The sequence below is a fragment of the Trachinotus anak genome, unplaced genomic scaffold (assembly GCF_046630095.1).
Source record: "Trachinotus anak isolate AG129_WGS33_773 ecotype Australia unplaced genomic scaffold, CSIRO_AGI_Tana_v1 ptg000003l, whole genome shotgun sequence".
Lineage (NCBI taxonomy): Eukaryota > Metazoa > Chordata > Actinopteri > Carangiformes > Carangidae > Trachinotus > Trachinotus anak.
Genome location: NW_027273854.1, coordinates 10,143,642 through 10,372,915, shown reverse-complemented (window position 1 = coordinate 10,372,915; position 229,274 = coordinate 10,143,642). Strand labels below are relative to the sequence as shown.

The window sequence follows — 229,274 nt, the reverse complement described above, 5'->3', positions numbered from 1 at the left end:
AAAGAGTGGAGCATATAAAAACCTGTAAATGATTTAACCAACAGACAGTTACTGGCATTCTTGGATTACAACCGAGAAAAGATGCAGCCACCTTATGTCTAAATCAGAGTATTTGTTCCTGAATATAATCAGGTCAAAGAATTGAATTTGACTGAACAGAATTGAGTTGCAAGATAGATGTGTGTCTGTGCGCCACATTAATTAGATTTACTGGAAAGAGGAATCAACTTTTTCTTGAATACAATATTTTCAGTAGCGAACTTGCTGAGCTGCAGAAAAACTGTGTGAACAAGACAGAAGGTTGTTTGTCCCAGCGGGAGCATGGTAATGTGGGACTTTTCTGCACATTCACTGAACTGTGGGTGGCTCTAATTCTAGGAAACTCATTTTTTTATGCAGTGTGAGAAGAAGCACATTTTTTCCTGTGGGATTTTTGTGATTTATCTAATGTCTTAATGGAGTCTCCTGTGTATTATCTTGTGTTGATTGTAGCTTATTGTGCAGTTTAGCAACCACAGGTACAGGGCATCGCAGAAATCTCAGATGAGAACTGTTGGATAAGCTCTAAAGATTTTCTGGAACAGGCAGATTGTTTGTTTACATGCAGGTCGAAGGTCGGGACAGAATGCACCCTCCTTCCAAGATTTCGAGCCAAAGAACGGGAATATGAAGGAAAAGGAGGACGTGGTTTGGAGTGACTCCAGCAGAATTTCCTGTCTAGAGGGAGTGCCCAGTGAGAAAGGGACAAAAGGAAATGCCTTGAAAAGAGAGAGAGAGAGCTCTCTGATCCAGGACCTGTTCACTGCTGCACTCTTATTTGTGATGAATCCCTTATTATTCTTGGAAAACAATAAAAACCTGCAGCATAGGCATCAAAGTAAAAAGACCCATTCAGCTCCTCTGTGTGAAGAGTGTAATCAGAATACACATCTGAAATATGTGGAAGAGGCCATGCAGACAGGGGCCCCCTCTGTTAGGCCTCTCAGGAACACCGAGTTGCTCTTTTCAGAGGTCACAAACCTGTGTGAATGTAGGAGTTGAACATTTACAATGCAGGGCCAAAGAGAGATAAACTGGATTATTGCAACCATCTGTCTGAGAAACCAAGACAACAGAGTTGTGGGAAAAAAAAAGATAGATATGATGATGGATACTGACCAATAATGCAACTGCAATTTTACTAGAAGCTCAAACACAGAAACAAACACTCACAGATGATGAAAGAGAGCTCCTGTCCTGGCTGAACAGGAACACACCTGCACCAGTAACAGAGGGCTCTTCAATGACTTCATTGTGTCTGCCATGAAAAGATTTCGTGCAAGGTCATCGAATGCCCAGTCATACACACATATGGAATCATTCAGTGGCTGAGAGAATAGCTAGGATGAAAGCTCTCCTCTGGATGACTGATGCATTTTGGGTAGTATCCTCAAACATCTGTGACTGAGTCAGACCCTTCAGACAATGTGGGGTATGAAGGAAAAGGCAACTTATCAGCAAGCTCTCAAGGTCTGGTGCCTGTGGAGTAAAATTCAGGTAAAATCTCCTCTGTCCTCTGCCTGACACATATCACAGGCAGCTATCGGCACACTTATCTGAACAGCAACCACAAAACCGGTGTGTGAATGTTGCACGTACACACTAAATCTATCTGGAAATGTCAGGCTTACTGGCACAGCTCAAGATCAAGTTACTACTACTGCGCTGTAGAGGAAGTGTGCATGTCTGCATTTGCATGTATTCATGTGTGCAGATGCATATGGATAACAAGAACGTAAGTCAATTTGCATTTAAGCACTGTATGCAGGCACATGCATTTCTGTGTTCTGTGCACAGCCTCAACACATATGTATGTTTCGGCTGCACGCTCCCTCGCCTGAGAGCATTCAGCAAGGTGTTCTCAGTTAACAGCATCACGTAGCCAGCCTGCTATTATAGGGTAGACAGATGTATTACCATCTGCACAATGACATCAGCAGGCTATTTCTGAGGTTTGTGGGAATCAAAGTCCATTTTGAAGATCCCGTTTATGTCATTGGCCCCCTTTGTTGCCAAGCATTTGATACTGATAAACTGACGGTGGCGGCAGTGGCAGGCGAGCCGAGATAGACGGGCAGCGTTAGATCAATCATATTTTCTGCCATGATGCAGTCTGAATGTTTAAAACAGAGGGTTATCGTGATCTGGACAGCTTGTAGATGCAGATGCAGCTCGCACCATCATGGTGGTATGACCTCACATACTTTTTCCAGTCAGGAAGTTCAGAGATCAAAGACCTGCTGACTGCAATCCTGGAAATGAAGGTTTCCTCTAAGGTGTTTATCAGTTTGGTTTAGTTTGCACAGTCTCATTTGCATGTGACTCACACATTGTAAAATATATTAAAGGAATAGTTCGACATTTTGGGAAGCGTCCTTTGCTTTCTTGCCCAGACTTAGGTGAGAAGATGGATACTACTCTCAGCAGCTAGTTAGCTTAGCATAGCATTCAGACTGGACACAGAATCCAAAGGTAACAAAATCCACATACTGATGCTCGTAAACAGAAACTAAAGTGTTGCTTTACTGGCAGTCATGTTTTATCGAGGCCAGCTAAGCAAACTAAGCCACAGCTGGCTGCTGGAACAACAAATCCACCAACTTAAACAACCATATAGGTTGTTTGTCCATACCTTTGGATACAATTCGATTGTTGTCATGATTACAATAATAAACATGCGGTTTAGGTTGTTGAAACTAGGTTTAGGCAAAAAAATGTCTTGGTTAGGTTTAAGATTGTGGTTTTGTGTTAAAATAAGAACTTTGCTGAGGTTAGAGGATCTTTGTCGTTATGATGACAATAAGTATGTGGCAAAGGTTGGGGAACAGTCATGGCAAAGAAACAACAGTTTCCTTTGTGAAAGTCCTGAGTTTTGTTGACCCATCCGTCCACCCAACAACCTCCTGAGGCGAACGTAGTTGCCAGTGTTGTGATGTGGCCATTAAACTCATGTTTTTGGTAAACGGTGAAAGTGAATGAGTGTCGTTGACGCTTGCGTGACTTAGAGATGCACCAGAAAGTGGCAGTAATGCACCAAAAACCTGCCAAAGAACATTAGAAGAAGAGCGAACAATGCTGTTTGTGGCTATATACAGCATACAGCATCACATGACTTCTTCCTTTGTTCCAGTCATAATTACTACAGACGTAATAAACGATACTATAGTAATAAAAAAGGAGGGCAGTCTCGTAGGCAGTTGATTTGTATTTACTGTACAAACATGAGAGTGGGATCAATCTTCTCATCTAACACTCGGCAAGAAAGTGAATAAGCTTATGTCCCAAAATGTCAAGCCATTCCTTCAAAAATGAATTGTCTTTGTACGCATTAGAATCTCCGCAATTAAAAAGATTATCTCATACTTATATTTGTCTACCTTTTTAGCCTTTCTCATGTCTGTAATCCTCTAAAAATGAAGAGTGAGATGTGGTTCACTGTTCATCAGCTGACTTACACTCTATAATGTCAAATATTTGAACTTCAGCTTTCCAGTAAATGTTGAGGTGCCATGTGTTTAGTAACCACATCTAGCACAATGTGGCTCATGGTGGAAAATAATGACACACTGGAACCCAGGATCTGATGACGTTAGGGACATTTGCTTCTTTCTTTAACTTCTTCCTTAATGCCGTGACTGTGCAGCCAAACTGATCGAGTCATGGTACGCATTTCCTAAATCCATTTTCACATGTTAGCACCAAATGTCTAAACAGTGATTACCACATTGTGTCAGCTATTTGTGATTTGGAAAGAAAGGGTTATGAAATTCCTGTGCAGTCAGTCCTATGTTGCTGGTGTCAATAACAGCCCCCACTGAAGCCCCTGGCTCACCGTCACGTGTCTAAAATGTTGGTAACTCTACCACATGCTTTTCCAGTTGCAACTTATCACAACAGCGCTGAACATTCCTTTTACTGTCTCATTGGCTTATGCCAGGAAAACACAAGCATAGAGGAGGAACCAGGCACTAGATAATCACCCAGTGAATGACAACAACTCTGTTGTCGCATCAAGAGCTTTTCTTTCCTTCTCATCCTCTTAACCTTAAGTGTGGTGTAATGTAAATATTGAAGCAGTGTCTGGAGCTGAAAGGTTTGCTGAGCATTTTCTGGCAGAGCCAATGTCAAATAGAGCCAGAGAGGATGTCATAAAATAAGGAATCAGGCCAATTATTTGAAAAGCGTTCTCAGCAGCTCAATAGGCTACTATTGAACAGCTGTTTTGAGATAAACATATTTTTAAGATGAGATAAACAAGTGTTGGTTAGACGAGAATAAATGTCAAAAACACTGGCTGAAATGAGCTAAGAAGGTGACATATACTTACCTTGAATAGTTGTGAGGACAATTTTCTGGGTGTGAAAAGTACAAGATAATAGCTCTGTGTTCTGCTTGTAGTTCTTCCCAGACGACAGCTGTGACAGCGCTGATACTCATGGCCATAAATAGACTCTAGCAGGGTGGAACGCAAAGAACAGCATGTGCTCGGCATGTTATGCTAGATTTACCTTTCCAACTTTCACACCTTTTCAGATCAATAAGTGCCAATCATCCATTTATAAGTAACCTGCTGATTTAAATACAAATAAACACCTATGTCTTGCTCAGAAAAAAATAAGAGGTTTTAACTATTGTCCCACTTTTTCTGCATGTTAACATATTTGTAGAATTTAACTGCAAAGTCTGTTTCCATGTAAGTTTTTGCATCAATCTGTTTTTCTTTTTTTTTCATACTCTCACTTCCCATAAAGCGCTAAGGCGTAAAAGAGAAATATAACTTAATAACAAGCTTTCTTCCCTGTAAATTTACAGTAACGCTCAACATTGCGCAATTGGTGTAAAGACAATAATCTCTGATAGTTATGAACAAAATTTCCTCATGACAATTCCTGGTATCACTCCACCTACCATGGAAGAGTGCTCAAAAATGTTTCTAGTCAACACAAAGTACTATACATATATATTTCAAACCAATGCCCAAAGGACAGAGTTTGAGTTTGTGAAAATTGTTTTGAAAAATGAATTGTGAAAAACAGTGTTGCCACTTAGGGTTTGTGGCCTATTGTTCATTTGCAACTGTGGTGATCACACATGACACTTCCCATAATTCACAGAAGCGCACAAAGAATGACATTCACAGCAACACAGTCAGAGAGAGAGAGAAACAGAGTTACCAGGAAATTATCTCTGGATGATTGGTAATCACAAAGTGGTCTTGCTCAACCAACAAGGAAGTTTTACAGAAAAACAGTGGTGGATGTTCATGTTCTTTAGCAGACAAATGTGACATTAAAAAAAAGGAAACATGCAGGTAGAGGCACAAAGTGACAACTACTATGCAGGACTTTAATACAGAGCTAGCAGGAATTAAAATGACTGATATGACAGAAACTTCACTGCATGTCTCAGCTCCACAGTACTTCACTTGATTTGATTCATACATTATAGTTTACAACTCACAACAACAGCACTGCCTTCCTCCTAATGGAAAGGTTTCAGTTAAATAGAATTGTAGAAAAAAAAAAAAATCTAAATTCAACCCTCCACAATAGCAGAGGAATTAAAAAAAAAAAAAAAAAAAGACATTGCTGATGTTGTTGACTCAACCTGAATTCAGGGCTCACTATATTCAGCTGTGCAAACAATAAGTGGCGCCTTTGTAATTGCCAGCACCACAAATAATTTCATGAAACTGGCAAAACATGCAAAGCTTTTAAAAGATCTCCCTGTTCGGTGAATTTCTGCTAGACCAAGCAGCTCCAAAATATTTTGTTGAATAACATTTTTCTGCTTTTCACCTCTCTTTCCAGTCGAAAGGTCGGCTTTTTTCCCCCCTCATACCCAGCGGGTTTACGGGAACCATGAGCTAGAGTAAATTTCTGAGTCAGTGAGGGAAAACCTAAACAGCTGCCTTTTCCACTAAACAGTGGTTTAGACCAACAAGCTATCATGCAAAGCCTTGTCTCATACGCTAAAATATAGGGACAACTTTATCCACTTCACATGTGAATTGAAAGTCATTCATTTAAGATATACAAGCAGTATTAGTGGGCTGAATACATCCAGCTGAGCCTGGATACACATTTAGAAACATAAAAACGTGGAATATAGTGTTTTTCTTTTAAATTTACTATTTAGATTCTGTAAACTTACTATAAATAAAGACACAGAAAAGCACATGCACATACAGCCTATACAGAGCCAAATCTCCCGCTGCCAAGCCTCACACCCTGAGCCTCAGATGTTTGGCTGGAGTCCCACAGAGCGCCACAGCTACAGAGTAGAAAGCGCTCTCAGCTCCAGGTCACTTGGTTCGCCTCAGCTGACCAACCATTAGTGGGATGACCTCTGTGTAAGTAAATACTATCTTTGGCTTGTTTATTTCACTTGATGTCTGGGGACACTTTTTTTTTTTTTTTTTTCTTCTTTTTTCAACGTCTTCCTCCTCACTGCACTCAAAGATTGTTCTATTCCACTTTATCAAAAGTGCATTTGACTTAGGGAAATTACAGTGGACATGCTAAAAAGCCAAGTAAGCATGCTGTAATGATGTGCATAGTGGTTTCCAAGGGAACATAGTGAGCTAAAACATGGTGTGGGGATTTCTCCTTCCCAGCTTGAGCCAACTTACTGCTCCTTTTCCTTCCATTGACTCCCATTAGGACCCCAAGGGAGACTTTGAATACTAAATACATGCCTCATAATGATGACACAATAGATTTTCTGGGAACAAGTGGACTGTTACGAGGCTATCCTAGTGATTTCCCTTCCCCCCTCATCCTAACGACGGCCTGAATCAGACAACACCTGACTCACCTCTGTGGACACAGCTGGCTTTTACCAAAGACCATCCGGCTCTGTGGCGTCAATCTGTTTCCCACAAGCCCCTCCTTCTGTCCAGCTCTCAGCTGACGTTTGGTAAAACTAACACCAAAACAGATGCAGTGTATCTTTTTAATCACTGAACCAGTCGGTCTGTGTTTTTTTTTAAAATTCTTACTCAGATTTTAGGTTTTCACTTACAGGCCACAGCAATTGTAAAACGCTGCCTTTTACTGATGAGTGAAATGAGTGAGTTGGTTAAAGAAGGTGAGGTCTGTCATGACACCATAGCCTGGAGTCAACTACAATACAATAAGCACCATAGGCCTGTGGTGGTCATAGCTGAGTCAGCAGGGAGGGCACTGATGTGGATTGTATGAGCACTTTATCAGTCACACAAACGTTGCCAAAGATTAGTCTGCCTTTACATGACGATTTGAAGTCACACTTCCTTTAGATTGCTGTAAGCTGATATACAAATGATTAAAGTGATGATAAAGAAAATCTTACAGTAGGGGGTGGAGTCAGAGCACAGTTAGGGTCAAAACAGTGGGTGGGGAGCTCCAAAGAATTTGTTTTGTCACCGTACTGTTGAGAATCAGCACAGGACTATTCCAATGAAATGCTATAAGATCTTAGATAAGGCTGAACCCAATTATGATTGTGCCACGAAACTGTTACGACGGTTAATCATACTTTTTACTTTTCCTTTTATATCTTCTGCCTGTATGATAAATAAATGGATTATAACTCACTATAGCATAGTTGTAAGCAGATATGAGGACATTCAAGTTTCTATGAAAACACAGTATTTTACTGTATTGTCACTGATGTTTGGGGTCTAATCCATCCATGTGGGCTGTGCAGCTGTATATGAAAAACACAATTACAAAAACATTATTAATCTATCTATGTAAGTGAAATGTTAAACTACGCATTTAAGTGTTGAATGACGTACACTTTTAGGTAATAATAAATATTGGGAACTTGGGTCATGAACACTGCGAGGGAAACATATAAACAATAACCTGTTGCCCCTGGATACCAGCTGTCTTGTTGAAGTTCCCCAAAATGTGGCGCCCTCTATGGGGCCCTGCTGCTCAGTGTTTGTGAGCCACTGTTCACTGTGAATTTCTCAGAAACCGATTACACCAGACCGCCACAGCCAAGCCTGAATCATTACCCCACACTTCACACTAACGAGGAACTTTTACCAAAGAAAGAAAGAAAGAAAGAAAGAAAGAAAGACGAGAACATATGGACATATACGATTTTTATAATCCTACAGCTGGTTCTAAAAATCTTCAGTGTTTACAAAAAATTGAAGGAAAAAAAAAAAAAAAAGAAAATACTTGGTTACCAGAGGTAAGTGAGTATTGCTTGGAATTCCTCCTTAACTTCGTCTAGGAGGAGCAGTAGGGGGAGGGCACTTCTCATAGCAGGAATAAATACATTCTTCCTGTCAATCTGCCAAGAGAGGCTTTACTGGAAAGAGGGGGGCGGAGCCTCTGCACGGTTATGAGCGCTCGTCCTTCCCCTATCTCTTCCACTTATAACTCTGGGCTCGGTGGGGGCAGCTCGCAGGTTGTGACAAACCGAGAGGACTGCCTTACGGATCTGGTCAAACTTTAAAACGTTTTCACCCTCCCGACAGACCCAGGACATCTGTAAACAGCCTTCTGTCCGGCCACCGAGCATTTGGATTTATTTGAAAAGAGCGAGTCCAGAGAAACACTGAAGGTAAGAATAGTTTTTTCAGTCACATACTTTTTTTTTTTTTTTTTTTTTTTTTTTTTTTATCAGAGTATAACCAGGATATAAAGGCGCTTAAAAACGCTCACATCTTTATCTAAGTGAGGTAGTTTGTTTAGTCATGGCATGTAAATTGCGCAATCGGGATTACGCTATTTTTACTGGAACTGACCGTGGTGCCTGAGTCCCGAGGGCAGATTACACAGAAAAAAAAAAAAAAAAGTTTCCCCGAAATGGCGAGAACTTAAATAGAAGCATTTTAGTCAAACACATTGTGAAAACCATCCTTCCTCTCCAATTGAGAGTCAAACAAGCTGGGTGGTTATTTTTGGGGTTTTTAGACGACAAAAAAAAAGAAAGAAAAACAAACAAACAAAAAAAAAACCTCCTGGCTCCGTGGGACAATTTCCCACTCATCACCGGAGATGTTTAAAGGCATGATGCACAGAACTTCCACATCTGGAAGAAAAAAAAAAACTTTGCAGTGGAGCTGCAGGAGTTGAAGACTATTACATTAAAGCTAAACATGAATAAAACAGATCTGGGATATTATGTCAGTGTGTGGTTAAACTTTTAAACAGAATTTTAATGACTGGTGTAATCTTTTCCACACAGAGCTCTAACTCAATCATCTCTTTTCTCTCCTCAGGTGTTTCATTTCCAGAGGAGCTGAGAGCTGACCTCCTCGTGCCCTCCTAGACATCTGTTTGACTCCACCTCTTCTTCTCTGTTCTGTGTGGCGCCCGGTGCTCCCCAGGCTACTTAGAGAGCGGGCACAGCGCCATGGTAACTCACAGCAAGTTTGACTCCGCAATGAGCAGCAGCCCCTTGGACTCCAACATGCGGCTGCCTTACCGTTACAAGACTTTCACCTCTAAGACGCAGTACCAGATGGTCCTCAACACGCTCCACAAGCTCCAGGAGAGTGGCTTCTACTGGGGTGCCATCACTGGGAAGGAGGCCAACGCCATGCTGGCAGCCGAGACCACTGGCACTTTCCTCATCCGGGACAGCTCCGACAACCGACACCTGTTCACCCTCAGTGTCAAGACGGCTTCAGGCACCAAGAATCTGCGGATCCAATGTGACACGGCTTCTTTTTATCTGCAAACAGACCCTAAGAACATTCAGTCTGTTCCCCACTTTGACTGCATCCTGAAGCTGGTCCATTACTACATGCCTCAGAGCAAGGGGAACACTCGCAGTGGGAATATGTACTACATTTACTCCGGGGGAGAGAAGATCCCTCTGGAGCTCATCAAACCTCTCTCCTGCAGCCTGTCCACCTTGCAGCACCTGTGCAGGAAAACAGTCAACGGACATTTGGACATTTCTTCTAAAAGAGACCAACTTCCTCATCCTCTTAAGGAATTCCTCCAGGAGTATGATGCTCCTATCTAGAGGTGCTAGACTGAGGTACAGCTACGTTTGATGCCATGTGTTGTGTCTGAGGAGGAATGATTAAGCAGAGATAAGAGAGTCAAGCCCGGGACTGAGCTTGTGAAAAGGAGCAGTTCTGTACTGACAAGATGTGCGTAGTTCTCAGAGAAAAGTGGGCATGCATCCACATTTCAGGAAAGAGACACTGGATTGATGAGGACTAACTCACAAAGAGGACCAAGAGAAATATCTCTGCTGTAGTCTGGTGGTATGAAAGAGAGATAACCCCGTCGTCCTCCTCTGCCTCACTGATGACGTACAACTTACTGAAAACTGAAGTGAGGTTCACAGTCAGCTATCTGCACTCTGATGACACACAGGTTCCCTCTGCTGCTGCTGCTGCTAACCAATGTGCTGCGAGAGCACATCAGCCTCAGAAAATCATCCACCCATTAAAGCCGGACTGGCTTTTTTGATCAGACTGGCTTCATTTGCTGACATTGGATGATAATCTTGGACATATTAGACATGTCCATCCAGCATCCAGGAATCTCTGACCGAGTGTATGCTGGAGATTCACAGACAATAGAAACTCTGTGCCTGCCACGAAGAGGACAGGGTTAAACTTTTTATCTGAATCTATTTTAAGACCATAAAATGTGGAAAGAGCATATGTTCCTGATGTTCTGTTTAGAGGAAGGGTTTATGCCAAACTTGCCTGAACTAGACAACTGTTTGTTGGAAGACAAACGTGACTGAATCCTACAGGATCTTAGTTTAGAGAACAGTACCACTGCTGAGAGTCAGAAGTTTGTAGTGGTGAGGAAATACATACAAAAAGATGTGGTAGTGTCTGTGGCGCAAGACAGGATCGTCACTGCTTGCAAATGAATGTATTAAAACATGGTATCTTTCTTTTCCTAATAAGGAGAAGAGCCAAAGTGTGTCTTTTCCTTAAAACAATGTTTACATGAGTGAAGATGAAATGGTAAACCTGTCATTGTGCTGTCTTTTGTAAAGATGTACCTTTTCCAGCCAAACCACTGGCTGTGGATGCTTGAAGATATTTGAGAAGTTTGACGAAGCAAGCAGACTGATATAACTTTGCACTTATTTATATTTGTAAGAACATTTCATTAATTTATAATAAAGAGCACTATTTTTCTATGAAATGAGATCTCATTGTTTGATTTGCTTTGTGGTGACTAAAACTTTTTTCTTTTTTTTTCTTTTGGGGTTTTACTACACTAATAGTGAAACACACTGCACATTATATGCGTGCATCTGTAAGTTTAGTCAGGGTTATATCCCATTCGGCTCAGTTAACTTGCTGCCGAGGTCAGACCACAAGTTCAGTGTTTTTCTTGATTTCTTCTTAAAGATTACTAAGCACCAGCTCCTGGCATGGACCCAGGTGGGTATCCACTGCTCTACATGTCACTACATTTTTAAAGATACACTGAACACAAACATGTTTCAGTATGTTAACAGGCACAGTATCAAGCGCTTTGAAGTTGCACTTTTAAAGTTCCTTTTAGTTTCTTAGAAGACATTACAAGCTTAATTTCAGCTTAATTTCACCTTCGTAAAGAATAAATCAGTGTCTGTGTCATTTTTTTAGCTGGTAACCTCTTCCTCTTGCAAAGAAGTTGAGCAGCTGCTTTAGACAAAATACACCAGAACTGTGAAATAACACTCTAGTCTTCTAGAGAAGTGCGTGGTGACTCCTTTGTTCTGGTGCGACACTGGATTCACTGTGGGTGTAAGCATGACCTAACATGCTCTCACATGCGCATAAAGAATGATACAGCAGTCTGTATGAATGGCTGTTACAAGCATACAAATTCTCAGAAATGTTCCCCTCCCTGTACACAAATACACGCTCAGGTAAAAGTATGTCAACCTGTCTATTTCAGTACTTAGGAATTCAAAGACAAGTTGTATTCAATGGTGCACATGGTGCAACCCTATCCAGTAATCAAGCAGAGTGCTGCCAAGTCTCTGGAACAACGTGTTCTTAATTTTAACAGCAACGTGTGTGACATGTTCTGTTTACCTGCACACCGGGCTCTTAGACAACAGTCTGACTTCAGCCTAAACAACATTACTACTACACAAATGCCTCTAATCAGGCCAGATCTTTAACCAGCTACACAATGAGTTGCAATAGGTTTCTTGAACTATTGTTTAGGATTATTTTTAGCATAACACATCCTTTGCTCCATGGCTGTCCTTCCTTTGAAAAAGTGGCCTGGTTTCCATCTGTATACATGTGTGAGAGAAACGGTTGAAGTGCTTTTTTTGTATTCACTGTGGAACCTGGAAAAACCTCCCAAATCATTTCCTCCATCAAACATTTTTCCAGTAACAGTTTAAGGAATTTATATTTGTTCATGCATCACTCATATGACATATAAAACATTCTTTTGTTCTAATAACAATACACTTTCATCAAATGTGCAAGCCCAGGTGGGGTCAATACTATTCTACATATTAAGTTTTAACAAGGCTATAAAAAAAAAGACATTAAACAATTAGAAAATTTTGCAGTTATTATTATTTTTACACATACAGCTGTGGGGTCTGTGGGCTGCCAAACAACGACAAAGTAAAGCAGACGTCAACAAAACATAAGAGTTAAACAATTCTCAATCTAATGATTATGATTGCTACAATAACTTGTTAATCCTGTCCCACGTGTACTGTAGCGTCTTCATTGCAAAGCCCTGTGACAGCACGGCTCACCTCATATCTACTGTACAGTAACATCAAGAGAGACTGCAGCCAGGGACACGTGCACATTTACTGCAAACTGCTAAAATGATGGATAAACAGGAATCTGCAATAACCTCCATATTACGGGAAGGCGCTCCGGCTCTACCTGCTTCCACAGCACTTAACTGTTTGCTTTCAGCCAATTGGGCTCGGTGCAGAGGTTTCAATAAGATAAAGGGCCTCTGAGGTGATTTGCACTCTGTGAGTGGTTCAGAATAATGTTGTTTTTTTTTACAGTAATGTGTTGATATGAAATACATATTCTATTAAAATACACATTCAGATGACTCCTCATAAATATACTTCTCATATCTCAGAGAGAGCCACAAGACTATTTTTGAAAGTATTTGCTTTCCTAGTAAAACATAAAAACATTCCAGAAAAGCACAGTAAAGTCCTTATATTACTCAGAACTTCACAATCATAGGATATGGGTAACATAATGAATCATTTTTCTGGCTGAATTCATTTTAAGGAGGTGAGTGCAGGATGGAGCTGGGAGTATTAAATACCCCTTTTGTGTGTGATAAGACCAAATAAGTCCAGGCTGCTGCAAAACTGCTGAGCGTAAGGTTTGTCAGTAAGCCTGAACTCCGTGTATACACTTTACGCAAGTGTAAGAGGTGTGGATAGATGGAGAAGCACAGGAAAAACCATGTGTATTATTTATTGTATGAGGAATGTTTTATGTGATTATCTACACTCTGCACAGGGTTTTTGTGAAGTGTCAATTTAGCAACATAAAATTAAGCATTTTGAACATCTGTCAGTAATTTATGTTACTTCACCAGGTAGCCTATTAAGTGAGAAGTCTAAAGAAGTCTATTTATGAAACACCAGCACCACTTTTAAGGCCTAATTGACAGCTGAAAACAGACTGACCTTCGGTGTCGCTCAGGAGAAATTCTCTGGTAGTCTCTGATCATGTGATTCTAGAGAACTGTCATTATAGTGCAACACCCCCCCTCCCCCCTCCCTCCCACAAGCCACTCACTGTGTCTAAATCTGAAACCATTACAGCTCCCACATCAGGTTTTTCTGAGGAAGAACCAGTTTGTCGTCCATAGCTGTACTCAAAGCTGCAGACAGTTTACACAAACACAGAACTGACATGTACACTAATTTAGAGACTTTGTGTTTGATATAAATACCATGCAGTGTGTAATATTTGGGGAATGTACATCTATGAACAACTTCATGTACTTTTTGTAGCGTGCTGTAAGTTAGCTTATTGCTTAGAATAGAAGCTGGATCATGTCATTTAGATCACGATAAAGTTTAAATGCGTCAAAAATTAAAGCTTTTCAGCCACTATGTACAAAATACTATTGCTGTGCTTACTAATCCGGCCAGACTGGAGACTGTTCTTAGTAAGTGTGTAATAGTAATCTTTTTAATGTGACACATTAAATATTACCTCAACATTATGTTGGAATTCTACCTTTAAATCAGTTTCAGCAGCACAATGTCCCTGAATTCAGCCAAAGTGACATATTATGGCACAATGACGTGCCAGATGCAATACTTGATTCGTGATAAATACTAACCTGCTCACTGGGAAAATCCATTCACGTCAGCCTCTCAGAGATAATTACCAGTAGGATGTGGGATTTTGTTGAGGTCCCTTCACAAGATAAATAATCTGTAATCTTTTGAAATCACTGTAAACAAGCAGTCAGGTATGTGAGTACTTGAAACTAGCAGCACAAAGCACTGTCTGACCTGACTAGTAAAGCATCAAGCATCATTTTAATTGATGAAAATTCAGAAATTCACCAAACATTAACTGGTCCCAGTAGATTTTTAAATACATGATGTACCTGATACCACTTACTTAGGTTTGTAATCCTATTTATCCACATTTTACAATGTTACACAAGTGGTCAATAAAGTGATAGAGAGCTCATAGGAAATGGACTTTGGCCATGTATTCATGAGAAACCAGGGTTAAAATAACTCAAAGATAGAAGTATAATAGAATAGAATGGAATGGAATAGAATAGAATAGAATTTATTTATTGTCATTGTAGTGGTGTATACCACAAAATTTGGGTGCACTATCTGAGCAGAAGTCTTATGTATATATAGACGGAGAAAATATATAATTAACATTTAGTATATGTGGGGTACACATATATAAATAAACAAAGAGTGAGAATAATAGAAAACTGCACATGCACTAACTCACATATATACGTTATCTCAGGGCACTTTTCATATAGAGCAGGTCGAGACCATACTCCTTTCAGTCAGCTTATCTTACTCTTGCATGTCAAAATGTCTTCTTTGAAAAAGGCCCATCACTGTATTGTCATTATTTAACTCAACACCACCTGTGTATGCAGGGCTTAGCTTTTAGTATAAACACATGGTACAGCTGTCTAATTATCAGTATCAGAAATGACACTGACCTCAAGCCGCACAGTTTCTCCTTCTAAGTAAAACTAAGACTTGAAGTGATGTACTGAAGTTTTACATGGGGTTACTGGTAGTTCCCAAAAGAAGGGAACTACCATTTGGGGAACTACTGCAGGGTTGTTTAGTGATTCTTCTGACTTAAAGTATCGACTGGGCTTTTGCAAAAAAGACGAAGGTTACAAAAGCTAAACAACTTACAGCAAGTTGCATAGTTCAGTTCAACAAAATAAAGCTGTTTGTTGCCATATTGGGAAAGCAGGATCATTTATTTTTCAGGTTATCTTCTTAAATATCACTCTTAGATTCAGATTTTGTTCACATGGAAGATAGACATTTTTGGTTATCTCAGAAGAACTGGAACAAATGTGCAATGTATAATAAGTTAAAATACTGTAAACATTTATCCTTATACTGAATTTACTTTTTACACTGGCAACCCTGACATCTTGTGTGCAAAAGAAAACTGACTTCTGAAAGCTGCAGAAAGTTGCATGTGATATTTATACAGTGCAATGGGGAGGGTCTGTTTGTGTCTGGGTCTGCTCATTTTGTCCCATTTGACCACTCTGACCTTCGCACGTGCGTACACAGTAAGTCGACAGCCCTATTGGAGCTCTTGAGCACGTGGTGGAGAAACAGCGAAAGCCCGATTCCCACTCATCTTTCCAGTCGCTCAGTCTGTTTACAATTCCACAACTACTGGTTGCCATGGAGTCCATGTCAATGAGCTCCAGATGCCAGTTATCTGAGCCAACCAGAGAGAAGCTTTGAGTCACCACAGCCCGCAAGTCCCACCCCCCAAGACTCTTCTCCCGGCATGCTCCTCCTGTTCCTCCTCCAGGCCTCCAGATTTACTGTAAGCACTCCACTCCCCTGTGCTATACTCCACTTCTGGCTATTATACTATAAATCTGCATCTTCGAATTTAAATCCTCTGCCATTTCAGCTGCTCTGTGCAGATTTTTATATATCCCTGCTCTGCTTTGCTTCAGGAGGGGGTTTCCAAGCAGAGAAGAGAAAAAGCAGATGAAGCAGGAATATGAGGGAAAATTGCAAAATTAGACTCAGATTTTATGCCATTGCCACTGACAGGAATGTGCAAGAGCACTTCTGGCAGCTCTCAAAATGACCTTGGCTATTTTAGTCTTATCACATATCTCACAGATCCAAGATTTCAAGGAAGATTTATGCAACGGACACAACTATTAATATTATATTTGTGTAAGATGTCTTCTGCATGAGACCCACTTTTATATATATGTGTGTGTGTGTGTGTGTGTGTGTATACGATAAATATATATAGATATAGATATAGATATAGATATATGTGTGTATATCTATATATACATATATATATGTATATATATATGTGTGTATGTGTGTGTTTGTTTGTATGAATTTGTGCTTTTACATAAGTTTTCAGTTGAGGATGGAATCAAGTAGAAATGTTTTGAATCATTTGTGCATTACTCCTACTATAGCTCCTGTTGTAGTGTGAAAACCTACCCCTACCTACAGTTTTACTGGAAACCAGCCATGCAAGTACTAAAAGGCCACTTTGAAATATTTACATTTCCCTGGTAATGTGATCCATGTTATACACTTTGTCATTTTGTAGTAAAAATGCTACTTTGAGTCATATAGGAACCACAATTAGGCCATGTCACAGTGTGGTTCCACACACCTACTCAGTTTGCTAGCAATAGTCAGCAGGTGATAGTCAGGTACAGTAAATTTATACAAACTATTAATCGTGCAAGTTCACAGGTGCAAAAGTGAACTGGAAAAAGAGTGGTGTGTGGTGTGACCAGATAAAGTTCCGTGGCTCCAGTCATGAATTTACTGAAATCCTGCTGGTTCAGGTAAATCATTGATAGTTTTCCTTTCTTTTCTGCATTTACAGAAACCAGTTGAAGTGATTTCAACTATCAATCAGGTTATAAATGTAAACAATGCCAGCTGAAGAGAAATCCCTAACAGTCCTCCCGCGCTGCCGGGAAACACCCTCTGACTCAGAGAGTAGGCTGCACAAGATGCTTCAGTGCACTGTGCAAACACACCCTTCATTACACAGGGCACCCATACACATGTAATCAGCAATCAAACAACGCTGAATAGATAGTGCACGATGGAAAAAATGTGGTGACACCTTAACAAGCTTGTTGCTGTGCAGCGCTCTGGTGATGCCCTGACTCACTTCCTGATCATCTTGTCTGAGTGGGAAACACTTCACTCAACATTTGTTCACTTTGGTTATGATATGCTCAAACTAATACGCTGGAAAATACAGATGCTGTGCCCTGAAGAGATGCTTTGCTCTCTGTTGTAGCATGTGCTGTTGTGAAAAATATATACGGGCCATTTTCTTGTTTCTTGTCCTGCCAACAGTGTCTGTTGACAAAAGAAAATGAACAGTTTGCTCTATAAATAATCTAGGCAACATATCACCATGACAGTTTTCAGCTTGTATTGCCCCATTATATAACACCACTGTGTGCTCCTGTGTGTAATCTTTTATTTGAACAAGGCGTGTCTCTATCACGTCAGGAGACTTGATCTGGTTTGTGAGCTGACATAAATGGGAAATGTGGCACGTTTACGCACATACTTTCCCCATTCATTGTGGAGAACAGGTTTCCATCACCATGGAAACCAAACAATGTCGTATTTGTATGTGAACTTGTACTTTACGTGTACTCTGTGTAGAGATGTATCAATCAGCAATATGTAAGTAGTACAGGGTACATGCTGCTCACATTAAACACACATTACACTTGGCTGTGATAACAGTGCTTCTGTAATGTTGAAAGATAGAGGTGAAGTTTTGGTTATGCTCTCATTATTCAGCAAATAAAAACATTGTGTGTCCCCAAGATATTACATTAAAGAAAACCCAGCAGTTTTGCATATTAAATCGAGAAAAATACAGGAACTTCCTCTTCTTGTGAAACCATAGAGTTTTGCAAGAGGAGCCAAATATTTTTCCCAAGAAGTACTCAAGTACGCCATCAAAATTCCTGGGATTTCCTCTTAACTTTTCTTGGTTATCAGTTCAGTTATAAACCTAACAGATAAGTCTAGATCACGTTGTGTGTAAAGGTAACAACTGTGTTTACACACAGCACCACCCACGCCACCCTAAAGGAGAATCTTCAGCTGTCTGTCTGACTGTGGTGTACTGTATCAAACAGAAAGTAACAGCTGGTAGATACACAATCATGACGCAGGGGTGTGACTAGTCGTTCCTCAGAAATTTCCTCTGAATTTCACTTTTTATAGCTGCCATTATGGCACGTAAAGATAGAGAGATAAGTTTATCTACACTGTGTTCTTTGTCACTATCAGCCTATGTAGATGTGTCTCGCTGATCAGTGTTGAGAAATGCATTTGCGAAGTCAACGATGCATGACATGTACAAACACTTTTACATTTACTTCTGTCATTCCAGTAGCCATTTAAACGCAGTGCACAATCCACGGTACATTGAAATAATGTAAGCAAAGGATATGTTAAATGATAAGGAGAGTAAGAGTTAGTAGTTGAGCAGAAATAGTTTTGAGGTTAGTGTTTGTCAGTGTAGAGAAACTTTACATTTAATGTCCTTACATAACATGAAAAGACCAAAATCAACAATGAATCTAACCCACTAACAAGCATCATCTGTGCAGTCAGAGTCTGATATAGCTTATACGCCTGTGCCATAAGGCTCCATTGTTGTCCAAACACTATTAAAAACAAATTAATGACCCACACTGTTGGACTGGGTGACATGTTCCTTTGTTATGATGAACATGGCCACTATAGTTTACTTTGAGTAAGTCCAATATAACGCTGTCCTGCTGCTGAATACTAATTTGAGCGCCAAGTTTGCAGCCAAAAATAGTCCCCAACTAATACACTATGTACTTCTGTTAAACTGTAATATTCATTTTAGGGAGTTATTCCTTTCATTTAAAAAAAATAAACTATATATATGTGCATATTTCCATCCTTATTAGGAAACAGTGAGAGTCACAGGTAGCTGAGAAAGTATTAAGATATATTGTTGGTTCTAGTCTTTTCATGGCATTTGTCATTGGTCTTATTTGCCTGTAGTGAATTCAGCTAAAGTCCTGTGTTTCTTCCTTATTTCTACCACCCCACCAGTTGCACTTGCCGGCTGTAGCTATTCTGGCCTTCACCAGCTGACAGTAAAAAAAAAAATTATTGAGGTTACAGGTATGAGCTGCAGCTCCTTGGAAGTCATGTGACAGATGCCTGCAGGCACTGATCAAACAGCATAATGTTTAATTAGACTAAACAGCTTCATACTCCTGGCACTCTGTGGAATGTAGTTAGCACCATTTCTGTATATGGTATGCCCTGCCACCCACTTTAAAGTGACAGCTGTGAGTCATTTACATGAATACTACTGTGCATTAAATTCAATGTCGTGTGAACTTTTCACCGCTCTCATAATGATGTTCTTATCAGGTGTATGATGCTTTATATGATTCTTCTCCGCAAGTGACACTAATGAACATGTAAATGATTGCACAATATCAGGGGTGTTCCTGTTAAGACTATCTCGTGCTTCACAATAAGTGCACATGCATGAATAACGTTGAATACAATATTATGAATACATTATCAAGATCATTCATTGTTTCCATGCACCTTATTATGCCCTTGATTTTAGCAGCAATCTGATATTTCACCTTCATGCAAAAGGTAAACCTTCTAAATCAGGTTAAAGGAGCCTACCATCAATTCAGCACTACATTTCCATCACAGTCAGACTTGCAATGCACAGTTTAAAAAAAGGTATCAAAATTGATGCAGATGAGATATAATCTGCATCAATGGCCACTAGAGTGGGAAATGGGCTACAGTGGTCTGGTGACCTCTTACTCCACACCCTGAGATCTTTTTCCATTTTCAAACTTAATTTCCAGCAGCTTCAAATCAGACTTGTTGCCGCTCCCCTCCAGAGCCACAAAAGGTCACACACATTTTTTCACGCACTCCTCAATAACCGTAAACAGACTTTGATGTGTAAAAACAGTATAGTTCCGTGAGATTAAAAGAAATGCATGATTTCCACTGGAAATTTCCATGGGAAACTGTATGAGGCATTGGCATTTATGTGAACACCGATGTAGATGTTGCTGCATGCTGTTTCTGCAAGTTTTTGATTGGTAAGTGTGAAGCATGCAATGTGTGTGTGTGTGTGTGTGTGTGAGAGAGAGATAGAGATAGAGAGGCAGATCCAAAGCCACATTTTTGGATCATGTGTAGATCATAAGCCAGCAGCAGGGGCTTTACTGGAAACCATCTGATAATGTGACAACCAGCTGAGCCATTCAATACATCAAGCCACATACTTAGTATACTATGACAACTGTTTGCGTGTACGTGTGTGTGTGTGTGTGTGTGTGTGTGTGTGTGTGTGTGTGTGTGGTTTTAAAAGAGAGCAAGATAAGGAGAACACTTGTGAGTATGTGTGTACATGACTTCTATATAGTATTCACACTGTGTGTAGCCTAAGTGTGAACACAAGGCAACTATGTTACGATAAGAGAACAAAAAAGCTGAAACCAGAGCTTAGTCAGATGGCATGAGTAGGCTTTCCCTGTACGAGAGGTCATCAGGTGACCAGAAATGACCTTGAATATGTGCGAGCAGGGCTGGGATGGTGCGTCAGCAAACAATGCAGCCACTTGCTGGACCACATGCGGGAAAAAAAAAAAAAAATATATATATATATATATATATATATATATATAGTTACATCAAGAAACCTTTTGGTTATTTATTTAGATTTGAGTTTTATTTTCTTTTTATCAGGTTTTTATTTAATTTGCTAGCTTTAACATTATACACGTTCAGATATTGCAAACAGGTAACATGCTTAAAAAAATACAAAAAACAAAACATGGAAACAAAGAGGAAATTGTGTCCCATTAAAAGCAGCAGCGGATGTTATGGGTCACAGAGGACATCCATTTTAAAAGGAGCTAGTTTTACATCCTTCCTGGCTCTTGCCTGTGTTTAGTTAGCGAGCAGTGTTGTTCTGTATTCAATCCAAGTAAGACTGTGCTGTTAAAACATGAACTTTTGGCCTAACATTAATGAGTTAGTTGAATTTGAAAAGTAGTCAGCATCTGTGTTCCTACAGTGTGTGGGCTCCAGGCTGCTGCTCTCTGTTGGACCTGATGTACTCCTGTGCCCGCTGTTTTTTTTTTTTTTTTTTTTGGGGACTGTCACTTCGCTAGAAAATGTGTCTTTGTCTAATGGCAGGTCCTTACTTGTACTTTTATATAAATTTTATGCAACCTGGGAATTTTGCCTTGGGAACACAAGTTCAAACTTAGAATGCTATGGGCTTTCTGCAGAAAATATCTGGGAGTGAATTTTGACAATTATTCGTGCTAATTTTCCTCCAAAAAATCTTAAAGTAGAACACAAAACCTTTTGCCACAGGATTACAAGTCCTCCCTTCCTTTGGTCAAGAGAGACAGAGGCATCAGCAGAGAAACAAACCCCCCAACCCCCCCCCCCCCCGTTTCATATCAGAGGAAACAAGAAAAAAATGTACGGGTGTTGTATTTCAAATCCTTTTTTGATCCTTTAAATCCAACACAAGACTGGAGGGGGGGGGGGGGTTTAATGTTTTCATTTGAGAATTCCTGTCCAGACACGAAAGGTGTCCCAGGAAAAACAAGCGGCTGCCATGGAGATGTCCGCTGAAGACACTCAGATCTCCCCCGTCACAGGAAACTGCTCGGCACGAAGAATGCACCAGAAACAGCTCCTGCCACTTCCCTGGAAACTCAGCGCAGCGAGCAGGGAACAATCTGATACTGTGCACTGTTCATTGTGTCCCAGCAGGCCTCACACAGCCCACACACCGACTTGAAAGCAGGTCCTGCTGTACGCTGACTCTCACAACACAACAAACCTCAACCTCAAATGTCACTGCCATGATGATAAAGTCTCAGTGGCCTGAAGAGGAAACAGCTTCTTTTTTGTTGGTTGTTGCTCTTTTCTTGATGGGAAAACCCTTCTATAATTGGACTCAGATCCCATTGCCACAAAAAGTTTGCTGAACAATTACAATTTTTAACATATATAAGAAGACATAAGTTAATGAATGTTTTGATTTACACTCATAACCCCTCTTCTGAAATTTTGTGTGTATTATGTCTGTGCATGCCTGGAAATGAGGGTTTCATTTGCATCTGTACATCTCAAAAAACTCTGAAGTTCATTGAAAGTGTAGCGGGAGTGGAGACTTAATTTTCAGTTTATGTCAATTTAAAAATGACACATTGTGTTTCATGTGTGGTGGCTGAATTAATTCAGCATGAAGTACAGTGACAGGGTGAAGAAGGCTTGATCTAAGCTGCTTTGAACATTGATGTCTGATGTGCTGGGTCAAGTAATTGGGATTCTTGTGCACCACAGGTTAATTAAGATTTGTGTTATATCCACTACAAAACACCCAGTCGGTGGCACATCTGTAAAATTTATGATGAGAGAAAAGGGAGATTTTCAAGCATGGTAATAACAACTTGGGAAAGACTGTTCTCTGTGCAGGATTGTAATAGACCGCATCAGAATATGTTTCAAAGTAAAAGTACAGATTTTTGATTGTAATGATTCAAATAAGTGCAAGGAAATGATGCGACAATGCAGCAGGATCACCAAACAACTGAATGAGTGAAAGGTGAAGAAAAAAAAAAAAAAACACACACACACAATTGTATCTACTTTCATTTTTGTTGCAACATGCTAATGCCAAAGGCTCAGAATGACATAAACATGACAACACGGACTTGGATTATCCTTTCCATGTGTCATTGCAGGTTCAGTGTGCAGGTGAAATGGTGCAGGGAGTGTTGTTTGCAGCTTTTGTAACAACTGAACCATATTTGAACATGATCGAATAATTAAACATTCCAGTCGGCCAAGTGCAGGTCTCATCATGTGATAAATTCACAAGCCTTAACTCTTGCCCAAGCCTTTTTCTAATCATCACTGGCTTTGTTTTTCTCCAGAAGTTGGTGAATTTGCCAGAGACCAGTCCTACACCAGCCTTACAGCTGAGGTGGAATCAGATGTTTGCAGCATGACTGTGTGACCATGGACCAAGATTTCTTTTAAACAATTGTAGGGCCTTGCTGAACATGAACTTCAAAGATTTTGTTCTGCTCTGAGAGGGAAAGTGGACCTCACCTCAGAAATGTAGTATATGAGTTAATATTATAAGAGCCCGAGCCCTTGCAAACAGGGACAGAGTATGTAAATACATTTAAAGTGAAGCAATGCTCATTAATGAAGGACTCCCCTTGAAAAACAATAATAATTGCAGTCGAAGTGGACTGACTCATGGTATTGGAAACAGCTGTGTCCTGCATGAGGAAGGTCCAAAATGTTGCTTGGTAACAAACTGAGAGAAAATAAAACGTACGGATAGATCTTCAGCAATATGTGTTGAATATTTATACTTTACTGAATGCCATTTCCATGCCTGTGATGGTAAGTAAACAAACAGTTTAGAAAAATGAGCTCACAGGTCAAAAGAGGACAGGAAACACGCAGCCAGACTAATTTTCACTGGGCTGACTCATATGTTTAATATATGGACATTTGGAGGAGGAGCAAACTTGTGTTTGTCTCTCCCTCTCTATCTCATTTGGTTTTTTGCTTCTTTTTTTTTATTTCACTGTAGAGATCATTTTCTGCATTTGTCAAATGCCATAACGATCATAATGGTGTTCCTCATCTCATATCTTTGTTTATTTAGTGGTATTGGTGGTTGTTCCAGCTGGTTTACCAGCATGTCACAAGAATCAAGTACTAATTCTTCCTGTTTCTTAGACAAAGAAAACCACTTTGCGCTGTGTATTTACCACAGAAACTTGGGAGAAGCTGATGGATGCTATACAAAACCTACGAAAAACACCAGCATGGATTAAGTGTGAGGTACGCTTAATAAATAGCTCCATGAGGACATTATTATCCAGGCTCCTAATGGGTCTGTGACTATAATTGGTCAAGTGATCCTGTGATTGTGAGGAGGAGTCTTAAGCAGCACACTGAGATAGCTCATAAAACCTTTGAATGAATGGAGGTGATTATTAAACTGTTCCTGCTGGTTGAGTCACAAAGTACACACAGTGACTGTAAACTGGGATGGATCACTGTTCCCATCATTGACACACTCATGCACACACACATACACACACACATACACACACAATTCTATCATGTTAGTTCATCTTCATATCCAAATGATAGCTGCTCTAAGTTGTTAATGGTTTTTCATATCTTTTTCAGTTAAGATAGCCCCTGGCTGTCATGGATATTCATTTAGGAAGTGCAACCACAGAAATACTGGAACTAATGTAATAATTGCAACACCGGTCAAAACAGGAAAAAAAAAAAAAGCATTGCCACATGCAGTTTTTGCTGTATATCCTGGCACCAAAATGTTATAATGTACAGTACACACTTGCAAAATGCCTTTAACTAGAAACACACTTGCTCAATATGCATGCCAGAGGAAATGCTGAAATAGGCCTGTGTATTAAGTATGAAGTAGTGAGTGAGACTGATTGCACAGGTGTAAAAAAAAAAAAAAGAACATTGATGCGATATCTTGCAGCGAACAGATCACCGAGAAACACAGCTGCAGGAAGGACATTTGTGAACTTTTACACTACTGGGAAGTTCATTATCAGTGATCACATATGCGGTCATGAGGTTTTCTGGTGCAGCTTTGGAACTTTCTGACACCAAGTACAGAGAGAGGAAGTGGATTATATATATTTTTTTCCTTTTGATATGATGAAAGGCTGCCAAAATATTCCACAATGGTCATACTGTGTTGGTGTGGCTGTAATTAGCTGGAAACAGACAGCTGTGTTATAGTGAACCTGGCCTGAATCACTTCCATTCTGATGAAAATGAACGATTTTGATGAGATGACTGGTGTGCTGGTTTCATGATTTCCTATGAAATAATGTGTAATAAGTCATATGTTTCTAAGTTTGTTTTTTTTTTCCGTGGAACTGGGTGTATTTATGTGATTGTATCTGTCTCACTGTTATCTATCATCATTACACTATAGAGTAGTTCAAAAGGGCATAATGCTTGAATGCTTGTTTGAACCGTATGTTAAACCCCCCCAAAATCAACCATTTTTAAGCCGGCTCTAATTTGTTGAAGAAATGTGGGGGAAATGAGCGATTGATTCTCACTCACTCAGTATCTTTATGGTAAATCACTGGTAAAAGAAGTTACAAAAAACAAAAAGTACACACATTTACACACAAATACAGGTGTTAGACAGACGGAAAGATGAGTGAGTGGATGAGTGATGTAGAAGTGTGAAAAAAAAAAGCAATGAAACATCTCTGTGTAACATGAATGGTCAGCCACTATCAGAACAGCTTGTCTTGATACACTCTGTATGAATGAGAAAATGACTCCCGTAGATAGAAGAATGGGAGGAGATGAGGGAGGGGAGGGGTGGGGAGGGGAGGGAAGTTGCTCTCTTAGTAACAATTCAGGGAACTGATTGTGGCCTCTGAGAAGTGTGACTCATCCTATGTCGCATCAGGAAACCCTTCAGAGGTTGTGTGCCTTGAGCAAATGCAACTACATTTTATGCAAAACAACCAGACACACTCCTCCTAACCTCTGTTGCTCTTTGTTCTCTATTTTTTTTTTTTTTTAATTTACGCCATTATGTGTGGGCACGGCAGTCCCCACTTTTTTCTGCCCACACACAGTGTGTTCTGTCTCTCCCCACTGCAGTTTTACTCTAAAACTCACGTAGGATATTGACACATTGGTGATTGGAAGTGGCAACGCACAAACACATGGCTTCACATGCCAAACTGCTCACGTCAGTTGCATTTGTTTAAATGCTTCATCCCCTTTTCCCATAACAGAGAGACATATAATGTAGTCAGCCTGAGTTACTGGCTGTAAGCTGTGTTTAAGTAAGCGGTGAAACTTATAAAAGCATCATAAATGATGAATTGCTCAACCAAAAAAAAATTATTTGGAAAGAACAAATGAATCAGGAGTCAGGACATGTAGCTTCAGCCAACATCTGACTCACTCCTCTGGAATCTGTGTATATAAGCCCCACCAGAATCTTTTTACCAAGTTTCAGTGGACTTTTATGTCCTTTGCTGAAAAATCAAGCAAACTTCCTTCTTTTAAAATGCAGATATTTCTAATAAAACATCTGTTTTGAAAGGCAGAGAAACTTCCCCCATGTTTCTCTCTCTCTCTCTCTCTCTGTCTCTCTCTCTCTCTCTTTCTCTTTCATAATGTGTGACATCAGGTCGAGAGAGCAGAAAACCCTCCCCCCCCTCTTACCGCACAGCAGTGATAGGAAGTGACACTACTGGGACCCCTGTTTCAGCTGCAGTGATGATAAGGCCTCAAGCCCACCCCAGACGATTCGTTTCCTCTAAACTCTGTGTCTTTTACCACAAATGTGCCAGTGTCATGTTTAGTCACATAAAGGTAAAGCCAGTATCCAGTCAGATTGAATGATTCCATTGCTTTGTTGTTGGGTGGGCAAAGTGAGTGTGAATACTCACAGTTCCTGTAAGATTTACAAAATTTCACTGTGGTGGTATTTAGAAGTTTGATGTACACAGGAACTTACTGTCATATGGTAAATAGCCCCCTCAGAGAGAGATTGAGTAACTTTTGATATTTGTGATTAAACACATCTTTTCCATCCCTAACTTAATCACTAGTGACATGTAATGAGAAGACATTCATAAGCCTCATGGAATATAACCTTTAATTTACTTTAATTATTTTTACTTTACATTTTGTATGTGCGTGTGTGGGATTTTTACAGATAACTGGTTTCCTCCTAAAGATAATTTCTGATCTCAGCCTACATACTTCACAGGTAATGGTTCAAACAATGAAGTAGTAGTTATGTATGACGCATAAAGTTTGAACTGTACTGTGTTTAAGTGCATACTCACAGGGCAGAATGGGTATTTCACTTCTTTCATGTAAAGAAGGGAACAGATGCTCTCATTTCACCATATCTGGTGCAGTTTTTCTCAGGTATGCTACTTCTTTATGTGGTATGTGTGTGGAGGGGGAGGCAGAGAATAGAGAAAATGACACAAAGGAGACAGCAAGAGAGAGAGAGAGAGAGAGAGAGAGAGAGAGAGAGAGAGAGAGAGAGAGAGAGAGAGATAAACTCACACTTGCTGAACAAATTGTGGGAAGTGAGAGTGAAACACTTAAGGCTTTGGACATCAAAGATGTAAACCTCATATCTTTATGTTAATCTGACTCAGGTGAGCAGTGTTGAAGAAGCCCTCTCCCTGCTTCCTGGAAAAGCCTGTTGCAAAACTAAAAGTTTTCTTAACACATCAGATAACCAGAAAGCATAAGCTTCCCATAAACTACAGGCTTGCAACATCACAAAACCACTCGACTATCACGAAAAAGAAAGACAAAAAAAAAAAAGAAAGAAGACAAAATGCTATGACCTGTTAAAAAAAAAAAAAAAAAAGTTGGATTAAGTCAGTCTAGTGACATTTGTAGATTTAGAACATCTTAAATTTGTTTCAGGATTCTGCTCTCCCTGATGTGGCCTTCCTGGAAATCAAATGGATAGCCTTATTTGGAAGCCAAATAACATGAGCGCCATTCAAATGTCCATTTGTTCCAGTAATTCAGATATGACAGAGGGAAATGCCTCATTACACTCCACTGCACATTGCATGTACACTCCTGTATACAGCATTTCCTGACATTCATTTGTTTTGATATTTGAAAATTTCCCACTCAAATATGACTTTAGACTCATTCTTTTTCCAAGTTAATACACAGACATAATGCATTATTTGTAACTCATACTTACTATCACACGCACCCATGCCAGACTATTTCTATATACAATGACTCTTCATTACTCTCTTGAAGTCACTGTCGGTTTTTCTGTCCTGTGGCTCAAGGACAGACAGAGCAGCTGCTTGCTAACTGGAGTGTGTAAAGGGGGATAACAACATGTAAATGTTCAACAAATGGGACCCGGGGGTCAACAAGCCCTCATTTTGCCCTTGCATAAACATATGACAATCATACATCTGTAAACACCACATCTGGGAAGCTAGTGTGCAGAGGCAGAACCAGCTCTCCACATATACCTGTGCTGGTGACACTGTCAGGGGCAAGTTCATCTTTTGATCCGAAAGCTCTGAGGTGTTTTGACTTCAATTCATTGTGCAGGTTTAGCTTTTGCAGTCTCAGTACTATTCAAATACTCTTGATTCACTTCCAAATGTTCTTGATTTATAGACAAGGACAGATATGTGTTCCCCAAGTGGGAGCAATAAAACACATATTTATCTTAGATGGTAGATAAGCTGCCTTCCCACAAAGAGCCCTTCACACATGAGCATTAGGCTATACACAAAAAAAAAACAATTCAACTTGCTAAATAGCTTGTGACTTTAGGGAAACAGGGAAGTAAGAATGATGAAAGGATCTTAAATCATAAGATCTTCCATATGCTACGAATATGAAGTCAGACACAGACAAGACTGAATATGCAAAAGCAGCTGCAGCACATTAGGTGTCTATCAAGAGGGATTTCACTTCTGATAATTGGTGTGCTGCTAATGTGTTGCTCCTTTCATTAATTTGTCATTCTGTAACGACGCATTTGGTCTTACATTACTGGTTTCATCCAGTAAAAGACAGCTGGCAGCAGGTTCATCCAGCGAACCTGAAAAGTTACAGTGAGTGCATATCAGTGCGGGAAAGGTATATGCATGCAAACATTGTAAATGTGCACAGGGCGTGCAGCTTGAAAGTGATAACTCACATCTTCTGTGGAAGCTACAGTACAGTGGTCATTATTGCATAGTTCAGTTTTCTTTGTAATCAAGACGGAGCCTCTTATTACTGAGAAGTCACTCCTGTTGACACTTCCTTTGAAGTTCATTTGCTTGATATAACAAAGTCCTATGACATGGTACTTACGAAAGATAAAGCAACACAACAGGATAACTGTGAACTTGGTGATATGAAACTGCTTCCTCACTAGGTCATTGTCAAGTTTAAAAGTCATGTGAAAGCTTTACATCATGTAACAAACAGTGGAAACCTTTGACTGTGGGCTTCTGTTTTTTTTTTTTCCCACACAAGCCAACAAAGGTCAGGTGTGTGAAATGCAGACGCCACACATGAACACCCAAGAGTTTGATAACAGACAGAAGGGTTTGGCATTTCAAAAGCAGCATAGTCACAGGAGGGACGTTCATGGATAACAGCAAGCTGAGGAGAAATGCTAAATAAGGGGAGAGTGAAAGACATGAAGAGAGAAAGTGAGAGACAGACAGGTGGACAAGTTGTGCAGCTGTAAGAGAAAACAGACGTAGATGAAAATACCGGCCAAACACCTGCACATGAAAAGAGAGTAATACTCAGTCAAACTGTCCAGGACTCTTTGTGATGCAGGATATAGATCTGTTATTCCACTCTTTACAGGAAAGGCTGACCACACTGTTACTATGGCAACCAGGTGATATGGCATGCGGCACCCTTACTCGCTGAGCAAATAGGTCCAGCAGTCAGGCAGCCTGACAGGGTATGGAGACAATAGCGCCTGACCCTGAGACCCCAGAGCGGATCGACAGTGACGCCAGTCAAAGCCCTGCATTCACCCAGCTGCTGTTACTGAGTCATTCAAGCATTTCCAGTTAAATAAGCTCAGATACAATCATGTGCATTCAGGTCTACGCAGACAAAGAGACAAATGCACACACACAAAAGCACACCCACAAACACATAGGCACACACACAGGCAGACACACAATTTGCAGGCAGGAGAAGAAATTTGGCGCAGTGTGGTGAAAACCTCCAGCTTGAATAAATCAACCTCAGTGCTCTTTTACAATAAAATGGAGGATCTGTGCCACAGCTCGCCTGCAGAAAGAAAGCATAAACTCAGAGTTGACATTAAATCAATTTGTCTACTTATTAAAACATTCAGGTTTAATTTTCTGGGAACAAACGTACAAACTTGGAAAAATGTTCAGCTGTGCAAACTGATTTTTACTTTTTATGGATGACTGGTGTGTTAGTTCCAAATGAGTTATGCCTTATGTTATATTTGGCAGTTTCCAAAGCACAGCACATGTTTTGTTCTGTACTTTTTTACACTTTACAGACAGTGACTTCAGAACAGTACAAGAATCAACTTGCAGAGGCCTGACAGAGATAAGTTATCAGTCAATGGTGAATTGGTTGTAGTGGGGTTTTTATTTATTTATTAATCGTCTACATGGAATCAACAATAAAAGCATGGCAGCAGGTTATGTGCTGGAGTATTTACATTTTTGTCTTACATTTCTGTTCATTTTATCATGGTAACTTGCAGAGGCCTGCTTGAGATAGTTAATTTTTCATTATTAGTTTGTGGAAACAAATTTAAAGAATGATGCCAAACTCTAAAGTTTTGGATGTCAGATTTATCCTCCCGCACCTGAACATCAACCTGGAAAACTTTTAAAATCAATTTCTACTGCATTGCAACAATAATATAAGAATCATTATACTCACCGAGTCAGAAATACCTATGTCAAACAAATTTTAAGTCAGTGTGTTGGTTTTCAGAATGTGCAGGAGTACACGTAAATAAAAGTCAGATGCAGTTAAAATAAGTAAAATGATTTCAGTGCATTTGGAGACCTTTTATTCTTTTCTTTTTTCTTTTTTTTTGGGGGTGGGGGGGGGGGGGGTGAGATTAAATGACTGTGTTATGATGGATACCCCTTGAGCACATTTTTTGAATTATTATCTGGGGATGCTGTGGATGGTGGAGAAAGAGCTGCTGCAGCACAATGAATGGGCCAGACTCCATTTGTCCTGCCTGAGAAACCCAAGCTCCTCCGGTCTTAGGTAATGCCATAGTGTGGCTAGATGACTACACAAGTGGATCAGATGACAGCAGAGAGACCAGGGAGAGATACTTCCATTTTTAATCAACTCACTGACACTCACATCCTCTCTCTCTCTCTCCCTCTCTCTCTCTCTGTCTGTCTCTCTCTTTCATGTTGACACAGTATTTTTTTTTTTTTTTTGCTCTCCTGGAGCTGAAAATAGCAATAAGGTCCCATCAAACATTGTCCTGGGCCTGTAGATCACACTACTTTATTTTGTCAGGATGGCAGCTCAGTCTAAAAGGGAGTTTCACTTTTGTTATCTATCAGAAGCTTCAAGCTGGGTTTTGTGCTGCAGCACAGAGTAGTCTACTGAGCTTTAATGACAAACTGAAGCACTGAGATGCGCTGGGCAGAATAGATGGATGAGAGATGCAGCAGCAGTGACCAACAGAGATTGACTTTTTCTGTAAGTGTGGATTTGTAGCAGTCAGTTGATTAGAGGTCGAATGATGAGTTTATTTCTTACACATTTGCTGCTTTTACTGCATAGATGCATAAAAGAATACTTACCATACTTTCTGAGCACTTTTGAGCACAAAAACAATGAAGTGCTAAAACATTATGAATACAACAGATTGATCCTGTTTCTATGTGTTTGTAATGTGTTTTTGGACAAGGCAGCACAGTGTTAATATATTGAGAGTTCTACTACACATTCCTCTAGATATTAGGTAATCACTTATGTGAAACCCCCTCAGGGCACAGACGGACTAACACCTATGGGCGGTGGGATTCTTTTAGCACATACTCACATGTGTATGAATACTATTCATGTCAATGAAATATCACAGTAACCAAAGTCTGACAGCATCACTTAGAACAAAGGGCAAACAGTTTCCACATTATGTGGGTGGAAAGTTAAAGGGAAATTGTGTGTGTGCATGTGTGTGTGCGCGCATATGTGTGTGTGTATTGTAAGATTATATCTTGATTTATCATTCCACTATGAGGATGTAGTTGTAGGGTTGAGAAGATTATGATTAGAATTTTGCCATTTCCCTCTTTGAAGTTCCCTCCAGTAACAAGCATTGTGAAGTTGTAATGAGTTTGTGCATGAGCAGTCTCAAATTGACCATATGAGAGTGACCAAGTATTTAAAGCAGTGGTGGCAAACTGACCATTTACTTAATCCCATCAGTCCCATAGAAAGAGTGGCGTCCCTCTCACTATTTGAGTGAGTCTTGCAAACAAACTGATTGGTCTATCTGACTGCCAATTAAAATATTGAAAGTCCTGGTCCTTATAAGAAAAATAAGCTATCATGTTTGCTTGTAACTTCTCCTCGTGTGTTATTGTGGCAATCCAATATACACATGAGCGTTGAAGGTACTGTAGGTTATGTCCCATTCTACATAATGGTGAAACAGACTGTAAAGAGTTCACTGAATAGCTGCCTCTGTGATACATTGGTTTTGCTTTTGTAAAAAACGTACTTTCTAGTAGTTAATCTTTGCTGTTTCACTTTATAAATTTACAGGTTAATAGTTATGGTTATTGTTGAGGCTTTTTGAGAGTCCATATTTCCTGTCAGTTTCACTGGAAATCTTGCAGATGTCACTTGGTTACTGTTCTAAGCTCTCATATTTAACAACTTCACTTCTTATAAAATGCATTTTGTAACAAGGTGAACCTAAATTCCACATGTTCATAAAATGCATTGTAAATCTTTTGTGCAGCACATCAAATAAATCCTCATTTGCAGATAGTTGTGTTTATTCTGAATAAGTAAATGCACAATGTGTCTATGTTTGACGCTAATGAGAGGCAAACGTTTATGGCTGGGGACTGAAAGGGTGAAAAAGCGGCAGTTACACCATGAGAAAAACCCCATGACAACAAAATTGTAAATTTCTCTAAAAATCTAAGGGATGAAGTACAGCTGCATTTTCAGCAATTTACACTGTACTCTTGTGTTAAAATTTTCATCAGAAGAAGAAGTCCTTCATTGTGAAATTGACCTTAAAAGAACATTTCATAAAGACATGTTTTGTTTAATTCACGCTTACATAAATAATTTAGAATTTCATATGAATCATGGCCACCTGCCAAATAAGGAAATATAACATGGAATTTTGTCAGTGACACAATATAAATGATTAGGTCAACTGTTTCCTCTTTCCTGGTAACCAGACAACAACAGGTCTGGTGTTAGACCGTCAGCATCAGCAGATGAGTAGTGCTCATCCTATCAGGATGAATTTAACAGAAAGTCAGACTGTTAATCATTAACTTCTAAAATAATACAGAGACCATGAATTTGTAAACGAGCTGGTGGTTATGTGTGCATAGCCTTAGGTAACCTTTACTCTGAAAGGTTTGGCAGACAGGCTGCACTGCACTGAAAACAACTGTCGCTATTCTTGTGTCTTTGTTGTGACCCCCATCTTGCTGTTGTAATATTTCAGCGCCAAAGTGTATTACTCCATGGACAAAGAAATTGTAAAATTCAGGTCAAGCTGTCTCTTTTTCCAAGAAGTGGGAGGGAGAAAGGATGACACAAGAGAAATAAGAGCAGAGAGAAACGTTGGACAGATGTGTGGAAACAGGCCATAAAGAAAAAAAAAAAATCTTTAAATGTTTTTGCATTCATCTTTCTTTACTCTAATACCTGGCTGCAATATGGAGTGCATTTGAATCAACCCTCCGACCGCCTCGTCTAACCCAAAATCCAAGCTCCAATCTGTTTTCATTGGAAGATAGCAGAGACTGAGGAAAGGAGGGGTAGGGATGCAGAGAGGTTGGGTATGTGTGGAGGGCAGGAGAGCTGGCAGGAACACCAACAATGAGCTCATGTTAGCCCTTCCCTTCTTGGCTTGACTTCTGCTTCATCCCCCACAATGAGCTTTACGGTGAGGCGTTTAGGACCTCTTTGCTGAATCCCAGTGGGAGGGGCCGTGTCCTGCCAGTGGAGGGCACAGGCCGAGCAGATTAAGACGGAAAAGGGCACACAGTGACCATGCCACAGCACTGTTTGTTTTGGCAGCAAAGCCACGTCTACGGGAATGAACACACACATCTCAGCTAAGCTACTGATGGCGCTAGATCCAGAATTGGAACTCTGCACACAGAGCGTCAGCAGATGTTAGCAGTGTAAATGGAAATTACTTCTATCCTTGGAAACACTGCATGGTTGCTTGTTTGTTTACCATTATGTATATGACTCAGAGCAGCTTTAAGAGGGAGATGTTGCTCACCCGCGCACACACACACACACACACACACACACACACACACACAAACACACACACACAGCCACATAAAGTGGGCCTTTGTTTTGCCCCCACATGAAGAGATCAAAAATGGGTCAGAAAGGCATTCCAAACACTGGACAAAAGACTTTTCCTCCTACAAGACATGGGCGTTGACATTGTCCACATGAAAACCCCCAGTCAAGTTTTTTGCTAAAAGCCTCTGCAGAAAGAGACTGGGACTAACTTGAACCTTTAACACAATAGATAACTGTTCATGGTTATTCTGAAAAAAAAAGCAGGATGAGAAAATGACTACAGGGTCACTTGACTGCAAGCCAATTGAAAATAAAAAAATTACAAATTAAAAAAAGTTTGCAAGTGTTCAGAGACAGTTCAGCTCTGATGGGAGATCTGATGGTCTCTGCATCCAGCAGACGAGTTGGCTGCGGTGACAATCATCTGAATGCACATGCAAACCTTAGGGAAATTGTCATTATTAATGCAAAAAAATGGTATTCAAAAAATAAGAAGTGTTTGCATAGATTTCGTTGGAAACTGCAGGACCTTACTGTAATACATCAGAATAGGAAGAAACTGTGCCAACACCCAGCCAGGCTTTACTGGAAGCACAGTGCCCTCTGGATTACCTTACATGACACGTGTGTCACATCATGTCAGCAAGGGGTAATTTAGTGGCTGGCTTGTGGCCAAAAATAGATTGTATCTTGTAATAGATGCCTTAATAGTACTGTACAAAGTTTACTAGACGGTGAAGGCGTTACCTGCACACTTTTCCAGGAAAATTCATTATTTTTATTATGGATTCTTAACAACATAAAAATAACAATGACATAACCATGACTCTGAGTTTTTATTTTTTGCTACATGTGAAAATAAAGTAGAAAAATTGAACAGGCAGAATACATACAACTTATTCCAACTATGATTTACTGTAATTCCACTGCTATTTGACTCTGGCAAAGTAATAAGCACTACGGCTGAAGTCACAGGGCTGCTGCCCCCCAAGTGTGACAGCATAGTGAAGGTGTGTATTTGGGTGAACAAAGACATCATTTTGTGGCCAGTGACAAACCCTGGGTTAAAGGCTGTGCAGGGTGCCAAATGTAGAGAATGGGAGAATGCTGACACCTGGTGGATGATGGGGATACTGTTCAACCACAACACTGCGTCCATCTGGATGATTGATTACTCGCCTACAGGCTTGGTGTATGCATAATGAGTTTTTGATAAAGCTTGAGTATCCTTCTGTTTATCACAGAGAAAACATTAGGACACATCTACCACTGTGTTCATTGCTAATGGGTTTGTTTGTGGGCTATTGCTAGATTTCGGATCTTGTATTACTATACAATGTATAGTAATATTTATTAATTAACAATGATTCTACCGCTCTCTACATTTCTACACTATGTTAGTGTGCTCTGATCTTTCATTTCCACTAAAACCGTGCTAAGAGCTTGGCTAAGGCAATGTTACTCAGCTGTCCACCAACTACTGGATGGATTGCCATCATGACCTTGTTTCACAGACAACATCAATGCGTCAAATGGAGAGATTTGAGGGATGGCTTTAATTGAAATACAATCAAGGTAGGTTATTTGTTCATTTTAAAGCTGGTTTAATCAATATTTTTATATAAACAGATCAAAGAGATAAGTATAATGTCAAAGGTTTCTCATAATGACAAAACCACAGAGATTTATTGTCCATCGCTGCAGTTCTCCTCAGCTCTACAGAGGGTTTCGGCGTCTTTCAGCTGAGTCAGTCTCACTGCCCTCATTAGTTGTTGCCTCAGGACACACCGGGCAGCTGTATTCTCTGGAAAAGTTTCCTGCCCAGCATCAAACATCAGATAAAGTCAGGGGAAGTTTGGTGAAAAGAAACTGGAGCATTTAGCTCCAGAAAAGTCTTGTATTTCCCTCAGGAGCAACAAAGAGAGTGACTACTGGACTTCCATTCATTGTACTGTCAGAGACACGACTCTGAATGAATGCTAGTGTTGACCTGCGCCTGCTGGGTCTGTATATAGGCAAGTGTTTGACTTATAGCCTACTGCTTGCTACATGCATATGTATGTTAATATTCTTCCTTAGGTTTAATTACATAAACATGTAACAATTGTTTTTCATTTTTCACCGCTCCAAGTGTTGTACAGGGATTCATACTCTTTATAAAGGAAACATTTTGTCACTTGATGAGTGATGCTACAAGATTTCTATGTGTCTTTCAAGAGTTTTTCCACCTGGGCCAAGAGAAGCTTCTGGCTCTCTGGGTTGAGTGAAAAAGCAAAATAATAATTTTATCTTTGTAGGTTTATATAAGCTTAGTCAGAGGATGTCATGAGGATTCAGGTGGCGACTTGAATCAAATTAGAGGCCACGTGTGTCATGGTTTATTGGGTTACCATGACTCTGGAAGGCATGACGCCATTACAGCTGCGGCAGCCAACCTGCATGATGTTTCCAAGCAGCAAGGGACATGAAGCCTGTTTCTCACTGACAATTTGCTTCATCCCCTTTTTGCATTATTTGTTGGCTTCATTTAACCTTATTAGCCTCACATGGACTGCGGCTACTGGTAATTTGGTAGTCCTGTGAAGGAAGCTGCACGACGGAGATAAGAATACATTTGGCTCCAACAGGAACAATTTATCTTTGTCTTCTGAAATAGATCCAGCAAGGCAGAGAACATGGAGAAGAGAGGGTGATAAAGGTGGAGGAGAAATATGGCCATTTATGCAGTGCTCTCCCGCACCTCTCTCTGCTTTCCTTTCTCCTGGGTTACGAACGGTAGCATTATGCAGCTTTCATCAACAGGGAGTGCGCCGATTCTATTCAGAGAGGAAAATGAATGATCCATCCTACCATTCATTGTATTTGTTCTCTCCACTTCCACTTTGATCTGCCCGACTGAAATAATTTTTTCACATGTTCTTCATGTAGAGGCATTATTCTGTTTCTCTTAACAAACTACTAAACTGTCAGGGAAGATTTCCAGTTTTCTCCCCTCTCAGCTGAAAGGACTGAAATACTTAATAAGTCTAGCTAACACTGGTTATGGTTAGTTTAGTCACTACAGTCAAGTTAGTCACTACAGGCACAAGGCCAGGCACAAACATGCAAAATGAGTTGTGTACCTGCTAGGTCTATGGTCTGACAAAACTCTTTTTCTGTTCATTTTTGACACAATGTATAATCAATGAAGCATCACTAACAATTTGTAATAATTTCAGATAAAGTAATCACAACAATGCAATAAATAAAACTATCAAGTGTGGGTCACAACAAAGGCACACACACACACACACACACACATATATATATAAATGATTGCATAAATCATGTGATAGCCACTTGCACCAATAGGCACATAGGAAATGCTGAGACCTAAGACTTGTGACTTGAAATATATATAATTTATCATTTATCACCCAGTGAACTATTCTGTTTTATCACTTGCCTGAATAACCCATACTTTCAACAGAGGAACCAAATGAAAAGGAGATCCACAGCATCTTCAATTTCCTGAATGATCCCATTACCATTGCTGCTCACCGAGCAACGGACAGGTCTAATTAACTTTTCAAGTGGCTCCAAGGTAAGAAAAAACACATCTTATTCACGTTCCTCCAGGGATTGAGTCCCTTCTCGGTTTATGAGACCACTCAATCCTGAGACATCAGCTTCACACACCACTCAGCTGCAGCGCTAGAATGAAGAAATGAGATTTGGTGAAGTGTCCAAACAGGTTAAGGATTTCAGTGGCTACCACAACAGGGAAGAAAGATGGTTTGAATCAGGGTGTGTAGATGAAAGTGTTGGAGAATTAATCACCAGGACCCTTGTAACCCTGCTTCCCTGCAAGGAGAGGGTGTGAAAATATGAGACAATTTGCTGAATCAGCCACATGAATCATTCTATCCTCATTTCCAATAAGAATATATTATATATAACTACAATTGTATAGAATCATAGGAGTGCCATAAAAAAGAATAAATCTGTAAAAGAAGAATATAATAAATGTGGAAATATAAAGAAGAATAAATCAAAGAATCAATGAATGTGGGAAGGATCAGGATTGATGCCCTTGAGGCAGTGATATATTCACGTTTCTGTAACAGTGAGGCTTTTTCATTATGATGATGATAGACCCACTAAAAGAAATCCACGACCTGATCACCCCAACTACGGGTACAACGCACTTGTTTCATACAATGAATGAAAAGATGAAGCTGTCAAGTTTATGTTGTACGGCTTACACCAGCACTGAGATAATCATTTTAGAAAATAACACGGTCTCTAACCTTTGCCCAACCTTTGTTTTTCCGTAAAATATATTTTGTTTAACTTTGCTGCTGCCCAAGGAAAAGTTTCGAGTGAGGTAAGTAGTTCTGACAAAAATAGGCTGTGCTTCTTCAATAAATTCTTAAAACTGAGAGCCTAGAGGTTGTCCATGTCAAAATTGCTGCACTCTGTCAAGGCATGTTGTATGACCATATACACACATATGAACACATTAAGGTCCACTTAACTCCACAATGAGTGTAAGGATATAATATAGTATGTTAAATCCCTTGATGGCAACAGAGGTCTATTGCAGACATAGCTTCTGTGTACTGTCCACAGACTTTATTGTGCTGAGTTCACTCAACACCTTGAGCTGAACCAAATATGTTTGAGAAATCCCACAGAGAACATTAATGTTTAATTATGCTTGGTATCATAGGCTGCACAGAAGTCCAAGACGCCATAAAGATCATCTCCAACAACAAGAGGACTGATTTATGAATGCATTGATTATTACATGGTTGGGAGTTTTCAAAACTGCTGCCCAAGGAAAAGTTTTGACTGAGGTAAGTAGTTCTGACAAAGTTATCCTTCTTCAATAAATTCTTAAAACTGAAAGCCTAGAGGTTGTCCAAGTCAAAATTGCTGCACTCTGTCAAGGACAAGGCCACAAACTGAAGAATAATGGCATAGCACCAACTTTGGTGTTTTGTCTGCCAGAGCGGATTGAATTATTATGTTCCATTAAAGTTTAATGGGATTTCAGCAGGCCTAATATATAAAAAGGGGGCTGCAAGAGTGAGCCACTCTGCTTTGGTCCTTCCTTTATAGCTCTCTGTACCATCAGAAAGATGAGAACTGCGCACAGAGCTGCCAAACAAACAGCTGAGTGGACACTATGTTTCATGGTTTGGTTTTTGATTCACAATCTGAGTTACATTAAATCATGTTGCAAATCACATTTAGGCAAACATAAGCACACCTTTCAATGCTATAACATCTATCTCTATGATGAGCACCCTTTGTGAAACACTTCTGTACTGCTTTTCCCATTGCAGTGCAGTTTAGAAGCATGTTTAATGCAGGCCAACATCTCGGGGTCAAAAATTCCTCTTCCAATCATGATCAAAGTTGATCAGTGGGTAAACAAATCCTCATAATATCTGCAAGCAGTATACTCTGCTTCAAAAACTTTCCCCTCAACCCTGCATTGCTGCTCACTTGTGTGGCAAATAAAAACTGTACTAAATTCAGTCATAAGAAAAACAGGTTGGAAGGTTAAAACAACAAATTCTTTCTCCTGGATTACACTTATTTACACTTACACAACACTGATGTGCGCAAATTATATTATGTAAATTATATAATTAATCATATGAAAAACAGTGTCAGTGATGTTTATGGGTGCCAAAAGCCACTAGTATCGGGATGGCCAGAGTTTAATGAGTACCCTGAGGAGTTTTCTTTGTAACAGTTGTGTTGTTTTTATACTCACTACTTTAAATGCATGCACTTGGACACTTTGGAACCTGCCTTGTTTTCACTGCTTTGCCATCTCACCTTTTTTATTGGCACATTCTCACCTTTTACAGCACATTACAACACAAAAGGTAGTAATGTACTAAACATATGAGCCCACCTGTGTGTTAAATTTCACTGATTTCACAGCATCTCCAGTGGTTTTAATGTGCAAGTAAATGTGCAAAATGAATGTACCTTTTACAGGCAGCAGTGTTATAACATATTGGTCAGACACTTCTGAATTCTTTTCAGGCTGTGTGTCTATGCTTTACACAATTGCTTTTCTGTCTGCCCTGACTCCCGGTGCGCTTCATTTATATTCAGAGGCAAGCAATTTAACCTAAGGCTCAGCGGCTAGGAATTGTAGTCAACTACAAAGCTGTGGTGTAGATAGAGAATATGTGGTACATGAAAAGCACATATCTGTGATGTTTTAGATGATCTTATTGTCTTACAACAAAAAAATCTTCATGAAACTGGTGAAATTTCATTACAGAATCAGAGTGTGTCACTGATATTGGGAGGCATTTGATCAGTGTACTCTTTTTTGTTGCCTCCTTATAATATGCATTCACACTGCTTTGTTGCTTTTCTGTCACAGTTAACAATAAAAAGTTAGTTATGAAAGCATAAGCAAGGTCTTGTAATCACTGTGAAAAGAGAACAACAACAATGCATTTTAGAGCACTTCAAAGTGCTACATGTTGTATTTTATAGTGCTCTTTTTGGACAGCACAGACAGAATATTATAATATCTAGCTGTTAAATACAGGAAAGCAGGCAGCAACACATGCACAAATTCTGTACTGCTGAAAACAGCTTGCAGGATCCCCAAGAGTGCACTTACCTTCAGCCCTGTTCCCATGTATTTACCAGTCAGATGGGAACAGAAGGTTGTTAGCAGGAGGCACAAACTAACATTTTAGATGTTTCTCTAAAAGTCATGACACTCAGCAACCAACATCGTCTTAACTTCCACATCAGCCAAATGTCAATTGCTTTTTAAAAGCTGTGAAATGCAAGTTACTCACAACATTTACACAACATTGAGGAACAATGCAGCAGCCTATTATGAAATACTAGAAACTATACCGTTCTGACTTTGCTGAGTCTGGGAGGCTCTATTCCTTGCTGCAGAATCAGCTTTCACTTGGATGAAATTTTATATATATATATGTATATGTATCTTAAAATACAATCTAACATATAGGTGTAGCGGAGGTACAGAAGTCCTCAACAAGTTGAAAAGCTTAAATAGCAAGCATCAAAAGGAAATGATCCCATACGACTTAACGGCTTGTTTTGCTTGGGGTCATATTGCAGGGCAGAGTATTTGCATTTGGCTTGGATGAAGCTGCTCTCTGTAAATTACAAACAGGTTTCAAGACACATCTCACAGAAAACAATATTACTTAAAAAAATGTGAACCCCAGACTCTGACAGAATTGCCTATGCAATACGATGGTTATTAGCTACACAAATATATGGAATGCACTATAGCAACACAGGACTGGAATTACTGAAACACACTACATTAACACATTAAAAGAAACACAAAATAATTATTCTGCATTAATCTAATCTCTGCAGTAATTACTCTGTAAACATGTAGCCTCTTTTTTTGTGTTTCGGTGACCACATCTATAACATCATTGTGGACTGGGACAATGGACAGAAAATGATACTGAGAGGATGAAAGGAAGCAGGCAGCACAACAAGCCAGAGAAAACAATGAAGAAACAGATGTTCAACTGCGTTACTTATTCAGCATCTATGTGTCTACAATTGCAGGTACGTATGGCCAGCTTGCATCTACACTTTGTTGTCTTAGTCCTCAACCCACTTGTTGGACTACATTACTCTTCAAAGCATTTACCAAAAATAAATAAATAATAACAGCAATGAAGTACAACGCAACCTGTGGGCCTTTAGCTTCACTCACTCATTCTATAACATGGCAATGGCTACACCAGAGTCATAATGTCCCTTCATTTGAGTTATTCTGGCAGCTAGCATGAGCAGCAGGCCAGTGGCCACCTCCAGACTGTAGGAGACCCAGGCCGTGGCTAAGGACCAGCCGAAGTACACGTCCACATAGGCAAGGTTCTCTGGGGACACGACCCGCTGGAACTCCTCCATGGCCTGGTTCGAGTATTTGATGTAGATGCTGACCCCAGCCAGTGTGAAAAGACCTGTTGGTGCACAAAAACAGACAGATGGTACCACTGGAAAAACCTTCATGTTTTCAACACCTGCACGTGTACCTGTAATATGAAAATGGATCCATCTTGAGAAAATTAATTCTCTGCTGCCAAAGCACACACCATAATCGCCATTAACCACCTTTTACAATGAGGTCATTTAGGTAATAATGCATTAAACAAATCTTTTTAGAAACCAATTTTCAGCACACAACCCAGTGGATAATATTAGATGATAAAGACTTAAACCTGTTAGCTCATTGATGAGAAATAATTGGAATAATCTTCAAGCATTAATGATTTAAAGCACTCTGAAGAGAAACTATTTTTCTCATTCATATGCAAATTATTCCAGCAAGATGCTACTAAATTTAATCAGATACTTTACAGGAGGAAGCTGTGGTGTTGATTTCTTGAGTGAAATGTTTCATGTAACAATTATCAAAGAGGTGAGATGACAGCAATAGTGTCATTGAGTGTCAACACCAAAACACATTAAATAGAGAGTACTGTGCTGAATTATAAATGTACAATTCAGACTGACCTTTAGTGTGGCACCATGGAAGGCAGAACCACTACACACTGCACAGGCTTCAGCTGCAATTAACCTCTTTTAATCACAGATCACTTCAAATTGCAACAGTGGGCTTGTCTCATTGTCCATCAAGTAGTGTGCTCTGCATGTAGGCACACTGGGGTCTAAAGAAAGAAACAATGCTAAAGGAGGCACAGTGGGTTCTGCAGACTTTCCATTCATGTAGGGAGGGCAAGTCATTTCCATATATAGACTTAGGCTTGTTAAATTACTCTGGTATGGGCAAGATTTCACTTGTGGTTCTAGTCGACATCCATTTTGTAAGTATGGTCTATATGTACTGATGAAAGGAATGCCACCACCACCTGCCAGGACGGGGATTGGGTTGGGGTGTACTGTAAGCCAGGTGGCAGGGACATGAGCGGGCCGATCCCCGGCATCGCAGACTAGCTCTAGGGACCTGGGCGCCTCCCACTGAAGGTCTTGTCCATACTTGGATTTGTCACACATCTATTGTGCTCACTTAGAAATGCAATACAAATTTAAACATTCTGATCGACTGAAGCCAGCATTTTGAAACAACCTTCACTTGCAGTCTGAGCTGAGGAAGTAGTGAACATTGTCCAAGATGGAAATGTCAGTTTTTTCCAGAGCTCAGATCCACAGAGGCCTGTTCAAAAAGTCAGATTCATCAGAACTGCCATATGTGGTGTGAGTGGGATTTCAGAGAACTATAGCTCAACATAAAACTTTGTGTTTGGATATACCATCTCTCATACTGAAATTTCAAGCAAAGAAAAATGTATTTAATGTATTAAATGAGAAAGAATAAAAACAGAACAAAACAGTGAAATCCATTATCTCTTTTCTGTTTACCCAATATGAGAGGTGGTTTGAAAGTGCAAGGGCTTAGTGCTTGCAGGTCCCTTGATGTAGATATGTGGACAGGACATTCGGTGCAAAGCATGAAATTAGCGTGTCTACTGTGTGGCATGGGAGGCTGGGCCTGTCAGCAAAGATGGCAGAGAACATAATGAAACCTTCAACTTCTGTGACAGATTCATGCATTCACTCGCAACCTTACCTAAACAGAGATTCAAGCTGATTCCCTTTGAGTTCAGACTTAAGCAAATGCATTATTTGATATATATATTATATTTATTGTGACTGCCCAGCAGCTGAACCCTTCACAGTCAAGGACAGAGAGCAATCTTTTTGTTAGTATATTGCTGATGAAAGTGTGTCCTGCTGTTTAAGGAACCAGCTGATCTGGTCTCCTTACTGTAGGGCATTTCTTGCTTAGTGTCAGTTTGATCTTAGAGCTCCTGTTCTGTTGGATGTCCAATCTATAATTTTGAGCATTCAATGTTCTCTTGCATGGCCTAATACAAAAGGATGTGAACTATTTCAAAGGTATCTTTGAGATCACAGTTACACTTTGGAAAGATGTTTGCCTACGATTTCACTGTCCAAGATTATTGTCCAGGACAACAATCTATTTAACAGGCCACACTCAATTTGTACAGAAAAAGTTACATTTTGTTGATATTTTATAGCAATCAACACAGGAAAGAGCTCCCTGATGATTCCATGGGGAAGTCTGTCTGAATTTTTCAGTCAAGGACAAGCTCTCTGTGGCACTTCACTTGATCAGCAATCACTCCACCTGCTGTGATCAATACTGTGAATATTCGCTGTCTAAAGTAATACTCAGGCTCATCAGGAACCAGCTTGCAATTATGACTTATTTTATGCAAATCTGACTGACATGTGCTAGGAAGTCAACAGTAGTCATCAGTGTATCATTACCAGAAACTATTTTTATTCACACCATTCTGCAGCACGGTACCATCTGGAAAAGGATGTGAAAACTCAGTATAATTGCATCTGAATGTCTCCAGTCAATCATGGAGTGTCTATTCACAATTTCTGACAGACTAAATACAGAGAAAAAAGCGTTGCACAGCACCGTCACACAAGTCTAAAAGTGCTTCGCATCTTATTTCCTTATTTTCACCATAAAATCCCCATCACCACCCAGTCTAACAGTATGAGCAAAAGGATCTTCATCTAACTCAACTCAGTTAAGTAAAATGAGGCTTTTAATGTCCACATGGAGATATTTATGTGGCTGCAGATATTACTTATGGCAGTATTTTCAAGTCACCTGCAAGATATAATATTTACACAAGAAATACAGCAGTATAGCTCAAGTATACTGCTAATGTCTAGAAAGGCCAAAATGAGCCTCTAGCTGTTGCCTTTAGTCAGAAGTGAATCAGAAGTGAGTGAGAGCAGCTCAAAATGGAATTTTCAAGGTTTCCTAAGTGAAGTTAACACACAAACACACTTGCATGTGTATGATGTGCCACCCACGCACTTTCTCTTGCACTGTAGATCTTGCACACCAAGCATAGGATTTGCTTCAGACTAGCCAACACAAACCAAAAAAAAACAAAAAAGCAAAACAAAAAAAAAAAAAACAAAAAAAAAAAACAAAAAACAAGGAGGTCTGTGTGGACTTACTGCAGATGAGAAAGTATGTTGCTGACCCAGCCAGCAAGTTGGGGCTGCAGGCCAGTGAACTGACAAGTCCAAAGATCCAGCCAAACACCAGCAGGACGAGGCTGAGGGGTAGTACGATGACCACCACCCTGTGTAATCCTGCAAACACACATGTGCAATGGTTACTGTGCTTAAAGGTTTTAAAGGGCTATGTTGTGATTTTTTTTTTTTTTTTTGTCTTTTCAAGTCAGGCGGATTTTACATTACTGCTGCTTGCAACCATGTGCAAAAGCAGTTGAGATTTTCAAATTGATTTCTACCATCCAGGGAGCTATTGGTTTAAATTTTCACTATCAGTTGGGTATTAAAAAATGAAATTGCAGTGGACATATCACTGTCAGTTGCAAAGTTGCAAAGACACACTATCCTTTACAAAATGGCCATGTTTGTGCAATGCTTGTCTCCTGGATGTGACTGTATGACAGCAAAGCTCATAAATGAAAAACTATTTTTCAACAGCCACCTATCAATCACCACTGCCAGGAATCGCTTTATATGTGGACTTCTAGAAGCATTTAGTTATCAACTCAGGATCTCAATCTCAGCTGATAAACAAAACCACTCACCAAGAAGGTGCCTTTCTGCCTCTGACAGGCAGGATATGTTTGCCGTGAAAGAAGGGATGACAGAAACCCTGTTTGCTCCTGAAAATGTCAAGGGAAAAGGTTACACATGACAAAATATGTGGACTGAGTTGGTGGACTCTGCAAAACTGGATGCTGGATGCCAAGCAATGTGATATTTTGTCTTAGAGTAGAACAAACAGTATTCAGTATATTGAGAAAAATAACACATTGCATGACTAAATTAATGAAACCAATTAAAGAGGTCTCTGTGGAACACATTTCACCTCACCCCTGCATGTGTTGACAGTTTCTCACCTAAAATTCGTGTCAGTGCATGTTCCACCTTTGCCAGTTTGTCACAGGTGAGCACTGCTTGAAGGGCCTCAAAAGCTATATTCTCTCATTACTTGGCATTTACTAGCTCAACCATGGTGCGCCACTATAGCAACGAATTGGTCACCCCTAGGTCCTCAAGCTGTGTAGCCAACAAGCAGATAATATTGCTGCTGTGTCGAGAAAAAAACAAAAAAACAAAACAAAAAAAAACCTTTCCATCTGCAACCTCCTGTGTGTTCGCCTGCAGCTGCCTGCAGGAGCTGATACAGTTGCCACAGTTACTAATTAGAAAAAAAGTGAATATCATGGCTCTATTATTGCACATGTACACAGCATCTGTGGTCCATTATACTCACAGAATCAGAGGTGCGATTTTGAGAATGTTTTTAAAGAGTTAGTAATTCAGCATATGGCTTTCTGTGTCATTTATTTCTCTAAGCAAAAACCACTGGTATGTCAGCTTTCCCGTGCATCAGTGTCGCAAAACTGAGAATCACTTGCACCAGAGTTCTCCACCGCCTGAAAGGGGGAGTGATGAGGAAAAAAAAAAAGAAACAAAAAAACAAAAAAACAAAAACGAGGCACATTTAGATTCTGCCGTGGACTGCTGTTACCTATCGACTCCTGATCCATGAACGATGTGCTATATGAACAACGTTAGATCTATACAGCATCACACAGTATCTTTGCTCTTTGTCCACAACAGAAAAGATCAACAATAATTGCTAATTGCACAAACCAAAAAAAAAAACGTCTGAATTACACTCGGAAATTACAAATATTACAAGTTGATTCAAGATTGTAAACCTTACGAAGCTTCGGGGCTTTTTGCGCACAACAGTATTGATGCCACATGATAAAGGCTTCTCAAAAAATAACCTACACTGGAGAAACAAAGGCTGCAATTTTATTACAGCTCACACACCAGATTTGACGTATAATAGTTTCTACCTTCCGAATAAAAGCGCATACAAACTATAAACCATGGCTTTATAAGTTGAGTTGACATACCTTCGTTAATTCTCCACAGACCAGAGCGAGAACTCAGGTCGTCTGAACCTGTGTAGTTGGGTTTATTCACATCGATGATGTACCAGTAATCAGTCCCAATTGCCACAGCGAGGAGGCTAAAACTGAGCAAACCTGTAAACCCAGCAGAAAGAACCACCAATCCGTACCTCATTATATACGGTCCACACGCAGAGCGCATTAACTGTAATACTCTGTGGGGTGTTTATATTTTTTCTAGGCTCTGATCTCCATCGACGCTCCAAAATGTGAGATGCGTAAAAAACTGTCCAGCTGGATCCTTCCTTGTGAAGTGCTGGTTCCCCCTGGGTACCATGACCAAAATGTAGTTTAGGATGAAAACTGAGAAAAAAAATGTTATTGGTTGTTTTCAGTTTTCTTAAAAAAAAAAAAAAAAAGAATAGAATAATGTAAAAAAATATAAATGAAAAGTAAGCGATGCGTATTTCTCTGCGCCAGTGTATAACACACGGACGTGTGATTGTGGCTGACCGCAGCTGTGGCGCTCCTGGATTGATCCATGGTGTCTAGCTGTTGGGATAAAACATCACTCTTCCGGTGCTCTGTTTCAAAATAAATCTCTACCCGGTGAACATGTGTTGCAGAGGTGCTTGTAGTGCCAGCCTTAGTTTATCACATCATTTGGAGTTGACTTGACTATTTCACTGTAACTCAGTTTTAGTCTGTTTTCAACAGTAAATGCGGGTGCTGCGACCAGATATAGCACAGATAACCACTGACCCCGCCCATTTGTCCTTATACCAGTTGGAGGGTGAAAGAAAAGAAGTCAGACCAAACTTAATAAATAAAAATCAACATTTACGTTTTATATGCCTATACCTTATAACAAAGAAATAAAAATCCCCAAGGCTTTAAAGATTATTGTATTTAAGAAATTCAGCTAGCATGACACCTTGGTTACATCAAATAATCAATTAAAATATGTACACCTGTAGCTACTTTATGAGACAGGCACTTAGCCTATAGCATACCTGTCCTACCGGAGGAGTGCTGTAGGCGGGGCAGCGATGATTTGACGTTCCTCTAAATAATAAAAAAAAACCCAGTATACTGTTGTGTTTGTTGACTTGCAAGTCCATGCCTTAAATGTAAGCTCGGAAAACGTCCAAAAGATTTGAGTTGGACAGTTAATGTTACATGGCGGACAAAAACGTAAAAATGTGGAGTGATGGGCACCTGAGCTAACAAGCCAACTTCAAGGTATGTATTGAACAGTTGAACTCGTCGATGTGATTAAGCTTTTTTTTTTTTTTTTTGTCACTGTCGCTCATAAAATGAGTCCTAACCTTTTTATATACAGTCTATGGTCCTAACGTCAAAATGCAAACAAACATATACACGATAACATAAATTAAGAGCTGCTCTCAAACAAAAACACATTAACATATCATAAGTATTCACCCCTTCAACGTTGCAGCCCAGCGTCTGTGTGAGAGTACATTTATTAGTCTAGCAAATTTAGACACTACATTTCTTGCCCCCCGCCCTGTTCCTTGTAAAACTGCCCAAACTCCAACCTCTCTGAGATTGCACAGGGACCATGGGTGGAAAGTAATTTTTGCCAGAAAATTCTCAATTGGACAGTTCTGGGCTCTGACATGGTCACTTCTCCAGGATATTTTGACGGTATTACTGCATGGGTTAGATTTATGGCTTTATGTTGGGCGTTGCTGTCTGGAAAATAAATTTTACCAAGTTCTGTTGTAGATTGGATCTGATTTTATCCATTTGATTGCACTGTGCAGAGATATCAGGATAGTCTTTTGATGTAAAAAAAAAAAAAAAGAAAAAAAAACCCACAAAAATGACAAGGCTGAGGAGATTTCATCACCTAATGTGACCTAGTGTGACCTAATTCTACACGTGAGTGTAATAGTTTTTCATGTTGAACAAGACTGACACAAACAACTAGATTTTTAAATTCCACAGTCATCTGGTTAGTGCATATGCAAGGTAAAATAGCCAAGTGCATACTTATTTGAGAATTGGTAAGAACAATATACATGAAATCTTAAAACTCAGATCTTTGTTTGTCGTGCGAAGGGGGATCAGTACCGTGCACAGTAGGGCTGCACAATATATTGTTTCAGCATCATCATGTGAGCACGTGCATTAGTCACATGGCAGGATATGCAATGTCAAACTGAATTGAGCATGTCATGCCACAACTTTTTCACCGTTTGATACAAAACACTGTTTGATACTTGCTAGTTCTCAGTCACCCAAATCTGTCTGATATAACATAATCTACTCCAATCATTTAAAGGTTCATGGATGCACAGGGTTTGTTGCTAGTGAGGGACATGCAGGCTCTGCATGTACAGTGAACCCCCAAGAACAATCAATATTCGTCACTTTATCAAACAACCAACAAATTGATTAGTCTACAAATCGTCAGGACATAAAAAATATCCCTTCTAGTTTCTGTGAGCTGGAGGTGATGGCTTCAGATGTTGTGTTTTTTGCAACCTACAGTCTAAAACACAAAGATATTCAGTTTACAAAGATATAAAGCAGAGAAAAGCAGAAAAGACGAATATTTGAGAGGCTAGAAACAGCAGAGTTATTGGTTGAAAAATGATTTAAATAATAAACATGTACACTTGCATGTATATAAACAATAATTGGTTATCAAAATAGTTGCTAATTATTTTTCAGATGACCGATTGATCAACTTATTGTTACAGCTCTAATTTAGATTAGTCAAATTGGCAGATTGTTTTGGCAGCATATACAGGTTATCCCTGCACACAATATTACAATCTTACTTGGCTGTGCTTCAGTCTATAAAGCACAGCCAAGTACAGTTGAGTAAGCCAAGACTGCAACTGGTCATATACTGATTTGCCAGTTTATTAGGTACACCTAGCTAAAATCTAATGCAGTCCAATACAACAGCTGCGCAATACATCCTACCTTCATGGAGGTTGTAATGTTCTGTTTTTGTTGAAACTGTTTTAGAGAGGTGTTGATCATTTTGCTGGATGTGGTTTGTGGTGCTGTTCAACTGTATTGTGATATACTGACAGGTGCTTCAATTATTTTGTTCACTCTGTTTATATCAGTGAGGGATGTGTAAGTAACAGAGAAACACCTCCTTTTAGCTAGGTGTGCCTAAAAAAAAAACTGGCAAGTGAGTGTAGAATTGCATCACATGCAGTACTTGATGTGTTTGACTGGCACTGTGACACAGTGGAGAAGTGATGCCCTGGTAGTCTTACTAAAATCTACAACTGATTTAAAGCCACTTTCAATTGAACATGCATCTACACAAGTTGCTGATGCAGTGTACTGCTCAGTCCCTTTAAATTCTGATGTTTTTGTTCTCTGCATCATTAATAATAAGCTACAACCTTGACAGGCATACCAGATGTTTTCAGTTGATAGAAGAGGGACATATCCAAGCTCTTTTCTGTATAGGTAGCGGTTGTTAGTTAGAAATATAGTAGCTTTGCAGGCATAGATTTACCTCTGGCATATTTTGTACCTGATTATGGCCATTTTCATAAATAGCCTCATTTTATACATTAACATCAGACGTCAAGGAGAGTGAAACAGGGAGCTGTCAAGTTTAGGATGGGAAATACAGTTCCTCTTGAACATAGTGATCACTGCAATTTTCCGAGTCATTAAAACCTATGCAGCCTATGTGTAGTTCAGTTGCAGATTTTCCCTCCACAAATGCGTCCACATGTAAGGAAATCAGATGCATATATGCAACAAATGATAATGCACTGAAGTGGATTTATTTCATCTCTGTGTTTAGTTCAGAGTGCAGAGCTGAACCCCTGTGTGAGAGACAGCCAGTGTCAACTGCTTATATCTTCATAATATATTCATCATCATAGGCAGGTGACCTCTCTGTCACACGTAGAGTCTGTCTTTGGGATCATCCATCATGATTATTGAGTGGACAGTCTTTTATCAGAGTAGTGCTGTCACGTCTGTTGTAGGATGGACTTCTAATCAACAGAGATTGATGCCTCACAAACACAGATGATTATTTTCACTCATTTTGTTTCAAAAAACACAGACTGCACACAATTCAAGTTTTATTGGAAATTCTAATTTAAAACTACAGTGGTTATCTGCAGCACAGCACAGAGAGAGAGGAGATGAGTTGGCTTTGATTGTAGCCTAGTTACACTGCAGAAGTAATTAACGATCAAACAGATGATGTCTGATCGCCAGCATCTGTTTAAACTTCAAACCCAGGCATAGGAGTAACTGAGCAGGACTGTACTGCACAGATTGTGTCTTGTACTGAAGCTGTGGCAAAAAGAATTTTTTTTTTTTATTTCCAAACAAATAAACAGAACAATTCGAATGAATGTAGGCTTATATCTTCATTGCACCTGTAAGCCTGTTTTAATTTGCAGATTCTTTCATTAGAATAACTCAAATGCCATCTTAGGTGGAAAGCAGGCAATGAAATGCCACGTGTCAGAGCTATTGAGGGTCAGGTAATTATGTAATCTTTTCAAGTGCTCTTGAGTATTTTCACCAAGAGCATCAGTTGATGATAATACACATAGTGGTTTGCATCTCATCTTGCAGACTTTTCAGAAATTTGCTTAAAACCTTTGCAACACTTCATTACTTTCAGAGTACATCCCGGTTTATCCAGAATTGTATAAAATATATGTTTTGACCATGTGGTCAAACTGACTTTGACCTTTGACCACCAAAATCTAATCAGTTCATCCTTAAGGGCAAAGTGAACATAATTGCCAAATGAGAATTGATTCCCTTGAGGAGCTCTCGAGATATTGCGTTCACAAGGCCAAATAATGTTTTGTGAGTTCACTGTCACCTTTACCTTTGACCTTCGACCACCAAAATCCTTGAGTCCAAATGAATGCTTATGCCAAATTTTAAAGAAATTCCCTCAAGGTGTTACTGAGATATTGCTTTCACAGGAATAGATGGACAACTTGACAACATAACGCCTCCAGCCCTGGCTGTCCCAAGCGTGAAAGGCATAAAAATAGCTTTGGCTTGCTTTAAATTAACAGCCATCTTAGGATAGAATATTATTATTGATTTAAGCACCACAAATTGAGGTGTACATTTTTATGTGTTTGCACTGGTGAAAGCTGTGGACAGAGGCATTATGTTTTCATGTTGTCTGTCCATCTGTCTCATTCTCATCAGTGCAATATCTGAAGAACACCTTTGAGGGAATGGTTTCAGATTTTGTGCAAACATTCACTCGGACTCAAGGATGAACCAATTAGACTTTGGTGCTCAAAGGTCAGAGGTCAAGGTCACTGTTACTTCACGTCTGTCCCATTCTTGTGAATGCAATATATCACAAATGCAAAAACATGTTTTTGACCATTACTCAAGAAATAATATGCAACACAAATGTAAAATAAAATAAAGTCATGCATTGATGATATTTTATATCCAAATGGTCAATGGTCAGCTTCACTGTGACATCATAATATTCTGCAAAAACTGTTGTGGCCATTATTCAACAGAAGGGAAGATTATGACCATACTAGCTCAGTTAGTGGTTCACCTCTGTTCTGTCACAACAGTTGAGTTGGACTCTCTGACTTTGCGCTTTTTGAAATTCATCTTTCTATGATCCATGTCATTTATCAGCTGTCATCACAAATGCACGTACAGTACAGCTGAACTAGTGGACATGCTGTTTGTCATGTTGGTATTTATTCTATCCTTGTGTTTATACGTTGAGCTACAACAGTGGCTTTTGTCCACAGCTAACCATGGATCAGTGTCGCACTGTTGACATGACACAATATATTCCCAGGAAAATGATGTTCTGATGTGTGTTGTAGATCACTTCATCTCCTCTGTTCTTGCAGAGTCATTTGAAGAATGCAGGTGAAATGGACTCAGCCACATATCCAATATATCCAAGCTTTGGAAGATGGTGAGAGCAGTGTGATGCACTAACAGAGCGTCAGAAGGTAAGAATAGGAAGTGACAGAAATGAACTGATCTTTGATTCTGATAACAGAACCCGCTCTTTCTCCTGGCCAGTTTCCGCTGTTTACACAGGAAACCAAAGTGTCATTTACTCTCTCACTCTGAGTCTGTCTGTCTACATCTTTTGTTGTTTGCAGAACTGACCCCGGGTTGCCATGTTTGTCTGTGTGAACCAGCCTCATTGGCTGTGTTGTGGTCACTCATGCCTTTCTCAGTGTCTGGTCATTCACAGTTTTCAGATAATGTGCCACTCAGTTTTGTCTGTTCAGTGCTGCATAGTGTTGTCTTTTTTGTAATAGTTGATACTTTTTTTTCTCTTAGTAATAATTTGGTTGCTTCAGATGGTGTGAGGTGTGTATTGAGACCATGGGCTGAGCCCTGTGGGCCTTATGGCTGAAAGGACTTCTCTGTATCTCTTCCTCTTTGTAGCTTTTTAATGAGTGGAGCTGGTCTCACTGGCTTTAAGGTGTTTATTGAATTTTATGGCTCTTTCTTGTTTCCTAATTATGTTGGAAATTGGTCTATTGGTCTGAGGCTCTTATACAAATTTCAGTATGCAGGGTTTTAGTTGGGAGTTAATTCCATTTTCAACTGTTCAAATGTTTTTTTTTTTTTTGTCTATGTCCCCACAGCCCACATCCATATAATGAAACTGGTGTATTTATGGATTTCATTAGTTTAGAATGGAAGGTAGGTGTTGAGATTTAGCTATGGCATAGAAAGTCTTCCTTTCTTGTCTCTGAAAACTTCCAAAATGAAATGGGCCATAGATATAATTTGCGTTCCTTAATATGTTTAATTATGTTGTGTATTTGTTCTCTCTTAGTGGAGCCAAGTAACACTCTCTGTCTGTCTGTCTTGTCTTTATCATATACTGTCAGGGCTGTCAAAACTTTCCAGTTCCACAGTGCACCTGCACTGAAGCCTGTATACACTCAGCTACTGTGTGTCATGAGTGTATTTGTTTGTTGTGTGCGTTTCACAGGAGTTTCGTGGCTGATCCAAGGAGTAAGATAAACTTCATTTGAACTCAATTTGCATAAAAGCTTAGTGTGTCAGCCATCTGTTTAAAACAAGCACTTGCTTTTAACCCACAAGAGATCAGAATTGGATTTCTCCTTAATAACCTCCTTGATGGAGATAATCAAAAAATGTGTGTGTCTGCCAACGTGTCGCAAATAGCCCTATTTTACTGTATTGTTTGTCCTTACCAGCACTGGTTACAGACAAATCTAGCCAGTGTTGTAGTATAGAAAAAACAGCGTCAGTAATATATATTGACCTCTTATCTTTGTGTTCTTGTTTTTATGACATTGGACAATTAATATGCCAAAAGCAGAGTCTGTGTCACATTAAAGGAAAGTTAATCTGTTAAAACATCTCCAGTTCAGTGAGTAGTGTGTAATCATCACGGCCAGTGAGCAGGGCCATAATGGGCTGCGTTTTCAAATAAACCTTTTGCCAGTGTAATTATAGAATTAAACAAGAGGATCCAAAGTGTAAATTTAAAATATGTTGTGCTTGAGAAAAGTTTAGATTTTTTTTTTTTTTGTGTGTGTCTGTGTTTAAATGTGTGCGGCCACATTTTGGTTTGAAACATTTATGTGAGGACATTTTGGCTGGTCCTCACAACTTCAAAGGGCTGTGAGTTGGTTTTAAGGTTCAGATTAGATTAGGTTAGGGTTGGGTTTGGGGGCAACGTTAGGGTAAGGGGCTAGGAAATGCATTATGTCAGAATGTCCTCACAGCTATAGAAACACCAAAGTGTGTGTGTTTGTGTGTGTGTGTGTGTGTGTGTGTGTGTGTGTGTGTGTGTGTGTTTATGGGTATTTTCAAGAGAGACAACTGTAAATTCTTAGAAAAAAAACCCAACATATTTTGATGTGGATAAATAGTTTGAAACACTGTGAAGCTGTAGGGGAAAGCGATGTCGAGAAACCTAGACTTCCTAGTGAAATTGTAATTTTTTTTCTGGAGGGCTTTTATATATTGTGTTCTGCAAGTGATAGAATTGAAGTTGCTAAAAGTGTGAAAAGATGTCAGGTCGGTTGCAGTGTGGTGGATTGCTGACAGGTGCTTGTTGTCACTGCAACAGGCTATGTTATTTTCAGAGCACTTGTCACTGACTAATACTGGAACAGAGAATGAATTCAGAGAGGTACACACTGCCACCCAGTGTAGTGAATGGGAAAATCCTTACACTGAAAATCACACACTGATCAGGGACCATTCTGCCTGGATAAATATATGGTTGGATGCTGACAAAGATAGACTGTGTTTCTGTGTGGGAAATTGAAGTTTGTCAGCCACATGAGTGCCAAGAGTATGTTTTGGCACTCTGGTTGCAATACATTTTGATTGGCTTCATACAATTGTTTTGGATTCTATTCTTGACAAAGTAAAGGTCATATATCAAATGATTTTTTGCAACCTGCTGCTGGGCTCAACAGCCCTTTTCAACAGACATTGTGACTTGTCATTGCAGAAAAAGCACAAGAGTAACTAATAACATTAATAATATCTCTGTTCCATTAATGTCTTCTGGTGAGCCAACATGCAATGATTCAGAACCATGGAGCAAGCCCACCTAGATGGAATATAATCATCATTTAGTCAAAGTACAGTATGTGCTGCAGGCTTACATTTTGAATATGACAATATAACATTTATTGTGTAAAATAGGCCTCTTTCACTCACAGTATGAAAAGCACAGGTGTAACCAATAAAAGGAATGATGGCTGAATTCCATTTAGCTGTTTTATATTTTACAGTCCTGGTACTGTGGATACTGGCTGACTGACACACTGGCATGAATCAGGTTTCTATGCAAATGTAAAACAAATTTTAACCATAATCTGAAGAATAAAATGTGAATTAACAAATGCTTCTATCCACTACTGTTATATCAATATTAAGAATGTGCAAAAAGATTAACAGCTAATTCTCCAGTTGGGTCCCATTTAACAATATGGGATGACATATTTAAAAGAATACCAGTCAAACCATAGTGAAAAACAGTGTTAAAAACATGATGTAAATATGGCATTTATATTTGTTTCGTGTATTTCGTGTATTTTAAATTCCCAGCGTTTCCACTCAGGCTTTTTTTATGTACAGATCGAACATGCACTTAAAGCCAGGTGGATGGAAACTTACTGGGATGCTTTCTTAGAACAGAACCATCATGAATATTATTAGTAACGCCTTTGATTTTTCTCTAATAAGTAAAAATGTCTGCTGTTGAGTTATTTCTGCTCCATGTCTCAGGTAACTGAATTTCAGTGATAGAGAAATAATACATTGAATTAATTATTCTTTTAATTCTTTGTTGAACTACTGATGCCACATATATTGTCATAGCATTGCATTTAATTCTAGTCCCAAAGTCAACAAAGATGTCGTCAAGTTTTTATTGTTATCAACATTTTCAAAAATCATATCAGCAAACAAAGACAGTGAAACAACAAACATCTATAAATATTTAAATACGTTCTAAAATATGGCCAGAGGCTCTCTAGAGAGCTGATAGAGGGTGCATAGGTGACCAAGCCTTTTAGACCTTGCTTTCTAAAAAGTGTCTCTATTCATTGCAAATTGCACACATCACACAACCATTGGGTTAGATATTACACTTGAACTATTGCAGATTTGATTTCTTCCTGGGAAGTAAATGACAAACACCTACAGGATAAATTGCATACAGGTTCAGGGTGTCCACTGTACTGCACACCAACATCTGTTTCTAAAAAGTGTGGGCAGCTTGTGCCCATAGCGATTTGATAGGTGTCATTTGTAGGGGTGGGCCATCTGACGATCTTATATGATGGATGATCTAACTTTGGCATATGATCTACCTTTCAGATGAATTGTACAGATTGCATCATTTAAAGGTTCTATATTTAGATATTTAATAAAATCGCTGCCAACCAGTCCAATGTTAACTGCTGAACAGCTAGCCCACTCACTGCAGTGGGCAAGCTTGGCATAGCAACACATATACTAGCAGAACAAGAACCACCATCACCAGGACGGTGGAGTAGAGGTCTGTCCATGGAATAAGAGACGCGATGAGCTGGGGGCAGCTAGTGATCAGCCACTGACACTTTCTTATTAAATTACTTACATATATCACCTCATGAATACATAACAGTGCTGTCCGAATGAAAACTCCATCTGAACTAAAAAAAATGTGTGATTGGTTGTGACACAATTTGTAAACAGAAGACAACATTGTGAGCAAAGAGTAGCGACAAGCAGACATCAGAAAAAAAGCATCAAAGTGATGGAAAGATACGAGTCACTACTTTCAGTCAGGACTTTCAAAATAAAGTCAGCAGAAAGAGATAGAGATTTGTGACTTGGGCATTTAGCCTTAAGTTGAAGTGTCAGGCCATAAGGACAACTAATTATGTGATCACACAAGTTCAACTAATGGTCTTTTTGACAGATTGCCCACCCCTAGTCAAGTGTATGTAATCAATTCAGTGAGTAATGTGAAAGAATATAAAAATGTCCTCTTTTAAGGGTTGTACTGGCTAAGGGTCAACTAGAGGCTACTGATCACATTTTATAAAAAGCTGTTTTAGGTAGGTTACTTAGAGGAACACTCCAGCATTTTGTGAAATACAGTCTGTTGCTGTCTTATCCAGAGTTAGATGAGAAGATTCATATTGGTTTCATTGGGACCTTCTTGGCCTAGCTGTGCACAAAAACTGGAAGCAGAGTATTAGCAGATAGCCCAGCTTTGTAAAAAGTGAAACATGTTTTCCAACAACTCCAAGGCTGTCTGAGGGAGCAGTGCGCGGACACATTGGAGCTGGGCAAAGTGAGTGTGCATAGCACTCATTTCACAAATAAAAAATCGTTGCATCTTTTCGTCTTGGGTGTGGGTAAACACAGAACAAGCATTATTTTAAGATATGTATCTAAACACATTGGCTTCTATATTGGGTTTTATAGGATTTCACTGTTTTAATGGTCTAATGAGTTGTCTCATTCCACTCATAAGTATTCCAGTAAGTAATCTTACTTAATCAAAAAATATCTGTTATCAAAATCCACCCGACTCTGAACATGAGAGCAGGGTGCAGTATGGTTTAAGGCCCCTAGGCAGAACACCAGCAAAGCACTTTCTGAGTTCACACCTGGTACATTAAAAATGATATATAGTCCATCAGATGCTTACATGTGCTCCCCCTTTCATGTTTGTCCCTGATATATCTCCTGATATGTGACATTTCTACTGATATTTGTTCCTGAACATGTCTGATCTCTGTATTTCTATTTGTATTACACATCTATATCGTCTTACTGTGTTTGCAGTAATGCTGACTTAAGTCCTCTTTGGATATACATTGCTCAACTTTGCAAAGATGCCTGATACAGTAGTTTATTTGCTCCTGTCCACTTAATTTGCTCTATGTTGTACTTTTATGGAAGCTATAAATGGTCCATTAAGATAAATGAAAACGCCACAAGCACCAGCCATTTGCTGTCTTTGAAGACAATGATGCATTACCTTTGCTTAGAGTGACATCAATGACTACACACAATAACATCTATGACAATGTTGTTATAGAGTAGTTAAGTATTGAAACCATTTAAAAGCCGTAAACATTATGGGGTTGATGACAGAGGTTATAGAACAGAATAGATCCATATAATCATAGTCAACTAATGTCCACCTAAACCAAGATTAATTTTGTGTCCATAAATGAGTCCTTGTTTTTGTAAACTAAATTTCAGGATGCAGCCACACTGATCTGTCATTGTCTGTGACTGATTTTCAATTGGTGTGTGTGTTACTGTTGTTCAGGACTGATGTGTCCATCTCTGCAAGATTTGTATCTATTTAGCCAGTGGAATTTATCAGAAACAGAAGGACTAGAGGTTCCTTATTTGCCATTCACGGACACACTTTCTGAATGGGCTAAACAGGAAATGTGTTAACGGGAGCAACAACTCAAGTTATGGAGCAACACTTTGTTAAATTTCTGTTGAGTGACTGACCAGTGTGGCTGCCTGGAAAGATATTATGTTGCCACTATACCTATATTGAAGATAATGTGTCTGAAACAATTGGGACAATCACTTTCTTACACCGCATGTGAAATTACACACTTTCGCACGGTATGTTTTGCTTGATGTTGGCATTGTCATTTGAAAACAAACATTAAACATTCACAAGGAAAACCACACATATCTTCCTATAGTGTTCCCTTCCTCCCAATTTAAAAAAAGAAAACAAAAAAGAAAAAAACACACAAACAAACCATGGGATCGGGCACCTGGCAGCTAGTACAAAAACAGGCAGGAAAATGTTACCCGATCAGTCCGCTTCATATGAGCTGATTCGTATGGGCCCTCTTTGATGGCTCTAACTGAGGGGATCAGTATTCCCAGAGAGAAGATGCATCAACAGATACACCATCACCCATAAGTGTGCCTCCCTGGTCTCCACGAAGGTACTTGCCATTGGAGCCTTTGATGGCGATGCGTCCATGTTCCAGGAACTCAAGGAAAAAGTCCTCTGGCTTTTCTCCATCCGAGCACACTAAACCACTGCTAGAGACGTACCAGAACTTTCCATTCACACCTATAGAAAGATATCAGTGGAATATATTTCAGTCATTTAAAAGAACAACCATTGTTCTAGTGGATGCTCAATATCTATGAAAATGGGATACAGATATATTGATTGTTCTGCACAAGTTTAGGAGGTTGTGCACACATGAGAAAACTGACTTTTTACGTTGTAGGCGCCGTCGTTGAAGATCATTGAGAAAATGTCATAGACAGATCGATTTGCATCCAGAGTGTTGGAGTTCTTGTGGTGACACACAAAGCCATTCTCTCCACGGAGGATCAGCATAGGGCGGTTGATGAGTTTCATCAGGAATAATTCATCATCGCCTGCAGTGAAGGATAAACTCTGTTCATCTGTTGTGCATAGGTCAATAAAGCTGTACCTGTGACTGCAGTTTCGAACAAACATAGCATTGAATCTCAAATCTTGCTTGAAAGCTCTTACCCACTGTATCACTGACTGCTGAGAGCTGCCCATTCTTCTTTGTACACACATACTTTCCATTACTTGCCTTGAGTGCCACCCTCTGTCCTCGCCACTCAATGTCAAACATTGTGTTGACCTCTCTGGGGAAAAAAAGGCATTAATGGGCAGATGGAGAGGTTCAGGTAAGAGATACGTGAAAACATACAACAAAGTTCTTCTTTTAAAGCTACAGGAGATTCTTACACTTCTGTGGCAGTGGACTGGATCTCTCCGTGAGTCACCAGAGTCCAGTATGATCCGCCATTGGTCCTGAACATAGACTTTTTGGTCTCCTTATCAATCTCCATCTGGAAGGTCTCCATGTCCGTCTCCACATCCTGATTTGCTGAAATACTCACTCCTGGTAAAAAGAGAAAAGACAGCCTTGACTGTTGGCCTTTGTTGAGTAGAAATTATGGATTACTATGTTGTATCCTTTTGAATGGTGTTTGCCTTCACTTGAATGTCGTTTACTCTCTTAGGCATTACTAAAGAGACTTTTGTGCATAACAGCAATCCAACATTTTAATGAAAACAGGCTTGCTCTGTTGTTGCACCACATAATACAGTGTGCTACCTATGGGATGTTTGTCTGCTCATATAGGCGGCAGGTGTTATTAGGTCACGCAGTGTTTTATTTGGCAGCTGAATAAAATTTCTCTGCTGTGAATTGTATATATTCACATTAATTATTTAAGAAAAGCACATTTTATCTTCATACATTAATTTATTCAGTGTATTTGCTAAATAATTTTGGTTGCTTGATTTTGTGTGATATCAGTGACATGAATGTTAAAATTGTTACACACTCTAGTACATGTCACCACTTTAAGGTGCCATAATGTACTAAACACAACTGTATGGTGCCGAGCAGATGTGGCCCTGTGATCTTTCTTGCATTTCCAAGTACAATAGCAAATGTTAAAACATTTGATGATGCATTGACCAAGTGTAACTGTAACTAAGCAGTTGTAATAAAAAAAGAATAGTTTGCTCCATCATAGAAGAACAGAAGCTTTGGTCTGGTTGCATTGTAGAAGTGGATCATGCTGCAGGAATGGTTTGACATTTGGATCTTTTGCCCTGCCATGAAAACCTTCAAACATTATTGCAATCCATTTCACCTTTCAAGTTTCAAGCTCAAACTAGCACTCAGTTGAGCGCATGTTTCCCCCAAGGTGAAATATTTGTGGAAAGGTCAAAAAAAGCTCTGACTTGCAATGCTGAGAAAAGTGATAAAAAAAAAATTCCTGGATCTTCTCCTTTAACTGGATCTCCAACAAAATGTAATGGGTTCCTCCCTCACCCATGCTCTATCCCTCCACCAAGTTTAGTGCAAATTGATTCAATACCTTTTGTGTAGTACTGCTGACAAATAAACAGACATGGGTGAAAACCTCCTTGTCTGAGCTAAAAATAGATTTTGAGCAATCTAACCTATTAACCTGCTATCTAGCTAGCTATCTGCGAGCCACGTAAAGCCTCACACAAATAAAGCTAATGCTGATACAGAAGAACATCCAAAATTTGCTTAAAATTGTGCCTTTATTTCCAGTTAGTCAGTTAGTGTCCTTTTGTCCAAAAGTGAATGCCTCACTTGTAGCCATTGGTGTTCTGTACTTAATCCACATGTATTAGCTAGGTCTGGTGGGGTGTGTCAGGTGGTGGAGAATTCACAGACACACAAAACTGAACTGTGTCTGCTGTGGTTCAAATTAGATGCCACAGAAATATCCTTCAACCTTTCTCTTAAGCCTGTTACAACCCTAATCCCCCACAGTCACCCCTCCCTGTTCATTCGCCTGCTGTAATTCCCTGAGTGGTGAAATGCAAATCTGCACCGCAGGGCCCACTAAGCAGCTTTCAGTGCCTTGCTCCTTAAAAAATTTGAAACTGCCACAAGGCTAAACACTACAGTTAAAAATTAAATTCTTTGCCCTTTGTTATGAGGATAGAGGATGGCCACGTTGTTGAAATATTGCTCTGATAGTGACCCTTTTTTAGGGCAGAGTTTTATTCATATGTAACATAATGATGGCTGCTGTCTAAAGTTAGTTTCAGAACCTCATTCCTCAGATATGCTGCAGTATTGCATCTGTTCTGTGCAGTTAGTTCACAAATACAACAGTAAAGATGGCTTCTTTGGCTTGTAAGAATTATTTTACTTGAGTTTTAAAGCTTTAAAAAGCAGTTAACAGAACACAATTTGCTCCCCTGTTCCACTGTTTGCTGGAATAATTACACAGGACAGAGCAGATCACATCATGCAGGCTGTAAAGAGTTCTTGTAACTGATCTGTCTGGCTGTAGCTCTTTTTTTGCTGCCACCTCATTGCCACACTGGCCAACTATAGATCCTCATAATTTGGAGAACTTCACTCGATGGATGACAGTAAAGAGCGAGTAGCTGCAAGGCTTTAAGTCCATTGATGGTAATTGACACCCATGGGGCACAGATCTGCCCTGGAGTCATTTGCACGCTGCTTAATCTTCAATGGACACACAGTGGAAATGACAAAGCCCATTACCACAGGTACTTCCACAGTGTGACTGTCAACTACTCTGGATCCAGCACGTAGACAGGAAAGGCAGGGCTTTCTCACAGTAACTGGTAAGTGTTAGTGATTTGCTTTTTTGGTTACTGTAATGTAACCGAAAAGATTCAATTAAATAAATCCAGGCCATCTCAAGTCAATTTTAATCCCTCGTTACTATACACAGTGAGAGATTTAAATATACTCCACACCCAACCGTGTACTGTATCCTTATTTGTCAAGATGCACACCAAATACCCTACTGCGCTATGTTGTTTCACTGTTTTACACAGGGTAAGACTAGATTCCTAGCTAACCTCAATACCCAAACCTGCAAAATATAACAGGTCTGTGTAGGTTCAGGCCACATGCACACTAATGGGTTTTAGTTTTAAAGTATGCCTCTTTTGCTAAATTTACACCTGGTGTCCTGAAATGAAGACTTTTGGAAACGTTACTGGACAGTCTGCTTTCTGTTTACGCATGTGCTTGCCCAGTGTATGTAAATGGTCATGTGATATGTGTTTTCAGGTGTGGACAGATATTATTTCTGATACGGGGCTAAAATACTTGTTGTTTTCATTTTAAAAATGCTGTTTTAAAATAAAAAAACTAGTGTGAACATAGCCTCAGTTTTTTAATGGATTTGCAAATCTCTAGTGGAGATTAAACTCAGAACAGGGAACAGAATCTGAAATGAGACAGAAGACCACTAAAAGGAGAGGACTATTGATCTGAAATCAACATTACTCAAATAATGACTATTTCATTTAAAAACAGATGGAAAATAAATTGTAAAAATCTGTCTTACTGAGTCTTTTGGAAATTCCTTTTGCCTCTCTAAATGATCTAAAATGATCTCACCTAGTCTCACATGCTAACAGTACAGTGAAGTGTTCAAGGAGGATTTACATCAGCTGAATAGCGACTGCACAGTCATAGTGGAGGAAATTGCTGCGTTTGTCATTGTGTCAAAAGAGAAAAGAGAGCCACTGGGAGTAGTTCTAGTGATTTTTATCCTACATATTTGTCATATGTTTGATGCCCATTTATTATCTCAAAGACACATTAACCTTCCCTCATTTTAAATACATTAAAGTTTCTTTGAAAAGTATTTGCAAACAATAAATTCTCATTCGTTAACCTTTAGGTCTTTCGACAATGAACATCATTTTCATTTTTTTGCTTTTACTACTGGATTGAGAATGTCATTGTGTAAGTGGAGCACTCAAATTTTCTGTATGAAACTATTCAATTTTGTAAATATCAAGCTGTTACCATTAGATAAGGAAGAGATGTGATAACATAAATATGCTTCTTCTCAAGACTGCATCACAAGCTGATTACCTTGCTTGACCGAGACAAATCTTTTATTGGCGGCTTGAAAAACTACTTGTGGATGACTCTCCTCAAGATCAAACAGCTCATCTTTTCCAGGCTTGGAGCATCGGCCAGAACGCAGTGTTCCTGTTGGACCCACTGGGGTCAGATATTTTCCATCACAGTCCTTGAAAGCCAACTTTCCAGATTTCAGCTCCAGTGTGAAGCTAGTTGTATTGGTGTTCTCCTTCACCAGTTTTCCATCATTGCTGAGGAAACGGCTGTCACAGGTCTTCAGGCTGTACTTTCCATCCAAATATACCAAGGTGACCAGGGAGTCCACTCCCCAGGGAATATTGCTGTCCACTGAGATCTCTCCATCTGAAGCAGACAGATGGGCATAGCGCTTACGTGCCACACTGAGCAGGCTGGCCTGTGGATGTAAAGCCAAATGCACGGCCCACAGCTCTTGTTCTCCAATGACTTGGGCAAAGCAGGACAGGTAGTCAGCTGAACCTCCAAAGTAACGCAGATAAGGCTCTGATTGCAGTGCCCATCGACCATCAGATTGGGGCACAATAAGGAAGCGGCAGTCAGGGTCAGGCTTTTCTGCCCCACATGCGATCTTACCATCTTTGTCAGAGCCCAGATAGCGTCCCAGGTGGCTACGGAGGAACACTACTTGGCCATCTTGCTCGTCCTGCTCTAAGGTCCAGATCTGTTTCTTCTTCATGCTGGTACCTGAGGCATTCACCTTGAAGCCAAAGGCCTCAGCTGTCAGGTAGCGGTTCTCATAGTTGATGAGGCCAAACTGCAGCTTCAGGGCCCTGTTAATTCCGTTTGTGGGCATACTTGGACTGGCCGCACGTTAAGGTTGCAAATAAAAAGATTTAGGACAAACAAGGGAGAGGGTAATAAGGGAGTGCAGGCATGAGACTGAAAAGCAAAAATAAAATGCTTGATTTCTCCCCTTTTCCGTGTCTCCAGTCGCAAATTAGTTCCACTTATCTCTTTTTGATGGATTGTTTGGTGCTCCGTCCTTCCCTTGTCACTTTCTCTCTTTCCCCAGAGGGCTTGCACAGGCACTTGCTCTCTGTTCCTTAATGAGTTAGGATTAAAATCAGCAGGACACAGCACCTCAATCCAACAAGCCGCTGACGTCACATACCGGTGCACCAACCACAAGCCTCCCCTCCTCCCACTCCTCCTTCGGTACACACTCAGAACAGCTTCATTCTCTATCTCTTCCATATCTTCCTCTTATACTCTCATCTCTTCTTTTCTCCTCCAACCTTGTCCTTCCTTCCCTGTAACTTCCACTGACACACTCATTTGTCAACCTGACTCCCTATTGGTTCTCACTCTCATATTTTGGTCCATATGCTAGTAGCCATGCCATCCAGCACTAGGATTATCTTAGCCTTCATCTGTTGGCGAGCCACAGACTAACTGGAAAATTTCCAGAGAGTCCTCTTGAGTCCAGATTTTGTCTGAGAATGAGTTTTTCATTGACCAGTTTGTGTAAATATAAACGCATTTTGGATCATTTTTCATATCCATGAATAACAATTCTGCTTGTTAAAGAGTTGATGTAAAGATTAAAACTGTATTAACAAAGACCCTCTGTCACAGTGCATTTGACCATGGTTAATGTACATGGCTGACTGATTTAGAAGCATAGTCTTAAGTCTCAAAGCAGTACAAAAATTTCTTTATGAAAGTTATTACCTCAGTTTGCCACACGCAGGTCCAGAGGAGCTTTATACGAACATTATGTTTGGTTCAAGTCTTCAGAGATATTTAAATTTCTTAAGTCTGAGCTTAGCCTAGATGAATTTGAATAGCTCACATTTGAATGTACACGCATTGCCCATTTGCCTTTCCTTCACTTTCACCTTGGTTGATTCTCAACCCTATTCTTTCTAATCCTCCAGTTATTCTGTCAGTTGATTGATAACAGAGGACGTAACTCAATGTCCCATGACCTGTGTCCCAGTGCACGCCAAGATCAACCTTTGTAAGAGCATTACCACACTCTTTCACTAAAGTTCCAGGGGGATGTTGAGGGTAATACCGAGGAGATGTGTAAATTGTAAATACCAAAAACACAAAAGTGTGTTATTCAAACTGTAACACAAAGCACAGTCCTTGGGGTATTATTTCAACTTAATGATATTTAATGGAAAGTTCTCATCTATTAGCCTTGACAGTTAAGAGTGATTTGCATAATTATATCAGACCTCCACAGGAGGTTAACACTCTTATGCTAATCTAAGGACAAAAGCTAGTAATAACCCAAAGCTAAATTGAAACACAAAAATGTGCATTGGGGGACTGTGTCTGACCATTTCTGTAACTTTCCAAAACTGATGTTTTAACATTCACACATGATTGGCCAGCCAGAGGTGCAGAGGTAAGAAAGGAGCCAGAGTTTTAACTTGCCTTTCCATGAAAAGCGACCCTCTAGGTAATTTGTGCAAAAAAAGTTATTACAACCAACATTTGTGTGTTTAATTGTGAAGCAGTGTCTAGTGGATGTGTGAGACAAACAGAAGTCTTTTCAGCTAATGTTTATGTTCATGTTCAACAAAGCTCTCTTTAGGCCATAGCAATTATGACAGGAGCAAAGGAGTCAGATGAATGTTCCTATGAAGTAACGCAGGCAAGCCAGTCAGGGTGGATTGGCTCATCAAAACCTTTACCACAGCACTGTTACAACATTAAAAGGGTTTGGTATTTATTTTTAATGGGGATTCAGGAAACACTGAACACAGATTTAGGAATAAACAATCAATATAGTTATTAAGGTTAGAGGACTTGTTACTCTTTAGGAGAGAGGATATTGCCTCTTCCCCCTCTCTATGATGGTGAGCTTTTCACTCTACCTTTAAATGTGCCTATTTGGAACAACTATAAACACGCCTGATTTCTGATAAGGTCGGATAATGTGTCATCCAAACTATAGCAAAATTTGACTTGAGGGCTAACTGTGGGAAAGGTAAAAAGTAGGTTTGAAATGAAGTATTTATATGATGTGTCGTATGACCACGTCTGAAGGCAAATATGCTTTTAGCTTATCAGAAAGGACACAGTCAAAGGTAGGGTGAATAGCCTGCCATCATACAAAGGAGTGAGACATGATAATCTTTCAAATACGGGGACAACAATACGTATTTGGGAAACCTTTCCTCAATGGCATTCATTGTTCTACAGATGAAAAATGACAGAAGAAATTGTATAAAGAATTAGAAAGAGAGCTTGAGAGAGAGGTTAAAATTCTGCATACTTCCAGCCATTTCTGTAACCTTCTTAAACCGACGGGTTAAAACTTAACTCTAGTGCAACACTATGGACATCTTCTTCACAGGCTGACTGAAAATGTGTGCTATTACCCACATATTTGAACAATATGTGGGTAGTAAGCCTGTTTGGGTCAGCTATAACCAATTTCTGACATGGTCCATCAACATGTACAAATCACTTTTGTTCTAGTGTAACTTAGCCCTTAAGGAGCAAAAAAAAATGGATGGAAGAATTTAAATCATCATTATCGAATTCACATGAAAGCAATGTTGCTGTAATATCTAGCTATTCTCTTGGAGCTGTGGGACTTTAGATATATGAAAGTAGTGTGCAGTATTTCATAAGGTGTTCATACTGAACTTCTGATCTGGCTGACATGACATTCAGCTCTTCTTTTATTTGCTTGAAAATATTCAATTTAATTATGTCAGCTTAAAATCATTTGAAGTATTGACATTTTTAGAGGCTCTTTAAAGCTTATGTAGACGATTGTCACTGCCACCAGATGTCGTACTACACCATTAGCATCTCAGACCAAAACAAATGTTTCTGTACACCTCTGGCCTCCGTTTCACCACAGTCCAACCCAGGTATCCACGGCAATGCTTGCAGTAAGCCTAATGTTATCGTCATTACTGTAGCCGGTCATTAATGAAAACAGGCACGTAACGTTATCTGTCTATTAATTTACTTACGCATCAAAAAGAAGAAAAGTCAGTTCTGAGTCTAGCTGGAGCCCTTTTAGCAGCTCATAGGGTTGTCCATCTTGGAAAAGGCAGACCAGCATTTGCTCCACAGTTGGACTGGGAAAAAAATTCTGCCTTGGCCTTATACACTGGGACTGGCCACATGAGTGACACTAATGGAGCTGGTGAAATCTTTCAGAACCTCTATGGATGTTTTGACGGTCACACTAGCATGCACGTGCACTAACAAAAAAAGAGAGGAACTAAGATTACAACACATACAGAGGGGGTGTGACTTTGCTCTCTGCTCAGGACACCATCACTACACCATATCTTATTATTTTTTTAACCTTTACCCACCTGAACTAACCAAAAGCTTAATAATGTACACAAATTACAGCCTCTCAGTTGTCTGTAGTATCAGTAGCAGTACCTCATTCTTAAACCTTGACAAAATATTGCTTGGTCTGATCTTACTTTCCTTGATTTGTGGCTTTAAAAAGCCAAACAAAAAAACCTCACATTAACCCCAATCCATTATTTACAGATATAGAACACTGTAAATAATATTTCCTGTATTTTCACCCTCCGCTCATTAGGGGCAGTATTGCCTTGTGTAGATTCATAATAGTGGTTTACGACTACAGGTGAATGAATTGTCACTAATAGATGAATGAAATGAATTTAATAAGATGCCATCTTGCTGGTGTTTATTTGTATTACGGTTTCAGGGTACACTAGTTTTGGAGGATCCTAAATCCATCAATTTATCATCTATCTATATACTCAACTTTGTTTATTCCTATAATGAGATAATGAGCACTGTTACTTGTGTCAAACAGTGTGAATGTATGTTATGGCAGTTCATGCTTGGCAGTGCATGCTTATAAAATTGTTTAAACAATCTGTGAAAACAATTCTGTGAAATCTGTGAAAACAGTTGTATGCAGCAGCTCTGCAGGAGTCTTTGAATAAAAACCTCCAGTCACTTCGCTTGAGTAATCTTGGTTGGGGCTCGGAGACTACAAAGTCTTTCACAAATGTGACTGCTTGCCAGGCAATGAAAAGCCTAACAAAAGACATCATTGAGTTGCATAATGGAAGATTGGGATGCAGTGTTTATGAAGCTTGACCCACTCAAAAAAATAAAAATCAAGATATATCAGAATGTGCTCCACTGATTCATTATTCTTTTTAAATGGTCCTCACAAGTGCGCTACCTTACCTTACAGGGAGTGCAACACAAAAATGACAGAATACAAGGCGTATTATATTTGCCAGTCATGATATTTTGGGGCATAAATGCCATCACTAGCTAGAAAAGGTTTAGTGATTCTCTGCTATAATCTTCTGTGGAATATCAGTGGAGATTAAAAAATACAGATCACCATGTGACATGACAATCAATAGTGTAATTAATTTAAGTCCCTGTATTCATAATATTATTTGTTAACACTGTTGGGACACAGCACAGCTTTCAATTAACTTAAGTTTGAAACATTCTTTTATAAAACCACGAACCAAAGCACATAGCAGTGTTTTTAGGGCTGGTATAATTGATTCACGCCCAGTAGATGGCAGTGTTGACCATAAATTGCAACTAGTTTGCTTTCTCTTACAAATGTGGAATCCTATGTTCAGTAGGGTTGTGCTCTGAAATGACAAATATTTCATGAGGAGAATGTCACTCATTTTCTCAAGCTTCCTATGGAAAGGATTTACTTGGCTTGTTGAGGACAAAAGCTGAATGATATAATTTCTGAGATTCTCCCTTTTCTCTTCCTGAATTGGCTAGCGTCTCAGTCAACTAATCCATGTATCAGTTCTATTTGTTTATTGGTATTAGAACAAGGGCAAATAAATAATAGATATAATAATAATAATAAAACTTTGTGATAAAATCCTGTTGATTGTTATTTATATTTGCCATAAAAGTGTGTCACATGGTAGCAAAAAACAGCTAAGATGACCAAGCAACAATGAGTTTATATCGTGTTTATATCGGGGGCCCAAATACAATGATACAGCAGTCCAATGTGAATTAAGAAATATAAGAAAGATTTTGGATGTTGCAGGTATTGTAAAAACAAAACGGAAAAGTGCCAAGAAACTGTTGTGAAGGCGTCCTGTCACTGATGTGCAATGATCGAAATATTATTTAACAAATTATGATAATCTTGCTTCTGTCCTTCAGATGCTCCTACTCCCTTTGAGGTCTGCATTTCCTGGCACTCCAGGAATCTTATGAGCAGTAACTGCAGGACATTTAAACTGTGGTGGTCCAGTGACCAGGCCAAATGGCACATTGTGACTTAAATGTCTTTTTAATTTCACTCCCTCTTTGTCTTTCTTGGTTGTATCTTTCTCTCTTTTTCCACTATTTCTTGCTCTTCCCTCTCTTTCCCTATATCCTCAGTTGGAGATCTTGGTTGAAAGCAAGTCAGAAAGAATAATAGAACCTTTACTGTTAGCATTAAGAGAAAATGATTGAAGGCGGGAAAACAGAAAAAAATGACTGACAGGGGGCGGTTATGTGCAAACACACACAGACATGCATGTGCACACACGTACACCTACTGTATACATGCACTCACACACAGATCAAATGGTGAGCTGAGGTCTCCCCCTAGGGCATGAACATGGATTAATGTGCCCAGCGCGATTATTTCATTTATAACTGTCCTGGACCTTTTCAGATAAGACCATTTTTCAGGTTGCCATCCATTAGTACCTTTAGACTGCATCTATTAGCCTGCCAAGCACTCGGAGCTCCATTTAAAGGGCCAGAACCCTCCCTGTTTTAGCGTGCATTATAAAGCCCTTTCAGAGAGGCGCCAAGGTTGCCCAGTGGCAAATTCAACCCAACTAACTCCCAAAGGACTATGGTGCAAATGTCTTAAATAATCTGACAAATAAAATTACACTTTGGTTACCCCAGAAAATTCCGCTATGGATATGAAGATGGGCACAATAAAATACCATCAGAAATGGGCAGTCACCATTTCATGTGAGCTCAGTGCTATAACATTTTACTTAACTATTTTTTAGATTGTGCATCAGCATAAACCCGTTGCAGTTTCTCCTATAGGGTTGTGTCCTTGAAGTGACACAGAGTTTATAAAATCATAACTGTACAACTAGCACTCCCTGTGCTCATGTCCTATATAAAGCCCACAGGTCCAAAAATGTCCTTTCTTTGCTCTCTTGTGCCCCCGTGGGACCCTCCTGCTGCCCCCTCTAAAACCAGCAGAGGAAAACGGTCCATGAGACATGCAATAAAAGTAAAATGTAAAATGGCTGCCTTGGCTGGGATTCTCCTTCCTCAGCAGCTTGGTGCTCACTGACCCCATTAATCCAGGTGTTCATTCATCTACAGGACAATCCTCCCGCAGGTCGTTAACGGCTCACCCCACTGTGTTTGCCCAGCCCAGCCCCGGCCTTCTCACTCCTGATCTACCCAGTGTAATGGGTGCTGCCAATGAACTAAGTATGGGCAGCCATATAAATGAGCCTTGGTAAATGTCAAGCCTTTAAATACTCGGTTGTAATGCCACATTTGTTTTGTAGGCTGTCATTTGTTTTTAGAGTGAGCCAAACTTGTTAAACCACCCCCCACCCCTCCTCATTCTCCAAGGAGTGAAGACACAGAACTGCTCATGCAGAGAGAGAAGGTGGAATAACTTAATTGGAGGTTACATTGCTGTCAGTGCAATACATTATTGACAAAGAAATCTCAACTCTCAGGGAAAGCAGTTTGCAAATAGGTAAGGAATGAAAGCTGCTCTTCATCGATTAAACTGCAGACTGGTGGTCACCATGTTTGGCCGTGTGCAGGCTGGGCTCTTGTTTTGATACAGACAGGGTGAGCTTCAAGGGACAGGAGCACTCATGTTAATGTCATCCATTGCTTACTGGCTCTGACAGCAGGGCTAATATGAGGCCTCAGCTTCTGCCGTTCTGACAATTCCTTGTCGCTTTCCTATAAGGAGAATGATCATGTGAATTACAATGACAGGTATTTGCGTCTGTCTGTAAAAATGTGCTTGTGTGTGAGCTAATGTCTATAGGTGGATCTGAACTTGCATGTGGAGCTAATACTGACTATGCCTGTGTGTGTTTATTTTTTTTGGATTGCTTGTGCGTGCATGTGCATGCATACATGGTAATTTCACTGTCTCCACATGTTGGCCTGTGCAGTCAAAGGTTTACATATAAGCTCTACCATTTTGCAAGAGCCAGTTGTCTCTCTCTTTTTTTTTTTTTTTTTTTACTGCCCACACGCAGAGACTGTAAACGAGAGTGATTTACACAAAAGTGAATAAATACTTTGAGCTGGCAAAACAGTGTGTGCACTATTCTACTCCCATGCTGCTTGCTTGCTTCAGATTTCTTTAAGAGGCTCAGTAGAGCATGTTTGTTCAGCATCCCAGTAAAATTTAGTAGCCACAGTGAAGTATCAATAACAGTGCAAGTGGAAAACCTTTGAGACCATCACGGGTATGAAAATCAAAACAAATTTCTCACCTGACAATTACAAATGGGGAGCAAAGTCAGTGTTATGAGAGGTACTCATGGCGACCTGTGAGTTCAATATCAGCGCTGATAGCTAGTGAAACCAGGAGGCCAGCAGTTGGATTGGAAGGGGACAGTGTGTGGGAAGAGAGAGATAAAGAAAGGAAAGGGAGCCCTTATTATGTAGTGTGAACTCAGCCAAGCTGTATATCCAACGTCTGTCTCCATAAGCCCTGAGCACTTGGTTTGTGTTCATCCACACAGAGAGATGCCATTTGTCCCAGCACACACACAAACACACATGCGCACATTCCCCTCAAACAGACTACCGTAGCTTGTCTGACAAATTGAGCACATTTGTTCACTGGAGAAATTTTCATTGAGCAACTGGGTCTTCTCTCCGTCTCCTGTTGTTTCTCATTCAGAGGTTTCCTCCCCTCTTTCTCCGTCTGTGGGTAGATTGTTTACAGCAGGAAGTGCCTGGCATCCTCTCACTTGGCATTGGGATACAGTGACTTGGCTGATGCTGGTAGCCCAACATCATTCACAGTCCCAGTGCCTGCTTCAACGCAATTCATGTGCTTTTGGGAGACATCCTTACCGGAATAGAGAGTATTTTTGTTGATTATTCCGTCTGTTGTTGATTACATCCTGGCTGGCCTTGGAAAGCTAGTGGACAATTTAGCTATCATTCCTAGATGGGTTAATGGGGCCCCGGCTGGAGGTTTATGTTGGGGTTCAAAACAGTAGGTTGGCTGAGATTGCCAGTTGTTACAGCAATGATTACTGCTTAGAAATGTGTGTGTGGAATTTCTCTTCCATGTATGTGTGTGAACATAGAAGTTTGTGTGATGTGTCCTCAGACGTTTAATCCATCTCACGACTGTTTGGCCAGGTCAGTCCCTGTTGTTTGGCCAGCTGTGATGTTTGCATACTGTAAAAGAGGGGATATTGGTATCTTCAAGGTGCAAACAGAATTTGTGGCCTTTGACCCGTGAGATGGATGTTGCGTGGTCTGAATAGTGCTAGCTTCTGCATAAGTGCTCCAATTGCTCTCTGCTGAAGTGCTAAGCCTACTAGGGATGTTTGTGCTGGGTAAGCTTGTATTTCCTTGAGCATGCACCACCTGTCAGCAAACAACACGATTGTGCGCGGATGTGTGTTTGTGTGTGTGTGTTTATATGTTCATGCATGGACATTACAAGCGTGTCACAAGGCATGACTAGTGGCACAAGTCAAACGCATATGTTGTTTTAAGTCTACTGTATAGCAGTAAGAGGCTGGTACTCTCTTATTGAGGAGCTTTTAGACTGTAATTGTATTCCAAGAGTGTTTGTGCTGGTGTGTGCTTATGTTAGTGCATGAGCGTACATGCAACTTTCCCAGGGGGCAACCTGATCCTATTACATTATCCAGCGCACATCAAAGGGTTAAGAGCTGTCTGCCTCTATAGTCATTAAGCCCTCTCTTAGCCACAGTAAATCAACGCAGTGCCGGCAACAGCTGCTATGATCACCTATTAAAACTTCCATAATGTGCCGTGTGTACAGAGTGGGGCCTGTAAGCTGACACTGGCCAATAGACCCCAGATAAAGGCCATCTTGAGCCTCTGATCTGGTTCCTATGGTCAGGATAGTGAGGGATGTGGAGTTGAGTGGGGAGAGATGACAGAAAAGCCTTGTCATTAAGGACAACTGCCTCAGGGTTCAAAACCGTGCAGATTACAAAACGGATATACGCTGTACTATAGATGTATTTATATCTCAAGGCACCAGACTATAAGATGTTATCAAGCCTTTAGTCCAGTTGGTTCGAAGTATTTAAACCTTAATATATTCAAAGCTGGAGATTTCCCGAGCAAATGCCTGGTAGCAGTTGAGAAAACACTTTATCTGATGTGATGGGAGCTGTATATTAGAAGTCAGTAAAGGTATGCACCATACACAGATGAACTGTCTCTTTAAAATGCTCACTGGTTGTCAATGATCAACTGGAAAAACATGCAAAGAAATGAATCCAAACACTGACAAGAATACACAGCAGTTTTCTGCAGTCATCCACACCAGTTCAGTTTGCAGCGAGGCCTCGACCACAGGCAAGGAAATTGTGTGGAAATCAATAGCAGCACTGGCTAGCTGGACTACTGTCTGTCTGGACAGAAGTGCACACTCAGGAGGCCTGTCTCCATGGAGACACAAACAGGGCATGAGACTGCCTCAGGTGAATTCTCTGTGTGCCTCCGCCAGCTGAATTGGTCCATTTAGGTTTCATTTTCTTTCTTGTCTATATCTTTCTCTTTCTCTTTTTCTCTCACTTTCTCCCCTACTGTTCAGCAGCAGGCCCTGAGCCTGACTTTTCTATCTCTTTCTTTCATTCACTCACTCTCTGTTTCTCTCCCACTGACAGGTAGCAAGGCTAAAATTTAAGAGAAGATATAAGGTGAAATTGGGTCTCTATACATAACAACTGTCACAGGCCATTCAGGGGATGGGAGCTGATTTGCCTCTGCCAAGGTTGCAGAGATGTTTGTCAGTTGATCTCATAGCACGGCCCATGCATGCTGTGCTCTTCCCTCCCCTCTCTCTGACAGAATTTCTTTCCACGTTTTCCGTCCTCACCTCTGTTTGACATTTTTTCATCTTCTCTCTCTCACTCGCACATGCAGATTGTTTTTCAGCATCTCACCTCTTTATTAAGCAGACTGTATATGGCTGTGCCTCTGTTCGCTGCATCACGAGGTACATTTAGCGCTTTGAGTTTGTTTCGAATTTAGCACACCAACCCCAATGGATTTGTTTGAAGAAAATGAGAGATGTCTCCAAAATGTCTGATCAAAGCCTGGCTTAGTTGCCCAGGGGCTTCAACTCATGTTGATAAGATGTCCAAGTGCCAGTCATGGAGCTTATGACTGCCTAGTATCTAAGCAGATTGTATATTTTTAAAAGTGCTAGATATAAACGAGGAGGAGAGGAGAGCGGAGCCATCCAGTGAAGGACATGGATGTGTTTAAGGGCTCTGGAAACCAGGACTGGGGGCCTGGCAGCTGGGCAGAATTCTTTTATATCCTGCTATGACTGGCACTTTTATACACACACAGAGGCATGCATGCATGAGTCCCTACACTCTCTCTCTCGCTCTCTCTCTGTCTCTCTCTCTCTCTCTGTCTCTCTCTGTCTCTCTCTCTCTCTCTCTCTCTCTTTTACATCTCTCTCTTTAATACGCTCACTCACCACTCATACCATTATACACGCTGATATCCCTTTTCATCATTCGTGAGGCTACTACAGAGCTAGGCAAGATATCTGTGTGTGTGTGTGTATGTGTCAGTGTGTGTTTGTGTGCATGTGTGTGGCTGCTTAAACTGCTGCACAGTGTATCAGTTGTTTCGACCACCTGCATCCCAGGAGATTTTACCCTCTCTTCCTTTTTTTTCTAATTTCTCCACTGTTTTTTTCTATTAGGCAGCTGAGGATCATTAGATCACCTGTTAATAAAATGTACCATTATTTCATTTTTCTATCTGGTGTCTAAGAATGGGAAGTGTCGTGGTTGAGGTAATTGTTTAAAAAAAAAAAAAAAAAAAAAATGCCCACAACCTCTTATCAAAAACATACAAATTAAACCAAAAAAGAATCCATGGAGTGAAAGGGAGCGGGATCTGTAGCCCTGTGATCAGTGCTGTGCAGGCCTGTGTGAAGCATGGATGATGTTTGTGGATTTGGCACCGTGTACTGTTACCATAGCAGCATGAAGTGGCTGTTTTGTCATTCATATCACTCAGGTCAGAATTCAACCAGCTCTTCTGTAACTTTTAGCTGCTGTTGTGTAGCTGAGATTGTTAATCATTCGATATGTGAGAGTCACTCTATGTCGTGCTTTATGAGACACCTGTAATCATGCATACACAAACACATGAAAGAGAGAGACAACACACGTTTGCACACTGACGCCATCTCACATATTTGCACTTGTATACATACGAAAAAGAATATATAGACCCAGACAGGCCCATATTCCACTGGCCCTGGGCAGTAGCTATTGTATTGTGATAAATGGAGTGTCTCCTGTCCCCGTAGCCACAGGGCCCTGCAGTGGTCCGCTGGGAGCATGGGGATGCATGGTGGCCTTTCTTTCAGGTTTCCTGTCTCCTGACTCAGCACCAGCTGTGCACACCAGCAAGAAAAAGAACATGCGAAGGGTAAAAATAATTCACTGGAGATTCATGGTATAGTGTGACCTTAAGACAGTCAGTTAGACAATAGTCTTACTTTTACCTGACAGCAAGCCATTCAAAGCATTTCAGAGGAAGGATCATCCTGCTCTGTGAGATAATGGGCCCTATGGATGATGTCATGTAGGAGCAGGATATATAGGGCACTTATGGAACACATGCCAGAATGATGAAAATCAGTATGTTTTGTAATGACATACTATAAAAGCCCCATTTCATTGTAGAGATGTTTGTACCAGTTTAGTCTAGATCATCTGGATATGATTGCTGCTTGTTTAAATCACCACAGAACTGTATCCCATACAGAGACATTTAATCAAAAGTTGAACTTGGCAAATTTGTCTTGCGGTTTGAAGACAATCTCTGACAGTTGCCCTGACTGACTCCAAGCCCAGAAGCCACTCTGGTGTTTAAGGAGACTGAGCTTTATGGCAACAATGGCAGGCGTGCCAGAGGAGCCAGGCAGTCATCATGTAAGTGACCATGGTGGGCTGTCAGAGAGCGCTGTGTGGCAGCGTAGTGTGATGGAAGCGCCTGCTCTCTCCATAATGGAACAGCTGTTTGGAGCGCGGTGCGCCCGGGTGCTGGGGCACAGAGTAAATAGTGGAGAAGAGCAATGTAAACAGAGATGGGATGGTGGGAGCTGCTTCCATGCTACCGTGAGAGGGGGTAAACACCCTGGAGAACTCGATGGAGGGGTTGTCGACACAAGAATGCACAAACACCTCAACACAGGAAGATGTGAAAAGAAAAGAGGGTGTTTTGTGAAAGAACAAAACAGTAATTCTTTACTCCAGCCTCAGTTCCTATACAATACCTGACCTGTGTATTTTTATTTTGATGGGACAGATACATATTTAATTAGATTAAAGAGTTGAGACAAGAATCATGCGTTCTGCAGTGGAGACCAATCCTAGTGTTTCACATTTAAAAAAAGCAATACTAGTCTATGGGTTAATTATCAACCACATGCCTTAATTTGATTTGATTTTGGGTGCAACTAATTTATTGAGTTCACAGCTGATCTCCCTCCTAAGAGGGCCAAAGGCTTTTCTTCATTATTTATGAGAACCAGAGTGTTTCCAGCTGTACGGCACTTACAAATGGGATAGAACGAGAAGGCACCTGACCCCTTTTATTACAGGCTGTAACTTTTCCTGCTATTGTTGGGTCAGTACTGTGGACAGTCAGAGAACATCTGCGGCTGTTGGCTGAGTATCATTTTCATAACACGACAGAAGGGACACAGGAAAACATCCATACATATTAGACCAAATCCAGACTCATGTAGATGTTGAGGTGAGTTTAGGAACGACAAGTGACAACCAGCCCCTCTGACTGTGCAGACGGCCTCAGCTGAATACTGAACTACCACCATCTTTCTTTTTTATCACAGTTAGGTCATGTGCACAGAATTGAGGCTAAGAAAGATTTGATCTTTTGGAATCAGAGACCCATTTACAAACTGCATCCACCCCCTGATTATGCAGTATTCTGTAATTGCTGCCAAGCTGGATAAATGCGCTAAGAGTGAGCAGTTTAGGCCAGATACAAATCTGAGGTAGTTTGAGACCATGTGGCGATTAAATCCCCTTTTCTCTAAACCTAAACTCTCACAGGGAAATTACCCCTGAGTGCACCATCCTCCTTAAATTGTGCACTCACGCTGATTTCTCTTTTCTGGACCTCTCACTCCTTCATTTTCCTTGTTCATTCATTTATAGACACACAACTGCTGTATCACACAACAGAAAGTAAGACATGGAAAATGTCAGAGGGATGATTTCTGGATAAAAGAGGATGTGACACTATCTTACCCACAAACAAAAAGAGGGAAGACCCCGATAATGAGTCACGCATTTGTTATTTTGTCAGTGCTGTGTAAACAGGGTGGCGACATCCGAGTTTGTGAGCAACATATGCAGTGAGGAGCAACAGTAATCCCATGTAATACTGTGAAAAGCTCTTTTAGCATAGCTGATACAGAATCTTTACAATCCACTAATAATGAGCAACAGAGAAATGGATTAGGGGTGCCATGGCTGGATCTGGGCCACAGTAAGCAACACACAGCACAGTGAGTGAGTTGATTGGGGTTTGGCATATGTGTCCAGCGTTAGTCCTTAGTCCAGGAAATCTTTACGTGAAAGTGTGGGTATTTGAAAAGAGCAGCTGATACAGCATTCAATGCCCCTCTGGAAGCATTCCACTCTGCATGCTTGAAAGGCTTTAAACTTAATATAATTAATTTAATAATTAATATAATTTTCCCTTTTGCAGTTGCACTTTTTATGTACACTACCCTTCCATATTTCTCTCATCTGAAAGTCCCACTCTTCCATGTTTGTATAAATCCAAATGTAGACATCAAAGACTTCTATGTTTTTCACACTGATGCTGCACTTTTGCGTAACTCCATAGAGGAATTGCTTGAAAGCCTCTGCATTACTAGAGCATTCAGTATGGATGAGGTTATTTCACAGTGGCTGCAAATGCTTCGTAATTGATGTTTAAAAAAAAAAGGAAAAAACAAACAAAAAAAATATGATCAGTGCTTTAGTGTTCTTTAAGAAGAAGCTGTCAACATCTGAGTGATCTGTTTGTCCTGCTCTCTTCTCCCAGCACCTTGTTAAGACCCCAGACCTCACCTCAACCCTACTGCTACACACACACACACACACACACACACACACACACACACACACACACACACACACACACACACATAGACCCAAACACACACCAGGCTGCCTGTCCCCTGTTCAACCCCCTCATAGTCAGAGGCCAGACAGGGTCAAGCAGAGGGTGAGACATTTATGAGGTGTAGATATTTGTGCGGCAAAGCATTCCTCCTGTTGACACTGAGCAACACAGTCTGGATGCTGAGCGAGCTGAACCAGACAGGCACTGAAAAGTAAGGCAGACAGACTGGTCTGTTGAGTGAGACGCAGCAGAATCCAGGTTGTAGATTTTAAAATCCAATGGAGGAAAGGAATAAAGAACTGTGCATTGACTTGTTTTAGTGACCTTATCTTTCCCACAGATACAGCATGTTTGGTTGGTTCAAAAATATCTTAAGTCAACTTAAATTGTCCTTATTAAATCCCTGATGGCTCTTATCTTGACTGTGTATCTCGAAGCACAGAGGGGTAATAAAGCAAAACCCTCTCAAAACATAATAACCTAAACACCCCCACACACTCACTCTTCACCCTGTGCTCAGCTCCAGTGGGGAGGAGAGTTCCTCCTACCCCGATGCTGCTGATGCAGGAAGGGCCCCGGCTCGGACACGGGGCAGTGGTCATAGTCAACACAAAAGGTTGTGGTGGTAAACAGCTCTGTTTGTGTTCACTGGGCTGCTGTTGGAGATGACTGATGTGCCCATTAGCCCCTGTCTGGGCATGAGGGGGAGGGGTGGCAGTGCTTGAGCTCCATGCAGAACAAAAAGACCCCTGGGCCTGCAGAGAAAGGTCACTGACCCATATTGTGTCTCCTTCAGGCCTAGCCAGTGGTTATTTCACTGATTCAGGTTACGGAGATGTCCAAGCTGATGCACATGTATGCAAATGGACAGATGCTGAGGTTATTAGTGGTGTGGTGGGATAGAGGAATATACCTGCTGCTCCAGGCGTTGAATAGAGAAGGTTACACATTGCTGCTGCCATTTTGTGCGCTACTAAAAATTTGTGATAGTACACTGTGTCTTTGAGTTAAAATCAGAAGTGCTTTGTATTCCACTAGAGAGGGCCCTCCTTTACATCTATCCTTCATTCAAACTTATATATATATATATATATATATATATATATATATATATATATATATATATATATATATATATATATATATGTATATAAATAAATCCCTTTATTATTTTGTATATTTTATATAAAATCTTAGATTTTTTGTTTTGTATTCATTATATCTATAAAAACCTTGATCAAATACCACAGATTTATGTGTAAAAATTGCAGCACAAATACAGAAATTACACAATTATAAATCTTTAAAACATTACCACACTGAATGCTGACAAGGGTTTGGGACAAAACTTTAGTTTTAGGTAGGTTTTGGACCAATCTCCTGCTTTTCTACCACCCCACAGATACACCAACAAAGAACTAATTCATTTCAAAATAAAATAGAAAAATGTCCTTTATCATGAATCACCAGAATTCACAGCTCTCTCTGAATTAGTCAACATTATATTTACAGAGCTTGACAGTTAAACCCAGCAGGCTTTATTTGATGCTGTGACAGATCTGTCTCTGTTTACTAAAGAACTCAAAGCTCACATAAACTTAGTTCAGCCAGAGACACTTACATCAAAGGATTTATCACAACAAATAAAAGAATTTGGCAGAAAAAGGGCGTTGTGCTTGATGGTGCTTTACAAATGAATCCAAGTAGCCTCAAAATTCTAAGGAGAGCACGTTAAAACTCCCTAAGGGGTATAAATAGTAGAGCCCAGAACACACATTTAATTGAGATATGTGATATACATAATGCGCAACAAGGCAAGAGCAACTATCACCACGTCTAGTAATAAGAAACTAGAACAGGTGGAGGCTGGGGGATGGTTCAGGGAGAAACAGTGCAACCTTGTCATAGAGTCCTTACTGACTGGTTGACTTGACTGCTGGAGATTGTTAGTCAATTGATTTTGATCAGCTGATAACTTGTTTCATTTGTGTTCATAGATAAACATCATGATTTTTTTTTTCTTCCTTTAAAATACCAACAAACCATACCTTAGACATGTATGGGTAAAAAGTACCAATGCATGTGAACTAAATGAGTAAATCTATTCTTGAAACACTGTCTCTTTCTTATCAATTTTGTGTCTGTTTGAATGACAAAAACTCTTCTTTCTTTCAAAGGCAATATCTTAGTCACATTACATAACTCTACTGAATCTGTCTATTCCGCACTCTAAGGGGACCCTCTGACATATCTCACCCTGTTTGTTTCTGTCACCTACAGCAAGGAGTGCCTCTCTAATTCTCACATTCATACCACACACATGCACACTCTAATTGGTGAATGTGGTAATATTGCACTGCTTTGGAAATTTGTTATATTGGAGTTTAAAGCAGAGCAAAATAATTGTTTTTAGATCTGGTGAAATAAATTTTGTAAATAGGTGACGTAGGTGTAAAAATGCTGGGTTTAACATAAATGTGTTGCTGTGAAATGACAGATGCAGTAAGATGAAGGGGACAGAGGCAAAATAATAGAATTAATTCACAGAGGTTTGTGGATGAGAAGAATCCAGTGTTGCTTTATTTCTTTTCACTAGATGGCCTCTACAAGACCAGTTTTATTTAAGAAATGCAAATGCGACATCACACCAAGAAAAACAATGTCACATTCTCATAAAGCGCTCTTGGCATGAACAAACAGCAACATTGACAATAAATAAAATGTTGGCGAACAAAATAAAACTTTGTGAACAAAGAATACTCAGGATTGCATAAACAAAACAAAAAACAGACAAAATGTACTTGGCACAAATTAAATAAACTTAAGTAATTTTCAGATTGAGTGAACCTACTCTATGTCCATTGCTTTGTGAATCTGATTGTCCTTCACAGTTAGCATTGAGTATGTGCGTGTACTGTACAAAATAGACACAGATGGCTGATGAAACTAAAATAGACTAATTCCAACAAATTGTCAGCACTCAACATCTTACTTTGTCAGTACCTTGACCTTCATAGTCACACTCCCAGGTGGCCTTTTTGCTGCATATTTTTGTACTAAACAAAACTGCAGATACATGTGCAAGAAACCATTGTCACAATGCAAAGCCAATATATATGCAAGTATATGCAAGGACAAGTATTCTAAGTTGCCAGTGATTTCTGATTTGAGTTCAGTACAGGTGCTTGACATATGTTAAATTTAAATAAAGGAAATAAATGCATTAAAGACACTTTGGTATTTTGTAAGTAATAATGTGCTAAATTATGCATTCATGAGTGCAATGCACATTTAACACATTTTCATTAAAAGACCCAGTCTTGTTCTAAATTGATTTGTATGGACACGATTATAGTGATGCCAGGACACTCATCACACACAAATATTGTGTCATAACGGTATACTCATATCATTACTCTTCATTTCATCAATCATTTGTGACCCGTGATTGCAGTCCAGTGGGATCTGCCTTGTGATGATGACCAACTGAGAGGTACATAAATAAAAAGTGTTTTTTCTGTTTGTTTTTTTTTTAAATAGGATAACAAAAATGCAAAGTAACAGAACACTTATACCAAAAGCCACTTGACCTAATTTATTTTTTAAAACAGGATGACCCCTTTCTCTCAGAAAGTGAGTCTTGTCCTGTTGTAGTCTAAATCCCTCTGTCTTTGTCTGTGCTCTGTCTGTCTCTGTCTGTCTCAGCAGGGCATATGCAGTGCAACACTAACATCTCCAATCTTGACTCCCCAAAGCAAAGGAAAAACAAGGTAATGTATTCTACACCCATATAAAAATAAATCAATCGCAAACATGGAAAGATACATCTCATATATATACAATAAACTCCTATATAAAATAGCTTTTATGTACATATAGACAACAGACAACAATACAATAATTGAACTGTACAATGTACACCTGAACAGTTAAGACAGGCGAGAGGTACTGAAGTGTATGGCTTGATTGGGAAAATTTAAAAGTATTTACAGACATCAACTTTACATCCTTTACATGTTTTCAACTTCCCTGGAATGAAGAGGTTTAGGGAGAGCCCCATGCCTCACTTTCGTTTCCATTCCCTCAGGTAAGGCTACCTATAAAGAATTGGTCCGCTGAGGCTATTCAGCCTCATGTTATTTTCCATAGTCCAATGCAATCTCAGCTCTCCTTTGGTGACATATGATAGGAGCTGGATGCGTGAGTCCTAAAATCAGTTATGAAGCTGTCAATCACATGGAATCTATTAAAAAGAGATTAGTTTGACGATTGAAACGCCACTTATTGAATTTTGTGATGCCCAGGAAGACCCAGACTTTCTACTATTCTTCTTGAAAGAATCAACCAGTTATGGACATCCCCTTCACTTCTAATAAGGTTAGACGCCAATAGACTCCAGTGTGTAACCTCAGACAGCCCTGCTTTGGTGCTGACCTTTAGTCCATGCGTCCTTGAGGCATACCCAAGGAGCACTTCTTGTCTTCCAAGGCTTGACTGTCTTGGAGGTAAAGTCATGGACTTTTATTCTTTCTCCAGAGGAGTCTTTCAGTAGTGTCCTCGTGGAGGCTCAGCACAGGATGGAAACCCCTTCAGCAGTGACCAACTGACCAGTGGTAGGGTCATACGTCCCAGCCAGGTAGTAGAGGTCTGAGGAGGTACTGTTCGGCTTCTGAATGCGAGTCAGACACTCATACTCCTCCCTGCTTACCACCTGGCACTTATGAGAGATTGTCTGAACATCATTCTCATCCTCATGACACGACTGATAAAGGGCATGCTGGATAGGGAAAAGAAAGGGTTAGTTGTCAGTTGAAAAGTTCCATATGCTATAAATACCAATTAAGAATTTCAATAAAATTGTAACCTTAGACTTACCTTGCCATCTCGATGCCTCTTGCCTAGCTTGGTCTCCTCAGGGTGGTAGAACCACTTGACTTTGACCACCATGCTGGAGGTCCAGGATTCCCAGAAGTTCTCAATTCGACCAATGTATGGGAGGTTTGGGCGTCCAGCTGAGAGGAAGACAGCGCAATCTCCCACTCTCACTGTGTCTCTGCCTCGTACGATGGCCTTATAGAAAAGCTTCCTGGCTTTGCCCTTTAGACCTCGCCTCTATGGAAAACCAGACACTTTAATAAATCTTCTTTGATAATGAATTATCATTAGATTATTATGATGTTCTATATTAACTGTATGCAGTAGAAATATGGCCATTCTTACCTGTGTAGGGTTTCCTGACCATCTCCACATTTGTCGTCCTGCTAGAAATGCAGACATCTTGGGCCTTGGAATAAATGAGGTGTCATCTGGAAGCATCCGGGGTTTCTTCATGAATTCCTTAGGTTTAGAGGTGGAGCTGGTGCATTCTTTCCTCTTCAAAGACTTGCTGTTGGACATCTGGTCAGCGGGGCCTCCTTTGGCATTGGAAACGGCCACAGCTTTGGCCACAAAGGAGTGCTGATGTGGCCTTGAAGAAGTGGAGGGTTCAGATGGTTGCAGGAGCCCCCGGTGGGAAGACAGACAACTCTGCAGCATTAGTGTAGAACTGTCCTCATCCTCTGAACTATAGGATGAATCATTGTCAGAGGAACACAGGCTGGAACTGGAGAGAGAGCCTGAAGAGGAGGAGCTGGAAGAACCAGAAGAGGAGGAGGAGACAGAGAGACGAGAGAGGAAACGGCCAGCCGTCCTTAGTCCTCCTGAGGCTGCTGCCAGTGCAGCCCTCCTCCTCTCTTCCTCTTCGACTTCTTCTTCTTCATCATCCAGATCAGAGTAGGAGCTGTGACACTCTCTGTGAGAGCTGAAGCCCAAGTCACTATATTCCCCCAGACGCAGAGAAGGTGAGGGCTTTCTTTGGGGTGTGGTTCCTTTCAGGAGAAGTTCGACCCTGGAAGCACCGCCCTTTTTGTTGTCTTTAACCAACAGGACCGGATGAGAATATGCCTCTGTCCTGGGCATACCACTCAAACTGGAAGAGCCACCTCGCAACAGCAGAGCCTTGCCGTTCTTTGTCTTGGGGGAAGTCACGCCTTCATGATCTAACTTTACCAGGAACTCTTGTCCAGACTTCCTGCTTCTTGGCATAACCAACTCATCTGGCCTGCGCTTCTGGCCATATAGCCCACTTCTGGGGCCCAGAGATAAACTTGGACCTGGCCCTGAAGACTGAGTACAGAAGGAGGAGTAGCCATTTGCAATGCTGCTGAAGGAGTCCACCTCAAAGGAGCTGCTGCTGAAAAGGCCCTTTGCTGGGATGGAGGCCAGTGGCTGGGTTTGAGGCAAGGGGAACAGGTCATCCTCTTTCCCTCTCAAGACCTTCCTTGGTGCCCCATTGAGCTGAAACAGATTGTCGGACGTCCTCTTCCTGGTGCTAGCCAATGAGGGCCAGCCCAGGAAAGGTGAAGGATTTCTACTGGCATTCTCAGCCTGCTGCTGCTGCTGCTTTTGTTTTTTCCCAGAGCCCTTTGGTCTCCCTAGAATGACAAAAACATGTAATATGTTTTAGCAATACTTTCAAAATGATTAAGCAAGACTGTGTACATACTGTGCAGTGACTAGCTCAATGACTACATCTGCTCTGTCAAAGACACCGTCCAACACAACGCCCCACAATATGTCCTGTTGTTGTAAATCTACTGCTGCCCAGTTTATGTTGACACTGTGTCAATGATGTATTGATTCAACTCTTAAGTAAATACCCCACCCTCAATTTATATGCAAGATGTAGGCACAAAGTTAGAAATACCACTCAATATAATGAATACTTCCAAAACAACATTAAAATAAGAAAGCACAGCCAACAGAAATTAACACCTCTCTGACAAGAGTGTGAACAAAAACTAACCATTATAAACTTCACAAAGATAATATATTTTGCAAGGCTATTGTGTTGAATTGCATATCTGAACAGTGTACAAACACACTGAAATGTATTTTTTAAATTCTAATAAAAAAACTCACAATTTTCATGTTAGATTAAACTGAGAAGTGTTGTATGAAATTACAAGAGATGTTTGTAATATTTCTGCATAATGTAATGGTGCAGCTATAAAAACATGGCATTTATGTTTAAATGTTTCACTCCATGTAAACATTATACATTATAGCTTAAAAGTTTTGTTGGAACACGCAGATAAAAAATGATAACGAAAATTTAGATTTTTAATGATTAACTTGTTGTTGTTGTTGTTGTTCGTTGTTCATTCATTGTTTATTCTTACCTGGTCTTCTTTTGTGAACAGTTAGAGTTTGACTGTTGGTTACAGTATTGATAGTGTTGAGTCTGTCAGATGGTCTGTCACTGATTGGGGCTTGCTCCAGGCTGGAGCTTCTCCTGGCTGTTATCCCACTGGGTACATGAAGGGCAGGAGATGGCTCCCCACCTAAAGGACAAGGGGTCGAAGATTATTATCATTTAGCTACAGGTGGACAATACAGTGCAACATGAATGGGAAAATTCTCAGTTACAAAGAGGGCAAACACCCACAGTGAATCTGGTATCCTGGAGGCAGGAGGCGGATGTTTGGGAGAGAAATCTTCCCTCGGTCTCCATCATCAAACTCTACCATCACTCCTCCTTGCTTCCCCTCATCAGATGACCCACCTGCAAGGGACAAAAATGCCACTCTTCAGGTATACTGAAAAACGATTGTATGTGCATGCAACTAAACATACAGACAATATAAAGACACAGGCGATGCACAGGAAAAGAGAGATGGAAAAAGTTGATGTCTCACCTCTGCGAACATAACCTGGATATAAGCAGCGTGAGCGTTCGCTCCAGTAAGCACACACCCTGGTTCCTTCACTGAGCATAGCCTCTGACTCTGGACGTATATCCAGGACCTGAAAGCCAGACCAAAATATAATTAAGATTCATTACAGGCTCTACACAAGCACACGCAAGACAGACATGCATGCATACACATACACACACGCACGCACACACATACATACAAACAGTGTGAGAGCAATGGAGCATTGTGCATGGGAAGCCACTGTGCCACGTTTCCAAGCGGCACTTATCTCATGCCAATGTGCCAGTCAGGGCTGAAAAGAACGGAAGCCATGATGCAGTAAATCCTGACTTGCTGAGTAATACTAAAGAGGGCCTGAATAGAGGGCTTGTGATTGCAGGTTGCCAGATCTTCCCTCCAACAATGCAGGCAGCCCCAGCATCCGCCACTCAGTGGGGGCTCTTTCAGGTTGCTTTCATTTACTGTTGCCATGGCGAGGGACCCTTTGACTGATGAGGTGTGGATGTGGAGGGGTGAAGGAGGGATTGGGGGTGGAAGTGTGTGCATGGGGTAGGGAGAAGGAGCCCAGTGAAAATTGGAGTATTGGTGTCAGAGTCAAACGAATGGCTTTTGAACTAATTTAAAGACAAGAAAAGTGTAGAGTATGACATAATTAGAACCAGCTGCTATCCGATGAGTGTTTATATAGGACTTAAGTTGCCAGGGTTGCTTGGTGTGGAACCTCTGGAAGAGAAAACAACACTGAGGAGGTTTTGTGGAGCGTCTTAACATTGATCATATGAACAAGTTTACATAGATGAGAGAAGCAGGAGATAAGCCTGTCAGATAACAAAAGGACTCCCGTACAGTATGTTTGAGGGGGAGATTTCAATTGTAGGAACCTGATGAATCCTAATCTTGTGGAGACAAACAAGAAGTAATAGGAAATCAGAAGTAAGAAGTGTGATTGAATCATCTGCACCTGTGATACACTATTAGTCTCAATTAACTTTGAACATAGGTTTCATGAGAGGTGGAAAAAAAAAAACATAGGGTTTCTCCCAGTATTTACTAATAACTTAATAACAGCTGCTTCTAGTCTAAAATTTGAGTCACGCTATAATAATTACTACTTTATCATTCATAATTTAAGATGATCTCAAGATCATGTAAGATAAGGTCCCAGCACAGTTATCGCCGTGTTTATGAGTAATCCAAGACACAATCATGCCAGTTAAACTCTGCTCTCCTTTTCCAGGGTCATCATCTTGGGACAGTCCATTGTGTGCAAACACAACGTCCTGTGCCCTGTTTGGCAACTGTGGAGACTTATTTCCACAGTTGGAGAAGATGTGGGTAATGACGACTTTGCGCTGACTGACCCAGCTGTTAGTGCATAGACACCAGTATCCTCTCAGTCAAAATGTAGAACAAAGGTCACCTGCTACAGTAAACACAAACACTTCATTCTGGATGTAAAACACACCAGGAAGTGCAGGTTAACTAAATGCAAATGAATACCAGCCAAGAATGTGTTGTGCTTTCTGTAATATATAATTATGTCCATTATAGAGATGACTTTGGTAAACTGTAATTGTATCTTAACATAAAACTGAGTGAGAATTACAAATCCAAATTATCTTGTGGTCTTGGAAAAGTCAACCACCCCAGGTACTGTGCAAAATAAAAAATAAACAAACTAAAGGGTGAACAATGTTATTGTGAAATAAATATATATCTTATAATAGCTTGACAACGTTTGCATCACTCCAGGTCGTCTTTAGCTAGCTTCTCTTCATATGCTGTCTCAATCTGAGCCTTTAAACAACTTTGTTACTTTGGCCAGTAGGAATGTAAAGTCCACACCATCTCCCATTTAAACTCAAAAACATGAATGGATCCAGGTGTTAGTGGGATTATCCCACCCACACACACACACAGTTGGGTTTAACAGATATTCACCAACACTAACACACACAAACCTAAAGATCCTGCCTCCTATCTGTTCATATTCACTTAAGAGGTTTAGATGGCCTCAGTGAACCTAAGAGACAGTCAAAGGAGGTTGCAAGAGAGAAAGCAAAGGGACTGGCTGAGCCTTAGAAAGGCTGGAAAGCAATGGAGAAATTAAACGAGGGTGAGAAAGATGTTCAAGAGAAATAGAAGTGTTGCGCGACTCAGAAGACCAAACAAGTGCTGGCTTTTCTTCTAACAAAGAATGTTTTGGTGCAGCAGGGTGAACTTACAGCTTCCTGTAGCAGTTGCTCCAATGAATAGATTCTTGGGCGGTTTCCTCTTTCACCATCGATGACAATGCTAAAGCTAAAGAAAAAGCACAGCAGAGAGAGAAAAAGATTGAGGCTATTTTCGGATGCTTGTATTATACTTGCCTGGATCCCATGTCATATGTTACTCCTACTCTGCTGTTGTTATAGCATCTCTTTGCTGCTTGAGCCAGTATTGACACTCAGAGCTAGGTATGGGATGATGCAGGGTTTGTTATATAAGGAAGAAAGATAAAGATGTGAAGAGAAATAAAAAGAGGCAAAAATTGGTGATAACTTCATGTCCTCTCATGCAAAAGATGGAAAGATGCCTGTGCCAATAAACCTTGTTTGCATGATTTCTTTTATGGTGGGTTGATGTCTAGAAGGACACATTAGCCTTTTGGATAATTCATTAATTTGACTGCCTGCCAGTTCTTGTCATGCTGCAGCTACTACATAGATATGTCACTTTGCAGAAGGTTTACTTGCACCATTTCCTCATCTACGTACTGTATGTATTGAAAAACATTGCCTGAACAACCCCACATGTGCTTACATGTCTGGGAGCTCCAGAGTGTGGACCCTGGCAGCATAGAGAAGCTCATCCTCCTTAGAGATCAGCACCTTCAGTCCATCAGTTAAGAGTTCTTTGGTCAGGACACAGTTAGGAACTACATAAGGAAAAGCAAAATTAGTATTAGAACATCATTGAAACCACCTGTAGCTTGAAACACTGTTGCAAGACATCCAGTGTTATCTCTTACTTTCAGGGCTTTTGTTGTTGTATGAACAGCTGCTGTCCTCCTCTTCCTCTGAGAAGCTGCTGCCTCGTCAGCTGCAAAGCTCTCCAGCAGCCGACTCACTGCTCTTCCCTTTGACTGTAGAAAACAGATAACAGAAGGGATGGACAGAAGAATAAATGGATGGATAAAACAAAAATTAATGTGAAGATAGAAAGTGTGATAGAAGAAAGAGGAAATTGTTTAGCATGCCACTCAAAGTAGCAGTTAACCACAGGGGACTTCACAGTGCCTGTACCATGTCCTATCAGTAGCTGTTTTACTCTTACATTTTTTCACTCTGTCACAGCAGAAGGTGTTAGCCACCTCCCCCTTCCCACTGCTCCTCTCCTCCTCTAAGATTACTCAGCAGGAGGTTGGGCTATGTGCAATGTGCTAAGTACTTTTAATAGTTCTACTGTAATGGTCCTTGGGTTGAGAATTCTAGGACAGTAAGACATCACCAGAACAGATTCTGTTTGGTGGTTTTGCATATACTTGGTTTCCTGAGTGAGAATCGAGTGTGTTTTTTAAAAAATTCACTCTGACTGGTACCTGTTGGTCCTTGCTCCTTCGGCCCCTGCTGCTCTCCTCATTCTGTGAAGGTGGGGCCCCTACCGACCAGCAACTTCTCCTCTGTGAAAGTTGACAGGATGATTGGTGAGTCTGTGACATATCTAGACAAGTACTCCAGTTATGGTCCCAGCAAGTGCAGGGGGAGGCAGGAATGGGTGCGAAGTTTATTTGCGCAAATGGTAATTTATATGCGTAATGGCGTACACAATTTAAGTCCTTTAAGGGTACAAATAAGTTATTTGAGGGGACATGTTTCTAATTTGTGAGGGCTATTAAATCAAGTTTTTAATTCACATTCACTAATTAAACTGTGGGTATGATTTAAATTTTGTGTGTACAAGTTATCAAAATATTTTATCCCTAATACCTGCCAGGCTCTGCTCAAACTCCAGACAATTTTTCATCTATGTATCCCTCATCTTTTTACTATTATGCTCATGTGCGCGTGACAAAACAACCAGCACTGTTTAGTGGCAAGTTACATTCATAGTGCCTATTATTTATGGCAGCTTTTATGCTTATGGTTAAAAATGTATCTCTCTTTCCTCAGAGGCTGTGATGGACGAAAACCACTTTTTAAATGTGGGTATATCATACCAAGACATTTGTTTTCATACTTTTATGATCGCTATTTATTGTATAAATTTCTTATCATAGAAAATGTTAGCAAATTAGAGTATTTAGCCTTTCAGGGAATCAAAATTTCTATAAAGACTAGTTTCTTCTAACCTTATTGATTGCTCCTCTCAACATGGTGCTCTTGCGGGTCGCCCTCTTTAGCCTCTCACTTGTGGTCGGAAAGGTGGCCAGACCCATGCTCCTTCGGTAGCGGTTGCCTCTGGTCCCAAGGCCGCCCCACCGAGGCTCCTTGGGCCGTGGTCCACATGGCCTTCTAACCCCTTCAGGCCGGTGATCTTCGCGGTGGTTTTTAACTGCAGTGGACAGCCCCATCCTGCAGGGGGTCTTCTTCCTCACTTTAACCTCCCCCTCTGCTCCAGACAGACTCTGGGAGCCTGTGCAGTTCAATTAGAGAAACAGTCTTAGACTAACGATCCAGGAGGGGAAAACACAAAACAGATGCTTCCCATGAAGATGTGGGGCAGCTTTGTTCACTTATAAATCAGTTGCTAAGGACAGTCTTACCATAAAGCTCCTGTCTCTGTTTTTTGTTCCTGGCTTTCTGATTGGCCTCCAGTTTTACAACAGATGAGGGACTCGGACCTGTCACAGATGAGCTAGAAGTGGCATCTCTGGGGGGCTGGGCTCCCCAGTCTTGACCTTCATCAGTATCATAACTGCCTTCCTCTTCTTCATCGTCTAATGGAGGTAGCAAACAATATAGCATAGAGATGTCAGATTTTATGAACTCACTTTACTTATCAGATCCATCTCTTGAAGTCATTACCAAATAGTGAGGTTCTTTAACTTCCTCCCCATCATTTCACAGGCACCCCATTAGCATATAAGTAAATACTTTAACTGTTCATAGAAATGATGTATGAAGTGCTTTGCCTCAGTGGTATTTCCTGGTGTGAACCCACATGCTACAACGCTAGGGAGTGAGTGTGTGTGTGTGTGTGTGTGTGTGTGTGTGTGTGTGTGTGTGTGTGTGTGTGTGTGTGTGTGTGTGTGTGTGTGTGTGTGTGTGTGTGTGTGTGTGTGTGTGTGTGTGTTTGTCACTGCACTCTCTCAAGCAGCTCTTTGGCCCAGTCAGCTAGTCTCCAGGGCTGTCAAAGCCTCTCACAGGCAAGTGTCCACAGCTGTGGCTGCACATTTAGCCCAGATCAGCCAACAAGATCACTGAGGTGTCGAATGTCTGTGCACACCTAACACCTTTTCCCTCACCTGTGATTGTTTTTAACATGATTTACAAATTAACAAAAATCGTGCCTGCATTGCATGATTGCACGATTTTTGTGATACCTGATTTAATGTGTTAGCAATTCTCTGGTCAGATATAATTATATCAGGGGTTGTTTCTTGCTTCTTAAATTGAAATAAGTTGAATGTGCCTCAAGCACTGAACTCATTTTGTATTTCTGTGTGGGGTTAATGTTTATAGTCTTTTCAGCCACCCAGAACACCCTTAACAGGTGGTTGTTCAATCACTCAGATAACACTTTCATAGCTAGCCAATTAGAAATCCCCAGTTCACCCCACGTCTGTCTATGTGGGAGGAAAAGAGAGAAGCCAGAACTCAACAGCTCCAACACAGAGAAACATGCAGACTTCACACAGAAAGGGTCAAGGCCAGGAATTAAGTTCAGCGCTTTCTTGTTGTGAGAGGACAATGTTTACCACTGAGTCGCGGGTTGCTGTGGCCAGTTTCATTATCTATCACTGTATATGTCTCATTTCAAACTCAGTATTCACTGGCTCACCTTGATCAGATGAGTCACTCTCTGCAGGGGAGCTCTCTCCCTCCACCATTGCCTCCTGTCTCTGGCCACGGAGAACCCTCGGTCTGGGCTGGTTCAGACGGGAGGAACCCTGTGTCAGGGTGGTGGATCCTTTTTTACGTCCACGTCGCACCAATTCAGTCCAGCTCTCCTGGGGGCCACTGTCCACACTGGCTGCTGAGAAAGTTGCAAAACCAATCATGTTCAAATCTATGTTAATAATTGTTGGTGCATTTTTATGAATTCAACTGTGTGTAACTGAATGAATGACCAAAGCAGCATGAGGCACAATCAATATTGTGATTGCCACTATCTACCTGTGTCACTTTGTCCCCCAGACTCTCGCCGGGATTCAACTTTGCTTGTGCCCTGGCTTCTGTGTCCATGCTTGGGGTTGGAGTTGCAGGGCGAAACCTCCTTCTCCCTGGAGCCAGTCCCTGAGAGATTCTTTTTACCCTGGGCTTTCTGTTTAAGCTGAGCCACATCACTAGCCAACTTGGAGCTGAGGACGCTGTGAAGACTGCTTTTTCTGCAACCCTGCGCTTTTATCTGCTGCAACAGAGAGAGATGAGAGAGCCGCTTACACTCCCGGTCACAGCAGCCGCAAAAGCGTCAGAACGTCAGAGGAAGAGGACTCTCATTTGCTCACACACAGAGAAGAAAAAGGAGTAGTAGAAGCCCCAATGAAAAAGATATTAATATGGAGAGCAGAGGATTTGACTCCTGAGGGTAGCACCTAATTAGAAATAGTGTGCAACAAAAGAATATATCAAACGCAAAGAAACAAAGAAAGAGTGCCCTCTTTCATTTCTCATTGCGTAGAGGACAAAAGGGAGGAGGACAAGGGGACCCTGACCTGTGTGCTGCTAAGTCGCTCAAAGCCTCGACTGGACAGCCTCTTCTTCCTTGTCTGGCTGTCTCCGCCCCTTCCTAGATCCTCAGGCGACAGGGCAAGCCCCGCCCCCATCGACCTGCCAGTCAAAACAAGGGAGAGGCATTCATTAGAGAAGAATGGCAGTGGTTTGAAAGAAAAAGAGGGGGTAGTACATCAGAGGGGAAAACAGAGTTGAGTCACCTCTCGGTGGGATCTAATAACTCCCCTTTCTCTGTTTGATGAACAGAATGACAAAAAGGACAAGGAGAGCCCAGTGTCTGAACCACACACTTGAAAAATTGGGATCTAACAAGGAACCTGGGATTGTTTGAGGGCAGTGTGGCATAAGAAGCCTTAACGCTATATCTGGGGAGGGCCCTCGCAGCCTGTGAAGCACTGCATAGCAAGATACAGTGAATGGTTGGAAGGCATTGCATTTGTATGCAGCTCCATTGTTCTCAGCGAATATCATAGCTCTCCAGTTGCATTTTTATATCACAGTGGCACACTCTTTCCCCTACACTGAGCAACATCACAGGCCAACCACTCCAAATGCCCTTGAATTTCCCTCTGGAAGGCTGCCCATAGACCACACCGACGTGAGCCAGGCCATGCTCAAACAAAAGATTAACTTCCTCTCTCCTAGTGTGCATACAGCCTAGGAAATTTACAGAGTAAGCAGTGTTTAAATGTGACAAAGATAAATAAAGTATATTCAAAATTTCATGTTAGTTCTTTTTTTTCATATTGTTCCACATAAAATTCTGTAACCACACTTTTTTTGGGATCAAGTGTGTGTATTCAGCATAGGAACGCAAAGTCCCTATGCCTTGATTATGTGTAAATCTCATAATCAGAGTGTGTCAGGGCCCGTCTGTAACAGAACATGAAGAGAATGAAGGTGATTGTCTGGGAGTTGGACTGTCTGCCCACTGACTGACAGGCGAGTGACAGAGGTGGCAGTGAAGTGTGAGTTGTCCCTGTGAGGCAGATCCCGCCACGGCTTGCCTTCCACTGCTGACAAACACAATGTGACAGAGTCCCTCCCCTCTGTGGGGGGTTGGTGGGGCTGAGTGCACAGTGACTAATTAAACAGAATTGATTAGCAGGGTTTTCTGGCGAGCAGTAGTTCTCTCCAGCGTTCCCTCCTAATCAAAGCAGCCCCACAAAGGACTCCAGTGCTCTACCCACAGGAGTAACACAGGCACGCACAAAAACAAACAATGCCTGCATAAATGCTCATAAACACACAGCTGTATCCATACCTAATTGCACAGATGCATAGAATGCACAGACCGGGAGGCTTGAATGCATCTCTCACACAAACAGCGCCACACGCACTCCCAGCGCTTCAACCAAAATAAGATAAGGAAGGAGACACTAAAAGGCTGGGCTGTTACCCACTGACCCACTGCCCTCCATCATAGCACCCGAGCGTCAGCGTCTTGTAGTGGTATGAGTGGCAGGTGCAGTGCATGTTTTTACATAACCCTGCCATGTAACGCAACATGGGGCTAATCAGTCCCCAGTCTGCTTCCCTGTTCCTTGTTCAGAAGTGTCATGTCATTCTCTGCTGCCATGTACACACACACACATCCACAGACACAAGAGGGAGTACACCCTGGCTGCCTTGGAAAGTAAAAGTACCTGAGCTGTGGCTAGCTGTGGCTTAAATTTTAACACAATAGAGAGGCAGACTGCAGTTTACTGTACTGTGGCCTGTGCAATACCCCACTACCCACATGTCTCACCCTCCAACCCTCCCTCCACTGCACTTCGCTGCAGGGCCCTGACCCGTTACCCTTTCATTTGGGTGTCATTGTCACCCAGCATCAATGTCCCCACTCCGATCAGTGCTGGCCTGCCGAGAGGGCAGGGGTACACGGGTGGAAGGAGAGTGGAGGTGACATTGCGGAGGGGCAGCTGGGAATGCTATGGACCGCTGCCCAGAAACCACAATGAGAAAATAAGAGAGAAGAAAAGATGGAGGGAGAGAGAGTGCTGTGAGGTGACATTTAATGCTCTAAGCTTTTCCAAACCCTGATGACAGGGCTAATTGAAGCCTGACAGCAAACCTTTATCCCCTAGACCCTTTTGGTTTATCAGTTCCCCCACCACCACCAAACAGCAATGGTAGCCCTTGCATCACTGAGGCTGATGCTTGCACTTTTTAAAATGTCATCAACACATTTTGAAATAAAGTAAGGCTGTTGTTTCTTGAATATCCCTCAATCTTTTATATCTGCCCCCTTCCATTTTCTGCTGTTCATCTTACTGTATTCAACTAATTGTTTTTTTTTTTTTCTCAAACACACACATGCTATATGAAAGCTCTAAATGTCAGCTAATCTCTGACTGCCTGGACTGTCTGATCGTCACATTATCCTTTGGACCCCTGGTGACCCCGTGGGGCTGTAATGGCAGTGGTGTGTCACATTCCTGCTGCTGGGACAGATTACAGGAGAATTCACAGTACTCTAATTACATCCTCTGCCTGTCATCTCCTTCCAGCCAGCAGTAGCACACACCCCCCCCCCCCCCCCCCCCCCCCCTCCAAAACCCTGCCCAGCTAAGCTCAACATGCACTACAGTAAAGCCACTGTGGTTAACAATTTGCTGGGTTGAAACCTAATGAAAGCTATGAGCAGTTTTATAGGTATTATTATAGTTTACTGTCAAGCATGCACAAAATATTCTATAATAGCAGACATATGTACAAGTGACACCAATTTTGTACCAATTAACGCAAGTGTTGATTAGATTAGAAAGGGTTCAAGTGGACTTCCTTGAATGGTTCAGCTGTATTCTCCCATTTCCTGTTTATGCCAATGAGAGGCAGCCCCTGTAGGCTGATACAGAGGGGCTTATCAGGCAAGACTGGACTATATCCAGCCAGCAGAGATGTGCCGACTGATACTCACTTGACTTTTCTCTGGCCCTCAGATGAGGACACTGGACCTGTGGTGAGGGTGGGTTTCCGCTTCCTCGGCCGCCCCGGTCCACGTCGCGCCGGGCTGCGAGGTGTTTCCTCCCTCCTGCTTGCACACACAAATGTCAACACACAAGCAGACAGATAGGGACTCTTGAGATACTACACATATCTAAACTCTAAAGGTTGGCACAGCAAAGAGTACAGAAAGGAATCCCCTGCGAACAAGCAAAGGTGTTTAAAGTTTTTATTACTTTTCAAATCTTTTATTGCAAAGGTTGGAGATAAGCTAGAGGTAAAGAAGGACAAGGTCATACTCACTGATGATCATGCTTCCTCTGAAGTTTGGCCAACTCCTTTTGCTTCTCTTTATAGCGACGCTGTAGCTCAGCCAACTTCACACGCATTGCAAGCTCTGGACCGTCCATTGTTTCCATGCTACCTTTGGCCGGGCACACCTGAAGTACACATCATTAGTGGTTATTTTTAACATTAAAAACAACTTTAACAATTTCAAGTACAACACATTCTTCCCCGTGTTGTTTATTCATTTATTTAAAACCCTATAGGATTTTTACATTAACAATGGCACACTAAAGTTGCAGCCTTACTGGTTCATTGCGAGGTGTCCAGCTGCATTTCCTACGTAAATTGAGGATCTTGCGGGCTGGGAAGTGTCGCCCTGAACCCGCACCGCTGTCTTCCTGGGAGCCCATCTCCAGCGCACGGGCTGTGGCCAGGGTAGCGAGGCTCTGGAGGTCAAACATCAGCAACTCGTCTTCTGTTTGGGAAGAGGGGGCAGATTTAGTTCACATTGTGACAATGCATTTTTAATTAGAGATACTACAACTAAACCAAAATCTCTTTGCATTTCTCAAAAGAAACTTGTGTCAAAGATAGCGGGTTTTTGTGCAAGTGAGTGCCTCTGTGTGCATATTCGTCTTCAAAACTTGCACATGTGGCTTATAATTTCAGCAGCAGTTGTGTCAGGAACAAAGACACTGAGGGAAATTTGGCATATTAAGCCAGCAGGGATTGCAGCCAAGTCTTGGAGATGGAGAAAACACAACATTTTTGTTCACAACATGACATTGTCTTACGTCTTAACATGAATAAATAAAAAAAAAAAAATACTGATTCTCTTCACTTGTTTTAGTACTTGTTTTGGTAAAGACTATTGTTGCAACATGTGCCACTTCCCTGAGCTGTCAACAGTATCGCATCACACAGACAACATCACTGACTGTGGAATCAGATGATACCTTTTTTATAGAAGCCTCTTTTGGGAGCAGTTAAATGCATTAGGATGCTGTGGTAAACACAAAACATCCTTTTGCATGAAAAAAAAAAAAACAAAAAAAAAAAACACATGGCGCTTTGAAAAACAAGGAAGCTTTTAAAAGCACTTTAAAACAATGGGGTCTAATTAGCCAGGCAATGCTCCAGGGTGTTGAAAACATCGACTGCTTTTGTGATTACACACTAACTTTCAGTAACATGTTGTGTTTGGGAGAGAGGAATGCCAATTGGTGTGTGTCTTTCTCCTTTTTGTAAGTGTGTGTATTTGCAGTTAGGGTGTGTGTGCCTTTGCGCACACATGTGGATCAAACAGCAGAAGGATGGAGAGACAGTGAGACAGCTCCCTAAGGAAAGCTGGAAGGGAGAGAGAGGGAGTGAGAACGGGAGGTGTACACCCCTCACTAGTAGTTCAGCCCTGTCCTCCTGCTTCTCCTCCCTCTCCTGAGGCCTCTGCATCGTTAGAACAGCCTTTTAGGAAATAAAAGTGCCTTTAACACACCAAAGAAGAGGAACGGCAAGCAGGCATGCAGACAGCTTCTCTGGGGACATGTTAGAATCCACCAGAGGCTCTTGAGACCAGCAGATAGAGAGGAGTATCTGGGAGGGAACGCAGAGCAACCAAGGCTAGGCCTGAGGGGGGAGTGGGACTTTGTCTCAGTGGACAAGGGGGGAAAAGAGTGTAAACTACAAGAGAGAAGTGCATTCTGCTGATATGAGTATGTTTCCGTGTGCATGTTAATGTGCATGAGTAATGGAAAACCCACTGTCCCTCACCCTGGCTTTTCCCACAGGTGCGCTTTTGCTGTTGCAGCTCCAGATCTGCCAGCTCACTCAGAAGCTCCATACCCTGGTGGGGGTTAGGCTGGGATGGGGTTACTGATGGGGTGCTAAACGGGAACAAGGGAAAAGGAGGTACGTCTGTGCAGAAGGCAGCTGCAATCAGCAGCTCCAGACTCCAGTAGCATGGCACAAGAGGTTTTTGGGGCACAGCAACAGTTGCCTGGCTTGGGCTGGGGGAAGAAGCTGAGACAGGGGAAAGACATACAAAATCCACTGAGGCATCATCAGTGGTCATCTCGTTCTCGTGCTGCTGCTTGCTGTCCTTTGCTCCCTCAGTGGCCAGGGACTGTGGCTCAGGGGCTGCAGGGGAAGCTGGGTCAAGCTCGATGATGGTGGGCAGCTCTGGCTCCTGCTCTCCAGGCATGTTGACCTTTTGAGCATGCTCCACCTGGCTCCCCTCACCCACCGCCTCATCATCCTCTTCCTCTTCCAAGGTGATGACAGCTTCTGGCCTTTCAGACTCCTCTGTTGAAAGGGGGACTGGACAGGAAGCAGCCTCGCACACTGGGCTCTCAGCAGGGGGGCAAACCAGCACCTCTTCCTCAGCGGACCCCTGCTCCTCCGCCACCTCCTCCCCAGGCACATAGTTGGCTGCCACCTCCACCTCCTCCCTCTGTTCCAGAACTCTATCAACCACTCTTTCCTCCTCTCCCTGCTCCACTTCCTCAGGTGGGAGTGGTTCTGGGAGGGGCCTGACCACTGCTTGGCAGTCTAGCTCCTCCCCCAGGCTGGAGAGAGACTGGGGAGCATGCTCAGCAGGCTCCACCTGGACTGCTTCCAGGTCAGCTGGCTCAGCCAGTCGAACATCCTGAGGGGAGGGCCCACTCCTGTAGCCCATGGCAATAGCAGGGTAGGTGTATCCAGGAGGCAAGTCTATAGAAGGAAATAAAAGTAGACAAACAAATCAATTGTCAACTTTTCAAATACAAAAATATCTCATAATGCTGCTATTTTGCTATTTAGTGATATTTTATCCGACATAGAAAGCACCATCAGACAGCATTACATGTAGGGATGATGCAAATTTAAGATCTTTAAACATCAGGCCCACTCTGAACTTATCTCCCTTGCTACCATTGAGGTCACGAGGGCTGAAAAACAGGAAAAGGAAATTAAGTGCCACTCTGCTTTAATCTCCCAGCAATGGGGAAGGTAGAGGACCACATGCAACCTTGTGTGAGTGCATTATTTGAAGTGGGCCAGGCCTTTGGTTTATCAGAGCGCCTGACACAGTTTCCCTCGCGCGCGACAGCCGTTAGCTAGACATTAATGATGATGAAGAGAGTGCGGTGCCTGTGGGGGTGGAGGAGAGGCGAGGGCTGCTATTGAGGTGTTTCTTAGTCATTACTGAGGTAACAGCACTGGAAAGCCCCAGTTCAGCTGGCAGCCATTTTCTGTAGCTTTGAGCTGTTCAGTCAATCAGGGTCTTGCCAACACAGCCACCCACACATATAACGACAACACCGGCAGGAAAAACAAATTATTAACAGCAGTGGCTATTCCAATCACCACTGGGTATCATGTACAAGGTGCTGCTATATCCTTGAATACGCTGTCATTTTTCTGTTGCTGTGTCAGACTTATTCAGCTTAACATCTGTAAATAACGGCATCTGAAACTGATTACAAAGAGCGTGTCCTTTGACAGGCTTTCATCTGATGTTATCAGCTCATACTTAAGCCAAACATTGATACGTTTAGGCAGATTTGTATACTGTTTTATGTAAATAGCTGCTTTTGCTTATGCTTACCAGGCTCCAGAGACTCCGGGTAGTCCTGTGGGGGCTGTCCTTCTACTCTCTTGTCCTGGGATTCGGCCACCTTGGGCATTTGGGGTGGGGCAGGGCTGATGGCAGGTGAGTGAGGGGCTGCTGCAGCAGGGCTGGGAGCAGGGCAGGGTGTTGAAGGAGTGCTTTTGGGATGGGGTCGCAGTGAGGGGGACCGGCAACAAGGGGACAGGTGAGCAGCGCAGGCCCCAGGGGGAGAGGAGTTCCTCTGAGGTGGGTTGTATGAGTAGGGCTTGGCAGGCTTGGACGTTCTGGGTTCCGAAATTAGTTCCTCGAGCTCAACTGAGGGCTCGTTTGGCCTCTTCTGCATCTATGGCATTAAAAAGGGAATCATTTTGTAGTGTAAGTGCCCAACAATTCCTAAAGAGCTTAAGCAAGTGATTCTGCATAATAGCAATGTAATAAAAAATTCCTTGCAATGTAGTCATTGACACAAAGCTACTTGTTCCACGGCCTATATTCAGTAATTCACTTCATCCCTGTGAGAAAATCAGCATATGCCAGAGAAATATTAGGGGAGTTAAAAATAGATTAAATAGTCATGTGAGAATTTAAGCTGATTCATAACTCACTTACTCTGCTTCAGACTTGCTCTATCATAGATAGATAGATAGATAGATAGATAGATAGATAGATAGATAGATAGATAGAATCACCTGTGCATTGTGAGTGGCTTGATGTTGCATGTCCATGCTATGCATAGATCTGTGCTGCTGCTGCTGCTGAGGTTGAGACTGTGGTTGTGGTTGCTGTGACTGGTGGCTCTGGTGCTGATGTTGATGCTGATGTTGGAGCTGTTGATGCTGCTGGAGAGCGTACAGCTCCTGTTGCCGTAGAAACTGGGACCGGGAGTACACAGCAGGATGTTGCATGTGGGAGGGTGGGCCCCGGGCGCCATACACAGGGGGCCACAGCCCTGGCTGCTCCATCACATCTAATGAGAAAAAAGGAGGAGGCATGTGACGGAGGGTGCTACCTTAAGAACAAAAAGACATACACACATTTCCTTTGGATTCATACTCATAAATACTATGTTCAACACACTAGAACGCCACATTGTTTTATCCATATCTCTCATTATCTACCTCCCACACAACCATTTCAAAACAGTGAAACCATTATGGATAATTTAAAAGTCATTGTATTCACATTTTAAAGTAACAACATAGACAAATCTTAAAGGGAGAAAAAAAAGAAATGATTTTTGACTTCACAGAACAACATCTCCCCAGGCAACAGTAATCCCACACCCCCACTCTCCTGCTCTGAACAGAAAGCTGTGTCTTAAAAACTGCCTAGAGAATTTGCCGGAATGCTGTAAAAAAGTCATGACAATGACGAAATGCGAACAGATGATGGTCATAGACTGATTAGAGGCCAAAATACTGGGCTAGAAATGCATGTTTGTCTCGCCGGAGCATTCAGTGCAGGCTTTTCAAGGAAACGTCCCACCTGCCTGGCCAAACCAGAGGGAGGTCTGCGAAACAGCCCAGCAGGAAGCTCAGTTCCCATGTCTGTGGTTGGACAACCTTTCTCATGACTTTAAGGACTAGTACAACTCTATGTGGGTGATGTGCTATGACAGAGGTCCCCCTTGGGTAGTGGCGGGCCCACATTACAAAACTGCAAAACTGGCATTTTTCTAGTCTCTGTATTTAATACACTTTTTTTCTCAGTTATGTCCAAATTGACTCGTTCCTACAGCCCCTCTTGCCTAGACACTACAAAAATCGTTGCTTGGTGACATAAATTTGGATACACAAATGTTTCCTGTGGGAAAGCTTTTGTGGATGCACTTCCTTTCTCAGCTGAAACTCCCGTGGAGTGCAGAAGGAAACGTACCGTTAGAGATTGTGAGCTAATTAAATTTTGCCGCCTGTTCACCGAGTACGTGTCTACAAGGAGTTTTGAGAAGTGATCTTTCCCGTACTCTCACACTTCCTCTTCCTCTGATGTGGTGCTCAGTGTGTACGTACGTGTGTGTGTGTGTGTGTACCCTGACCCACTGAGAGCACTATTCCTGCTGGACCAAGCAGGTGGTGTCCAGGAAATGTTTGAATTGTAGTGTGTGTGTGTGTGTGTGTGTGTCATTCTTCACAGGATCACTATAAAATAACAATGTTTTAATGTTTAGTGGAAGTGGAATTAGGCTAAATTTAGTGAAATTTATGGGGATTTCTAATTTATGGGGATTTATGTTTGCGTGGCAGAGGTCAACTACATAACCAAGTGTGTACTTGGCAGAAAGTGCTTTATAAATACGCTTGGCTTTACAGGGGAGAAAGAAAGGTTATGGCATACCCAGGTGATGAGTTGCAGGATGAGCTGGAGGCTCAGTAGGCAGGACCACCAGCTGCGCAGAGGGGTCCTGAGGCAGAGGCAGGACTGGCTGCAGAGGGCCTGGCATGGCTGCAGAGAAACCTGGGGGCAGATTCTGGTGAAGGGCGGTATGACCTATACCTGCTTTGTGGAGAAGATGGCAGTTAAGATTATGTATGCATCATGTTAAAAAAATAAAAAAGCTACAAATATACAATGGTTACCATTACTGACATAAATCAATAAAGATGGAATGAGCAACTACAAATTTATCATCTTAAGTTCCAAAAATTGTAATATTCTCTTACCATAAGAGTGTCCTGTCATCCAAAGGGATGGGCTTCCAGTTCTTGGCATCCAATGATGGTGAGCAGAATGTGCAGCAGGATCTCCTAATTGGCCAGACTGGAGGGAAGTCCCGCCTGGGACCATGAGATGAGAGGTGAGGTCACCGTGACAGCTGTTGGAGGGGTGAATCCTTGCAAACTCCACCCTTTCCTTATTATCCCTGACATCAGGATGACACAAAGATAAGGAAATACAAATTTAGACCATTGCATTGGAAGTTTCTAACATACTGATTTGAATGGGGCATTAAGCATTGGGTTCACAGCTGCTTACCTGATGTATGTATCTCTCTCTCTGTCCAAGCAAGTCAGACCTATCTGTTCCCCACTCATCCTCTTCCTCTCCTCCTCAGTGGTGGGATCTGAAGGATACATGGAGCGGGGCGGTCCTATGAGACAAACATTAACTTAACCATTAGCTTCCAATGTCTCTATTCCCAAGTCACCATTTTTCAAAACACTATCAAAACTCACTAGAGACTTGGAGTGAATGTGCTTATTACTTTGCCCCACTATACAGATATGTATCAGACTACATACAACACCACATTGCTCTAATTAAAATAAGAAAATGTATTTTCATTGCTAAAAAAAAGCAAGAATGTACTGTTCTATATATATGAGACCTAAAAGCCAGTGAAAATTACATACCACGCAACAGTATTAATGTAGTTACCAAAACTAAAGGTTTGTCTCATTTATGTAAAACAATGCTCAACATTTTTCTTCTAATTTTTTCTGGTTTCTTTCTTTCACAGCTAGGTCATTAGTGGGTCATAGATAAGAAAAAAACACTGGTCACTGTTCCCTGTAACTCATTTATGAAGCAGTGCCCTTGACTGCTTACCTTTCACAGAAGGATGTACCCTGCCCTGCCGGCTGTTGGGATGACTGTCTGCTGAACGACAAGGTGGCTCCCTTTGTCTGGCCACTGCTACCGCAATGCCCACTGGTGGCTGCCGCACCTCACTTTCCCCATGACCTGCTTCCCCCATATCCCGACTCCGCCCACTGTAATCAGGGCGCTCATTGTCATTGGCTGGGCCCTTCCTGGAAGGTAGAGTCTGTTTGTTGCCCTGGAGGGCACAGCTCCCACCAGCAGGACCTGATTTGAGGCTTCCCAGCCCACCAAAGGGGCTTTTCTGGGAGAGGAGCAGTGGCTGTTGCTGGTTGCTGTACTTCAGTAAGCTTTTCATGGCACTGCTCTCCCCCTGGGTTGGACCCTGGGGCTCAGGTTGCTGCTGTGGCTGCTGCTGTTGTTGACTGAGGGGAGGTGCAGGGGGAGGCTGGGGAGGAGGCAGGCTCATGGACGGCTGCTGCTGTTGCTGTTGGGAGTGTTGCCCACCATTGCTCCCTAACTCCATGTAGGACTTCCTCTGCTCCTCCTCAGGTTGTGACATGTGGTGGGGAGGCCTCATGGCCCAGGTTGGCACTGGGGGCTGCTGGTGGTGGTGCTGCCCACTGCTGTTGTTGTAACCATAAGGAGACATGTCCATCTTTCTTTTCAGCTCCTGACTAGTCCCCTGGTTCAACTCAGCAGGAGAAGGAGCATCTGGGCCAGGTCGGCCATGTTGCTGGTGACGTATCCTGGCTACCTTTTGGCCATCTCTCTGTAACGAGCAGCTACCTCCTGGACCAGGGCCATGGGCTGCTGCAGCCCCACTATGTTGACCCATGCTTTTACTTCCAAGTGGGGAGGAGTTAGGTGGGGGTCCTGAATGGGAACAGTCTCTGTAAGGGGAAGTGTTTACAGAATGAGGGACAGAGTGTCCAGCCTTGGGCCCCTGAGGCAGTGAAGGTCTGAACACATCCATATCCACACCACTGTTGATACACTCAGCACTGCGTGATCGTACAACCTGGTGCTGCTGTTGGGAATGTGGAGGCTGTTGTTGTTGGGGAGGTGGAGGAAGCTGTGAGGGTTGAAGGTGTTGTTGGTGGGACTGCATCCAGTCTGGAGCCTTCTCTGTCTTTCTGTACTGGTGTTGCTGTTGTTGTTGCTGTTGTTGTTGTTGTTGTTGTTGTTGTTGTTGTTGCTGCTGCTGCTGCTGCTGCTGTTGTTGTTGTTGTTGTTGTTGTTGCTGCTTTCTGTGCCAACTACTATGATGCCCACCACCTCCATTTTTTTCTATTACCTTGTCCTTGGCATTGCTGCCTGCCCCTCCACCGCCCACACCCTGGCAGTCAGGGTTACCAAGCTGGAATGGCCCACTAGTTTTGTCCCCCAGGTCTGCCACCGATGGCACAAATGTAGGTCCTGTGACTTTAGGTTCTCGCCCAACATTGGCTGGCCCCCTCTCATGTGAGGCAGGGTTGGCTAGAGGAGCAGAGGGGGGCGGGCAAAAGAAGTCCGGATGGTGGTGTGTATGGTGGGAATGATGCGGGTGGTGTGGGTGGCTGGGGTGGAGCTGAAGGCAGTGGAAGCCCCCTGGGTGAGGATGTGTATGGGGGTGAGCATGAGGATGTGCATGTGGGTGTGCCCCCCCAGCAGCAGAACCCATGTGTAAGGGTGGGGGTACAGAGTAGGACAGAGAGTGGTGGAGTGGTGCCTGACCCCTCTCCAGACAGTCTGAAGGTTGTTCACTGATCCTCATCTCCCCACTTACCCCCTCTTTGGTGCAGCGACTACTGCCACTGGACCCCATGTGTCTGCCCTGGCTGCTCCCCCCACCACCCATAGCGCCAAGGGCTGTGCCCTCCCCCCCACAGCTGGACATGGAGGCCTTAGCCCCTGCTCCATTGCCTGCATCTCCATTTTGCATCTTGCCATTGTGCAAGCAGGCACTGAGGGGCTTGCCCATACTCTGAGGGTGTTCTTTACTGTACTCCATCGTGAGCGATGCCTTGTGCCTCTCCAGGGCCCGACTGTTGACCTCCTCCAGGGGCAGTGGGTGCTGTGGATAGTGTGGGTGCTGCTGATGGGAATGGGAATGGTGGTGGTGTGTAGGCTGGGGTGGCTGGTGGCTGTGGTGCTGTTGCTGCTGCTGTCTCTCTTTTGTCTCCTGTTTGCTACTGGACCTCTCCTTGTCCTTAACAGGTACCACTCCTCTTTCGACAGACCCCTCTTTAAGACCCTTATGTAGACCTGTCCCTACCCCCGCATCTCTGTCTCTGCTGCAGGACCCCTGAGAGTGGCCTGAACCTGCCCTGGACATTGGTGGCAGACTGTGATTGGCTGAGATGAGAGGAGGCTGGGACGGGAGACCTCGAAGATAGAAGTTCTCTAAGAGAGGAGGGAAGGCGGACCAGTGAAGACAAATACATTAGTCAAGAAAGGAAAAGGCAATGACAGAATTAGATTATTCAGCTCTCATGATAGTGTCCCTAGGCATCCTTATATCAGTATCCCACATCAAATTACACCATACCATGTTGTATAAATTGGATTTAAATGTCTTATTTCTGTCTGATTGAATTTTAATCATCTCATGCCTCACCTTTTTGGGTGTCATAGAAACGGTGCTGCCCATAGAGAACTCCACTGTTGGCATGGTGATCCAAGTGGCTCATGGGAAGGAAAGTGTGGGCCAGACTCCCTGAGAATCGAGGATACCCTGGAGCTGCTGAAACGGATAGCAGAGAGAGGGAAGAAGAGAATTGATAAGACAGGACAATAACCACCAAGATGCAGTTATCCAGACTAACCCAGTATAATCCTTCAGGTCCAATGCAGCTGGTGGTGTTCATACGCAAATAAGTAGAGGCTCTGCCTGTCATGTTTGCTTTTTGTGCCCGAGTTTAGAATGTAAACAATACAAGACAAGCTTGGAGATTACTGTGATGTATGAAATTTGTCTTTGAAACATATGGCTCTTTCTTTATCTCTCTCTCAGAACTGGCAGTGACACCTCTGTCTATCTGAATGGGGTATAAAGACAGATTTGAAGCTTGTGTTTACAATGAAGTGAGAGCCCGGCAGCTGACCTTTACTGACCTACACCGGGGGTAAAAGGTCCTGTGGATGTTGGGCCTGTAAGCCAGTACACCTGGGCTTATTACATCAAGCCCATCTGGAGGACATTTACACCACAACCAAACACAGAACTCATTTTGCAGTGGGACAGAGGTGGAGGACAAAGAAAACATGGAAGGAGATGAAAGCCCATAGCAATATTAGGACAAAGATGCAGCATCACTATGACAACCCACTTCCACTGCAATTGGGTAACCTCAACATCTAAACAAATCAACATGAATTGAATTAGCTGATCTCTATTAGTGTGTGATTAATTTTCACACAATTGCATAAAAGAGATTTAATAATAAAATCAAAGTACCATAAATTATAAATACATATAAATAGGGCAGTACGGGCGTATGGTGAAATGATCTAGGAACAGCTATGCTGTACAATAACAGTAATTACTCTCTTGTGAGTATATTATTTAATGAGATACTTAAAAAAAAAAAACAAGAAATAATTAAACAATGATTTAACATGTGCCATCGCCGTCTACACAAGAACATTCATTGAGCACAGTTGCCCACCAAGACAACATATTTATTTACAGTAAATAATCCAGATCTGCCCCAAAATAACTGTCCCATTCCCCATCCCTCCATCAAGTTTGATTCAAATTGGTTCAGTATTTTTTGCATAATCCTGCTGACAAACTGGCACTTGTGAAGACATAACCTCCGATGTATATATATATATATATATATATATATATATATATATATATATATATATATATATATATATATATATATATATATATATATATATATATACTATCAGTATGAGTGAAGTAGTTTCCAGAAACATGTGGTGTTATTTTGTTTGATAATATGCTTCAACCTTCTTTTCTAATCTGTGTGACAGTGATCAGGACACATATTCACATATGAGCATCTCAGTGACCTCCAAGTCATCTACAGAAGTCCAGGTGCTTCACGTCTCTTTTTCCCTGCTTTTGCACCTGTTTCACCCTCCAGCCTCACTTTCAAACACAACTCACAGATGGAGTGAAGGAAGGAGGAGGGGGAGATGGAGAGGAAAACATGGCTCTAGGAGCTAAATGAAAGACAGACGTATTTGTGTTGGCAAGCGCGCGACCTGATCCCGGAAAGCGCAGATGCAGTTCATTTGGCCCGGTGTGTGTGTGTGCGCAGCGCCACGGTTTTTACAGCAGCTCCAAGTGTTGAATGTCTCACTTTCTGCCGGTGGAACAATGGGCCGATGCTGTGAGCCGGCTCTGGGGAGGGAGGAGTGTTGTGGTGGGCTTAATGACCTCGTCTCAGAACGGCCTCCGCATCCTCCCATCTTAATTAATGAAATGCACAGAGAGGGCAAACAGCCCAGCAATAACACAGGAGGTGCTGTTTTCTGAGGAGGGCAATGGGGCGATAATTACATACCCTCACTTTTTTCTTTCTTTTTCCCTTCTTTCACCTATTTCTCTATCTCTCTTCCCTCTCTCCCCTTTTGTCTCTGTTTCTTTCTTTGCTGTCATGATTAATAAGCACACACATTTATGCCAATTCATCTACAGATGGAGGAGGGGGAATCCTTTGTTTAAGCAAGACGTTTTTCTCTGGTTTTGGGAGGGAGAAAAGCAGAGAGCTGTTTGGCAGTCTTTATCCAAGCTGGGAGAGGAGCTTTTTTTTTTTTCTGCGGCAGCATGTTGTTTGTGAGCGTGACGATTGACGGCGTAATCCCTTTTCACAGCGTGGTCTGGCTGTGCCCGATAATGCCAGCCCGCTCAGTTTCAGCATGCCCTCCATTGGGGCGGCAAGAGGGAGACTGCTGGGCCCGGCAGAGCCCATTCAGCCATTAATCTGGCCAGGACAAGGGAAGCTGCTGCTTCTGCTGCTGCTGCTGCAGGCGACGTGAGCAGGGTCTTAGTGCAGTCTGCTGACTGCACAGCAGCCTCACTCTCTTTTGCTCCCTCCACATATTCACACACACACACACACACACACACATAAGCAAGTCAGCACTGGAAAGTGAATGACAGAGGGGAGTTCACAGCGCATGCCCTCCTTTCCACGGGCGGACCAGGGGCGAGAGGCAGAACAAACAGAGCTGCATCCCAGGGAGGGATTTCCACAAGTTCTGAAGGTATTTCTCACAGCACGGTGGGATGAGAGAAGCTGGGGGCTGGATATAGAACAGCACCTTGAGGCAGAAGGAGAGAATTAAGCCTGCTGAATTAGAGGCAGACGACAGAGTATTTTGTTACCGTCTTCTCTCTGCTCTTATGCAGTCCTCATGTACCTGCTCTGAAGACACCAGCAATACAATGATGAGGGTTTCCTCAGTTCTGCTAAAAACCAAATTGGTATATGGGGAATGGCTGTAACGTTTCAGGGATAGAGAGATAGTAGGACAGAGATAGAGCATGGCAGAGGAAGACCAAGAGGAGAGGAGCAGGCTGAGCTGCCTGTCAGGTCCGCTAATTGAGAAAAAGTGACAGAACCATCAAGACACAGAAAGGGAGGAGAGGAGGAGAGGAAACGAGAGATGTTTGGTGGAGGAGGGGCAGTGCTGTGGTGGATCTCTTCAGGTTTGACTAATTGAAAGGAGGGGATGCAGGCTGGCACGAGAGAGAGAGAGAGAGAGAGAGAGAGAGAGAATGAAAGAGGCAGGAGTATGTAAGAGAGGAGAGGTGGGGGGTGCAGCTTAAATCCCACAAAAGGAAAAGCTAGCAACAGCTCACAGAAGGAAAGATGGACAAGTGAAGATAGGCTTGGAAAGGCGTATCAAACAGAAGTGGATTAGACAGGTGTGTGCAGGCAATTGTGTGTGTGCATGCATGTGTGTCTATCTGAGCAGTATGTGTGGACAGAGATATGAGACTGCGATTGTTTTTGGCATAGTGTAAGAAGTCATTTGGACCACAGCCAGCTGGCCTCAGGCCGGTGAGGAGCCTGCAGGTTTGTTGTTTTTTTTCCTTTTTTTTCTTCCATTTTTCTTTTTTAATTTTTGAATTTAGTCGATCCAGTTGGGGTTTATTCAAATGGTTCCGAACATGAAAACCAATCTTTCAAAAGCTCAGTGGGCCTAATCCATTTTACCAGGTGTTATGAAAAACATTTTACATTACATTTATTAAAACAGTCACTACACTACATCTGTCTCCGTCTCTTTTTTTCCCCCCTTTTTTGGTTTGTTTGTTTTGTTTGGTCTTTTATCCCCATCTTCTTACGGCTGCAATCACGCTGCCACTCCTCTCTCTGTCGTTGTGACAGCGAGTCCACATCTCCCCTCATCAAATGAACAACACACAATCCCATGTGTGGTACGCACAATGGCTGTTACTGTGTTTGGCAATCAATCTGAGGAGAGAATCTGAAACAAAAAACCTCTTTTAATCCACACTACCCTCTGACATCATGAAAGCCACTAATGGTTTAGTTCTTGGCACTGTCCCCTTGTACAAATACCTCAGCATTTGTAAGGCAGTATACTGTACACTTTCCTTTTCCCAGCACAATAAATCTTTAAGCAAAAGTTAACACAAGACTTTTCTGTACCACATTGACAGGCTGTTCTGCCAAAGTTATCTTGATCCAAATGTCCAAACCACCTCTGTTATGTGGTGATGTTATTTATAGGTGTGCTTAATGTGTCACTCAGCTAATGGTTTGTCGCTAATGCTCCCAATAGAAATGTGGTCTGTATGCATGACTTAACTGGCCCTCTCTGTATATGTACTCAGACCATGTTCACGCTAATACGGATTAAGTTAAAAACACATCTTTTTCCCTCTGATTTGAGCTTCCAAGCCCAGAAACTCAGCTTTGAAAGCTCTTCCCTAATTGGACTTTGTTTTTCAAAGACATGGTCAAAGTACTTCTGCTCAGCCAACTGTCTGTCATGTCAAATTCAGCAATGACTTATTTTGTGTTTCAGAAGCCAATCAGACAATACATGTGCTGCCGCAGACATATATTTTTTTAAGGTTGTGTTTTATAACAAATGCATGAGAAGAAAATAGTAATTTGATCATGCGTCTCTGTGCAGCAGATCAGTGATTGCAATTAGGCAGGTTATGACAATATCAGTCAAGACACAGTTTTATGATTTAATAGTCAAACAATAGAAACAAAACAAACCAAAAAGAGTGGCCGTGTTTGTCAGAACTATTTGTTTGTTCACCTAAATCTTTTATTATTACCTATAACAAGGAGGTTTTGTTTTCAGGGATGTTTGTTTTCCTGTGATTTTGCAGAATATCACAAAAATCAAAACAAATCATTTAATTTAGTGGAAAGTTAGGCCAAGGATCCTGTGATTAGGTTTTGGTGCAAATCCAGATTTGATTTCCTGTCCAGAAAAACCCTTTAAAAAAAAAATAAAATAAAATAAAAAATTTCTCATGCACCTCTGCACTTACTAGAATAACAAAAATAAATCTGCCACATGTATCCTTTGATGTCTACCACAATGTGTTTGTAGATCTATATAGAAATGAAGATTAAATATTCCTTAATATTTTTCCATTATTAAAATAACATTTTTTTTGATAGGATTGTGGAGAGAAAAAGAGCTGCCAGAAAGTGCTTTCTAATCATTCATAATTCCACTTCAAAAGCTGAATGATGTTGATGATGATTATTGTACAGAAAAGAATCGTTAGTTTAATCATTAGTTTTTTTAAGGTTATAATAATAATAATAAATAGACACATATCTGTTAAATGTGTTTCATACACTCACAGTCCACTAGGTAAAGCCTTTATCCACTGTAAGTGACTGGTTAGCAAGTGACTAATGAGATCATTGTTATCGATTGCTTGAGACATGGTAGATTTTAGCTCTTTAATCTGTGGAAAATGTGTCAGAATAATAGCACAGACAAAGACATTCTGCACCATGACAGGTTTATGCCAGAGACATGAAGATCATACAATAATCTTTGAATACAAATTTGAGCTGCTATGCTTGGATTTGCATGCAAGCAGCCACTTTAAACCCCCCCCCCCCCAAAAAAAAAAAAACACTAGGAAAAAAAATCCAGACAATATTTTTAAGGTTACAAGTGACACACTAATGCACCAACACACACGCACAAGTCGGTGCCTGCTCTGCTGCTGGTGGGGTTCTGCTGACACCCGGAGAGAGGAGGCGAGAGTCTGGGTAATTGTGCCGCTCATTTTGATGACTTGCTTTTTATGCAAAACAGGAAAAAGACAATATGCAATTATCTTGAGGAGGGAACAGCTGAATGTGGTTGATGAACAGTCTGGATTCAATCATGCTCTTAGTGCGTTATATGCAATTAAACTGCAATAGAGATAATGGCCTCCATTGCCAACTGAGTAATAATCCCAGTCATAATCACCTCCATTACTTTTATTAGGCTTGGCATTATCATCATCACTCTTATTAATATTATTCTACTTTTCCACAAGAAGAACGTCTTTGACAATGAAACCCTGAAACTATAAGGTAAGAGAAACACTGAAGCTTGCAAAATGAGTTTGGAGGGAAAATGTTCCTGACTGAGCTGATGCTAGAGCTGATATCGTATTCAGATCTATTCTTCCTGTCTCCATGTTTATTTGAAGAAGTGTAGAGTTTCACCTTCTCTCACCGCTGTAGCAGCAGTCCACTGACTCAACCCCTGGTGGCCAGGACAAGAGAGCGAGGTGGGGGCGTGGGGGAGGGAGTGGCTGGGAGGCATCCACTGGCTTAATACACCGAAGAAACAGACAGCTTCGCAGCTGCAATGCACCCAATCAGCCCCGGCAACACATCACGCAACTGGAGCGCCTCTGATCAGTGACCACAAATAAATGCTCCCCGCTGCCCCCACTCCCCCCAACCCCATGGGCGTACAGCTGGGCTATTCTTAGAGATTGGAGAAATAAATACAAGAGGGCTGAAATAACAAGAGTCTGTCAACTTCAAAGACCGCGGTTCACTAGATCGATCTGGGCGGCCAACACATCGCGTAATTAGCAAAGAGATTATGAGCAGGTAAATCTGAAAGTGACAGAAGTGAAGTCACAGGATAGCAGGCCATGCATTAATGTATCTGTGGGTGGCACTGGATAGGTCTTACATTTATCTGTCATCCTTAGCATTTGAATTCCCGAAATACCCGAGCAGATTAATCTCTCTACTTTATCCTTGTCTGACTTCCTGGCTGTATCTAAGCAGAAATGTGAGGTTCTGTGTTCTCAGTGTGTGTGTGTGTGTGTTTATGTTTGCCTGACAGTGCACATGTGTATGTGTGTGTGTCTGTGTAGCTGGGCTTTTGTAGTGCTGAGCGTTGGGTGGGAACCACCTTATTAAGCTGAGATGGAGACACCAGCTGAAAGCTCTGCAATCACTGCAACTTTTTACTGGCCTGCATTCTCGCGTGCTGCTTCAGAGAGCCTTGACTGACATTGCTGCTGACGTGAATCGAATACTGCAAGATTCCTTGGCTGAACTTTTGACCCTGTGTCCCCATCCAGAAACCATGGCATGGTGCTCCATCCCAAACATGCTGGGCCGGGGCCTATTTTGGTCCACAAATAAAAGGGTGGGAGCCTAGCTCTTGCAAGACGATTACAAGCTGTGCTTTTGTGGAAACTTAACACGGCCCAAAAATACACAATATCAGAGTAACATTACACCCCGTAAAGCTCTGTCCCAATACTGCCAAGACATGAATATCACCTCATCCAGACGATGTGGTCGGATGAGGAACTGTGGGCGTGTGTTTGTGTACATGTGTCATTTGAGGTACCTTCATGCGAATGGGGAAACCAGATTTGCGAGGCGCTGGAGTGGGGTCCGCCCCGGAAGGAAGGTGAGGAGGGCGAGGAGGGCGGCCGGGAGGGGTGAGACGGGTGGGAAGGGGGGGAACCCAAACTACTGGCCAGAAAGGTCCCCATGAAGGAGGCGGAGGAATTGCCCATCAATCCACTGCCTGCATTCCCACAGGGACAAAGGTAAGGAGAGAAAACATGGTTAGAATTAGAGGAGAGCATGTACACTGTGACCATGAGTGTGACCAGTGAGGAAAAAAAAAGGACCTGCACCAGATCTAGATGTAGATGTAGAAGGATGGAGCTCACTGGCCCTCTAGGTGGAATCATTAAACCAGGCAGATTTGATTGCTGCTCCAGGGAGGGTGAATGAGTGAGAGAGAGAGCGAGAGAGAGAGAGAGAGAGAGAGAGAGTGCGAGACTCTCCTCCCCCTCACTGACAGCAGAGTCCTCTCTCCCCTCGTCTTCTCTCCCCTCATACCGCCTCTCCCCATGGGCAGACAGAGGTCTCATCTCACAGCTGAGCACACACTTTCTCAGGCTCTCTCTCTCTCGCTCTCACACACTTTTGCTCCTGCTCCCCAGTGTCCCTTTCTCAATTTCTCTCCCTCCCTCCATTATCTTATGCTCTCCATCTCTCACTTTCATGCCCTCAATCTCTCTTATTGCTCTGCTCCATTTCACCTCCTCTCCGTCTCTCTCTCTCTCTCTTTCATTCTTGCTTTCTCTCTACATCACTCTGACAATCCTGCACTTTTTTCTTTCGTCTTTGATTCCATTTTGGGGTTTTATTCCTTTTCCTCCCTGCTTCTGTTTTGTCACAGTGGCCCTTTCTTCTCTTCTCAGTCCCTCCTCTGTCCCTCTTCCTTTCTGACACATAGCATTGCTTTGCTTTGTTCTTTACCATAATGATGGCACCAACAGAGCAATCTGTCCCTGGCTGGCTGAACTATGTGTTTAACAAGACTATGATGAGTAATTGACCATTCGTAGCACCGCCCGTGTGACTGGGGGCTGATTGTCTATTATGCATTGCTGGGCAAGCTGGAGAAAACACACTGATTAACCACTGCTTAAATTGCATTCCCATTACGCGCCCGCCAGTGCACTTGAGCGAGGGGCCCGGGTGCCCGGCTCTTTGCACATTTATTTCCCCCAAGTCACACTGCCGTGAAGTCTCATGCATATGTATGAGGATTCCTGGATGAGAGCACACATGCACATACTTGCACAAACACACACACTTGTGTTTCATACATTGCGCGCACAGAGCTAGCTGTGAAAACGCAGGGGAGAGGGACATGGTAAAAATTCATTATCAGCCCCTCATGACGAGCTGATCTAACAAGGAACGCTGTGTGATTTGATTTTCTTTAAACATGAATCAGTCCAAACATGAATCGATCCTTTTCTGGGAGTGTGAGAACAATTGCGTGGAAGTCTTAATCAGCCTGGCAGTGAGTGAGCACATCCTCTGGGCAGACAGCAGGGATAAACCCAGCAGTCTGCCGCTTGCTCCTGCACCGAATAGGCTAGGGCTCATGGGCCAGAGCACAGGCGCGCGTGTGCACGCGCGCACACACACACACACACACACACACACACACACACACACACACAGAAATAGGCATGGATATGCTTTCTTGCACACATACAGACACACCTCTGTCACACTTTGCACCACAGCCCCAGACAGGTGGAAATCCCCCACAATCCCCAACCTTACAGAGACCTACATCGAAAAACTACCTTAAGACAAGCCTGGTGTTTTTGGGTGTGTTCACACGTTGGTCTATCACAAAGTCGTAGAAACACAATTTAGTATTAACTGGCACAGTTAGTGCAAATAGACTCTGAAATCTGACCACAGGAGAGAATATTAAAGGAAATTTTATGTATCTTTTATGTTCCTTATTTCGGTATAGGTCATTATTGTTGCTGTTTTTGTTGTCACTTGTTTTATTATTGTTTTATGGATTGTCTGGTACAACAGAAAATCTGCAATGAAATACTTTTTAACTAGGGTTGGGCCCTTTGACAATACCATTGTCCATGGCAGATGCTGATAGTCGTCACAGTGTTGAGCCCACCATTGTGACTTCCCTCTTCCCCCTAGCAAATGGATGTCCATCCGTGTTTTACAGCTGAAAACGTCAAATGCCAGTGCTGTTCTTCAATACTCTCTGATCTGAGCAATCTGTTCAGCGAATCAGCGTGCAGTATTCAGGTCAGGCGATGAAACAGGGCTGCGAGACGTGCTGTCTGAAAAGGAACTTTTGTGTAATTTTGGCTCATAGTCATCTTTAAAGATGGATCATTTTTACTAAACTCAAGAGTCTGTGATGTTACCTACATCATACCAAAAAAAAGAGGAACGCTGATAAACTCAGTGCTTTATTCCATAACAGTTAAAGTGAAAGAGGATGCCGCTGCGCTGTCTTATGTGGACTTTATGCTAGCTAAATGACAAAGACCTGAAGTGGATATTCCAGCAAAACACAAAACAAGTGATATGACTACGATTGAAGTACTGAATATTCCTGAATGTCTATGATTATGTTGTGGCCAATTCTTTTTGAAGTTTTGTTTAAATCGGTCTTAACAACACACCTCCCTGATTATAATGAATTGTGGGTACACCCCACCCAACACCCCCATCCCCACAATGTCATCGTCCATTGCAATGTTTCACTGCGGACATCGTTGTATGTTTAGCAGACATAGCCCAAAACAATTTTTACTTTTTGCGGTCAAATGTTTTTTTTTTCTGATATGGTCAAAATACAGAAAACAAACAAACAACCAAACAATCCACTTCCATTCCACACATGCAGAATAAAGAAGACAGAAACGATGTGGAGGACTTTAAAAGGCCTTCAGCCACATAGGAATGGGTGCTATAGCAACATTGTACATGTAGGTGGGAGGCAATGTGAGTTAGCCCAATGACATACTACAATATCCTTGCTTGTCTTCTTTTCAGTCTCCCTTCCCCTCCTTCCTTTTCTGCTGCCACCTCCTGTCACCTCTGTTCCTGCGGAGCGCTCCTGGCACAGCTCTGTGGAGTGCAGGGTGGGGGTCCGGGGCAGTGGGGGGTGGATTATGGCCAGCGTGCTCACCAGGCACACATCCAGCCCCCATCACCCAGACACCCAAGGCTCCTGTATGGCACCGCCCTCCACACTGCTCACTCGCCGGCCCCCCTCTTTCTGCGTGTCGCCCCCAGGAACCCCAGCTTTTCTCAGTGCCTCCGGCTCACATAAATCAGCTAATCCTCCTGCATTATTAACAGCCTCACCCCAGAGAGAGAGAGAGAGAGGGTGAGAGAGACATAGAGAGTGACAGGGAGAGGTTGCGAAGCCCCTCTTCACACACCAAGAGAGGAGAGAGCCTCTGCCAGAAAGACAAGGAGAGGAGAGGGACAATACATAAAAAGGGGATGTCTATACGTCAGGCAAGGAGATCTTTGAAATTTAAGCTGATGTTAGGAGAGAACGGGGATTGAAGTAAAACTTCAGGATGGTCTCGGATCAACTCATACATGAAGGCCTTCCCACAACACAATCGGATCAAGTCTCTAAGTGATCCAGCTTGGCCATAGGGTCTGGACTGGGTGAGGGGGCTGACCTATTAGTCCAATCTGAGCTGTAGTAGGTACAGAATAATAAAGCAGTGCCCTTCACCTCTGTCTTACTGTCTGTTTGCTGACTCCACAACCTGTCACTCACACCAAATGACCCCTCCCTATGTGTTATGTGTACCGCCCGTCTCCTGCTGAGAAATATACGGTGCATGATGCTGCACAAATCTCCGTCTTTCTCTTGCAGTTTGCTCAAGCATTCCCACACCTCTACGCAGCATTAGTACGATGCCCTCTGTGAACCCAGTGAAAGCCTAATGAATCAGAGGTGTTGGTGCGGAAGCACACAGGTTCTAAAAGTGGGCTGGTCTCCCTCAGCGCAAGGGCAGTACCAATTTGGGTGCTAACCAAAGCAGTGCAGAACAAGTGGGTTGAAGGTCCAAGGCATGACAACGCTCACCATATCTGTTTATTTAGCAGCTTATTAAATGGTGACATGGATCCAAAAGGCCTGCCACCACTACACCACCTCCTTGTAAGTTGTGTTTTCTCAGCCTGTATTTTTTTTTAAAAACGTGTTTTTTTATTTCTCTGGTTCTTAAGTGGTGCTAGCAGTGCCCTTGTATGGGCTCTTAAGAAAATCGGGTCATGTGCATCCTAATCGGCGCCGATCCCTGACAGCGATGGAGATTAATCCTATTAGAGAATTAAAAGAGAGGGGAGCACTGGGATGGGGGAACCCCACCTCCCTCCCTGACATCTAAACATCCCACCCTGACACCCTGACTCAAAAAGTTGTGTTCAAATGGGTTCAAATGTACAAACACAGAAACAGGCACAGAAATATTGCAGAACCTCTGGAGGTGGAGGTGTTAACTAGTGCTACTGTTTCGCTCTAACGTGGGTGTGGAGGGTGAAGGAGTCCAGTTTGTGCACAATAACAACAACAACACAAATGCATATACACTCACACACACGCACACAGTAATGTGGGCCCAAGCAGAGACCCCCCTGGATGGCACAGAGTGAGCAGCAGGCGGAGAGGCGGAGCAGGGAGAAGAAGGCCCAGTTGTCATGGGAACGAAAGAGAAACAGCGCTCGAGGCAGGGAGGCTGAATGCTAGCCATTACAACAGCAGTGGGCAGATGCACTTGGTCAGCGTGCTGCTCAGCAAACCCCCCACCCCACCTCCCACCCCACCTCCCACCTTGAAACCCCACCCAAGACACTGTTCAGCTTGAGCTCGTAAACACACACACAAACACACACAAACACACACACACCTTTCTCCAGAATTTAATCTGGTTTCAATTGTTAGGCTGCTGGTGGGGGAGGATGAGGGGGGGAGGGGGGGGGGGGGGGGGGGGGGTCATAATCTTTGCCCTGTTTGGGTCACTGATCTGCTCAGATGAGTGCCCTTACACATTTATGTAACTCGAGGATCAGTGGTTGTTTGCTGTCTTAAACAAGGACTTACACAATAATGGGATGTAAAGGGATTCATTTTAGTGTGGGCCAAGTAGTGATGGGAAAAGAAAAAAAAAAGCTGAGAAGACAACAAGCACCCACCCACAACACGTTGTTCTTTTGAATGCTGGGAATCAGATCAAAATTTCCTCATGGAGAAATACACACCCATTCACATGCACTTGTGTGCTTGAGCATAGTGGCATACACACAGACACACACACACACACACACACACACAAAGGCACATAACTACGACTATACCTATTGTCTAAGAGAAGATAAGGTACAATTATTTCACCATGCATCATATTTCCCTGTCTGCTCTTGAAAAATGAGCCAAGGTAGCCTTCAGCTCTCTGTCTTATCTGCAGACGGCAGCCTGGAGGGACGGATGGACGTGTCGTCTAGACAAGGACACCCGACAGAAAACAAGAGATGAGAGTGATGGTGACGAGAGAAGAAGAGAGACAGAGAGAAAATTGCAGGTGTGACTGCATCAACCTGCTCTCCACAGCTCAATGATCAGCAAGCGCCAGAGAGTGGAGGATAGAAGAAGAAATGCCAGGCGATAGAAACACACACACACACACACCACTTGTTTATAAGACCTCCTGTCACAGAAGGAGTCAGTGAGCACAAGGCAGTTGAGGCTGCACAGTCAGCGGTCAGTGCCATGTGGCAGCCAGGCTCTGTAGCTCTCCTCAGCGCACCCTGAATGATTACAGCTTGCATACTCTCCCTCTTTCACGTCCTGTGGCAAAACACACTCCCTTCCTTCTCGTCTCAAATAAATTAAATCGGTATCATCGAGAGTTAGATGATCACACAGAAAACAAGAAACATTTAGTAGTCCCAAGGGCTGTTTAAATCCAGCGGCTAGTAGCAGTAGCTGTTGCTGGTACTGCTCTAACTCTCTGACTCAGTAAGACAAGACACCGGGACATGTATTGGTAAGATATAAGAATTACTGTTTTCAAGTTTTGTTATTCAAGAGTCTCTTAGCTGTGAGTTTTACTAGTTTGGCTCTTTAACACTTGACTAATATAAGGAAGATTTCTAACAGCAGGGAGTAGAGATTGGAGACAGAAAGGATGAAGAAGTAGACAGCTGAATGTTTACTTACCAAGTAAAAACATATTGCGCAGGATGTCTGTTGGTAAGAGAGTTTCACTCCCACTTCAGTGTCTTTCTCATCAGACTTTCCTACCGATGCAGTTCCATGTTCTGCCCAAGGAATTCAGACGCCCAAAGAAGAAGCCAGCCAGACTTTCCACACACATATTCACTCATAAACACACAACTAAGTTTTCAGACCCTTTCCAGTAACATTGGGGGAACTGGATTGGATTGGGCAACTGTACACACCAGCGGCCCCAGACAGACTGAACACACTACCCTGAAGGGCCGCTGACTAACCCAGCGCCTACTTCCTCACAATAAAACACAGAAGGAATTTCAAATGGCTACTAAAGTGGGGGGATTTCCTTCAAACAGTCAAAGTCATCTTGAAAACATTAGCACAACTGGTAGCCAAATTCCTCCTCACTTCGGAAACAACTGTAGCAAGAGTGGGTTTTTTGTTGTTGTTTTGTTTTGGTTGCTTGCCCCCCTTGCTTTACAAACTGCTTCCCTGACTTTATCCTTTTTGCAGTAGTGGGTGGTTGGATGGTGGGGCTGAGGGAGTGGCCCCCCCTACAATTGTAGTAGGAGGCTGGTCTGATCAGAAGCAGAAGTGAGAGAGAGAGAGAGAGAGAAAGAGAAAGAGAAAGAGAGAGATAGAAAGCAGGCAGTCCAGTCCTGGAGCTTTGCCCAGTGCAGGGGTGGGGGAAAGTGGCAGCAGCGCACGCCTCCGACACTCTCCACACTGCGTGCCTGTGGAGTGAGTTTAGTGGATGTGGTCAGTGCGGGGGTGGGAGAAGTGGAAAGGGAGCAGGAGAAGCTGTTGGAGGAATGGATGGAGGAAGAGAGTGAGAGAGATTGCCTGTACTACAAGGCAGCATCCAGAGGAGGGGTAAGGGGCGAGAGTTTAGACTAGAAGTGTAGATAAGGGTGTGAGGAAGTATGAGAAAGTTTGAGAGTGAAAGAGCAGCAGAGAGTGTGTGGGAGTGTGTGTTGCTGAGCATATGCGAGCCTCCGTGTGTGCGTGTGTGTGTGTTATTGTGTGTGCGTATGGTGGTCGTCTCGCTGAAGTTGACAGCCTGTGTTTGCAGAGTGGCTTCGTGGTCAGCCACTCGCTCGTGATTGAAGCGATGGCAGGGAAGAAGGGATTCTGGGAATTTTTTCGCAGAAGTGCTATGCAAATAATATTGGCTCAGGGAGGTCAACCGAAGCACACCGCCCACTTCATCCAGCTGTTTATACAATATACAAGTTGACATGGTAGGGATAAGAGAATTCGTATCCTAAACAAATTAGTCCAACTGGCTTGTCCCACTTTGGCAGGGAGCCTGAAAACAACAATGCAGCCACACAGGCCGTGATGCTATAGAGAAAACAGATAGGAGAAAATGTCTATGAGGGATGATTTGTTCTAGTTGAGGTGGAGCGGTGTCAAAGAGCATGCACGCATCCCACCAACATATGTTTCTCTCCGTCTATTCTCTTTCTCACCCTCTTTTATTATTTGCACAGAAGTCTGCAAAAATATCTCTGACTGTGAAGCAGGTGTACGTGTGCGCCACTACCTGGACGGTGCGTAGCAGGGTTCCTGCTGATGAGGCCTTTTATGGGCACAGAAAAATAAGGAGCTGGACACACAGAACCGGTGCAGTTATATGTTGAGGGGCAGGCCAGGAAGTGTGTTGTTTAAGAGAGAGTAAGACCGCTGACTGTCAAACTTAGAGCTGGCTAAAGGGTTGAGCAGTGTGGGTGAAAACCACAGGGTGAGAAGAAGAAGCCGGGACAGGGGTGAGGAGGTGAAAGGTAAAGCAAGTTTAATTTACTGATAGACTAGACGGGAAACTGGACTTAAAGTGACTGGGATGCTAATGGTTAGACTAACAGCTATGGTAAAGGTCTGGTCTTGTCATTTGGACCTGTGCTGAGGCGTCCTCGCTGTGATCCGTGTGAAAGTGCAGTGGTGTGCTGAGTCACTGGCCTCATCTGAGGAGAACAAGCAGGCATTCCAGGCTGGGACACAGGAGGTGGGAGGATGGATTTGAAACAGCAACGGGACCAGGCCAGGACAAATGAGCTCAAGGCCCATTACCTTCCTTTTATACCCACCCACACATGCACACTCACATTCCCTACGCCCACAACACAGATTTAATAGCACGTACAAGAAAAGGAGCGTCACAACACACAATCACTAAACTGCGCTCTCAGTTTCTGTCATTCTGTCCTTTCTCTGAGAGCTTAAATGTCCATGATGTAACAGGAAGTGCCCATTACTCCGGACCAGTGCAGTTTTGCTTGGACTGGCCTCTCATTATGGAGTGTTTTCTCTCCAAGCACCACCTTGTTATTTCCATCAGCATTTTACTTTATTAAATCCCCCTCCACGATGCCCGCGAAAGCAGCCGTTTCTCTGTCTCTTGGTTCAGATAAAACGCAAGTGTTTCTTATGAAATGGCCAATAAAGGCTCGACATTTTGCCGTGAGCTTGCAGGGGCCAGAAGCGCTTTGTTCTTCGTGTACAGGAGAAGCTACACACTCCTCAAGGAGAACCATTTGTTATCTGTGCAAACTTTGGTGAGTGTGCTTGTTAACTGACCCATTGTTACATGAGAGCATTTCAGGGCCGTTTGCTGCGTCCTGGCTCTTTATTCCTGAGGCGTGAAATTGTGATTACCATAGTGGGGCTCATCCATCTCATTCTCTCATCCACACACACACACACACACACACACACACAGATACACTAAACATCCGCATTTTTATTTTGCTTTCTCTCTTTCTCTCCCCTTCACTGGTCGTATCAGTCTCATGATATACACACACACACACAGCAACACACCCAAACACACAAAGAGCCGCCCACAGCTGCGTCAGGCCATCTCTCTAACAATCCAATCTGTTTTCTTTCCCATGATGTTTCCCATTGGCACAGAGAGGAGAAAATCAGATTTACTCCCCCACAGGGCCCATGCAGTTCCACTGATATGGAAAATGATTTCAGTGCTGCTTGAGCCCATAAACATTATTTTGGTCTCCCCTGTTAATGACACATTTCTTCCCAGCATTGTGAATCTCACAGAGGAAGAGATGAGTGTAAGGGGGTGAAGAAGGGAGGAGGAGGAAGAGCGGAAGGGGGGAGGAATCCTCCAGGGCCTCACATACAACAGGGGAGCCCTTCGCCCCTCAAACTGCATCCTGACATCCAAGACTTCTCTCACCCTCTTCCTCATTCACACACACACACACACACACACACACACACACACACACACACACGTACACACACACACACACACACAGCTAATCAACCATGCAGGAACTTAAATTGTCACAGCCTTCAAATAAAGCCCAAAAAAAAATCAGAGCACAAAGATATCCCCGCTGGAGAACGAGCAGAGTCAAAAAGGGATTTCTCACCTCTCTCTCTCTATCTAGCTGTCAGCCTGATTCCAAACACACTGCATTTGGCTTCGGGGTTAAAGCAGCCCCCCTACAATTGTGTCATACAGCCCACATATCTTTTATTGGTGGTAGCAGACAATATAGCACCATTCCCCCCCTCCCCTTCCTCTTGAACACAGGGATAAAATGTGTACTTTTAGTGGTAAGTTACAAACACTTTGTGCCCAAGGCATATTGTCAACGAGAGGAGCACGCTGTAGCCTCGAGTCCTAAACACAAGCCATTTAATATGATGGTGTTAAAAAGAGACTCTAGCAGGCCAATAGCGAGGCACTAAACCTCCCATTTGGCATCCATTAAAACCCATCTGCAGGACCAAATATGAGGGGGCGAACAGGAAATAGCCACGTTAGATATGACTAAAAACTGTCCTCCACTTTTGAACATTTTCTTACAGGTCTCTCAATCTCCAGATCCAAAAATAGGGTTTTCATGGTTCCCCTGTTCCACTGGAAACATCACATGGAATGCTCTGGATCTGGTTTGCTTTACAGCTGATGACTGATCTGTCTAAATCCATTGGTTTTATGTTCTGGCCAAGGGAATGGATGGGTGACTAACGGCAGCTTGCGTGCCATGTTTCAGCCGACGCAGCCAAAGCTCAGCCAGCCAGGTCACGGACACAGACATGCCTGGTAGTGGGAAAAAGACAGATTAAAACAAGTGCTCAGCACTATTCTCTCTAATTAGTCCCCTGTTAACTTTTGAACTTAATTGGTTAATTGAGATGTGGTTAGACTGGGCAGGTTTCCCCTCCCTCAGGGTGACCATACGGCTCCAGTATTTCAGCCTGGCACTGCCTGGCACAGGAGGTGGCTGCCTCTCTCTCGTTTTCTCCCTTTCTCTCTCTCTCTCTCTCTCTCTTTTTGAGCATCCCACCGCTCCAGTGACGAGGAGTAATGATGCCGCACAGGAGGCAGTAAAACTGTGTTTTGTGAGTGTGTTTTAGCAGAGATTGTACCCATGCACTGCACATATGCTTGTGCCACATCAAAGCAGCTCTTTGACAACCCAGTCCTGGGTGGTCTAAACCTCTCTTCTCTCAACCAGCGGTGCTGGATAGATAGGCTTTGGAAAAGTGGAGTGTGGATGTGGGTGGATGTTACCTCACCACAGGCGAGTGTGTTCTGTTGAACTCAGAAGTCAGTTTGCTTTGGAGGAAACATGAACAGTGCAAAGAGGAAGAATAAAAGTGTAGTGCAATACATAAGCAGATAAACACACATACACACACACAACGCCATAGGCGTCACATTGCTTGAGTCTCCCCATCTCCTCTGGATGTATAATGATACCCAAAACACCACATAAATCTGCAAGCAGCTCGATTCATTGGGGCAGATTTTGCCTGCTGTTTTGCCTTTTTCACTTTCATCCCCTCTTCTCCCTTTGCTCCTTTGAGCCCCATCACTCATTCCCCTTCTCAGTTTTCCCTTTCCGTCCTCACACCCTCTCCATCATCCCTCCATCGCTCTCCCTCCTTCCCCCTGCTGCTCAGCTCCATATTTCTGTCCTCCCTCATCACCTCGCTCTCTTCCCTCAGTTGCCGTCATCCGCATGCTTCAAAATGGAAACACTTTCTCTTCATTTTTTGGGTTTTTAAAAACCGCTTCACCGCCCACTCCCTCGTCCCGTCTGCGCTCTGTTTCTCTGCTCTTGTTCGTCCATCAGTTTTCCCGAAGCCTAGGAGGGTAATGTACGTCTTGTTTTATGGGGAGTCACAGGTTGGCCCCTCCCTCTGTCAGAACCGCCCATAAATCAGCATCCCAGCATTCAACTGGCAACCAGTGCTTGTCGGAATGTCCTGTCCTCTCTTGTCCTCCCATCCTCTCTTCCTCCTTCTTCTATCTGTGGTCCGGCGCCTCCTTTAGGTCATGGAGAGCAGTGCTGAACTTGATGGGCCTGGTTGAAGAGACTGCTCTGCTGCTGTCCTTTGAGTTCTCTTGGATTGGCCTGTAATATGATAAAGTCCTGGAGTGATGTGTGTGAGAGAAACAGAAGGCAGCTCCCTGCTCTGGCTTCTCTCCGTCTGATGTATCCTGTCAGAGGCGCAGAGACAGAACAGTGCAGATAACGGAGCAGAGAGCCGCCGTGCCAGCCAGCCAGCCCAAGGTCTTTCTGAAGCCCTGAATATAATTTCCCATTGGTTCACAAGGGGAACAAAGGAGAAATGTTTAATTCTTGCAGCGCTGGCCAAGACAAATGTAAGCATTTTTGTTCTGATAACCTACAGACATGGGGAGAGGGGAACTTAGGTAGCCAAGGCCAAACGATATACAGCATTACCTTGTACAGAACATGCTGTACGATCTCGTGTGTGTCTCCTTGGCTGCTTTTGTTGCAAACCTTCTCAGCCATTGGGACAACACTCCAGTTAGCCCATACAGATAACCACCTTCTTTCCCACTGTTAGCGGTCCACAAATTCAAGTGCGTACAAGGTCAGCCAAATCACACAGTAAATTCTTTTATGAAATGCATCTGACAAACTGGGTTTTAAAGTTGAGTTATGTCTCCTGACCGCTGACACTGGTCATCCATGGAATGCCGCTGCCGGGGCCTGCTCAACATCTGCAGCAACACACTTGAGCAGAGATGAGTAAAATTAAGAGCATTTCCTGCAATCTGTACAGAGGAGGGGAGGTCATCTTCACCCGAAAATGAACAGATGAAGTGTAACATAGTGCAGGACAGCCATAAAAAAAAAAAAAAAGAAAAGAAAAGAAAAAAAAGAAGCTTCTCCTCTTCTCCAGCTGACTAGAGAAAACACAATCCAAGGTCAAACCAGGAAGACAGGGTAGAGGGGGATGGTGGAACAGGGGTGGGGGGGGGGGTATCATGTTGATCAACTGCTCATGGCTCGACTGTCTGGTTGGCTGGCTGCGTCGCGAACGCCACAGTCGTCTATCTCCTTTGCAGTGATCGCATCTAGTCAGCTGGACAGGTGGGCGGGCTGGACGGTAATGTGTGTACTCCCCCCCCCCCCCCCCCCCCCTTCCCCACAACACACTGTATTTGTCTGCAGGTCATATTCAGAAGTGGCAGAGAGGAGGAGGGAGGCCTAGTGGGGTTACAAGAGGCTTGCAGCATCTGATCGAAGTTAACAGATGTGTTGCAGCTGCTCGTTCTGTTTGCCACAGCACATCCTCAAACACACGCACGCACACACATGCGCACACACACACACACACACACGCACAGATACACACTCAATGAACAGACCCGCTAAAATACCATACCACTAGTTTATATATACATGTTAGCAGGCTGAAAATTAAAATCATATATTTTCCAACCGGCCATGCTTAACAGTACTACTGGCAGTGTTTCGGGTCTCAAATAAAAACCCGACATCCCAGAGTACCCATTAAGCTGACTTTGAACAGTGTGCCTATGAGAGCACATGTTGGCTTTTCATATTTTTCTTTAATATATGCTTAGCTCTGCCGGCTATAAAACATGTCAGCGCCTACCCGTTGGGCCAGAAAGCCTCAAGCTATGTGACGGGCCTGACCAGTGAAATGATTTGGGGAATCTGCGGAAGGAAGACAGCGCGTCATAGTCGTGCAGTTAAAGAGAGGAAACACAAGAGAGGGGCAGCGCAGAGAACCCTCAGCTGGGTTCCCTCATATCTACGGGAGAGCAACAGCTTTCAGCAGGTTATCACAACGCCGGTGCAAGCAAGCCAAGCTCAGACTAGATCTGGCGGGGACCATAATGGAGAGAAAGTGGGAGGCAGAGGGGGGACGTGGAGAGACAGGGAAGGAAAATAAAGAAGAGTTATTAGGGTGATGTGAGGCAATGAGGGGAAGAAGGCCTAGTGAAATGTTTTGACACAGAAAAATAGCAAATGTGACACAGGTACTTAAACAAAGGTTTGAAAAGCAAGCCACGGCCGTCTTTTTTTTTTCTGTGCCCTCTCTCCCTTGTTATCTTTCTTCCTCTCTGCTCCGCTTGACACACGCTCACACAAGTGATAGTTGCAGCTGCAACTTCCACAAACAGCTCATTCACTTAAGCCTGAGGACGGCGGAGCTCGTCTCATGACTGACAGACTGGCCTTCATTGCTTGCCAGGTTGAGAAGCGCGTTGAGCTGAATCCAGGTCCTTTACCTAGATCACTGTGATCCTAAACAACCCCATTATTTTCAAGAACTCACACAAACACTAGTAGTCTGGCGGCATTATTAGCCTGCACTTTGACCACAACTTGATTATACTACTGCTGTATAGTCCTGTTTTATCAGTTATGCATTGTTTTGTGTGATATAGATGTCGGCATCAGTAGTGGCAGCTTTGACTTCACCATGCAACACATTCCCTCACAGGCAGTGTGTGTGTGTGTGTGTGTGTGTGTGTATGGATTTGTGTGTTCAAGAGTGTGGTTTCTATCTCCTTACTGAATTTGTTCTGGCACAGTGTTCTATTGTGGGGCTGGGCTTTTCACTCCTCAGATAAGAGAGCAGTTATGTCAACACTGGGTGCTGTGAAGGAGCCGCCTGGTCGTGTTGACATTCTACAACACTGCTTATTTACTCTGACCACAGAGTTCAGCCATCATCTAGCCTCTAATGCACTAATGACCAGAGGCCTCTTGAGGTGGAGCCCCCTCCTGGCTCTGCCTGGTACTGGCTGTCCGCTTGTAAGGTGAGAAGAAGGATGGGGGGGATGATAATGGCTTTGAATAACCCTGAGTTTAAAGCAGGCTGCCAGCAGATTCTGAAAAAGGTTGACAAATGCTTCTAACAACACACACAATCCCAAGTAGAATCATGCAGCATGAGTCTGCATATTGAGCTGAGCTGAGTAGCACTATCAGTAAAGAGCCAGTGGAGCAATCCATGCATAATTAGGGAAGGGGGGAGGGGGTTAATTGACTTCTTTGAGAAAGATCCTGATTTCTATCAGCCAGTCCCATAATCATGTGAGCCAGGGCTCTCATTAAGGCCCCTCCCTCATTTATCTCTCTTCCCCTCTAACCCTTTACTCTCTCCCTCCCTCTCCTCGCCTCTCCCCCACTTTGAGAAAGGGTGAAGCCTCACCCGCTCCTGCTGTGTCCTCAGCAGGCCAGGAAAAGGGTGAGACAGATTTATAGCTAGCACCTGAGTGAGTGAGGTGCACAGTGGCACACAAACACACAATGAGTGCGAATTGACATGCACACTCACACACACGCGGCAAGGCTCCAGACTGCAGTTGACCTGACTGTGACCTCAGTGCGGTAATGTACTGGCTAGCAGGTATTAGCAGCAAACCTGTGTGTATGTGTCTCTGTGGCAAGAAATGTTCCCCACACACAGACATGATGTTACACAGAAGATTCACACACAATGTTTTTTTTTTCTATTCTATTTCCAACAATAATGCTCAAACCACAGTACATCAGGGACAGCACTGTAACAAGCTTTAAATTATTTACTGGCAGAAAGTATACACTATCTAATGACATGCATCCTCACCACAAACAAACTACATTAGGCTGGCATTTTAACATGACAGCCTAATGTATAACTATGAATATTTACTAAAACATATCCACTAAGACAAGCCTGTTGTTTGGCACAGTTTTAACCAGATACAGAGAGAAATCAGCTCCCTCCTGGCTGCTTCCTTTTCTCTTCCCTTCCTCCCTTATTCCCTCTTCCTCTCAGTTCCTTGGAAAGCACTGGGAGATTTGGGGGAAAGCTGAATTCCACAGAGAGAGAGTGAGAGAGAAAAAAAAAGGATGACGTGGAGAAAAGAGATGAAAAGTGACAAATGAGAGATTTCCTTCACAAGCCCATAAATCAGCAGACGCGGGCAGGGGCAGTATGAGGCCTCCCTCAAAAAGCCAAACTTTTTTTTTTTCCTTTCACAGCCTGCGCTAACCACCCCTCTCTCTTTACATGCACGCAAACACACACCGACACAAACATATGCGGAGACTCACATACACAAGAACGCAAACTTTATCCTTTCCACTGCGCACACTCTCCCAGATGGTGTGTGCTGGAATGGCATCTCCAATGCTCTCCACCAATCTGGTTGTGGCGCAGCGGCCTGGCTGACTGGCACAGAAGCACGTCTCATAAAAATCACTTACAGTTAAGAGTGGCGCAGGCTTCAAAGCAGCACGCCTTCAAACCAGCCCTGTTAAAGGGTCCAAGCACGCGTGCTGAAATAAATCCTGCCCATTCTGTCACATAAAACACACAGAGTGGAGGGGCTGGGGGAGGTGCAGCTGCCACGACAGGTAAGGGCGACAGACAGACAAGGGAAGACAAGGGAAATGAGCTCTTCACAGCATTTGCTATATGTGCACAGTGGGGTGCCACACGCTGGGCACGGATGTAGGAGAGCGAAGGCACCCTGCTGGGTTTGGAGGTATCTGCTGAGTTGGTGGGGATGAAAAGGAGTGAGCAATGGGAACAACTGTCAGCAACCGCTTTTTCAGCTCCAGTGTGTTAGTGCGAGCGAATGTGGCCCATCGTTGGATGTGAGATTAAATAGCACTGCCGTTAGACTGGACATATGTGCGCTGTGTAGGCAAGGCGGCGACTACGGCCTGGTGGTTGGAGAGCTGGGAAGTGCCGAGAAACTTGAGCCCAGTGCAGGATGGTCCCAGAGACTGCCGGATTGATGGAGATCCAAAAGGACTTAGGATCTGCTTTCATTCTGAATGTTCACCATCTGCTCTGGAAAGAGAACCTACGAAGCTGGAGAAAACTCTGTCAACTGACAGATGAGACAGTAAGCGTAAAAGTGTGTGTATGTGCATTGTGTGTTGTGTACTTGTGTAGACAGTGTGTCAGTATTGATCCTCAAAGCAGCTCCACTTTCTGAAAGAAGATCTGTCAAATGGGGATACACACATTTACCCGAACACACACAAAAAAAAACAAAAAAAAAAGCATTCATACACTGGGGACCATATAGCTGAAATCAAATTCTGTCTCTACAATAACAGACATCTGAAGCACCATCATATGTTCCAGTGTGTCCAACTGTCCTCTCCTTCCCACACAGCTGCATAGTTCACCACCGTACCAGAGGTATTGATCCATCCAGTTTCCATGTGTGCAGACTTCTCTGGTCTGGTAAAGCCTTGTTACCGTGGATGACCACGTCTCTCCTCATACTTCCATGCTCTGTCACGCATTAGCTGGGAAAGTACAGACATTCCACATCAGCAAAATAAACCAAACACATGTCGTGTTTTGTTTCCTAACAACCGCACACAAATCCTCGTGTGTACAATCAGGCCCATTTCTGAACCTTGAGCAGTCATGCTGACCTCTGAAAGCCCTCCCTGCATGGAAATGTATTCCCTTGAATAGTCCTTGAAACACCCCAGCCTGTCTATGACCCCTGACTAACCCAGGATGCAATCAACAGAGATTCACATTCACAGATTTCTTGTTACTGTTCTGAAAGTTCTCCCTGACCTACTGACCCCTGCAGAAACCACAATGATATCTGTATTCCTTCTGTCTAATTAAAAAAAGAGATAACACGGGCCTAATGGCCTGATGAAGAAACAGCAGATACACTCCCATAACTGTCACCGCATATGCTGGGAATGCGATGTGATTTACAGCACTTGCCAGCAAAACAGTAAACCACAGCTTCTCGCAAACGGGGGCGTCGGCACACCTGAGAACAAGCTGTTCCACGAGCCAAAAAAAAAAAAAATGGGTAATTAAAATTATGGGGTGAAAAATGAACACAGCTTCTCAGATCTCTTACCTGCTTATTTATGCAAAAGACTCGCAGTGTAATGCTGTATAAATCCATCGTTGTGTGTTATTATTCTGATTGCTGTCACAGATATATCGGCTAATCAGCGTTGTAACTGAAGCAGGTGGATTTACTACATCCCACAACAGCCTCATGCAGAAGGGCTGAGGCAGAATTAGGCACCTGCATCAGCCCCCCGTCCACCCCCACATGCTGCCCTCTCAGCTGCCTGCCACTCTTGTTTCCGCTCGCACTCCTTTTATACAATCTCTCCACCACACAGCTCCTTTGATTGCTCTTTCCCGTGGGCATACACACACTCACGAATACAACACATGTGTACACAAAAACTCAAACACACAAAAACACACTTCCTCCGTACTATTCAGAGACAGTTGCGCCAGCTGAGTTTTGATTTGGGGAGAAAAGTTGCCTCCACTACAAATAATGACAGGCACTCAAGAAACAAGCAGAACACAGTTATCACACGCAAAACACACACACACACACACACACACACACACACACACAGACCCACACACATAGGCGTGCAAAATGCATAACTCACAAAATCATGCAAAAAGCAGAAAAGAACACTCTTAACATCAAGTTTAATCACGGATACACACACGCAGACGCCCACACACAGCAAACACACACACGCACGTGCGTCCACACACCCTCCCATTATGCTGTATAACCAAAAGGCATTCAGCCATTTCAGCAGCATTCGGAGAGCCAGCCAAGTGAGAGGTCTGTCAGTGCATTAGCCAGCATGTAATCATAGCCCAACCTCACTGCAATTAGAAGTGGTTCTAATTCTTCACTGGAAACACTGCCTTCTCCCACCACTAATAGTTTACTTTACTCCAACAGCTGACAGACCCAACCCTGCCTCTCCACCTCAGCTTCCTCAACACACACACTTACACACTCACAGAGACACACCCACAGCTGTAGCTTGTCTGTCAGTATGGGAGATCAAAATGGATCCTGGGAATAGTCCCCAGCCGTGTCCCACTTGTGTCACATCAATCCCATGAGTCTTTAGGCTGTGGCACAGTTCACCTGTGCGGTGCAGCTCTGTGAGTAAAGGCCTCCTGTCTGCCATCCCTCTCCACTGCCTTCAAGAAAAAAAAAAGTCCTATTTTACTAAACATGACAGAGAGAAATGACACTGAAATCATGAAACAATTGCAAAAACAAAAACACAAGAGCTCCTAAAGGCTCTCTGTAGATGAGGCGGGCGTGTGAGGGGAGGGTGGCGAGATAGCGCTGGGGAAACATTAGCTAATGAAGACTGAGGAAGAGGGAACGCTCAGTATACTGATGGTATTGCTATTAGCCTGTGAGCCGGTGCACTTGGGTGTCACTTCAAAGCATTCTCCACTATTAATCAGAGGCTATCCAACCCTCCAGCAAAGACCCCGCCGGCTGTGCCGCTAACTACCCCCCTCAACATCAACACAATGGAGCCATCATTATGGCCGTTACGCTACGCCTCGGCCAGACAGCGCACCTTTATCTCGGCATATAAGTTACATACTCACGGCCAATTAATTTACCTGCCATGTCTCAGAATAAACGGGGTGGAGTGGGGGGGTTGGTCATGGATTGTATGCAAGCACACGCTGCCATTATGTAGTGGTTTATGTATTTGGGTGGGGGATGGGCAGCACCTGGCTCAGGTTGCATCCAGCAGGCTGTGCATTGCATTTGGCCTTGGGGGCCCTTTATGAAAACACCTGCAAGAGGCTTCAACCTGTCTGGCCCAGACCCACAGGCTCAACCCTTCACTGCCCTGGCTCTCACCTGGCATCACAGGCGGTCCCCTGAGAGACACCCACCCCTCTCTCTCCAGGCGCCCCTGGCTAACAACAGCCACTCAGCTGGGTATCAGCCACCAAGCTTGAGGATTAACTACTGCACTGGCCCTGTCTCTTTAATACTAGATACATTTTATACAACGCTAATCCCCAACATCAACTCTTTCTTCCTTTTGTTTTGACTGTTGTGATGGACAGCGCTTTCCGCCGGGTTGAAGCAAGAGCCCGCGGGGCAGGGGTGAAGAAATCATTCTCTTTTTTATCGCGGTGATTGTCAACTGAATGTATCAGTGAGACTAATGGGGGAAATGCATTGCCTTGTTTGCCGTTGCTCCCTTCTCGTAAATTTGCACATTCATGTTACATGAGGATGAGAGGGCTTACAATACAAGACCCCCTCCCCCCTCCCCCCTCCCCCTCTGTCTCCTGCTGTACTGTACTGAGAGCCTGCAGACTGTAGCAGCGCTGAGGGGATGAGATAACCGTTCACCATTGTGAGAAAAGGCTGTCAAAGCTTTGTTTTTTCCCTCGCTCTCACTTCTCTCCCTCCCTCTCTCTCTCGCCCTCTCTCCCCCTCTCTCACTCTCTCTCTCTCTGGTAAGAATATAAAAAAGCTGGAGCAGTGGTTGCAGAAATAGTCCTGTTTCTATAATTAGATGTAAACAGACGAACCAGACTCTCAAGCTTGCTCTGTCCCACTGGCCCCACAGCCTCCTGGGAAGTAAGATGTGTGAGTGTGTATGATGTGCGAGTGTTTGAGTGTGTGTGCACGTGTGTGTGTGTGTGTGTGTGCGTGTATGTGTGCCTTTGTATGCGTCTGCTTGCAATGCACCAGCAAATGTATGACAGCATGTGACAGTGTGCATCTAGTCTCTAGTCTGTCGTTCTCCTCTCTTTCTCCTGCAAACACACAAACTCACTCAGTCCCCCTCCCCCCACATTCACCAGAGGGTAGGTCAGTGGCCGTGCATGGCAAGCAGAGAAGGCTAATGCATGCAGCACCAGCAGACAAGCACACATCTGTTGCTGAGGAGCCAGTCATTTGCCCCAGATCCCTCAGGACACATACAGTATCAGAGAGAGGAGGCAGTGTAGCCTAGTGGTCACACCAGGCAGAGGGGACCAGAAAAAAAAAAAAATGCAGAACAACCGGCAGAGAGAGACCCAGTGTGAGAAATGAGACATGGAGGACAATGAATGCAAAGGAGAAGGGGGGAGGTAGGAGGTGGGGGGGGGGGGGGGGGGGGGGGGGGGGGGGGGGGGGGGGGCACAGGGAGGAGTGGACAGGGTGCAGACATGGATCATCAAAGAGAGAACATGTAGACATGAAAGAATCCGTGGTGTAAAACAAGTGATTTGACAAAAAAAAAAAAAAAAAAAAAAGCTGAAGGGGAGGGAGAGAGCGGGATTTTGTTCTAATCAGTGTCAGAAGGAGCACAAGAAATCCCTGCAAGAGAGAGGAAGAAAAATAAGAAAGAGAGAGAGCAACAAGTCCCCTTTGGATTGAGGACTAGGCAGCTGGTTGGATGGTCCCAAGAGACTTATTAAAATGGAATTCCTGATGCTAATCTTTGTTTTCTCACAAAAGGGCTGACACATCCTTGAGAGGCATACTGCATGTATATTTAATGGCAAATCTCTGCATATATTTAGCAGCACACCTCATTGTTTGGTGCTGTATGTCACCACCGCCCGCTGCTCCGCTGACAGTCACCGAATTGTGGCCCATTATTTGAGTTTATCTGCCCTCACTTCTGGCCCTTCACCACATACCATCTAAATTTATGGATCATAGTCAGCCATTTGAAATAAGGAAGCTCAGAATGCAGAGAATATGAAATAACAATAAACAAACAGGAGCAGAAAGGAAGCGCTGCACAGGAACAACTGCTGTGTTGTATAATTGTTTCCCTGTCAAAATGAATCCCGTGCATTAACAACATGTTAGTGCAACAGCAGAAACTTCAACCTGTTCAAACTCTCTTCTGCCAGATGAAAAATTGGGATCTTCTTCACCGCTCTTAAGTGCAGAGAAAGAGCACACCATTAGCGCAGCACTGCTGGCTGCTGTGAACGCAACACACAGTGGAACTGCCACACAAGCTGCATCGTGAGCATGAAATCCTGCGAGGAACACTAGCGGCAGATCCAGCAGGGACAGACTCAGACGTTAGAGGGTTAACAATGCACCTGTCTAGGCCTCACAGCCAACCACAGGGTGCCTCGGCTGTAGTTGGGGAGGGGGGTGTCTGGAAAACACAGCCCAGGATTCACACACATGCATGCAAAACACCCACCCACCCAAACATAACCACACACACGCTCACACACTCATGTGCATATAGTATTGTCACTGACCACAAATCTGCTAACAACAATAGGGCAACGGCCCTTTTTTGTTCTTTTCACTGGACGATTACAATAATAAAATTGAAATTAAAAAACAAGTAATCTGGATTTTCTGCTTGAGCCGTTAATAATGTCCAACAGCTGTCACATGCAATACGGCCATGCACTGAGGTGGGCCTGGGGCTGCCTGATGAGAAGCAGCCTGATACTGGGAGAGGGAGGGAGACTGAGGGGGGGAAGAGAGACAGAAAGAGAGAGAAAAAGAGCAAAGCAGGGAGGAGAGATCCAAATCACAAACAAAACAGCAGTGGTTGACTTTGGGCAAAGGTATCAGTCTATTCAATCTCGCAACAATATATTTTCAGTCCAGCTATTCTTTCTTTTTTTTTTAAGTTTTGGTGTGTGTTCGTCATGGGAAATGAACAAAAGACTTTCATAGCCCTGTTGGATTCTCAATGCAGCTTCTCACTTCCTCATGTTGAGTGTAAAAATAGATGGGAAGGTTCTGAAATCCAATGCCCCGAAATCCGATACAGGAAGGTATTACCCTGCCCGTCGCTCTCACCCGTGGGTCTCCTTTGTGTTTGTCCTGTGTACACGCCCCATGCTCGAGGCAAGGGCTCTGTGGCACCATGCCACACGGTGTAGTGTGGGTGGCGGTCTGTTTGAAGAGCCCGTCTCTGAGGCAGCATGGCCACTCGCTCGCCAAAAACCTCTTGGCTTTTTTTTTTTTTCCCCACCCAGGCCAAGCCTTCCGTTTCTGCGGACAGTTTTGATGATGAGAAGGGAAATGCAAATAAAGAAGAGCCGATTAAACCTTATCTGACATCAAACCTGTCGCCTGAGTGTAATGAAATGAATTCCAGGTGATCTTACTTATTTTTTGAAGACTGGATACTGGACACCTGGCATGATGATCCAATAAATGTTAAAGGAAAGTCTGGGGGTTGCCAGAGTTTTAGTGATGCGTTTGTTGATTTAACATAGTAAGCACATGTAACCAAAAGTATCTGCAAATATGAAAGGGGCTACCCTTTCTAAGACAGTCGACTGCCCTTGCAAATCACTTGGGTTTCCAGTGGGAATGTCAGTGGAGGGTGACAGATGGTGGCAGCGTCGGGCAAGGTGCTATTTCAGCCAGGTGTAGGATGCCAAGCAACACCTCCACTATTCATGGGGACTCCTGTGACATCGCGTCTGAACCGTGTCATCTCACAACAATCCACAAACGAGCCCGACAACAGGCCAAGGTTCTCGCTCTCTTTTGCAGAGCTGGAGCGAAAGAGGGAGGAAGCGCAAGCACAAGGCCGGAGCCAAATGGATCTTGGCCTAAGACCCACGTTCTGTCACTGTACTTCCACCACAGCGGCTCCTGGATACAAGAAACCCTTTAATGTAATATTTAACATGGGTTATTCTCAATGTCAGTTTTCTTTTCACTCAGGTCAGTCTCGCCTCATGAATTTCTCTCACCAAATCCCCAAAATTTAGTTCGATTTCGAAAGAAAGGACTGGCGCAGTGGGGCTGGGTGCTGTGTTGCTGAATAATTACGCTGAGCATGCAACACACTCTCCAGTCACTGTTCTCATCTGGGGTCAACAAGGACTGTGGGGGGTTAGGTAAAAGCAAAGTTGAGCCTTGTACGAACTGTGAGTGCTCACAACACAAGAGTTACAAGGCTAAGAAGAAGATGAAGAAGCCTCCGTTCCCACAAACAACCCTCACCCACAAACAACCCTCACCCACTCACTAAAGTTTATTCTTTTAAAGACCCTGGTTGTAACCAGCTCTTTGCTAACTCCACCAAACACCTGTGTTTGTCTTTGAAGCGTCTTCCCAACAACCACAGACCCATGGGATACTCCAGCAATGACACGTTCAATAAAAGTCTCAGTAAAGTTATTTATTCCCCTTTGGAAAAAAAAAGGGAGAAGGCAGACAGCACAGCTAACCTTTGAAGGGGGAAGCTGTTCGGATATCCAGCTAGGACATAAAAACCAAGGGAATGCCAGGGACATCCTACCAGAAAACAATAAAGGGGGTGGAAGGGACTGTTTTTTATCTTTAACAGCAGCCGTAAAACACACACAAAGCTGGGGTCTGCAACAATGGCCCAGGGTAGGGGAGGGTGGCTAAAACAGAAGTGGCAGGAAGACCACCGCTTCCCAGACACAAGGGTCTTCCTGCTGGAAAGAAAGGAGACCAAGAAATGGAGGGGAGGAGAGAGAGCTCAGCTTATGGAAAGGGAGACAGAGGAGATGTAAAGGAAGGGCAGGCCGAGTGAGAGAGATGACACAAATATGACCTTTGATTACATGGGGTGTTTAGAGCAGAGCTCAGCCATGGACAGTCTCTGAACCCCCTGCTGCTTTCACACAGCCACACCTCAGCCACAGCACACTAATCAGAACAATATGGCTGAAAGATGAGCCCCTAGCCATAAATGCCAGCAGTAAAGACAGCTCCACTGTGTCTCCTGCTCTGACACTATCCAACATCTGAATCCCGGGCCTCACAGCCAAGTGAAGACTGTCTCCAACCCTCCGCCAGAGCCAGCGGAAGATAAAATTACTATTTCAAAGTCCTTGTAAATGAACCGGTTGAATTAAACCACATTAGATGTGTTAACAGGTCTGTGTCTCAGTAAGCAGAGAGAGAGAGAGAGAAGTTGCTCCAATGTGACATTCCCAGAACACAGTGCAAGTGCAAACTATAAATCGACCACCTGACATGCATTACAAATGACCGGCTTGTTGTAGGTGAAGATGGACAGAGGCAAATGCACACTGACAGAATCTCTACCAGTGCTGAGTAACATGGTTCAGTAGACAAGTATGTTTGCGTCTGTTGTTGCCTGTTTGTAACCAAACTTACCAGGCTGTGCAAAAGAGAGGAAGGAAATTTCCTCCCAAAATATGCTGAAATTCTGTAACCCGGCAAGGAACAATGCCAAGGGAGGGTGTTGCAAGCGCCATCACTCTTTTCAGCAGTGAGGGTGACAGGAGCGCTCACAATAAATACCTCTGCAAAGTCGGAGGAGCCCTTTCAAGGAGCCACATCAGAAACCTGCCTCCGAATGCATTTTTACATCAACCCTGAAATATTCATGCTCTTTGTAAAGTATTCATGTGAACCAGTGTGCAAGTTAGTCCCCAGGGGGAAAGTGCAGAGAAACTGGAGGGATCCAATACACTCAGCAAACAACATGCTCAGTTGTGCTAATGTTGCTAGCATACGGGACACTTGAAGGGACACTAATGACCTGCTCTGTCAAGATGAACAACAGTCCGGGGCCAGTTTGGTCAGACAACCTGTGAGCCTTTGACTGTGCTTACATACTGTGACTGGCCTGTATTCATAGCTGAAAAAAGAAAAAATATTAGCAGTTGAAGGTAAATACACCACAAAAGAATAGGCTACTTAATTTTTTTTCTGCTTGCATTAAATTTGGACCTAATTTCTGAGAATAGCTTTCAAAAAGATTTTAAAAATGTTTTTTTTTCTTGTGTAACATAGATTATAAATTTACATTGTGTACGGTGTTTTGATGAATTATCATCTTAAAAATATATTCCATGAATAATTGTGAATTATGCCTCATGTCTCATCCACCTACTTTCATTATGACATGCTTGACATTTTCAAATATTATTAAAATAATAAATCAAAGCTCATACATCGGCACAGCGCAATAACTAAATAATTCTAAAGGATCAAATCTATCAAATGGCTGAGATGTAAAGAATTAACTCATTTTCCAAATCTTGGGGATATTAGATAGACTTCTCTCCAGTCACACCCATGTGTAACCGATGAGATTGGGAGGGAACAATAAACCACCTGTGCTGCTCATTGAACAGTGATGACATTTGGAGGGTAGGTCTTCATGTTGGTGCAGCACAGTACTACAAAAGAAACACCAAATCTGGTTGGCACCTGTACCCTGTAGCCAGCATTAGCCTTCATGCTCTCAACAAAACATCTATAAGAAAAAAAAAAAAAAAACACACACACATACGGACCCAGACACTGTGTATGCATGTGTGTATGTGTGTGTTTGAGTACTGCCAAAAGCAAACATGAATGGTGGGAGATGAATGGTGAACAGCGCCCATGAATTCTCCTGAATGACTAATTATACCTCATGTTTAGCACGATTTTGCAAATGAATTCTGAATCTTTCAGAAACACAATGAATTTGAAAATATCTTTGATTTCCCTGCCACAATACTGCCTACAGAAGATCAGTTTAATAAGATATTAAAAGAAATAGAAATAAATACACACAAATAAATAAATAAATAAAATGCAATGCAGGAAACACAACAACAACAACAACAACAACAAAAAACACTGGTACTGTATTTAACCACCTACAACAACCACCTACATGTAGCCCACACAGTTCAGTCACAAATTTAGCTGATATATGTTACATAAAATAACTTTAAAGTGCTACATTTTTTTTTTTTTTTTGCTTTTCAGTGACCCCAGATTCATCAGCTGCTGCATCATAAACATGTTTTTTTTTTTTAAGCAGCATATTTTCAAAAGAAAATCATTTCAGAGATTTTGAGTGTTTGAAGCGATAAATATTCCACTGATGTCTATCTATCTAGTATATTGTGCTCTTGTCCATCACAACATCTGTGCATTTAAAAAAAAAAAAAATCCTGACAACAAATTTAGGGAAAGCTCTAATTAGCTGCAATCCAATATATAGAGTAGGTCATGTGGCCTCAAAAATAATCACAAATAAAGAAAAGCTGAACACTGTAATGGTTTCATTTTATTTTGGAAGGTTATTGTATTAGACTATATTTGAGTGTACAGGTGTTTCTTTTATTGTGTCCACATCCTGTATTTTCAAAATAAAAATCAGTTGCTAGAGGTTATTCTGTTGAGCAGTCTTTTGGTCGAGTTATACATCATGTTTGCAAACGTGCACATATGGGCACACAAGATACCCAAGTCACTTGATAAACCTGATGCACGCACTGTGAACACATTTGCACCCCGACACTTTGAAGCCCAGTACAGGAGGAGGATTTCTTGCTCTTCTTCCTACATCCTGCTCTAACCCATGCAGACCTGCTCCTCCAGCTTCTTCAAGTGATTGCTTATGGCTCTGGATATGGCCCGGGGTTTCCTGCTTAAGTGATGGCATCGGTGTGACACTTGTCAATTTAACGTGAAATGACAAAATCTCATTTGAGATTCAGCTCCAGAGCCAGTGGGAAACCGGTGCCAATGTGCTCGGTCCAACTCCCCTCCGTGCAAAACCAAAACAGATCTTAAATGCCATTTTTAAATACCATGGCATTTACCCAACTTATCAAATGGCTATTTGTTTAACTAAGATGCCTTCATTACCTTTGAGATATTTAAGCAATAAATGTTGATTCAGCTCAATCAAAAATTCCTGATCGCAGGACTCGTGTAAATCAAATTTCACCTGATTTATTCGCTGATATTTGAATAGTGGAACTCTGTCAACAGCCACACCTGAGCAACCGTTTATTTAAAAAAAAAATAAAAATGAAGAGCCTCGTCTATTCTTCTCTTTCGTGCAAAAATAATCAGCTTTGTTCTACACCACACATGCAGGCCATAGTCTGTGCACGCTGATAAACGCACAGACTCAACAACAGCTAGCGTTGAGACAGATAAATGTTGCAGCTATGGGAACCAAAAAAAAAAAAAAAAAAAAACCAAAACAAAACATTTCAGTAGCTGCATTTTTGTTTGACAAAAACCCCCATGTAGATGTTTGACTAACCTGAGTGAGGAGCCATTGGTATGTGCGAGGGGTAGTATTTCCCCGGCGGGAAGGGACCGGCATGCTGTACAGAGCTGTGGCCCGAGGGAGCGATCCGAGAGGCGGCTCGGTGCACCAGGGCGCCCCGCTCTGATAGGAGGTGCGCCGGAGCAGCGAAATCCCGTCCTTCCATTCCGAAGAATGTTGAGTAATCCGAATTCCGGATAGGGCAGGTCAGGAAAATCAAATGCAACCCATATAATAATCCTTTCCTTCAGATCTATGTGTTGCATTCAGTCGATTGCAGGCTTCTCCAGCCAAAAACGTAGCCCCCGATCATCTTTTCTGTCAAAGGAGAGATTCAAAGCACTTTTCGTTATCAAGAAGAATGAAAAGCCCAGTTGAGAATCACACGGTGCAAAACACTAACATTGCATTACACTCCTTTAAAAATGTCAGAGAAAACAAATCATTAGTGCCGCTCCACTGACTTTTGTTGTAGTAGGCTACCTTCCTTCACATGTCAAGGTTTCCTTTGCAAATAGCTGAAATCACCCCCCTCGACCTAAAACTGATGCTGCAAAATAAGTCACCGCGGATACGAGCGACCAGCGAGGCGTCCACAAGCCCACTGAGCCAGGCTCAACCTCAGCTCTTATTGATCAGCCTGGGATATGGGCCTGATATGCATCATATGGAGAAGACCATTTCATATTCCACACACACAGGCACAACGAGCACAATGGCACATGTTTGGCTTCTTATATTTCTATTTAATAATGTTCATATTATATTTTACCCAAACAGTAAATTCAACCACCACGTCAGCAGCTGTCACTCTCTTACCCCCCCCCCCCCCCCCCCCCCAAAAAAAGCATGGCAAGCATATTAGCATGCAATATTTATTTATTTATTTATCTAAATGAAATCGTGATTGCTGCAACAACATGAAAAATGCTCAGTAGTTCTATTAGAGGAGGAAGTGTGCTGTCCCTGTTTGGGTGGGATAAAATGATGGAAGCCTACTCAGCCTACATCTCAAGGTGAACAACGCTGCCTGCGTTCTCCTGCTCGTCCTTTTGTTTCGGACTGATACAGGCGTTTTTCTTCCTATCACCTCCATCCAGCTCTCATCACACCTCACGTTGTATTTTCACGTTCAAATTGCAGCGATCTCATCTGTAAAATAACAAAAAATACCTAAATGCATTATGTTTGCACCATCTGCAAAACTACAAAAATAACCCAGCTTACAATAAAACTGGCAATTGATAAAAAAAAAATGCATCATGAACCAAGCAATTTGCTGAACCCTCAGGTACAAGGGCTCTGTATTGGCCGTTCATAAAGTTTGGAAACAAATCATAAAGTAGAAGACCTGATATTTAAAAAAAGAATATAATTAAAATACCGCTTCATAACAGAGATGCATCAGCTCCTGCAGACATGGACTCTCTCTCTCTCTCTCTCTCTCTCTCTACCCTGTGTGTGTGTGTGTGCATGTGCATGTGAATAACTGCACTCTCACTGTCTTCATCTGCCTTGACCTATTTCAGGTCAGGTAATCAAATGGAGTAGTAAATACATTATAGTCTACATCCTCTGCCATGCCACAAAAATAGCATTATTTAGTCGAGTTGGGGGGTGGGGGTGGGGGGGTGGGGGGGGGGGGGGGGGGGGAGATTCGCATGGATTGAAATAACATGTAATTTCACTGTAAAATATATATGTTTTTGTCTTAACAACAGTCATCTAAACGTGACAGCCCATTTGTGTGCCTCAGTGATGGCTTTGAGTAATCAAAAAATAAAGCAGGCTGGCAGAGGGCAGCCTAATTTTATAGTTCAAATAAATGAATAAATCTTACATGGCTGAATTTTCTTAACACAGTAGAGTGTGTGTGGTTTTCTATTATAAATTCTCAGTTTGGGGTTATTAAAGGGTTTCTTGAAGGATTGAGAAAAAAAAAAAGTCCCCAGCAAGATAAAGGCATCATTTTACCATGAATCTAATTACTGAATAAATATCTAAATTCTACAACATATAAGAATGATTTGGCCTTTTCTGCTCATGTAGGCTGTTTCACACTCAGCACTGTTACCTCCCCATGTAGCCAGTTACAGCCTAGTCTACAATTCAGTGCTACATCAACAACAATAAAATCCTTCCATATGGAGGTCCCTGGGACAAAGTCTCATCAGCTGAAGCTTCGTGAGCCAGTGTGTGTGCCTGCATGTGGGTCTTTGAGTTGAAAACGTTAAAGAAGCCTTGTTACTGCATACATGATAGCTGAGTCCTCAGCTTGCGGACTGTGAAGAGATCCAAGGTGAATGGCCGCCCGTCAGGAGGACTGCCTTTGTCTCCATACTGAGAAAGTGCTATGCAGTCAGCCATTACCTTCCCCTCGCCATGCTGTTGCATTCAGAACACTATACATCCACTAACAACCTTAGAATAAAATTATTCACTACGTACGAGACTGGTACGAGTCAGCTGCTTTGTAAATGTTCGAAATATACATTCATAGGAATTTATCGCAGTAGCGAAAAATAACCACGGTTGTTTTCTTTCATTTCACCCTTAAATGTGCGAATTCTGCCACCAGATATACCGCTATTATTTAAAAAAAAAAAAAAAAAACCTTAAATGATCGACGCCCCTAATGCAATTCATTATGCAGCTGTCAATTGCATTTGCAGGGTGCAACCGAAAGCACATGATAAATCAAATTACGCTGTATAGCCTCGGCCGGACCGTGCTGCGAGACGGGCGGCTGTCCGTGGCTGACTAGCCGCCAGGGAGTGCATCGCTGCCGGGGCGAAGGGAAACATGTCTCCCGTTCTCGCCATGCATGGGTTATTCTCCGCTTGGAATCCGGGATGTCACAGCCGGAATACAACCGCACTCTACACCTCACCAACGAGTCAACAAAAAAATATATATTTGAACAATTTATCAAAGGTTCTTAAATTTCCCCCAACAGCACAAAAAGGCCCATTTCTTAAAAATGTAGGAGAATTAAAAACAAAACATCAGCAAATAAGGCGTCGAATGGAAATTAAATAACCTGTATCACATAATTGCAAAAATGTTCCTGACGTCAAAACTATTGAATGGTGACACTAATAATAATAATGGTAATGATCATAATAAAAAAGAATAATAATTTAAAAGGTACGTATTTTTGTCAGCTCGTTGTATCCAGTCTTCAGTTTATTCCACATAGTATACCTAACAGACATCCTGTTTAGTTCTTTTAAAAATTAAAGCAATACACCATCATGGACAGCGTGTCACATATAGCATTTTGGACTAAATACAGTCGTTCTGTAGCGAGGAAACAGGCCTTAAAATATTTTATTCAATAAAATATATATAAAGTATATAAAATTACTACTTACTGGTATGTTAAATCCTTGCATAACAATAAATTATAAAATCACAAAACACAGAGAGGGAAGGTGCAAGGCCAAGTGCGACGCCCATTTAAAATCAAAATCTGAAATAAACCATGTGGCTAGTGGACAGTATTTCCATCTGAGGCTGTGCAGTAGCCTGCTGGTTCAGTCTATGGAAGCAGTGGGACTGGGGCTTCCGGCCTGGCTGGATCGCGGCTCGGATCTCCGAGCAGCGGTTTCTCTCCCGGTGCAACTGCGTACCTCGCGTCTCAAGGCAGGGTAAACACGCCCTCCCATTGGTCGGATACCCGCATGTTAATGAGCTCGTGCCGCCCGCCCGGAGATACGGTCGGCTCTGATTGGCCAGCAGCACAGGCCAATGGCGTGGTGAGTGGCAACACTAAACAGAGTGAAAACCGCCAGATTTAAAGCTCGGGATGGTCTAAATCGCTTACAATAGTGCTCAGTGCAGCTTCAGCCCAGCTTGAAAATGCACAGCAAATAAAGCAGGTCTACAGGCTGCGGTCATAACAATGGAAATGATGTAAAAACAGACATGAAATGGTCAGAATTACAGTTCAGTTTTTTTTGGAGAACCCAAACCGAATTTATAAGCCTGTCAACTTGTGATAATCTTCAAAATATATTTGTATAAAAAAAGTTGTAGCCTATACCCCATAGCCATGACATTCACCAAGAGCTTGAAGCACCAAACTGAGTGCACAGAAGATTTAAAAAAAAAAAAAAAGGTGGTGTTTACTACATCTAGGCTAATCTTAACAAATGTAAGTAATGTAAAACCAAACAAGAATGAAATTATTTTGTAGAAATACAGTTCAATCCATGCTTGGAATCTAGAAACTCTCATTTATCTTACATTCTAGCTTGATATTTAAATCAGAAAGACATAAAAATAGGTAAACAATGTTTACATCTTTGCCTACATGACATCTACCAAGGGATACAAACATGTCACCTATATCACTACAATATAAAAAGAAAAAAAAAATAAAGAAACAAGAGAAAATATAACAATTACAATTAGGCATTAGGCCTATTATTTATGCTGTAATGTTCAAAAAGTTTTGATTTTTTTCCAAAAGTCAATGGTATATTGTAACATAAAATGGAAATAGCCTGTCTCTGTTACAGATTAATAGCTTTATGTCTATTTCATTTTCTGTTTTTGCCAACAATTAAGAACATTTATACACATCAGTCACTCTTCTTGTCTGTATTTTTCCTCCTACAGAGCCAACAGATACTTTTTGACAAATGCTTTCAAAGTCAATTTCTTGAAACTCTGCACTGAATCACGCAGACAAGACAGTCATTCCAGTATTTCCTCCATGTTATTACTATGGACCTTGGTTATTACATTATGCTAAATGTTTACAAATGAACCCCCCCCCCCCCCCCCCCCCACACACACACACACACACACACACACACACACACATTGTATGGACGCTTTTGATTGGCTGGCGCAGTGCCAGAGCATTGTCAGTCACAGAGTGTAAACAAGACTCTGATTGGCTGTTGGCCAGTCCGCATTGGGTTGTCTGAAAAAAAAAAAAAAAAAAAAAAAAGGCAATAACTGGCCCTGCGGTTTCAAGGCGTCCCGGGTTAGATGATGAAAGGGGATAAGAAGAGACGGTTTCAAGGCGCCCCAAAGGCGGACCCCTATTGGCCCTGAAGCCATATGAGTCAAGCGTGAATCAAAGGGAATACTGCAGAGAGGGGGGAAATTATATGTTGGATATTTAAAATAATGGAGGTTAGTTTTCGGATAAACGCGGACCGGCGATGCCCAATCTTAATGAAAAGTTATGAAAACAAGTGAAACGAGCCTCGAAACAGTCCCGGTTGTAGGCTGCACGACAGGGTGAGCGGAGAGAAAACGGCTCCGGTTGTGGATCGCCCTGCCGAGGTCCGCTTTAATGGAGAGGACCTACATGGAGTCTTTCACCATTTTAAAGCGTGTCTGCATGAGGTTTGTCGTTATGGGGTTAGTGCGGTAGCAATAATGATCATAGTAATAAAAAACAAACAAAAAAAAAAAACAAAACACTGCAATTTGTTTGGAGTCAATTTTTGACTCTAGCGTCGCTAGAGCTGTGTGTAATAGGTTGTGGTCTGGCTTTAGTCGGTGAATTCAGATTAGAGTGTAAAAAGCTTGCATGGAGCCAGGAGGGGAGAGAGCCGATGGTTGTAAGAAGACAGTGTAGAGACCGTTGTGAATGAGGAGCAGCCAAGAAAATGTTATTTTATCATTATTTTTTTTTTTTTAACCAAACGTTTTTTTTTTTTTTCCATCATTCATCATAACCACTTAACATCAATTTTTCCGTCGAGGTTTTCCTGAAAATACTTTTTGGACCCCCGCCCCCCCCCCCCTCCCGATTGTAACTGTGAACAAAAGCTGCCACTTTCTGACAAACAAAACATTTTTTATTTGATTTTTACTATAATAAAGAAGAGAAATGTCTTCATCTCCTTTTCATTTTGTTATTTATTTACACCACTGTGCATTAGTGACATCTTTCTTTTCTTTTTTTTTTCTCTGCACAACATCCTTGGATAAACGTCTCATTTAAATAGTAGATCACATGAAAAAAATAAATATACAAGTAGGCTATTAATATGAATTTAATTAAAGATTTATGGTAAATTATTAACACTTTTGTATGTTTGTGTGTGTGTGTGTGTGTGTGTGTGCGTGCGTGTGTGGCCCCTGGCCCAAATGAGCTTTTTTTTAAGCACTTTAAGTGGCCCGATAGAAATACAAAATATTCTTTATTTAGTCATTTTCATCTATTTATTTATTTATTTTATTTATTTATTTATTTTTGGAGCAGATGAAAGCTCAAACTGGCTTGGTGCAATTTGTCAGTACAAAAGCTTTTCAGCCAACCTACTCACATAACTTAGCTCTATGTCAGGAAAAGGACATCTCTGCATGTGTCTTGCACAGATTAATGTCGAGCTGGAGTTCATGCATTTTTTTTTTTTTTACATTTTTTTTATTTATTTATTTTTGCATTCTTTGTGACCATAATGTCATTTGCTACAGCGGTGACCATTTTCACTGTGCACTGCCCCGTGTGAGATTTTACAAAAGCTCGGCTGCTTTGCTTGAATGCGAACTTGTGTTTCAGCAGAAGGTGTTGGAATTTCATCTGATCATGGGCTCTTCTCAAGTCAGTGCATGCAATGTGAAATAGTCAAAGACGTGCGCGCATACACACACACACACACACACACACACACACACACACACAACAGGCAAAGTGATAATTAATGCGGAGTGAGTGATTTCTTAAGAAGAAGACCGGTTTTACGACGAGGATTGTCCTTGATCAATGAAGCGTTGATGACTGACAGCCTGAGCCTCCCACCCACGTCTACAGTCAAAGAAAGGGCCCCTGGATATCAGAGATGGACAAACTCACTGTCTACATGCTTGTATTTCCAACACTCAAGAGAACTATGAGCATGGCTGGTCATCTGACAATGAAACATGATTTCATGCTGTGGAAATATTTGCGATCTTACTGGAATTCAAGTTTGGTATAAAAAAAAAAACAACAAAACAACAACGTTATATTACCATGAGATTAAAGTTGTATGGGCAGTTTACGATACATTTACTTAATAATGTAGCTGAAAATGATGGGGCTTTATTAAATAGACTGCAGAAATGAAACATTTACCCTAACATGTCTCCCAAAACTGAGTGAGCGCATGAATTAGGTTTGGTCAAGTTAAGTCCTCAAAGCACAGTCCGATATAATATGGAGAGGTGGTTAACAACGGATGGCCTCTGAACTGTGTGTTTGTGTGTGTTTTCTGTGTGTGTGTGTGTGTGTGTGTGTGTGTGTGTGTGAGAACTAGTGCGTGCATGACCTGATTGAAGATCCGTCGATATTAATTAAAGATGTAATGAATCACATAGACAGGTTTATCCTTATGCATAAATACACACATAACATTTTGGAAGCAAATTTAACAGCTTGCAGTTTGTGTGTAGTAACATAAAATGTTTTTTTTTTTAATGTTTATCATGGGTGGATTGGCATAATTGGGCTGTGTGTGTGCGTGTGTGTGTGTGTGTGTGTGTGTGTGTCTGTGTGTGTGGTGGGGGTGCTACGTAAGAACTGCTTGAATTGTAGTGGCATATGGCATAACCAGAAGCCTCCTGAACACTGGCACTGTATTTAAAACTGCACCCTACATGGATCTGTCTTCGCTTCAAGGAGAGAACCCTGATCTTAGTTACCACACTAATAAACCTGTTCATTTTATTTTTAGACATATTCCCGCCTAGACGTACTTCTGGCTAAAGGACAACTCAAACAAATTTCAATTTTTAGCAACAGGCCAAAGATAGCCTGTTTCAAAGCAGGTCTCATGAAGTCACATCATACTTCCTCTGACTGAAAACAAAAGCTCTTTGGAAGCATGAGTGCCGTCAGAAGGCGGTGGGAATAGACAATACACAGAACTACGAGACGGGCTACGTCACAGCTCATATGGAGGACGCACACGCACAAAAACACAATCCAGTATAGGCGAAAGGTCTTGTTTTGATAAATGACTATATATTGATCGCCTAATAATTAACAAAATGAATTAAATATCTCCCTCAGCGTTAACTTATTTAAGGTCAAGAGCTTTCACACGGCGTTTATCTTTAAAGCCTATATGGAGGATATAATCATCACAAGCCGACAGCCCTGTGACATCCTCTGGCACGTCTGCCCTTCTTTACCTTTAAGTTCATCGACCCAGGGAACCTGACGTCATGTTTTAACCCCCTCATTACCTCACTGTTTCCTCTGCAGCCCTGCAGGCCCACAATGGAAATGACAACGTTTGCAAAGTCCATCACCAGTTGGAGGCTGCTAACAATGGATATATAAAAAAACAACAACATTTTTTTAAAAAGTAAACTGTATGTGTTTATGCTCATGTATAAAACTTAATGGATTCTACAGATTCACTAAAGCTCTGTTCAACAAACTGTCTTCATGTATCAATTTAACCCATTTGGACCATTGGGAGGTCTTGGTCTATGAGGATGTATACAGCAGAAGTTATTTGATGTGGCATGCAAATACCCACAAATCCCCCCCCCCCCCTCCCCCCCCCGCACTTAAGTGTAAATATAGATAAATTAATAAATAGTTTTGGCTGACATTCTGTTTAAGTAGCTCCACTGATCATTGCCCCAGACTGTATCACACATCAGGTCGTTGTGTTTTTTAATCAAGTCTTGTGATCATGGATGTCTAACACAGCTGTTGAAGGCTTAACAACACAATAACAACATTGTGTTTCCATTATTAAACTCATCAGCCATGTTGTTATCCAACATCTGCAGTGAGGGGTGCTGGGGGACACTGGGGGGTTTGCATGGTGCTCCCATGGTCATGTGACCAAGATGGCTGTTGTCACTAAAAAGCTCTTGTTTGGGGGAAGAAAAGGAGGTTTGTGGTGTGACTGACTTCTCCCCCAGCTGCAGGTTGGAGGAGCATTGCATAAGCATCACATGGCGGAGTTGGGCAGTGATCATGAAGATCATTTCAGGGTCCCAGACCCAGGTCTGTCCATGGCTAAGTCAGCTCAGCCCTTTGGGCTTCCTCTTCTCATTCACAGAGCCCCTGCATTCATTTCACACAACTCGTGCTTTATCCTTTTCCTTTTACAACATGCTGAATGCTTGTTAGGGCTAATTTATCAGGATATTTTGATTTCATTTTCCAGTTTGATAGAAAAATAATACCAAAGAATTTCAGCTGGCAGTGAAATGGTGCAAATGAAGACTATGCATTTGTCCTGCTATAATATAGGAGAGTGTGTTATGCAGTAGAGCCTGCTTCAAGCTGACTGGTAACAGACTGCTGAAATCTTCTGCATGCAGATGAGTTCAGAAACAATGGAGATCAGATTATCATGAAATTTCACAATGAGGAAGTATGGAAAGTGAGTCACAGGCCACTTCTCTTAACAGTAAAGCCATAAGTCTTTTCAAGAACAAAGTCAAATTATTTGATATGAATATAATGGCCCTAAATAAAAAAAAAATAATAAAAAAAAACAAAAAAAAACATCCATACAGCTGTTGGGATGACAGGTAGACAGGTTATAAATCGACTAATCAATATACATACTTTGTTTTACACTTTGCACAATAATGCTAAAACTCAAGTTTTGCCACCAAAGCTCTCTAGCTCCAGCCCAGGAATCACAACAAATGTCAACCTCAGAGTAGAAAAAACACGACAGTCAAACATGTCTGTGGCCATGGAACCAGAATCTAACATCGGCAGCATCCTCCAATCATCTGCCCCTCTGAAAACTTGTTGAATCAAGAAGGTGCAGAGACCGTGCCACCAGTTCCTGATGAAAGATCAATAGGGATTCAGTTATTCAGGCCTAGCTGCACAGCAGGCTGCAGCCCCAAGTGAGAAAGTGAGGCCAAGTTAAAAGGTAGTTAAAAGCCTCATATGTTGATGTGTATCTACAGTAACAACAATTACAATAACAAGCTTGCAGTGAAGTCAGAGCATGTTAAAATGCCATGACCTCTGAGACAAGCAAGCTTTGAACAATCAAAGACTAAAACTATGCATTTTTTCACAGTTATCTGATGCGGTGCATTGATTATAAAGTAATCTCTGACGTGTCCCAGCGTCTACCTCAAAGCACTACTTTTCTTTTTCTTCTAAGCATCTCTTTCTCTTCCTGTCTCTCTTTGCTTGCTGCCATAAATCCAGCTCAGCCATCACACCAATAACGAATCAGTTTATATGACATGTATATGCTTTTCGCATGAAGTGTGCAATTAAAAATGTCCTCTGCACGGCCTTAACCAGTTTTCTTGGTTGCCACCATAGACTGTATATAAAAAGGTTGCCACTGTGCTCCCTCATAGCAGATGGCCTTTCTGTCATATTAATTTCACATCCCAATGGCCGATTGTGGTTCCGACATAAAAGTGATGAGCCGTATTTCAGTGTCCCGGCTGATGGGACTCCCAAAGATATGGGAGCCCTTTTATGGATCTTCAAATATGCAGTTATCACTCTCGCTGCCCACCTGACAAGCCTGCAACGTCTGCCAAAGATAAAAGTTTAACAACGCCACATCATCACAACAATGCTGAAGTGGAAAAGAGAGAAGAACAGCAGCTGACACAGTCAGCTCAATGAGCAACATGTGCTCTTGAATCCTCAGAGTAAAATGATGGTAGAAGATGATTCTTCTACCATTAATTGATAAATGGTTTTTCAGGATCGTAGTGTAAATGTTGGAGTAGTTGAAAGGGTTGATTTCTGATCAGCCAAATAAATAGAGCCACACAAAGCAAGAGAGAAAGTGTGAGAAAGAATTAAAAAAAAAACCAAAAAAAACACAGAGATCCATCTTTTAGGATGGCGCACACCAAGTCACTACAGGCTCCACTCAGATTTGGCAGGTCAGCCGTAGCAGTAGGCTGTCACATTTGATTACACCACCAGATATGCATTGAGAAGTATTTGCATAGAACACAGAACTGACTTTAAATGTAGTCTACATACAGTAAAATGTTGTCTGCTTATTAATCTGTGCCACCAGTACATATAAATATATTTCTCTTTTTTTTTCTGTTTCATTATGATTTTTTTTTTCCAAAATGTAATATCTTTGCTGTCATTTAAAATAAAGGTGAGCTATATGCATGTTTCTGTATGTGTCCGTGCCCCTCTGACAAAGATATTGCAAAAGATATAAGTTGATATTATTGTTTGACCAGAGAAGCATGTTCTCCGTCCTCAAGAGGACATGACACATGGCCTAAGCCAAAGGGCAGAATAATGTGTGGCAGAGTGAATGGCTGCACATGCTCATTAGTATCATTAATCACCAGGGACAGAGATGCCTAATGATAGAGAGACTAGGGACTTCACAGAGGGAGGAGGGAAAGGATGTGACAGAGATGAAGGATTCCTCACGAATATTAACATTTGGAAAATATAACTTGCTCTCAGATTCATTTAAATGTGTCTGTTTTGGATAACGGTGGCTCTGGCAACAATCGCAGGGATTGCTTGAAACAAAAGGCACAGTGTAATTAATACCAGGCTTAATTGTCACTCTGAATTGTCATATAATTCTAATCTAATGTGATGTTCTCACTCAGAGTGTGAGGGAAAATTGGGCTGAGCCAGTTCCCTTGAGGAAACAAAGGATCTCTGTGGAGACAAACTAGGTGTGTGATATTTTCTCACAGATGTTTGATTGAGAACTGAAAGATTCCTCTTATGGGGCCTCTACTCGCTGCTTGGGCGTCCGTTGCCTGCCATAGCATGCAGCTAATGGGAGTAGCTGAGTCGTGCACCATATCTCAGGGCGGAGAGTGTCGGGTGTAGCTCAGCCAGCGTCTCTGCAGCCTGTACGGTGAGAGCGAGAGGCCCTGAGCTTGGCCGTCCCTCTGCAGCAGCAGCAGAGGCTCCGAGGGATAGTCGTGCATGGCGAGTGCAGGCTGTTTGATCAGCACATATTTTTAATTGGCTCCAGGCACCCTGGAGTGTCAGCATTGCCACGGAGTAGACTCCTACTGCACCTTTCCTAATTAAAATCATTACAAATTCAAGGCGCATCATAAAGGATTAAATGAGACCTGTGCATGTGTGTGTGTTCCTATGTGAGTGTGTGTGTGTTTTATCTATCTCTGTGCCTGTGCATGAGTGTGTTGTCTCCTTGATAGCTAGCATGTATAGCTTAATTGTTTTTCCTGTGAATGATAGTAAATGAGTGAGGGCTCGCTGGAATCCTGGTCCACTAATCAAATTACATGAAAGGGAATCTCTCAACATATTCACACTGACATACTGCAGAGAAATAAGTCTCTATACTCTCTTCCGAAAATGTATACTCTGGTTTTATGTCTTTTATTGAATATTCACATTTGCCCTGCTGTGTATAGCAGGTTTAACGAGAGCAGTTTGTCTTATTCAAAATAATTGATGTCAGACAAACTATGCAACTCCATGGAGGATTATTTTGAAAGGCTTAGAAAACAAATGGTCTTGAGAAAACTTGTATTCAACATTCTTGAATGTTTTATTCATCACATCTTTGATGGAGATAAAACTCTTTCCCTGTCTTAAATTGGACATATAGAAGATGAAGATATTAATGCACGTCATTTTACTCCTATGCTGCGCTTTAGGGGGCTAGAGAAGGAACCATTTCAGTCCCCTAAACAAAGGAGGCTTAAATCTCTTAAATATCTACCAGTGCCACTTTGCCCTGAGGGAGCAAAGAAACAAGGCAGTGTTTCTTTGGTCTGATATTGGAAGCTAGAGTTCATGAGGGCAAAATGCAAGTGATGACAATGGAGGGATTTTAAAGGCTTGCTCTGTTCGAAAACATGCCCCTAATGCCTTAACACACACCCTGACACAAACATTAAAATCATATGACATATGACAGAGAAAATGGCTACAATTTATAAAAGTAATAACCATTTCTGACCAAAGTTTGAGATGAATATCTCAGCTATGAGCCATTAAAAGAACCTCTACAGCTTTCAGGGGCAGTACAAAAGCCAGTGAGCGCAAGCCAATGGTTATGCCAATCGAGATTGATAATGTCTCTTCTGCAACACAGTGGGACTTCGATAAAACATCCAATAAAACTACAGCAACTCATATAATAGTTAACGGACAGTATTGTCCAGTAGTAAATGGACATGCTATGGGTGCACAACAACATGACAATGGATTGTTTACAGACATCCCAAGGTTTGATTTAATTCTTGTGGTTGGAGACATGAGGACTAAACTCATTGCAGATCGAAATGTGTAAACACAGAGAACTACAATGTTTGAGATTGTCAAAACTGAAAAACAGGGACATACATGGGTGAAATTGTATTATACAATCTCTATGTCCAGTGGTCAAAGTTTTCAGAAAAAAATTACATTGAATTTGGGAGTTTCTTCAGTTTTTTTGCATTTCTCACAATCAACACAAGACTGAATAAAGAAAAAGGGTGGTCATTCAATGCCATTGTGGAGAAGTCAAGTTTCTCTGGAAAAAAAAAAAAAAAAATAGAAACCACATATTTGGACGTATTTTGGAGGCCTATATTTGTGGAACGTGATCACTCATTTCCTACTGACTCATGGAGGATGGACAACAGAGACGTGGCAGAGGAAAGAAAGTGAAAAATGGATTGGAAAGATGAGTGAGGGTGGGGTGTCTCTTCAACCATCGCTGCTTCCTGTCCGGAAAAGTCCATTCATCATTTTCACGTCTTCGTGTCATGGCTTACTTTGGCAATAGCCAGAAGTGTGGCAATGATGACACAGAGGATTGATGAGGTGCAGGCGGGGGTGGCTAGCAGGGGTTTGGGGTGGAGATGGTCAAACCAGATGTGGCGTGAGGTGGGGCTGGGATGGACCACTAGGGGGACCTGATGAAGGTCATGATGTTACCCACTGCCCCCATTAACCATATCCATTTGCAGGCGTGCATAAATTTAGGGCATGCAGAGACACTGGACAGTGTATTCTGATGCATAATCACAACAACTTTCCACATGCCACTATCCAGCGTACAGAGACACTTATTCAGGATGTGGACACCGACCTTCCAGAATTCATGACGCCGCAAGTATCACAAAGACAACGGACCACATGAAAATAATGTAAAAACCCACAGAAACTATGCTGGGTGGTGTGCTCATTAATTTTCTTGCAGGACTTTATGAGAAAAACGTTACCTCTCTTATAGCTGTACCATAAATATTAAGCTATCACCAGTAGCCTGTTAGCTTATCTTAGCACAAACAGGAGGAAGTGGCTTGTCTGTCTCTCTCCAAAGGTAACAAAACCTCTAAATTTCATCTACTTGACATATTATAGCCTATCTCAGATGTTTTAAAACCATATGAAAACCAGTTTTGTTATTTTATGGGGTCCAGTCTTTGTATGAATAAGCTAGCCACCCAGCTGCTGGCTTTAGCTTGATTTAGTGGACAGGCATGAGAATGGTCAAACTTTTGGCAAAAAGTGCAGATAAGCAAATTAATGAACTATTCCATTAATGAAAAATGAGAAAAACAGAAAACACTTTAGCATTCGAGTTATTATATGAGTATTTGAACACTGCTGCTGAATATCAGTTAGCAAACTATTTAGCCCAGAGCAATATTGTCACCACTGTATATATAGGCCACATGTCTGTCTTTTGTCAGTGCTATTAGTTTCAGCTTGACTCACCTGCTCATCTTTGTCGAGGCAGTTTGTTGGTATTTGTTTTTTACCACGATGATTTGAATTTTTTACTTTCAAATTTGGGTCCAAATGATTTGGCTTCTTTTAAACTCTGTTAGTCGTCAGTTCTCTCACCCTGAAAACTCAAAAGTCTTCAAATTTTATTCGCTGACAAATGCTTGTCATTCATGCCAATATCCCACACCTTTGTAGCAGCATATTAAATATGAATTAAGGAGTTAATTCACTTTCAATTTCAATTGTTACAGCATTTTGTCTACCCCCTGTGAATTTTTAGTGTGACTTACATTTGGTAGCAAGGATGGATTTATTTTTAATGCAACATTAATCTAGGGAAGATCTGGACTGTATGTCAGAGCATACCTTGAAGACACATACTAAATCTAAAATTTAAAGCCTAATTCATCTTTTTGCTGTTGTAGATGAATGCTTGCAGGTCCATATCAGCAGACACAGTGATAACACGACTGGGTATTGCTGGACTCCCCCTTGTGGTAAAATTTCACACAACTGTAAAAGACCTCAGTCTGCCAGTCAAGGAATACACCGAAATGTGAAGGGGTAACTGAACTCAGACTGAATTAAATTAGTGCCAAGAATAATATCAAAAGGTGTTCTCTCTTCCTTCCCTCCCTCTCTTTTCACTCCGCTGTGTAGTGTATCCCCTGCTGGCACTGGGCGTACTCCGAAGAGCGTGGTTCTCCCAACTCAGTAGCTGATCAGAACCAGGTGGTTAGGCCTCCATGTGCTTTCTATTTGTGCAGGATGTAAATGGATTCAATTAGATCCAAATGCACAACCTGTCAGCCAGGGGGAAGTGGCAGACTTTCAAAGGCCATTAGGACAGGATTTGGAATAAAAACTTCACTGGCCGGGATTGTGCCATTAAATTGGTTGATGTGAAACTATTGAAGTGATTTGAGCTTGCATGCTGACTGTGCGCTATTCATGTGGGTGCAAAATCTGTCACACACACCCCCTCCCAAATTATCATTAGCACCCCCCACCCCCAACCCTCTCTTCTTTCTTTTTCCATCTCTCTCTCCCTCACTCATGCACACACACAAATGCAAACATACAAACGGCATACATAAAGCTGCAGTATATCGTTAGACATATTGCCAGTGGCCTCAGAAACTTGCCTGCATTACAAACAGGAGCTCTTACAGCTTTAAAGTCAAATAGCTCCATCAGTCATGGCTGTTAAGAAGCCCAGCCATAAAAATTAAAGACTTCCAGCAAACTGACCAACTGCAACACGTCTCCTTTGTTTTTTTTGGCTGGAATAATTTGATGTCTACGGTTAACTTTAGGTTTCACTCACTGCCCTCTGTAAACATGTAAAATATAATAAATTGTAAGCCTGCTGAAGTAAAAAAGCACTGCAAAGGAGTCATTGATAGATCCTTCAAGAGGCAATGCATTCTCACACTTTTAAGGCAGCTTTACACAGATGTTATAACACCAGGCCAAGCAGACGTGTTAACTACAAACCAGTTTCGCTCATCATGAATAGCTGCGGGGGAGGGGCGGTTGTGTTGAAAACAAAGGACCTGTCACACAGATGTTGGAGACGGATAGAAGACAGGGTTAAGCTGACCTCCTATGATTTTAATGTAGAGAGCCTTTACTTTACAGGCCCGATATAGAAGTGAATCGATGGGACATTTCTAAGCCATTATTATCAATCACCATTGCTTAAGACATCCTAATGAGCTCATTAGATAAGATGAACAGCAGATTGATTGCAAAATGGGCCAAGTAAAAAGTAAGATGTAGAGAAGTAGAAGGTGATGGAGGAGAAAGGAAATAGGTCTCATGGATCTCCAGAAAGAAGAATGGGAGAGTGAAATTAAATGAGTAAGAGACAAGCCGTGCGTCTTGAGCTGCATTTTTATTATTTCGAAGTTTTTAAAATTGAAATTCTTTGCATCTTTTCAGTCTGTTTTGCCACCTGCACAGGCCATATCAAGATCACGTAGAGATATATCAGCTATGCTGAAATGCCATCAAACAAATGGACCACATATCCTTGTAGCTATAGAAATTTTGACTTGGCATGTGTCTCCTACAGACACAGCTGCTGATCTTAGCTGTCTGTGGCCCACAGAAGAAAGCAGTTCAAGGCAATTCACCAGCCGCATCAATATAAAATGTAGACATGAGAAGGAGGAAAAGAAGATGCGCAGAAAAGTAGAGAAAGAGAGAGAATAAAGAAGTAAAACAACAGAGGAAGGGAGCCAAAGAAAGTCAGTGAAATCAAAGAAGCAAGAACACAAAGAAGGAGGGGAAACGATGTGTATGAGAGTGTAAACGATGTGATTTGGGCAGACATTTGTTCCCCTCGGGCGAGCATGATAGGCCATTCTGTCTGAATCAGGGGAACGTAAGAGAACCCTGCTGGTGCTGGGGTTTTTTTTGCTGCTGTGGTACCACAGTGGATCAAAAAGTGAAAATATGTAAGAGGAGGTCAGTATTAAAGCAACGGCAACCCTCTCTGTTTCCACACAGGATGGAACAGATGTGCTCACAACTCCAGCTGTTGCCAGATGTGGATATAGGACCATCTGCATGAGCTGTTACTGCATGTGTATGTGTGACTGTGTGTGTGTGTGTGTGTGTGTGTGTGTTTAAAAAAAAAAAAAAAAAAAAAAAAGCAGGCACAGTAGTCTGCAGCTTACATGAGTCAAATTCAATAACGCCACTTTTTTTGATGATTTGAGTCTGACACCTCCCTCTCCGATTACTCCCTGTCAGGATTATTGTAGCTCCTGATAGCCTTAAGGTGCAAGTTGGCTGTTTCATGCGAGGAAAAACAGCTAATTGTTTAATTACTGGAACGTACTTCGGAGTGTGTACATAGTCTTCCAGCATTTTGTCACATTTCTGCATTAAAAAGTAGATCATAAAATGTTGCTGCGCAAACACACTTTGATCTTGTGTGCGGTCAATTACATCCTGGTGACTGCCTCTATTCATCCACAGATCCTTGCTGACACACAGACAGCATTCATACAAGGTTAAGTCAGAAGGCAGACAATATACCTTTCTATTTTGATACAGCAGTACATACACCGATCAGCCACAACATCCACAACATTGGAAAGGGTAACTGGTTTTGATGTTGTGTCTCATCTTTGTCCTGCCATGAGCCATGGAAAATAATTGAAAATGAAAAGTTTTAAATCACATTACAGATGGCTCAGAATGAACTCTTTCAAAACAGGCCATGGATACAAACCAATATACTAATATACACAGTCTGAAAATATCTAAGAACTAGCAAAATATGATGGTGACTGAGAGCCAAAAGATCGAGGAAATAAAATGAGGAAAGTCATTTTTTTGTGTGATGATATAATATAAAACTTAATGAGACATATGACCCCAGGAGATGGCAGATTAAAATGTGCAAGGGCGATTTCCACCAATAAAGGTGCAGACAGCGGCTGCTCCACCGCTGTGCTCTGCTCCACCAGGCAAAGAGAATGGTCTGAATAGATTTCAGCAACCTTCATAAAGCCAGGACTAAAGCCACTTCACAAAAGGGAATAGAAACCAAGCCAATCAATTAATGCCCCCCAACAATGAGGAGCACAGACAGAGAGAAATGCTTTCAGACCTGGTGTACGTCTAAAACTTGCTGGGTTCCAGCGTTCAGTGGCATTGAACAGGAGAGTCAGGGTCTACTCTCTGCGTATTCACAGCTGCTTTCTTTGTGTGTGTGCATGCGCGTGTGTTCTAATGTATTTATGTGTGTGTGCGTTATGTGTGCGCGCGCTGAAAAGCTCACTATTGAATGACTACATTCAACAGAGCGCCGTGCTCTTTAAATGCCAATGAAAATAAAGAAAGGGAAATTGTAGGCACTCTGAAGCAACAGGGAAAAAACCAACAGAGCGAGACAGAGAAAGCAAAACCTTACAGCGCCAAGAGAGACTTCATAAGGTTTAGCAGCCCTCCACTCAAATATATGGCAGCCATAAATCCTCCACTTAATGTCCTTTGGGCTCCACTTTTTATGGGTAGTGACAATGACAATGAGTGACTTCTTTAAAAAAAAAAAAAAAGTTAACCAACACAGCAAATTTCAACAAGGCAGCCTGGACAAACTTCAAGGTTTACTCTTTCAAAAACTCCCATTCCAGTAATGAAAGTCGACATAACGCTCTGTTGCACTACACAAGACATTCTGAGGGATGTAAAATATTATGTTTCCACTGAAGTTTGAAAGGAGTAAATCATTAAAGAGAATGCAGACAGCCCCAGTAAATGACACTTGAGAATTGAGAAGGCCACACTTAATGAAACAAATTTGTGTTGGGTTTCTGTTTTGGCATTGTGTCTATGTGTGATTCTGATTTGATCCGAAAAATGACATTTATCGTGACGGGTTCATGAACAACATGACAAAATAAGTTGTAGTTAACTATAAGCAGTGAAATATGCTGCCCAGGCATCAGAAGTAACGGCGCTCTTGGTGAAGAATGGTCTCTTTCAGAATACTAAATTATTAATGCAGAAAGCTGTAGGGAGCATTTTAATGTAGTTGGTCAAACTACGTCATCCAGTCTTGGATAGTCTCAACTTCAACAATGCATCCTACTAACGTGTCGCATAATATCTTTTCAAGCAAAGTGACTCTATGGTTGCCCATTAAAGATGATTCACTGAAAGCAAAAGTTTAACATTTTAGCAAGTAGGTTTATTCACTTTTAGACCGAAAGTTAGATAAGATTGACGCCACTCTCATATCTGTCTGTTACATATGAAGCAGCAGTTTGTAGCTGGTTAGCTTAGCTTAGCATTAAGACTGGAAACAGGGAAACAACTGGCTTTACTACCAGCCCTTCTGAAGCTCACTAAATAATAACTTATAATAACTTATAATGTTTAATTATCATTCATACAAAAAACAATGGGCAAAAACACCAGACCAACAGCGACAGAGAGCCCGAGGATTACACTCTTGAATATGAGTTTTGGGTTTTAGCTCAGTTGAACAGCTAATGATACAACTGTTAAAACCAAGGGCCTTAAAACCTCAAGTTTATGTACAAAACAGTTATGTGTTGTCAAGATTGCCAGGCGACGGGAGCCGCGCTTTGCGACAGAGCCCTTTGCGACACAAGGGTAAGGCCAGGCACAACTGGTGATGCGAAGCGAAAATTCTCTGTTAGCCACACCGTCTCATTTCTGTCCAGCCTTCGCAGTCTACAACAGATACCAAGGGCCAGACCTTGGTAAACCACATCCTTGGAAGGATGCAACCCCTGAATTGGGACATAGCTCTGGAAGTTACTGTACCTTACCATGACAATGGCTGTGTCCAGAATCACTCCCTATTTACTATAGTACACTGTATTTTGACTGCATCTGAATTCTGAGCATATAGATATCCACTATAAAATGCTGTCATTAAGGAAGAAAAAAATGTTCACAGCATGTAACACCACTTTCTGCAAATAATCCCACAATGCAGTGCTTCACATTTCATAGATCTCACTGAAATCTCACTTTACTTCTCACCATTGAGAAAACTATTGCCTCTTGAGTGTTTATTATATGGGGAGTGGTGAACTAGGTTATGCACAACCATAATCTGGCACATAACTTCCCTTAAAATGACGACTTGTCATTGTTTTACACTTTGGTTTTTTTTTTACAGATTAAACAAACAATATTTATCATGTTAATTCAGAGCTTAAGAGAGGTTGTAGGCGGATTTTGTTACTGTTGGACGGAGCTGTTTTCCCATTTCCATTCTTGATGCCAAGCTAAGCTAACCAGCTGCTAGCCTTTATCGCCTTTAGCCTTATATTTAACAGACAGACATGAGATTGATATCCATCTCTTGTCTAACTCCCCACCAGAAAGTGAAAAAGCATATTTCCCAAAATGTCAAACTATTACTTTAAAGTGGTAGTCTAGCTATTTAATATTGCACTTTCCTAAAGGTGGGGGCTCAGAGGAGACAGATTTGCAAATAAAGGTCAAAATCAAGGCAGCAGAGGCCAAGATATCCTGACTATTAGTACCTAGAATAGGCAGAGCTTACAACCCACAATTCCCATTATACAACTAAATAGTGTCTGGCATTAAATGACTTTTTGCCTCCTAAATGTGCACATCTTATAAACTCCTCACCTCCAGATTGTAATGCAGGCTTATTGTTTCAAATTTGAAGTTTCAAGCAGGAGCCAAGATAACCCTGATGACGTCATCAGAGCTATTTATTCAAACTTTGAAAAGCCACAGAAGACATTAGGAAGTGCGTTACATGTTCTGTACTGTAGTACTCAGTACTCCTCATGACAGTTAAACTGAACCTGATGTGAGTGCAAAGGTGCAATGTTTCCCTCTCTGAAATCTAGTGGAACAAAGTCTCACAAAGTGGAAATATTCCAGAACTGTGTTCTTTAAAATTAAGCTCAAGCACCATCAAATTCAACTTAATATCAACCTTTTTGTGTAATTTATCGTGCTTGTGTAACTGTCTTGAGGATAGATGCATTTTAAAAAAAATATATTTTGTTTGCAGTATTAAAGCACAACCATCAAAGCTTTGTGGATGAAAGGGTTCGTCTTTGTGTATATTGTTCATGGGAACTCGTTTCTCTTCTGGTTTTGATGATTTCTCATGTTTTTTCACCGCCCCCCCCCTTTTGTAATTGGTCCAGCATAGACAAGTGTGCGCCATCATTCACTGTGGCATCGAGGTGTTTCAGCAATGCATGTGCATGCCCAAACAATACTCTGTCCAAGGATTACTCACTGTTTTCTTTGGAGAGTCAGTTTGTTTTTCTATTTTGTCCATATATGCATGACTCCATATAACCGAGCTCTGTGATGTCAGCTTTTTCCCTCCATGTTTCTGGTTGTTCACAGTCAGTCTTGATGGCTCATCAAGTTGTCATGGCCTTCCAGCTTTTACAACATTCCTTTCTTTATGTCCTGAGAGGCGTTTTTTTTTTTCTTTCTTTTTTTCTTTTTCATCTGTACACACTGACTGAGCTGTAAAATAAGCCCATGAATAGACCAAAAGCTTTGAGATGCACTCAAGGCCAGGTACGTTGTGTTGATATTGTAGGAGTCCTGCCTTCCCTCAGAGTGCGATGCCACTTTGGGCTTGGCCTTCCTTTCGGAGGAACAGTAGGAGGTCACAGTCTTTAAAAGTCTGCCTTGGGTTTTGTGTGTGTGAAAACAAAGGGACTTGTGCTAGACATGCGATTTCAGTGTGGAAGACAAAAAGAGAAGAAGAAAGGAGATGAAAGTTTGGTCACCACGGCCTTGGTTTCATGTTCAACAGAGGAGTGATCGTCAATGGTGAGAGGAGGAGGAGGAGGAGGAGGGGACGGTGACCGAGTGACTGCTAGCCCAACAGACATGATAGATGTCTTTAATAACCTCTGGCTGCTTTTTTAGTATCCTCCAGGACACACTTGTTGTTATTAAGATCTAGGTCTTATTATGATGACCACCTCTTTCACCGTCTCCCACATCACGCTGGGCATCAGTCCAGACAGTCAAAATAAACACAAAGTCAAAAGCCCCCCCCTGTACTTGTGCTGATGTGGCACTTGTTAACAGTGCCAGCGTGTATCAGTCAGCAGCGAGGAGAAAACAGAACGCCCTGTGTGGCGATCACCTGTTGAACCAGTTGGATTGTGCACCTCAAAGCCCTGTAGCCACTGATCCAACATCACCGCATTACGGGGTAGATTGCAAAAAGCATGTTTAGGTAAATGGTGGATGATGGCTTTAATAAGCATTTCCATTATGAAAAGGAAGGAAGGAGGAGAAAGAGGAGCTCGTAGGGAATACAGGACGGACCGTGGGAGCTATAAGAACTCGTGCTCATCACTGCTGAAAGATAAAATGAGAACATTTATTGTGCCTCCATTTCTTTTGCAAATAACAATCACAAACACTCTCCTTTAGTGTGTCTAAGTAGCTTCGAGGTCTATCACAAGCATAGATTTGGTGAGGGCCCATGTTTTATTAATTTGCAGATGAGCTCAGCTATTGATGGCGTTGGCCGCCCATGGGTTCAATTAGGATAACACAGGGAGAGGGGCAGATTATGGGCGGCTATTTAAGTGAGGGTATATCTCTTCCTGACAGTTATAGTCCAAATGCAACAAATTGCACCTTGGTGGCAGTGAGCGGCGCCATATCACTCCTCTGGTGTTGAAACATAACAGTGTGGCAGGTCAGCCATGTGGAGACGACACCAGGCTGTGTGTGCCATGTAGCATGTCCTCTCTGAGCTAACAGCACAGGCACGAATGCAGCCTATTCCTATTCAGTTAATAGGGCCCATTTAGAAAACAGCAGTCTATATGGTGGTGTGCTGAGTGCATGCTCTACCCAGCCACCCTAAACAGTCCCACTTAGCACGGCTCCCTCTAAAGTATTGCACTTCTGCTCCCCGGGACTCTCTGGGTTGAAAGCCTGAGTGTTGACAGCTGAACAGGACAAAACTGAACCACGTAAACATCACGTTTTACAAATACAAGACAGGGTGTGGGAATATTCTCACAAGCAACCATAAAAGGAGGAACAGTTGTGGTCTGCATGTTGGACAAGAAACTGCTCACAGCCTTTCTTTATGTCTTCTGGGGTGAACATTTATTATGATTGATTGGGGCCTTGACTGTAACTTCGCTGTGCAATGAAAACACTCTACTGTACATTGTCTCTGGAGCGCATTGTGTGAAATTGAATAGGGAGGCCATAAAGTGGAACCGGAGACAGTGACCCAAGCATGCCGAGTCCGTCAGTTATCTCGCTTTTCTGCTCAGCCCGTTCAAAGCACTAAAACTGCAGACAGCTCCATAGACTGTGGCTGAACTGTTTGCTTTCTTTTGCTTAGGGAAATGACGACTGTTTCTCAGCTGCATTAGGGCAGCATGTTTAGGCTACAGTCAGTGAGATAACCCAGTCCTCCTCTCCACACCCTGACAGCAACACTTGGGGAAAGAGTGAGCACTAACAGGAGCGGCATGGGCTGGTCCAGAGAGGATAAAGACGAAGATCCTCCTCAGTTTTTGTTTTTACTCAAGAGCAGGTCGTTTCAGTCTGAGTGCTGTGTCTTAATAGCCATATATATTGTATTTCAACAACCTCTCTCTTCAACTTGAGTCACCTGCTTCCCTCTGCCCCCTGGTGAATTGTCAAACATACAAAATAATACTGTACTTTCTTAGGTGCAATGCAATGCAAAAAAAAAAATAATAAATAAAAATACAGACTTTCTAACAATAACTCTGCATGAAATCAAGTTTAGTCTGTAAAATGAATGACAAAATGACAAAAGCCTGCATAAATAACAACCCCAATATCACCTGAATTCCTTATTCATCTTAATTCCTGACCTGTAAAGTACTTTATCTTCCTGACCCACTAACCCTTCCCTCTCCTCGTCCGCCTGCCACAGCTTTCCCTATTCCCCGCTCCAGCCAGGCCAGGGCAATAGGGCACCGCTAATGTGCTCGGCGGGTCATTAATTCTTCGGATGGCCATGGGGGCAGCAGAGCAGGCGAGCTTTGTTGTTTGATATCGAGTGAAATGGTGGTGGGGAGGCAAAGCAGATGTTTGTGTTGGCTGGCGAGGGAAAGCAGCATACTTGATGCCAACCCAATCACCATCTCATGCCAGGCAACAGCTGCCCAAACACAACTCAGCCAAAGTCTGGCATAGAGAGGCAAGGGTGACCAGATCAGCTTTAACTCACTTTCTCTTTCTTTTCTCATGCTCCTTTAGCCCTGACAGTATTTATGTTTTGAATATTTCAAAGACAATCGCTTGAAGGACTGTCCTGTGAACAGTTTCCTTTTACTTTCCAAGTAATCTTGGACGTAAGATTATCCAAGGAGATTTTGTTTTAATTTGCAAGTTGAAGGTGAAGTGGACACTGATAAATAGAAAACATGCAGTAGTTTGTCTGCTTGTCTGTCCTGTAGTGTGTAGCTGATGTTCACTGTGCTTTTGCCTTTGTGGAGAGATGGGAATCTTAGCATAGAGGACACGAAGAAAAGGAACTATGGACTAACCCAGATCTTTTTCGCTGGCCATGGTAAAAATATAACAATGTATGTGCATACATAGACCCCAGAACAAGGACAGTTCATTTAACTCTCTCCTGCCTCTCCACTCAACTGATACGAGCCATTCATCACCGCCCACCTTCATATCTGTGCGCTGCATGGAAAGGACAATGTGTGCGTGTGTGTGCGTGAAAACAGATTAAAGATAAATATCTTCTACACATCCCACACGTTCTGATCCTGTTGTAGAATTCTCAAACATTTACGAGATTTAGACTACGAGGAATATGGTTTGTGTCCAGCTAACATTCAGAGTGTGCTGCCCTCTACTGCTCTTTTCATGAACATCTGGGCTCTGAATGTCCACTGCCAACAAAATACACTGAGTAGGATGTGTACTTAGCAATACTGGGCTTGTTATCAGTGACAAGTTGGAGCAGGCGCAGCCATCAGTGTTCTACTTTTTGTTCTATGCAAAAGAAAACTTTTTTTGGCAGCGTGGGGCTTCTGTATCCAATGAATGACATTTCCTGTTAGCATTTGAACGGTGTCTGTACATTTCTACCTCCAAAAGAAGCAGTTATTTTAAACAGCGTGTGCAGAATAATTTAAATTTTTTGCAGCCCAATGTGAACACTTAGTCCAAATTTCTCCTACAGTGTGTATAAGACACAGGAGCATTAGCACTTACCATCAATAGTTTGAAATAAAAACCTTGATAGGAAACTGGAGGCTTCTTTGAATTTGCATTTTAGGGTAAATTATTTCTTTAATATGCGATAATGTTTTTTTCAAAGATAAATTTAGATTATCACTGGGAAAATATTTATCCATGCTGCTGCTAATTGCATCCTCACCACCTTAATTACAGAGCGCATGCCTGGCTCTAATATGTTTGCTTCTAGATACTAAAGTCTGTTTAAAAGAGGCATACCTCAGACGACGCTCAGACGAAATGTTCACTTACTGCTCACTAATTGTGCCTCTCTATATGATGCTGTGCTGTATATTTGGTAGCTGTCTTTCAAGATAATGAGAGGGCATGCACCCGAGAACACAAAGAGCTATGTTGTCACGATGCAGAAAGATTGCTAATCCTGAATTTTCATTGGCTCATTCGTCATCTCTAACTTAGTAGAGGTGGAGCGGAGGGGGATGATCAAGGGAGGCAAGTAATGAGGACCCACAGTAGCTAGCAAGGTAACCGTGGTTACGTGTGGTGCATTAATGTATGTAATCTGTTACTGTGTGTGTGACAAGACAAGGACATGTAGCGTGCTAATTAAAGAAACCTTTCACTGCTCCTCCCTTAGACACAGGTCATATCTCATTAATGATGGTCTCAATGCATGGGGAGTCATTCATTACTGGCTATTTGGAGGAAAAAGGGATAGAGGGAATTCCTGTATGCACATACATTACATAGCTCGCAAACCTAACAGGTATTTCCTGTTGAAACACGGTTCAAATACTGTAGACCCAGACCATCCGAGCGTCACCATATTCAAGCCTTATTATACAATGTTAAGAAATGCCTTGTTGTTGCCTTGACTTTTCACCCTTCTATAACTTATACCGCAATTAGAAAGAATAAAAATTATGCATGTGTCTAAGAGTAAAGAATGCCTTTGTTCAAAACATTAATTTTTATTTTCGAAATGAAGGGATATTTACAAGAAAAAAAAATCAATGGCAGGTTAATGTCATGTACATTACTAAATACAAAAAAATATATCATTGAAAAAAAATAAACCACATCTTCAAAATGCTTTCAGTTTTGACACACCAGTCTGAAAAAATAGAAATAAAAATAAACAGCTGAGCTTACTCCTGGGATGTAGGTTCAGCAACAAAACCAATCCCAATTTGAGAAAAGAAGAGATGCACAGCCTTACGGTCAGTGCTTGTACCTGGATGTTCAGTGCACACGGACATTCATACAGCAACCATCGAATGGTAGTGCACAGGTAGAAAGGCTCGTCTGCAACTAAAACAGCATTTTAGTGGCTCCAGTAAAATAGCAAACAAAGCCAGGGAATTGTCTTTTTGTTCCAAAAGGCTGTAACCACCTCTGGACTGAAAGAACTACATTTCCCTACATGCTCAAATGCCACATCAAACAGCTCCCCAATACAAAAAAAAAAAAAAAAAAGATTAAGAAATTGTAGACTTCATGGGTGTTACTATTGTAGTTTTCTTTTTGTGTTCATGAGAAAGTTCAAATTGGTAATGTGATCACATTACATTTTTCCCATGATCACAAGAAACCAAAAAAAAAAAACTGCCTAATTTATCTCACCTAACATCATAATGATCAAAATATTCTAAATTATTCTCTCATGATCTTGACATAGTTATCTCATGATCGATCTTGACATAAATCAATCTGTATTCTCACTGTTATTAGAAAAGATGTGCAAGATGAAGCCATTATCCATCTATTCTTAATTCACAAACATGCAATCTCTGCCTAACATTGCTTCGTATCCAAGGCCATTATATTGTTAACTAATTGCTGACCAGCACAGATCCACCATCACTTCCTATAAGGGAATATTACAATGACATTACATGGACCCTTCCTTTGGTTGTAGTCACATCAGTTTATAATCATAACTGTTAAATTCGGATATCAAATATGAGGGACATTTGGCAATGCTCCTGATTATACAGAATTATTCCCATGTCACAATCTATAGCATTATTATAATGATCATGAGAAGACCAAGTGGGTTATGTCAAGATCACTAAAACACTACAACTAAAACTTAAAAATAATAGCTAGAAAGCAACACTTGGAGACACCACTGCCAAGGCTGTACAACATATTAACAATCAAGTATGTTTGTAAAACTTGAATCTGCACTTAGAATTGGATGTGCAAGGTTTCCACTAGTGTATTTGAAGCATGGCAGCCCACCAGGCCTAAGCGTCAGGGTCTTTGGATGGCTCGGCTGGAAACATTAATATAATGGTTGGAAAGCCTCACAAGGCTAACAAGCTTCATCGACATCCCATTCTCGGGTTGATGAAGTGCAGCCGATGTACACCCGTCCTCAGTAACACCGTTACAACAAGCGTGGACATCGGGCATAACAGGGCAAATCCCAATGGTGAGCTGCCACATCAGTCAAAAAATTTATAATGGTTTTACTGGCCCCATCAGTCTCTTAACCACTGTTGTGTCTTTTAGCCCATTGGACAGAGTTTCCCTCCTATTACAACCTGTAGCGCCCCCCTCGGTGGTTAGGGTTAGGATAAGGTTGTTAAGGTTAGGGGAAACACACATCAACGGGGGAACAGACTTTGAGACAACAGAGGCCCTCACTGTAGGCCTGCGTGGAAAATTTGCAAATTTATTCAAAACTCCGTCTGGCAGTGTTATGGAATCCTTTTAATTTATGATCCGTGCTAAAATCAACTCACTTATTCCATGGCTTCCTGACTCTCCACTGTACTTAACTGAAATCTAATGAAAAGATTTTAAATACTCTCTAAACTAACAAAATAAGGACAGAAAACAACTTCCTTGGCCAAGTTCACACCCATGTCTTCTACAGCCCCCTGTAAAGGAGTCACTGTCTGAATATAAAAACAAATGAGCAGTACCAAGACAAGTGCAAATCCTCCCTGAGACTGGTCCATGTACTTACACAGACATCAGATTCAGCATAAAACAACCAAGTACCCTACAAGGAGACTAAACGGGTCACACTGACCGGCCTAAAATTGTGTTTGGTGCCATTTGGGCAGCTCCAGTAGCACTGTTTTCATACAACATTTAAGACAAAACACTGGAATTCATCATCAATCAGTCACTATAAAGGCTCTCAGAGCAGCATGTAAACCAGACTGGTCAGAAATCAAGTGGATCACAAAAAATGTTTAAGTGGATCACACAGTTATTATTGCTAAAATAATTATCACTTTGATTTACTTGAATGATGATCACTCTCCAGATACCTGACCAGCAGCTGGTCTCCATCCACAGATATGTAGAGCACAGTAACTGGAGATGGGTGGGGAAGAGCTGAGTGAAGTGATTCAGCATGTGGTGCTCCAACATGCTTCAGGGACTCGGTCCTCTGGTGGCTGACAGTAGGACAGTAAGTCATCATGTGTCTCTGAGCTGGCCACGGCTCTGCAGGCTCTGGAAGTGGGCCTCCTTCAGGATGCGGTTGATCTGCAGGTAGGACACCAGGTTTGTAGGGCCAGCCAGTTCTGAGGAGTCGCCAGAGCTTAGGGGACTGCAGGGGCCCACAACACACCGACTGCTACAGCTGCCAGCGGCATGTTCTGGACTGCTGATGCTGCTGCTGCTTTCACTGTTGGATGACTGAAATGCAGATGTTAACATTAGCTGTGTGACAGCAAACCTGGTCCACCGTTTATGACTAGAAAGATATAAATCTGTGAATATCCAGGGGTTCTACAATTACATGGAAATACATTTCAGAGTCTATAGTGGCATTTAATTTTATATTTTGATGCGAATCACACATGGACAACTTAGCAAAAGCAGCATGTTGGCAGCAGCAACTTCAGTACTTGATGTGTGTCTACAAAGGATGTGTCCATGTACTACATTGAGTAGGGCTTAACAATTAAAAAATAATAAAATATTATAATTATATATATATATATATATATATATATATATATATATATATATATATATTTTTTTTTTTTTTTTTTTTTTCCATTTATTTAAGTGCAATATCCAAATAGCTGGAGCTCCATTTTTTTTGTTTTTGATGAAAAAGGTAAAATGTGTCACAACATACAATAAATGAAGCATTATGGTGCTACAGAGACACCCTGGCCTATAAATAATATTCTCCAGACGTAAAGAAACATGCTTGTTTGGTACAAGCCAAAACAAAAATCACATCATCATCATTGTTATATCTTTTTCAGTGAAAATGAAATGCAAACTTGACCATTCCAATTGAAATTGTGACTCATCACAATTGCAATATCTGCTACACAGTTACAGTTACATGCCGTTTGTCCACTTTGAAGCAAACTCTGATGTGGTTCATTTGTGTTTTGAAAGCACCACCACAAGTGATTTTAGTGTGAATGCAAAAGAGGAACAACCATTACATACCTCTTTTGATGATGGGAAGTATCCAATAAGTTATCTACTGTACAACCTATGTAACTTGGCAAAATTTTTGATAACTGCGGTAACACATACCCACCACCACATGAAATGTGAGGATTCCCCACAATTTAAAGAGTCTTCTGTTACAACAGATGAAGTAATTAAGGAACAAGATGGTCTTTTTTTTATACTGCTTCTCTCTAATTATCACCATCTGTGACATCTGAGATCCAGTTGCAGTTTTGATTAATAATGTTCATAACTACCTGTTTCTTTGCGAGCTCACTGTTACTACCAGCAAAAATAAGCACACAGATAAGGCACAGTAAATTACTGATTGATTTGTTTTCAGTCACCAAGTATGATTCCCTTATATGGGTACACGCAGCTCTGATGACGCATGACGAATATTGTCAAAACTGTCCAATAAATGATTTACCTGTCAGTGCATATAACTTCACATTTACACCTACTTTGTATGTTTGTAATGAATCTGAGTGAACAGAAAAAAGACTACAACTAAAAAGGCATCAATGCATCTTTTTTGTGTTTTTCTTTGTTGGTTCAGAGCAAGTGAACCGAACCACAGGAGTCAAAGCAACCTCACAGAAACTGCTGCCATTTAAAAGTTATATGAAGACAATTGTTTGCCCAGTCTCTGTTTCAGTTTCTTCCATCTTAAAATTTTATATCCATTGACCCTTGTTTGTACCTCAGAGTCCCAGGCATCCCGGCCTGGCTCAGGAGAGAGAGGATGAGCTCTGCTCTGCCGTTTGGCTTGGGGCACCAGGTGGCCACTCTCCTCATCACCACCACTGCGCTGCCGTTTCCTGTTTGGGCACACACATATACACAGATATATGCCATCACTGTATTGGTCACACATGAATGTATAATCTCACCAATTTGTCAGAGTACATCTGAGGAAGGCGGCTAAACTTTTCAGCAAAGAAACAGTACATTTTCTCTCCACTCTTATCTGGTTCTTTCAGTGTATACATAACGCTCTACTGACCTATTATTAAACGTAAAAGCCATTGCATAATGTCTGACTGCATCGTGAGCCGCACTGTTGTACCCAAAACAAGCTAACTGTATTGCCAACGGTGAAACAACGAGAACAAAGAAAGTAAATTACATAGTTGTCAAATTCAGATGGTTACATCGCTGGTCTAACAAATGCGCGACGAACAGCAGTTCGCATGTGTGAATCCCGATCATTTGTTAGCATGATGAAGACACTTTTAAATGGCTGAAGATAGCGGCTACTAAAGGCCAAAGTTACGTTACTCCACTACTTGTTTCAGAAAGCATTTCCTTACATTGACTACGGTAGGCCTCGCTCACCTGTTTTCAGTCAACATAAGATGACACTTAATCAACCACGTCGAGTTTCCTTGTTGTGTTTGTTCTGACCAGACTGGAGGACCCGGCTGGTTGATGTTATCGACCTGAAAACGTAGCTTGTTTCCTGTCAGTCGATGGCCTGTCACTTGAGTTAGCAAAACTAACCTTGCCTTGCTAGCTAATTACGCTGAATAATCCCATGGTGCAATTAGTCATTTTGGTAACACTAACAAATTGAGCAAATACAGCTAATAGTTACAAATTACACATTCTTTTAAACTATAAAACGGCCGGGGGTTCATGGGCTAGTTAGTTAACAAGCCAGTCCGAAAAGGCTTTATCATTGGTTACAAGCTAACGTCACCGCTAGCTAACCTTCTTAGCTGATGCTCTTAATTAGTTAGCTGACTGCGGCACATATCGCAGAATTAGCGTAGTTTCTTTCACAAAAGTCTAATGATCTTTGTACAACAGCCCGAATAAAATTACAGCTCCTTTAGCTCAATTTAGCTAGCGATATTAGCCCGAGCTACAGTCAACCGCGGCAGTTGTGTTTACATGGCACTGCGGCTGCGCAGACACGGCAGAAACAGCAATGGTGCTTTCAAGAGCTGTCAGACAATGAAACATATGTATATTATGACAGTTAGTGAATTAGACTAGAGTATCCTGTTGATCAAGAGATGTAAAGTGTAGTTAGTATGGCAGCCATACTGACAATGATGGTAACAAAAGTGATGTACCCTATTACTTTTTTGTGGATTACATGTTATAGAGGTAAACTAATTTCATAAAGAAGAATGGATTTTACGAGCAGCACATTAAGGCACCATAAGAAGACAACGGCGCAGATTTTGCAGCGCAATAGTCTACACGGAAGCTTCTTATCAATTTAATGATTCACTGAAGTTTGCTAAACACCATAACTTTGATCATTTGTGTCCTGCTATAAAAATGCAATTAGCCTTAATCAGACACCCAAGCCGACAAATATTGACCTAGGGCTCGACACAATATGAATTTTCCCAAAAGATGTCGCTGTTTACAATAGAAAGGTTTTATTCCGCACATGTAGCTGGATGTAATAATAAGTAAGAAATGACCAAACTGGCTGCAATAAAAAATAAATCTACATTGTAACAGACAGTGAGCATGCAGCAGCCCATCTCTCCGTAAGACAGTTATGGTAATTTTATAACCTACCACAGTATGGAACAATTTCTAGCCTATCAGAAAAACATTGTATTGTATAGCAGTTAAAATGCTGGACACAAAACATCCAACCGCACTGAAGGGTTGACATCTTCTCAACCCGGAAGTTACACCCTGTTGTGCAGCCCGTCCAGCCAGCCAATAGTGTAAAAAAAAAAAAACGCCTCCGCCAATGACTCAAGCGAAAGACGGAGGTGAGATTACCAGGGATTCTCAGAGGCAGCGGTCCTGTTAGTATAAAGGGAAATAATCGCAATGGGCAGCACCGACTCAAAGCTGAACTTCAGGAAAGCGGTGATTCAGCTGACAACCAAAACACAGGTATATGCGCTTCCACACACTTTCACGAAAGGTTACATAGAGCGACGGAGCCAGTGAGCGCACCGGAGAGCATCACCGCAGAGATGCGATAACGCTTTTCATGTGGCTGAAAAAAAAAACAAAAAAAAACTGTCTTGTGTCGCATACAGCCCTTTAAATGAACATATATTTATTTTATGCGATCGAAATGTTAATAAGGTCGCTGCTTGAGATTGCATGCACCGGACTCCAAATAGATTGCGTGTCATTAAACTGTCGGACTAAATGACGGTCGCTTCTGTGATGCAGATTACCATAAACCTTCATTCAGGCTGTAGATATTCAGTTTTGACGATAAGATGAATGATGGCGTAGCTGAATCGAAGCCGGTGACGCAGGTCTCGAAATGACCACGTTTGCAGATGCGGCAGGTGGACTGTGCTTGGATCAGTGTGCCAGATAATGCCTCCTCGCCGTTGCTGGAGCTGAGGTTGTTTACACTGCCATTAGCTAGGCCTCGGGTGAGCTGCACAATAAAAGACTAAACAACCATGTATGAATGATGATGAAAAGGGCAAAATGATCTTTTAACGCACTGCAACACGATACAAGATCACTCAGGCCAGTGCCTATTCGAAAACCCGCTGACATGAAACGCTCCCTTTGGGTCAGTTCTGAGGAAAGTGAAATGTAAACATATTCTCTGCAGCCAGTGGAAGCCACGGACGATGCCTTCTGGGACCAGTTCTGGGCAGACACCACCACCACGGTCCAGGATGTTTTTGCACTGGTGCCAGCTGCAGAGATAAGAGCTGTTCGAGAGGAGTCCCCCTCAAATTTAGCAACCCTCTGCTATAAGGTAGTAATCATAGAAAACATCACTGACATTTATGCAATATAATTCTTTTTGCATGCTTACATTAAAGCGGCTGGAATGATATTATTTTTGAAACAATGCAGGATTTTGTTTGTTAGAGCCCAGCACTGGCGTCTGTCAGCAAGGCACTGCCTCATGCTCTTAGATGTGGGAATATGTGAGTCAATTCCCCTTCCTTTCCCCTCGCTTCCTGTCTCTCGCTCCCAGCTTCTATTTGAAGCTGCCTATCAGAAACAAAACAGGCAGACTGGGTACTTACAGCCTAATTAAATAAAGAGGAGGAGAGGAGAGCCCTTGAAGCTGGGCTGATTCAGAGGGGTTTGTTAACTATTTTAGACACAGGCTGCAGCATGCTGTTGATGAAATTCAGATAATGAATCATTTTCAACAGTAAATCTATGTTAAAGGCCCCAAACAACAGCAAATGTCCCTGTCCCATAGGCCAAATATTTTCATTGTCAAAAGAAACAAAGTGTAGATATGTAGTGTTCACCCTGCGTAAATGATATCAAGTATAAACAGACTTTAATGAACAATTTACGAGATGCTGCAGTTTGTTGGAACAAGTGTATCCGCTGCATAGCCTCTTGTTCACTGACCCAAACAAAATCAAGATGCTGTGGCATTGTTGACAGTTGCCTTTGCTCTGATGTTGCATCTTTGTTCTCCAAAAACAAAATCATGAGTGTCCAGCTGATGGCGTAAATGAGAAATATTATATTATAAGCATATGTTCATTGTGAAGGTTTTTCTTATCTGCCCATACGATCAGCCTCATTTGGATTTACATAGAATTTGATGTTTAAAAAACAGCATTACTATGATTTATAATGGGACCTACACCAAACACTAAGATGTTTGTTATTATACTGTGCATGTTGACTGGGTGATAATGCCTCACTAACCAACGGACAAGCAGCACCAATGTTGCTGAAGGAAATTGGATTACAAAAATTGAATTAAAAAAAAAAAAAAAAACAATAGCAGGCTTTATAAGCGTGACATAAAACAATCGAACAGTGTGACTGGCTCACTAGAAGTTCCCATTCCACACATACTCATTCTCATGTTCCTCGTTGGCCATGATCCCTGACTTTTTTAAGGCCGTGGAGAAGCTGGTCCAGGGTGCAGAGTCTGGCTGCCCCACAGAGAAGGAGAAGCAGGTGATCCTGAACTGCACTTGCATCCTGACCCGCATCCTTCCCTACATCTTTGAGGACCAGGACTGGAGAGGATTCTTCTGGTCGACGGTGCCTGGCGCTGGGCGGGCTGGGGTGAGTGGGCAGGGCAAAAGGGAAGCTTATTTTAACATGAATTAAAAACACAAGCATCAAAACAGTTTGAATGTCAGACAGCAACACTGTTGTTTGCACAATTTTACTTTGAACACAAGATGCTTTTGTTTGTTACTAAAAATATATCTCAGTTGCAAAAAAAACAAAAAACAAAGTTCTCATCAGGTTTCTCAGACGCTTACTCACTCCAGAGATACAATATAAAGAATGCATTGAGGTTATAAGCCCATCCTTTTCACGAGTGTATATCTGTCACTCAGTTGATCATTTGAGCTGGTTTCCTCATTCCACTTGTAAGGAGGTATATTTACCTTTTTTCCTGTAGAGCAGGAAATATGATGCTGCAAGGTAATTTCAGCTGCACTGAGTCTTGAAGACTTCTTAATTTTAACATTATGTCATATTTTTCTCAGTGAATAGTTGGGAATAGTGTTCAGCTTCTGGATTTAGTCTCATAAATATATCCTTCCTTTCCAGACAGATGAGCTGGATGATGATGACGGCGCTCGACCACTGGCCGAGTCGCTGCTCCTGGCTATCGCTGACCTGCTCTTCTGCCCTGACTTCACTGTGCACAGCCACAAGAGAGGCCCTGTGAGTACCCAGTGTCCTAAAACTGCTGTGAAGACCAGTGTCCTCAATTTGGCATCCCAACACCACCAAAAAAAAAACAAAAAACTGCTGTTGACACATTGTGATAATAGTGGAACACTATTTTTTTGAGCACTCCTTCCTGGTCTAAAGTTGCCCAACTAACCTGTCATTCAAGTTTCTCTGAGGAAAGGACGTAGACACAGATCATGGTGGATGATACACTCTGTCACCAGGAAGAGTTCCTCATGAATAAGGAGTTGCACAACAAACTGCAACTCTGCAGATCACAGCGAATTCTCTTGAGGGGTGTAAACTTCCTTGGTAAACTGTATTATACCACGCTCGTTATTTCCACATCATTCTACAATTTACAATTAAATCACATCATGGAAAATGTGCTCAGATATAGCTCTTAATGGAACTTCATAGAAAGTAAGTGTTCCCTAAAACAAACTATATTCACCCAAAGCGGGAAGAAGTGTGAGTGTAGGGAAGTGGAAAAATAAGGCTGAACAAGCTGTGGTGGTGAGCAAAGCCTCTGACTTTGGAGGCCATCATTTTCAAATTCTTAAACAGGTCATTTTAGATGCCAAAACTAAACTATACCTTAACTAGACACATAAGAAAACGCTAACGTGCCATTTTCGGAATGCAGGATTAAACAACCTAATACGTTCCTTAGGTTAAAGGAGATGTTGGAAAGTATAGACAAACACAAATGTCACTGCAATGTCATGGAACACATATTCTGAGGAATGTTTTTTTTTCCTCTGTCCAGGACTCGGTGGAGAACATGCAGTCTATAGACAGCTGTGAATACATCTGGGAGGCCGGGGTTGGCTTTGCACAGTCTCCTCCTCTCAACTACATCCATGACCTGAATAGGTGAGTCAGCTGGCTGTGTCCAGCTGCGCCAGGGAACTCATGTATCACCAACCGTCCCATCTTTACTCTCTCATCTACACGTTGGATTGACTGGCTTTTTGTTTCTGTCCTCCTCTGTATCTTCAGGACAGAGTTGCTGAGGTTGTTACTAACCTGCTTCTCTGAGGCCATGTACCTGCCTCCGTCAACTGACAACAATGTCCTCAACCCTTGGGTGACTTTCTTCTGCTCCACAGAGAATAGGTGATGTGCAAAACCACACATGGTTACATGGCACAAAAAGTAAAGCCTTGATTATGTAAGTTCACATTAATGTGAATAAACTGTAAGCAGATTTATCAAAAAAAAAAAATCTGGGTCAAAGTGCACTTACTTCAGAGCTTTTTTTTTTTTCCCCTCCCAAGTGGAGTTTGCTCAGTTATCATTGAGATGGTTTGTGGCTCAGTTAGTGACATGTGGATGAAATTTCAGAAATAAAAGCTTGTGAGTGGATCTTAAGTGATTTTTTTTTTTTGTCAAACTACTATTTCCAAATTCAAATAAAAAAGTACATACTTAAGTGTGTCTGTATTCCCACATTATTTTATAATTATTCTAGAAAATATGTACAAATGCATTTTTGCACAATGCACAAAATGCACAGTTTCTGTGCTGACTAACACAAGACAGTTCATTACAGATTCCAGTGTATTATAATTTACATTCAGAGAAAAGAGACTCACAGATGCACATGCTTCACTAACATTGGTCTCCATGTCTTCGTCCCTAGACATGCTCTGCCTCTGTTCACCTCTCTGCTGAATGTGGTGTGCGCCTATGATCCGGTGGGCTATGGCATCCCTTATAACCACCTGCTCTTCTCTGACTACCGGGAGCAGCTGGTGGAGCAGGCTGTACAGATCCTTATTGTGACGCTGGAGCATGACGGAGGGGTTCCCCACCGCCCTGCCTCCCCATCCAGCATGGAGGAACAAGAGGTACGACACCCAGACTGCAAGAAAAAAAAAGAAAAAATCAATCTGACGACTGTATGGCATGTATTTAATGTCAGTCATGTAAATCTCTATGTCTTTGTGCAGTCTACAGGCCCTGAAAACCTGTTTGTGAATTATTTGTCAAGGATTCACAGAGAAGAGGTACACATATCATCATTCCTATAAAGCACACATATTGTCCCTGTAAAGATCACTTGTCCAAGGCCTCTTGTGTTCTCCTGTTGGCAGGATTTTGACTTTGTACTGAAGGGCCTGGCTCGTCTGTTAACCAACCCTTTGACTCAGACTTACCTGCCTAACTCCACAAAGAAGATCCAGTTCCACCAAGAGCTGTTGGTTCTCTTCTGGAAGCTATGCGACTTCAATAAGGTTTGAAAGTACTGTAATGATGAGGTTCTTTGGTCAGATGAGGCATTAAATGTCTGTGCTTTCCTTATTCAACGCAGACCTCTGTGTCTTTCCATGGCAGAAGTTCCTGTTTTTTGTCCTGAAGAGCAGTGATGTGCTGGATATTCTGGTTCCGATACTCTTCTACCTGAATGATGCCAGGGCTGACCAGTGTAAGTCTCACCCCAGCGCGACCAGTTTCCTTGCAGCTAACAAGCCTCTGCCTCACATGTGAATTTATTCCGATTGTGTTCTCCTCGGGTGCAGCCCGTGTTGGACTCATGCACATTGGCGTGTTCATTTTGCTGCTGCTGAGCGGGGAGAGAAACTTCGGCGTGCGCTTGAACAAGCCCTACTCCATCCACGTGCCTATGGACATCCCAGTGTTCACAGGGACTCATGCCGACCTGCTTATAGTGGTGAGACACCTGCTTACGTTTCATCATCTGAACTGATATCGCTCTTTCCTGCTAATTAAAAAACAGCCCATGCTCACTGTTGTTCACTCTGTTTGCTTTGTAGGTGTTTCACAAGATTATTACCACAGGCCACCAGCGTCTCCAGCCTCTGTTTGACTGTCTGCTGACCATTGTTGTAAATGGTGAATTGCTTTGTAGCCATCTGTTGATCAATGCACAGACTTGATTAGCAACATCAAATATTGTAAAGTTTTGACATTTCATAAGAAATAGTTGTCACTTTAACTAGATAAAAAATGTATGTCTTTTTTTCAACAGGATTATGATATTTATTTTGTTTTGTTCAACAGTGTCCCCCTATTTGAAGAGCCTGTCCATGGTGGCAGCAAATAAACTGCTCCACCTGCTGGAGGCCTTCTCCACCAGCTGGTTTCTGTTCTCTGCAGCCCAGAACCATCACCTTGTATTCTTCCTTCTTGAGGCTTTTAACAATATTATCCAGTATCAGTTTGACGGTGAGAGAGGAATAACTGTTATAAATAATATTGGATTATTAGAAAGGGCTTTTGTTTTGCAGACACATCTGCTCGTATAAAATCTGTCCGTTCATTCACCTACAGGAAACTGCAACCTGGTGTATGCCATCATTCGCAAACGTAACGTGTTCCACCAGCTGGCCAACCTGCCCTCTGATCCATCATCCATTCAAAAGGCTTTGCAGAGGAAGAGGAAGTCGCCAGATGTAATTTCCCGCACAAGCTCCCAGGAGACTGTATCCATGGAGGGCTCTCACCCTGCTGTGCCAGCAGAGCCTGGTACACTGAAGGCCAGTCTGGTCGCTATGCCAGGTACTGATCCTGTATGCTTTTTACTATTTGAATGTTAAACTGGCTTATTGGTCAACTCTCTGTGCTTTTCACATTTTGTAAAATAATTTCTATCTTTTGACTGTGAGGTAGTCTGTCATCTACACAACCTAACTTGTTGGCATGGAATATCATCAGATGTATCCTGTGAGTAGTCAGTGGGTTTTCTGTGATTCCTGGTTTCCTGCAGGCATTGATAAACTCACAGAGAAGTCACAGGTATCAGAGGATGGCACCATGGTGTCCGTCCCAAAGACAGATTCCCCTCACAGTGTCCACCCAGACCAAAGTGCAGTCGCTGGGACCAGCGATACGGAGTCAAACTCAGGCAGAGATAATGAAGTAAGAGTGACTCTGTGTGCATGTGCTTGTTTAAAAGCATATGCATGTTGGTAAATCTATTTCTTCCCATCATCAGGATGTTTTCTACACTGAAGCAGAAATGGAGAGAAGACGTTTGTCAAGTGCGTCCTCCACATCATTTTGGGCTCCCACACCAGAGTGGGTCAGTAAGCTCTTTTCCTCTCATCCTTGCCATTATTTTTGAATACATGTTGGATATTTAACATAGTAACTGATGCACATTTACCTCCTTTGCACTAGGTGCTCTCCTGGAAGTGTAAGCTACCCTTGCAGACGATCATGCGTCTTCTACAAGTGTTAGTCCCCCAGGTGGAGAAGATCTGCATCGACAAGTATGTAAACACTTCTGTTTGTGTTTTTGTGGTCAGAATATAAAGGTCATTCATTGGCTGAGATTCTTTTGAAACAGTACCAGAATGTTTTTTGCTCATGTTTCCCTGCAGGGGTTTGACTGATGAATCAGAGATCCTGAAGTTTCTCCAGCATGGCACATTGGTGGGCCTGCTGCCAGTTCCTCACCCCATCCTCATCAGAAAGTATCAGGCCAATGCAGGCACTGCCATGTGGTTTCGCACTTACATGTGGGGTGTTGTCTATTTGCGGTGAGTCAGACACAAGCATTATGCCAATGGTAATCCTTCCACACTGAATGAAACTAACATCTTATTCTGTTTTTTTTTCTTTTCTAGCAATGTGGACCCTCCTATCTGGTATGACACTGATGTCCGCCTTTTTGAGATTCAGAGGATGTAGACAGGCAGGTTTTTGACATCCAGAAAAGGAGGAAAAAACATGGGACTGTTCACCGCCAGGGTTCCTCTTCCCCTCAGTATCTGGTTTTCCGGTAAACCTCACTGTGTTTAACTTGCCAACGTAATCATGGTCTTCATAATGCTTGCCCCCCCCCTCACACCACTGACTTGGGTAGGAGAGTCTATCAGATGAGTGGGGAGATAATGCTCAGATTAAGAGGACAGATGATCGAATTATCGTTATGGCCCAGAAACAACTGTGTTTGTACATTTCTTCAAACCTCAAGACCACAGAATGTCTGTCAAAGCACTGGGATGACTTGAGCATTTGCTGAAAGATAAAGCTCTTTTCTTGACAGCATAGACGTGAGGGAAGAAATGTTTAACTTTTCAGTCAGCCAGACTTGTTATAAAAGATATGCTGCTTTCCAACAGAGGCTTGTAACATATCTTGAATGGCACAATATCGGTGTTTCACGTTGTTGTACTTGCCATGCTTTAAAGTGAACTTGCACTCTTTGAGTTGTCCGTTATTATGGTTGTAGTTTGTGATAATGTAACTCAACAGGATTTTGGAGACGATAATACAGATTGTATGTTTTTATGTGTATGACCAGGTTTAAGTTTAGATCTGGCTGGCTATGCTTATAATGCTTGATGTTGAGAATTGTATTTTCCTTAGATTTTCCTGAAAAAATATATATATATTCATAGGCATCTGAATTCTGTATTAGTCACATTACTCAACTGTGTGCTTTAATGGAGAATCTCTGCTGTGCAACTTTCAAGCAATATAAATAGTTCAGAGTTACCATTTACTCTTTGTGAACCAGGGGGGTGCTCACCAACACTGCTAAAGCAACACTTATCATCCATATCAACTTTCCAGCTATTGTGAGGTACAGAGCTTTGCCACAACATGCTGTGAAATGACAGCTGCACTTCTACATCTTCACCACTAGAGTGCGCCATCCACATTTACACTGAATTAAAATCCAGGTGACACTTTTCCCCAGAAATCCCTCTGCAGCATTATATAGCCTTAATATTGAGGGGTATACAAATACTGTTGATTTTTGAGCTTGAGATACCTTCCCTAAACAAGCAAGATACAGGGGGGTATCTCCACTGGTTGGGGGGGGTTGCAAAAGACAACAATTTATACCCCTCTGTGTCTCAAACTTTACAATTTCAGATTTTGACACTAATGTGTTTAGACCGTAACATTATTAAACCAATGACCTTACATTTAAATTTGTATATGTAATTTAATATATATTAATTTAATATTTACTAATGCATGATGACTTTTTAAAGTAAAAATTTATTAGTGTAACAGGTTAAATTTAAACATTTAATACATAAAATAGGCTATCACAAAAGTAGTCTTCATACTGAAATATAGGCTCAGCTAAGAGAGTAAGTACACCTCAAACAGACTAGCAACAGAGTGCATGCGGTAGAAGATTCCAAAAGGAAGTCCAATATTCACAATAGCGGTCCACATTGTGAATTTGTAGAATTTTATCTCCACAGGATGATCAAACTGGGGACGGGCACCAAATGCTGGCATGATCCACAGCTGTCAATACAGAATATGTGAATAAGCAGGACACAGGAAAACTGGGTCTGTTGCAGTTAGAGGTAATAAAAGAAAATAAGCTTAAATACAACTTACAATGATGTTGGAAAGCAGCAGAAAAGCACAGACTTCCTTCAGAACTCTTCTCTTCCAACATGGCTTATCAAGACTTGAAGTTGGAAAGTAGCTGGACTTGTTGGTTTCCATCACAATGCTCATCTCTACATGTTCCTGGAAGGCATGAGCATTGGTGTGCAGGGCTGCTTCCTGTATCATGTGGAAGGGCTCCCGATGCAGGCCTTCAATGATGAAGTAGTTCTGAAGGCCAAGCTGGAGCACTGTCAGCACAGCCCAGGCCAGGTTGAGGGCATTCAGGTAGCCTCTGGCTCCCGTCGCCACCACAGCCACAATAGTGAAATAGCTGATGATGAACTGTCCCATCGAGGCTCCGACCAGCAGCCCCATATCCAGGCTTCGAGTGGGGTTTTTCTCAGATACATGCTCCCTGCGGTCCAGCCTGTAAAAAATGCAGCCGATGATAGCGGAGATGGACATCAGGCTCACTATCACTATATTCATGATAAAATGAATCAATAAGGCCATGTTTCTCCTCTTCTCATCCTCTTCTAGTATGTCCACCTCGTACACTATAAATGTAACAAGTCCTGCCACCACCAGAAGTACTCCCGTTAAGGGTCCTAGACACACATCCTTTGGTCGGAACTTAACGTTGTGGTGGCTGTGATCCTCCACAAGTCGACCCACGTTTTTCCACATGACGTAGGCCATAGCAGAAGCAAACAGGCTGTATTCTATGTTGAAGGGGTACAGGTAGTAGTAGGCCTCTTTGAAGGTGTCACACACCGAGTGGCTGCATTTACACTTCTTATTCCCAAAGCTGGCTGAAATGGAAAGAACAGGTGAGTTTCCCCCCCCCCCTTAACAGTGACCAAGAATGAATCCGATTAGAAGTGATAAATACCTCTGTACATCTTGTGAGAGACAGTGAAATTTAAATCAGGAATCTCAGTTTGGTGAATTGATTCCTCGGTGACTGCTGCCATCCACACCACCAAGTTAGTTGCAAGTGTAAGAGTGAGCCCACACCTGAAAGAGTGAAACAATGAGCATCCCCTGGAGGATAAACAAATGAGTAAAGAATCTACTGTAATGCATAAAAATAATTTACCGTGTGAAATTTGTGTGTAGCTGCACACAGTCCTTGGCACGAATCCACAGAAAGTATGTCTAAAACAGACAAGTTCTGTTGAGTTTTCCCTACTCATCTTAAGTGCAAGTAAGACTGCATGTTGATGAAAATACATCAGCATAATGTTCTTATAATGCAACAACCTGGACAACCAAAAATACAGCTTGCACCACAGGGAAGGCAACTTTAACAGCTGAGTCGCAGTGAAGGTAGCCCACATAGTTGGCAATCTTGAAGATGTCCATGAGTAGACTGAGCAGACCAAACAGCACAAGTCCAACTGCAATATAAAATATGATCAAAGTGATTAAGCCTTAAAATGCTGCACATCTAAAACAGAGGCCCCAAAAGAGTCCTCACCTCTGAGCCACACAGGCCCCGCATGACTGTCTTTGAACAAGACCGCGTGATCCTTTCGAGAGGTGACGACTGTGTAAAACAGCATCCACAACATTGTGAGGAGGAGGAGGATGATGAGGAAGATTTGCTGGTGCACAGACGTAATGGCCACGCTGTTCGAGGCACTGGCGCTGACCAGAGCACAGCCCAGGATCAGGATGTTGATGCAGATGATGCCAGACAGGAGCCATCCACCACCATGGTGGGCCCTCTCCATCACAACTGCCACATGGTGGACAGCACCCTCTCTCACGGCCTCCACACTGGGAGGATGGGAAGGACTGGGAAAATGTTGGATGTTTTCCAGTTGTGCTGCTGTTTCTATGTTGGATGGATGGGCCTCTACAACTTCATTTGGTGTTTTTCTACACAAGGACATGTCACTCTTGCAATAAAACAACAATAATCCCAAACATATCCAGGTTACCAGCTGAGAAATACAAAATATTTTTTTATAAGCCCAGAAAGGAATATTATAGGTGAAAGTAAGTGCTGTAAAACTTGTAACTATTGTGAAAAACTAAGTCTTTAAAGGGTTAATGCAGTTTAAAGCGTAGGCCATTCCTTCAAAATAAGGGGCTTTGTGGGCAGCTAGAGTTGATTTAGATGTCAGCCGCTATACACTGGTGACTAAATTTACCTAGAGAAAAGTTTGTTGCAGGTCCGGAACATCTGCTGAGCTACAGTTCTCATGATGTCCTGTCGACCAGATGGAGATGGTGGGGCCACAATCACGTCAGCGGCAGGTCTTGGGGCACTTAAGACGCGTTAACATTCATCTGCGGGGGTTAAAGGAGACGCGCTGGAGAACAGGAAGGTCGCATTGCACAGGGGAGGCCAAGCTTCGCTCCGCTCAAGGTGTATAGTAAACGAAGAGCAACAGGTGTAGCTAGTTTCGGCTAATTATCAATCTCCCCCCCCCCCCCCCCCCCCCCGCACAGTTCCGATCACCGCTTCCCGTTTTGCCACGCACTGTATTGTTATTCAATTTAAGCAATATCGTCTTTAACAGCATTCAGGTGGTCTCCGCCTCAGAGGAAATTCAGGTTTTTACGCATAATAGTTCCTGATCCGAGAAGCAGGATTAGGGTACTGGGTAAAATGTAGCTCTGTTAAGTAAAAAACCTAAATAACTGTTTACAAAGTAATACATTTTTATTATTTTATATTTAATATTGTTCAGATAATAATTATGTGAGACAATAATGACAATAATTATGTGAGAGTTACAGGACAGACATTTAAATTCAGTCTGGTCTTTGCATGATTTTTAACTGCATTTCTGTGTGCAATGTTGCTATATTTATGTACTATATTATGATGTCATAGTTTAGTTTATTTACCAGTTCTGATCTTGGCTGAGTGCTTTGAAAATGAAGAGATGTTTGGTTTCATACTGAAGACGTGTGTACCCTAAGTACCAGGAACTAGAATATTACATTGGCTTCCTTGGAAGGGCATGTGCTGCATGCACTGTGTAAACGTGACTAAGATTTAGTGATTTTAAATGTTGGGATGCCGGATTCCTGATTTATTAAACAGTTGATAGTGGAAATAACAAAGAACAGATGAAACATGTATTTTCAGGAATTACTTGAAGACCAGAAGTTGCCCTTTAAGAAGAGTTTGTCCTTTTCCAGTAGATGGCTGAACAGTTACAGAGAGTTTAATTTGAAATGTTTTCAGTACCCTGCAGTCTTAGTATTTGGACTGAGTAATCTGAAAAGATAAGGAAAGACAGGGGAATAGGAGACAGCCTACATCAGGATAACCACTGAATTCTGAAAAAAAAAAAAAAAGAAATCAGAAATTTGTTCAGGATATTCTGTTAACATGCAGACAATGTTACCTTAAAGTAGGTCTGTTATTGTGGAAAAAGTCAATCTTTTACAGGTCACCTGCTTGAACAGGTTGATGAGGTTCAGAGCTCATCATATTTACTGTCAAGCTGTGTGCACTCATGTGTTAGTCACAAGGTTGGACACAAAGGTCACCTAATGTTCTCTCAGTCTGTCACAAATATTCAGGATGCTGAAGACACCAGACATGCTCCTTCTCCTCTGTCTTGTCGGGGCTGCAAACGCCCTGTACAAACAGTGGATCCCAGACACCAACTATGAGAATAAGACCAACTGGGACAAGGGAGCTGTTCCATGTGGCAGTGACATAGTTCAGTTTTCAGCCCAAAGACAAGTGTCTGTGTTTGTGGAGACCACGCATGCTGTGCAGGAGATGAGGATGCCAGTTAATGGAGAGTTTGTACTAAATTCAGGAGCTGGATTTTATGTTCTGGCAGGACAAGAGCCGGGCTGTGGACAAGGTGTGACTACCCAGTTCAAAGATTCAGACTCTCTGCAGTGGTTTAACCCAGCTCTGTGGCAGACGGCTGCGACTCTAGATGACCTGCAGCAAGGAAACTTCCTGTTCTCTGTCCATGAGGAGAGTGTCCCTTGTCAGTATGACGATGTGGTTTTTAAAGCCCTCTCCTCCTTCAGAGTGGACACCAGCTCCAGTCAGTCTAGCATTCCTGTAAAATCCGTGTCTGTGCAAGGGAAGATGTTCGATAGCAGATCTGAGTTTTCGCAGTATCTCAGCTCACGCTCAGGTCGGCTGCAGTTTCACGGATCCTCTGCCGTCACTGTTGGGAACCCAGGGTGTGGGGATCCTTCTGGCTGTGAGTGTGGGAACTCTGTAAACCATCAGAGGATCTGTAGCAGTGTAACATGTACTTCTTTGAACTGCAAGATGCCTCTCCTCCCCGTGGGAAACTGCTGTGAGGTGTGTGGTGCCATCGTCACCATCCATTATGGTGCTGGTTTCAACCTGCAGACGTACAGGCAACGGATCTATCACCTTTTTCTCGTCCAGCCAAAATACAAATCGATTCAGTTGGGCATGTCTAAAGTCCTCAAGTCACAACGTTTAATGGGGATCATTCCTTTCAGTTCTCTGCCTGAGATCCAGGTGGCTATTCTGGATGGAGAGACGGGAAAAAAGTCAGAGGCTCTGGCCCAGGACATACTGAAGGATGCCCGCTCTCATGGCTCAAACCTTGGAATCACTGGGGCTGAATTTCAAGCCTCCACAGGCAGCAGCAGCAATCAGTCTGGAGGTAATGCAGGGATGGTGGTTGGAATTGTGTTTGGAGTTTTAATTATGATTTCACTTATTGTCATTATAGTTGTCCTGACTCGTAAGGGCATTGTCCAAATGCCATCAATGCCATCAATGCCATCAATGCCTTCAATGCCATCTCTGAGCAGCTTGAGGAGAAACAGAGATATTGGAGAACTTGGTGGGTCTCTTGACCATGGATTTGAAAACCCCATGTTTGACAAGCCCAACATGCTGCCTGATATTCCTGGACTGTACGGAACTGAAACTAATAATTCAATCTCCATGACTCAGTCAGGGGTGTACTTTGTAAACCCAGTTTTTGATGAGAATGAAACTGATTTTAATGCCTGAAGTTGACCGCAATGAACTTCACGTATGTTAATGATTTCCAAAGTACTTTTGTATCAACTTGATTTTACATACACACACACACACACACACACACACACACACACACACACACACACACACACACACACATAAACAATGTGAATAAACTTCTACAAATGCTGACAGACACTGAAGCTTTTTAATAACCAAATAAACAATTGTTTACAGGCAATTGTGTATTTCTTTTCCTCATCTGTATCACATTCATGGGCAGTAAAGTTGCAATAAAGTTGCAGTAAACTCCACACACTAGAGTTACCACTAGAGGGTGGTAAATTTAAATGTCAATGACCTGCATGTGAAAAAATCCTTTATATATGTTCTTTGTTATGTAACCCCAATAAACGTTTACAGTGCACTATTTTTCCTTTACAACTTCACAGGGATGGCAGCGGGTGATTTGTTAGTAAAACATGGGAAGAGGCATTATAATACATCAACCAGAGAAACTACGTTGTCTTTCTTTGACAGCCAGACAGTAACATACAGAGGCTCCATAAAATCAGCATTGTACTTATGGAGCAGCCTCATGGGACCAGTTACATCATAGAAAGACACAGAGCCTTGGTGAAAGTCAACATATAAGCCAATTCTTTTGAGATCAGTAACTTCCAAGGCTGTCTCCAGACCAGCATGCCAGGCGAAGAAACCTCGGCTGTTCCTTCCCATGCACCAAGAAAAGTCGTTCCCGGTGATGCAACAGGTGCTCTGCTCTCCCCTACGATCGATGCTCTTGTATGTGACTCCCAGGTGAGCACCTTCCCCACTCAGCTCTGCTTCGATGTAGTGCCTCCCCAAGTAAATGCTCTGTGAAGTCATCGCCTGCCGCCAGAACTCAAAGCGATCAGGGTGGTCTGGGTAGCTGTGCTGCCAGGGGCTGGTGTTGGTGAGCTTCCTGTTGTCCTCTGTTACACGCAGGAAATGATGGGTGGTGTCTGGGTCAAAGGTCAAACTCCTTGTGTCTACAATATAGGGGGAATGTAAGTTGCGAATAACTGATAAGCCAAATGAACAGGTTCGATTTAACATAATATATCGGTTTATTTACATTGCAAAAAGTCCTCTCGGGTCTCAGGATCAGGCAGGGATGAAGGTTGAGATTGTGGCATCTGGGATTTAGTACCTAGTTTATCATTTTGAAAAGAGGTTATTCATGAGGATTTGTGCAATGTATTGGATACTTGATAATTCATAATTTATAAAATTCATAAATGCATTCAAAAATTGACCTGAACAAATAAAGACTGAATAGATCTACATGTAAGCAGCTTTGTTAGGCTGTACTGAGGGACAGCAGTGCTTTGAGCTGAACGCTAACATTAGCAAGCTTACATGCTTACAATGACAACGCTATCATTCTGATGTTAAGCAGGAACAATGTTGACCATGTTTATCATTTTCTAATTAGCACAGAACGCAAAGAAAAGCTGAGGCTGGGAATGTCATGAGTTTTGCATTTGATCATTTCTGATATGATGATGCTGCTACATGAAAAATCAATCGATCATCAAAGTTATTTCAATTCATCCTGAGGGGAACATGAAAGTGTGTACAAGGTTTTATGGCAATGCTTCAAATTGTTGTTTGGATATTTCAATCTGGCCCAAAGTCGTGGTCCAACAGATGTTGCCATTTTTCAAGCCATACCACTAGCATGGATTAAAACAGCACATAGCAAGAAATACTGAATACTTAGCCATCACAAGCCAGATGATATAATGTGAAATATATAGTATAATATACATTCACCACCTTGACAAAACATGCTCAGTTTGTCCCTGTAGGAGGAGAGAATCAGATCACACAGCTCCTGTGTAGCATCAGTCACTACTTGGACGTAAGAGGTTAGATGGTCCATGCGGTTGCTGTAAACATTGGGCAAACGTACATCTGCCACTCCTTTCTTCCACTCTGAGTATTCCTAGAACAAACAAAAGAAAAGTACCATGAATCAGGCGTCATGATGTGCAATGAAGCTGGTGACCCAGTTAAATACCTAAAAAGCTGAATTGCCTGCTCTGTGTACACTGTCAACACAGAAGACTCCAAAATAAACTCTGTCTCAGAGAACATTGTGTGCTAATCCCAGATCATGTGATAAAATAATCGTGCGATCATGCATGGCCATGCATTTTCTCTACTTATAGATAATTATTTTAAATACTTCGCATTTTGTACCTGCAGGAAATCGACATCAGACTTGGACCTGGACATTTTGTTCATTTGAGCCAACGTTTTCATCAGCTCTGTTTTCCTCTGCTCCAGATGTGCCTGGATGCCCTCTGCTTGTCTCAGGGCTTGTCTCTGCTCCCCCTCCAGCACCACCATCGCCCCTTTTCTGGCCTCCTCCACAGTCGCCTGCATCCTCGCAAACTGCTGTTCAACAAGTATACAAATCTCCTGCACTGAGGACTGAAGGGCCAGAGGGAGAAGAGAAAAAAAGAATTGTAGAAAATTATAATGAAATTAGAATAACATATTTGAATCAGGCATTGAATGAATCCACAGAAAATGGGTTATGGCGAAATGTTTGTCTGTGTAACATACCTTAATTAAGTCGCTGTTGCTCTGCAGCTTTTCAATTGCTCTCTCAGCCGCTGAGGTACTCTGACTGATCTCTTCTTGTTTCCTCTGCATCTCAGTCTATGAACAATCATCACAAACAAGACTGCAATAGATGCTGCATCAGACTTTCAAATAAGACTATATGTTAGGAACCAAAGCAAGACCATTACTGACAGAATCTAAATGAATACTTTGCACTTTTGAGATGATTAAATAGAAATTGTTTAAAACAATTAAATGAGATTTGAAAAATGAAAAGGGCTGCAGCTAAAATATTAATTACACAATATTAAATAATTTGTGTTGAGCAAATTGCACTGTGTGTATGTGTTTGTGTGTTTTTTGAGACCTCAATCTGTGTGCGTGCCTCCCCTACAGATGCAATTGTGTGCCCTTTGTGCTCCTGGCTCTCACAGTCCAGACAAACACAGCAGCCATCCATCAGACAGAAGCGTTCGAGGGGAAGCTGGTGAACCTCACAAGTCTGACAGTCGATGTCTTGGCGAGGATCCACCAGACGGTGGTTCTGAAATTTGATGTTCTCCAGATGGGGTCTGAGATGGGCTTCACAGTAAGAAACCAAACACGTCAGGCAAGATTTCAGGGCCTTGCTGGGGCTGTCCATGCAGGAGTCACACAACACATCTTGTGGGAGCAGAATGTCAGATGTCTGAATGGTAGGATCCTCCGGTTCCTCCTTTACGCTGACATTGAGTTGAGCCTCCTTCAAATTCTCCTCGCTGTTACTGCTGAGAGTTGCCATGTTTCAGAACGTTCTTCTGGTCACCCTAAACCTGATTTGGTTGACCTGTAGGTGGTCACAATGTCTGCTCTGCACTTATTGCTGCTTTTTTGAGATCCAGGGACCCTCAGAGTGCATAAGGAAAGAATTTTAAACCACGCCTAAGGAAATTTGTACACAGCCAACATTTTCACCCCTCCCCTGTTTTACTCTTCTCCTTGCCTTGTATTCAACCCTACTAAGCTGAAGAGACACACCAGATTGCAGAGATATGTGGAGGAAATGACGAGTGTATTATGCAGCTGGGGAGGGGAATGAACATCCTGCCTTTTATTTTGTCCAAGTGAATGACCTGACTTGTTTTGTGATTTTACATTGTCTGGTAAAGTTGGGTGTCAAGGTTTATGAAAAAAAATAATGGTGGTAAGAAAACAATAGCATCTGGGTTCTGTTTCCAATAAAGCTGTTGAATAAGACATCTGTACTATTAATATACAAAGCTCCAACTGACATTGTCTCAAATGAATTTTTCACAGGAAAACTTAGCGCTGCGAAGTGGAACCATCCAGTAAAGTCTCACAGTGTTTCCTTTTGATAGCTATGTCATGTTATCAAACTTCCAGATAACACCACTTATCTGCAGTACAACTTCCTGATTTCATGCCATGCAGCACAGAGGAAACAATGACACTTGAATTCTATGTATGCGTGTGTGTGCGTGCGTGTGAGCAGTATGTGAGGATTATCACTATGGCTGAAGATGGCAAAACAAGTTTTTTTCACTCTCTGCGTCACACAGACACATGCACACAAACACACACACACACACACCAAATTCTTGGCAGACGCGTAAAGTTATGTCTTTGTAAACAGGTAATGGCTGAGACAGGATGTTCATTGACCTGTAAAATATTGTAAATATTAGTTAAACAAGGCATAAGTAGGATCTCAATCTAAATTTTAAGTAGCTTTATAGAAATTTATTTAAAGATTTTAAAAAAATCATATTTTATGTTTATTTATGTATTTCCTTACATTTATTTTATACTTTATTGTTCAGTTACATTTTTGTCTCCAAATTATGGTCTAAATGTTTCAGAGCCTCCTGCACAGATCTTTACATGTATGCAATTTTGGTGGAAATTACAAAATCAAGATAATTGCAAGATAAAAAATATTAATATTAATCTCCTTGTCATTAAACCCTCCCAAATACCCAGAAATGTGACTATGAGGACACAACCTTACTGTCCTTAATGGAAGCTATGGCCTTTATAAAGGCACATCAGTGTATAGTACACTGTACACAAGCAAAGTATATGTCTTCCTCAGTTAAATGCTTTACAACATTAAAAACATTAGTATTTTTATTTAAAATCCATGTTAAAATGTTAAAAAAGTTCAGACAGTAAACATCAACATATGCTGTGTGCAGATGTAACTGTTGGAAGACTGTCATATTATCGAGACTTACATGAGTGATGTACAAAAGTATATAATTCTCTTAGTACATGGACTGAACATGCAAAAAAAAAAAACCTACAAAATATATTGTGCATTATAAAATAATCTAAAGACAGTTTACTTTCTTCACATAGTTTAAAACACTACAGTGAATCAAAAAAGTTATATCAGTGAACAGTTGGTCTGCACTGCCAGTGAGCCACACTTGGACTGACATGGCTTCCTGTATATTAACGAGTGCAGAGATGAAACAGAGAGGATGTTGCTCAAAATATTGTTATTGCAAAAGTTAATAATAAAGTTACGATGAAGTAAATGTCAACGGTTTTTATGACAAAACACACCTTTAAACAAATGCACAGGCACAAGCAATGCAGGCACATCAGGTGGTAGGACCTACCCCATAGGGGCAAACACATTCAGGGGACACAGACCCCACAATCAACTCTTTGTTAACTCTGCCATGTGGCATACAATGACACTGCACAGCTCTACACTCTGATGATTGTCTTTCAGTTTGTTAAACCATGCAGTGCAGGGGAGTCCAACCAACCATCATACAGAGATGTTTTCAGTGATCCTCACGAGGCTAAGAAGACACTGTACAAGAATCCTGTTAAGAATTTATCTCACACTCGTCTCTTCTTGCTTGACATATTCATCCTGACAGTATCCTTTCTGCTTTGTTACCACTGAGCTACCAGGAGAGATAAATCATGACGTCCTCGCTGTCCATACGTGACATTCACTCCACGATGCTCCACTGACCTTTAAGGCTGGATGAGCGCACAGCAGGAGGACCGTCTACAACAACTTTTATTATCTGCAGGATGGAATGAAAACAAGAGAAGAATCCATGTTTGTAACTGCGGAAGACTTGTTTTAACAACACATTTCCCCAGTGGCTACATCTCAACACCGACAAGCAACATGTGCCGTGCAGTCCATAAATATCTGGACGGTTACTGCTTTTTTTATTTCTTGGCTCAACTCCAGAGCATTGAATTTAAAATAAATTACTATGATGATGTAATGATGACATTTTAGCTGAAAATAGTGTGAGGATGTTCACATCCATACTTAGCGAACAGTTTAGGAATCATAGCCACCTCTTATACATAGTGCTCCAGCTTTAGTATCATGCAGCAGAACAATGACTGGCAAAGTCTGACATCTGGCCTCAATCCAAACTTAGCATGTGTTTCACTGATAAAGACCAGACTGAAGACAAAAAGCCCCCCAAATAAGCAAGAAGTCAAGATGGCTGTAGTACAGGTGTGGCAGAGCATCACCAGGGAAAATTAAAATATGTGTTTTCTGACCTCAGTCAGTCGTTGCCTGCACAAGGATTTGCAATCAAATATTAAAGGTACACTGTGGAGTTTTTGATCACTGGTAGTGCCATGGTGCAGTGTTTTCATGTGTGGGTCCACATTTTGTTTGTTGTCGAGCATATTCGCAAGCACGCAGGTGATGTGTCAAGACATGCAGCAATGCACCAGCAAAGGCCGGGAAAGAGAACACTACTTGCAGGTAAAACTGCTTGCATCTAAACACTGCAGGTTCTTCCATAGAGAGGGTCCCACATCATCTGATCTCAAATTTAAGTTGAAATTTGGCACTCTCTAACATTTATTGTTTCATATCAAATCCAATGACAAAATAACAAATAATGTGTCGTTGCTCAAATACTCCCGTACTACACTGTAATCTCCCTGAAAAACTCAGCACTCACAGTTCTGTGTCCTCGATGCAGTCCGGGTCCTCAATGGTCTCTAGCCGTCTCGAACATGCATCTAAGATCTTTTTCCTCGGTCCTAAGGGGATGTGGATACTCTTCAGGTCTTGGTCAGAGCACAGCAGCAGTGCTTCAAGGTCAATCTTCTCCCTCTTGAAGATGGAGAAAAACTCGCTCATGCTCTGGGTGGCTAGGAAGACTTCAAGAGGGCTCGTTTCAGGCTCATCATCATCGTCCAGCCCTAATTCAACTTCTTCCCAGGGCAGGTCCTCCACGTTCCTCTCCTGTAGGCTGCGTGCACTGCCGATGCTGTCTGCATCTAGACTTGGGTATTGCTGCAGCCGACTGTGCAAACGCACATTATTGCCCGACCGGGCCACACTTGCCTCATCCCGACCACCGAGGTCAAACATCCCCCCACTCACATAGTTCCTCCTAAAGACCATGGTGCCCAGACCTGGCCTGTTGAAGAGGGAATCATGTCCAGAGTCGGTGCTGATTTCAGAATAGTCCACATCGGGCCCGTGGAGGTCTGGCTCGCTCATGGCACGTGAAATGGCATCATCACTGTCTCTGGGGAACATGTCACGAACATTACGGCGGCCACGGTCCTTTGGGTTCACATACGTCCCCTGTTTGACAAACATGACATCGTTGCCCAGCTGAAGTCCAGAGAGGGAGCGCACACTCTTCCTTCCGTCCTCATAGATTTTAAAGGTCCCATCTCCCTGTTTCCTCCTCTCCAGCTTCTTCTGGATCTTTGTCTTCCCTCGGTTTGTGGCATGGAGAGTAGCCTAACAGGACAGGAATAAAATGGTAAATATTTGTAAGGCCAGTGTATTTCTTACATTATCACAGACCAATTTTAGAAGCTTTAAGATTGATTCATATATTTTTGATACTTTTCACATAGCTACTGGTTTCATTTGATATGTGCTGGAATGGATTTCTCAGCCATGGCATTAAGGATGGCAGTGTTGGTCTGTTGGTCGGTCAGTCACTTGACCACTTTGGTCCAGACTGAAATATCTTGACAACTACTGGATGTATTGCCATGAAATTTTTTTTACAGACATTGCCAGAGGATGAATTTCAGTAACTTTGGTAATCCCTTCACTTCCCCTCTAACACCATCATCAGGCCAAAATCTCCATTTCTTAGCTACGTTGAACTAAGCGGTGAAGATGGTAAAAACTACACCTTGTTAGCATTGTCACTGTCACCGTGGTGGCATTTAGCAGTTTTGTTAAATTATGCAGTTAAGAAGAGGGATTCTAGTTGACAACCTGAGCTATGCAACCATGAGAAATTGCAAAACAAACAACGTCGGCCTTTTAGGAATAGACTGATAAAAACTCCTGACCTGAGAATATGGCACACTGACAGTAGCTGCATTGAAGCTGCGCATCTGATGGCTAAGAGAGCTGCTGGTGTAACTGGAAAAACTCATGACGTCAGACGCAGAAGCCTCAGAAGCCTCCTTATGAAACTTTCGCTCCATGCGTTTGTGGTGTTTCTTCTGCATCTTCACGCACTCTTTGATCCGTCGCTCGGCATCACGAAACGCCCGGTCCTTCAGCTTGCTGACCAGCTTGGCGTTCAGGCCTGTTTGCTTGGCTGCGATGGAATCCAAGTAGCGGACGCAATCCAAGTGATTCTTTGTGGCGGCCATGTCCAACGGCGTGTGGTAGTCGTTGTCCAGGCACCATATGTTGGCACCGAAAGACACCAGGAAGAAAAGGCAGTTGAGGTGGCCATTGGCAGCTGCCAGGTGGAGTGGTGTGTTCCCCCATATGTCACACTTGTCTGGGTTTCCTCTGTGGGCCATGAGAAATATATCAGATACAAACTTTATACTCAGAGAACTTATCTCAGATTTACTAAATACATATTTCCATCCCTGTTCAGACTGTGAGAAAGATGATGGATAAAGGCTGCTTCATGGCTGTTTACATAACTCTCTCATTAGTAAGCATGTGATTTTTTGATTATGTTGTCAGCACTGACCTGCCATCCGTGGGTTATTAATGGGGCCTTGGTTAATAATTTATAGCCTAAACACCACATTGCCTTTTCAGAAAACCAAACATAGATCTTCTATAAGCAACTTCCTTTTTTAAAAGCTCTGACCAACTGGCAAGTAGGGTGGTTTTATTAAAATGATGCTGAATTTACTATTATGTAGGGCCACAACTAAAATTATAAGCAATATTTACCCTTGACTGACAGTCCACGACCTTAGGGTTACCTCTATGTGTGCTGCACTGTTGTGTCAGCCTGTAATATGACCACAGGCTTGCCAGCACCACTGCTACACTGCCTGTATCCAGTTTCAGGGGAGGCCGAATAGGTTGCGCCTGACTCAAAAAGCACAATTGTGCATGGCTAGTGATGTCACACTGAATTCCTCAAGTCAAAACGTAACAGTCTTAAAGCTGGATGGGTGATATGAAGGACAGATGTGTATGGTGCTCTCTTACTTTTCTTTCCCACCATAAGCCTGAATTCCAAATCAGTATAAAGGCTTGTTTGTTTTGTCATTATTTAAATTTTGTTCAAACTTATATTCAATTAAGCACGACTAGAATGTATTCATGATTTACAGATTGCTTGTGGCCTAAATATTGGTGCTAAAATTTCAACTTAAACTGTACGCAATTACTTTTTTTCAGTTAGAGTCCCCTGGTTGGCGTCACACAACCTGAATATACATGTTTACTGAACTGTCTTGTCTCTTGCCTCCGTCCTCCAATGTTGCCACATACAGACTGCTAAATATTTGATGCGATGGATGTGAAGCTACTGTCGAAGTGCAGATTTATTATTGATGCATTGTGTTGTGAGGTTTTCAAAAGGAATGTATGTCAGATCTGCCGGACCCAACCTTGGCAGCGACTGGCAAAGTCCCACTCTGATTTCAGGCCTCTGCTTTTTTTTTTTTTTTCATCTGGACAGAATCAGGTTCAAACAATTAAAAAGAAAAAAGCAGTTTTAAGATTACAGATTACTTGAGTACAGAGGTGTGGTGGTTATCAGTGAGCATGATGGACTGCATGTGGCAAATAGCCCAGAAAGTGACAATAAAACGATGATCAAACAAAGGAATTAAACTGTTAACCCTAAGCTGCAAATAGACGAAGGGACATAAAATAGTGCCATAAAATGCTGTAAATTGATGTGAAAAAAATAAACAGCAATTAGCTATGTTCAATTTTTATGTTGACAGGAAACATTTATCACCCTCTGAACTGAAGATTACACAATATGCTGGTCATGGGTTGGGACCATCGAACATGATAGCTTTATGTGTCATAATTTATGTATGTACCAGTAAAATGCTGACCGCAGCTGTGGTAGGTCTTCTCACTTATCCCTGCCCTGTTTCTTATCACATTATGGCTGTTTGCATCTTCACCTCCTATGACAGCTTGATGTCACCGCAGGTTACTCAATGCAATATATTTACCAAATAGAGCACATCATGGCATCTTTCCCATGAAATTATGAAGGAGCATTAATCGTCTCTTCAATATATCCTCTGGGTCTCACGAGTCTGGTGCCTCTGTGAAACATTATGGGAGCTATTAATGTTTAATCTAGCGCCCCCTGGTCGATCAGGAGTTTATGTTTTCAGATATCAATAGAGGAATTGCTATGTCCTTGGTAGCTGAACGCCTCCAGAGCCTTGTTTGCACTGAATCCGTGGGAAATAGTGAATTCAGTACTGCCTTGGTTCGCTGCTGGTGCTGCTTTATGAAAAGTGAAATGAAATTAAATGAATGTCTCTTTCCTCAGTACTGATATTTTTGCATTCAGTGAACTAAACACAGAAAAATGATGTTGTCTCACTTTTACCGTAAGCCTCTTACACACTTTACTCAATTAAGCAGATTCATAATGGGCCCATTTTCCTGGCTGGCTAGCAAACCAGGTCAGCCAGAAAAGATGAGGAATGGACAGTTGTGCGTTTCATCTTCCCAACTGTGCATGAATTCCAATCACATTTGCACATTTTGACAATGAAAAGGCTGGCATGTCTCCTTACAGCAGCTGATTCTATCTCTCCTTCAAACGGCAGTTTATTCATTGTTGATATGAAAAAAAAGAAATGAAAAGCCTCTAAAAAATATTTCAATTTCATAATGAAACATAAAAATCAAACACCAGAGTGTCATCTTTGTGCCATGATGCCCCCTGTGTACTGTTTGTTAGGTAAATATATTTTAAGAGTCCGTTCTTTATAAATACTGACTGCAGAGCATCGGCTGCACTGATCAGTTGACCTTGAACACTGTCATCATGTTAAATGTAATGGAGGTGTTCATTGTTTACAAAATCAATAGTCCTGTGTAGCTTTGAAAATGATAAACTATCATTTGTCATGATGTATTATTGGTAATAACCAAAGTATATATGACCCCTATAAGGTGTGCGTAAGGGTTAAAGAGCCATCGCCATATTGGAAAACCTCAACAGGAGGAGTTTTGGATATGGGCCTGCCAAAAACGTACAAATCTTTGCTCCTGCAATTCCACAAAAACTTGTCATGTTAAAATACAGTGTCGAACCCAACACATGGATTTTTCAGACCAGGCAAAAAATAGTAGGCTATTACTAACCAGTTCCCAAACAGGTTATTTATAGGTGTGCTTTTTTAGCCAGGAGCAAAGCCTGAGGTTAATGTGTGTGCAGAACCCTTTATCAGGGCCTGCTCTGTTCCCTGAATGTGTTAGACCCAAATAATTGCTGCACACTGTCAGAGGTAACCTACATTGTTAGTGACGCATTGTTGGTCTCTAACAGAAGCATTTTCTAATGATTCAACCGCATAAAAAAATGTCATGAAGTAGTTTGAGTATTAATGTAGCCTGGTATATTGTTTAAAAGTGCAGTTTAAAATGTTACTGACATAAGGCCATTATTTGACAAATTCTGGTTGATCTGATACTGAAAAAGGGAAAGTGGTGAAATTGTTTACAGCTTTCGTCATAGAAGTGTTTCCCTGCCCAAAATGACTGATGATTGACAGTTATAGTTTCCCTCAGCCTGGATGCGCACACGTCCCTGTATGTCAGAAACTCTCTACCCACCCCCTCGCCACGATGACACGCAGAGCCTCCAGGTTGCCGTGGTAAGCGGCCCATAACGTCGGTGTCATGCCATCCTCGTCCGGTGCGTTGAGATCCTTCCGAGTTGCCTCCTTCAGCAGGTCCAGGTAGCCGTCCCGGGCCGCCTTGTGGTACCTGTCATTCATGGTGCAGAATTAGTCCACCCTGCTCGACTCCATTCCGCTTCATCAGCATCACCACCATCGTCGTCGACGTCGTCGTCGTCGTCATGCGGGCAAGTAGTGGGAGCAGACCGGCTATAGTGCCCGTTTGCCCCACCGTTTCCCCAGAGTGAGTCACTCCTGGTCAGTGGGGGAGCGTCGCCGGTTTCCAGGGACGCCTGGGTAACAGTGCTCCCTGTGGCCGAGGTGGTCCAAAACAGACTGGGGACCCGAACAACAAACCTCACAAAACAGACTCATTCAAAGTCATCTGAGAGGAAGGGTTGCTGTACAGTACCCTTAACTGAATGCACCCAGCTGATCAGTTATTAATGATGATATTCCTGTAACATTCTTATTGGGCGCATGAATTTGACTTTACTATCTGTTTATGAGCTCCTGCTTTTGCTTGTATGTGTCTGGGTGTCTCAGTAATGACTTTAAAATGACATCGTCCTTTGGTTTAGTGATAAACACTCACTTCATATGCATCAAACTGTGCTGAACAGATGTACATTTCAGCGGGTTTTGGAAATGATGTATCTACATGCTCCTCTGTGCTTGATCTGGTAGAATATTCGCATTTGCATGTGATTCACTTCAGAAAAGATTTCAACAACTTTCCTCCAGCTACTCTTTCAAACTCATCACACAAGAATTAACATCAAGACAAAACCATCTGCTGCACCCATGCTGCAGAACTGCATAAACTTGTTCAGGAAATGATGAGCGTCTACCATCGGTAAAGAAGAAGTGTTACCAGAGACGGGTCATTCAGATTCTTCCATGTGTCATTCTGAGGAATCTGAGGCACTGTGGTTTTTCCGTGTTCTTTTCAGTAAACCATTGTTCTCACTGTTAACTTTACGTTGCTGGTAAGATTCACTAAACAATGTGACAATGATGGAGTGCTGCAAAAAAAAAAAAAAAAAAAAAAAGTACCTATGTTGTCAGCCCCCACCCTGATGAAAAGGATATAATTTTTGCCCACTGATCTAAAATAAGTACAGCCCAACCAGTGGCTCAGAGAATGGTCTCAGACATACTACCCAATTGAAACTTCCATAACAATAGGCAGAGATAGTGGCCAGCCTTTTCATGTTCTCCACCTCAGGCACTTTGCTGTGAGAAGATACAGGGGCACATCTCTCCACTGAGCCATGAATAGCATTAAAAAGCTGAAAGTATTCCCTTCAAGCAGTGAATCAAAAACGATATAGAGATAACGCGAGCTACGCCTCTTTAGAGAATTTTGATCACATTTAGATTGTAATGCACGACGGCATGTGGTCACCTAAAGAGGAAGATTAAGCTGAATACAAAGACAGACAGCAGAACACATAAAACGTATTAAGTATCCATGAATACAAAAAGATAATTAAAATGTTTTTAATGTTACACACAGTTTTTGTTTTGCATTTTGTAACATCAGCATTTTGTTTTTGTGCATGCTGCTAAAACTTTTATTAAAAAAGTGACTGCCATTCAAAATCTATTTGTACAAAATCAAAAAAACTGCTGTTTATCTGAAAAGGAACCGGTTTCTGGTATTATGGAATTTGTCAGAAAAGGTTTTTCCTGGAAACATCTTTTGAACTTTACATGAATATTTTGTGCAAAACACACTGTGTTTGGTAATAATATGGTATTGTTCATAACAGATTTATTGACATTTATGACTCTTTGCACAGTAAACCACTGTGTTTTTGGAGGCGTATAAAAACCATGACAGTCCAGACTGCTTCTCAGGATAACACTACACCAGGTAGGCTTACAGGTATCCTGAAACCAATCCTTTATTTTTAGAAGGTCACTGAGAATAAAAGCTCAATTTCGCTAAACAATGGGAGCTATTCTTATATAGGTTTTTAAAATGTCCTGTTATTCTTGATTTTTATCAGTCATGGAGAGGGTTAAGAGAGATGACTTTTTCAGGAAAATAGCACAGCTAGTCCACATAATCATTCTTGTGAAATGTTATTCAATACAGCCTTAACTGTTAACATGCATTGCTTGCCAAAATAAGAGCCACAAGAAGAGGAGATTAAATACCATTTGTTGATTTGAAACTGCTCTTTTGTGTAGCACCTACAGGGTGACAATTATGCTGATTTGGTGCGCATGGAAAAGTTTCACTTGGGCGGGCACTGTATTTAAAGGAAGCCGGAGAGTGGGTGTAGCTGTTAAACCTGTACTGTCTCACATGCAGCCAGATTCAAACTAACAACTCATCTTTGAATAGATCTTAGAGAGAAGAATCATGTGTTTGAACACTGGCCATCCCTGCAACTGCCTGACCGATGGCAATCCCTGTGAACCATGCAGGATGACGGCCAAAGACAGGGAGACGGAGGAAGTCCACCTCTCCAACAACATTAATGCAGCAATTCAAGTGGAGAACACATGTGAACCGGACCTGAACATCTCCTCCAGTGGAGTCGCAAAGGAGAGGGGCCGAAATTGGGGATGGATGGTTTCTGGGATCATCTGTGTAAACATTTTGATCCTGGGCTGCGCCTTGGCCAGTGGCAGCGCTCACAACGATGTCAACATCAAAATCTCTCACGTGCAGATTTATCTTATTATCCTCCTCCTCCTCACCTCCATCTGGATGATTTATTACATCATCTACACGGCCAGGAATGAAAACGCTGTTGTTTACCAGGATGCCCATGCTGGACCCATATGGCTCAGGGGTAAGTAAAAGTTCCCTTTGCTTTAGAATCAAATGTTTTAGTTACAGAGCAATTTTGAAGCACCTATATATATTTATTTTTTTTTTAAAGTGCCTGTTCTACATGTTGTTTTTCCTTCAGGAGGACTTGTGCTGTTTGGACTGCTCAGTATTATAATGGACATTTTCAAGATAGCCAGCTATGTGGGCTACCTCCACTGTGATTCTGCTGTAAAGGTTGCTTTCCCTGTGGTGCAGCTTGTTTTCTTACTTGTGCAGGTAAAAATGCCTATAAATGCCAGCGTGCTACACAGGTTACATTGTAGACTTGAGTCTCTATGGTTGTAAAATATTAAAATAATTGTGAAATCAATTTGCAGACATACTTCTTCTGCATCCACTCCAAGGACTGTGCGCAGCTACAAAAGAACATTACACGGTAGGTGATTAATCGATTTCCTTTCTCTTCTTCTCATCACTCTCTCTTTGTAGACATGCTACCTCTGAGGGTATCTATCACTTAAAAGTAGATTTTTTTGCCTTTAACATAAGATGAACAATTAAAGTTTCTGCTACAGAACTGACGTTGTTTCACTGCCAAAAGCAGAAATTTCTTCTCATTCACAGACCTTTATAAGGTTCAATTATAATTTTGTTTTTATTACAGTAAACTGTAATAGAACTGCCACAAGGGATTATTTTCATTATTGATTAATCTGGTGATTATTTTCACCATTTTGTTGATAGAATGTCATAAAATGGTGAAAAATCCCAATTTTCCAGAGTCCAGATCGACGTCTTTGAATTACTTGTTTTCTCTGTCAGTTTACTAAGATGAAAATATACACATTTGCCAAAGCTGAAACCAGTAGATTTTTGGCATTTTGCTTGAAGGCATGATTTAAATGATTAATCAATTATCAAAACTGTTGCCAATTTCATGAACCAATTGAACCAATTGAAAAAATTATTTTAGCCCTAAATTTGCAATACACAAGCTTTGGCTTTAAAAAATCTAATAAAAAAATTATTACTTGATGGATGTGACATTAAATTCTGACATTAAGAAACACTGTCTGGTAAAGCAGATCATGTTTTTTTTGCTGCTGTTTTGGTCTCTGACCATTCTTTCCTCTTGTTTCCCTCCTCTTTTATTTAGCTGTGGGCTAATGCTCACCCTCTCCACAAATTTGGTTGTGTGGATGACAGCGGTCACTGAGGAGTCCGTGCACCAAACAACTGTTCCCGACTACCCCAGCAACACCACCAAACTCTCTGGACGAAGCCTGTACATCAGTAAAGGTACATAGAGCAGATTAAGCAATCAAAGTAGATTCAATAAATCATTGAAAAGACCACAACATAATGCTTTTCTCTCTTCGTGTGCTCTGTCATGTATTACAGCAAGTTATGGAGACGATAAGTGCAAGTGCAGCCACACTTCATGTAGCATCTTCAAGGAAGCCTACTACTACCTGTACCCCTTCAATATTGAGTACAGTCTCTTTGCCTCTGCCATGGCCTATGTCATGTGGAAAAATGTAAGCCGAGTAGCAGATGAGCACATCCACCACAAAATCAAATTCCATCTGAAGGACGTATATCTGGGTCCTGTGATGGGAGTTCTCTTAGTGGTGGCCGGTCTGGCAACCTTCATTGCATATGAGATGGAAATGAAAAAAGATTATGATGATGATGACGACAAGAAAGACAAAGCAGTGATGATGCACTTTATCATGAATATAGTCATAGTGACCACGATGTCTGTTTCCACTGTGATTGGCTGTGTTATCTACAAGGTGGACCACAGGGAGCATGTATCAGAGAAAAACCCCACACGTAGCCTGGATGTGGGTCTGCTGGTGGGAGCCTCACTGGGGCAATTTATCATCAGCTATTTCACCATAGTAGCCATGATTGGAACTGGAGCCAAAGGCCATCTAAACAGACTAAACTTGGCCTGGGCTATCCTGATGGTGATCCAGCTCGGCTTGCAGAACTTTTTCATAATCGAAGGACTGCACCGGGAGCCTTTTCATGAGGTGCATCCAGTCACTGTGGTTGCAAATCCATATGTGATGCAGCCAGGCAAAGAGCTGAGCAGCCTTGAAGGATCAGACATGGACACAAAGCCAACCCCGCAACCCACAGAGCACGGCCTGCATGGCCACATGGCTAAGCACAGACCCAAACTGCCATGGAAGAGACGGGTGTTGAAGGAGGTCTGCGCGTTTCTGCTGCTGGGTAACATCATAGTGAGTACCATTCTCCTTCACTGCCTCAAATTCAGTGTTTGAAAATTTACCAAATCCTCAACCTGTTCTCTTGATTCCTTCTTTGACAGCTGTGGATCATGCCAGCATTCGGCGCTCGTCCCCAGTTTGACCATGACACAGAAACTAAATTCTACGACTTCAACATGTGGGCCGCTGTTGTCAATGTTGGACTTCCATTTGGCATCTTTTACCGCATGCATTCAGTCGCCAGTCTGTTTGAGGTTTATCTGACGTCGTAACACTGCGGGATGTCCAAACAGCCAACTGCTCTGACATTATAAAACTGTTTTGTATAATTTTTACTTTGTTATGATGATGCTTTGTTCTATAATAAAGTTATTTCCCTCTGTTTGTAAAGTAGACACTGACTGACAAATATCATCACTGTGATGTTTCTAATTATGTTATGGCCTGTATATTTTGATGTCTCGCATTATGTTATGGCCTGTATATTTTGATGTCTCGCATTATGTTATGGCCTGTATATTTTGATGTCTCGCATTATGTCATAGCCTGTATAAAACAATAACAACAACAAAAAAAAATAATTGTGAAGCTGATCTTTAACTTTTATACTTCAGCCTGTATATGCAGTAAAATAAAGGCAAGCAATAAAATAAGAAATGTTGAATGAAACGGAATGATTTATTGTACCACCAAATATTATTATTATTATTATTATTATTATTATTATTTATCACTGCAACATCTGACTGGCATCTACTTCAGATTTTTATCAAAACTGTGCAACTAGTCAGTTGATTGATTTGATGATAGCTAGAAAATTAATCTGCAACTACATTGACATATAATTAATTGTTTAAATTTCCCAAACTTTACGTAGTTCCAACCATAGACTGTATATAAAAAGGTTCCAACCCATACGTTTTGATAGGTTTTCTTATTCTTACATTATAGTAAACTAAATATCTTTGGATTGGTGGGCATTTTAAACTTGTTTTAAGAGACTGAAATGGGCATGTTACACGATTTTCTGATTGTAATTATTAGATCCATGAAGAAAACAACCAGCAGATTGATCGATGAAAGAAATAACTGTTCGTAGTAGCTCTATTGAACGTATGTAAATAGGCGGTTCATAAAACGTATCAAAGAAACCTTTTACCAAAGCGTCTGAAAGAAATCACAATTTTAAAATACAAGTGTTTTTTTTATATTACAACAATCACAGGCGACATTTATTTTTGTCTTACCTTTAAGTCAGGCAACTTTAAAGCCACGCCCGCCTGTGGTCCTTCGCACACCGTATTGTTTACAACCACGTCACCAGGAAATACATCCTGAAGTGTTAAAATCAAAATGTTGAGACAGGTGAGCGATCCTAAATTAGATTTTGTGACAACGTAGAGAAGAATATTTGCCTAAATGTGGTGCAGCACGTCTTAATCGACATTTAAGACTTAAATGTTCATTACTTTTCAGGTGTAAATTACAAACTAAGGTGAGGAAACTGGTGTTTAGCTTGGTGTATGCAGTGTTAGCGTTAACCTGCTAATCTTTTCAGGACTCTCACGACGCTCCACTTTTTGGTGAAGATGACGACCACAACAAGCTAAGAAAGCCTAAAATTAAGTAAGATGTGCTGCTTTTGTGGTTATAGCTAACTGTCCTGCATTCTGACCAATTTTTTTTTTTTTTTTTACCTAAAATAGAAAGAATAAAATGACAATCTGTATTTCAGGCATCCTTTGGCTTCATTCTTCCATCTCTTCTTCCGAACAAGTGCCATCTTGGTCTACTTACTGTGCGACATCCTCAGCACTCGTTTCATTGCCTGTATGGTCACCATCATCCTCCTACTGTCATGTGACTTCTGGACTGTCAAGGTCATTATCTATTAATCTGCCAATGATTTTCTTCATTCATAGTGTAGTTTTAAAGTGTCCCATTCCCAGATAAACAAAGCATCAAATCCTGACAATAAAGATAACACTGTTAGAGAATATTTGGTATTTTGGCATTTGTTATTTAAGGTTTTTCCAGTTAATTTTATGTTTGACCAAAAATATATTTAATTGATTGATAAAATAATCTTATATTATTTAAATTATAGTAGTAATTGTTTTTTGTTTCAGTTTCTTCTTTCCTTTTTTCTTTTTTTTTGTGTGAATATTTAGACATGTGTACAATGTTATTTATGCTTTTTTGTTTAGAACGTCTCCGGCAGATTGCTGGTGGGCCTTCGGTGGTGGAATCAAGTGGACGAAGATGGAAAAAGCCACTGGGTGTTTGAGTCAAGGAAGGTAAGCAGATGCTCATCAGGTACATCTAAAATACCTTGCTGGTATTTGCACAGGGCTCTTTTTAAGTTAAGATAAAAGGTCTCTCACATGTGACACACACAGTTGGAAAACCAAGATAACTAAACAGCCTCATCATGTTTCTTTTTTTTTACAATTAATCATGACCATGACAGCAAACAACACCGGCTTTCTGTAAAGTAATAGCATTCTCAGTCAATAGAGAATGGGATAATAATAGGACACAGTAACACAGAGCTGACTGTATTCCTGTCTGCATTTTGTGGAAGATGTGGTGCATTCACATATAATTTCATAGACCGACTGCACTTCACAGTGTGTTAAGTGCCAGTGTAAGTTTTGTTAAGCATTTTTACCCTGTAATGTAGCTGCATGACCCTATTAGACAATTGAAGATACTGTAACATAAAACGACTGCTTTGTCCTCTCTTAGAACTATCGAATGCCACAATGGGGACATTTGGACATGATGAAACCTTGTTTACTTTTGTTAACAGACACAGAGTCCGAACGCAACATCCAGCGCTGAGTCAAGGATCTTCTGGCTTGGACTTATTGTGTGCCCCGTCTTCTGGATCATCTTTGTGTTCAGCACCATCTTCTCCCTGAAGATTAAATGGCTGGTTAGTTCAGAGTTTCTGTTTGTGTGTTTATGTGTGTGTGTGTGTGTGTGTGTGTGTGCGTGTGCATGTGCGTGTGTTTAAATAACTGCGAATTGTCGGTTCTTGTGATTTTGTCCCACAGGCTGTTGTAATAATGGGCTTGGTTTTACAATGGGCCAACTTGTACGGTTATGTGAGATGCAAGTTGGGTGGAAAGTCCAACCTGAGAAGCATGGCAAAGAACTACCTTGGTGTCCAGATTTTTAAACAGGTATTTGAAAATGCAACCTAATCCCCTTATTCCACTATTTGTCTAATGAGTTGTTGCATTAATTTATTTTTTTTTTTTACTAAAGGCAATGAAGAAAACGGAGGGACCTTGAAGTTGAAGAGGACAAGGGACATCCATCTGCTTTGTGATGGAGAATAACACTGGATGAACACATTTAATTTACCTGACTCCTCTGGGTGGCTGGTCTTTTCTGAGGGTATATGGGTTTTGTATGTGTTTCCTATGAATTCACTGCTTGATGAATTCAATAGTAGCTGCCAAAGTTTTGTATGAATTCAAATAAAATATAGCATAGTTTTTGAAGATTAAATGTCATACATTTATTTTGATAGTGCATCAGTGCAGAGTTTAGGGAGTTATATTTCTTCTACTGACAGTTAGTTATATATATATATATATATATAACTATCACAACAAGACCTTGTATTCACTTAAAACAACCATCTCACAGACACACACACACACGACCAGAATTGCCCTTCATTCCAGTAGTAAAGTGCATAGTACTGTTCACATATTAACATTAAGAGGGTAATGTTGAAATGCTTGATTCCTGGGAGGATTTGGATCGAGACAGTGCCCTTAATTCAGGACACTTCAGTTCTAAAATTTAAAGCATTAATTGTGCCTCAAATGTAGGAGAAATTATTCCTCTTGCCAGTTGACAGCTGAGCCCTCCTGGCTGTATCTATAAATGTAAAAAAAAGCACATTTTGGGAAAATATAGATAATATAGAATATAGAGTTGTTACCTTATTATGGTTGCTAATCAAACCTAGGTTGTGGACCTTTTTTTAAACAAACTTTATTTTGTTAAAAGGAAAAAAGTTTGGAATAACTGACATTGTATGTGTATGTGGTTGGGAGAGGTCTTTAAAATTGGGTCAGGTTTTATATAAAAACTTGTTTACCCAGGATTCTCTGGGAAGTACTTATGGACAATAAAGTTTTTTCATAATTTTTGAAATGTAAATCTTACTAATGGCTCATTGTGAAGAATATATTTGAGCAGCTCTAAATAAAAAAACATTAAAGCAAAGTAGACTTCCGGTGGTTTCATAGGATATTTAAAGTGTCATAATTCAACTAGAATTTCCCTGCTGATTACTCAAGATAAACTTACCCAATAAGAATATTGGTTTATATTTATTTGCAATTGAATCTAGCGTCAAGTTATTAAAACTCAATTCACTTGTCATTAGCAACCTTTAGCAGATTTGTTTTTATGTTGGACATAAATATTCAACTCAAGCTGAGGTCCTGCTGGTTAAAACTTCATCAGGTCCAAGTCAGAGTGTGGAGCAGTGCAGCAGGCCACCAGTTTGTCTGCAGTGAATGGTTTTAACCACAAGGTGGCAACAAAGAAGCATCAGTGTTGAGCACATTCAGTGTCTCACACATCCCATTTGTCTTTTCTTTGGATTTGATATATTGTATTTGCTGAGGGAACATGGTTTTGGATGTGTGCAAAAATCCCAGTTTTATATGACAATTCTACATGTTGTACACATCATGTGACTCAGTTGGGAAAAGAATGTCATGAAAGGAAAAGGAGTGAAATATAAAATGTTTTAAACACATTTTGACATGTTTAAGTACAAATCAGTGCCGCAATATCTGATATATTATAATGAATGTGAGGATAAATAGATGTAACAAATATAATAAATGTGCACTGAGATTTGTTTGCATTTGCAAGTTAGAATTGACTTAAATTGTTGAATTTATGAGATTTTGCCTACATATATTTAAGTTGTCATTTTATTCTAATCAGTTTAGTTTAGCTGTTTTGTTTTTTTTTTGTTTGTTTGTTTGTTTTGTTTATGACACACAATAACAGAGTTAATCAGTTGTATTAGTACCAGAAATCAAAATGGTTAACTTTACATGTATGCTTGATCATCACATAAGTCATGGTACAAAAGTAGAGCGTGCCAAAAATGAAATAGAACCAGAAAAAGATCTTGTCCAGTGTGTTGGCAAACATCTGATGTCTCTCACATTCCAGGTCCTTGGCTTCAAAAGCTTCCAGGAATTTTACCACCTTTCTGAGCATATGTTTGTCCTCCTCCGAACCATTCAGCTGAACAACACTGATGTCAGGTTTGGCTTCTGTAGGGACTGAAGTAGCCATGAAGAGACACTGAATTATGAAACAGCGCTTTTTTTCTATTTTAAAAAACAGGTGTCAAAACACTTCTCAGCTCTGTCTCAAATGAGTAGAGTACAAACTTAAGACATAATTGTTTAACAGTCCACCCTCTCTCACCCTCATCCTCTTTCTCTTCCTTGTTTCCTGCCTTTTTTCGCATTGACCTTTTGGACCAGCAGCAGGAAATGAGGCTGCCGTCTTTCGCCACCCGTGTCAGCACCAAAGACACCAGCATGCTCAACACCAAGAGCACCAGACAAATACAGAAGTGGATTCCTGCAACAGAGATGGTTTAGCGACTGTGATGCTGTCATATGTTTTGGTTGTGTGTTGTGAGTGTGTATGTGTGTGTGTTTGTGACATGCATGCAAGCTGACTGACGGATGATGGGGCTGCACTGGCTGTCTCCAGGGAGCTGATCGTTGAGGATGATGAGGAACATGGTGAAGCTGAGCACTAGGGTGACCTTGAAAGAGTTGCGCTCACCGCCTCCAAGAGGGAGGGCGAAACTGACCACATCAGCCAGGACGATCAGAATACTGGGCAGCAATAAAGTAATGAAGGGGTTGACATATCTGATGCTCAGTGCCACCTGAGGAATATGGTTGTAAACACTTTAATTAATTTTAGGGTCAATACCACTATTGCAGGAATTTAGTGAATCATGAAGTGTAAATGACTATTCCTCAACTCACAATGATGTAATTGCGGTCATCTCTTTGTTTTCGGAAGTCCACATAGTCAGTTTTCCAGTCTCCGTGGTTACCATCAACCATCCTCAAGTCACCCAATACCAGCTCTGTACCACACCCTAAATGAAATTAAGTCCTCTTTAACATTGTTTTGCATGATATTTACACAGGCAGGAAATGAATACATTTGATTGACAAAAAATGCATAAATTAAGATTGAGTTTGGTGCAAGATGGGCTGCAGCCACACGTTTTTTTTTTTTTTTCCTGAGCAAAATGATGCATCACACATTAAAAGACATTACATTATTATTATTATTATTATCAGATTTAAGATTTAAGATTTAAGAAAAAAAAAGAAAAAGAAAAACCAAACTCAAAATGAGAGAATAGCACATTAGCAAATATTTAAAATGATAAAAATATATAAATCAGGAAATTCTCACTTAATACCCAGTTTGCTCTAAATCTGTCATGGAATATTAATATTTGTACAAGTGATGTGCTGAGCTCACCGCCAGCAGCCCAGGTTTGGATTGCGACAGGACATTCATCAGCAGCGAAGGGAAAGTTGAACAGATTGACTTCACAGTTCACCTCAGCGTTTATGATCACAGTGTGCCTCAGGGTGCCGTTACTGAACGCCAGCAGATCATGGGAGCTGTGCTGCATAGTTGTTACTATTCTACACACATAGGAGATGACAGATGTTTCAGATCAACTTGTCCATGAAGTGAATTTGTGATAGTAGCCGGAAGCTCTTTTGCCGTGTGACTGACTTACCCATTTGTTACACGGATCTCTGGGGTCCAGACTTTAGATACTGGCAGGACCACTTCATCATACTTGTAAACTGATGTGTTCCATTTCAGCTCAGGATCTCTCCATACCTGTGGTGTAAAATCAAAATGAATGTGACTATAACATGCTCTCTGTTTCTCTGTGTTCACTTGAAAATATCTTGATGCTTACAATTGTTGCTTGCAGACGACTAATTAGACGGAGATTCTTTGTGTCCTGTTAAAAATAAAAATAAATAGTTAATAAATGACAAGACTACTGGAGTAATGCTGGAAATGTTATAACAGACTTCTTGTATGCATCTTTATCTAGTCAAAATACATTTGCAACATGCTCAGCAGATTTATATTAACAGGTAAATAAAGTACTGCCACACAATTCAGTCTAATCATTAAAATGATCAAGTGATGAAAGATCCAACGGGAAAAACAAATTCTCATAAAAAGTAAAACACAGTACTTACAACTGACAGAGTTTGGTACTCAATGAAAGGCACGAATATTATCTGGGTGCAGTTTTCATACTGTGGTTGAGATGAATAGTTTTTACTTATCAACATTTCAGCCAGACATCTGCGATTTGTGCAGCTGGATTCAACATGTCCAAGTCCTAATACCGGAGACAAATGTGAACCAAAATTCTTCCAGAAACAATTCTTTAAACATTGTTTTGTGAAATGTAAGTTACACTTACCAGCTGTTAGTAAACCCAGTAAGAGGATAGCCTTCTCCTGACTGTGGCTGCAAAATCTTAATGTTTGTGAAAGCATCACTGCAGGGATCAGGCTATTAGACTTCACATATGACTAATAACTGCAGACTGACTGACAGCTGTGTGCCAGTTTGCCTTCTCTTTCTTCAGGTTTCATCCTGACATGACTCTTAAATAGGCCTGTCTGTGACAATTAACCACATATTCACGGCACCCACCAGCCCACACAAGTGCACTATGAGACAATGTGAATGATCCACAATAGTGTACAAGAATACCTCTGCGTGATTAATTACACTGAGCGTTCAGCATATCCCTCAGTGTGTAAACAGTCAGAACAAAAGTGCAATTACTCCTGCTGTCTGTTTACCTGCCGGTGGACACAGGTTAGCTCCAGCTGCTGTTTGTCATCATAGCTGGCTCTGCATTACAATGGGACTGTGGCCATCATACAGGACAGTGAGGCGAAGCAGCCGATAATGGAGACATGAGTTTACCTTACCTAAGAGGCAGCACTCCCAGTCCTGGGTGCAGGACAAAGACTGGAGACTGGTCTCAGTGTAGTGGAGGGGGATAGCGTGTCTTCTAGCAGAATGAGTCATTAAAAACACTGGCAGCTGGGCGATGAATTCAGGTTTTGTCATTTGTCTTTTTTTTTGCCATGTACATGAACAATTTCACAAGCTTTTTATGTTATGAAATACTTATTAGAATCTCCTCACAACCGCAATTGCACTGCCACAATATGTGTTCCATATATTTAAAAGTGTGTGGGTGGTGGTGTGTGTCGTCCATAATGATGTAGAAATGTAATATAGTTCTAAAACAGAAAAAAAGAACAAGGAAAAAGACAGATGCTCGAACCAGATGTTTTCATCTTTGCACTGGCATACAGTATTGTTGTGTCACTAGTGAAGTCAAGTATATCAAGTGCAATTTCCTTTCATGCTCTAAAATGATGAGCTGTATAATGTTGAGCTACATCTGTCATCTTTCGGCTGGCAGGATGTTGAACTATGGACTATTAAGAAACAGGTTCTTTATCTTGAATATTTGACATCGTTTCACACCTCGACTGACCCGATCATTCGCCACTGAGGTTATCACCCTCAGGTCTCCAGGTTGACAGGAAAATGACTGTTTTACTGTTTCATGAGGTTTCCACACAGCCCAGGCTGCGTCTCTATCAACAGCTCCCAGTGGCTGCAGTTAAAGCGATGAAGGCCCTGACTCTTCCTCCATTAGACTGTAGTAGCAGAGTGAGTTTCCTCTCAGTCTCAGTCCACATGGTCTCTGCCCATTTTATAATACCTGCTGAAAATCCACCTTTACTGACTCCACCTCAACCCCTCACCTGCATGACCCCGATGACACAGCCAGGTCTGAACATACACCCACGCAGTCACACTTCAGACATACAGAATTGTAACACATTGTTTTGCTATTGTTTTTCTGCTGACAGCACAGGTTTATAGCACCAATAATTAATATCTAACCACTAAAGTGACCTAATAAAAGTTTTCTTTTATAACACTCCTTCTTTTATAGCCCTTATTCCTCTGATCCTGTGGCCAGATCTCCTGAAATGTCTTTCTTTTCAAATTGTGGATGTCTACATTATGTGATCATGTTGGATGTTGTTGTCTGACGTCTTAACACTTAAATCAATGTAAGTAAAGTAATACTTTTTCCTGTCTGTCTGTGTTTTCACTTATTCATTATATAGCTGCTGCTTGTAAATGACTGATGAACTGCTCTTCACAGGTTATCTCCCGGAGGAATGTGTCTTATCTCTTTCTTCACATATCATGTGAAAAAAAAAAACAAAACAATATGTACTGAATGAGGTAGGTTTCAAAGGGGGGAAGGGAAGGTGTCATATTCTATTTTTAAAAACACAAGGTTGTTTTGGTGTTGTTGACCTCTTTGTAACAGCTTTCTTATGGCCATAATAAACATGGTTTAAAAGTTAGCGTGTCCTGGCGGCTCAGCTGTGATCTCTCCTGTCTTATCAGAACCAAATTGAGGACAATTGAGACAAAGAAAATCCTTGTGCCGATGACAGCGTCTCCACCTGGTGGAGCAATGGTTAACTTTCTGTCTAATGAATTACGGAAATCCAAAGGGAAATGCCTCAAATATACATGGCCTATCAATCGTCAAAATTTCTCTGGCTCTGTCATCTTGAGGAAGACTGTTTGGATTGCACAATTCATATTTCATCACCTGAAACAAATGGTCAGAGGACGTATGATGTTTTTGTCCTGAGGAACCTTTAAAATATTCCATAGGTCATAAATTCTTCCAGATTGTCCAATAGGGTTTCAGAGGGCAGTGATTGCTGTGATATCAGAAGAAAGTGAGACTATGCCTCAGGACCAGGCCGACCCACAAGCACTCTGCAGCCAACAAAACTCAGAGGTTACTTCGACAGTGGTAACACATCGGCTAAAGCCTGGCAGAACAGATGTGAGACCTTCTTCTCTGCAGGTAAGTCTAACATTGAAATATTTATGCTTTTCTGTGAGATCTGCAGGGTTATTAAAGGTTATCTTATATTCATAAACATGACCACTGACTGCAATCTAATTTTTGCTTTCCATTGGGAAGAGATATAAAAACCTGTGCTTGCATCTCTACAAAAAAAATTTCTTAATGATATATTTTGACACTATGTGTGTGTTCTAGCTAATACATGAAAAGAATGATTGGTCAGAGGCTACTTCTAGTAGGGTCGGAACAGAAGAAAATGATAATTGACACCATTAATAAGCTCCTTTTATTATTCCATTAGATTACATGTTTTTTTCTTTCTGCATTTGCAGTCAATTCCTGATAGAAATGGAAAAACACTATGTTTCAGTACCTCAGCTGTACTAACTGGAAGGAAAAAAGAAAATAAATCATTATAAAGGACGATGAGGACATGTGGACCATTAACCCTCAGTGTGTACAAAACAATTCTTGCACAAAAAATGCACAAGCTAATATAAGGTAATTCTCTAGGAATCATGACATCTAATTTAGGATTAAGACTTAAGCTTATTGGCCCAATGTGCTTCTACATGTCCGTAGCTCTTAATGAACTCTCACACACAGTGCCTCACAGGATTCAAAAGGTGAATGATAATAGATCAGTAAATAGTTCTAAAACAATAAAAATGAAAAGTGGCAAATGAAACATACAAACAAACATATACTATAAAGTTGACATAAATACAAAATTAGGCCATACCTTAACAACATGTCCATGTACAGTCTTTGTAACTTTCCCTCCTCAGTTTGTAACCGTGCGAAACAAGTGCTGGTGGGTGTGCAGGACCGCTGTGACCTTTTTCACAGACCTGATTGTCCTGTAACCTGTTGTTGTCCTTGTCTGTGGACTCAGTGATTGCTGTGTAGAAATCAGGCCGTGAAACCTGTGGCACTGCAGCTTATGAGTCAAGCATTCACCTACATATAAATGCATGTTGCCTTGGTAACTTGTTGTTTTTCTAAGCATTTTCCCTCCACCGATTTATCAAATGCTATTAATACTTGCCACGCTGTTATTCGTGCATGCAAAAGAAATTAGTAACTGTAAAACACTTGAGACTCACCTCATGATTTCTCTTATGAATCTTTTGAGCCTTGAAGGCAATGCAGTTAAAAACTATGAGGGTGGTTTGAGTTTTGGAGCAGTTTTCAGGCATGAGGGTGCATATTTCCACAATCTTTGACTTTTTCAGTCAGACTATTTTTGTTTCCTTAAGTGCTCAGTTACTGTTCACCCATTCAGAGGATCCCATTCAAACTACAGCAAAATCTCATTTGGATTGACATTTATCTGACTGAAAGGAACAAGAGCACACTTGGCACTCTTGTGCAAACACTATAACAAAGCAAGTTTTCAGTTGCCTCCAATTAAAACCACGGGTGTAAAATATTAGTACTGCTGGAGAAGCCACTTATCATACACTCAGATAAACATCAACTATGTGCTCTCATGTGACTCAATTAAGCAATAAAAATGTGAAATAAAAGTCGGACTTCCTTCTGGCAAGGAGGGACATTGCTTTGAAAACACCTGATTGATCGCTGATTACAGTGAAAGGTTTCTGCACTGAAATATTAACTTGATAACAAACCTTTCATCAGTGACAACTCAATCAGCTGTCAGATCACTGAAGTGCGTAACAAGAAAGTGATAAAAATGTCCTGCCTTTGGTGTAGTTTCTGTGTTCTTGAAAAGAAGGCGGTGCGGTTAAAGTTTGACATCTGTGGTAACATTGGGAGGTGAAAGCTGTTAGAGCTGGTTGAAGGATAATAATTTACCCTCATGAGGGCAAAAATAGATTAATAACTGCACCACACTGAGGTTGGAGGTTTTGCTTAATTAACCGTGACATACTTTCTAAGGACTTGTGGAGTAATCAGCGATTACATAAACACGTTTATGATAACCTAACAGCTACCTGGGGTAAGAACATATAGGTCCTTTATGAATACTAATACAAATTACAATGCATTCATTTTTAGATTTCTCAAAATGAAGTCATTTTAGGACTGATGTCAAAAGACTGCTGTCTCTTTGCTGTTTCCCTGCCATTGTTCTGGGTCACATCTGGAAGCCAACAGACTTTGCCAAAACTCAAAATGAAAGCAATAAGCCAAAAATGATTAAAAAAAAAAACTCCAAAAAACAAGGCTCTTCAACCCAGAGAAAATAGATTTCTCTGACCCAAAGCTGTGGTTAATCTTGTCAGACTGTTGTAACTAAATCTATACATGTATCATCATGGGCTCAGATCAGTACCTTAGGTCAAGATTCACAGACTCACCTCTTGGGATAATCATGTGTATAAAGGAGAGAAATGTAAGGTGTCTCAGGTTCATGTTAATAAGAATTAAATCTGTGATATAGGAAAAAGCATGAACATGCATTTTCTTTCTTTTAAATGTTATGTCAAAGTTTAGAAATACTGAGTGACCTTTAATTATTTGTGAACAAGGGCTCACAACGCGAACGCACACACTCTTTTGTTTAAACCCAAAAGGAACATGAGTAGTGATGTTGAATGAATAAAATGAATATTTGCACAATTTATTTTAACATATAAAATGTAATAAGTTTGATAAAATTGCTATGTATTCAACAACACAATAAAACCTGTGGATGAAGCATTCTGAAACCAGTGGACAATTTTGTTAAAAAGCTCACTTAAGTTCAGAGAAGCATCACATGACAAACAAAAAGTTCAACACCGCAGAACTTAACATAATCAGTCAAACTTTGAACCAGACACCAAAACTCTTCAGTTCGGAATCCAGGCAAAACAGCAGGTGCTTCTAAAAATAAAAAAAATAATAAACATTGCTACAGTACACGTGCAATATGTTAAAATTGTGAGATACATCAATTGCCACCCATTTTCCTTCGAAAGGTCGCAGAGATCACAATGTCTTTAGCCGGGTGGCAGTGTGGACAGGGACAACAATTCACTTCTGACTATGATGAGAAATATTTATGTGTAAAAACTGAAGCGATATTGCACATTATACAATGGTACATTGTACAATTCCACAGCAACAAAGAGTGTGATCATAGATCAGAACCACAATTTGACTGAAACAGATACACAAGAACATTTGATGAAGAAAAAAACGAAAAAAAAAACAAACTACCCATACAATTAACCTTATTTGTGTAATATGTCCTATAGACACAACATGCTCATTTTATGGTGTGTTGAATTGTGGAATTTATTTAAATTTATCTTTGTGGTTCAGATAATTGTTTTAATGATACAAAGAGTCTTCACAACTGTAAACCGTGATTTATGCATAAGCTTTAAAACTTGCACTTCTTCCACTGTTTAATAGCTCTTAATCAGCGTTGAAGACTTTTTATTGTAATAGGCCGAATGTTCAAAAATAAATGAATAAATAAATAAATAAATCATCTGCACGATAACATTTGGTCATAATGTGCTTATAGAGAGCTTTTAGCACACCTGACTTGGATTGTGTCCAGACTGTAATGGAACTTCTAGTGAATAATCAACCATTAAGAAACTTGTGCTCTGGCAGAGCTGGGCACTGCTCAAGTCATGAGCTGCTGATCGCCCGAGGCACAGACTGACATGGGCTGCTTGCTCAAACATGAAGGGTTCAGCTTAACAAACAAGTCTGAGAGCCTTTTACATTTTAGTCACATGTAATGAATAAAATGTTGCCCCTCCTGCACCCCAGTGCACTGTCAAGTTATTCAACAGCTGTCATCCTAACCATGCTTTTTCCATCTCGTCCCTGTCTGTCTACAGAAGACTGAAATCTAGACCTGGTCAAAATGAGCACAGAAAGGGGCGAGCAGGTCGTCATTGACACCAACCACACCACAATCCACACACTGGGCAGCCGAAATGGAGGTGAGGGCAGGCGGCTCCGCTACATGCAGAAAGATGGCAGGTTTCCTGTGGTTTTCCAGAAGACCCCTGGAGAATGGAGCCCGTACCTGATGGACATCTTCACCACTCTTGTAGAAATCCGCTGGAGGATGATGTTCCTTGTATTTTCCCTCTCTTACATTCTTTCATGGCTCTTTTTTGGTCTCAGTTATTGGCTCATTGCATATGTGCACGGAGACACTGAAAACGTCGATAATGAACCCTGTGTGAGCCACGTGCGCGACTTTACTGGAGCATTTTTGTTCTCAATGGAGAGCCAGGCAACTATTGGCTATGGTTTCAGGGGGATGACTGAGAACTGTATTGTGGCCATTATTCTGTTAACGGTTCAAAGTGTAGTTAGCTGTCTCCTTGACACCATAGTCATTGGTATTGTTGTGGCAAAAATGGCATCTGCTCGCAAGAGAGCTCAGACAGTGGGTTTTAGCAAATGTGCGGTAGTCAACTTGCGAGATGGGGTTCTGTGTCTGTCATGGCGCCTTGGGGACTTCAGAGGTAATCACATCCTGGAGGGGGTCGTCAGGGCACAGATAGTCCGCTTTGTCAAAAAACCACAGGGGTCTGTTGTGATGTCCTATCAGGACCTGGTTATCCAGAACCGGGACATTGTTCTCGCCACTCCAGTAACCATTACTCACAAGATGGAACCCGGCAGTCCCCTCTACAGCCTGGGCCCTGATGACCTGCAGGCGGACAACTTTGAACTGGTGGTATCTTTCACCTACACTGAAGACTCCACAGGTATTCTCCACCAGACCCGTACCTCCTACACAGCAGCGGACATCCGCTGGGGTCAGCGATTCCAGGACATGTTGAAACTGGGCAAGAAGCACTACAAGGTGGACTACGCTCTGTTCAACGTGACCACGTGGGTGCCGGTGCCCCTGCTGAGTGCAGAGCAATATGACAGAGAGAGACGTCCTGTGGAGGGCAGTCAGTCCCACAGGCCACTCTTACCATCAGTCAAGAGAAATGGACACACTTTGCAGGCGGATCTTGACATCACTGGGGAGGTGATGCACCAAACCTCTTTGTAGCTTAAGCAAACAAAGAAATACATCACACTGCACAGTGGACTGTTGTCATGAGGTTAGTTATTTTTAAGGACAGTCTAACAAAATGTGCTCTTGTAAATATATTTATATGTGACTTTGTATGTGAAGTGTTCATAACTGGTATTTTTTTGAGATTTTGTTTTTTTTTAATGCCTTCTATGAATAAAATTCATGACCACAGATGTTAAGTCAAATAAAAGTCTAATTGTCCCTTGTAATTGTCGGTCTGTTCTTTGAATAATCAAAGTCTTTGTTTTCCTTCTCATCAACTGTAGCAACACCGCACATCACGCTCGCCAGCGTGGCTCTACACTGCCACCCTGTGTTCACCGAGTCACCTACACCCAATATCACGCCGACACAGATTTCACCAAGTGGGTCTATGCTCCACATGACCGAGTGTGTTAACTCGACTCCAGGGCAGAGACGCACAGACTCTCAGTCCTCTGACATACAAACGTCAATTACGGCAAATTCATTTCAGCGCTCTGACTCCTTCCACAAATGTGGCGATTCAGGCATCGCTCTGGCCTCCCACTGACGCTTCTCTCCCCAGCTGAAACGCCCGCTCGGCCCGGGGAATGCGATCGCTTTCGCCCTCCATTCTGACAGATAACGCAAAAACCTCAACTTCCATGAGGGCTGAGTGGCTCGAACAGGCGCTGCAGCTCTCCATTGGCCATCGCTGCGACAGGGGGCGGGGGTGGGCACACGTGTTTTTAAAGTCTGTCTTTGCAACGACAAATATCCCGCTCAGTGTTGCAGGAGAGGGGTTATGGCAGATTTTACAGCGTCAGACGGGAAACACAGAGAGCACAGCAAAAGAGCAGCAAGAATAAAAGAGGGGAAGTGTGCGTATGTGGCGCGTATGGGACTTATTACAAAAAGAAAACGGCAGATTTGCACTGCGAGGACCAACAGGTAGGTGCAATAAGTGGGAATATATTTAGCACTATTTATGTGAGCGATATGGCGGGGAAATACAGCTAGAGTCTGCAGTAACAGATGGTTAGTCTCACCGTCAGATGCAAAAACTGCATGCTCTGTTGCCCAGTAATACGAACTTAATTACATGAAACGAGTTGTTTCCTGTTTCATGTTTCTGTACACAACATATTTTTTCTTATTAATGCCTTTATTATTATTGTTGTTATTGTTATTATTATTATTATTATTATTATTATTATTATTACTAGGGATATTTGAGACTGCAGAATGTGGACTGGATGATCTGCATAGCCCCTGTCCTTAATCTGAACTAACTCTCTAACTCATATCTGTGCACAAGCCGCACAAAGCCCGTAGTGTAAAATGATAAATATGAATAAGTAAAATGTATGCAAATTCTGTCTGACTGCTAATATATATATAGTATTATAAAACAACAAATGCTGTAAAAGCTTAGAACCAAAGACATCATCTGCTGAATGACTGGCCATAGTTATTGATTTTTTGTAATAAAAAATAGAGCAGCTTTATGTAACCAGTTTCCATCTGCCTCAGCTGTTGGCACTAATTGAGAACACATGCAAAACAAACAATCACAGGTTGCAGCCTCTGGAAGCCTTGGTCTGTCACCATGTACCAACCTGAAGTAATAAGTGATGGAGAAATAAAGCTTGGTGGGAAGGAAAACAATAAACTGTGAGTGGGACCTCAGTTTGCGTTGCACTCAGTGTCAGTGCGGCAACACCACAAAAGTTAGAGATCTGATTTGCACCGAATCCCCATGCACTGTCAAGTGTTAAGTGCTGCCTTAGATAAAAGTATGAGAGTATCAGACAAATGTTCTCTCCACTGTCTTTGTGTTGGACGCGCAGCCAGTGTGGACTTCTCGGCATTCTTGGCTTTTCTACCGTCTGGTGTTTGCCTTGTTTCTCTGCTGTTATTAGCCAAATACTAAAGGTGAAGAAAAGGTCTGGAACTGTCGGCATCTGCATTATACAGGCTGGATAATGTTTATGTTTATACAGCGTTTCTAGTTTCATATAAAGTCTCTGAAGTCCATCAATCTAAATACTTTGGCATGCTTTGAGCTGTGAATGAATGGACCCCCCCCCCACACCCAATATTCCCAAGAGTGTACGTGACAGGTTGCTATTTGTAGTCGACCCAACAGTGACATCATCAGTTGTGAAAAGCAAAGATGATGCAGGGGAATTTAAGACTACGTCCTGCACATCTTATCCGACATGTATTTTATTTCTTGGCCCTTTCAATTTAACACAATAGTGACAATCAGATGAGATGAGATGAGTTTTCAAAGTGGAGGTGGGGAGTTATTTTGGCACGAGCAGAGCATGTCTGGCTGTCCATGGCCTTTTGTAGCCTGTGGTGTTGCATTTTAATGGACCTTTCGAGCCACACACACACACAGACACACATACACACACACACACACACACACACACAAACACACACACAAGTCAATAGTGTTTCTAATTTAACTGTCCTTGTTGCTCTATTACATATGATGCAAGGTTACTGTTGCTTTCAGAGAAAGTCGCCCTTCCTCTCTGAAAAGCTGCAGGGTTCATTTAATCTTGTTACGTAGTGTAATGGTGTCAGCTGTAGTTGTGAATTAGTTTTGGCCATGCACATGCATATCTTATAGCAACCATGCATGTAACGTACATAACATAGCATGAACTGTATTCATTTGTGAACAAGTTTTCAATGTAACATGTCATAAGTTTATGCATTGCATTCTCACTTATGTGCAGAGTTTAGGGACGTTTAGGGACACATCTGTACAGAACTGATACCTGTACTGTACTGATACTTGTACTTGTACTGTTCCAGTGACTCAAAGGATTAACACGAACTTGATCTGTAATTTGACTCAGCTCCCCATGGACTGACCTGCCTAATTAATACTTACATTAAGCAGGACAAACATCTTTTCCCACTTAGTCAGCTATTCAAGTGCTCGCATAATATGTTTGATCTATTACTGATAATGCACAAACAATGGATTCCCTGTGCTTTCTGACCGCACTCCATTCACCATTTGTGTATTGTCTGTGTTTGCAAGAAGAGTGCCGTTAACTTTGAGTGTACAATCCATTATTTAGACAGCAAGTAACCACACACCCACATGTACTGATCTTTGCTCTGGTTCCTGCCAATTACTTTAAAACATTTTTTCTCTCTGTCTGTAATTTCCACAGCCCACTTCACTGATGAGGTCCAAACCAGCTGCCAGAGAGGAGTGACCTGCCCTTGCCAAAGGTGCACAGCACGCCCGCAGAAGCACAGGTCCGGTCTCCCCCTTTCCCTGCAGGATCTGGTCCTGTTGTTCAAATTTTCTGCCTGAGTGTGTCCCTGGGATCATTCAAAACTGTTTCTCCAACGCTTCTACCAAAAACTTAGACTGTTTTCCAAAGCAGAATCGGCCCAGCCCTCCCAGGTGGAAGTGATGGGGAGTGTGCGAAGCCACCGCTACAGCATCGTGTCCTCCGAGGAAGACGGCATGAAGCTGGCCACCATTGCCGTCCCAAATGGCTACGGAAACGGCAATGTAAACAAGGTGCACGCAGAGCACCAACATCAGAGCCGCTTCGTCAGGAAGGATGGTCACTGCAATGTGCAGTTTATCAATATGAGTGAGAAAGGCCAGCGGTACCTGGCAGATATCTTCACCACCTGTGTGGACATTCGTTGGCGCTGGATGCTGCTCATATTCTGCCTTTCTTTCCTGCTGTCGTGGCTGTTTTTTGGCTTTGTCTTCTGGGTAGTCGCCCTCTCTTACGGGGACTTGGAGAATGAGACTCAGATTTGTGTTTCCAATGTGGACAGCTTCACTGCTGCTTTCTTGTTCTCAGTGGAGACCCAAACAACAATTGGCTATGGTTATCGCTATGTGACAGAGGAGTGCCCCGTCGCTGTCTTCATGGTCGTCTTCCAAAGCATTTTGGGCTGCATCATTGATGCTTTCATCATTGGTGCTGTCATGGCCAAGATGGCCAAGCCCAAAAAGAGGAATGAGACCTTGGTGTTCAGCCACTATGCTACAGTGGCCATGAGGGATGGAAAACTGTGCCTGATGTGGCGCGTGGGGAACCTGAGGAAGAGTCACCTGGTGGAGGCCCACGTCAGGGCCCAGCTCCTCAAGTCCCGCACCACCGCCGAGGGAGAGTTCATCCCTCTGGATCAGGTAGACATCGACGTAGGCTTCGACAGTGGCATTGACAGAATCTTCCTGGTGTCTCCAATTACCATTGTACATGAGATTGATGAGGACAGCCCATTCTATGAGATGAGCAAACAAGAACTGGAGATGGCAGAGTTTGAGATTGTAGTGATTCTGGAGGGCATGGTCGAGGCTACAGCCATGACCACACAGTGTCGGAGCTCGTACGTGGCCAGCGAGATTCTGTGGGGCCACCGCTTTGAGCCGGTGCTCTTTGAAGAAAAGAACTACTACAAAGTGGACTACTCTCGCTTTGACAACACCTACGAAGTGCCCAGCACGCCCCACTGTAGTGCACGGGAACTAGCTGAGAGGAAGTCCAACGGCTCCAGCTCGAGGAACTCCTTTTGTTACGAGAACGAGGTGGCTCTCGAAAAAGTGGAGATGGAGGAGGAGTTTGAAGAGGAGGACGCTAACAGGCAGATGAGTGGTGTTGAGGTTGGTGCACTTGAGGACACAAACACAGATGTGGTGTCAGACTCTGAATGCAATCTGGACTCTTTGCCTTTAGAATCAAGACCTTTGACGGCTGAATCAGAAATATGACTGCAGGGATAAAGAAGTTTTAAACACTACCACAGGGTTAAAGTTAGCTTGAACTTTGGTCCTGATGCTGTTGACAGTAATGCATGACAGTTTGAAAAGACTGATTTGAGTATGAAATTCTCAATGCAGAAGCTCACACTCAAGACACCAAGGAAATACAATCATTATTTATGGTGAAAGTGGTGGTAAATTAACTGGTTGCACAAAGCTAAAATGGGTTAGATGCCTTCACTTACACACTGTGCAGTCTGTTTCTGTGCATACTACCCTTATTAAGCTAAATATGTTAGTAGAATAGCCAATTGGGTTGACTACATTTGTTAATTTATTCAAGTGTATATTTCCAGTTTGCACATTTTGCATTTTTGAGCATCCTACATGTGTTTTTTCGTGGCCCAAGCGTCACATGAGGTTTTGACTGGTTAAAATAATTTAATATATTTAATTCTAATTCAAAAAAGTTCAATTAAACCAGATGTTTTGAGATTTGATTTGAAATGCCAACCTAAATGTATGCATTTTTAATCATTTTAAGTCCAACAATCTTGTTTTAAAGGCTACTAACATCATTTTTGAGGAGTTAAACCACCTGCACAACAAAGGCTACTGTTTGTTAATGAGCTGGTCTCTTAGCAAAGTGTATGTCTAGTCTTCTTCAGTGTGATGGTCTTGGCGCAAGGTAGGAAAGCGATGTCTTGCACAAATTACGAGCACAAGTACACTATGCTCCTCAACCTATCATCATCTTGTCTAAGTATAGCATCTTTTGCAACGTGTGCCTTAACAAAAGTCTCAGTCCCGGGGGAGGCAGTCAGGAGGTTTGGCTTCAGCTGAGCACACACTGCATTAGATGTCACAGGAAGAAGCATCGGAGGTGATTCGCTGCGCAGTATACTGCCACTTCTCGCAGGTCTTCATGTTCTAATGTGCAATACAGTTCAGTGGTAGAATGTGACAGGAAGCTCGAGCCAGAGCTGAGGTTATGAATGTTGATGATACGTGCTGCTAAGTTACATATTGTATGTTTAGAGAGAAATCTAGGAGCCAAAATGTATTATTTGTCTTTTAAAGTATCCATTTTTGAAGATTACAGATACAGCCTATAATGTTATTTTTAGATGTAGACAAGCATGATTTTGTCAGTGTGTTTTCCAAAGCTTTAGTGCACTTTCTTCCTTACCAGAGAATCCCCCCCCCCCCAATAACAGCACAAACTGTTTATTACCCAAAGCCAAATGTGTACATATATATAAGAGACAACTGTAACTCATCTGTTAGTTGATGTTGATTTGAAACCTGAACTTTTCCTCATCTAACAGTGATTGGCTGTTGAAACATTGATTTATTAGAGTTGATTTTGACGTAGTCTCCTCTCTATATTAACATCAGTGTTCGTGGCATGGCAGTTGTGCAGAATTTGGACACATCTTAGTTAACCCTCTCACTTCACCGCTGCGGGTCTTGTGAAGTTACTTGTCATTTCTGAATGGGCCTTTGCTTTGTCACTTGAGCAATATTTCAGCTACAATCACAAACCCTTAACGGGGATAGCACACTTGACTTCAGTCTTACACAAAGATTGAGCTTTGATGTTTTTTTAACTATAACTCTAGGTGTTATTGTGACACATTCATGCTTGGATAACGTCAGTGGAAGCCAGAACTGTACTGCTTCACTGGTAAGGAAATCTATTAAAACATTTTATCTGTTCTCACATTGACACGTCTCCTGTCTTAGGTCTTTATTTTTCTACCAGGGTCCTCCCACCTTCCTGCACAAACTAGAGACTGTACAGATTTTTTTATCTTTTGTAAATTATAATGCAAATACTGTATATTGATATTGCAGTTGTTGAAAACTGTTTATGTTCTTTTTTCAATAAAAAACTTGACAAAATCATTATCAAGTTGATGCACTGATTGTAAACAACAAATCAGTTTCAACAGATGATACTGTGTGTGTGTTTGACTTTTGATCTAATTAATAATTAGTACCCATCATTCTATGTTTATGTGTCTACAGAGCTTGAATTTTCCAGGAACTTGCATTTTGACCCAAAATGTGTGACATCTGGAGCTGGTGAGCAGAGGCCTGCATGACTGTTTTAGCTATGGACACACATGCTGCTCCTCTAATTTTGGAGCTGTGGCCCAAATTCCAGGCTGCTAGCTGTCAGAACTCACACCATCATTTACTTTAATTCACCAAACTGACTCACTCCGGCTCTGCGAAAGTCCTCAGAGACCCCATGCTATATCATTCGGCTCCACTGGAAGTCATTTTCAGTGACAGCAATGGAAAGAATTCCTCATTCCATTTTCCCAATCTCTTTCAGTAAACTGTGGAAAATTAGTGTATTCTGCACCATGGAGTGTCTTGATGAATTGTGTAAATTTGTACAATTTGCTGTAATATAATACTAGTAAAATGGTATTTCTTGAAGCCACAGAGTTTGAACACAAGTAAAGAATTAATTAGACCACCTCCAATCCTGTCACAGGAGTGATGCACTGTATTTGTTGATGATGATCTGTCTACAACATCACAGGGACACAGCGATTGCATAACAAACCAATACTCCAGATAGGATGTGGCCAGCACTCTGTGATCCACAACAGCACCTCTAATCCAGCATTAACATACATAAACACTATGAAACAGCAGATGTGATCAATAATGTTGTATCATAAGTTAACCTGTATTTGCAGTATGACAGCAAATTTAGCCAGTTTCCATCCGCAGCTGCATTCTGCCAGCATGAGACGTAGTCGGAGGATCTATTGATCAGACACGTCCGCAGGGAGGCAGTGAGCCGGTTTGATTGGTTCTACATAGGAAGTGGGTGCTGCTTCAGGGCTTTTTCCACATTAGCCAATGAAACTGCCACAAAGCTCCAGCTTGGAGTGAAAATGAGGACTGTTTGTTTTCCATTTAGAAAATAAATTTCAATGAATTCTAACCAATTTGCCCTAATTTTAAAACCTGATGATGTCATATTTGCCTTTAGATTGCTTTTAGAGTTTACAAGTATTTGGATAATTTAGTTCCAGCTTCTTTAAAAAAAAAAAAAAAAAAAAAAATCCTCTTGATTTTAGCAATATCCCACCTAAAGTCTTGCAGCCCCTGTAATGACATCTGAGAGGGATGGTAGCTGTTCAGACCGTGCTGGATGCACTGTTTGAAAGGAATCGACAACCAGTGTTGGACAGAGAGCTCTCATCAATGCTGATGATGACGTCTCTCTGGCGAATTCCCCCGAACTGGCTTATTAACGAGCTTGACCTTCAGATTAGATGGGTGAATATAAACATAAACAGTCCACCAGCAGAGTAAAGCAACTCTCATCAATGCTGATGATGACGTCTCTCTTGCGAATTCCCCCGAACTGGCTTATTAACAAGCTTGACCTTCAGATTAGATGGGTGAATATAAACATAAACAGTCCACCAGCAGGGTAAAGCAACACATGACAGATGGAAATTGATTAATCTGCAAATACACATATAGGAAAGTAGACATATTCCATGCTCCAGACCTCAGTATGAACTGATAAAAAGTAAAGACACGACTGGTGGAAGTGTAGCATTCGTCCTCCTGTTACCCCTTGTATAAGCTCAGAAATACCCCTGGCTTATGTCACTGACTGTCACTTAGAGAAAGTTTATACACATAATTTCAGAGAATGTTAAAATCACAGGCATATTTATTGCTCAGGAGGAAGTGTGTGCAGTGTTTCCTGAACATATTCATTATTCAGGATATTATATCAGAAAAATGATCAGACTCTGCTCTTATATGGAGCACATCCACAGCCTGATGCTTTAAAAATAGCTTTAACTGCATGTGTTTGGCCTAAATTCATGTCTTGTGTGTGCTGCTGAGGTCATCAGGCGTCACTGGCATCAATACTGTAAATCTGATTTAAACAAAAGAGCGGGGGAAAGATGAGTTTCACCTTTATTATAAAGAAAGTGACCTGTGTGTCTTTATACAAGAGTGACTGATGACATGACCCTGATCTCATTTCACTGAGATGGCCTGTTGCAACACATGAGTCTGCATGAAC

At 41.9% G+C, this 229,274-nt stretch overlaps 15 protein-coding genes and 1 long non-coding RNA gene across 22 annotated transcripts; 8 read left to right on the top strand and 8 right to left on the bottom strand.

Moving 5' to 3' along the window:
• The first annotated feature begins 8,442 nt into the window (after positions 1-8,442).
• socs3a (suppressor of cytokine signaling 3a) lies at positions 8,443-11,165 on the top strand. Its single transcript, XM_071473551.1, has 2 exons — positions 8,443-8,601; positions 9,263-11,165. The coding sequence occupies exon 2, from the start codon at positions 9,397-9,399 to the stop codon at positions 10,012-10,014; it is 618 nt and encodes a 205-aa protein (XP_071329652.1). The 5' UTR covers positions 8,443-8,601; positions 9,263-9,396; the 3' UTR covers positions 10,015-11,165.
• A 29,701-nt stretch (positions 11,166-40,866) lies between these two features.
• Positions 40,867-48,163, bottom strand: LOC139615877 (transmembrane protein 235). The gene is made up of 4 exons (XM_071473549.1): positions 47,406-48,163; positions 46,059-46,136; positions 45,454-45,591; positions 40,867-42,383 (listed from the first exon to the last, which is right to left on the bottom strand). The coding sequence occupies exons 1-4, from the start codon at positions 47,602-47,604 to the stop codon at positions 42,139-42,141; spliced, it is 660 nt and encodes a 219-aa protein (XP_071329650.1). The 5' UTR covers positions 47,605-48,163; the 3' UTR covers positions 40,867-42,138.
• A 248-nt stretch (positions 48,164-48,411) lies between these two features.
• Positions 48,412-93,964, top strand: LOC139615909 (uncharacterized). 3 transcript variants are annotated; one of them, XR_011687784.1, is made up of 4 exons: positions 48,412-48,644; positions 53,279-53,383; positions 83,447-83,511; positions 93,837-93,964. It is a non-coding gene; the product is annotated as an uncharacterized lncRNA (long non-coding RNA). The 3 variants fall into 3 exon arrangements; XR_011687790.1 differs by lacking the exon at positions 93,837-93,964 and adding an exon at positions 88,736-89,060 and having other exon boundaries at positions 83,450-83,511; XR_011687778.1 differs by lacking the exon at positions 93,837-93,964 and adding an exon at positions 88,736-89,060.
• On the bottom strand, positions 56,707-68,984 carry fscn2a (fascin actin-bundling protein 2a, retinal). 2 transcript variants are annotated; one of them, XM_071473548.1, is made up of 5 exons: positions 64,334-68,984; positions 60,658-60,814; positions 60,391-60,554; positions 60,147-60,341; positions 56,707-59,997 (listed from the first exon to the last, which is right to left on the bottom strand). In XM_071473548.1, exons 1-5 carry the CDS (start codon positions 65,154-65,156, stop codon positions 59,792-59,794), a joined length of 1,545 nt encoding a protein of 514 aa, XP_071329649.1. In that variant the 5' UTR covers positions 65,157-68,984; the 3' UTR covers positions 56,707-59,791. The 2 variants fall into 2 exon arrangements, with proteins under 2 accessions (XP_071329649.1, XP_071329647.1); XM_071473546.1 differs by having other exon boundaries at positions 60,147-60,314; positions 60,433-60,554; positions 64,334-68,979.
• On the bottom strand, positions 82,292-145,526 carry LOC139615893 (BAH and coiled-coil domain-containing protein 1). Its single transcript, XM_071473550.1, is given in 30 exon segments — positions 82,292-84,518; positions 84,617-84,853; positions 84,962-86,214; positions 86,962-87,123; positions 87,228-87,344; positions 87,478-87,586; positions 89,724-89,799; positions 90,301-90,415; positions 90,509-90,571; positions 90,574-90,622; positions 91,079-91,159; positions 91,829-92,112; positions 92,243-92,416; positions 93,481-93,675; positions 93,816-94,050; positions 94,355-94,469; positions 97,294-97,407; positions 97,623-97,759; positions 97,913-98,082; positions 99,375-100,313; positions 101,191-101,536; positions 101,883-102,160; positions 103,528-103,686; positions 103,854-104,053; positions 104,167-104,281; positions 104,740-107,115; positions 107,330-107,455; positions 114,577-114,759; positions 141,900-142,223; positions 145,280-145,526. Coding segments are annotated over 29 exon segments (8,790 nt in total). The 5' UTR covers positions 142,072-142,223; positions 145,280-145,526; the 3' UTR covers positions 82,292-84,308.
• A 22,714-nt stretch (positions 145,527-168,240) lies between these two features.
• Positions 168,241-173,944, bottom strand: LOC139615825 (protein VCF1). 2 transcript variants are annotated; one of them, XM_071473545.1, is made up of 3 exons: positions 173,068-173,944; positions 172,433-172,550; positions 168,241-170,949 (listed from the first exon to the last, which is right to left on the bottom strand). In XM_071473545.1, the coding sequence occupies exons 1-3, from the start codon at positions 173,082-173,084 to the stop codon at positions 170,728-170,730; spliced, it is 357 nt and encodes a 118-aa protein (XP_071329646.1). In that variant the 5' UTR covers positions 173,085-173,944; the 3' UTR covers positions 168,241-170,727. The 2 variants fall into 2 exon arrangements, with proteins under 2 accessions (XP_071329646.1, XP_071329645.1); XM_071473544.1 differs by lacking the exon at positions 173,068-173,944 and adding an exon at positions 172,859-173,042.
• Positions 173,945-174,439: 495 nt separating this feature from the next.
• hid1a (HID1 domain containing a) lies at positions 174,440-182,823 on the top strand. Its single transcript, XM_071473534.1, has 19 exons — positions 174,440-174,600; positions 175,289-175,438; positions 176,560-176,730; positions 177,229-177,345; positions 178,124-178,230; positions 178,357-178,473; positions 179,000-179,207; positions 179,310-179,366; positions 179,454-179,594; positions 179,695-179,785; positions 179,880-180,031; positions 180,135-180,213; positions 180,382-180,546; positions 180,652-180,879; positions 181,088-181,239; positions 181,316-181,402; positions 181,501-181,592; positions 181,704-181,862; positions 181,950-182,823. Exons 1-19 carry the CDS (start codon positions 174,535-174,537, stop codon positions 182,011-182,013), a joined length of 2,403 nt encoding a protein of 800 aa, XP_071329635.1. The 5' UTR covers positions 174,440-174,534; the 3' UTR covers positions 182,014-182,823.
• A 493-nt stretch (positions 182,824-183,316) lies between these two features.
• LOC139609070 (proton channel OTOP2-like) lies at positions 183,317-185,968 on the bottom strand (the record flags this gene model as incomplete). Its single annotated transcript, XM_071463322.1, has 7 exons — positions 183,317-183,594; positions 183,691-184,496; positions 184,577-184,701; positions 184,784-184,842; positions 184,948-185,084; positions 185,165-185,568; positions 185,844-185,968. Coding segments are annotated over 7 exons (1,827 nt in total), but the record flags the coding sequence as incomplete, so codon positions are not given.
• A 356-nt stretch (positions 185,969-186,324) lies between these two features.
• Positions 186,325-188,807, top strand: amn (amnion associated transmembrane protein). The gene has a single exon (XM_071473539.1). It carries the CDS (start codon positions 187,232-187,234, stop codon positions 188,669-188,671), a length of 1,440 nt encoding a protein of 479 aa, XP_071329640.1. The 5' UTR covers positions 186,325-187,231; the 3' UTR covers positions 188,672-188,807.
• A 23-nt stretch (positions 188,808-188,830) lies between these two features.
• Positions 188,831-192,277, bottom strand: LOC139615734 (E3 ubiquitin-protein ligase TRIM16-like). Its single transcript, XM_071473538.1, has 6 exons — positions 191,625-192,277; positions 191,258-191,353; positions 190,889-191,122; positions 190,463-190,631; positions 189,759-189,833; positions 188,831-189,672 (listed from the first exon to the last, which is right to left on the bottom strand). Exons 1-6 carry the CDS (start codon positions 192,036-192,038, stop codon positions 189,137-189,139), a joined length of 1,524 nt encoding a protein of 507 aa, XP_071329639.1. The 5' UTR covers positions 192,039-192,277; the 3' UTR covers positions 188,831-189,136.
• Positions 192,278-193,369: 1,092 nt separating this feature from the next.
• ush1ga (Usher syndrome 1Ga (autosomal recessive)) lies at positions 193,370-201,261 on the bottom strand. 2 transcript variants are annotated; one of them, XM_071473540.1, is made up of 4 exons: positions 200,310-201,257; positions 196,583-197,036; positions 195,217-196,013; positions 193,370-194,304 (listed from the first exon to the last, which is right to left on the bottom strand). In XM_071473540.1, the coding sequence occupies exons 1-4, from the start codon at positions 200,471-200,473 to the stop codon at positions 194,301-194,303; spliced, it is 1,419 nt and encodes a 472-aa protein (XP_071329641.1). In that variant the 5' UTR covers positions 200,474-201,257; the 3' UTR covers positions 193,370-194,300. The 2 variants fall into 2 exon arrangements, with proteins under 2 accessions (XP_071329641.1, XP_071329642.1); XM_071473541.1 differs by lacking the exon at positions 193,370-194,304 and having other exon boundaries at positions 195,213-196,013; positions 200,310-201,261.
• Positions 201,262-202,226: 965 nt separating this feature from the next.
• LOC139615708 (proton channel OTOP2-like) lies at positions 202,227-206,062 on the top strand. Of its 2 annotated transcripts, XM_071473537.1 has the most exons (7): positions 202,227-202,265; positions 202,731-203,184; positions 203,305-203,441; positions 203,543-203,601; positions 204,322-204,464; positions 204,567-205,417; positions 205,507-206,062. In XM_071473537.1, the coding sequence occupies exons 2-7, from the start codon at positions 202,749-202,751 to the stop codon at positions 205,675-205,677; spliced, it is 1,797 nt and encodes a 598-aa protein (XP_071329638.1). In that variant the 5' UTR covers positions 202,227-202,265; positions 202,731-202,748; the 3' UTR covers positions 205,678-206,062. The 2 variants fall into 2 exon arrangements, with proteins under 2 accessions (XP_071329638.1, XP_071329637.1); XM_071473536.1 differs by lacking the exon at positions 202,227-202,265 and having other exon boundaries at positions 202,359-203,184.
• Positions 206,063-206,688: 626 nt separating this feature from the next.
• Positions 206,689-208,991, top strand: LOC139615808 (Golgi apparatus membrane protein TVP23 homolog B). The gene is made up of 7 exons (XM_071473543.1): positions 206,689-206,770; positions 206,964-207,031; positions 207,141-207,285; positions 207,613-207,702; positions 208,218-208,343; positions 208,465-208,593; positions 208,679-208,991. The coding sequence occupies exons 1-7, from the start codon at positions 206,759-206,761 to the stop codon at positions 208,703-208,705; spliced, it is 597 nt and encodes a 198-aa protein (XP_071329644.1). The 5' UTR covers positions 206,689-206,758; the 3' UTR covers positions 208,706-208,991.
• A 653-nt stretch (positions 208,992-209,644) lies between these two features.
• On the bottom strand, positions 209,645-213,098 carry LOC139615792 (5-hydroxytryptamine receptor 3A-like). Its single transcript, XM_071473542.1, has 9 exons — positions 212,952-213,098; positions 212,722-212,867; positions 212,430-212,474; positions 212,241-212,347; positions 211,973-212,142; positions 211,462-211,577; positions 211,148-211,358; positions 210,884-211,042; positions 209,645-210,735 (listed from the first exon to the last, which is right to left on the bottom strand). Exons 1-9 carry the CDS (start codon positions 213,025-213,027, stop codon positions 210,470-210,472), a joined length of 1,296 nt encoding a protein of 431 aa, XP_071329643.1. The 5' UTR covers positions 213,028-213,098; the 3' UTR covers positions 209,645-210,469.
• Positions 213,099-215,107: 2,009 nt separating this feature from the next.
• LOC139615676 (inward rectifier potassium channel 16-like) lies at positions 215,108-220,688 on the top strand. The gene is made up of 2 exons (XM_071473533.1): positions 215,108-215,459; positions 219,272-220,688. Exon 2 carries the CDS (start codon positions 219,298-219,300, stop codon positions 220,450-220,452), a length of 1,155 nt encoding a protein of 384 aa, XP_071329634.1. The 5' UTR covers positions 215,108-215,459; positions 219,272-219,297; the 3' UTR covers positions 220,453-220,688.
• Positions 220,689-221,216: 528 nt separating this feature from the next.
• LOC139615660 (inward rectifier potassium channel 2-like) lies at positions 221,217-227,107 on the top strand. Its single transcript, XM_071473532.1, has 2 exons — positions 221,217-221,391; positions 223,641-227,107. The coding sequence occupies exon 2, from the start codon at positions 223,889-223,891 to the stop codon at positions 225,206-225,208; it is 1,320 nt and encodes a 439-aa protein (XP_071329633.1). The 5' UTR covers positions 221,217-221,391; positions 223,641-223,888; the 3' UTR covers positions 225,209-227,107.
• The last annotated feature ends 2,167 nt before the right edge of the window (positions 227,108-229,274 follow it).

What these genes read in the sequence shown, in the direction of transcription:
- socs3a (XM_071473551.1), top strand. Translation starts at nt 9,397, where the DNA reads ATGGTAACTCACAGCAAGTTTGACTCCGCAATGAGCAGCAGCCCCTTG.
- LOC139615877 (XM_071473549.1), bottom strand. Translation starts at nt 47,604, where the DNA reads ATGCGCTCTGCGTGTGGACCGTATATAATGAGGTACGGATTGGTGGTT. An exon ending in GGCAGAAAGGCACCTTCTTG is followed by an intron (nt 45,592 to 46,058) that starts GTGAGTGGTTTT and finishes GTGTGTTTGCAG; the next exon opens with GATTACACAGGGTGGTGGTC. An exon ending in AACATACTTTCTCATCTGCA is followed by an intron (nt 42,384 to 45,453) that starts GTAAGTCCACAC and finishes GTGCACCAACAG; the next exon opens with GTCTTTTCACACTGGCTGGG.
- fscn2a (XM_071473548.1), bottom strand. Translation starts at nt 65,156, where the DNA reads ATGCCCACAAACGGAATTAACAGGGCCCTGAAGCTGCAGTTTGGCCTC. An exon ending in CAGTCCACTGCCACAGAAGT is followed by an intron (nt 60,555 to 60,657) that starts GTAAGAATCTCC and finishes TTTTTTCCCCAG; the next exon opens with AGAGGTCAACACAATGTTTG. An exon ending in CGGCGCCTACAACGTAAAAA is followed by an intron (nt 59,998 to 60,146) that starts GTCAGTTTTCTC and finishes ATCTTTCTATAG; the next exon opens with GTGTGAATGGAAAGTTCTGG.
- LOC139615825 (XM_071473544.1), bottom strand. Translation starts at nt 172,941, where the DNA reads ATGATCGGGATTCACACATGCGAACTGCTGTTCGTCGCGCATTTGTTA. An exon ending in CATCTGAATTTGACAACTAT is followed by an intron (nt 172,551 to 172,858) that starts GTAATTTACTTT and finishes GTGCCCAAACAG; the next exon opens with GAAACGGCAGCGCAGTGGTG. An exon ending in GGGATGCCTGGGACTCTGAG is followed by an intron (nt 170,950 to 172,432) that starts GTACAAACAAGG and finishes TCTGCATTTCAG; the next exon opens with TCATCCAACAGTGAAAGCAG.
- hid1a (XM_071473534.1), top strand. Translation starts at nt 174,535, where the DNA reads ATGGGCAGCACCGACTCAAAGCTGAACTTCAGGAAAGCGGTGATTCAG. An exon ending in TTCTGCTCCACAGAGAATAG is followed by an intron (nt 178,474 to 178,999) that starts GTGATGTGCAAA and finishes CTTCGTCCCTAG; the next exon opens with ACATGCTCTGCCTCTGTTCA. An exon ending in ATGCCGACCTGCTTATAGTG is followed by an intron (nt 180,032 to 180,134) that starts GTGAGACACCTG and finishes TTTGCTTTGTAG; the next exon opens with GTGTTTCACAAGATTATTAC.
- amn (XM_071473539.1), top strand. Translation starts at nt 187,232, where the DNA reads ATGCTGAAGACACCAGACATGCTCCTTCTCCTCTGTCTTGTCGGGGCT.
- LOC139615734 (XM_071473538.1), bottom strand. Translation starts at nt 192,038, where the DNA reads ATGGCAACTCTCAGCAGTAACAGCGAGGAGAATTTGAAGGAGGCTCAA. An exon ending in AGGCACGCACACAGATTGAG is followed by an intron (nt 191,354 to 191,624) that starts GTCTCAAAAAAC and finishes GATTGTTCATAG; the next exon opens with ACTGAGATGCAGAGGAAACA. An exon ending in CTGATGTCGATTTCCTGCAG is followed by an intron (nt 190,632 to 190,888) that starts GTACAAAATGCG and finishes TGTTTGTTCTAG; the next exon opens with GAATACTCAGAGTGGAAGAA.
- ush1ga (XM_071473541.1), bottom strand. Translation starts at nt 200,473, where the DNA reads ATGAATGACAGGTACCACAAGGCGGCCCGGGACGGCTACCTGGACCTG. An exon ending in CGTGTCATCGTGGCGAGGGG is followed by an intron (nt 197,037 to 200,309) that starts GTGGGTAGAGAG and finishes CATGGCCCACAG; the next exon opens with AGGAAACCCAGACAAGTGTG. An exon ending in TCAGTGTGCCATATTCTCAG is followed by an intron (nt 196,014 to 196,582) that starts GTCAGGAGTTTT and finishes CTGTCCTGTTAG; the next exon opens with GCTACTCTCCATGCCACAAA.
- LOC139615708 (XM_071473537.1), top strand. Translation starts at nt 202,749, where the DNA reads ATGTGTTTGAACACTGGCCATCCCTGCAACTGCCTGACCGATGGCAAT. An exon ending in TGGACCCATATGGCTCAGGG is followed by an intron (nt 203,185 to 203,304) that starts GTAAGTAAAAGT and finishes TTTTTCCTTCAG; the next exon opens with GAGGACTTGTGCTGTTTGGA. An exon ending in TGCTGCTGGGTAACATCATA is followed by an intron (nt 205,418 to 205,506) that starts GTGAGTACCATT and finishes CTTCTTTGACAG; the next exon opens with CTGTGGATCATGCCAGCATT.
- LOC139615808 (XM_071473543.1), top strand. An exon ending in CTAAGAAAGCCTAAAATTAA is followed by an intron (nt 207,032 to 207,140) that starts GTAAGATGTGCT and finishes TCTGTATTTCAG; the next exon opens with GCATCCTTTGGCTTCATTCT. An exon ending in CCCTGAAGATTAAATGGCTG is followed by an intron (nt 208,344 to 208,464) that starts GTTAGTTCAGAG and finishes TTTGTCCCACAG; the next exon opens with GCTGTTGTAATAATGGGCTT.
- LOC139615792 (XM_071473542.1), bottom strand. Translation starts at nt 213,027, where the DNA reads ATGCTTTCACAAACATTAAGATTTTGCAGCCACAGTCAGGAGAAGGCT. An exon ending in CCAAACCTGGGCTGCTGGCG is followed by an intron (nt 211,578 to 211,972) that starts GTGAGCTCAGCA and finishes AATTTCATTTAG; the next exon opens with GGTGTGGTACAGAGCTGGTA. An exon ending in GGAAGAGAAAGAGGATGAGG is followed by an intron (nt 210,736 to 210,883) that starts GTGAGAGAGGGT and finishes TGGCTACTTCAG; the next exon opens with TCCCTACAGAAGCCAAACCT.
- LOC139615676 (XM_071473533.1), top strand. Translation starts at nt 219,298, where the DNA reads ATGAGCACAGAAAGGGGCGAGCAGGTCGTCATTGACACCAACCACACC.
- LOC139615660 (XM_071473532.1), top strand. Translation starts at nt 223,889, where the DNA reads ATGGGGAGTGTGCGAAGCCACCGCTACAGCATCGTGTCCTCCGAGGAA.